This window comes from Prinia subflava, chromosome 2 (genome assembly GCF_021018805.1).
Source record: "Prinia subflava isolate CZ2003 ecotype Zambia chromosome 2, Cam_Psub_1.2, whole genome shotgun sequence".
NCBI lineage: Eukaryota > Metazoa > Chordata > Aves > Passeriformes > Cisticolidae > Prinia > Prinia subflava.
The window spans coordinates 111066546-111320198 of record NC_086248.1 but is presented as its reverse complement, the minus strand read 5'-3'; the positions used below and the strand labels follow the sequence as shown (position 1 = coordinate 111320198).

The 253653-nt window shown below is 45.9% G+C and overlaps 4 protein-coding genes and 1 long non-coding RNA gene across 13 annotated transcripts; 3 read left to right on the top strand and 2 right to left on the bottom strand.

Annotated features, from left to right (window-relative positions):
• Positions 1 to 11136: 11136 nt before the first annotated feature.
• LOC134547520 (uncharacterized) lies at positions 11137 to 45778 on the bottom strand. 5 transcript variants are annotated; one of them, XM_063391580.1, is made up of 10 exons: positions 24155 to 24318; positions 22393 to 22469; positions 20010 to 20092; positions 18225 to 18336; positions 17434 to 17578; positions 16093 to 16206; positions 15348 to 15492; positions 14326 to 14474; positions 13665 to 13804; positions 11137 to 12353 (listed from the first exon to the last, which is right to left on the bottom strand). In XM_063391580.1, exons 4-10 carry the CDS (start codon positions 18328 to 18330, stop codon positions 12232 to 12234), a joined length of 921 nt encoding a protein of 306 aa, XP_063247650.1. In that variant the 5' UTR covers positions 18331 to 18336; positions 20010 to 20092; positions 22393 to 22469; positions 24155 to 24318; the 3' UTR covers positions 11137 to 12231. The 5 variants fall into 5 exon arrangements, with proteins under 5 accessions (XP_063247650.1, XP_063247651.1, XP_063247652.1 ...); XM_063391581.1 differs by lacking the exon at positions 22393 to 22469 and having other exon boundaries at positions 24155 to 24280; XM_063391582.1 differs by lacking the exons at positions 20010 to 20092; positions 22393 to 22469; positions 24155 to 24318 and adding an exon at positions 45738 to 45778.
• A 45-nt stretch (positions 45779 to 45823) lies between these two features.
• LGALSL (galectin like) lies at positions 45824 to 52007 on the top strand. The gene is made up of 5 exons (XM_063391583.1): positions 45824 to 45912; positions 46030 to 46101; positions 46271 to 46359; positions 46817 to 46994; positions 49600 to 52007. Exons 1-5 carry the CDS (start codon positions 45880 to 45882, stop codon positions 49741 to 49743), a joined length of 516 nt encoding a protein of 171 aa, XP_063247653.1. The 5' UTR covers positions 45824 to 45879; the 3' UTR covers positions 49744 to 52007.
• Positions 52008 to 74673: 22666 nt separating this feature from the next.
• AFTPH (aftiphilin) lies at positions 74674 to 117131 on the top strand. Of its 2 annotated transcripts, XM_063391576.1 has the most exons (10): positions 74674 to 74887; positions 83778 to 85563; positions 95121 to 95272; positions 95782 to 95908; positions 96221 to 96277; positions 97830 to 97952; positions 104388 to 104448; positions 106077 to 106160; positions 110079 to 110202; positions 115910 to 117131. In XM_063391576.1, exons 2-10 carry the CDS (start codon positions 83788 to 83790, stop codon positions 116052 to 116054), a joined length of 2649 nt encoding a protein of 882 aa, XP_063247646.1. In that variant the 5' UTR covers positions 74674 to 74887; positions 83778 to 83787; the 3' UTR covers positions 116055 to 117131. The 2 variants fall into 2 exon arrangements, with proteins under 2 accessions (XP_063247646.1, XP_063247647.1); XM_063391577.1 differs by lacking the exon at positions 106077 to 106160.
• A 14000-nt stretch (positions 117132 to 131131) lies between these two features.
• LOC134547518 (uncharacterized) lies at positions 131132 to 134221 on the top strand. Its single transcript, XR_010079509.1, has 2 exons — positions 131132 to 132294; positions 132563 to 134221. It is a non-coding gene; the product is annotated as an uncharacterized LOC134547518 (long non-coding RNA).
• SERTAD2 (SERTA domain containing 2) lies at positions 133964 to 212602 on the bottom strand. Of its 4 annotated transcripts, XM_063391573.1 has the most exons (3): positions 212213 to 212601; positions 156148 to 156300; positions 133964 to 139441 (listed from the first exon to the last, which is right to left on the bottom strand). In XM_063391573.1, exon 3 carries the CDS (start codon positions 139435 to 139437, stop codon positions 138490 to 138492), a length of 948 nt encoding a protein of 315 aa, XP_063247643.1. In that variant the 5' UTR covers positions 139438 to 139441; positions 156148 to 156300; positions 212213 to 212601; the 3' UTR covers positions 133964 to 138489. The 4 variants fall into 4 exon arrangements, with proteins under 4 accessions (XP_063247643.1, XP_063247645.1, XP_063247642.1 ...); XM_063391575.1 differs by lacking the exon at positions 156148 to 156300 and having other exon boundaries at positions 212213 to 212602; XM_063391572.1 differs by lacking the exons at positions 156148 to 156300; positions 212213 to 212601 and adding an exon at positions 155333 to 155709.
• Between the last annotated feature and the right edge of the window lie 41051 nt (positions 212603 to 253653).

Sequence of the window (253653 nt, the reverse complement as noted above, 5' to 3'; positions counted from 1 at the left end):
CCCTTGCTGGAACACAAGGGATCCCAGCTGCTCTGGTGGCACCAGGCAGCTTCCACTGCTCTTCCCACTTCCCCTGGTGGGTGCTGGGATACAGGGGCCAGGAATACACACATACCCAGGAATGCCAGGGCATCTGTGGGGCATGGAGGCCCAGAGGGGCAGGAGAAGGACACAGGGGTGGCAGCAGAGGTGGGATACTCCCTTGGGAAGGTCTGCAGCAGGATGGACACAGCTGCCTTCGGAGCTTTGGAGTGACTTCTGCTGTTCCATGTGCGGGCAGACCATGGGATACGCTTTGAGACTGATGGAAGAAGTTGCCCATGCCTTTAACTTTATTATACACAAGCACACACAAATCCTGGAGATACCACCTGATCTGGTATCTCCTACAGGACCCCCTCTTTGTACCCACCTGCTGAAAGGAGAAACCCATGCCAGAAGCAGCAGGGACAACTCAAGAGCCCTTTGTGAGCTCAGTATCACCCATGCCAAGCAGGGGAAGGCCTGGAGACTGCTGCTACAAACTGCTCAGAGCTGCTCTTGGCTGAACACCTGGGGGGGACCTGCCTGTCCTGCACAGAGGATGAAGGGCCCACGATGCTGGGCTGGGTGAGCAGCTCCAGGGCAGGCTCTGGGGGAGGCACAATGCTCACAGTGCCCCTAGCACCACGCTCAGCCTGCCAGGCGGGCACAAAGGGCCTGTCCTTGCCATCTCCCAGAAACTGGCCATGGGAAGCCCATTCCTGCTCCCTGGCTGTCAGCACGGGCTGGGAATGGAGCCACCCCTGAGACCCGCAGGGCGCTTTCTGTGAGGAGACAAAGCCATGCTCCTTGCTCAGGAGCCTGGGCATTTCCCAAGCAGGCAGCCGTGGCCCAGGGCACTGCTGTGGAGAGCTGCAAATGCCACTAGGGATGGCTGCTGCCCAAAGTGCTCCCCACCAGGGCTGGCCTTGGGGGCCAGGGCGGTGAAGTGCCCACCCCCTGTTAGTGCAGCGCTCCTGGAGGCACCACGGGAGGAGATTTCAACCCTCTTCGGGTGGGTTTGAGAGGGACAGAGGCTGGAGGTGGCTGAGGAGGCACTTGGGGAGATGGGAACATGCTGAAATATTCGGAGAGGGCGAGCAAACCCACAGCTACGATGACACAACCACAGCAGTGCGGAGCCTTAAGGGAAAAAACCCCAAGGAGCAGAACGCCCCCCAAACCTGCATCTGAACACGCTCAGAGCATCTTTGTGACCCGGCGGGACCTCGCCTGGGGATGGCTGGGCTCGGGGCTCCCTCTAGAGGGTTCTGCACATCCAGCCAGTGGCCACACCATGGCCTTGGCAAGGGCTCAGCCCTTCCTTCCCTTCCCTGCCTTGCATGGGGTGGCCTTGAGAGCATCCCCAACCTGCCCTGAGCCTCCAGGAGCGTCTTCAGCTCTGCCAAGGGGCGTGGAGGGGACAGGCAGTGTGGCTTTTTATCTTCTTTTTGCCAGAGTTGGGATTGAATCCACCTCGAGAGGTGGATTTTTGTGTTTGGACTTAGATCTATTTATGAATTCTTATCTCTATTAGAGTCTCACAAACTGTGAGTTCTACAGCACTTCTAGCCAACAAGGTAAAAATGGCTCTTATCTCTTTCTCTACAAGGCCTTTTAAGCGCAAACTGCCCAATTAAGAAATGACACCTAAATTATTTTTACTTTTAACCCAATAACTAACCACCCCTGGCCCGCAATGAGGACTCTACTACCCAATTACAAAACACCACACAGACCCATGAAGGAGAAGGTGAAAAAGAAGGATTAGCCTATCCCTAAATCCTCCATCTTGCTTTATATATATTACTATATTTTAAAACCTTAAACTCTAGGTTTTCCACCCTTGATTTTACACACTTCTAGTCAAACCCCACACCCACAATCCCAGTGCTGTCACTCAATTTTGGGAGCCTGTTCCATGGTCTCAGGTCCAATGCAGTGTTTGCTTGGGGGTCAGTGCCTGTGAGCACAGAAAGTCTGAAATTCTCAGTGCCCAGGGTTCCAACAACTCAGTGTGTTCACAAGGAAGTGTTCACAGGGATTATTTCAGCCAAGCAGGATTCGGGGAGAGGGGCACTGGAAGCGACTTTGCTCTTCTAGGTGCAGGCAGCATCTCACAGCCTTTGTGAGGGGGTCTTGGCTCTCCACCTCTCAGGCCAAAGTCACAGGCAGAGAGAGCTCACACACAAATAAAAAGAGCACCAGGAAAGAGGCTTTGGGTGCTTTTAAGGTTTCCTAGAACAAAACAATTTGAGATCTAACCACGTGAGCCTGAATTTGCCCCCTCTGACAAACAAGGAACCTGAAATTGTCCCCAGACCCTTTGACAAACAGGGAACCTGAAATTGTCCCCAGGCCCTTTGACAAAGGGCTCTGTCCAACTGTGGCACTAATGCCCAGCTCAGCTGGGAGCAAGGCTGCTGTTTCTTGTCTGCACACAAATTCCAGCTGCCCTGCTCCTTCCAGAAGGGCCAGGAGAAAGCTGGGAGAAGAAACGCCACAAGAAATTGAACTCACTTCTAATTTCCACTTTTTCTGCTGGTGAGACAAATATTCTGTGTGCAAACCCTGGGAGAAGACAAGCAAGATCCTGCTCAGTGCCTCCCTAAGGGTGCAAGCACGTACAGTCAAAGCCAGAAAGGGCTTTGGAAGGGAAAATCACATCTTACAAACTTAGTATTCCCCACTGACAGGGTGGTCAGACACTGGAACAGGCTGCTCAGGGATCTGGTGGAATCACTATCTTGGAAGTGCTCAAAAAAATGCATCGATGTGGCGCTCAGGGACACGGTTTAGGGGTGGGTTAATAAATGCTTGGACTCGGTGACCTCACAGGTCTTTCTCCACTCGAACAATTCCTTGATCCTGTGATTCCAGGACTCGTCTGGTCCCAGCCCAGCGGATGGAGCCCTCGCCAGCCTTCACTAGATGGTGCTCTGCGCCCTCCCTAAAAATCCCTTTGACAACCACAGCCCGCTCCTCCTGGGCTGCATTTCCAAGCCTCGGGTGGGAGGAGGACGATATTTCCCTGTTCGGGGGATGTTTTCCTCAGCGGGATGGGCAGCGGGGTTGGAAGGAGCCCAGGTTGTGTGGAAATGCAGCGGGAAATGCGTGGGGCAAGAGGAGGATGAGCAGATGGAGCAAGAGGAGCGATCATTTCCCTCCCTTTGCCTGGAAGGTCCTTGTTTGCACCGATTTGCCCCCACAGAGGAATCACAGAGTCCTGGCAGAGGATGTCCAAACTTTCCCTGACCAGGATTAGCTGAAGGAGGACTCTTTTCCCTCTCCACCCATGTGGGCACACGGTTTGTGGGCAAGCGCTGCCAAAAGCCACCCGGGAGCTTCGGCACCCGCGGGCACCGTGCCTGTTCCTCCTCCTTCACCCCCCCCAAAAAGCCAAGTGGGAGCCCTGGGGAGCCCTGGGGAGCCCCAGCAGCCTCGTCCAGAGCTTGTGGAGCTGCAGGGAGCCGAAGCTGTGGGTGGGCAGGGTGATGGGTCTGTCCCCGGGGAGCACCAGGCATCCTCCAGACCCTCCTGGCATCGGGAGCGAGGATTCCTCCGCAGGACCCGGCAAAGTGAGCCCTCTTCAGCTTGTCAGCCCACAGATAAACACACTCAGAGTTAAAAGCGTGTTTATCACCCTCTGATGGGGAATCTGGCATGTGTTTATGCGCAGCATGGAAGAGGAGAGGCTTTCCAACCAAGAGAGCTGCCCGGGGACAGAGATGGGGCTGCTTCGGCTGGGAAAAGGATTTTCAAGGTTTTCTTTGCAAAGTGTGTGGGGGTCTCATCTTGGAGCCTCCAACCCATGAGTCAGCCAAGGGGTTTTTGCATTTGTAGCTCTTTTTGAAGCCTATCCAAGCCCCCGTGGTGAAGACAGAAACCATTGCCCAACAAGAAGCCTTTCCTGAAATCCAGCTTTGCGGGACAAATCCCCCCGGGAGGTTTGCACTCTGTGTCGTGGATGCCTTCAGTGTACACAGCCTCTCCTTTCTTTGGCAAGCTGTCAAGAGGTGTCCAGAGGATCTTGGTTGCTTTACACACCCTGGTTGGGAAAGCTGGAGCAAAGAGATTGGCTTTACAGGAGCGAGAAGCCAGGCATCTTCTCAGACCTGGCATTTCGGGCATTGCCACCCTCCCAAACTTCCTTAGGATCGTTTCAGTGTAACAAAGCAATCAGGCCAAGCCTTGAGGACACCTCAAGCCAGATCACTGCTGCCCACAGGGGAATGAGATCCCTTTCACAGGGTTTCAGGGAGATGTTTCTGCCAGAGCAACAGGCCCCCAATATTTCCTGGGTTGGCCACGTTGTCCATGCACTCCCTTAAAGCCTTGGCATATCCAAGCCTTTAAAAAAATTATTTCCTGGACATTTAGAGGAGAAACAAACAAAGCTTGGGAGCCACAATCAGGATTTCAGGCTGTGATGTCACTTAGGCTTCCTCAGCCAGCAGGTTGAGCCCAGAGCAGCTCCTGGGATCGGGTGCAGAGCATGGATAATGTCTGCTGGAGATGCTGCTCACAACAAGTGCTGCTCCAGAAGGTGAAGAGCCAGCACTGCTTTGGTTTGTGGTTGATCAGCGTTGAAAGACAAGGAGATCCCATCATGACTGAGGAAAAGAGCTGCCTTTCTATCAGAAGAGGGAAAGGGAAAAAAAGGATTCCTGTTTCACCAGCTGAGTTGGAGTAATTTCCCTGAGCACCTCCATCCCTACACCTCCAGCCCTGCCTCACATCAAGTGTATTTCCCTTTTGAGAGATGTTTGAAGATCAAGAGCTTTACAGAGGGGTGTGAGGAGATGAGTAATGAGGAAAAAGCCTTGAGGAGGCTGCTGGGGCCAGTGAGGAAGCCCAACCCTTTTTGCCAAGCCTTACATCTTTTGGGAGGCTGAACCACTTCTGCATCTGGACAGCATGAGTACAAGAGGGTGAGAAATGGAAGCTCCTTTATCCCCATGGGCTTCTCTGACATGTCCAAGCCAACACCATGGGAAGCCCCACAAGTGGATCTCATCCTAGAGATGCTCTAGGGCCTGCCTGATGTGGGCTGTCCTTATGCCAGCCCCGGGTCCCAGTGTGCTGTGAGTTGTTTTTGTGCCCTCAGGCACTGGATAGCCCGGCTGGCTCAGCTGCTGAAGGCGCTGCCTGCCCATTCAGCAACACATCTGCAACCCCTGAGTGGGTGGGAGCAAAGCATTTTTAAACCTAAACATTGGAGCTGTTTAGTAGGGCTGAAGTTCATCTCTCAAGAGCTTGAGTTTCGTGTGGCAGCACCTCGTGCTGCTCCCTCCCTCCCATTTAACAGAGTGAAACATGTAAGGGTTCATTAATATTGAAAAAAACCCATCTCAGTGCACCTTCATGCCAGCTGAAATCATCTCAGCTGACTGCAGCAGGCTCTCTGCCCCCGGGAGGGGATGCCTACGTGCAGGTTGCCCTCAGTGCCCAGAGAGCAGATTTAAAACTTGGCCGGGTTTTAGGGCAGGCTTAGTGGGGTGATGCTCGGGGCACACACCTCAGGGCCTGGGCTGCAATTCCTGACTGCTTAAGAGGGCCACATTTGTCACTCAACAAATCAAATTTGTCAACATCTCTGCCTGGTTTATACCCTCGGGGGAAGCCCCAGGGAGAGGTTTATGGGCAGAAAATGGGGTGGTGAGCAGGGCTGGCACCCCACACAGACACAGCATCTGAGTGAGGTCACCAGGACAGCTCAGCAGCACAAAGGGCAGCGTCCTGGGCATTTTTGGGATGGCTTTTTGCTTTGTTTCAGCTTCTCCCTGCTTGAGCTGACAAAGTGCAACCAGTACTGCCCTCCACAACTTGCTGCAGAGAGCAAAGAAAACCACAAGCAGCCATGGCTGGCTCTGCAGGGTTTGGATTTGCTGCAGGATCAAGCTGCTGGCTGACATCAGTGTCCCCACTGCCACTGCAGCCTGGAGCAACACTGGGGACACCTCGGTCTGGTAGCAGCCGTGAGACCAAATTTCCCAAAGGGCAGGAGGGATCCTGCCTGCCCTCAGCCTGAGTATGGGCAGGAGCATCACATTCCCCTCCTCCACGCCATGCTGGAAGAAAAGAGGAAAAGGATCAGATGCTGCAGAAGTCCTGACCTCATTCCTACCCTGCCTGCATGCATGTGTTTTGTGGTAATGCTGTGATAATTCTCAAATGCCTCCTTTACATTTTCCCAGCCAGGCACTAACATCCCTGCCATCACCCCGTCTCCTTGTCTCCGCAGGAGTGTCCTCAAGGAACACCTTTGCATTTGGCTGAACAAGCTGTTCTTGTCTGAGGAACCACAACAGTGTGTTCTTCCTGGTTTTCCATCCATCCTATTAAACCACACTGGCAGCTTTTCTTCCTGCTGTTTTGGGCAGGATCCCTTCCTCTGCCTCGTGTTGTGTGGACAGCACGTCCGTCATTCCCTACCATCTTTTGGTCAGGTGAGCTCCAGGCTGGAGAGATGGGGCTCCTGATGGAGTGACAGTGTCAAGAGATACATAAACACCCTGTCCCAAACCAGACTGGGTGGTGCCTTCCCAAGGAGGCCTCAGAAGCATCCAGGCAGTGCTTTGGTGCATCAGGGTAGGAATGTGCCTGGCGTGAGGGGTGTGCAGGGTCTGGCCTGGGTATCAAGGAGCCATCAGACAAAAATGCCTCGTGGAACACCTCCACCTGCTCCAGCAGTGATGCAGGACTCGTGCAGCCCCCAGCCATGGCTTTGCCCTTGCTGCTGGCACACAGTGGTGTCTCTGTCTCCTGGTGATCTCTGGCCTTCTCTAAGTGCATCTGTGATGAGCCTTTCTCTGATGGGACTTGTCTCACCAGACACGTGGCCACTCCTGGAGGGAACTTTCTCACGCCGAGGGTGGTAGGATTGGGCAGAAACATATTTGCAGGGGGGAAGGCACCCCATAAGCAAGGGGAAACAGAGTGGGTCTCCCAGGAGGCTGCATTTTTGGCCCACAGCCCTAAACAACAGCGCCGTGCAGGTGTTTTGCCCATTCCATTGTTAACAGGCTTAGGGTGAAGCATTAGGATGAGGAAACCCAGACTCTGGCTCCCAAGCTGGTCTGATACAGCCCTCAGGTGTCTTTGCTCAGTCCCTGTGCTCCTCTCTCAGCCCTGAGACCATTTCCCAGCAAAATATTCCTCTCTTCTGTTCCTGTGAAATAGGTGGCAAAATGTGCAATATGCTTTGCCACCAGGGTAAGCAATGGCAACCAAAGGCCCAAACACAACCTTTTTTTCTTCTCTTGGATAAAAATATGCCATGGACCACTTGTTTAAGCTAAATACTTTTCAGTAACGCCCTTTTTTTTTTTTTATAAGCTCATGTTTCTACTAGAACAGTGTTGAGACAACCCAAGTTACCAGCTGATGTCACTGTCACTTCCAGCACACCCTAATCTGTCCCATCCTGAGCAGGCAACACCCCTCCTCGATTGATTAAACATCACATTTTACCAGCTTCTTGGCCAAAGACCTTCAAGACCCTTGCTTCCCAAAGAGGAGAGAGAAAACACAGCATCCTTGTGTGGCTCTTCAAGGGGTTTGAGTCAAATTTCCCAGCAGGGAAGGCCCCATGGCGCTATCACATGGCCAAGGCGTGTTCTGAGCAGTGTCCCAGCTCTGCTGGGAGCAGGGTCAGACTCTGGGGCTGCTCCAGCATTTTTTCCCACATGTTCAGCCCATGCATGAGTCCTGCCCCAGCCTGTGAGTCTCTGCTGAGGTGCCTTTGACAGAGGGAGTGAGCTGATCCCCCGGCACGGGGCTGTCCCGGCAGATAAAATAAATATTTAGCTGGAAAACATCTAACAGTTTTCAAAGAGCCTGGGATGGCCCAGCGTGTTTAGACTGAGTGCACAGCAAAGGGAGCTGCTGGCTTTAATCATCCTCGAATGTGTTCCACACTTTTATCTGGAGCTCTTCACAGCCCTCCACAGAGAGGTTTGTCTTGTTCATCTCTGCATCACAGATAAGGAAATGGGCTTGGGGTGCCACCTTTCGAGCCACCCTTCTTTGTGTTTCCTCTCCAACAAGATGCCATGGGAAGGGTTTTCCTGTCTCCACGTTCTCCTGCTGGTGCTGGTGGTGGCCCCTGTGGCCAGTGCCACTTGTGGCCATCTCCAGCAGCAGTCCCTGTGTCCCTTTGTGCCCCTGGGTGCAGCCAGGAGCTGGCTTTGCAAACTGGCTCTGAATTCCGGATGAAAAGCAATGCTGCTTTCTGTTTGCTGCTGCTTTGCATTGTGGAGTAACCTCTCCTCTCTCCAGCAGGCCCTGCTTTCTTTATTTATTACTCCATTTCAGAGATGCTTTAATATCAAGTAATTAGTCCTGAGGGTAGCATTAAGCCAGGAACAAATTAGGCAGTAACACGACGTCTGCCCTGCCTGTGTGCTCTGGTTTTTGGGAGCCCAGCAGGTGAGTCCAGCCCTGCCTGGACTCTGCCTGAGCTCTGCAGCCAAGAGCATCACAGGGGGTGCAGGGCTCTGGGCTTGTTCAGGAGCCAGCTGAATCCTGAGGCAAAAAAAAGAAGCATGGTTTTCTCTGGAAGCTGTGTGGGCTTCAATGAGAGCCTGACCCAGGTGCTTACAACCTCATTTCTTTTAAAAGAATTCATTTTGAATTAACACGTTCGCTTTCTCAGTTCAAATGCGTATTTCCCTTGCCCCCACAACTTCTCCCATACAACATTCTTTTGGATCAGATTTTTTACAGAAACTTTTACTTGAAACAGCAGTCTAGCAGCCTCAGAAATACACAGCCCACCGAAATACATCCCTGTGGAAAAAACTGAAATAAACCCATGGGTCATTCTCACATGGAAGCTGCCCCAGAGTGGGGAAGGAGCATCTTTCTGACATCCCCAGACACAGAGTACTGAAGTTGTCTGACCAGTGGTGTTTTACAGATCACCCTGCTTTCCCCTATTTCCCTGTTTAGCCCCAGGGGGAATCTCTGCAGAGGATGAGAAGTGTAAACCCAGTTTTTGTGTCAGAAAGCAAAGTACACCTTTGTGTCCTGGGAACTTTGTCACGCCTGGCTTTGCCAGCCCCATCCATCTTGCAGCCCCGTGGGTCTAGGGGACTTGGGTCTCATCCCAGGCTGGGCTACAAGGCACATGAACATTTTCAGAACCACCTCTTCACAAACGAAACTAATTTTTCAGGCCTTGTGTTCTTAAGGCCACCAGCTTTCCAAGAAACTGTAAATCCTGTAAAATTCACTCAAATCCCATAATCCCTCATGGAAACAAAGGCTGGAGTGATTATTTTTTGCTAAAAGGTTGGCAGACTTCCAGCTTTCTGAAATGCAGCTCTGCCGAAAGAAAAATCTTTTGTGGGCAAAATCACATACTGGTGGGTTTGGATCAAAATAAGGCATTTCAGGAAAAAAAACAACAACAACAACAAAACACCAACCTTTAAAAATAGTCTTGAAGCTATCTTTGTCCCCAAGTCTGGAAGAGGAAGGGTCACACTTATTTTTCATCTGCTTTCCCCCCTGCCCACTGAAAGAGAAGGGGGCAGGTGGTTTATTTTTAGATGCATCTTGCAGATGCAAGAAAAGCCATTTTTTCCCAAAGCTGGCTGGAGATTTGTGTGCTGGGACAGCTGTGGGAACCTCTGCCTGCACCAGCTATGGGAAAACAGGGCTTGGAGAGGGTCTTGGGGACCGGGAAGTTATTTGTGGGTGGCCAAATGAGGGTTGGGGTAACTCAGCATTATCATTTCAGGGCAGTCACCAGGGGCTTTCTCACAGGGAGGTCTGCAAAGATTAAAAGGGTGCTGCTGCAGCACCTCATCAGAAAAGGGCCTTTGAGTCTCTCCTGCAGCTGGTTTTGGAGTGGGGAGAGCAGGGGGAAGAGCAGCACCCAGCCCTGTGCCAGTACATCGAGGCGTCCACGGGGAAGGGGCTCCCATTCCTGAGCTGCTCCTCAGCTCTGGGGGCATGGATGGGTAGGGAGGAATCTCACTCCCTGATGCCATTGCTCTTCCCAGATCCTTAATAATCTCCTGGGAGTGCAAGGAGCAGAGCTGCACAAAGCCCAAAGCACAAAGACACGCAGTTTACCTCTAGTGCTGCCAGATGTGGAAACGCCTGGGTGAGAATGGCTGCCAAAACCCCAAACCCTTGTGCCCAAGTGGCAGGGGCCAGGTAAGAGCGTGTCACTTGCAAGGTGAAGCACAGAATCATTTGGTGCTCCCCTGCAATGACTTCTGTCCTCTCTCAGCTCCACAGCAGCTTTTTTGCCATTCCCCAGCCTGCCTTCCCGTCTTCCACCCTAAATAACTCTCCATCATGAGGCAACCCCTTAATTCTCCGTGGCCACCTTATCCAGCCCATGACACATGGCACCAGCACCCTCCCTTCCTGGAGAAACAGCCCCTCTGCTTCCCAGCTGTAATTCCCAGGGGGAGGACTTGCATTTTCGTGGCAGCTTTTGTGCCTCTGTGGAAGCCAGTGGCTACGAGAATTTTTGAGCCCTTGTCTGTGCTTTTTGAGCCCTTCAGAGGCTTGTGAGACATGACTCCCCTTTGCAAAAGCCCTGTCAACTCTCCCCAGATTATTAATTGCATTCTTTGATGTAGTTTCTGGTCGTTTGGCCAGCACAGACACCAAGAAACCTCCTGAAGGCTTTTTCTAATGTCCTGAGGGAAAGCAGTGCAGCTGCCCCGGTCCAGGAGCTCTCTGCAGTGCTCTTGCCGGGGAGGATGCAAAACCTTCCCCTGCATTAACTGCTGCACAGCCTCAGAGCAACTTCTCACCTTGCTTGGACCCCTTAATCCCCACGCCAGTGGATTTAATACCCCTGTATTAAAGAAGGCAGCTTATGGAGAGGCAGCTGGGAATTTATTAGCTGGGCTCTTGGGAGGCAGAGCTTATAAAATAGGAATGTAATGAGCAGCGTGCTGGACAAAGGAGTTTAAATCATACCCAGCAATCCACATCCTCCAACTCTTCACCTCTGAGGCTGATCATCAGTGGAAGCAGCTGCATCCCTGAGACCCCAGCAAGGAACCAGAGTCACTCTGGAACCCTGGGCATGAATGAGGTGGGAGCCAGGACAGTTCCTTTAGATGACTTACAGAGTTAGTGGCAGAGTGGTAGAATTAGCTGATTTATTTGAAAATTAATAAAAAAACCCCACACCAGAATGATGAGAGGAATTGCATTACACTGCTTTTGGTTTTTGCTAAATGTAAATATAACAGCACATGTTATTTTAGAATTTAGCTTTGTTAATAGTACTGCAAGATGCTCAATATCTGAAAGCATTTTCCCAGTGCAAAGACTTTCCAGACAACTGTGAGGCACCACCAACCCTTGATTAGGCACAGGAAGGAGAGGCAGTGGTCCAAAAATTCAGTCAATCCAGTTTTAGGCTAACTAATCCCAACTCAGAAGTGGTGAAGCCACAGGATGAGAGAGCACAGGATGAACTCGCTCTACCGGTTCAATTTTTCTTCTTTTTTTTTTTCCACCCAGGCTTCCTTTGAAGCATCAGGCTTCACCCCAGATCAGGCACCAGCTCATCTGTACATCTAACCTCCTTCCAGAGCAGCCACAAACCCTCCCCCAGTGAGACATCCAGCCAGCCCAAGCTATGCCAGCTCGGGGAGAGGCAGCACAGTTGTGTCAGAAACCCCCAGTCCCTCCCCCTGCCCCCTGGAACATCAAACACCAGAGCTGATACACAGATATCAAATTGTGCTCTCTGTTCCTGTGATGCTGAAGAGGAGCAGGAAAAGGAGATCTGCTGACAGCACCAGGGTTTGAGGATGCTCAGCACCGAGCGCCAAGGGAATGACAGCCCTGGAGTCCCAGGGACAGTTCACTGGGATCTGCACTGCAAAGAAAGCGAGCCACCCAGGGAAGAACAAGAGCAGCTGTGTGTGCAAGCCTGCTGGGTGCCTGCTGGCAGCCCTCCCTGCACTGGCAGGAGAAGAGAACCACAGCCCAGGCTTCACAAAGGGCTGCTCAGGACCTTCCCCTGAACTCTTCCAGGGTAAAACCAAAGCAATTCCAGACAGTGAGTTCTGTGAGTAAGAGGAGCAAGATACATTTGCAGACACAAGGCATCTGCATTTGGAATGGGGAATGAGGGAGAAAGGCACAAGGAAATTGATACAGGAAGGAAGGACATGCCCAATTCTTTTTTTCTCCCTTTCAAGTGTTGGCCACAACGTGCCAGAGGTCTCAGACCACTGTGCCTGGAGGACCTCGGGATTCTGATGCCTCCAGGGGTCTCTTCCAGTGTCTCCATGCGACCAGCCCCAGCCGAAAAGCAAAGATCAAGCACGTCAGTGACAGCAGAACAACTGGGGAGAAAACACAGGAGCATGTTAGAGCATGAAAAAAGACAGTGCCTCTTGTCCTACTTTAGCTCCCAGAACACGGGGTATTCAGGGAAAGAGAAAAAAAACCACAAGCCCCTGTGCAGCATCCATTACCCCCAGAGTTGTACCTCTCAGGGTTTTACTGCTGTACAGTGAAACTTGCCCAATGCTTCCAGGTCAAGGAATGTCTAAAAAGGGGGAGGCTTCCTGGCCACAGGAGTTAAAATACATTACATTAACAAAATACCCCAAGAATAGTCAAACTATATAAAGAAACGTGTACTAGTTTGGGAAAAGCACGTTCTCGTCCTACCGGCTGAACAAGCTGAACCACTAAGAATGAAGTTTTGCTGGTAGGAAATGTACCTGCTGCAGGAACAGAGCTGCCTGCCAGGGACCACGAGCACCTCCACATTCCTGGTGGCCACAACCACCAGCAGACAAGCCTCCAGTGCCCCCATGGCTGGGGCAGAGAAGCTTTGCCAAGTCCTGCTGGGTGCTTTCAGCAAAGGGAACTGCACTGGAGCAGCTCCAGTGGCAAAGCCAGTCCAGAATTTAGTTTTAGCACTGGTATGTGGCAGTGGGAAGGCTGAAGGGTGGGAACATGCCCCCTCCTGCTGACCCCGTGGTGGGAATAGGCATCTCAAACTGCCTCGGCAGGATTCAGAGTTCACGCAGCTCAGTCCCTTTCATGCCAGCATAAAACTGCTCAGAGTGGTACGGCTTCTGGCAGACTGGGATTGTGCAGAATTTGGACAGCTTAAGCCCTTTTACCACGGATGACTACACTCAACTCTGCTACAGTGGCTGGCAGCAACCAGATAATCCCAGGAAAACTTGTTAAGGCTAGCCTGAGCTCTGCACAGGAGAGGAGCATGTGCAGGGGTTTGCACTGTGGAGCCCTCCGTGGGTCAGGAGCTCAGGCACTGCCCCAGTATGCCCGAAAATACAGGGCAGGTGGGAGCCCACAGCCTTCATCCCTTTTCCTTTGGCCTGCCCTACATCAGGTGGAGCTGCTGGAGGAGCCAAGTGGGTTACAGAGGATTGCAGCACAAACTTATTGCACTGGGAGGTGAACTTGAGACAACACAAGGTCTGGGTTCAGCCCCGAGGCTCGTGGGCAACGATTTCTGCTCTGCTCTTTCCTTAGCAAAATGAAAACCTTCAAATACATCCCTAGCTCTGCTTTTTAACAAACAACGCTTTTCAAGTGGCAAGCCTCTCTGCCCTCAATACAAAGGAAGGATGGGGAGTGTTTAGAGGCCTCCTTTTTCAGGACTTGGAAGGATTCACCTATGAAAACGTCGTTGGTGCGTGGGGATGAAAATGAGCTGTTCTTGCAGGCACTGCCAGTCAGAGCTGTTATGACCACCGGGTAGATTGTGAGGTTGTAGCGGACATACTTGTCAAGGAAAAAGTTTTCTAGATAAAACCTGCAAAGGAAAAGAGTCACCAAAGTAAGAATTTTTCTCTATTTTTTCCATTCCCCAAGAAAGGAATTAGACAGAGAACAGGGGGGTTTTGTGGGCCAGCTGGGGCAAGAGTCCAAAATTTTTTCATTCATTAGTATTCAAAAATTATTATTTAAAAATTAATTATGAAAATATTATTTTTAAATTATTTATTTAAGGTAAGCTTAGGGGAAAATAAAGCCATGTTTCATAGGGTTTCCTTATCACACCCACACCTGTAAACCTAAGGCAGGTTGGGTTCATTCAAGTCACAAAACCCACAGTTTTGTGGGTTCCTGGCCCACAGTGCTTACTGGCATTGCTGAGGTCAGGGGATAAAAGCTCTGCCCAGACTCCCAGCTCATCTGCCATGACTTATAACAGAGGCCTTTGTACTCGGTGTTGGGAGAGGGACAAGTGATGAGCAAGTTGGAACAGATGTCACCACTGGTGAGGGCTGGGAGGGGTTCCTGAGGCTCAGTGGGGACCTTGGGGTCTCTTACCATGTCACCAGGCCGAGAGCCAGGATGCTGAGGGAGGCAGTGGTCGCCTTCTCATTGGGCACGTCCCACTTGTAGATCAGCACGACGGCGAAGTTGAGCAGAGTGGCGATGCTGGTCCACGTCAGGTACAGCGCCAGCCCGTTCTGCACCTGCCAGCAGCACAGCAAGGGGACAGCTGTGACACACAGGTCACCTCTGTTTGTCCTCGGGATGCCTTCAGTTTTAGCTCTCATGTTTTTCAGGCTCTGTGCTGCCCAGGGGTGCAGTTCTGAGCTCACAGTCAGGGTCACTCAGCTCTTCACAGAGCAGGGACACAAAACAAATCCTTTCCCTGCTGCACACCAAGGACAACTTTCAGCCCCAAAAACACAAACAAGGGTGGGCTGAAGGGAGGAACAACAAGGATGGGACCTCACAACCTGGAGCTGGAATTGGACAATTAAACCCCAATATGTAAAGGGACCAAAACTTATAAAATTGTAAGATCTCGTGACTGGTCAGCCATTTTTGTGACCATTTTGGATCCACCTTGGGTGTAGCCCTGGTCAGGCCCTGTCCTGCCCAAGGTGTATCCTGGAGGCCTTTCAATAAATCCTTGCTTTATTCTCCAGCTCTGCCCAGTCTTTGTTCCAGGTCAGCCTTCCCAAGGCATCCCTTGGTGACCCCTTGGCCCCAGTGCAGTTAAGCCAGCCCTCTGGACCTAGCTGCAGGAAAAGTCCCTCAACACAGAGAGAAGGTGAAGCCTTGGACACCTGAAGAGCTCCAGAAATCCAGCCCAGCAGTGTGCTATGCTGGTGTTTCAGGAGTGTAAAGAGCAGAGCCCACTCCCAGTTTGTGCCAAGAGATGTAGATTCCTTTCCAGAAGGGTTGCAAGGAACTTTTCTGTGCAGGGCAGAAATCTTTCCCTAGCTATGTTCTGCCACTGGACCTTTCACTCTGATACCTCCAGCACTGCACAGAGGTTGGGTTTTGGGGTTTTTTTTACCATTTCCCCAGAGCACAGCTTCCCAAAAGCCACCTACCAGAATGCGGATGAGCCAGAGCTCAGCTTTGTGAGCCTTCACAAACCACGAGGAATTGATGCTCAAGGCTCGGTGGGAAACAAAAAGGGAGGCCCATGTGGTAAGACAGAGGACTATCAGGAACACCAGGGCTGGAAGGAGGTATCTAGGACAAAGAACATGTGCACAACACAATGGACATCACATTTTTCTCAGTGGCGTCACAATGCCCTAATTTGTAGCTTTAGTGTTTGGCTTTAAGTTGATCAGTCTTTAATAAAGGTAATCACCACACATAGCCCTCATTTTGGCTCACTGCTGTTGCTGTTTTACTCTGTTAATCATGAAGTTGTTTTCCTGACTGCAAATGATTTCTTCACCTCTTGACAGTGGTGCTCTCCTAAGCCCTTAATGTGATCCATTAATTCATTTTTTCCATCGTTATGGAAACAATCCAAGGCAAGGAGCTTAACTGCACTAAGGAAGAGAGGCATGGCTCCTGTCTTACCTGTGGAGGTAAAAATGTAGAAGAACAGCAGCTTTGAGGAGATCGTAGACTTCAATCTGTCTCATGGGCAAGATGACAACACAATGCAAAACCCCCAAACTTTTGTGAAGCCTGCATTTTTTCAGAGCCTGGCACAGGGTTTTACAGGTGTGATTAAGTGTTCACACACAGAGGAAAAAGAAATCATAGAGAAAAAAAGAGTACTGGGGCTATCCCATCAAGAGTGTTAGAAAGTATCTGTAAAAGAAGACAACTTACTCTCGGTCCCACAGAAAGAGCCATCCAACATTGAGGCCATTATTCAGACACCATGCCACATAAAAAGGTATTGGCAGCAGGTCTGGCTTCATGAAGACATATCCAAGTTCATTCCTGCCAGGAAGAAGTGGGCATGGAGAAAGGAAAACAATGCCTGAATTGACCGGACAAACATTTCTGGGCTCATTTTCCTTATGTTAGGAGGGACTTTACATTGGAATTAAACATTTTGCCTTAAGCTAGACTATTTCTCCTCAGTGTCCTTCTCTGAAACAATACAGTGATACCTGTGGCTCTCCCTATCAGGCAGTTATTAGCTATGATCTCATAGCCCCAGGAAAACTTTCCAGCCCAGCTCAACAAACCAAGAGACTCCCCAGTGCTGGTTCTTTGATCTCTAACAGAAAGAAAACTCAAAGCATTAGCCCTGTAATCCATTAATTTGGCCCCTATGGATTCTCAGCCTCTAGCAGTGGGTAAGTGCAGGTACTGGATGAATCTGTCAGATTCCCCAAGAAACGAGGACTCACAGAGGAGTTTACACACTTTGATACCTGTCCACACTTTAGGGGAGTTCATTACACCTCCAAACTGCTTCCCAGCTTTGGATGCTGGACACAAGAGATGCTCCAGCCAGAGAGCTTCAACATGTCAAGTCAAGATAAATGGCAATTTATTTTTTCTTCTGTTAGAGCTGGGATTAAATGCTTGAGAGAATGTTCATGTTCAGACTCAGATGGTTATTAATTCTTATCTATGTTGCAGTCTCACAAGCTGTGAGTTCTAGCTAACAAAGTGAAAAATGGCTCTGTCTCTACGTCTCTACAAGGCTTTTTAAGCACAAACTGCCCAATTAAGAAATGATACCTAAATTATTTTTACTTTTCACCCAATGACCAACCACCTGTGGTCCACAATGTGGATTTTTCTACCCAATTACAAAATACCAGCCAGACCCCTGAAGAAGAAGGTGAAAAGGAGGGACTGACCTCTGCCCTAAAATTCTGCCCATCTTGCTTTATATATATTACTGTATTCTAAAGCCTTAAACTCTAAGTTTTTCACCCTGTGATTTTACACACTCCTATTCAAACTACACACCCACAATCCCAGTGCTATCAGTCAATTTTGGGAGCTTTCTCTATGGCCTCAGGTCAAAGGCTGTGTTTTCTTGGGGGTCAGTGCCTGTGAGCACAGTCTGAAATTCTCAGTGCTCAGGGTTCCAATGGGTTTGCTCTTGCTAGAAACCCCTGAAAGGGAGGTAAGAGACTGAGCTAGTCCAAAAGGGAAGAGTCCCTGCCCCTTCTCATTTATCCTGTAAACAGTAAATAGGGAAAATACCTTCGGCAGATCCCTGACAAGGCATAGAGCAGCCAGGCGAGCTGCCAGGTGTAGATGACATTCCAGATGAGGAAGGTCCAGTCAGCCGGTGTGAACTCGGTGCTGTACTTGTCCGAGATGTTTCCAGGGGTTGATCTGAACAGACCTGCACCAGGTGGTGAATGTTATTGCAGGCAAAATGTTATTACATCCAGAGGATGGGGAAAGACTGCTGATTTTGCTCAACCTTCTGTCTTCCTCCCTGCCTCGGTGTGTTCAAGGATGGTGAGAGCACGCCCTTGGTGCAAGCCAGCCACGTGCTGCAGTTGGTTTAGATGTCCATTATGGGATCCCTGTCCCATATTGGGAACACTGCACACCTTCCCTCTCCCACAGAACCACTAAAACCAGCTGTCTGTGCAATCCAGAGGGCAGCACGATGGCAGGTCCTGGCAGATTCAGCCAGGCAGCGTTCAAATGCAGCACCACTCTTGTGTACAAACCCTCAGCAGCAGCCTGAACATCTTCCACCAGGGATACAAGGGTATGCAAGGAATGCCTTTCAACCACTGCTAGATCCAGGTTCAGTGGATTTACTTGGATTTACATTTACTTGGATTTCAAGGGACTGGATAGGGTTGAGGCATTTGGCTGTAAAATTTGGAGGATGCACCAGCCACTTCCACCTTCCACAGAGCAAGGTGTATTTGGAGAGTTGATGAGGTAGCAAACACATCTATCCCATCTAAGCCACCTTGCATGATACAAAGCATGAAACCCTCCTCTGGAGGAAGAAAATTTGCTTGCCTTACCTTTGAAAGTCCCAGTGCCATTTCCAGTATTTATTATCACCATGACTGTGAAAGTAGCCAGAGACAGGAACATCACCAAAATCTTCAGCTTATGTGGAGCATCCATCTTCCTCTGAAACACATTAGAGATTTTGTTGGCTTATCCTAAAGGAAGCCTGGATTTGTTCCACATCCCTGAGACTGTTTCAGATATAATATTGCAAATTCACAGATTTTAACTGCCAACTTTTATTCATGGAGTTTTCATTAGAACTAAAGAGGCCTTTGCATTGGGCTAGGAGCATCTCCATTTGAAGAGACCTCGTGAGGTTGCAGAATGGAAATGGGAAGCTTTGGGAGAGCTGCCTGCTCTGCCACCCTCCATTGCAGGAGGAGAACTTAGGTTATAAACCATAACTTAGGTTTGCCTAAGGTTTTCACAAAGTCCTAAATAATTAGCCCACAAAATCAGCTTATCTGGCATCACTGTTGCAGTTTTACTGAAGCAAACAGGCTTACCAATTTTGCCCACTCTAGGAAGCCAAAGTGAAAATGTTGAAGCCCTTGCTTTGCAGCCAAGTGCCTTTTAGCTCAACATAACTTCTCACATTTACCTCTCTAATCCTATAACTCTGACAAATTAACTTCCTTTCATGGTGGTACTACCTCCTCACCGACTGGCTGCAAATAAGCTTTAAACCCTTTGGCACGTCTCAAGAACATTATAGTCTATAAAATCCACATTCTACAATTTTTCAAGGTTAGTAAGTAGTAGCTTAAGCTTTCCCAAGTGATTTCCATTAGTCCAGCATTTATTCTATCCCAGAAAAGTTCATTGCCATCTCTAAGAGCACACACACACTCACCCAACTATAGGCAACAGCTTTATTTCTCCTCACAGCTCAGCACTCGAGCTGCTTTCTCTCTACAGTGGCATTTCAATGCTTTCCAGGGTTGGCAGGGGTAACAATGGGGTTGTTTCACACTGCTCAGTCTTGAACAATAAATTCCAGTTCCCACTTCAGTGGGTTGTTTCATAGTTCCAGGCTTTGTTCACAGAACACCCTGCATTCAGACACGTCACAAGGAAGTGGGAAGGGAAATTCTGTTTTCTGCTAATTCATACGTGTTGATCCCTTTTTAGTCATCTCTTAACTGGAAAACCCCCACCCTTTTAAAAATTAAAATCCTATGTGGAAGAATGCAAGATATGAGATTCCCAACTAGATTTATGTCAGTCAAATCACATAATAACATGTTGTCTTCAACAGATACACTGGATTAGCAACTTGTGAAAAGAAAAATCCACTATTGTACCACTGTGCTGTACTATTGTATTGTACTGTTAGAGATACAATTTCTGGCTCAGAAAATAACTGACATGCAGATTTCTGAAAGCCATGACAACACAGGAGAAAAATATCACTGTACACTTGTCAATGATCAAGGAAAGAATATAAGAATAGGGCATTTGCCTGCTCCAAACCAGTACACGGGACTAGAGGGTCCTGTGATCTCCCTGTCAGGCCAAAACTCCTTCCTCTCATAGTCTTGTAGTTGACTTCAGCACTGCATTTCTTTTTCATTAGCATATTTGGAAGAACCTTGATTACACAGCTCCAGAGAAACCCATGTCTGCTTGAGGAAGTCCAGGAGGAAAGCCCTATTAAACAGGTCAATGGTTTCACCGGTGTCTCTCACCTCCTGCCTCCCTCCAACTTACTGCCTGCAATAAACGTCTGCAACAGTTCCTGCCTGCCTCTCCAGTCACAAAGAGCCATTAGAAGAATCAGAAACGCTACTCACAGGAATCCACACTGGCTTGAAGTGTTTTCCAGCCGGGGTTCAGCCACGAGCAGCGCTGGCGAGTCTCCGCCTCCTAACTTTATCTAAAGGGATTTCGTACCACTCTCAGCAGATTAATAACCACTTTTTAGGAAAAGAAAAATCAAAACTCACAGAAGTTAGACATGCTTTCTGTCTGTGTGCTGCTGCAGCCTCTGATTGGCTAAAGCCTCCCAAAACCCAGCACTTATGCAAGAGAAATGTGATTACTTAACCAAAGCCTTTCATAACAGCCAGACATTTTGTATAACGTTGCATGTTCCCAACTTGTTGGCAGACAGGAGCCAATGACTGCATGCCCTGGGCTCTTGCCTGCCTTGTCCTTCTCTGTCCCTGCCAGGAGGAAGGAGACTGAGCACTTAATGCAAAATATTGCACCTCAAAATCGTAGTGCTCCGGAGTGGGAGATGCTGGCAGGGGGTGCTGAAAGAACAGACTGGATCTGGGGTTTGGGGAAGATGGAGATAAAAATGGTTTGAATTGGAAGGGACCTGAAAGATCATGTGGCTCCAACAACCACTGTGGGCAGGGACACCTTCCAGCAGACCAGGTTGCTCAAAGCCCCATCCAGCCTGACCTTAAACATTTCCAGAGGTGAACACACAGATGTCATACACAGAACCACAGAATAGGCTGGGAAAAACCTCTAAGATCCAGTCTAACCACAAACAACACAGATCCATAGTCTGGATCCTGTGAGCATCTTCAGATCTCCCTATAGCCCCAGATGGAGATTGGGTCACAAGTAAAGTTTGTTTTTTGATACAGAAAAGGCTCCTGTTCCCCCATGCAAGCTCACCCCACAGCAGCAGTGCAAGCCATGCAAGCTGATCAGTCTGCCTGCACAGAGCCACAGTTTCACCACATCCACTCCTTTCATTTTGTGTTTCTGCTTGTTTCCTCTCAAATTTAAACTTCTACAGCCAGTTAAAAATAGCCTTCAGCATCAAAATGTGATTTACCTTGTGCAGCCACAGTGGTTACAAAGCAGACAGCGTGGCTGGGACCTGCCCCATGTCAAATATAAAGGCAGTGAATTAACTAGCACCTATCTTCACCCATTGAAAACAACATCATGGGGCTGGGAATTAACCCAGCTGGAGCTTCCTTGGCCATGGAGATAGGGGTGGGAATCCTACATGAACATGGATTTGCCAGCCGTGCCAAGTGCAGGGCATCCAGCCAGCACTGTTGCTGTCTATTTATCAGTGTAGGTGTCAGGTCCACCCTTTGGTGGCATTCTGAGGTCCACCCTTTGGAGGTATTCTGATGTGGAAACCCGTGGTTTAAGTATGATTATTTCTTATCAGCCAGCTAACATGCTGTGCTCCACACATGGATGAAAAACAAGAGCTGCTTGAGCTGCTTGTGCATAGCATGTTCCCTGAAGAAGACAAGGGCCTGCGCTCACAGCATGGTGGCATTGGCATTTTTCTCTCCTGTTTTCACTTTGGGAATCCCCCAGATATGTAGACAGTGACTGCCCATGTCCTAGAAACTGCCTTCAAGTCACAAGTTTATAAGCAGTTGTTGCAGCAAGCTTGGGCTGAAATACAAGCACAACCAACAACAACATTACAAACACTGACTGGCCTCTCCTCCTAGCAGATTAAAATCCACAATGCACCTTTTTCCACACTGGACCTTTTTCCACACTGGACCATGTCTTATTTGTGGCCCTCTTATAGATATATTTTGTGTGTATAGGCATATATATGTCTTTACTCATCAGATAGTCAAAATGACCTCAGCATGATGTCAGACATGACATTTTTCATCCAACAAAAGGGTGGCCCGAAATTCCTCACTGAATACAGGCACATGCACTTTATCATGCATGTGCCTGTTAAGACCTGAATCAAGGGAAAACTCTGCATGCCGGAAACATTGGACAAGTGGAAAAACCAAAATCCCACCCCCACACACACCTTGCTGTCCTGTGTTCTTGCTGGTTATTCCATCATGCATCTCTTGTTGCAGTGAGACAGATGGAAGAAATGCCACCACAGTGGTGGCCTTGTCCTCTGGCCACGCTCTGTGATCCAGGCAGGAACTTAAAGCCCCTATTCTGTGTTTCAGAAGGCTTTGGTCTTTTTCAGTATAAATCACAACACAGGCCTTGGATAAAATATTGAAAATTATTTTATCATGCAGCCCTACAAAAATCCCCTCAGGGGATTTGTTTGTAAAATACAGAGCAATGTACTTAGTGCTCGTAAAGTTATTAAAATTGAAAGTCTCTTGCTTCACTAGGCTGCACAGCATTCCCAAAAGTGGGAATGCTCAGGACAGCTATAACTTTAAGATAGCAGAGTTAAAAGAAGCTTTTATGGAAAGACCCTACCTTTCTATAGTGTGTCTTCTCTGAGAGAACCTTCAGGCTTATTTCTTCGACATGGGTTTGAATATCTTTGCTGGTTTCTTGAGGAAATAAAATTATATTGTCAGGGGAGTGGCAAATGCAGTTATATGATTTTCAGGCAAGAAATGTCTGCCAGTGTTTGCATGCACAAAGAGAAGCGTGATACAATCCACGTTTACAAGAGGATGTGTCTTGAAATCCAGATATGCTGCTGAATGAAGTCACTGGAACCAATTCCATGACACAGACAGTGGTTGATACTTTTCAAGACAAGTTGCTTTGAATCAAATATAAGTTCGTGTTCATCTGGCTCACGATAGAGAAAACCAGTTTCTGACTAAGTTATTTTACCATCAGGGCACTTTCCCACTGGTAAACAGAGGAAAATACAGGCTCCTGTATTAACAAAAATCTTTATCTTTAGACTCTTTAGAGCCCTCATTTGTTTTAAGAGAAGAAGAAAATAAATAGGGGAAAAAGCTGCTTTTCAAGATGAAGAGAGCTACCACAGCCATCCCTCCTCTGCAGCACCAGGACGTGCTCCACCAGCAGCAGGGCACCTCAGACACCAGCAGAGCACTGGTTGCACTGGGAGCACAGCTCCACTGTCACTCCCCCAGGCACTGGAAAGCCATGCAAGCATTTACAAGGTGATGAGCTAGCACAAGCAGACTTTATGCTGGTATTAATGCCCCGCTGACAAGAGGAAGAGTCTGTATTTTTAAAAAACCCTCAACATGAACCCTCCTGCTAGTAGCTGAAATAAAACATTATGAGCACAGACAGTTTGAGTCCCAGAACAGAAAGTGGAAGCCAATTGCTTTCTACCTAGAGGTGCCCCTGTGGAGGCTCTGTCCTCAAAATAAACTCATTTTGCACTGTGCAGTAACTGAGAAAAGTTCATCTGTGGGCAGCTCACCCACCTAATGGCACACACTGTCACCAGCAGGAAACTGCAGGAAGCAAAGCCCCAGAAACACCTCCCCAGCAAGGCAGGAGCTCAGATATGAGTTTAATCAGTCTGCCAGAGCCTTTTTGTCCCCACCAGCAGCAATGATGGGTTTAAACCCTAAATATATTCTGCACACTCAGTGCTCCAGTTTAATCCCTACAGCCACCTGCTTTAACTCCAGGCTTTCCCAGTGTGCTGGGCAAACTGGCAGCCACGAGTCAGTGACCTCTGTGGAAATCATTTTCAGGCCAAGTTCAGCAAGTGTTGACAACCAAATATACTAATCTTCTAACAACAGCTCAAGCATCCTAATCCTGCGGTGGGTTAATCTGGGTGCCCTCAATGCCAGGGATTTGCCTTCCCTTGCTGCTAGAAGGGATGGGATTTGGCTGTGCACATTAGGATGGGCACACAGCGAGGAGGATCTGTGTTAGCTATCCCCTGTGGGTATTTCAAGAAGGAAAATCATCTGCTTTTTATTGTTGGAGAGCAGAAGAGATCCACCCTTTGGCATCAGGGAAATATCCCTGCATTTGAGGGAGCAAGAAGCGTAAGGAGCTCACTACCCTTCTATTTTCAACCAGACTTTAGGCTGCCATGCTGAAAATCATTGACTGATCTCCAAATCTGTTCACTGAACTCTAGATTAAGGACATTATTGCAAATATTAAACTCAAACTAAGCCCTGCCAACTCTTGTGAGAGAAAGAGGGTGAAAGACAATGCAGTTCTTTCTCTAAATGGAATTTCTAAGAAGTAATAAAAAATATTATCCCCAGATGTTCTCACTTACTGGTTAAGGACTGGTAAGTTTGCCTTCTTCAAAGGCAGCCCAAGAGTGCCTGCAGCAGTGTCCAGTGTCTGGCAGGCAGCATCCACAGCATCAGATCAGGAGCGTGGCAGCAGGGAGGCACAAGGAAGCAGAAATTCACCTGCACAATCCACTCCTTCAACAGGATGGCTGTGAGGAGATGGGGAGAAGAGCAGAGCTGAGCAGCAATGAACAAAGACACATTTATATGGCCGGATATCTTCAACTTATAAACTTTTTAATTGCATAAAGGTTATTTTATTCAATGCCATGGCATTCCTGTTGCTCACAGGATTCTCCCATGTCCTCCTCCACCACTGAAGGAATGACAAAACCAAGAGCATTCATGCAGCACTCTGCTTGCTCAGTGTCACTTCTCTATCCTCTGATTTTAAGATTTTAAGATAAACTGATTTTAAGAGCACAGACATACTATTCTCCTGGATACCTCACCACTATCACCCGGGAATGCTCCACAAGCATTTAATTGTTCCTGTCCCCACATTTCCAAGAGAAAAGCAAAAGCCAGCCCCTTGCACTGGCAGCAGTGGAGCTGTCTCTAAGCCCTCACTGGGTAGGGGTGGCTGTTCTGCAGAGCTCACATGGCCACCAGCATGGCCAGGAACAGAGACAGACAGGAAAGGAGAAAAGGCACCTGGACAGTGGTCAGAGCACAAGTTTTTCTAATTTCTGTGGGAGCAGAAAGCTGCCTCCATTTATAGCTGCAGCATCCAGGTCAACCAGAACCTCTCATGCAGAAAGCTTGCTTGAGAGGAAACCTGGGTGGCCTGGTTTTCTTTATGGTGCTTTTTTTTTTGTGGCACTTTATGTGCTTCAGTGCAGTAGTCACCTATAATTGGCAGCATTCAATGCATCTCTCAGGCTGAGCATTTAGAAAATGAGAAACATTCGGATGGCAGCAGCTTTCTTACAAGAGGGCAGCATGAAGATTAAACAGACGACTTCCATTCACAGGAGCTGAGTGCCTCACTTTAGTAGGAATACTCCTTGAACACAGCAACTTTGCAATCTAATTATCTAGGTATTTCTTGAAGGCAACTGGGGTTTATATAAAATAATAACGTGGATATATATCACCTCCTACACGAACTGTTAGCAGAACTAGAACATTGAGTCTCATTACTGTGGGAAATTAGTGGAACAAAACTCATTGCAAGACCTTAGAGGTAGGGAAGGTGATTTTTTATGAAAAAGACTCCAGTAAGCTGGCCCTACCCACTCCCAGTCTCCCATCAACATACTCACATGCTCAGGACTGTATGCATTAATCTGCTCAGGACCAGCCAAGTACAGCAAGAAGGATGTGGGATGACACCACCACTCCACTGCATCTCTGGGATGGGCTCCTCCTCATTTTTGCATGCATCTTTTATACCCTTCAGCAGTGGATGTGATGATCTTGTGTCCCACCCTCCAAGAGTTTCAGGGCAAACTGAGCCTTTTGTCACCCTTATCTGGGCATTTCACAGTTTCTCTGCTGTGGGTCATCATCTTGTCACCTTGTGTCTAAGGCTCCAGCTTGGGTTTTGTCCTCTGGTTATTTATTTGCATGAAACACATGCCAGTGGTTCTGCAGCAATTAATATATGCCACTCCTTTAACCCTTCACCTGCTGCTTTTCTTTTGTCTTCAGCCAGGCGTTTCCATTCACATCAGTATTGGTATTTCTGCTAAAAACCTCCACAAAAAGCAGGTCTGAACCAGGTGAGATCCTGGCACAATGTGGAAGCTGTATAACTCAACAGAATAATTTGGCTGCCTCCTGAAGACAAAAAAAGCTTTACTCCATGTTCATCTTCCACACAAATTTCCAGGCTGCCTTTCAGAACATGGAAGTGTTCAAACGCTGAAAAAATTATTTCAGACAGAAGTTTAAACCATCGAGACCTCCTGTACTGTAACTTCACAGAAACAAACCAAGCCCGAGGCAAGACAGAAACAATGGAAAACAGCAGCAACAAGGGAAAACTACAGCCAAAGTGGGAATTTTGGTGAAGTCAGAAGACAAAAAGGGGAGTTCTAGCAGGAAGAATAAGGAAGCAAACAGTGGTGTAATTTTTGCCTACAGTAAGTGCACATCACTGAAGATGTGTTCTTGCACACCCATCTGTGCAGATCCTCACTTTGCAGCCTCCCCAGAGTCATGCAGCAGGTGTTTTTTATTCCTTCAAGCTGGAGAGCAGCTATGTCCATGGAAAGCCAGCTGAACACAAGGGCTTTACATCTCAAGAAGGTGAAATGCAGTTTCTCACAGAAGCCTTTTTCAACACACAAATGTTTCCAGGCCCTGCCACCCTCCACTGGAGGCCTGCCTGCTCCTGCAGCTGCAGATGAGGACCCACCCCCAGTGCTGTTGGTGATCTGGACTAAATTGTGGTTTGGACCTGAGATGCTTTATTTTGTCCTTTGGCTTGCTCTTTGGAGGGACTGGAATCCTTTCCTTGGGCAATGCAGAATATTAGAATTGTTTAGGCTGGAAAAGACCTCTAAAATCAGCGAGTCCAAATGTTAACCCAGCACTAAACCATGTTTCCAAGAACACATCTTTTAAATACATCTAGGAATGGTGACTCCACCACTGCTCTGGGCAGGCTATGCCAGGGCTGGGCAATGCTTTCAGTGAAGAAATATTTCCTAACATCCAGCCTAAACCTCAGAACACCAGAAGCATCCACAAAGGTCAGCAGCACGGTCAGCCACCTCTTCCAAAAACGATTAGCAGCAGATTGATGAGGACTGAGCTCCCACAAGTGTCAGAAAAAGTGAGTAAGAGTCCAAACCCTGTGCACATTGGAGAGGTGCCTCTTAACATATTTTCCACATATTTCCAAGCCTTATGTTGTCTTAGCCCAAACACCCTTCAGGGTTATCACGGTGCTACTTTCTGCAATTCAGTCACCAAAGCAGTGCCTGCCCTTCCTCCCTTTCTTCCTTCCTACTAATTAATTTTTAAGCAAAACTTATGATGTTAGCACTTTTGATCTGGTTATTCTGTCGAGGCTTGTCTGCAGTCAGAATCCACAAAGCCTCAGCAGTGCCATCACTGTGAGCTCACTGTCATGCCTGGGAAGCCAGGATAATGGGACAAAATCCTTTTCCCCTGCATTACAGCTTCCAAAAGTGTGAAAGCACCATCAGCACAGGCCTTTGGCAGTCCCACAGACTGAGGCACCTTACTGGCACGCAAAGCAAGACACAGATGAGTGGCCAGTCAGTCCCCAGCCCTCTCTCATCAGCTTTGGAAGCTCAGGCACAAGTTGAGGCATATCACGACTCATTTTGTTTGGAAGTTTGTACGAGTGACAGAGTCAGGTCCTACAGATAAACACAGGATCGTTCTCACCAAGTGTATTTTTTTTTTAAGACACTGGTTATTACTGGAAAAGAGGTTATTTATAGGCTGCATAATCTGCCTGTCTGCCACATGGCCCTGCAAAGCTCCTGTGTTAAAACACCAGCAGTCCTAAGACCCACTTTGGAAAAGTCACCTGCTGCAAATCAAGGAGAACCAGGGCTGGTACCAATTGCTGAAAGACTCACTCTGACCACAGATACTTCCACACAGAACTCACCAACAACACTGCTCTGTGAGGAGCAGAACACAGGAATTTCACTTTCAAAAATTAGGAAGTAGGCACTGAAAAGAGCAAACTCAAACAGCAAAGGTTTGGGGTTTTTCCTTTGGCTTTTTTCCACATTTCCCATGCAGGGCAGTTTTTCTCAAGTGGGTTTGAACCACAACAGCTCCTGGGTTATCATTCCTGACATGTTTATCCTTTGTGGCAAGTGTAGATCAAAGCTACCTGTTACAGCAGCAAAACAGACTAATAACAACAAGATCCATCATTCATTAGGATGAAAGGACTGCCATGGCTGGGTCACATTATATCAGTGGAGGCTGTAAATCTCCTTGCATTTTATTGCCAGTGAAAAGAGCACTTTCCCAATCAGAGGAAGCTGCTGAGCCAGAGATGTGCTCTCAAGGCATGTGAGTGCTCTGCAGAGGCACATCTGTCACTTGGCAGTGTTCACCTGAAAGGAGAGCCCCAGGTGGTATGGCACAGAAGTGAAAGCTTGCCTCTGCAACATGCCTTACAACAGAAAGTGAAAGTGTCTGAAGGGAGAGAATTTCAGCTTTGCTGGGGGAGGAGGCATCATGATCACTCCATAAAACTCCAAATATTAAAAGTCATCATGCTGTGCTCATATCCTAAGTACACCATACTGAAGAAACTCCACATGCCAGATAAATCTTTTATATATCAACTTCTATATCCAAAATAAAAGGAAATAAATATGTAAAACCAAACAATACCCCTCAAAGTCCCAGCAGCCTCCCTTACCTGACCATGAGCAGGAGGTGTTTCAGAGATGCCAGCAGGATGTGTGCAGGTAGGGATGGTTTACTCAGACCATTGGATGCACAGCAGCAGAACGGTTCTGCTCAGTTACATTTCTGCCCTCCCAGCCATCAGTGAGAATCAGATTTATGCCCAGAAGTTCACTGGTTTCTTAAAATAAAAGCTTGGAAAAGAGCTCAGACCATTCCAGAAGGATGAGTGCAAAGCCAAGGCCTCCCAGCTAGACTCTCTAGGGATCTTTGTGTCTTGGATAAGTCTAGAGGTTGTTACTCAAAACTGCTCATTCATGGCAGTCACAGACAGCAAGATTTCACCATCATTCAACAGAGTGATTTTCAGAGAAACTATTTCATCCACAGCACTTACTAAAAGAAAACCTGTGAGACCCTCCTGAGAACAGAAGAGGACTATAGTAATATATATGTATATAACAAATGTAATGGGAGGACCTTCTGTTGGAAAAACCCTGCAGGAGATTGTTACCTGAGCAACAAGAAATGGAAAAGTATGAGCAGCACATATCTGTGTCAGGGAGCAGCATTGTCCCACAAAGGGGGACAAGGAGACCCAGCACAGGCTGTGCTCTCACCAGACAGCAAAAGCAGAGACCAACCTGCCTGCAAGGCAGCCCAGGGCTGGGCACAAATAAAGCTGCTGGGTAGAGTTTGGGGTGGATGTCCCCACGGAGCCTGCTCAGAGCACTTGGGACCCTCTGGGTGCTTTGGGAATTTGTTGGAGTTTTTTCCACTGGAACCACAAAGCTGCAGCAGGTCAGAGGAGGGCAGCTGGAGGAGCAGCAGGACAGGGTGTCCTGAGGAGAATGGGAGCTGGGAGGTTTATTCCCATTGCATGCAGCAGCAGCATGCAGAGCTCTGCCTGCTGTGTCAATGAGGGCCACTGACCACTACAGGCCTTTGTTCTTTGCTTTGGTCTGGCTGTTGGGACTGTCAGGGATTATAAACATCAGCACTGCAGATTTTGGTGTTGGTGCCAAAAAGCAGAGCAGTCAGAAGCTGTGGCTCCTCTTCCTTCCCAATTTCAAGTGTTTCAGCTAAAAACTAAAAAGATTTTTGTTTGTTTTTTTTTTAAATCACTGCCATATAAACTTTGATGGAAAAGGCAAAACCATGGACTTAAACACTCCTTTTTAAGGGCCACCTAAACTGATGCCTGATGGAAGACCTCATTTATCCCTCACTAGTGCCTGCAGACTTTTTTTTTCTCTTGTTTCACTTTTTCCCTTGTTTCTTTCACCCACATCCATTCTCATCACTTCTTTTGGCATTGGCATCCCCTTTCCCAGTCCCACATAACAAGTGCCCCCCCCTTACATAATTGGACTTTTCACAGGGCCTCAGGGCAACCTCTCTCCAAAAAAACAAGAAGGACATTCACTGAAAAGGACTGAAAAGGTCAGCTTTGTCTCTTTGCTCCCAGGCTTGGGATGTGACCACACAACAGCTCATCCCTCGGGTAGTTAACAGGAAAAATGCCAGCAGGTGGCATTCCAGAATAGCTTCTGGAATCAGCAATGACAGCAAAACCTCTGCCACACCCAGGGCTCCTTTTACAGCTGTTGACATCTGCACAGTGGGAGGGGATGCAGGAGAGCTGCAGCAGTATCTCCACCCACAGCACCTTCAGGTGATGCCTGCTGCCCCTCCTCCCTCCCTCCCTCCCTCCAGTCTTCAGGTTGTTTCTCATAAATAACCACTTTAATGACATCTCTTTTGAAATTTCTCCTTGGAAGAAAGTATCTGGGTGATGGATCAGGCTGCCACTCGAACACTGAGTCCAGAGTCTCCACTTCTCTCTTCAAGCACTTGAGTATCTTTTAGTGCCATCTGACCTGAAAGCCCTGAATATAAAGCCACACTGGAAAACCTTCAGTAGAAGATACATACATGTACATACGTGTATTTGCATGTAGCATGCAGTGGTCAGTGACTACTTTGACTCAAACTAGTTAAGACAGCAATTTTCAAAAGTTTCTTTGCTTGCCCTCAAACTTTAGTGGGATAAAAATAACATTGCCCTGTAGGAAGCTGAGCTAAACAGGTCTTCTGATTGTGGCTGGAAGTAAAAGCCATTATTCCCATTTACAGGTTTCCTTCTGCCATCAAAGTCACCCCTTTGCCACAGTTGTGCCTACTTCCACTCTCAGCAAAAGCAGGTATTGCCCAGGCTGTGAGCAGCAAGACACCTGCTGGCTGTGCTAAACCCTGTTATTTCAGCCTGGAGTAGAAATACCTCCTTGTATTGAAAGCCTCACTGCTGCAACGTAATAAGTCATGTGTAAAAGCCAGAAAACAAACCTTGTTCTGAGCATTTTAACTTGATTTGCCTCCTGGAGCAGGATAAATGGCTGCAGACACAGCAGTGTGCTCAGGAAGCCACAGCAGGTGGAATCTGAAAGCTCTAGGTGACATTTTGACCCCAACAGGAAAGTGATCTCAGTTGTGTAGCAGTGAATTCTCCTCATCTGCTGAGACAACTCCTATCACAACCTTAGGAAAAGAAAACCCTAAGACAAACAGGTGGATAAACCTCTGGAGAGCCTGTGGAGATGCTGTGAGCACCTTGATTCCAGAGCTGTTATGACAGCTGGCAGTGCCTCAGGAAGGCACAGCACCCAGGCTGTGTAGGCACTGAGGAAAAAGAGTTTGAATATTCCTGCCCCAAAGTCAGCAAGAGGGGTGAAGGAGACATCCCTCCCTGTGCTTTGGCTCTGTTTATTCAAAACAGAACGCTTTAAAGCTGTCCTTCTCCATCATCAGCCTTTTGGGAAAACAACGGCTGAATGCTGCCTTTGAGGAATGAGCGCCTGCCTTATCTCATCTCCACACCTCCCAGCACAGCCTCTTCTCCCAGGCGTGTGGCTCAGTTTTCTGGAACAAGGAGTCTCCCAGTGCATGGCTCAGCAGCCACAGGCCCTGCCTGAGCCTGCAGGAGCATTCCTGCCATTAAAACAAAAGCGACAGAGGCTGGAAACCAAGAAGCCTCAGTGGATGGTGTAGGGTGTGTATCACCGTGGCTGCATCCTAAACCACGGACTTGGATAAAGCCAGGAGGCCCTGGTCAGCACAGCTGGAGTGATGGAGCAGCAGAGAGCAGCCAGGTGGGCCATGCCTCAGCAGGTAACTCTTTCCCACAAGCAAACTTTAGGATTACTGGGAGGACAACACTCTGACAATCAAACTGGTCTCTCACACATACAACGTGCAGGTTCCTCACGCCACACTAAATGCCAGACCACAGGCACCAGGTGTATCCCAGGGACACTTCAGCTGGACTTGGGACTGTCTGTGGCCTCAGCTTTGACCCAGTGGGGCTTTTGTCTTGCTTGTCCCACTGTGGTGTGTACCTGATAGAGGTGGCACTGGGATTCAGGTGCCAGAGGAAGTCAGGAAAACTGGTTTCTGTTCCCATCTCTGCTACTCATTTGCTATATATCCATGAGTAGTTAATTAAGCCTCATCTTTCCCCACTTTAGAACTGTGATAATTACATTTATCTCTCTTTGTGAAGAGCAAGGGCTTGGAGACATTTGAATAAATGCCCTCAAAGAGCCAAGGGTAGTTATAGTTAGTTATAATAATCTTGGTCCTCCCTGAATTTTTAAAAGCTCTCCTATTCCAGTGACTCTGCTTCATAGACAAGGCAGAAAAAAAACCTGGAGTATAATTACAGAGTGACTCTGTACTCTGCTGTGGGCTCCCTGGCTTTATTGAGCTGAACCCAGCTCACCTCCAGCCTTCTTGCTACCTTGCACAGGTCCCAAAGGAGCTGTCAGTACTGCAATGGCATGACCATCACTGCAAAGTAAGAGGGATTTCTGTCATGCTGTGGTGGTGATTAAAAAGCAGCATCATAGCTTTCAACTTCTGAAACAGTTCTGGAAAGTGCTAAGCTACAGGAATCCTGGCACTGCATAAGCGACCATTTTTTCAGAACAAGGGAAAAAATAAGATCTTACTCTTCAAAGGTGTTTAGCACCTTGGTTTTTTCTTTAGGTGCCTAAATTTCAAATGAAATTGCAAGCTCTAATAAGCAGATAGTTCAAGTATTGCTGATGTTTACAGTGAGGAGCCACTCCAAGTTTCATGAGAGACTCCATTTATTGTGCCAATGGGGAAACCCTACCCCTTATGCCCTGTATGAGCTTGTTTTCCACACTTGCAAGGTCCACGCTTAATTTATTGCCTAAGAATCCTCCTGAGGGCTTACAAAGCCTGAGCTAGAACTCACTCCCTTTGCTGCTAATAGATAGTAAAATGACAGTAAGCTATAACCTTTATATCAACAGCAATATCTCATCAATCAGACAACACTGAGGAGCAATCCTGGGCACTGGGAGACCATCAGTGCTGTTTAATTCCTTAGAAAAATGCCTGGTTTGACCCAGGCCAAGCAGCAGGCTCCCAGGTGGAGCCTGAAATCACCACTCCTGCAGGAGTTAACATGAGGCACAGATCTTCCTTGCTGTTTGCATGTGCCTGCTCAGTGCAGGAAGCTCAGGGAGTTTAAAGTGTGGACAAAAACCTACAGGATGAGCCCCACCAACCTCATAAGCTCTGTCTTGCTTTTAGACATAAATAAAGGAGATGCATACAGAAGGGGTTAATTGTACAGGTCAGATGTGCTGCTCCAGAACTTAAAAGCTCCCAAAGAAGAGGGAGGTGTCTGCATTTGCAAATGTGTGTGAGTCTGTGTGGGTGTGAGTGTAAACATGCACATTCAGGAGGAAAAATCTTTCAAGAAAATCACAGAATATCCACCACCTTCTTTTTACAAGGAAAAGAGATGCCAAGATCTTGGAATTAATTATTCTCTGTGAATCACTCTTGCAGTTAAAAGCCATACCAGCATTTCCAGAAAAACTTTCAGTTCGGTATATGTAAACGAATTTAAAGAAAACAAACAAACAGACAAGAAAATGTGAAGATAAAAGGCTTGAGATAATAAGATTAAAGATGTTAATTGGAGACTGTGGCTTCTGCAGACTCTGACAGTGGTAGAGTTCCTACAAAAGGCTCCAGCTCTGCCCTGCTGGTCCCAGTCATTGTGAGATTGTGTCCCAGCAATGCTCTCAGCAAACTCACCTCACTCTGCAGACTTTGGCTCAGAAAAGCACACAGGCACATCTTAAGGTGACAGGTTTAGAGTTTTAGGTTTGGACACGTATTTAAGATCTTTGGATCTGTGTTTAAACACATAATTACAGGCAAATGTCTTCATAAGTGCCCTGAACTTGATGTGATCCCCCAGACCATGCAAGTACCCCCAGCTCTCTGGCTCGCTTCATTCCTCACTAAGGATGCCGACATTTCCCACCCCTGCTTCAAATCAAGACCCCAGTGTCCTCTGCCTGCATATCACACTTGCTCCTCATGTATAACCCATGATTTTAAAGTCTTGAACCCTTAAGCTTTCCAAAAGAGATGAATAGTCTAAAGAACAGGTGGATAAAAAAACAGTGGAGAAATTTTATGATGTGTTTGTTTTACTTTACACCCTGGATTTACAGCTGATGAACTCACTGGGAGTCATCTATTGTTCTTATTCTGGCTGAATGGTTTTACTTGAAAAGGGAACCGATGAATTAAAGCATTTGACTTTAATTATCCCACAGCTTTAAGCGTTGTTAGAAAATGCCTATCAGTTTTAAGCCTCTCTTTTCCAGGAAACCACTGGGTGAGTGTGTCTACAAGGAAAGCACGCTCATGGGGATAGGCAATGACCACATCAGGAGTGGGCAGGCATGTCAGTAGGATTCTTCCCCCTTCAAACAATCGTGTTTACATGCACCAAGCCGTTGTAAGTGTATTGCTGCACTACTGCTGTTGTAATACTGTTTCTGCAAGAGATGGTGTCACCCAGAACAACAAGCCAAGAAACACACAAAGTCTTTCCAATTAAGCTTTTTTACCCAACAAGTGTTCATTCAGGTTCACTCCAAACGCTGAAAAAGGTTCAAGATTCCCTGAAAAAGGTTCATACCTCCTGATACGGCCAGAGCAGATGAGGGGGAAAGGGAAAAGCTTGTGGGATAATAGAGATGGGCTGATGCATTGCAACAAAAACATTTCAGCCTGGGAAGCTGCTGCTGCCATCGTGGGCTGCCAGCAGGGCAGCATGCCAAAACGCTTCTGAAATGCGACTGCGGTTGTAGGGAGCAATCAGAAAATGTCTCACATGCCAGTCCAAACCTCTGCTATCCCAACAGAAACAGGGATGCAAAGGGAAGCCTGGTAGTCAGCTGCAGGACCTGCTCTCACTCCCTGACACCCTCGTCACCCAGCGAGAGGTGCGAGACAGGAGGCGACACCAGCGCGCCCACCCCCCTGCTCAGAAGCAGCGACAAATCCCGCCTGCAGCTTCTGTAGCTCTTCCAAAACTGTTGCTCCCAAAGTGAAAATCTGGCCTGGTTACGTAAAGGCTTCTGCTGTGTCAGAGCAAAACTGCTCCAGACCAAGCAGGACATGACTGTGCCTCCAGCCACAATGCCAGGGGTTTAATTACTGCCTCTGCCACCGACGTCCCCACAGACCTCATACCAGTGGTGACGTCTGCTGCTGAAATCTGTCTCGAGTCTGTAAAATTGAGCTGGGTATGTGCTGCCTCCCACCCCTTGCCCTGCCTGTGTGGATGCTCCATCTCCCCGGGCAGAGCTGCTCTCCCTCATGGTGTGCAGCTACAGTGCCAAGCAAAGAGGGAGAGCGACGGGCTGCAATGAAACCCTGCTGGAGAATACAAATTGCTTGGGTCTTTCCCCCCTTGTTTGGTTTCATGGTTTTCCCTTGCAGGTTTTCCATGCTGCCGTAGCCTTCAAGATCTCTACTCTATCTGGCGCCCACGCCAGCCAGCAAAGCCTGAAAGGGAATTTTCTGAGGCAGGGCATTTCTAGCTTATTTTCTGCTTGCCATCTGTCTACAGGGAAACATCCTCGGGGCAGGAGCCTTCTGTGTCACAGGTTATATTCTGCTGGTCCCTATCAGATAATAAAGCTGTTATTAATTAAGACAGGCTGAGCAGGGACTGGTGCTGTATACATACAGTGTGCACTGCACCCAGGTGAGTGGGAGGTAAGACTGGGAGTCTGGAGACCTACTGAGTAACTCAGGGGTCAAACACAGGATTTGTCTGGGCTGATACTGGGTATTTACACTGTAAGTGGCAGTTCTGGGCTCCCTTAAAACCCTGTGGATAGAAATTGATAATTGTAGACCTCATGTTTCCACAGGAATCCTGATGGTTCATTCCATCCTAAATTCCTTTCTACAGAGAGCCTCAGTGTCAGGTTGATGGTGCTGAATTTGGACAGCTGAAGATGGTGAGATGAGTCTCTCACAGTTGAGTCCTTGTTGATATGGTGATGGTGAGAACATTTCTCAATTGGGTGGCCTGTGAGTGAAAAGCACTAGTCAGCTTATTTTTGTTTAGAGTTATGTTCAATGGCAGCACTGGCTTTCCCAACATATGAACAAAACCCATCTTGCTAACATAATTTCTACTGATTTCCAGAACGCTGCCCACACATGCATTTTTATGCTACAAAAAAACCTTTGCAATGAAAAGACTCTAATATTTAAACATCATAAAACTGTAATTAATATTAACTTTTTTTTCCAAGTAAAGCTCTTCCAAAAAAAAAAACAAACCAGCAAAACATTTCTAAGGGAGATGTACTCTCAGCAAAGAGGACTAGATACATACCCCTGTCAGAACACATGGAAGAAACTAGAACTAATATCACACAGACACTTTCATGCTGTAAAAGTCTGCCAGGTTAGGAAGTGGATTTACAGAGAGAGAAGCTTCCCAGTTATTCTCTGGGTGACAAATCAATGTCACAGAGCCGCTCTGATGGAATGGAAGCTTCATACAGCACCACTGTTATTACATATTGATTCAGAGTGCCCTCAGGGCCTGTCCATTTAACTGGTGCACCACTTTCAGGATGGGTTTTGGCATGTCCCATCATGCAGCATTCCTGCTTTTGGAAAGACCTGATGGAATGACTGAAATGTTTTCCATAGGGATGCTGAAACCAAGGCAGTTTCTGAAACAGGTGGCAGGAAACATGGGCACCTCCTCACCAGCCACCCTAACAGGGCACCAACTTGCTGTACAGGTCACAGGTTCTGGGAAAACACGGCAATCTTGGCTTTGAAGGACAAATGGGAAGGTCAATGCTTCTGCAGATGGTTTGATCATTAAATGCCCTTGCCCTCCAGCTCCACTTGTGTAAAAGGCAGAGCACTTCTTTATGGATAGGAGTGGCTGCTGACCTCGATATTTAACCAATAATTAAATGTGATCATTGCAAAAAGGCAAAACCATCACTTTTTGACACAGATGATTTTGGGAAGGGGTTGTATGGGGACATTTGGGACATTCAGGTTGCCCTTGGAAAGCCCTCTGTCACCCTGGGAATTGCCCACCAGAGCTGAAACAGCAGAATAAAGCCACAGAAAAGATGGGGAGATTAGGGAAACAGAGTGATGTGGGGAAGCTGGAAGGAGCTGGGAGAGACTTGGAGGAGGAAACAGCTGGAAAATATGCTTTACTTACTCAGTGGACAAACAATGTGGCTCCTCCATCATTAACAATTAATCACGCTGGGTGCTCTGGCCCAGACTGACAAAAGGTTTAGGTGTGGTGACAGAAACTCCTGCACCTCCCTTCTGTGTGCCTGGATCTGGCAGGGAAATACCCAAACCCCAGCTTCTCACCTACACCTCCAACATGAGGTACCATAATTGCTGGGTAATTGCAATTTGCACCTACAATGGCCAGCACGAAGCACTAAGAAAATGCACCTCCTGCCTCTTCCAGCTGGATTTGGAATCCCACTGGTACATGGGAACAAAGGAAGATTGTTCCTTGCTTTATCTTTCATATTGTCATGTCCAAGGACACTGTGACACTCACCAAAGGCAAGGCAGACATGGAAATGTCACACCTTCAGGCTGAGATCAACCCAGCAAATCCTTTAAAGCACCCACACTGGCTGGAGGGAAGAAAAGATGTCTTGGCTCATCTTGACATCAGACCACTGGGCAGCCAGTGAGGAATGTTAGGTTCATGACACAGAAGAGATGGAGGACCAAGGCCACCTAGCCCAGCAAAAAGAATATTTTTCTGGTAAGGTGTGAAGGAGAGGCATCTTCATGTATCCCTCCTTGACCACCATTTGTGTATATTGTCCAAATAATAGTTTTTGAGCAACAGCCAGTAAAGCCTTATTAGTCCAAGGAACACATTGATAATCAACAAAAAGTTTTGGTATTAAGGGAAGAAGATTACTAAAGCACCTGGGGATGTAAAACATTCAGAAGACAACCAGTGGAATAGAAGCTAATAGAGGAGGGCCTTCCCCTCCAGACAAACCATCCTGCCAGGAGTAACCAGACACACAGGGATCCCACCCACTGCAGCACTCACTGGAAGTGTCACTCACAGCACCTGGAGGGAGAAAAAGTTCTGTTTAGCAAACTTACTTTCACTTGTAAACTCCCATTGATTTTGCTGCTTCCTACGATATGAGTAGAGTGGGATAATCTCGCAAACTGCATCATGTTTCAGAGGCAAATCCCTTTATGGAGAGCACTCCAAGACCTTTAATTAACTTAGGGCCATATCACACCGTGAAATCATGCCACTCATCCAGCAGCTGCCATCTAGTCCTCAGAGAGCACGATGCTCTCTTCTGAGCCACTAGAAGCACTCCTAACACCCCAGGGGTGTTTTTTAGAGCAAGTGCCTTCAGATTTTGGCCAGCAGACCTGTGGCACCCATGGCTTGCCTTTAACAGGTCTGTTAAAGGTAAGGAAACCAACCTCTTATCAGCAGGTTTCAATTTACCATCAAGGAGGCTGAACAGCCCCCCAGGGTATTTCCAGAGTTTGCCCATCAAGACAGCTTTACAACCTGCTACGTTAGACCTTCCCATCAAAATTCCCACTGAACCTCTCCCTCTCTGGGTAACAAGATGTGAGAGGACCATGGCCCAAGGGGGCATGGCTGCAGGCATGAAGAAGCCTTCTCACTCGGGTTATTCATCAAATGAATGACATGAATGAGTCTCACTGCTTTGTGAGCCTCTCAGGGCTTGAAGAAGTGGAAGCTACAGAGCTGGAAGTCCAATTTTGTCTCTCCCTTTGGGAAACATTTTCCCTTAAGTGGTTACTGGACCAATGTTGTGAACATCCTTACTGTGCCACCTTCTATCCACTTCCAGAACTCTGTTACAGAGTAGAAAATGTTCAAAGCCACAGACCTGCAGCATTAAAGTGCTGACTGAGTAGTTCCATGGGATAAGGCAACTCCCAATTGCAATGCCAAGACAAACTTGCCTGTGTGTATGTGCAAGAATGTGTTCTTTGTGACTCCACGGCCTCAGTGATCAACAGAAAGGCTCGAAAATTCCCAAATACCCCAAAGTTTTGGGAAAAGAGAACTGAGAACTGAAAACAAAGCTGAGAAGCCAGATTCCCCCAGCACCCTTGGTGAGAGAACAGATGAGAAGACAAGTGGAACCCGATTATTGTGACATCAAAGGCCAACAGCAGAGCACCCTGGACTACTGGACTAGACACAAAACTGGAAGGAACCAGGCTCTGCTGGCTCTATGGCTCGTGGCATGGTTTGGTGCTCTTCCTGCAGTGTCACTGTGCCTTCACTGCACTTGGGACTCAGCTGTCCTGGTTAGGTGAGGACAGGTTTGTTCTCCTCTGCTCCCTCACCTCTGCCTGCAGTACAGGCTCAGGGGACTCTTGCCCTGCTTTGTCACTGACCTGCTAAGCCACTTTCTCTCTCAGCACCTCTGTTTCCTCATCTTTGAAATGAGGATTACGACCTCTGTGAGACACTTTGATGTCCACAGTTGAAGTGTGCTGCGGCACGTATGAACATTGGTAATACATCGCTGTGGGGCTTTTTTCTTTTGTTTATTAACTTTTATTATTAAAAATGGAAATCAATGAACCACCCTAAAAAAAAATACTTTTTTTAAAAAAAGAGAGATGTTTTGGATCAGATTTCTCTTTTGAAGATAATTATGGGAGAGAAAGCAGTTTTGAAACAAAAGTGGCAAACAGCAATGCTCAGGAACTGAGAGGCAGAGTGTATTTGTCCACCCAGCAGTTTGCTGTTGCAATATTCCTCCTCTCCTCCATTTTCTAAGTCATGTAGAAAGCATTCTTCCTAGCTAAATTATTTAGCTCTGAACTGCTGCAATGCACAGCAGGATGCCTGTAAGAGCAAAGTGCTGCTCGTGGAGGGTACCTCACACGACCCAGACTCGAAGAGGAGTTCAAACTGCAACGAGTGCTGGGTGGCAATGCAGAACCTGAAACCCACGTGCACAGGCTGGGAAACCTCGCTGGATCAGCCACTCAGAGCAGCTCCCATCTCTCCTTTTCCTCACAGGAATGGCCTTCTTCCCAGCCTGGGCAGATGTGCTGACTGAACGGGGTTTTCTGAAGGCATTGTTGGATGATAGAGAGAAGTTGTGAGTCTCACACTGCACCCTAAGGGTGTTTGGGGCTCAGTCAGATGCTGGCTCTGCTCCTAAAGCACCAAAACCAGCAAACCACTTTGGATAAACCAGTGGCACCCAGGGAATTCAGCAGGGACTGCACTGCCCACAAATTACTAAGTTCAGAATTTGCTCTGCATATAACTTGAACTGCCACCAACTAAAATGTAAAGATGAGATTCCCAGGTTCCACATTTCATTTGCAGAAAGTACTTTAAAAACAAGAACATCAAGGCAGGTTTATAAAAATTACAGGTGAAGAATATTCCCCGTAGAGTTTTTCAAAATAGTGAACTGCCCCCACCCTGTCCTGCAGACAGTGAAAAGCTACAGGAAGCCTCTTCTAAGAGGAAAGACCATTTTATTGTGGGCATCAACTTGGGGGCAGAGGGGGGAAGGAGTCACAGCGAATGAACACGAATCAGCACCTGCAGCGACAGAGTCACAGAACTCTGAGAAAATCAGAAAGGCAAAAGGAGGCAGGATTTTATTCCCTTTGGAAGAGCAGCTCCTCAGCAGAAAGGGCCGCTGGTGAATTGGTACCTGGCACCAGCAGACAGCATGGCAGAGCTGGGACTCTCTGTGCTCCCAGGATCCCTGTCCTGCAGGACAGGTTTTCTCCCAGTACTGCCAGCGAGCACATACCAGTGCTGCTGGTGGCTCCCTAGACCTCTCCATCTCCCTTGGGACTCCCCTTCCCTGCCTCCCACACAAGCTCACTCCACTGGCTGCACATCCCTGCACCAAAGCACAGCCAGAGGCAGCTGAAAGTCTCCCACTGTCATCCCTGCTGGCCCCCAACAGTTTCTCCAGGCTCTCAGCACTGGCTGGACTCCACTGGGAAAGGGAGGAGTGGGAGAAGATGTGCAGTGATGCCTCTACTGCTCGGCTGGAGCACCAGCACTCAGTGACAGCCCAGAGCAGAGAGACTCTCAATGACACGGAGGCAGCTCAACTCCAGGTGGGTCACCCGGGCTCTCTTGGCTCCTTGTGGTGTCCTGTGCACCAGGAATGGACATGGAGTGAGCTGAGCTCCAAGCCATCTCTTCTGTCTAGTCAGGCAGCTCTGCCCAAGACCTGCTGCAGCCACAGGGACACCCCTCCCCAGCTGGGGAGCTGTGCCTGGAGCATCCCCCAGCTTTCCCCAGCAGTGTGTCCATCCACAGCTCTTTCCACTGCAGAAAGAGAGCAGAAACAGCCTCAGGCGCTGCTGCCCCCAGAAGGAGAGCAGAGATGGGTCTCTGCACCCATGGGGAAGGGCAGGGTGGCAGAGCAGAGGCGCTGCCCAAGCTCTGGCTCCCTCTGCCCTCTGTGTGGCATGGGCACAGCTGGGAACCTCTCCTGCCTGCCTCTTGGATGTGGGAACCACAACTCACCCAAAATTGGCAGTGCAGGAGCCAGAGGGAAAGAAGCAGGTAACGAATGTCGTGTCTTCATGGTGACCTCCCTGCTCTTCTTCTTCCCCAGCCAGCTCCTTCCTCCCACCCAGCACCCACAGCTGGTCCAGGGGACAGAGGGGGCTGTGGGGGCAGTTTGGTGCCCTGTTTGCTATAAGGAGAGGCAAGCAGTGAGCTGGAGGTGCAGCTGATGTGCATTTATGTACACAGCCTCAGATCCTGGGGCAAACTTCAGTAAACAGCCGTCAAGACAGATATTTCTCATACACACATGTTATGCACCAGGTGTGCAGCAGTTCTGTGTGCGACCAAGGGACTCAGCCACCAGGACCATTCCTTAAACACCGTTTTACACAACCTGCTGCTGGGAGCCTCAGAAAACCAACTTCTCCAGGGGGTTCACACACAGACAGAGCTCGAACCCTGAGGGCAAAACCCGTGACCCCAGTAATTCAGAGGGCAACAAGAAGCAGCGAAGCCACATGAAATAAACATCAAGAGAGGGGTGCTGTGCTCCTGACCCTGGGTTCCCTCTTCCAATCCCGGGGATGTGACAGCACAAGGCTGTGAAAGCACACAGGCTGCTGAACACTCCCTCCGTGCTGTCTGTACTGATAAGTGTCACTGGCCTTTCCCACGGGTGAGCGTGGGAGGGCAGGCTCAGGGACACCTCCACCAGAACACGGCGCTCCGCGCTTTCGCCTCGGCGCACAGCGCCAGAGCAACCCGTCCTCGGAATGCTTTGAATCCACGCAGCCAGAGGACACGTACAGCATCTCCTGATCTGCTCTGCTCTGCAGCCCCCTGCCCCTTCCAACCCCCTGTAATTCTCAGTACCATCCTCTGCCAAGTCCTGCCTTGGACACCGCACCCAGGGTAAATTTACGCCTGAAAAAACACCTCTAACTGAGGATTTGCAGTGGCAAAGCTACACAGGTAAAAAAACCCTCGCCATACAACCCAAATAATTGTTTATCAGCCCTGCCATTCAGGTGTAATTCGGAAAAGGAGTATTTCCTCTGAACTATTAAACACTTGGCTCCAACCACTGAATCACATTTATTCCCAGACGTTCTCCTTTATTGTATTACTCAGCTTTTTCCGAGTCTTACAAAAACGAGGAGTGGGGTGCCTTGCCACCCAGAAACCAAAGGAAGCTTCCATGAAACCAGCAAACACCTCCCATCCTCTCAACATCGTCATTAAAAAAAGCAAAACAAACCAGAGAGGTTCTACAAGTCAGCCTATAAACCCAGGCATGAGGAGAGTAATGTCAGTGGTAATGGGGCAAGAAAGGCAGGGTAATTATACCACACCAACTTTGCAATCGTGCTGCATTCCTTGCCAGTGAAGGCCAGCTAAGAATTAGATACACCTTTTTAAATCATCAAAGGGAGTGGCTGCAAGATACAAGGTGTTGGGATTAAGATGAAGTTCTGGGTTTGCCAGTTCTCAGCAATGTCTTTGGTGGCTGGGCTGGGCATGTCATTAACTGCACCCAAGTGATGTTCATGCCATGCCACTTCTTTTTAATCTTTATATGATTCTCTGCATTTCAAGAGTCACAGGCTCCCACTCAGCAAAAGGCTGTACAAACCCAGAAATGGAAGACAATACCTGTCCACAAGGTTTTTTGCACTTGGTCAACCAGACAAGTTTAGTAGCTTGTATCTCAGCATCATTTCAGCAGTGCACAAAAATTTATCATGTTGCTCCAGCTACTACCACAAGGTCTGAAAGCTCAGGCCCTTAAGCATGATAACTCAAGAGCTTCCCTGCCAAGAAAGCTGTTTAAAATACTGAATGGGGGCTATTTTGTACAGACGATTTAACGAGCACTACATGGGTGAGGGAACAGATTTGGCTCACACCTCTCCTTTTTTAGAAGAGCAAGTAGAGGAGCTTAGGTGCAGCACTCACCCTGCAGCTCTTTGCACAGGGGAGTCTTTTGGGAAGCTGGGTCCCAAGGAAGCCCCTCCATGGGTGAGAGGACGTGGAATATCCTGCCCACACATGGAATCCTGCTCCATGGACTGCTGGGCAAAGCAGATAATCTTCTGCTGGAGAATATCTCCCTTCTTCCCTGGAGAAACTACAGGAGTGACCATCTTACAGGCAGGACAGTGGCACACAGAGGCAGAGCTCCTCTCTGGCTGCCTCACATTGTTCATGGTATACAGAGGATTTCAGTGTCCTCCCACACTCTTACAGGCTAAGAGGATAACACGGCACAGAAACAGACAGGCACAGGCCACCACAGCTTTAAAAAATCATCAATGTCCTTTTCCATCAAAATTTCTTAAATTGTTCCAGTCAATCCATGGCCAGCAAAACAAATGCTGCATTTGTGCTAGTTTTGGGAAAACACGCCAAAAAGACAAGCGGGAGGCAAAGCAGCTAGCCAAATGGACAAGTCTTGTTATTTAATTATATTTTGAAATGAAAAAGTTCATTTACAACCAGCTACAAAACAAATACATAATGATGGCCTCTCCCTTCATAAAACATCTTGCTTTGGCACAAACAACTGGCTGGCCTGATTTTATGTCCAATGAATTTAATTTTATCCAACAAAGTGGCTCTCTGTACAGCAGAGAAGACAAAGGGTTCTGAAAAGAGCTCTTTGGGCAATGTGTGACACCATACAACTAAATTAAGAAAAAAAAAAGCTTAGGATGATTTCTGTTCTCTCTTAGACCAACAGAATAAAAAAACATAATGCAGTTGGCATCATCATCGTGGTGAGGTGAGCAGCATATAGGACCTGAAACCCAACAAGCTAATTCCAGTTCCACTTTGTGGTACACTTGTGGATGTACTCACCTGACAACTGTCAAGCCAGCTGTTTCTGATGTGTGATGGGTTCATGTTACTGCACTCTTTACAAATTCAGTCTCCAGCAAGATGTTTTTCCGTGTGGTGGTGAGACATTTGGTGTTTTGGCAAGAAGAAAACAGCCCAGTGGTTTCCCCATGCCGACACCTGGGCCACAGGGATGCTCACTGCCTCTGTGCCCAGCTGTGCTGGTACACCCTGAAGAAGCCATGACTTCAGTACGTGACTTCCAAACATGAGCTCTATGAGCCATCTCCAGCTGGGCATCCAGAGAGGAAAACATGCCCAAATTAGTGGGCATTAGTGAAAAAATAGCCAGGCGTCTAAACACTTGCACAATCTGTTCTTACACTCAGTACCTCTTCATTTCTCAAATGGCATCACCTACTGATTGCCAGTGTTTCCCAACGGACACCATCATATCGAAACCCTACATATTGCAGTGACTTTGCTTCTCCCACTCCACTTTACTTAATTTAATTAATCCCCACCGTGCCTCGGAGGAGGAAGGACAGGGACATTCACCAGCCCAGCCCAGTGTGTGAGCAAGAGGCACGAAAAGCCAAGGCACCGTGGGAGGTCCTGCAGAGCACACTTGCTGTGTCACGTTCCTAAAGGGATGCTCACGCCACCAAATCCCAGCGGCGAAGAAGCGACAAGAAATCCTTCCTTGGGTGTCCAAGACCCTGCACTCAGCATAAGGACCGTGACAGCACGTTTGGAGGGTCCAGTCACTCCTGCCGTGCGACAGGAGAGGGACTCCTGGCGCGGCACGGGCAGGGCCGGAGGTGGCCGCGGTCCCGCAGAGCTGCACGCCCGCAGACACCGCCGCGTTGCATAACCACGGCCACCGCCTGGCAATGGCAGCTCACCGGCACGGGCCGGCGTGTGCGAGCACCGCGCCCCGCCGGAGGCACGGCGGGCCCGGGGAGACTCCCCTCAGCCCCCCGAGGGTCCGAGCAGCGGGGCACGCAGGGGAGAGGGGGGGATGTTCACTTCGGAGGGGCCGAGCAGTGTCCCCACCTCCTGTCACCCAGGACGCCCGGCTCGGCGCATCCTCCTCGCCGAGGTGTCCGAGGTGGGACATAAAGGCGATCCCTGACACGATGGGCGCGGGGCTGCAGTGGCCCTCCCCCAGGCACCTTCACCTGCAGGCGCCAGGTGAGGGGCCCGGGCCCCGCCGCCGTCCCCCCAGCCCGGCGGGGCCGCGCTGTCCCCGCTGGCCGAGGGCCGGCCCCGCCGCGCGGCTGCGGAGCGGAGGAAGCGGCAGCAGCCCCCGCCCCGCCCTGCCCGGCTCCCCCTCGGGCCAAGGGCTGGGCTCCCCGCCGGGCGAGGCAGTGCCAGCCGGCCAGCTCCCCTCCTCCTCCTCTTCCTCCTCCTCCTCCTCCTCCTCCTCCTCGCCTTCCTACTTCTGCACCGGCTCCGCTCCGGCTCCGCCGCTACCTCTCCGCCGCCGGGGCTGCCACAGACCCCCCTCCCTCCATCCCTCCCTCCCTCCCTCTCCCCCGCCCTCCGCCCTGTCCCCAGCGCCGCCGCCGCCGCTTCCACAAGATGGCGGGGACCGTGGCCGAGCGGGACGCGCTGGTGAGGGCGGCCGTGGGCAGCGGGCCGGGGCTGGGGGGCCGGGCAGGGCACCCGCGGTGCGGGGCGGGCTGGGGGCTCCGCCCGGCCCTGCCTCAGCGCTCTCCTTTTCACCTGCAGAAAATAGAGGACGGGCATTTAAACAACTCCCTGGGATCTCCGGTGCAGGCTGATGTGTACTTCCCTCGCCTGGTAAATCACCTTTGTTTTGTTGTGGGTTTGTTTGTTTATGTGTTTTTGGTGGTGGTGGTGGTGGTGTGTTTTATTTTGTCAGCCCCTTTACTGTCCCCCGCCCCCGCTCAGCTCCGGCCGCTGCTGATGCCGAGCTGACCCTCGCCACCTTCCCCCTGTCCTTTTGCAGATCGTCCCCTTCTGTGGGCACATCAAAGGAGGAATGAGGCCGGGAAAGAAGATCTTAGTTATGGGCATAGTGGACCTCAACCCCGAGAGGTAACAAACACCTGGGCAGGGCTGCCCGTGCCGGGGGCGCCGGGCGCGGGGAGGGGGCGAAGGGGGGCGGCCACCCGCACCTACAGACACACACATACATCCTCACGGATCCCTCCTTTCTGGAAAGGATTATTTTTATCGTTTTAAATATAGCATGCCGAATTCTCCTTTGACCCATAGAGGGGGCATTTCTTCAAGGGATTCCGTTTTCACTTGGGAGCGAAGCAGCATATCGAGCATATATATCTGCGTCTGTGTGCAGATATGTGCACACACACACATTGCATGACCATGTTCTTGTCCCTGTTGAGCTTTCAGAGAGATCTGAACGAGCTGAGCTGTCTTCCAGCCTGTGCCGCTATGTGGCTTTAATAAGCTGAGAAGTAAGACTGGCGGCATTTGGGGATTATTTGCTTTTTTTTCTGGCTGAAGGAGAGCTGTTCTGTTTGTGTTGCAGCTTTGGCATCAGCCTGACTTGCGGGGAGTCAGAAGATCCTCCTGCGGATGTAGCCATAGAACTGAAAGCTGTGTTTACAGAGAGACAGTTTGTCAGAAACTCTTGTGTAGCCGGAGAATGGGGGGAAGAGCAGTCGTCTATTCCTTACTTTCCATTTATACCGGACCAGCCTTTTAGGGTGAGTACCAGGATGGCAGTGGCTTACACCGCGCCTGATAAAGTGACACTTGATACGAGTTGCAGAAGAACCTGTCGTGCCTTTCGTGAAACCCACAGAGTAGCCCGCACTGCTCTGGTTGAGACACCAGTTGCTGGTTTGTTTGTATCCATCCAGTTGCTACGTGCAGCTGCAGGCGGTTCAGATGGGGCTGTGAACAGCTCACCTGGGCGCTGTGACAATTCCGAGGTTGTAATGCTGTGCGTGTGATGAAGCACAACTTCCTGAGCTTAGTTTTATAACCATAAATTAACAAGTACCTCTGTGTTATTAGCCCATTACAAGTTATTACTGGAGAATGTTAATATTCAGTGGGGCTGCTGTATATATTGATGGTTTTTTGAATGGACATACTGTTTGCAATTTAGCACAGCTAATAGGGATCACGTTCATCCTTTGTCTCCAGGGATGTTACGTTAACGTTGACCGTAGCTCTTCGTGTTAGCAGATTAAACAGCTAAGCAATAGTGGTATTCTTTTCTGAACCCTGGGATTAAACCTTCCATCAAATTTAAATCTGTAGTCACTTGAAGATGGTGTACAAGGAAGTGCTGTGGTGCTGTGGATGGACTGGGTTGACCTAGAAGCAGATTCCCATCTGTAGTGTTTATGGTTATGTGGAGATGTCTTTGCAAATCAGGACTAACAAAGTGTGTGGCTGCAGTGGGCTGCTTCCCTCTCACTACACTGAGGGAAAAAGGCTGCATGCCTCTTCCATGCAACTGACCCAGAAAACCCCTCCTCCTCCCCATCCCTCTTACAAAACCTCACTGCCCCTCTGCTAAATGCCAGTGCTGTGACCAGCTGCCAAACTCTCTTAATCCTTCTTGCCCCCAAGATAATCTCCCCCAACCCCAAAAGCTCACCATCTCCCCAGATGCTTGGTGTTAAGAGGGTGCTTATGACTGGTTTTGCTGCAAATTGGTTGCGCTCTACTTGCTTCTACAAACTCACCCTCTCATCAGAGCTGGCAACACCCTTTGGTGGTGTGGGAAATGCACTTGAAAAGGCTTTGGAGGCTGGGTCCTGCTCCATCTGAGAGGGTTCCACTGCCTCCTGCACTGGGTGGTGACTGGGCCCTCACAGGAGCCAGACAAATTACCCAGAGCAAGTTTTGTGCGTGTCCCACTAATGACAGGTGATGTTACAGGACAGCAATATTGCACATCTAGCTTGGGAGACTGTAGGGAGGGAGTTGTTATTTTGCCTTTTTTTCTTCCTTTTTTCCCAAACGCCCAAACAGAATTGAGGCTCCCAGTTGACTTTGTACCTTTGATGGTCTCCCTCTCGGTGAATAAATTAGACTATTAAGTGTTCTTGCCAATTGCTTGTGATCCAGTCCAATTAGCACTGCGGCGTGGCCGCGGGTGATGTGAAGAGCAGACCGTGAGCAGTGTTAACCATATCTTTTACATAACAAGGCCTCAGGCAGGCACTGCTGCAGTGACACAGGAGCTCCGTGGCAGCAGGGCTGCTTCCCTGGTGCACTACCAGGGATGCAGGAGTTGCAGCTCTCCTGCTGCCACTTCTCCCAGTGCAACGTGCTCTTAGGTCATTTGGGCTTTGGCTCAGTCGGTTTGTCACGGGCACTGTTCCCATTTTTGTACACTGTAATAGCAGCAGAGTCAAATGTCTGGTAGCAGCACTTCACTCCGGACTTCCAGCTTCTGGAAATGTCCCAGGATTTACATGTGGCTTCCCTGAAGACTTTCTCCTTAGTGTGTCTAGACCTGGAGGTCTCCAAGGGCCTGTGAAAGTGTGGGTCTGTGCCCTCATGTCCCAGCTTCCTGACAGGGCAGTTCCAGCAAAGCTTAACAACAGGGCACCCTCTCAAGCCACCCCAAACATCAGGAATCTCCCAGCATGTCCCAGCTTGTTCAGCTCCAGGCTTTGTTGCTTTTCCAGAGCATTTCTGCAGGTGTTTCAGGAGGAGGGATGAGCTGTGTCCCTCCCTGATCCTGCTTGTGCCTCCTGAGAGCTGCCTAGCTGAATTCCCAGCAATCCTGCACTGCATTTCCTTTACTGCAGCGCCAGGATGGAGTCTAGTCTGACAGGGTCTGTGTGCAGCCACGGGAGTGAAGGGTTTTTAGTTCTGCAGCAGCTGGGTATGTGTGGGAGGGGAGGACAAACTTATATCCCCTTTCTGTGTTTACTCCCTTCCAGTAGATTAAAACTAATGTGGAAAGCATTGCAGAGGGAACTGCCTCCTTATGCAGCCAAAAAAAAAAACCCACCAAAAAACCCACCAAACCAAACAACTTTGTAGCAAGGTTTGGGTGGGAGGTAAAATTTCCTCCTGCTGTGATTAGCAGGTCAAGTCTGTTGGTGGCATTATTCCGAGACACAAACCCTCTCAGCAGCCAGTGGCCTGGGATGCAGCGTGCTCATTGCTGCCACAGCGTGAGATTGGATTAATGTCCCTGTGCAGCAAGAGCAGATCCATTATGGTGTAACTGGTGTCAAGGGGGCAAACTGGTGTCACCTTTGTGACACATAAGCAGCACAGCGTGCAGCTGCACGTTTGTGTGCTGTGAACAATGCTGTTCAAACATTTTATCTCTTGCAGGTTGAGATACTTTGCGAGCACCCCCGTTTTAGAATATTTGTGGACGGACATCAGCTCTTTGATTTTTACCACCGTATCGAAACACTGTCAGCAATTGACACGATAAAGATAAATGGAGATCTTCAGCTTACGAAACTGGGCTGAGCTTGTTAGGACTGCGGATTCCAAACCAGCTCAGGTGCCATCGTCTGTTGGGAGCAGTGACAGCCGGCTCTGGACACAGCTATGGTAGGAAGGCTGCCCCGTTCCTTTTCCGCATGCAGTTCTTCACTCCTGTGCCGATGAACCGGGCTGGTTGGGTTTTTTTATCCTAACGAAGAGCACTGTTGGTTTATAGACATTGAGCCGTTTTTTCTTGGATCAAAATAGCCCACCTGTGCTGGATAATCAAATTGGAATGGATTCGGAAAGACTCGCAGTCTCCTTTCAAATCTCGCAGAAAAGGCGATCTCTGAAATGCAGCGCTAAAACCGGTTACCGAACGGTAGCGATGACAAAAAACAAGTTTTCCTTTGGCAAATATTGTTTCTGCACTGAAGTGGAGTAGTGTAGCACAACATAGGGCCACGTGCTGACGTCCTTATCCGGGGCCTGAGCCTGGTTCCATGGAAATCAATGGCAAAACTCCCTCTCACTTTAATGGGGTACAATCAAACTGTCTAGTCCTTAGTCAAGCACAATTCCCACTGATTTCTATGGCATTTTTGCACACGCCTTGGGGCCTGCACTTCTGCTGGTGTAAATCAGCATTACCTCCATGGCTTGTAATGGAATTTTGCTGATTGCCCTCAGCCTCTGGTTTGGCCCAAGGACTGTGCAAAAGCTGACTGAGGGTGCGTGGACACAGCCTGTGTATTTTAGTCAGGGTATTTGCATAGAATGTAGATCGTCATGAGTTTTTGCACAACGTATTGTTAATACAATTTTTAAAACTTATCTGTAGTTTATTTATTTATACTCATTGTATGTATTATTAGTAAAAAGAATGAACAATCTTACTGACGATTAAGAACAGCAAAGTGTAAACATTTTGAATGTACAAAATGTTTTAGGTTCTTCGGGCGAACTTTACATATCGTTCTTGAAAAACCGTGTTTCCTATCGCACATTTAGTTACATTTTAATGGAGCCCTCTAGGCCCTGGGAAAACGTGGGCATGGTAGTTGGTGTGTGTGGGGGGGGGTAACTCTGCATATTCACTAGAATCTGTTTTTCAGGGCTTACTAACTTTGCTGCACAGGATAGGTTTGAGCTGAAGTCGGTCCATTTTAAAAACTTAAACAGCAAATTTGTGGGTTTCACTGTGCTTTCACAACCTGAGAAGAAGTTAAATTTGGCAATCTCTTAGTTCAGAAAGAGAGCCAGCCTCTTTCCAAGGGAGATGGGAGATTCTTTACACTTGTTTGAGAACACATTTGGCCTTTGATATGACAATTAAAACTTGTCTAGACAGCCAAGTTATTAATGCTTGAAAATCAGCTACTGCACATGAATAATAACTTTTCAAGTAGCTTTTTAAATAGTAAGTATAGCTGTATAAACACAGTCATTGCGCTACACTATAAATGAACACAGCCACTTTTCTTGACTTCTTTAGGACTAAGTACACTTTTTTCCTTGGCTGCTCACAGTGGACTTGAGTGAGTCTTTCTGAGTAGTTATAATCATGATATAAACATACATTTAGGCAATTTTGAAAACACATAATATAGGGACTAAAACACAGACTATAAAAACATCCTTTGTAGCACGGTATTTAAGGAAAAAAACAAAAAGTATCTCACAAATGGAACTATGTTGAGCCTGCAATAAAAGTGTGGTTTAAAGCAACCAGAACTGGAATATCCAAAGTTAAGGGTAGAATGCCAATGCAAAGCCTCATTTTGTGCTCATTTGGCCTGCAGTTAAGAAGCCTTAGACTGCAAGCTGAAATTCCAACTATGGCTCTACTCCAAAGCCTGTTGAGGTCAATCAGAGTCCTCTGAGCATAGAAGCCTGATTCTTATTTCTTGCAAGTGCAAATCTCTTTGTAAAGCAGGGGGGTTGTTGCTGCTGCTGCAGATGAATTAAGAATCAGGCTGCCACCTATGAAATACAAGCTAAAATGTTAATTTTTAGCCTTAACATTTAACGTTCCCTGACTTTTCTTCCTATTTCCAAAATAAAAGAGGTCCTGTTGTTTTCCAGATGAACTTTTTATCTGGTGTGTGGCTTTTAAGCTGTACATCAGGTTCTATTTGTACTCCAGATTGAACTGAAATGTTCCTGTCTTGCTCTGTTTTTACTCTTTTACATGATACATAATGACTGTGTCATTTTCCATTGTATAAAGAATGCTGACAGTGTTTCGGTACAAAATATATTCTTAAAAATTATGATAATAAAAATCCAAGGGAAAGGTGCTTCTACATGAGGTATTTTGGATTTTTCTCCAGCTTGGAAATTCCCTGTGGTTCCAAAGCTGATGCAGGCAGAAGATGAATTCTCTTTGGAGAGAAATTTAGCACCCTCTGTGCCTAGTGCTTTCTCCAGCTGGACATCCAAAGCCAGGTTTGCTGATGCAGGGCCAGTGGGCAGTGTAAGTAGCTCCGTGACCCTACAGCAGCACAAACCCAAAGGGAATCTCCCTGACAGCCCACCAGCAGAGATTCCCCCTCCATGCCTTTACTGTGTCCCAGAAAAAGCATTTTGGCTGCCTTGGATTTTCACAGCCCCCCGCTCGTTCGGTGTCCTGCGGGGGCTGGAGCAGCACAGTGCCTGCAGCAGGGATGTCACAGTGAGCTCAGTGCAGTGTCAGGGGCATCTCTGGTGGGAGCCTGGTGATCCTGCCTTGCTCCTGTTCCCATCTGCTGTGCTGGGCACTCCCACTTGGTCCTGCTCCAGGAGTTTGCTCTCTGGGGAAAATGCTCTTTTGACCCTGATTCTGGTTTTGCTTTGCATAACTCCACCACCTGGTCCTGCCCTGTTGTGGTTTCTGAGCCAGGCTTCAAGGCAAGAATGGCTGTGAATCCTCTTCTGATGGGTTATGCCTTGGCTGAGAGCTCAAGAAAGGGCAGAAAGTCACGGTTAAAGAAAGCTTCCACATCTGTCTATCATCTGATTGGAAGCCTTTTTATTTTTCCTTTGCTCTTGGCACTACCAGGTGATGGCAGGCGAAAAAAGGATGATGTCTGTGTAACTAAGGGCTGTTCCACTCGTGCATGACTTACACTGGCTGATCATGTTAAGATCAGAACACTTGCATGTGCAGTGTAAGTCAGAGAAAACCGAGGCCTTAATTGTTTCTGTTCAGCTGGACTTTGGGTCAAATCCAAATGTTTCAAATGGGAGACTACGCTGCAAAATTTACACCTGAATTTTTCAGTCTCCACAATTTAGGCACTATTCATATCTTCATTTTGGATGTAAGCCCTAATAGACATGAAATAAAGCCTGTTTCCAAGTGAGGCCAGGTTTATAAAATGCTTTTCAGTAGGCACAAGTGGTCTGTGAGCTTCTTGGAAGCTGCAATTCTCCAGGATTTCAGGAGTGAATGAACCAGCCTTTGAAATCTTATGCTAAAATTTATTAGCTGAATATTTCTGTGGTTTCCTCTGAATGAGGAAGTTGATTCTGCAATGAAAGAAGTCTTGAATGGGTAAAACCCATGTGGAGTGGAAACACTCAACTTAGCATAGCTTTATTTTTCCGAAGAGGAAAAAGAAAAAAACCCCACAACTAACCAAAAAAAAAAATCACAACTAAATTATTTAGTTATGTTTGGGATTGGCTGTGATAAAGCTGATTTGATTTTAAAAAACCAAAACTAGGTTATTGCCTGCTCAGAAAGAGCCTTGAAATATTTCAGTGTCATGTGAGGTAGTCTGTCTAAACATATTTCACACAAATGCTTTTTCACAGGCAACTTGTTAAAACTGTTACAAAATACCTTCTTTTTGTGTCACAATTAGAAATGTTCGCCCCACCTTGAAGGAACATTTTGTACTAAATATTCACATGCTGTCTATGAGAACTTGCACTAACATATTATACTCTCCCTCCCCTCCCTGGCTAATTTGAGCAGAAATAGGCGTAATATTGCTAAACCGGTTGAATGTGACATGCTTGAGGCCTAGCATCTTTCTCAAGGGCTGCTTTGAGTAAACAGCCTGAAAACCAAAGGGAGAGCCTGAATCACCATTCTGCTGTGCCAGCTTTCCACCCTTGTCACTCTCCTGCTGTGAGGCTGAGACTGAAGCCCAGCGATTTTTCACGCGGGGAGCAGCGCTGCGATTTTTATCCTCGCCTTTGGAACTATTCAGTGTGCAGGAAACAACGCCAGAGCAGCCACAGGGCTCATCAGCTTGGTGGTGAGGTTGGGGTAGGATGATGTGCTGGAGTCCTAAGAGAGCTCAGAGGGCATTAGTGGGCATTTCAGAGCCAGACAAAGACACAGGCTATGGAGATGCAGGGCTTCTCCCACATTTTTAGCTGCCACCTTCTGCAACCCCCTACCAGGATTTGTGGCAACAAACCAGCATTGCCTACAAGCTTGGACAGCATGGGCTGGTTCATGTTCCTACTCGCCTGATGGAAAAGAAGCTCCCAAATAAATAACAGCAGAATACAGGAGTAGCCACTAAGGTGTTTTTTCCCCCACAGACATTCAAGCAGTACATCTGATGTGGGACTCATTTGGCCTCCTATCCGCAGGAAATGCTCCCTCCAAGAGAACCCCAGCACTGTTTTCTGCACTGAGGCTGCACAGAGACCTTTCCATGCAGAAAACTGCAGGACAACAATTCTGCTGAGCCAGGCAGCAACCTCCCAGCACCCCTCGAGTTGACATGACAATGTAAGGAACAAGGGTCAGGGGCTGAAGGCAGCCCCAAATGCCTGCTGTGATGAGCACAGAGGTGAGGAAGAAAAGCTTACACCACTGCAGGAACAGTGAGTGACCTGCTGAGGGGTTTTGTAATCGTGGTATTGTTCAGATTTTCTCATGTGGATCAGAAGGCACACAGGTGAAAGTCAATGAATGGTGTGCAGGGTTAGAACCAAGGCCAACCCAAACAAGGAGAAAAGAAAATGAGCTGCAGACGCCCTATCTGGCTTTGATACACCCTCCCAGCAATCACTGCTGTAATGAACACAGACAATTACTACAACAAGGAGATTTAGCAGCATGTGCAAGATCAAAATAATAAACTCCTACTCTGCCACAGGTCCTCCCTAGCTCCTGTTGCTAGGCCTCTCCATCTGTCAACAAATAACTATGTCCTCCTGCTTTTACAATCCATGTCAAAAATCCCTTTGACTTTCATGGAAATAGGTCCCTAAGGAAAGAGTTATTTCTAGCTCTCACTCTCCAGTTATTTTCAGCTGGGACATACTCTAAAACTGAGTTTATTTTTAAGTGTGAATAGAGGACTATTTCTGACTGCATTATACACTGGATAGAGTCAACAGGAAGCACAGCCTCTCTCTGCTGCAAGAACAGTGGTTTCAAAGTCTGCTGAATTGTGAAATGTCTTGTATTCATCACCTTCTGATTTTAAAAAGTGAGAGTGTGCACAAAACGACCAGGCAATAACAGTAATACCGTTCACCACAGATCTATTTTTATTTGTTGTGCTGATTTCATAATGAACTTTTAATAACAATAAAACATGAAATCTTCACTTGGTTGTTCTGTCTTTTATTTGAATTATCAATGCTCATTACACACCTCCTGACTTCTTTAACTTTTGGCTTTTTTATCCCCTGACTGTTTTTCAGACTCTTTCCCTTTAGAATGAGATGTGCAGCTTTGGCAGAAGCTTGTGCAAAACTGCTTCACAGTTTAAATGCACCATGCAGAACAATCAAATAACTTCATTAGAGGAAAGACTCTCAGTTAAAGTTATTGGGAAAATTCTGTGTGACCCGAGTGGGTAAAGGGTTATGCCCTACATCCTCTTGTGGCTGTAAAACACAGGAGAGGTTTTCTGACGGAAACCTCAAAATTCAAACAGAAAATTAAAGCAGCAGATGAACAGGATTTGAATACAGCTGGTTCTGTGGGGTTTCTCCCAATAAAATAACTGATTCAGTTGCTGCACAGGAAGTTCACGCTAGCTCTAAGCCATAAGTATTAATCTGTGGCCATCCCTGCTCAAAGCCAGAGAGAGATTGCCCCTTTGCTTAGTGCACACAACCCTAAGAAGGAAAATGTTGACATCTGGGGATTCTGAGATAAAGCACGGCATTTGGTAACCTCAAAGCAAACCAGGAACGGCTGTGAATGGTATAAAAGCACCATCTAGTCCCCAGCAGACAGCAGAAGCACAGCACCTGCAGAAGTGCCTTGGGGGTATCTGTAAAATTCCACCACTTGCAGAGGCCCTTGGAAGGCTCTAGTTTGACCTGTAATACTAAAGTAAACTGCAGGCATGTTTAGGGGGCAGAGAAGGGGGTGAGGAGGACTCCTGATGTGGCAAGAGCCACGTGTACTTCTGTTCAGACCAGTGCTACAGACACCTCACAGCTGGGCCTTGCTTTGGTGGAGACTTTCTGAGCTTCAAGTGAAGCCAATCTGTGTTGGGGGATTTACTCACAGGAATATCACCAGTATGACTCTTTGCTAGCACTGCACTTGATTTTTATTTTTAAATTATGACTTCCACCATTTTTCTAAGAATAGAGTCTGGCTCTGAAACGTCACATTGGCTCCAGAATTCTTCAGAAGTTACACATTTCTTATCCTGTTGAGGTTTTGAGGCTTCAGTTCCCTCACTGGTGCCTTGCTAGACCAGGGCTGTGACCCTGGAGGGGTCATTCCGTGAAAGACCCCGAGAAGGAGGTGCCTTTCAGCAGCTCTCTTCCCAGCAGGCAGGAGGAGACCTGCTGCTCTCTCTCAGGAGTAAGAAGCAACAGCAAACCAGAGCCATGCTGACTCCTGGTTGGCAGAGCAGGGCTTTCTTGTGACCCTGAAAGGCAGCAACAAAAGCCTGGTTGACCAGAAACACTCCAGTGAAGCTGAACAGTAGATCTAAGCAGCAGAGAAAAGCAGGATTTCAGTAGTCAGCAATCTGATACCAACAGCAGAGCCACGGGCTGGAGCTGCTTCGATGGAGCAAAGCAAAGCTCCATTCTTGTGGAGCAGCCTCTTGCCAAGCATGGATGGGAACGCTGGAGGTTTCTGACAGTGCTCAGTGGCTCTGCCTGGCTCCAAAATCCCCTCTGATGGGCGAAAAGCCAGTGCTGACAGTATTGTAATGTTTGACAAGCTCCAGCAGCAGCTCCAGCACTGCATGCTCCAAGGGGTAGGATTCTTTCCTGGCTGCTCTCTAAGAAATTTTCTGTTCAGTGGGAAAGATACTGGCTGTCTAAGAGAGATCCAGACCAGAATAAGGACAGAATATAGCTCTAGGTAGAAAACACATCAAGAATGTAACAGATTCACTACAATCTTACAAGGGGAAGACAAAGTATTTTAATTTTAAAGGACAAAGCCTGCAGCAAGGATAGAGGGGTTCCTTTTACACCCCATTTTTGGAAGAAAGATACAATGAGCTACAGTGGCTATAAAAAACAAAAACTGGGAGCAGCTTTGGATTATTGCAAAGTGAGTGCAGAACATGGCTTGCACGTGCATTCCCCTCTATTTCCACTGCCTTTTCTCAGGGATTGCCAGTCCTCTCCCTGCTAGAGAACCATGGCTGGAAACCCCACTGCCAGAAGAAGTCTTCTATGGCTTCAGACCTTTATGTGTCTTCTAACAGACACCTCTCAAGGTGTACTTTACGTAGCACCACTCACTGAACAACTTCAAAGCACTGACAATATCTAAAATTAGTATTAATTCATGAATGCCCCTTGCCATTTTTATCATCACTGCTCTTATTCTGTGGGCAGAGAGAGGAAAGAACAGAGGTGCAACAGCCATTACTCAGCAGTCAGTGCTGTGATTTGGAATACACTGATTTCCTCACAATGTCTCATCGCTGTGACTTTTGGCTATGACACTGAAGTTCAGGCTCCCAAGCCCCCTCCTCCGCTCACCAGGCAGACATTATTTGGACAAAATATGCAATGGTAAAGTTGAGTAAGGCTATACACTGAGTAGCTCCTCTGGGATCAGAGGCACTATTTGTAATGCAAAATCCTTCCAAAATAGGGCTTTTTATAATAATAAAAATGAATGGCATCCCGTCAATTTTTTTTTTCCACAGCCTCCACTGACTCACAGCGCTTTCAACTGCCATTTAAATAATGCAGAAGAGGAGATAGAACAAGATCAGGGAGTTTGCTGCACCTTAAATTCAAAAGATGGTGTGCACACGTGTTTCCCCAGACAAAATACAGCAATCACAGCCTGAGTGATGCAAAACCTCTCTCAGTTCTGGTGGAAGTACTCTGATAGCAACAGAGCACTTGCTGGAGTAGGAGCTGGTTTAAGGTTCCCGTAATAAACCTTGCCACTCTGAGCAACTCCAAGGATGCTCTTAAGCAAAATAACAGGATTCCATTTAGCAAAGAGAAGGCCATGATTGTTTTAATGCATTGTAAACCTGAAGCTGTGATAATGCAGGCCAGAAGATGATGTTTTTAAGTGAAAGGGAAATTAGTTGTAATTATAATTGTTGTAGTCTTTGTGTATTGCCAGCTGTATTGATTGCCTTCTTCCTGTGTGTGACTGGCAACTAGGGAATATGATCCATTACCTCATGCTAGTGTTGGAGAGCAGCAGAGACTGGGGTATTTTTAGAAACAAGATTCCCACAGTGTAATTGTAGCAGCTTATTAAAATACCAACAGATGAATTCCTGGACAGTACCAGCAAACATTTCAGTGTTTGGGGTAGGAGGAAAGGGCGAGAATGCACAGCTCAGAAATTCAACAACTGCAAGCACAGCCATTTTACCTCTGAGAGTGTCCTCTGAGGAAAGCTGTGAAAAGGCTGAATCTTTTCTAGGATGAAAAGGTTTGAGCTCAGAGGGCCCACATGGTCTCCTGTCATTACACATGAAATTATCTCTGTAGCAGTGCAGAGAACTGATGGCCATCCCCAGGCATCCTTCAAGGGCTCAGTTCTGGGTCCCACTGCCAGCAGGCAGTGTTTGGGGTGCCCATGTTGCACAGCCAAGCACGGTGCAGAGGCTCACTAATCCTCACCAGGACTGCAGAAGTGCAAGGCTTATTGCTGGGAAGAAAATGGACAGATGTGGGCAGGCAGCTGGGAGGGCCAAGATGACTGTGAGCAAAGTTGTTTTTGTGAGGCAACCAGGAGCTGCCTGTGCAGGGCCAAAGTGTAGCAGCACCTGTCAGGAACTTACAGGTCTTGTAAAGCATTTATATGTCTCATGTCAGAGAAGCTGTTCCAGACTCTCTGGGAATTATATCAGCCAGGTTAACAGTCCTGCCATTGTGCTGGTTTAGACAGGACTTGTACAGGACCAGAAGAGGTCTGAAATTTTCCCCTAAGAGCCAACACAAATAAGTAGAGGAGAACATGAGTTCACTTGTGGAAGAAATAACTAAAGCACACTTAAAGCATTCAGCAGTCACTCAGGTAGTGTCAGAATGCCAGAATCCCAGCAGGCTGTTATTGTATCCAGTATAAATAAGCTGATGGTCACAGACCATCACAGGAGCATGGTGACCATCACACTTGATAAAACTGGCAGAGCAAACAGCTCCCAGGCTTTGGTTGTGCTGACTGGAACATCCTCTGGAGGACAGCACACGGAATGCTGTGACAGACAGCTATAGCATAGCTGACCTCAGAAGCCCATTCAACAATCATGAGATTTATATTTTTATCACTGCTGCTCCAATTGGTGTTGGAGGCTATTTAGTGGCTGACCTTTTGCAGGATCCTGTTACATTTATGCATGTGGGTATTGTTCAGGAATGGCAACATACTACATGCAAAGAAAATCCCTGTCTGCCTTCGATGTGCCACTCTTCTGTCTCATTACATGCCCTTTCATCCTCTAACAGGTGGATGAATAAAGAGAACACCATAACCTAACTTCTTAGTATCCCTTAGCTTCCTTTACACTTTCATCATGTTTATTATCACCTTTTTCAAGGTACACACACCTTTTCAACCTAATGGCCAAATAACAAACTGGAAACTTTTCTGAAAGATGTCTTCAATCTACGCTGTGAGAATTAACAGTCACTAGAGTCAAAGCAAATTGCAGGTGGTGGTGAATTGCCCAACATCCTGATGGAAAGGGAAGATAAAGGCCAAATCTGGGGGTGTAGCGCAACACGAAATCCAGATGTACAGACTTTGCACATCAAGTGTTATCTTCATGTCAGAAAAGCCTCTAATTATGCTGAAATGTGTGCTTTCAAGCTTTCCTACACTTGGCCTCAAGAAAACTCCCCCCACCCCAAACTGACTGCAGCCAATGACTCCTTCCATGTCTTTTTCTCCCCACAAGGGATCTTAGGCAGTGAATCTACACAGCCGTGTCGCCAGACCAAGCAGACCTCCACCTTCTCAGACTGTTCCCACCTGCCTCTGGCCAGCCTCCAGACAATTTTTGTGTCTTCCTTCATGTTAAAACCATCTTCTCCTACCTGCAGCGCTGGAAGGGCTGTTCTGGAGAGGGCATGGCAGGAAGAAATACCCTTCACAACATTCGGGGTGACGTGAGCCAGGCTTCAAACAGGAGGTCACAGCTTTCACTGCCAGAGACTGCCACCCATCTTGGGCATGTAGCAGCTTCATTTGCTTGGTTTAGACCTCAAAGAGGTTCAGAGAGAGATCCTGGTTACCTTCACAGGTGAGCTGCCATATAGGGCCAGGGAGGCACAGGCTGTGCTGGCTGGCTTTCAGGCCTAGATCAGCACGCCAGCACCTCCACAGCAACGTGTAACCATAGACACAAATACAATTACAGGCACATTTTGTGGGAAAAGGTGATACAGTGACTCCAACGTGTGTCAACAGCTTCCTGGGGTGAGGATTTTAAAGTGCTGTTTGGTGCAATAAAGACTGCTGCTTAATACACAATTTTCTGCAAAGACGCTTTTTTTTAAAGTTTTTTTTGCTTAGGTGAGCAGAGTGACTACATTAATGGGAAAACTGGAAGCCTTTCAAGCCTTTCAGCGGGTGAGTAGTGGCTCAAAGTCCAGGGGTATTTATGCCACCGTCTGCAGCATCTTGTTTCAGCTGTGGTAATTCAGGCTGGTCTCTGTGGGTGCTCTATTCAAGCAGTGGAAAGAGAGATGCTTCTCCAAAGGATGATTTAGCAGGGATGGTTCTGATGTTCTGAATGGTTTTCCAGAGGCCTTAGCTCCAGTGATTATAAAGGAATCTTGAAGAGACTCATTTCCTACCAAACACCTAAATGTAGGTGCATGATACCTTTTTCACACACATACACATCCTGTGTTTGAAGTTAAAAAAATAAATAAACCAGATATGGGAACAGTAGACCAGCGGTAGGTGACTCCAGGTGTTTCCTTAAGTAAAGAAACTACCACCCCAAGAAAGCAAAAACCAGCAAAAGCTTTCAGTGCCAAAGGCAGAGGGAAGGTTGTGCATAACTAACAAAGAAGACACTTGCAATTTTGCTTCCACAGAGATTCACCTGTCTTGCCCAGGCTTGGAAAAAGATCCAAATAAAAGGCCCTTGGAGAAGCCAAGGCACTTAAAGAGAGCCTGCACAATATCCCTTGTGGGCATTCCACGGGCAGTGCAAGCACCTTCTACACACAGGAGTAAGAAACAATGCACTCTATCAAGCAGAAATGCTAATGATGTGGGAAGGGCACTGTAAACATTTGGCCTTGATTTACTTTTAATTCTTTTCCATACCACTGAGAGCAGAGTTTCTTCTTGGCGAGATCCAAAGGAATTACTGGTTATGGGAACTTTAGGTGGCTTACAAGCAGGTCCTGCACTGCCAGAAACAGGTGGCAATAGGAAAGCTCTATGTGTCTCCCCTCTCACTGAAAGTAAAGCCAGACAAAGCAGAACTGTGTCTCGAGAGAACAGATGTATCACTTTTCTTAGACTGAACGGGGTAATTTTTTCTTCACTCTCCTTTTTGAACTGTTCAGCCCTGGCACATGTAGGAAAACACAGAACATTGCCTTCTTGGACTTCCAAATATGCAGTAGCTCCTGGCTGGGGAGTTTATTTACAAACAGCACCAGAAATAACAAATGTCTCAGTACTGAGCCTTCATTCCTTGGTGGTATCCTACACTTGAATGTAGAGGAAACAATGCTGGTACTCCACAGACATTGAGGAGGTTACAGCAGCAAACAAATTTTACCTGAGCTGCTTTGGGTTGCCAGTTTTGTGTGTAGCTTACCATGTTGTCACAGAACCATAGAATCATAGAATATGCTGAGTTTGGAAGGCACACATCAGGATCTTCGAGTCCAACTCCTGGCCCTGGACAGGTCACCCCAAGAGTCACATCCTGTTGATGCCTTGAGAGGCTAGACAGTGTTAAAGGGATAAAGGTATTTATTAAAACAGGTATTTATTAAAAAGGCCTTCAGAGGATACACCTTGGGCAGTACAAGAACCTGGCCAAGGCTACATCCAAGATGAACATGGATCACACGTTTTCACACTTTTATAAGTTTTGGCCCATTTATATTTTGGGGTTAAATGTCCAATTACAGCTCCAGGTTATGAAGTCCCATCCTCCCAATTTTCTCTCCTCAGTTCCCTGTTGTTTATACTCCTTGGGCCTGAAGCTGCAATGGTGTCCTTGGTTCTCGGGCTGGAAAAGGATTGTTTTGTCTGACTAAGCTGTGAGGAGAATGTGCTCACATTTTATATGAAGTTCAGAGTTATAGTCTAATGCAGTACAGAATCTGGAAAATATAAAAGCTAAAACTTAAGGCATCACTGTTCTTGAGAGCATTGTACAAATACTTCTTGAACTCTGCCAGGCTTGGTGCTGTGACCACTGCCCTGGGGAGCCTGTTCCAGTGCCCAGCCACTCTCTGGATGAAGAACCTTTTCCTGACATCCAACCTAAACCTCTCCCAATCCAGCTTCACTCCATTTCCTCAAGTCCTGTCATTGGTCACAAGAGAGTGAAAAGATCAATGCTTGCCCCTCCTCTTCCCCTCATGAGGATGTTGAAGACCCCAATGAGGTCTCCCCTCAGCCTCCTCTTCTCCAGGCTGAACAGACCAAGTGACCTCAGCCATTCCTCACATGGCTTCCCCTCTAGGTCCTCCATCACCTTCACAGCCCTGCCTTGGACACACTGTAATGGATTCGTGTCTTTTTTAGATTGTGCTGCCCCAAGTTTCACACAGGGCTCAGTGCAGGGCAGAGCTGGACAATCCCCTCCCTCGATTCCAGAAGGGCTGAATGCCAGGGATGGGTGAAGGATCACTGCCTACACAAAGCCTGATTCAGCCTGACGTGTGTTCCAGAGTGCTTTGCCAAAATATACACACATCAGAGATTAAGGGAGGAGCTCTGGGGGAGTGGGACAGAAAGCACTTGCTGGGCTCGGTCTCAGGCCACGCCAAGGTTGTGTGTGAGTGTGCTCACCCTCCTATAAGGCTGCAGCCTTTACAAAGGACAGGGAACAGGCAAAGTGCCTGCCAACAGAATGGGACAGGCCCATGGCTCTGCACAGAGACAACTCCCCTCCAGCTGTTTATTTAGCTGCAGCCAGAATGCATCCTATTCTGTGAACCTGCCAGCACACAGGAAAATAACCATGGGATTGAAAGCCCTTGCTCAGCAGATGCAGGACACAGCCTTTTTACTTTCTAAGACAATATTATTTTTATATGCAGTCTCAGCTAGCCTCAGGAGTCCTGATGTGTTCTAATCCACTTTAAGTTCCTTGTCCATTTCATCCAAGTAAAGACTGTGCAAAGATTTGGAACTATGGACTCTCAACAGAGGGACAATGACATTTTGTTAAACCTGAAGATTTCAGATATACAATACTTTGCATTTTCAGATATTTTTTCTTGCTAGTGGGGTTCAGGATAGTGAGGTCTTTGGTGCATAGAGAATCAGTGCTTGAATTTTAAAAAATTTTTTAACCTATTTTATAGTCTCCATATCAGGATAATTCATTTTAATACTGCCCAGTGAAATGAGGAGAAAACCCTCAGATTCAAGGTTAAGGCTAATCAGGTTAGGGATATACTAAACCATGGGCAAAGATCTAGGTAAGGGTGATCCTACTCTGACAGAGCGACAGCATCTGTCATTATCTTTAAATTACATCTAAAGATGTAATTTAAAGATAATGGAAGTCAAAGAATTAGAAGTCAAAGGACTTGGACTTGTCCCTTGCAAGAAAAGTGTAAATACAGACAGGCAGTCACACAGAGATTTATTCCTGATCTTCAAAATCACCCTAACACAAAGGAGTCCAAAGGCTATACATGTGTTAGGTAGATATCAACACAGCTTGTTGCTTTCTACCAGTACAGCAACTTACCACCTACAGTGCCTTGGGAGACCCTTCTCTTCTAGCAACCATTTCCTTGTTAAAAACAGTGATTCTGGCTTTTCATAGCTGAGGAATACCAGTGCAATGGGAAGCACAATGAGCATCTTTGTGCTCCAGTGAAAGTCCTGTGGTGGTCATGCTTGCTTCCTGGGAGGTGAGATGGTTGAATTCAACATCAACGTGTTAGATCAGCCTAAAAGAATCCACAAGCATACAACTGGTACTCAAAAGTTCACACAAATGCTGCATCTTTCCCACAACTGCAGAGGTTATTTCCCATTCTTCATGAAACTCACTCATTCAATATCATAATTTTTGACTTCCAAGAGAAACTTGGAGACCCCTGCAGGGGCTCACCCAGGCCCAGCATTAGGCTGGGGCCCAATACAGCTCTGACCTACCCCTATCTGCTCCCTCTCCCCAGCTGTAGTGCAGGAAAAGAAATGCCAAGGTGCAGCTCGGGGTGTAACAGTCTGCCCTATCCCACAAGGAACCTGACATTTTTCACACCTGAAGCTTTCCCACAGGCAAGAATGAGCTTTGAAAAGCTACAGAGGTGAGTTTATAATGAAGTGATGACTTCTTCCATACAATCAAGAGAGCAAAACACACCACACTTAACTGCACCAGGCCCTGGGGCACGCTTGCAGCTGTGCCATGCAACCAGAACTCTTTGGAAAGCAGAGCAATAACAAGGTAATAATTGTGAAAGGGGAAGCAACCTATCTGTTCCACTCTTAAAAAGAATTAAAGACACCACAATAGTGTGCTTATAACAGGATCTGACTCAGAAGAAGCTGGTCTGGCTCTGTAAAAGCAAACCAGCTCCAAGGCAAAGCTGAGCATGCAGTGACTCTGTCATGTTTTGTAGGGGTTATCACCCTGCTTTTCTTCTATATGGCACAGGGTAGCTCTGTCTGCCTGCATCTCTGTCAGATCAAGAAAGGGGGACTCTCCAGAGAAGTGGCCTAGCTAGTGAGGGTGTATAAATTGTCAGTCAAAACCAGGGATGTGTAACTAACCCAGGCCTCTCTGAAGGCATGGCCTGTAGGATATTTTAAGCATGTCTTGATGGTGTAGAGCTACAGAGTGGAAAAATCTTGTGAGTGTAACCCGCCGTCAGATTGCATCTGAAGACACTTATACAGAAAAAAGATCAAAGACTCTGGGCTCAGCAGCCACGGAGTGGCTACACCAACCATCCCTGACTGGCTGGCCACAAGCAAGAGAAGAACAGGCCAGCTTGTCACAGCTACCCCAGCACGTTCAGTCTACATCTTCCTCACCCCTGAAGCACCTCTGCAAATGGCCATTGGAGAGCAACTGGGTTCCATCAGCACAGTTCAGACAAAATGATCCCAGAGGGTACAAGAGGACATGCTTGTGGGGGGCAGTCACCTGCTAAAATGCCGAAGTTATTTTTGAACAAAAGCTGATTCACATCCCATCTTTGAATAAGAGGAACAAGGATTTGACTGGCGGGAGTTCTCTGCAGTGCTCCTGAAACTCCTTCCTGCTCCACGTGAGGATACACAGAGGAGTCTTTGCTCCTCACAAAAACCCAGGCTACTGCCAGCAGGTTTTGTACCAAGAATTAATTGCTGCTCAAAGATCTGTGAATGATCCCATGAACAGCAGCATTTGAGACAGGCTGCCAAGGAGGCAGAGGCCTGATCCTGGGACACAGCTGCATGCCTAGCAAGGGTCATGAGTCTTGGCCTCTCCACAGAGGAGAACTTGTTGGAAACTCCACCCAGCATGGAACAGTGGTATAGATCCAGTATAAGAACAGTGAGTTGCTAAGGATATGTTCTCTGCCCATGGGACGTCTTGCCAAAGAAGACAAGGCCATTTGCAGCAAAATATGGATAAATATGGATATAATATGGATTGTGGCCAAATTTGGAAATAATTATGTCTCCTCTTCTCCTACAACATTCCACAACTGGGCAATTGGCCCAATGCCATTTCCATGCAAACCAATTGGAGCTTGCCATCAGTCGTTCATTTTAATCCACTGAACTGCTGACCTACATCTGACCAAACAAGCAGAAAAGACCCTGTGGCCTACATCATAAACAATTCGATAAATGCAGGGAAATTGAGACAAAAGATTCTCCTTCAGGCTCCTTGCAAGAAGCACCTATAAATTGGAAGATTTATAGTATGTATGACCATTTTTTTCAGCTCAGTAGTTAAAAACTGAGAACTGTGAGCCAAATTCGCTGCTAATGCACATCCACTGAGTTCAGTAGCTTTAGAGATGGGCTGACTGCAGCTCACTGCTCCCTCGAAATGCCACAGGCTGCCCTTAGACTGCACGTTTGGTGCAGAGATGCAGAGAATGGTGAGGAGACACATCCTGGCAAGGGCTCCTGCAGACCACATCAGTGACTCCATGTGAGTGAGATGGGATCATGTTCGCTTCCCAGAACTGAGAAGCTGACTCAGAGAGGGCATCCTTCTCCCACTGCTGAAACCCAGTTAGCCATGGTTTAGAAAGAGGGGCCTAATGAGCTTAAACAGATTGCTCAGGTACTTGGATTTACCTAATCTCATCTTTCCTGGCTCTCTTCATGGAAACAGAGCTGGTTCAGCTGCTCTCCAGAGATCTGTGACTGATCCTGGATGTAGAAGGGGTGGAGGTTGGACTTTTCATCTACTCATCTGCCCCACTGTCTGTGCTTGTATTTGCCATCCTGCTGTTTCCCTCCCTGCCCTCCACACTCCTCTCTGCCTGCTCCTTCCCCCACTCAGCCTGTTCTTGGTACAAATGTCAGGCCTTCTCTCTCTTTTCTTTCTGCCTGTGAGACAAGAATGGGATGACACAGACACCAACCCATTCCTCCACCTGAGGGTCTCATCCTGACTGCTGGTGCAGCCAAAGGCTGCTGCATGCAGGACTCCAGCAGCTGGGGCTGACATTCAAACACATTTTAGCTACTTGGAGCAAGGTATTTCCTCTCCTGATTCTGTCTTATTCATGACAACAAACTCATCAGGTAGTTTAGGGTCAGGTATGGCCAATCTCACACATTTCTTGTGCAAGAGCTTTCAAGGAAGCAATGCTTTTTTTTTTTTCCTGAGATCTAGGCTTCCTATGTGCCCACATCCCAGATGCTTTGCATCTCAATGAATGTAGATCAAGAAAGCAAACCTATCACAGAAAAATACGACAGAGGATAAAATTGGAACGTATGGCTCTGAAACGAGGCATCAGACACGAGTCTGAAAGACAATGAGAAGGATTTTGACAAATAAACAAGGCAACAGATATGAGTCTGAAAAACAATGAGAAGGGTTTTGACAAATACCTATGAAAGAAAGCACTTTCCTTGCATAGCAGTTGCATTTGAGACATAAGTTGTCATTAATCTAGAAAAACCTCTGCCATTTCCATTTTAAAACCAGGAACTGAATGCTACTATCACTTGTGTTTAATGGACATTTTATCATTCACTGTAGACATGAAAGGACATGACCTTTGCAAAAAATCTCAAATTATTTTTATTGATAAGAATCACTGCCAGTCATACAACATTGGTTTATTAGGAAGACTTAATCAAAACATCTGACACCTGAATTTCAGTGACTGTGTTGACATACAGAAGTGAAATGAACTTGTGTGATTGAAACAGGATATTGCAGGTCTTCTTGAATATACGTGGAAAAAAAAGGAAAAAAAACCCCATACCAGTGGTAGAGCTAAGTTTAAGTGATCTGAAACCTAAAAAAAACCCCAACCAAACAAAATATCCCCAAACCCTAAAATGCCTTGGAAATGAAAATGTTTTCAAATAGATGTTAATGGAGAATACAGGAATGTAAACTGCACAGGCTGGTATGCAAGGGACTGCTGTCATGGTGCCTATTACACACACAGAGTGAACAGTTTGTACCTTGGAATTTCCTATCAGCTGATCCTCAAGGGTGTTGGAGGCTCTTGACTCCTGCCTCACAGAGAGGAACTGACGCACCAGGGAGGAGGAGGACTTTGGAAATCAGCTCACCTTTGCCCAGTAAACGAATGAGACCATTAAAACAGAATAATAGCTTTAACCACTTTTAAGCTCTTCTTAAATGTAAAAAGCTCACAAGTCACGCCTCTTAAAGGCAAGGGACTTTTTTGAAATGAATATTTTTGATTTCTTTTCTTATGGGCTTTCTGCATTTAGAGCCTGTGCAAAAAAACCACAAAAAACCAAACAAACCCCAACAGGAACCAAATGAAAACAGTTAGTTGCAGTGGAAATCTTTGCTGCTGTGGGTGTGAGAAATCTTGTTCTCCTGCTGACAGCTGAGGTACTCAATACCATCTCCAAGGAGTAGAAGTGCTGTCAGACCTTGGTTTGGTTATGGACTCTGCTGACAAGCCTCATCACCACTAATATGTAGATACACTAAAATACACGTGGCACACCTTGCTGATGAGTTATGTATGCAAATATGTCGAGGCCACGTGCACACGTTGCATTGCCACACCGATGTCATTAACTTGTGCCACTTGGAGGATGTGGTCCAGGCCACAGCAGGTAAAATGGGGCTCTTTAGACATTTGAGACCTGGTTATTCCACCAGGTAACCCTCATAAGGCAAGAATGTGAATCTTTATCTTTGTTAGATGCTCCAAATCAGCTGCAGACATGGTCAAGACTCAGAAACGACCTCTTTAAAGGAAACGGAACCAAACCAAAGAGCCAATCCAAACCAAAACACATGCACACACACACACACAAAACCCCCAAAAACCAAATAAACAAAAAACCCAACCCAAATTAAAAAAACCCACCCCAAAACAAATCCCCACCACCAAAAAAAAAAAAAAAAAAAAAAAACACAAAACCCCACAACCTCCTCTCCACCCCAAAAAGACTCCCAACCCTCCCAAACACTGTTGAGTGTCAACAACCATATTCTTGCCCAAATAAGCCTGAGCCAAAATCCAAAGAACCTACATTCACATGTAGGAGACTTTTTAAATAACTGACATTTCATCTGTTTTCTGTAACTACACAGTGGTTCTTTGTATAGATTACACTCAGGCCTGTTCAAGGACAATTCTGAAATTTTAACGGATTGGTAATCACAAAAGAACAAGCTGCTGATGTAGCAATGCCTTCTCACTTTTGTACTAGGACTCTGGTAAAGATCTCCAGGGAGACTTGTGAACAGTTATAACAAACTTGCACTCCACCAAACAGAATATTTGCACCTTGCATCTGAAACATATGTTACAATGTTTTCTATTTTATGCCATTGCAACTAGAACAGGATGGGGACAGTCCCTTGCTTGGGGAGCTGGGAAAAGCTGAACCACCTTTGCTGGAGGCACTCTTGGCTCCCTCAGCTCTAACACAGGTGAGAGGCCAGCACTGCCCAGGGGAGCAGCCAGGCTGTGTGCACTGATTCTCACGGGATGGAGCTCAAGGCACCAGCCACTCCCCAAAGAAACAGGTACCCACTGCTCACAGATCTGTTTTACCACCTTTCCATGCCACAGGACAATGGGGTTTAGCAACAGGCTGCTCTAGCAACAGCTCATTCTGTGCTCAGCTGTAGCTTTGTTTAACTCAGCTAACAGAATTTTTCTTTTATTGACTGATGCCCATTTAGAAGCCAGCAGAAAGTACATATTCTTTATTCAGCTAGCTTTCATATTGCCCACCTTATGAAACCACAGCCACAAAATCTTTCATATGAAGCTTTTGAGGCTGATTGGTGAATTCAGTCAGAAAAAGACCTTTCTGCTTGATAATGCAGTTCTAGGGGTTATTTCAGCTATAAAGGTCTAAAATAAATGCAGTTTTACTGATTTTAAAACATCTCAGAGAAATGTGCCAATTCAGTTTCATGTCAGAATGAGAAAAAGTCAAAACACTTGTGAGGATGAATTGCAATCATTTCACACAATATTAGAATACTAGAATATTAGAATATTCAAATCTTTCTTGAACTCTGCCAGGCTTGGTGCTGCAACCACTGCCCGGGGGAGCTGTTCCAGTGCCCAACCATCCTTTGGATGAATTACCTTTTTCTGATATCCCATCTAAATCTCCCCCAGCTCAGCTTCAGCCATTTCCTCAACTCCTATGACTGGTCACCAGCAGAGATTCGTGCTGCCCCCAGTGAGGATGTTGAAGACCCCAGTGAGGTTTCCCCTCAGCCTCCTCTTCTCCAGTCTGAACATATCAAGTGACCTCAGCCATTCCTAATTCGGCTTCCCCTCCAGATCTTTCACCTTCCTTGTGGCCCCCTTTGGACATTAATACTTTAATGTTTTCCTCATATTGTGGTGCCCAAAACTGCCCCCAGCACTCAGTGAGGCCGCCCCAGTGCAGAGCAGAGCAGGACAATCCCCTCCCTTGCCTGGCTGGCCATGCTGTGCCTGATGCCCCCCAGGACAGGGATGTCCCTCCTGGTGCCAGGGCACTGGTGGCTCATGTCCAACTTGCCACCAACCAGGATCCCCAGGTCCCTTTCCCTGGCCCTGCTCTCCAGCCCCTCATTCCCCAGTCTGTACATCCAGGGCTGCGCCATCCCAGGTGCAGAATTTGGCACTTGTCCTTGTTAAACTTCTATGGTTGGTGATTGCCCAGCTCTGTAATTCATCAAGGTCTCTCCGGCCTCGAGGGAGTCAACTGTTCATCCCAGTTTAGTTTTAGACATCAGCAAACTTACTTGGTATTCCTTTGAGTCCTGCACCCAAGGTGTTAAAAAAGATATTGAAGAGTACTTGGCCAAAGATGGAGCCAACAGCACAAATCAAAGCATCTGACATTCATGAAATTAAACTATTTGGTAGGTTAAAAATAATTTCAAATTCATTCTAATAATAATATAAAATCTTTAAATGTCTGATTTGATTGTGAATTAAAAAAAAAAAAAAAGGAAAATCAAGGATGACAATTTCTCAGGTCACTGACTATCTAGTTTCTAATCAGCAGCATTGCCAGACACAGCAGAGAGGGAAGAACATTGCCTGAATTTTGGAGACTTATCTAGCCTTTGGTTATAGCAAGTTTCTTCCTCACTCAGTGGGAAGCCAAAAAAGCTTGCACTGCCAGGAGCCATGTTGCACTGTATGTATTTTTGAAATTAAAAAGAAAAAAAGAAAAAGAACTGCACTATCCACTACCAGCAGTACAACCTATTTCAGAAGATTTTCTGCATCACACTACACATTATACAGTACAGCTTTTACAAAACTAAAATTTACATTCAGGAGCCATGTTGTAGTCTTCAAAATGAGAAATAAAACCTTAAATTCTTCTCTATAAATAATACATACTCGATTTTTTTGAGAATTATGAATGAATACGTTTTACGAAGAACATGGATGTAGACCACAGCCGGTTCTTTCTGCCGTCCTCCATTCCCAAACCAGGAGGAGAGTCTGAGCCTCCAGACCACGCAGGGTTTTGGGAGAACCTTTCTGAATCATCCTGGCACACCACGGTACCTTTTTCCATCTGAGACTTCTGGGTAGGCTGCGCCCTCTCCTGACAGTCCAGGACTCGGCAGCAGGGACTGATAAAGCCACTTTGCTGCAGTCAACAAGTCAAGGTTTAGCCTCCTTGGAGCTACCAAGACCAGACCAGCTCGACTTAAAACCTCTGTTGCACGGTGCAGAAGGGCTTCACGTTGAGATGTGTATATCAAAATCATATTTTTTTTTCACCATGCTTTAAGAAAAAAAAATTGCTTGAAAGTATATGCTTTAAAAATGCCTCACCGTTTATTTGAAAAAGGATAGAAACACCATGCTAGAATCGTCTCCAAATAAGATACAATCCATGCAATTCTGTAAAGTAAACTTTCATGTGTTAAAAATATAACCTTGAAATTACTGTTGTAGCCCATGAATTCCATTTCACAGAGCTAATACATGATATGGCTAATGCTATTATAAAGAGTCAGTCTGCCTGCACAAGCAAATGTAATCTCCTTCAGCCAGCAAAGCTTATGCAGGAATGACTGAAGAAATCCCACACATCTTGTCAATCATTCACACTATGCCTAAGTGAATATTTTCATTTTTTTTAATGTGACATTCTTACCTCTCATCTGATCTTGCATTCCAGTTAAGTGAATTTTATGGACTCACAACTGTATTCTGATTAATGCTTCTGGTTCTGGAAACTTCTGAATGCCACCAAGGAAGAGGAGGAAATTTTTACCACGTCACACTGGCAGGGACTATTTGGAGGAATTTTCTGCCCTTCTTCCTAGCTTGGCATATGAGTCATTTCTTCAAATCATCTGGAAATTTTACTTAACAAATTTCCTTCTAATCTAGAATCTGATTACTGACACCATTTATCTTTCTGGATCTTTTTCTGAGGTACACGATTGTGCTGCAACTTTGGGCTTTTGTACAAGAAGGGTTTTACTACTTTGTTCTTCTGTAGGGTGCCAGTGTTACAAAATGTGTAACATGTAAAATTTTCTTAAGAAAGGATGTTCTTTAATGTTTGGTCTTTATATACTTTCAAGCCCAATCAACAAGAAGGGAAATTTAATCCATTAAACAGAGAGCAGCTAACAAGCTCTAAGTGACATACAGGTGTTAGAAAAACAAATTACTTGGGGGTAGAACTGCCTTCTTAAGGTTTAGGGCTGGACATGTTTCAATGATCTCAGACCCAGGGGAAGGTTAACTAGGCCTGGGAAGAAGGATGTACCACTGATAGTGGACACAAAGAATGCAGAATTTCTGGGCCCCAAGGACATTCAGCAGAAGTCCCAAGATAAGAAAGAAACCAATAAAGACAACACAGCGACTGTGCTGGATCAGCTCTGCCTGGGTAAAAGGTAATTCCAGCAGGGACAGATCACAGCCACCAGCTGAGAATTCACCTCAGACCAAGAGAAAGCTGGAGCACGCAGACTAATTAGCATGAGAAGTGAGAGAGTCATTAAACAATAGAGGAGAAAATGCTAATTAGTAAGAGAATTGTGTAACTTGTAGCCAATGAACAACAAATTCCTTTGTTTGCTAAAATGCAAATAAATAGTAAAAAGTTTTTATAGTTGGTGCGCTTGATTTGTGGAATACCACAGAGGACACAGGCCTGTGCAACTCTTGGCTTGTTGCACTGGGTAAAAAAATCTGATTTTTTCGGACAACACTGGGGCTGGTGTTGCTGTCTGGGGAGTTTACAGGCAGCATGTTTATTTCACATATCTTTCAAATGGTTGAGAAGGCAGACATAAAAGAGAAGATAATTATTTTTTTTCTTCCCCAACTGCATAATTTCCAACAGGACGATGCACAGTCATAGCCAATGACCACCAAGTGAACACAGCTGGGATGGAAAATGATTCTTCAGGAAGCAGCACCACACAGTAAGGAACACTCGGCCCCCTGGAAGTTAATGGCTACTGCCAGATGTGGGGGGGCAGGGGGAAAGATCTTGTATCTCGGTTGCTTTACAGCGAAGTATTTCGGTGTTTTTACAGGATCTTCTCCATACCCTTGTAAATCGCATTGTCGTACACTGGGTGGAGGTCAAAGAGCACTGAGCGCTGAATTGCCCTGTTCCTGCTCCCTCAGGCTTGTCCTCCTGTCCTGCCGGGTCAGCACAAGCTGCGCTCTGTCTTTCTGACACCGAAAAAAGAGAACAGCCACCAGGAGGCGAAATAATAGAGCCTCATTAATAGTCACACAGACTCATTAATAGTCATCCGTGATTATCCTCGGCTATTGTAACAGGATTCAGAACGTCGCAGAAACATTGCATTAACAATATCAATCCCCCCTGCTTCACAAGAGCCTTCTATTGCTGATTAAATTAGCGGGTTAATTATAATTATCCTGAAACGCGTCTGAGGTATTTTTATTCCACCAGCCTATCTGAAACGTGAAAAGGTCTACGAATGGCCGTGTTTTAAGCCTTTCTCAGCCAAACTAGTGTGTGTTTAAACACGGGATGTATGTATCTGAGGATACAAAGGCTCTGGCGTGATTTTATTGCTCCCCACACCTCCCTGAGAGCAGGCTGGAGCCAGATGGGGTCGGCCTCTTCCCCCAGACAACCAGCGACGGGACAAGAGGCCACAAACGTGAGCAAGAGAAGGTTTAGGTTGGACACAGGGAGAAGTTTGCCCACAGAAAAGGTGATGAAGCATCGGGACGGGCTGCCCGGGGAGGTGGCGGAGTCACCGTCCCTGGAGGAAAGACTGGATGTGGCACTCGGTGTCTGACTGACACCACAGTGCCGGGCCACAGGCTGGATTCGCTGGCCTCACAGGTCTTTCCCAACCTAATTCACTCCGTAATTCTGCAACAAAGCTCTAATGTCGCTCGTCATTTTATTAGCGCAATTTGCCGCCGCGTTGCTGCGACCGCTGCACCCAGCTAACCACGGCCACAGGGCGAGCGGCGGGCTTCGCACGTCGCTTAAAACCGCTGCTCCTTTAAACGCTATTCTTTACTATTTTAACACACGCTCGCTTAGGGTGTCTTTTAACCCCGAGCCGCTGTGGGATTCCGCGTTCAGCGGGGCACAGAGCAGCATTTAGCGGGGCACAAAGCAGCATTTAGCGGGGCACAGAGCGGCTCCCTCAGCGCTCTCCCCGCGGGGCGCGCGCCGGACGTGACGCGCGCGGCGGCGCGGTGCGTGCCGGGAGCGCGGTGGGCGGCGGCGGCGGGCGGGAGGCGGCGGCCGGAGGGGGCCGGGCCGCAGCGACGCGGTTCCTGTCGCCCACCGGGGCTCCCCTCCATGGCGCTTGCCGCGGGAGGCCGCAGATAACCGGCCGCGGCGCCTCTCCCCCCCTTCTTCTTTCCCTCTTTCCCTGCCCCCCCTCCCCGCCCGCCGCCATGCCCGCCCGGGCCCCGCCGCCCCCCGCGCAGCCCGCAGGTAAGAGACGGCGGGGGCCGGCGCGTTCGGGCCGGGCCTGGCCGCGGAAGGGCGCCGGGGGCCCCTCAGCGCTGCCCCCGGGGGGCGGCGGCCGCCGGGGCCTGTGTGGGCAGCGCCGTCCTTCGCGCCGGCCCGCGGGGGAGGGCGGCGGGGCCGGGCGGGGCAGGGCAGGGGTGAAGCCCCGCGGCTTCCCGGGCTCGTCCCGCCGCGGCCGGGGCGGGGGGGGTTCGGCTTTGTCCCCCGCGTTTTCCCGGGGGTTCAGCGGCGCCGCAGCTGGGAGAGAGAGGGCTTAAGGATGTGGTGGTGCGAGAAGTTAAGCTGTCCTGTGTGTTTGGCTTTTGCTGACAAGCTTTCTCTTTCGAGGGGCGTAAAGCGTGTCGGTTGCTAAATGCACCTGGACGTGTCGGGCTGAGCAGAGTTAGGATAATTTGGATATGATTTTTTTTAAGAGGTAATGTAATTCTAAAATGGGGCGAATTTGCTCAAATGCTTTATTAAGTGCTGACTCTTCAGTGTGCTATGAAAAGTGTCTGCTTGATGAAGCAAAATAGGATTTTTTTTTTCTTTAAAGAGGACCCTGCCTTAAAAACAGCAATTAAACCTTGGGATTTCTTCAAAACGTCAGTAAATTGGCCTCTTAATGGTAACAGCCCCTTCCTTCCAGCTTCAGCACAGAAATGGAAGCCTTTAGCAGCTTAATGCTCCTTAAGCAAACATCTGTTCATAAATGACTGGAGTGAGTAGAGAAACGTTGTTGACAGGAGCTGTGCTGGGTTGGTTTTACAAGTTTTGTTTCCATGCCCAACATGCTTCGTTAGAACTCACATTTCAGCTGTTGAGTCCATGGCAAAGTGAGTTTGATGGATGCTGCTTTTTAGCTGGATTGGTCCTTGGAGATTGAACAAAATTAAAAGTATTTCCTCCTTGTTTTATTCTCTGGACATATGAACTAGACTTGGAAAGGCAATTAGCCTACTTTAAAAATAAAAACGTGCTGTTGTGTTGTCAGCAGAGACAGAGATTTGCTCTTGCAATGCACAGGTAGCAGTTTCTCCTCCTGAAGCTGGAGCTATACCTGGAGGAATGTAACATTAATTATGAGAGCCTGGGGAAGAGCTGGAGTACCTGTGACTACTGAGAGCTTGTTTTGTTTATTTTAACCAGTCATGTCAGTGAGAATAAATAGCGTGAATGTGAGAATGAGACTTAAAAATATGTAGAAAATCCAATGTAGCTCTGGTGTTTTCATTCTGCATGATAGTTGCATGAAGTACACGTTGTATGACCTTTTAAGGTCATGTGAAAGTATGACCTCTTCTCTTTACTTCCTTAATTTGTTTATAAGTAAGCGGTTGAAGGATCTCAACCTCAGTTTTTTGGTTTTTTTTTTTAATGCACTTTGTTTTTGCTCGGATCACGCTGTTGTTTAGTAAAGGGTTTAATAGACTATAAAATCTGGAGTTCACACAGGGAATCATATTTGTGTTACATACTGCTGGGGATGAAGGCTCAGTGTGATCTCTGCATTTCTGCTTAAAATCCTCACCAGTAGCTCGCTAAGCTAGCACAAACCTTTTAACACCTTAATTACCCAAAGCGATATTCTGAAACTTTCAGCACTTTGAAAGGACTTGTCTTTCACAGTGGAAATAATAGAGCAGCTTAGACGGACCTCAGTCAACTCCGCCTTTGCCTCTTGAAATATTCATTGAGCTGTCCTTGCAGATCTGTGGTGGTATCAGTTGGAAATCCAGCGGTAAAGGAACCGATGCTCGAGCGAGTTGTTTTCACTACACTCAGCAGCATAATCTTCTTGCAGATGCCATTATCCACCTCGACAGAACGTTCATTCCTTTCTGTGCTATTGTGCTGTTTGACAACTTAAACTGCTTCTTTGTGAACATTTCAGCGCGATGACATGCTAACCCTTTCACGAGGATTCAAAATACTTATAATTTTTCTGGGTAGTCAGAAAAGTGTCTTAGATCCTACTCGTTCCTAGGTGTTAGAAATTTTTGTCTGTTAGATTTTCTCCTTTGTGCAAAAAAACCACACTGAGTAAGCTGCTGCTGTTGCACACACACACACACAGAAAAAAAGCATTGAAATATGCCTTGTTTGAAAACTGACAGTCTCATTTTCAGTAGACCTTCTTTTATGCTAATGTCTTTAGCAATTAAAGTTTTCAATTGCGAGTTTTCAATTGTATTGGTGCCACTGGCAAGGTGAGCTAAGCAATCTGCTTCTGTAAAGCAGATAATTTGGATTTTTCAAATCAAAGAGTCCCGTCTTGGGAGAACCACAGGGAAGGGCAAATCCTCTCTTCACTTTAGTATGTTTGGAAGTAGGGTGAAAGAAATGTGAAACCTCAAGTTCATATGTCTATTGATAAGAGACGGAAAATAGATTTTATTCTGTGGAGTATTAGGTGTCCCTCCTGTATTGTGTTTTGAATATGAGGTAATGTCTGTAGGTGGGATAAATGATGAATAATGTAAGCCTGCTCCCTGAAAAACAAGCAGTAAGTACGTTGGCAGGAATGGAGAGAAGACCCATGGTTGTTTTCCTTGTTCAGCTGTGAGAGAAGCTGTCACAGAAGCGTGCAGCCCTGTGGGTTAGTTCTGATCTTCTCTTTGCTGTAGTCCATGTGAAGTTTGAAGGGTTTCTGTGTGATGGAGATCTTACTGCTCTGTGAGGAAGTCTCTGAGAACAGTTGACCCTAGGTAATCTAATTCTAATACTTTCTAATCTAGCATCTTTTTATCCTAATTTAGAACACATTCCCAGCTAGCATGTTGGAGAGTAACATCCAGAAATAGATTTCTCGCTGAGCTGAGCACTGTTTTAAAATGAATTTAGGAAATGGTAAGAATGAAAACATCTCAGTTATTGTGACATCTGTCTGTGCACATTGTGTGGCTGTGTGCTGTATGTTGGACACAAATACTGCGTTCCACAGAGTCAGATTGTAACCTGATCAACTGTCCCAGCCAGTTGTGTTTGCCCAGATGAATTTAAGATGTGCTTCTCCTTACAACATTCCCCCCACTATATGTTTACAGATTTAGGTACAGGCAGCATCTTCATCTGCAGCTGTTAAAGCACATCAGTAGATTTTGAGTTTAAACATTTTTTTACTTGTAGTAACTGTGAGGATTACCTGGTCTTTTAGGTTTGGGGGAGTAATGCTATTCTTGGTTAAAAAAAGAGATTAATGAACCAACAGAACATTTAGATTCATATTTTCCAACAGCTCCTCTGATTCTTCAGCTAAGCCAAAATTAAACAGGGAGAAGTGAAGCAGCATAACTACTGAAAATACATGTTTGCGTCTTTATATAGTTTAACAACATTTAAAATGAAAATGCTTCTATCCAAGATCTATTTTAATTTCACATTTGTGCCACCTGACTTGGTCTTCCTGCATTGTCAGTGATGACAGGAAGAGCAGCACTGTCCAAGAGGTTTGAATATTGCATGGGCTGGGTTGTCTGGGGGAGCCTGGTGTTTAATGCCAGCCTGAGGAGGGCAGGAGAACAGGAAGAATGAGCTGCCTGAGATTAGTGACAGATCCTTGGTGAACTCTCCTGAGCTCTGTTACTTTAATGTTCATTATACATACAACACATTGTAGTAGAAGGTATCCAGCAAATTCAGTGTTGGAAACCACAGTAATGTACGGTGGAATTGATTCATTCCAAATGTTGGGTAGTGAGAAATAAGGCTTAGATGTTGTTTGCCTTACTGGAACTGGAGAACATTGTTTTCCCCAAATAATACATGTCCAAGAAAAGGTGCTCTGAAACTCCTGCTTTGGGTAATGGACCTTTTGGCTGTAACAGCATTAAGTTCAAAATCGAAAACATTGATTTCTTGGAGGCTTTATGAAGTAAACATTTTCTTGCTGTATTTTGTTTGCTGGTAACTATTTCCAAAAATAAAAGTAAGCTTATTAAACCAATTTAAGAACATATTGACTTCAGCCTGGACAGACACTCTCTCTCTGGAGTGGATTTTGGTTGTGGAAATGCTGTTCTAAGAGACAGGCTCTCCTCCCTTACAACCACCATGCCAGGAATAGGTTCTCAGGTGCAGAGAGGCTGGGAATTTGGTTTCCATTGTTCATAAGGCAAAGAAAAGGCAAAGGGATAATGGAGAAGGATGGCTTTTCCCACTGGAAGCCAACACTGTGCTGTAATAAGAAATCCAAATCTGGTCATTACTGTGGTATTTTTGGCTTTTGCTAGAGGAATTCCCTTGCAGGAAGAGTTAAATGTTCTTGGAAAGATCAGATGCTAGCAGCTTATGACTTGAATCCATCTCCTTGCCATTGCAAGGCTTTTACTATGAGGCATTTCAGTAACGTTGTAATTTCTGTCATGGAGATCTTGATTGTGCCATTTCTGATTATTGTGTTTCCTGTGTGCCTTTAGGAGAGGGTTTGCTTGACTCAGCTTTTCTTCAGAATAATCCACAGCTGAGAGGTTATTCATTGCTTTGCTTCCTCTCAAGCTGAAGGAAACATTCTGCTCTACAAGGGGTTTCTTTTGAATTTACATGCCTCAAGTATTTCTTTAGAGGTACTCTTTGCAACCTCCTGATTTTTTAGGTCTTATGTAAGAGCCAAACCTGCTGTTTCGAGTTTTGCCTTAGAAGAAACACAGAGAAGGAACTATTTATACCTGCTTTTGTGTAGTGTAATTGCATTGTTCTCTTTGCTGCCTGGTCTTTGTTGGGCTGTTGCTATTGCTCTGCAAAAAGGTAGTGAACAAGGATGTGATCTGTGTGTGAGGAAAGCACGTATTGTTCCCTATTTACTGCAAACAAATAATAAGATAGCCTGGTTTTGTTGTAAATGTTTTGAAAACCTAGTTAGTGATCATAAAAGGATATGCATTTTCTCTTTCCACTTCCTTGCCTATCAAAATTTTTCTAGCATTACTAATTTCTGCTTTCTCTCTTCCTTTAATGTTTCAAATTGACTTGAATTGCATTCTTAAATGCTTGTGACTTGAGAAAAAAGGTTTGAACCTTGAATTGTAATAAATTAATCAGCATTTTTTTCTTTAGAGCACAATATTATGTACTTGTGAGTGTGTTGGTGAATTGCATTTATAGTAGGACTTAAACTGTGGTCTCCTGCTTGTGGTACTGAAACTTGTTTGAGAAATACCTTCATAATGAATGTTAGAATGTGGATATAAAGAAACAGATGGATGCAAGAACTAGCATTTCCAGTTTAAAAAAAAACCCCAACAAGCAAATAGGTGAAAGACAGAAATGCAGAAAGTGGCATCTGAGAGAGAATACAGGGGTTTTTTTCTAGAAAACATTGGTACAACCTCATGCCATGAGCAAGTGATGGAAATCTGTCTTCAGTCTAATCTGAAACTGTGAGACCTGCGGATGTTACTGGCATTTGTCAACATAAATCTGTGTTTGTGACTAAAGCAATCCCTTAAACATGAACACTTTCACTGTGTCAGATTCCTCACCTTGAGGTGTAAGGTCTGATGCCAGAAACCTGGGCTGTTGCCTATTACAAATCACAGAAGTTAGACATGTTATGCTCTGTTACACAAACAAAAACTGTTATAATTTCCTTCAAATCACAGTCCTTATTATATAGTGTACTGAAAAATGGGTGATTTCTTTTTGTTTGAGAAATACATGTTTAAAGAATCTATAAGTGAACACAGCATGTTAGCTTTATACTTGACTTTTAAATTTGGTAGCCAATTCCCTTCAAAACTAAGATGGAAAAATAATAATCCATATTATTGGTCATAGAACTTGTTCAAATTCTACTTTGGTGATGTTGTAAACGTCACTTGAAATACCAGGTTTACAAAATAATGTAGGGGCATGTCTTGACCAAGAATATGTGTGAGGTGGGTAAAAGGACTACAAAAGATGAAGCCATCGTTCCAGCTCTATTTGAGATGCCAGACAAAGCAAGGATTAACTGAATGAAACAAGGAACAAAGTCGTTGTTCTGTCAGACCTGTGGGTTTTCACCACAGGTTTCAGTGGACAGTAACTAATTTGGTTTCTAGTTGGCAGATAGAACACTTTTGAAAGTCCTGAAAGGGGACCATAATGAAATTCTTTCTGAAGAAAACTACATTAAGACTATAAAATTCCCATGCTGTTTTGTATTGTGAGGAGAATTGGGATTATGCCCATTTTAAAAATTTATCACTAATTAGTCAAGAGGAGGGGGAATACTAGTATGACTTTTTTCCTTTTCTTACCGTTTGAGTTCTGTAAACTACAATTAAATTGTGTCAACGTAGCCTTACACTCATTTATAAAGCAGATTCATACATTTTGGAACTCTTGGTGTTTGGCTTCTAAAATGTAGGAGTAACATATCTGGAAACACCTAAATTTAAAAAAAAAGATACAGAAGTCCATACAGTTGGTTATGCCATGGGTTCCTCTTTAACTGATGAAACACATAATATACTGTCAAACCTGTGATCAGATTTTTAAATGTACAGTTAATGTTCCTTGCAGATCCTGTTTTGGCAACTGTTGTTGAAACGTAGTTGGAGCATTGTGCTGCTGGACTGCTGCTGTGTAAATGATGCCTCTGATGTTTTAAAAGTGCTTTGAAATGAAAAATTGAAGGAAGTTTCTTCTGCTCTATGTCAGAAGTCACAGTAGAGAATTTTTAAATGGTCAGACATCCTTGTACGTGTTCAGTTGGGCTTTGGCAGTTTGCTTCATCTCCCATGCAGTTATCTTTGTCCTGTGCTTATCCTTATTATTCTTGTTCCTTGTCTCCCCTTTTCTGTGCTAACTGGAAAGAAAAGGAGTCTTGTGGGTGAATTCCCTGTGATTGTGATGCTCGCTCCTCTCACATTATCCAGTTTGTTTTCTGGAACTGCATGTTTGGGTTATTTTAGATCATCCTTGCCTCCAAGGATGTTCTGAACTCTATTATGATTTATTTTTGGCTGAGGTTAGAACAGTCATACAGTAAATGGTCAACAAAAAAAAATGGGTAGAGTTGTTATGATGGATAGTATATGGATCTATGGCTGGTGTAGGTTAAGAATTAATATTTCTTGGCATGGCTTACCAAAATGAGATCCACTAATGTAGGGTGGTGTAGTTACGAATAGGACATGAATGTGGTACTTCAAATAACTCAGGTGAAAACCAACCTATACAAGCCTATAAATCTGAAAAGATTAAATCTTGAAACACATGCTTTTTGATGAACCATAGAGACAAATTTTTCTTTTAATGGGAAAGTTCAGAAGTTTAGAGCGAGCGAAGTTATTCTCTCAAATACCTTGTTAAGCAGCTGGTGCTGAGTAAGCCTATGTGGGAGCTTGTTGACAACTTAGGCTTTATTCTAAACAAAATTCCTTTTCAGTTCTCTTCAGTTTGCATGTTATGTTACAAATTACTTAATGGTTTCATCTGATAAGCACGATGTACTTCTGTAACTGCAAACTACCCTTTCAAAAAGAATTTGTGAGTATGTTAGTCACCTCAAGGGTGCCAGGTTCCTGGCAAATATCAAGGGCTTGGTGTGTTGTGCTTGAGAAGAACTGCAGAGCTTCATTTATTGCTGTTTTATCCTTTGTGTGCTGCTCTTAAGGTGCTTTTACAAAGTTGTTTGCTAAAGGCACTGGACATAAGGATCACATTTTGTCTGTGTTGCATAACTAGTGTTGTAAAGTCTGCACTTATTCTGGTGGTTAGAAGTTCAAATATTTGCTAGTATGTATAGGATGTTTCCACTCTTTCTGTAGGTGAGGCTTAGTGTTCTTACAGTTCATGTCAAGTGTCATTTGAAATGGAGAGAGCTTGGTGTGAGCTCTTCTTTGAAGGGTTTTAAGGTATGAATTAGTTCAGTGATGTGAACAACTGTGAATCTATACATACTAGTAGTTATTGTTTCATTAATTGCACACAGCATTGAAAAAGTCAAGATCATTCTTTAGGAAAGAAGATTTTCCATCCATACCTGGCTTGTTCCTGTAATGGTTTGCAATGTTAAGGTGAAGAGAGTCCTTAATCTGTTTCTATCTAGGCCATGGGAATTCTTGCTTCTTTTTTCTTTTCCCCCATGGTTTAGTGATTTGTATTTAAATATTTCATGAATAATCGTGCTCGGCTCTCCTTTTGAGAAGAAGTTTTGATGACGCGTGTGTGGCTCTAGGCTTTACTGGTGGCACCACGATGGCGTTTCTCAGCAGGTTCCTCAGACAGAAGCAGGCTGGTGGCAGCAGCTGGGGAGGCAGTGCCTTGGCTTTGTGGGTAGGAAAAAGAGGAAAGGGCAACCAAACAGAAACCTATGGACTGGTAGAAAGAAACTTAAACAGTGGGGCAGCAGATCCTAGCTGATGGTTTTAATAGCAGTCCCTTCCTCCACTCCTTCACAATTTCAGAGCTTATGGGAACACGTTTTGAAGTCTTTGATGCTGGTAAAGGTCCCTTATGTGGATGACTGTTGTGGGATAGCCCATGCAGTGGCTTCATTCCTGTCACACAGCTGAGCACACACAGGAGTGTGGCAAAAGATGGACCAGGCAGTTTTGTGAACCGCTAGTGATGGGAGGTAGAGAACTGACGAGTTAAAACTGAATTTGGTTATGCCCGTGTGTGTGCACAACAGCTCAAGAGGATCATTTCAGCACTGTCTGCTGACAATTTGATCATGTAGTAGTTTAGAAGAGACTCGAACTGTCCCAATAGATTCTTTGTCACTTACAAAACAAATGGCTTTGGGGAGTGTTTCTTTCTGATATCTAATACGGATATTGATGTATATGCACACTTAAAAAATGAGGCACGGAGCTGTGAAAATGAACTATATAGGAACAGGAAAGCTAGCCGGGTTCTAACACAGCTCTGTTTTTCCCTCGTGCAGAAATACATTAATGTTGGAGCAGAACCAAACAATGGAACCAGACATTATTCGAATGTACTCCTCATCCCCTCCACCGCTTGACAATGGAGCCGATGATGACGATGAAGACGAGTTTGGAGGATTTTCTGGTGTGAGCACTGCTGGCGTAGCTTTTGCAGATTTTGATTCACCGGACTACAGTCACCCAAAGGAAGAGTTTATACCCACAAATCATTTCATCCCACTCCATGATTATTCTGACAATGTAGCTAGCATTGCAACTTTCACATCTGTTAAAAATGGTAAAGATAAAGACTGCATTGCAGAGCTTCCTACTCATACGAAGGAGCTTTCTGATATGTCAGCTACTAGTACTATCAAAGAAAAATCTAGGTTTAGAACTTCAGGTACTGCTTTAGAAGATGTAAACAGAAGGGGGGAACAAAGAGACAACACTGGAAAATCAGAGGGTTTTTCTTCTCATGTGGTTAGAACTGGTGTAACAGTTGAGAGCCAGGATGAGCAAATAGATGCTTGTAATGGTGAGAAACTTCCATGTCTAGAGATTCTAACAAACGGATTTGCAGCATCAGACCCTGTAAATCCTCAGGGAACAGAAGATCTAGACGGTCTTGGTGACTCAAAGGGACTGAAAACTGTTAGCACCCATAGTACTGAGCAAAATTTGAACTCAATGCCTAGCTCAGGTGAAGATGTTGCAGATTTTGCTACCTTCTCAAACAAAACCCCAATCCATTTAGAGGGAGCAGGGCCTACAATATGCAGTGTTCTTAATGAAAGAGACTCAGTGAGCATTCAGGAGAACAACAGAATAAACAGAGTAACCCACAGAGAAGAAGAGGTTTGCATTTCAGAAATTAGTTGTGAACAGGGTCCCTCAGCACTGGAATTTGCAATTTCTAGCACGTCTCAAACAACTGGAAGTTCAGTATGCACTACAGAGAATGGAGAGCACAGTGGGAGGAGAAGACAACATCACATGGAGAACGGCAAAGATTTTAGTAGGCCTGAGGATTCTTCAAAAGAAGCAGACATCAAGGTTGATAAGATCCAAAGCCTAAGCTGTGATCCTGCAGGAGAAAAGCTGGGTCGTTCTGAAGATCTCAAGAACAGTGGAAGTAGCACTGAAGCTTTAGCTTACAGTGACAAACACGATGATGTGTTTGGGGACTTTGGTTCAGTCAGCAGTGCATCTCCCACCTTCAGGAATACTCCAGACTCAGTAGACGCTCTAGATTCAGAAAGAACTTCTGAACAGTCTGCACATATTAGTGAACCTAACGAGGAGTTTGGTGAATTCAGGGACACGAGTACTTTTTCTCAGCAACCAGCAAGTTTGGACCAAGCTGAACTAAATCAGGCTGCTGACACTTTAGAATGTGATATTACCAGTAAAACTTCTGGACTAGACTTCCAGCATACTACTGAGGTAGAGAAGGGTGATGATACTGAATTTGGAGACTTTGATTCAGTGCCAAAACCTCAAGATGAGAGCGTTGCTTTCCAGGACTCGGATGACTTTGCGGACTTCAGTTCGGCAGGTTGTAACCAGGCTGCGGACTGGAATGCTTTTGAAGATGAACAAAAGGACAGCTGTTCCTGGGCTGCCTTTGGAGATGAGCAGGCTGGTGAATCTCATCACAGAAAAGAGACGTGGCAGTCACATAGGACAGATGTGTCTGCCAGCAGTGATGGCCCAGTGTTACACAAGACTGACAGTGTTGCTTTAGCATCTTGCCAAGGGACTATCAGCAAGCAATCCCAAGAGCTGTCACCTTCAGTTCAGGTAAGGGTTTGTTTGGTTTTCCTCAGTCTTGTTCTGCTCTTATGCATACAGTTCTTTCTAGTTCCTGCTTCTGCCTACAACAAATATTTGGATAGTGCTTGTTTGCCTTTTAGGAGAGATTTAATGTGCTGTGTGAGACGGGCTGATATGAAACATGATGCTGTGCTTGGATCTTGCAGATCTTTGCAGCACTGTTACTTCCCACAGACAAACGAGCAGGGTGTGCTGGAACTTGTAGGAATTTGGTTTGGTGATTACATGTGATCCTGTGCATAAATTGATCAAAGGAATAAGCCAACATGAACATTTCAGAACCTGTGATCATTTTTCCTTTTGCTTTGTTGTTTACTGCCTTTTGGGGAGGCACTCTGCTGCTTTTTTGTAAAATACTGGGGATTACTGGTTCCCAAAATTTTCCATCACCATTCTCCATCAGTGTTTTCAAAATCTGATTAACAATGATGATTTGATTTGTAAATAGCTGCAGTAATTCGTTTAGAGCAGACAGCATGATAAAACACAAGCTGTGGAATTCTGTCTTGGGTATTCAAACTCCTGGGAAGTTAACTCTTTAAAAGTTTTTAAAAAATAAATCTCTGTTAGGTATTAATTGTAAGAAGCTGCACATTTTAGCAACATCACAAACAGAGGACTGGTGATTTGTTAAAGCTGCTGCTATTTCGAATTAGAGGTTTCCAGGAGGGGGAAGTAAATAGGTTTATTTCTTACCACCTCTCCTATGTTTTCCGCTTTCATTGCTAAGTATTCATTAATTCCTAATTAGTTACTTCCTAAACCTTTTTAACAGTCATCTTGAGATCTGTGGCTATTCATACAAAGATTTTTTTTTTTGCGAAGCATTTAGTAATACTTTTACAAAATTCAGAACCAATTCAGATTAGAATTTTCTTCAAAGCTTCTTTTTATTCATGTCATCTCATATGAGTAGTTTAGAGTATGCTCTGTCTTTTTGGAGCATGCAGCAACACCAGCAGGAAAGGATGTTAGTGGTAATATGTGTCTGAAAGGTTTGGATCTTCTCTGGGAGTAAAAGGAAATGAGGTAAGTCCTTTCTTTCAGGACCTTGCTCGGTGACAGCCCTGCCTCTTCCCATTCCCTACCAGTGACAGGTGAAATGGCTTTTCAGGAGGTTGTGCCAGCTGGAGCTCTGCCAGCATTAGCAAATGGAATGGAGCTTTTGGGACTTAGCACTGATTTCTTGTCACGTTAAAGGCTGGGAGCCTCAGGTCCTTACTCTTCCTGCTTGCTGTTCCGTGCAGTGCCTAACACTCCAAACCTCAAAGAGAGTTCACAAACCAAAAAAAAAAGCTCCCAAGTAAACCTGTGGGCAGATTTTTGTGTCTGTGCAAGACCTTGCTTTATCACCTGAATGTGCTGGTCCATTTCTTAAGTTGAAAGCAGAAATCTATTGTTACCTATTCACCCATAAAATTGGAGAGTACTAAGGTCATTAGTGCAGTTAATCTCAGTTGTTTCTCTTGCCACTTGAAAGACTGTCCAGAATCTGAGAAAGAAATGGGGTAGGGAGATGATTCTAGTAAATCATCCCTTTTTTCTAGTAATTAATTAATATTAAGGGATAGTCTGAATGTTTCAAATACTTATTTTGGCTTTAGGTTTTCTGTAATTTTATGATAGGTTTTCAATAGAAAACACTTCTGAATGTAGATGTTTTTATAAACAGAACCCTTAGAGGAAAATGAAGTTTTCTCTCCCAAGTCTGGCTTAACAAAAGATCAAAGTCAAGTTAAATTGGAAGTTCCTTACTTAAAGTCTGCCGTGAAGTTATACAATAGTTTGATTGGATTGTAAAGCAAATTTTAAGACTTCAAATTTTTTCATTCCTTCTCTTTATGCTACAGTCAGTTGTGACTGTTTAAATCTAAAGTGGTGTTCTTCCTCCTCTGTCAGTGAGGAAGTACAGCTGAGAGAATGTTTTACACAAATAAACTGGAGAGGAAGTTGAGCTGGACGTGTTTTCTCTGCTGCAACAGTTTCCTTAGCCATGCAATGTCAATTGCTACATTTTTTTTCAGTTAACTCTTGAAAATAGTAGTTATTTTGTAAGTGCTTTAAGTTTTGGAAGGATCCATTAAAACTTTTTTATATTAAAAAAAAACCTTATTTTAAGATGAAATAGCAATTCTGTTTATAATCCAATGAGCCACAGTTTGCTAAATTGCTGTTTCAAAGAGAGATTAACTAATGAGCCAACATGAGCCAGCAGACAGCCCAGGTACTCTGAGTGCAGAATCATAGTAAAATTAAACTCAGATTTTGATCAGCTTCCTTGCTGTCATTTAAGGTGTCACTGAGGTCAAAACACAAAACAAGCCATTTTAAAGTAGTTGCCAATACAAGTTTGCCATGTATAAACTTAGTTCTGCAGCTGTCTGATGCAAAGAGCAGAAATACTGGCAGGCAAGATAAATCTGGTGAGAGGGAAGAGAGCAAAGTTTTTATTACCCATCCTGAAGAGGGATAGCGAGGAGGGGATCACTTGCATCGGTTTCTTGCTGGCAGATCTAAGAAGCACTTGCTGTAGCAACCCAAAGGGAGCTGGCTGTGCACCAGGGAGAAATACTGCATGTGTTAGACACTTGAGATGGGTGGGGAAATTGAGATCTCAGCTGAGGCTAAAGGTGAGCTGGGATCATTTACGAGACACTGAATACGCTCGATCGGTGATGGTGAGGCTGGGAGAGTCACTGTAATGTGCTAGGGAAAGAATCCTGAATGGTTTATAAACAGAATGATCCTAATGGAATTCTTTGCAAAAGCAGAAAATTGAAAAGAATCCTTAGCCAGCAGCACTGTTGTTTAAATGTGGAAATAATGTGTACAGCAATTTTCATCCATCAGAATGCTGCATGAAAGCAAAGTTATTTATCAGTAGCTCAAGTTTCCATTGAAAAGGTCTCTGTGTGTTTTCCTTTCAATTTCTTAGTTTGTATATTCTGAATGTGAAGATGGCAGGAAAATATTTTGCTTTCTGAATGCAATCTTGATTGTACAATGTACGTACCATGGGCAAACTGTTCAAAGACTGTGGATTTAGTATAATCTTTAATTAAAAATAGACTTTGCTTCAATTCAACTATTTAATCCAGGTTTTATTAGAAAATATACAATATAAAGGAGATGAAGCTAAGGGGAGGGGAGTTCACAAAAATGCCCTTATATAGTGACATGTAGTGGCAGAAAGATCAGGTCTTTTCTTCCTTGCCTTTGGTCTCAGGCTCTCTGGATCCTGCACAAGTTTCCAGTGCAGGGTTTGTAACATGCTGACCTCTTCTATTCAGTAGTTGTGTGTGGTGTGGAGAGGAGAAAGGGCACGGTGTACACACAGGCCACCAATACTACATATACCTTAATCCATTTAGCTTCTCTCTTCAGCTGAAAAGATGTGATGCTTGATTCCAGTATGGCTGCAGTTCACATTAGAGAGGTGCCTTTGTGTTCATTAACAGATTCAGGATGGAGTTGTGGGTGAACTGGTTGATCCAACAAGCCTTGAGCAGACCTGCACATGCATTAGTGCCTTTTATGCAGTCAGATTGCACGCTACCAAGTCGTGTTTATGATGAATAGCACAGCTTTTGCCATGAGATAGTGCTGAACATTAGTCAGCTGAGGGGGTTACTGTGCTGCATTAAGATTATATATATAGGATTCAGCAGCGAGGCACAAGAGCAGTAATAATCCATGGTAATCGTGTGGGTGGGGAATAGGGCTGTGCCTGCCTGTGTGCAAGGAACAGGAGCTAAAGAAGGGCTTGGTTGGAAGGCCAAGTCTTACCTGATTTAGCTGAGAGTTAACAAATCCTGGAAAGGGATGAAGGAAAAGGTGAGCAGTCCTCCAAGTGGGTTTTAAGGTTCTCCAGTTATTAGAGAGCCTGTGCTGGAAGGCTCTGTCTCTTCAGATTAATCAGTGTGGGCGAGACACAGTTACTGAGCCACGAATATTCACCAAGACAAAGAAAACCCTGCATCACTGTCATTTGGAGTCTACTCTGTCTTGGGCAGTGATCTTCCTTTTGGAAGAAAGTAATTATGACCATAAAGACTTCAGCCCCTCAGTTCAGTAAGGTAAATTAAAATAGTATTGGCTAGTTATGTAAATATACCTTTCTGGAAAGGTTGGGGGGTTTTAAGTCCACAGCAGAGTTCTGAAAGATTTGCAGCTGAATAATCAGTAAAAATCTATTAAAAGTAGACCGTAATTGCTGTTTTTCAGAACAGACTGGCTGAGGGGAATCTTACAAAAGAAAATAGTTTGAGAGGGGGTTGTTTTAGCACTACTATTTATATATCCCAGGACAAAATTATTTCCCATTTTGTACACGTAAGCGTCATCCGCTGTACTTCCTCTCAGAGTCTGACTGGAAAGTTTGTACAACACCAGTAGAAAATAACAACATGACAAACTGAAATGGCCAGTGAGTTTTATGTAGTCACAAAAAATAACTATTCAGCTGTACTTTGCCTGCATGGAAGATGCAATATTTGATGTGTGCTTCAGCTGAGGAGGGAGAATAAATGGTGAAGCTTTCAGCAGCAAGGAGACAGCTTCACATTTCTAGCCTGAACTTCCCTGCAGTTTCTAACTCTTTCAGATCAAGCAGTAAAAAGAGCAGAGAAGTCTTAGCCTTTTTTTGTTTTCCTTAAGCCCACTATATTTTCAGCTTTGCTTTGCAACTGAGCTGAAAACTTTTATAGTTACTCTTTAAAAATGGGCTTGGGATGTTTAGGACTAACATTGCCTTCTTTGATTCTTTAAATTATTGTAAAAAAAAAAAAAAATCTGGTTCCTCATTTTATGTTGATGAAGGTTTTTTTAGCTCTTGTGGCATCCTCTTCCTGGCTTGCAAATCTCAGTTTAGGATTTGTGTTTTCATTATAAATTTCCTGTGTAAATAAAAATGAATATTTCAATTCAATTTTTTTACACCTAAGAAATATATAGCACTACCTTATATTTACCTGATTTAAAAGTGGGGATGGACACAAGCCATCATATTAGAAACATGAGAAGTTAAACTGGTGCTCTTTGTAAGCTTTGTCTTCTTAGGAATTTTTCTGCCCAAAGCTGTTCTCCCATTGCTTCTGAGGAGGAATTGCCTTTGCTTAGACAAAGAAACAAATTGTTGCTATATGAAAAGGAAATAGATTCATAGTTAAAATAGTCCATAAACTGTTTCAAAGGAAAAACTGTCCCCATTTACTGGAGAATTTAGGGGTTTGTTTGTTTCTTTGCTTTTAGTTAACTGTTTAGCTTAGTTTAATGCTTGAGTCAGAAAATTTTGAGACCCACAAAAGTTGTTTGGTGTGTTCCCCGTGGTGAGTTGCATCCACTGAAATTGGTTCATCAGCTCCCTTGTGTTAGCTATATGGTCATGAAATTTAGCTCTTAAAAAGTCCCCAAACCCACCCTCCCCAAAAATACTCCAAGAACAGCAATAAAACCGACCAAACAAAAACCCCAAATACACCCATCCCATGCACACACATGGTAAAGACAGAAGAGTAAATGGTGACTTAGCTCTTCACAGGCAAATGTGTTGCTGGGAAATGTGGTTTGGCTGTTAAAAAACCCAGCAAAGGGGTTTCTCATTTAACCTCTACTTTATTTTATTAAAATAGTTATAAAAAGCTGTGCTAGGCACTCTGCAGAGCAGTGAGTTTGTGATTTAAGTTAAATAAAATCTCAGTGGTTAATCATTTTCTTGTCTTGGCCCCTGAGCTTTGTTCTGTCACTTTTTGAGAGCTTTCATGCAGCTTCTGAGTTCCAAGTAGAAGCCAGTCATGCCCATATGGACTTTATTCCTTTCCTACTTTATATGTGTAGCTTCTTGGATCTTTCATAGACTCATTTCCATCTCCTTTAATATGTTTTTTCTTTTATTGCATTTCACGTAAGCTTGAGTATCTAAACGTGCTCAACAATTTAACTGTTACCAGGTTTTATTTATTCTTATGTCTTCAAGTTTTGTGTTTGGTAGATGCAAACAGCCCAGAGTTTGTGTTGCTCCCCTGTGGCCTGTTTTCTTGGCGGCAGGATGGCGAGGGTTGAAGGCATGCTCTGTTTTTGACTCTCCCCTTCTTAAAGCACCTCTGGAGGCTGCCAGGGCAGAGATGTTGTGGGATGTAAAAGATTTCCTAAGGGAAAATAAAGGCTTGTGTTAAAAAGCAAGGCTGTGCCCTCCAGTGGAAAGGGGAGAGGGTGGATGGACAAAGTGCCACTCCACTCTTTGAAGGGGAGTTCACCTGGATGAGTTCTTGTGTCTGCTGCACAGCTCATATGTGACCAGAACCGTGGAGAGAAGCAAGACTGGTTTTTTTCCACTCACCCACAGAGGCATTACAGCAGTCATATGGTGAAAACTGCCATTTGTGTCCACTGTTTCTGCAGTGGGGCTCAAGTGTGTTGTTTCTATGGCAAATTTGATTATCTCCTCTTTTCACAGCTCTGAAGAAGGGCAGTGACCTGTCACTGTGGGGTTCGTGTGGGGGCAGCTGGGGAGGATTTGGTGTGCTGGGTGGTCAGTGAAGAATTGCTGTGTTGAAGGAGATAATGGGTTCTATGGCCTTGTAGCAGAGAAGAAAAAAACAAATGGTGTAAACCAAGTACTTTGGGCTTTCAGCTCTGAGGGGTATATCTTGCCCCTGTTTAATTGCCACAGAGATAAAGTCTAATCCTATGGTTATGCTTATTTTAAAAAAAAGTATCTCTGATACTTTGTTCTCGTGGTGATTACACATATCTTAAGTGTCTACCAAAATCTTTTAAGCATTTACAGAAACTATGGAGCTTTCAATTTATTAATAAATTTATTTATTTATCAACTGTTTGGAGGATCACAGTTAATATTTAATGGCAGCTGTAGCCTTTTCACATCTTCTGTAAGTGCCTTCAAGAATTATTCTTTTCAAATGGCCGTGGAGAACAGTCAGGTGTCAAATACTTTTAGTGACATGAAAAGTTGACAAAAATTCTTGGTTTTCTGTCTTTTTTTTTTTTTTTTTTTTTTCAGAAAGACAGACATGACATTACTTTTGGTCATACACAGTATTTTCTTGCAGTCTTATTTATGCAATAACAGATTAAGGTTTGTAGGAAGTGGACATTTAAAATCTTGGTGGTGCCCTTTCTACCTGGAAGCTGTGAGCACAGGATTTCATCACCCATTAGAAGAACAAGTTCAGCTGCTCCCATTGCCACTGCCTCGAGATGTGTGTTTGTGCACTCATCCCTTTGTCCATTTGCACATACAGAATTAATTACTCTGGTTTGCTATGGAAACCATTCTTTGTCGTATAGAAATAAGGGCTAAGCATTGCTGGAAATTTAGAAAAGATGACAGGGAGTGTAAAGAATGCTATAGTTAAACTGTTCCTGAAGCTTTGGCATGATTCTTTAACTCAGATTTGAAATGTGACACTGACTGAGATGCTGCTTGGTTCTTAGAGATGTTCTGTTAATTTTTCACTACCTAAGCAAGCATATTTTTAGTCACTAGCATGTTCTCAAATGTTGATCCTTTTCAAGAAATGTGATGCCTTGTTGTTTCCATGATCCAGTGCCATTCATCTGCCTCTTGCTTTTCCCTGGGGATATGTACTCCTGCTGTATTACAGAAATGAAGTGAGCATCACCTGTGGATGTAAGATAAGGGGAAGTGATATATTGTAGGAAAAATAAGGTTTAAAATTGAAGCGAAGTCTGCTTTTGTGTGCTGAAGCATTAGGCTAGAATCTGGAATACTGTTTCATTTTACTTCCTAAAAATGTAAGTTTGTTTCTTAATTCTGGTCAGCAAACACAAAGCAGCTACAAGTATTGCAACTTAGTGTATAGGCAGAATGACTGAGCATTGAGAGATGATTAAAGGAAAATTATATACTGTAGAACATGGTTCATTGTGGTCAGAATTTACCTGAGAGGTAATGAAGAAGAAAAGAAAAAAAAAAAGGGCGAGTCAGTTAAGCTCCGAATTCAGATCTTTGCACATTTTTACATTATGTTTGCAAGTGACTGTTCCTGGTGGCTGTCCCTGTCAGGCATTTCTTTCACAGGTGGTGAAACTGAGGAGCTGATGCTCTAAGCCACTTCATCTTCCTGCTTTTTGCAGTTAGTGGCTGAATAGAAAGAATGGTCTGGACAGACTCGATCCCAGTTCCTGACTCATCATCCCAGCTCCAGTGCAGAATCCAGATATTCTAATATTTACCTCTGTTATGTTTGCTGATGTTCATGATCAGTGAGTTGCTTAGCTGAGATGAGAGACAAGGCAAATTTTCAGCTAAAAATTCAAGTGAGAATTGTTGTAGATAATGCTTGGAATTGTGAAGCAGGTATTTTGCTGTGTGAAGGTTTGTTCCAGTTGTATCAATTGGCCTAAGTAAAATAGGTAAATTCCTTCTACAACCTTGCTTTCCTGAACTTTAAATCATCTTTGCTGAACTTTAAATCATCTCAGTGGTAACAAAAAACCTCTGTTTTGAGCATTATGTGTGTAAATTCACCACTGTTGCAGGAATATGCTGCATCTCCACAGGAGGGCTCTGCTGGCACAGCTAAATCAGCGCTTGCAGTGGGATGCTCCTGGGATTTCCGCCTACTCTGTTTCTTTTTCATTTCCCCAGTGGAAAAGCAGGTGCTGGAGCTGCTGGATGCTGCCCTGTGTGTGTGGCAGCAGAGGAATGGCAAAGTGGTTGTTGAGGAACTGAACTAGAAAGATGGAAACGCTGCACTGAATGCCAGGCTTGTGCCTCCTTTCCTTAGCAAGAAAAGAGATTCAGGTGTTTCTAGCAAAAGTGATTTTAAAAGGCTTAAATTTAATTTTTACAAGCATACCTTGCAATCGGTATTTTAATAAATGAGAAAAGCGTGATGCTTAGCTGTTTTTAATGGGTTGAACTGAGGAAAAAATGTTCCTTATCATTTGCACATCTGATGTCTAAAACCAATTAATAGAGGTACAAGAAGTTGAAACCCTGTCTATATGGAAATATGAAAGAAAAAAGAGAAACGTAAGGGAAGAACTTGAAAAGAAGACAGCATACTATGCTTGTCAAAAAAAAAGGGGGGGGGATTTTTTTTGTTTTTGTGAGGGCAGGAGGTTGTTTGACTTTTGTTTTGTTTAGTTTTTCGTGTCAGACCCATCTGCCAAGGCTCAGTGCATGCTTTGGAATTAAAATATCTGGAAACCACTAGTTCCAATATCTGCTGTTTATATTGCTGAGACATTATCCTTATATGGCATAAATCTCGTTGCATACATTTTCTGCTAATTTCTAACAGAGTGACTTTGGGCTCTTGTGTCCGAACTCACTTTGCAGAGGGCAAGATCCTTACTGTTTCTTAGTAGCTAGAAGCCTGTATTTGGTGTTTAAAGAGTCTTGTGGTCCTCTGACAGTTAATATTTTGTGGTAAGTGTAATCTTGTGTCATCTATAAGTTGTTTTCCGTCTTGCTATAATATTGGACTTGATAGCAGTTAGCAAAACTTGACATAAATATTTTCTCTTTGGTGTAGACAACATTGCTAAGTCGTCTGGAACGAATATTTGAAGTCTGTTTTCCTTCCATGCCTGTTGCTGAAATTGAAGAAGAAATAAGTTCCTTGAATCATTTGTTGGAAGCAGGTGAAAAGCAGATAACAACTGAGGAGACCTTAGGAAGTACTGGGTAAGAAACCACAGCGCAACAAATATAAAATGAACTTGAACCACATACGGCAGTGATTTACGATGAGGTGTTTGCTTCAAGCATTTTGAGAAGCCATCAAGAATGAAAATCAGCTATCTGTCAGAATGCTTGTTTTCAGTGACTGCATGTGCCAGGAGTACTTCACTTAGCAACTCAGCAGCAGCCTATCATCTTCTTTTCAATGATGTCTCTGAATTAACCAAATGTCTTATTAGTTACACTTACTGTAAAGTACTGAATTTATTCATATGATGCTCAAGTCTAAGCAGGCTTGGTCCTGTCTGCTGTGGACATCATTGTCCAGTAAGAATTTTGAACTATAATTGTTCTGAGGACAATGTGCAGTTTTAGTTCCCCTGGGTATTGTGCTTGGGCATAAGTTTAATTGGAATGTATAATAAGTCACTTGCATTAAAAACCAGAATAACTATTCAAGGCTGCCAAGCTGTTTTTCTACATGGTAACTTGATTTGTGCCGGGTTGTGCAGGGAGCTGATGGACGTGTGGGCAGAGCTGCAGGACATCCACGATGCGCACGGCCTGAGGTACCAGTGGGGTGGCTCCCACAGCAACAAAAAGCTCCTGTGCTCCCTGGGAATCGACACAAGAAATATTGTGAGTGCCAGTGAAACTGCCTCTCTGAATAAGGAAGCTGCTTTATGTGTAGAATCAGGGGGAAGGGGTTTGTGTGATTGCCTTCTTCTGATTGCATGGTTGCACAGAACGTGGTTGTTCATGACGACCTGGCCACCTTTTATAAACCCTATTAATACAGAAAGTTGCGTTAGTTTTTAACCATTGTGTTATAATTAACATAATATTTATTCCGTGGTACTAACCTTATGCAAGTTATGTAGCATTGAAAAACATTTCTATCGCTGACGTAGAAACTCTTAAGTAAATCCTTTGTTGTTGTTGTTTTATCAGCTCTTTACAGGCAACAAGAAGCAGCCTGTTATAGTACCCATGTATGCAGCAGGACTGGTAAGCTTTTTTTCATATTATTTTTTTGTTATAGTTTCAACAACATCATGTAATGAAATATATTAAATGATGTGAAACACCAAGTGTGCTGAAAGATATTTTTGTAAGTACAGTTATGGCTTGGGCACCAGTAGAAATGCTAGAAAAAATTACCAAATAAATAATTTTCATTATGTGTGCAAGCAAATACCTGATGTTAAGTGAAAGAAGTATTCAGTAAAAACAGAGAGAAGATAAGGTTTGTGATTTTTGCTGGTCTGAGCAAAATAAATCTTCCTTTTTTCTCAAAAAAGAGTGCATGTGTATGTATATACGCATACAAACACGCATATATTTTCATATGATCATCCACAAATGGAATAGTAAAAAAAATAATTTTCTTTGGTTTATATTAGGCTGATTTAATTACGTAGGTTAATTTTATGGAGTGACTTCTACAGTCTTCTGATGCATCAAGGTCAGCTCGTGTACTTCTTTGGATGTAAGCATGGTATTCTGATACAGATAGTTAAAACAACTCAGATATTGCTGTTTTCTTCCTGTTTGTGAGCAGGACTATGTTTGCAACACACACAGTTACTTTTTGCAACGGGTTGTTGTTGCTGATTAATTATCTCCTAAATTTTTTATATACTTTTGCACACAATAAGCTGGGTAGCAGTGATAGTAGGAATAAAGTGGCTTGTTGCTTTCCGTTGCCACATTGCTCTCTGTGTTTCTCTGTTGTGCAAAGGAAGTAATTTAACTGATGGGTAAATTCAGAGCTCCCCTAATATGGTGTAGAAACATTTGTGGGACAGCTGATCTTGGCAAGTCCTGAAAATGGTTTAAAATGCTGTAGTTGCAAATCCCATGCTTTTATTTGGGGATTTCTCATTGTTCTGGGGTGGTTGGCATGTCTCAGTGCAAACTTGGGGTTTTCTGTACATCTTCTCGTCCTCAGTTTTTTTCAGTATCAGATTTCAGACATTTTTGATAATACTATCTATATTTGAGATGTTTGCTTAAAATTGAAAATGTGAGTTTATTTTTTAATGCTTCTTAATGCATTTATTTCCATCTCAGTATGTATCATTCTGAAAACTGATGATTTGATTTGTTCCTTGTGGATTGCTTAATTGTTGAAATGGAATTAATGCACTTGCACTTTTGTGATGGGTCATTTGATATTTCTGGAATAGTCTACACACAATTGGGAGGAGAAGACATCACCTTATCAAGTAACTGTTTTCTCCAGCTTAAATTACATCGCTGAAAATTGAAAGCAAACTCCAGCTCAACACTTGGGTTTCTGTTACTGGCTCTAAAATGTTTCTTAGACCTAAGAACCCAGAATGATTTTCCCCTGCTCCACCTACTCCTGTCCCTCTGGACACAGTGAAAGTGTCCCAGAGATACATGGTTACCCCCAAGCCCTTAGCTGAGGGTAGTACTACCTAGTAGTGTGTTCTAGTTTTTGGCATCTGCAGTTCTTAACGTGTCTGTCAATGTGTGTGTCTGTGTGTTCAAGTAGTTAATTTTTTTAAATTAGATTGTTTGTTTGTTTATTCAGGGTATGTTAGAACCTACCAAGGAACCTTTGAAACCAATATCTGCAGCAGAAAAAATAGCTTCAATAGGACAGACACCTCCTGTATCACCAGAGATGAACACATGTGCATCTGATCAGTTCCAGGTAAAAAACAGAGAGAGGAGGGTGAGGAGGGAAAAGAACAATGAGGGAAATAATGCGATGCCTTGTCTCGTTCTTTATGGTTAAAATATCTAGGTGGTGTATTCAAAGACACCTGTCTGTAAAGGGCAGGTGCTGTTTGTGTCAGATTGAAGTCCTGCTCTTGGATCTTTCCATGTGTCACTGGGAGTCCCTGTGGGAGGCTGCAGCAGTCAGTGGCCACCATTTCAGAGTCCTGATGGTCCCTACAGATACACAGCAGTTTGCTCTCAAAGACAGTGGGCAGGTAGACAGATTTTATATGTAGTGTGAGACTCATCTGACCTCTGGCTAATGTTCTTCATCTTTGCTTATTCTGGAGCTTATTGTTGGAGGTTATTCTACATGTTGGTTAGCACTCCATTTTCTTATTACCCTATTTACATTTGTACTGTTCATGTTCATTTCCTTTTGCCCTTTCTTATTTCTTCAGTGTCATGAAAAGCAGCCCAGCTGCCCAGAGAGAGATGTTGGGTGTGGTCATTACAAGCACACGTGCCTGGCTTTTTGATTGTAGGAATTCCTTTGGCCCTTTGTGCCAGATTCTATTGAATTATCTGTTACACACGGTTGCTTTGCTGGCTTCTCTGTCTTTGAAGTCTGATACAAAATGAATGCAGAGGAGTTTAGGAGTGAGCTTTTGAATTTCACAAATTCTCTGTTGTTGTTTCGATGTAAGGACGTAGAAGAGCACTTGAATGCCAAGCATGTTGCCATGTGTGTGGTTGTCAACAAGCTAATGGGATATGCAGAGATATTTCATTTTCAATGTCATTACAGTAATGCTCAGTACATATTCAGAGACCCAGCTGTGTCCCTCCTTAGTGCAGGTCTTGTTTAATCCACCCAGCATCTTCAGTTCCCTGCTATGCTCGTGACTTCTGATTGAAGGCATTCCAGCAAGAATTATTCTTGGGCTGCAGCTCACCTTAACAATAGCTACTTGTGGCTGTAGTGGTGTTCTTGCAGTCCTTGCTCTGCCACACTGCAGAGCTCTAAGTGTGCTTGTAGCAGAGCAGAATTCTTTTTCATTCTTGAGTAGCAGTTTGTCAGTGGGCTCAGAGCTAACATTGATTTTGTACAGCAATACACATTTGGTGCTTCCTGTGCTGCTCCTCAGGAGCAGCTGAACTGGATAGAAGAAAAGGTGACAGCAGTGATTACTGCAAACAGTCTGACCTGAAGAAATCTACTGTGTGGTAGGAAAGCAGGGAATTTTCACTGTCTTTTTGCAGCATTCAAAGTATCCTTTTATACAGAGGAGAAAAATATTAAATTAAGCCATACACTAAACAGTGTAGAGAGCTGCGAGAGCCTAAAGTAGCAACATCTCTGACAAGTGCCATCTTCTCAGTTGCTTGACAGTCATGGTGCTGAAAAGAAGAACCTCTACTTACCTAAGTGTCTCTTTTTCTGTAATTATGAATTCCTGCTACAGAATTCCCCTCCACTTGTCACAGTTTGATAATCTTGTCCCATAGCTTGTTCTGACAAGGCCATCTCTGTTTAATAGTTGTGGTCCATGAATACATCTGAGAAGCTTCTGTGCTGTCTGTCTGCACTTTTGGCATTAGGTTGGCTTTTCCAAAAAGACAAACACTAAAATGAGCTTTTGAGGAAGAGATGGGTTAGAGATTGGAACCATTCAGAGCTCTAGGAGGCTACAGTTAGATGACATTCCAAAAGTTTCAGGGCGTGAATGATCAACTCTCCACCTCAGAGACCTCCTTTCTTTCTTGGTCTCATCTTCTGTCAATGATTGGTGGTTTCTGTTTCCTTTGGGAAAAATTCAGTTTCACGTCACATCGTGCAAATGGCTCTTTCAGAATATTCCAGATTGTCCTGGTAATAAGATGATGTGCCCAAACATTTCATTAGGAGCTATGCTACAAACATTGTTAAAATACTCCGTGGAAATACAGGCAGTTTTAGTGGACTCTGAAACTTCTTATTCTGGAATTATTCTTATTCTGAAACTTCCTGTTCTAAATGCAAGTGGTTCAGGTGCAACAATTCAAATATCTCTTAAGTGCATCTGATTAATGTGTAATTAGTTAGTTAAACTTCCAGAATCCTTCATTTTCAGAATGATGATTTATCCCTATTTTCAGAACCTTCAGAATATTGACATTCTCTTTGGAAGCAGAGGCTCTGGTTGATAGATTTGTGTTCTTTGCTCAAGGAAAAGTTCTTTTCTGTTTGAAGGCTGGCATTTATGGCACTTGTATACAGATCAGTGTCTGTGCATGTATGTGTATGACTTTCTGCTAAGTGAATAAGACTTTGGAGGACTGATGAGGCAAAAGTAATAGTGGAAAGAACACTTGTAGAAACACAGAAATGCCTCCTAAATGTTTTTGTTGTAGGCCAGCAGACAAAAGCATGCAGAGATTTAAAATGGAGAACTTTAGAACTAACAGAATGAAGTAAAAAAGCAAATGAGCTGCAGTGGTTCCTCCTAGTTATGCTGTAAACTCTGAATGTTTTGCCTTCATTCCCTGCACAGGGTCTCATTGAGTTAGGCTGTGGAAACAGAGTGGACGAATTTCCATCTGAGGCATTTAAGCTGTAAGGACAAGGATTTTGAAATTGAGTTCTCTCACAAGTTACTGATGGGTTTGTCACATTAGTTTATTGTATAAAGATGATTTTTGTGGAGTCATTCTCTTTTATATTTGAAGGTAGCATCTAAAATCTAAATTCTTCTTTAATCTGTTGTTTATCTTGACAATTGAAGGCTTTATTTCTCTCTTCCTCTGTGCTCCTGACTGTAAGGCAGTAAACAGAATATGAAATAATCCCCTGATTACTGTTGCCTTGATCTAAGCATGGTGTCTCAAAGACTCTGTCAGGACACATCGGGTGTGAGGAGTGGCTCGTGGAGCAGGCACCCTTTGATTGTGAAACCCAAGACAAGTGCTGCCTTCTTTTTTGTACAGCTCTGGTGGGCTTCTACATCACAGCCAAGTCTTCAGCGAGTGCAAGCAAAATACATTCCAGTGTTTTTTGTCTAAAGGGTTGTCTGGCCTTAATGATGACAGCTTTCTCTTCATTTGATACTGTTTTCTGGTTAATGTTGTTTTAAAGTTGATTTATCTGCTTCTCTTTGGATTCTTTGAAAAAAAGTTGTCCAGATATTTCTGCTCTTCTGCTATTACTTCAAAGCATTCTCTTCTCTTCTTTCCATTTGGAACTATGTTTCTTTGGTAGGGTTACTTGCCAAGTTTTACTTAGTAATTTCTATATTGGCATAAAAATCTGCAGTGACCCAGACATTTCAAGAAGAAAATTACCAGTGACTCTTTTCTGCAGGTGCCCATTACAGCACATCTGCTTGCATGTAAACCACTGAATTGGGGATCAGGTTATAATAGAAATATACATCTTACACTTGCTGGCTATTAGGGACTGAAGCTTAATTAAACCCCGTGGGGTGACAGCCTCTAAAAACACTTTTAATTACATAAGAGACCATCAGGACTTCTAACAATGACAGATGCAAACCACCATATTATTGGCCACCAGCCAAAGGCTCCATCAGGAGCTGCTCTCCAGTTATACATGTGAGAAAGATCCAGGAGTGTGAGAGTGTGTGTAGCTTTGTTGACAGACTAAGAGAGAAAGATTTGCAGGTAAGAGATGCTCCAGAGCTTGCTGTGCTGTCAGATGGCAGCTGTGTAAAGGGGTTGTGTGAAAAGAGCAGCTTTCAGAACTGACATGATTTTGCCAATGAACACGCACAATGCAATGTATGAATTACTTGCATGTGAAGCTTTTTCTGGAATGTATATGGTGCTCATTTGTGGGATCCATCTAAATATTGACATTGTATTTGTATTACAAGTCCTTTTATGACTTTCACCCAGCTTTAAGACAGCAAAATGCTTCCTTTTTACATTTTGTTTAATTTTCCTTGGGTAATTATTGGCACAGACACAAACATTTACATTTTACTCTTTTGGATTATAAGAGCTCTTACATAATACATTCTGAAATTACTGTGTGAAAACATCTCTTGCTTGTATCAAAGTGAAATATGATGCAGTAAAACCAGCAGGCATTTTAATTTCCTCTTTCTTACTTCCTTAACATTCAGAGTAGTACTCTGACAGCTAAGTATGCTTTGTCATTTCTGTACTGTGTCCTGTAATCTAAGATGGAGGCCTCAAGGAGTGAAAGCAGTGTGCTCCATTTCTCAGTATTCTCCTAGGTTGGGCACTTTTCTTTAAGCATGTTATTAAAATATTAATTGCAGTAGCCTGACAACCTCACAGTTTCAGAAAGGCTAAACATTATAATCCCATTTGCAGGGTATGTCCCCCTTGGCTGAGGTTCCAATGCCTGTGTTCAGGTGTCCCAGTGTAGTTTGCTTAGGGCTGAGGTAATTAGAAGCAGAAAACTTTCTGTTTCATTTTGCTTTTTCCTCTGCCTGCTCCTTTCACTTTGTTTGCTACTGTACAGACTGGGGCTTGCCAGCATCCTGTGTAGGTGAGGGCTGCTTTACTTACCCTCTCCTTAGCAAAGTGGTTGAAGTCAGCAGAGTGGCCTCATCCCACAGAGCACACTAATATACTTGGTATATTCTCACTGATTTGGAGTCAGACTCATTTTTTCCTGTTTTTAGAAGAATTCATCACATCCTTTGTCCTTTCCTTGTTGAATCTGAAAATCAAGCCATCACTAAAGGCAGAAACTTAGCTAACCAGTGGTGCCATTTTTTCCACGCAGCTCTGTCACAGTCATCAGTCCTGACTCAGGCCTTTGACACAAGATCTAGTGGGTGTTTTCCTCAGTAAGAGAGTTGGTAGGAAGCCACTTTGTTTCAATATGAATTCATCTGGCTCAGGGCAGACAGCTACTAAATTGTCATGCTCACTACCCTTTTCTTTTCCTACAAAATCCTTTTAATGTCATATATTTTACACGTGGCAAAGTTTAAACAAGCTGCTGATGATAGTGATCATTACTTCATCAGGTGGAGCTTCCATGCTGCTGACATTATATGTACATGCAAATCATTTCAATGCCAGTAATATCATTCCCAAAGCAAAGCAAAAAGTGAAGGATTAGTTTCTTAATCTCCATGAGGAGAATACTGTTCAAGCTGTGCTCGGTACTGAAAGCATTTTTAAGACATTAGATGGTAAATGTCTTGCTTAGGAAAATCTTTCCTATAAGTAAATACACAAATCTCTGGCTCCCTTTGTTTTGCTTCCTGTAAACATCTAGCACTGAGGAAATGCCTTTTACAGTGAGCTTAATTGTGCTACAAAGCTACCTCAAGTTCATACAGTCTCGATTAGTGAATCTGCATTTTTCTTCAGTGTCAGATGGCTGGAAGTTTTAAAATTAAAAAATGAAGGCTGATTTTCTAGCAAAGCAAAGAGAAGGTGTGGGTCAGCTACTGGAAGCTTAACAGATACTGATGCATTTTAAAAAATACTGCTGAGAACATCCATTGCTTTTCTTCCATACTGTGATTGTTTCATTAGAAGTTGAGGGCACATCCTTTTCCAGTGCTTCACAACAGTTGACTTCACTGGGAAGAGAGCAGAGTGTAATGCACAGAAGTAGAAATGTTCAGCTTCTTTCAGACATTTCTGCTGCTGTCCCATCAGTTTGTGTCCTGAGGGTACAGGAGGACAGTGCTTGCAAGTCACACTGCACCTGCACACACCTTCCCTGCTGCTTGCTTTTGTCCAAAAGCCTGAACAAGAGGAATTCAAAAGGCAAGGGTGGGCTCCCAGAAGGAGCCAATGTTTCCACTCTCCTCTTGTTCAAGCACTGCTGCCAAGGGTTTGTATATAGATCAGGATGAGTGAACTGTGAAAGGATATATCGTCACAGGAGTTTTATTTTTAAAGGGGGTGGAGTGCAGAGGGTGTTGATAGTTTGTCCCTCCTGGGTGGGGATTATGTTTCTTAAGAGCTAACCAAACCAAAAGAATGATGGGTTGTTTGATGATAAATAATATATGTGATCAAGACAAAGCATGGATGCACAGACAGCTTTCACTGTTCTGAATTTGCCCTGTAATTGTGTATACATAATTTTTTATGCTAAGTGCCTCATCTTCCATGAAAGCAATACTTTAATTTTCAACGATGCCTTATGGTTTGTTATTCAGTACATATGTCTTAGTTAAATTGCAAATCCTGTTTGAGTTAGAAGTTACCTAATCTGTGCTGTTCAGAATTTAATGGACTTTGTGTGGTAGAACAAATCTACTTTGAATCTCTAGTGCATATTATGAAAATACACACCTCCCAAAAGTTGGAGCTTGATCATTTAGTTGTCTTTTTTAGTGTTTAGACGCTAAAGAATCTGTTGTTTGAACTGCTTTGCATTGTTGTAACCTGAACTGACTATAAAATCTGATTTCTGACTTTTCAACTCTAGGAATCTCTACCACCTGTCCAGTTTGACTGGAGTAGCAGTGGCCTTACTAACCCTTTAGATGGTACGTCTCTCCGTAGAGCCTCTAGCACCAGAGCTAGAGATAAGAAAGCTACAAAGTTCAGACAAACATCTATCTGCTGATTATTTTTTTAAGATATATACACACACACATATATAAAATATATATATAATACTTATTTCTTACTCCTAACTTTGGAAATTCAGGCTTTCTTTCTGATTAACAGTGCCCCTATGTGAAGTATTGCATAGTTTGAAAAATACGAAGTTAAGTATTATTTTAGATTCCCGCCATATGCTAGTGACACAGTGGCAATATTAACACTTCATTATGTATAATTGCAGGTTATAATGAAACTCTGAACAAATGAGTATTTTAGGTTCATGAGTTTTACTTCTTAAAAGTATTTTTCACCAGTCAGCTATCTCTTTAGACATCCTCCGAATGACAAACTTGTGTACAGTGGCTACTTCAAAGCACAATATTTTAATCACAAAATGTTTGCAAAATATACACTTCTTGAGCTGAAAGTTTTCAGATTTAAAGATAATTTTATATTTCAAAAGTGTGACTTCATTCATTATCACTTTTGCTTACACTACAGAGCTAATTATAGCTAATATATTAAAGAGGTAGCTACGAACTTATTTGTATCTGTAAATGTATATAGTTATCACTAAAGGACCCTTCACCTACGTCTATTTTAATAGCAAAGTGAGTTGTGCCACTGCCTCCAGTGTCAGAAATGTAAGTGCATGCAAAGGAAATAAAACAAGTTCTGGAAACTTGTTTAATGGACAGACTAGAAACTATCAATAAACTCCTTTACGAGGAGCCTGCTGACAGCAACTGAGTGATGCCACACAAGTTGAAAGGCAGGCTCAGATAAAGTGCATCTCTTGCTGCACTGGTGTTGCCACACTGTGTTGTTGCAGAATGTGTGGGGTGTAAGAGTTTGGATAGCAATATCACGGTGCTGAAGGAAAGCCTGGATGGACCCTTTTGCTGTTGTCTGGTGTCTTACTACTTCAGTCAATCATCATGCTTTCTTTTTAACAAACAACTTTAAAATGTATCTTGGTTTGATTTCTGTTTTAGTACTAAAGGGGAACAGTATAATTTGCCAGTGAGTGGCATTTGTTACCCAGTGGTCACACTGCTTTAAAATAATGATAATTAATAGCTTAAAGCTGCTAAATAAAAGTTCCATTTTTTTTTCTTTTTGTTCTTTGCTGTTTGAGGATCTGCTAAGTTTTCCTGATGAAAGAATGGCTTTCAATTTCAGTGAGGGGAGAAAAAGCCCATTATATTTTAACTATCAATTGACCTGTATATTGTTTCCCTTTAACTGGTCACATCTCTCTCTCTGGCTCGTGCTGGTTCTCTTTCATTTTTAGCCTGAAATAAATATTTCTATTTTAAAGTTACTAGTGTTGATTTCCTTGCTGCATTGTACATGAGGAAATGTGCACTGAATTAAGTTGTTAACATTTTAGAAGGTACAAACTAATACTGTAAGCATTGTTTTCATGTCGATTTTTAAATTGCGTACTGAGTACTAATTATAACTTGCATGTTCAAGTGTGTGTCTTACCCCTTTTTACACATAAACCCCTCCCTTGGCTTACCTTCTATATGGCTGCCTACCAACACGGTCACTGAATTTCAAGCTAGTGGAGGTTCCACTCTTCTGAACCTTGATTTCTTTGGGCCCGTGGATGACAGTAGCTCTAGCAGCACCACCACAATCCCAGGTCAGCAGAGTGTCAAAACCACAACTGTAAGAATATAACGACTTACTAAAAGCATGAGCACATCACTTGACTTTCCTACAAACAAGGAGAAGTTTTTACATTGCTTTTCTCTAAAATGTCTCTCTACTGCGTTTTTCCTTTAATCTGTGTTCTGTTTTCTGATGTTTTGTATCGAGTACGAAGTATTTAAAAGGTACTGTCAGCTCTGTATGTGTCACCTGCTGAAGGAATGAATGGCTTTTATGCTCTCGCAAAGAGGATGTTAAAACACTTGTTTCAAATTAGAAATTCCTGAAGTTAACTCTTCCAAGCACTTAAGGAAATTCAAAAAATGATGTAGGTGTGGCAATTGCTAAAATATGAGGCTTGCTCTCTTCTCTGAGTGCCTCCAAATTACAAGATTATGATGATAATAACATGTGGAAGCCGTGTGTGAATATAAACTTATTAACCTTGATACATCACAGCCCAGAAGGTCATGGCCTGGTGCTAATAATACAGTGAAAAAGGTGTTTTAACAGCCTCTATAATAGAAAAGGGTAGATGCATGTTTGTGGGATATTAGAAGTCCATGGATGTTAATTTTGTAGCCAAAGCACTTTATCTGCAACTCACTCGCTTAAAAAACAGGGTGAAAACACTACTGTCTCATTGAATAATGTGTGGAAGTCATTTAATTGATTAATCATGTGGTTTTTACATGCTCTGAGTATTTTGCACAAGCTTGTGAAAACCTACACTTGGAATAAATTTCTGCAGGAATTTCAGGCCACACTTTGGGGATTTGTTCCAGTGCATAGGTTAAGTTGATAAGGCAAGTACTCCTTCAGTACAATGCCTGAAGCCATGATAATCAATTTTTTAATAGGAAAAATATTTTTCTTCTTAGTGATTTTAGTTTTTAAAATCCATTCATAAGATATTTGGGGTCCTCCCACATTTCAAATAAGTGATTATAATTATTATGGTATAATTTTGTTTGTAGAAACACGCTTTTTTAGTTTTAAAATTTAATCACTGAGAGCAATTTTATGGCATGGCAATCTAAATGACTTTTTATTCCACCCTTGAGAAATTCCATTATCAGATGAAAGAGGGCAGATTTGTCATGGAAGTGACAGCTAGCAAAGTCAAGGTGCTTGAGTCCTACAGATTCTTTTTTAAGTGTGTGCAAGTCCACTGACACAAGTCACCAGTGCCCAGTACATGTATTATTGCTGCTGTAGTTGGGTACATGCATTTCTGCTTGTGCAGAAGGTGTGCACACTGGAAGGGGTTACTGGAGGAATAATTTGTTAGTCTTTTATTGCATTTTATTTTTTATGTTGTTGTTTCATCAAGTTACAGGTATCATCTCCTATGGTATGCCCTATAGTGCTTTTTTTTCTTTTTTTCCCTTTTTTTTTCTTTCCTTATTTTGGTTTGGCTTTGGGTTTGTTGGTTTTTTGTTTGTTTTTTTTTTATTACTGACTTGTTTCTGGGAAAGTCATTTGTTTCATGGCTTGCAGCTCGTGTGTTTGTGTGTGTGTTTAGGAGCTTTGTGTGGGGTTTGGTTGGCTAACTTTCCTTCAATATCTCATTAAGGTTTTGCAGTGGTTTCCTTAAATATTCTCCTGTCATCTGAATAAAATGGAGAATATGCAACTCTTTAAAAATACATAAAAGAATTGAAAGAAAAATTGGTAGATTTTTTTGCTTAAAGAGGATACTTTTATCAGTTTATTCTTTCTTTGGAGACCTAGTTTTACTTGCTATAGATTGACACTGAATTCTTCTCAGTCTAATGTCTTATTAACTCAAAATAACTTTTAAATAGAAATTTTCATTCCACATTATGAACAGGGAGTTCCTAATCTCTATTTTCCAACAGATTTAGCATATTGTTTTATTTTTCATGTCAATAGTTTAACATAAATGCAGCTGAGTAAGAAGTGCCTAAAGAACAGTAAATTGAGCAGTGACGTCCCAATACAGGACTGTAAATGGGAATATCTAAAGGATGTAACTTTCAAGGTTGCATTTTATGTTTGTTGCAGAGTTGCATGTCAAAGGGCTCCTCCCTTCAATTAACTTTCCAATTTGTACCTTAATGGGATTTCTCAGGCTTCTGCAAGTCAAAGTGTATTTCTTCAAGGCTTCCTCTCCCTGATTGAAAGTGGATATTTTATGGAATATTTGGGCTTTTTCCTACTTTTAAGTTCTGTAAACATCTGACATTATTAGAAGTCTTGGTATACTGGTCTCAGGACAGTACATATTTTGATATTTTGCATGGAACTGGATCAAATCAAGTGTGAAAATCCAGACGTTAAAACAAAAATATGTTAAAAGAACAGCTGATTAATTTCTAACCAACCCATATTATGTGCAACAAATCTTCCACCTCCTGTAACTTAACCAGATGATTTTCTTTACTTTACATTTTGGTGAGCTTAGTTTCCTCACAATAAAAGAAGAATTAATTTGTGCCAAAAGGTTAAATGGTCAAGACACTGCTTGTGGAGAGCCTCTTGCAAAGCAGGTTTGAGGATGATTAACATAATCTGTTACCACACAGTGCTGCACTTACCGGTGGTAGAGGCAGGACAATGGGCACTGGCATTTATTTTTAGTAATCTTCTGGTGTTTCAGGGGTACTTGTAAAAGCATTTTGATCCTGGGAAGTAAGCTGGATACAATCATCAGCAAACTTTAATAAATGCTGGGTTTGTATCAGGGAGCTGCATGGGCCCATCAGGTCCGAGTATTTGCAGTGTTTGTTCTGCAGTAGGATGAAATGCTTTTGTCCACACCAGCGGGCACAAGTGTGACACCTGTTTAGAACAGAGGTGTCTGTAAATAAAAACACAGTGCTTATGAACAAAAATTCTGTGCTGTCTTTGAAAAACACCTTTGGAGCGGTGCATATGCACGCTTCATGAAATGCATGAGGCATAAAATATCTGGAGCTATAACTAGGGAAGTATCAGCAATTTAAAATGCAACAAAATTTGTTGTAATGGTCTTTCCTCTTGATTTATTTTGGTAATTCTAATTCCCAGAGGGTTTTTTAATACTATGTAATATTTAAAAATCCAAGACCTACTTCCTGCTGAGATGTGATGCTTGATACTAAACAGATAGAGTTTAACTCATACATATATATATATATTTGCATACAAGTTTCCATTGTTTGCAATGTTTTCAGAATGACCTCTGCTGCTAAAATTTGAAATCCATTTGCAACAAATGTGATGTCAAAATTCAGCATCTGACCTCGGATACCTGAAGCTAGGAATTCGAGGCTGAAACATTCAGATTCTTAATGTGTTAGAAATACTTGAAAGGTGAAAAGGGAGCACAGACTAAAAGTTTTGGTAGCCCTGTGCATGTTAGTATGTAACTTTTTTTTTAATGCCATTCCACTTCTGTGTTTCATAAAAGCTGCTTTTCCTCACTTAAAATTTCAACACAATCCCTAGTGAAAAGCCAGGTGCTAAATGCACTCTATTGCATGTCAGTGTTTGTAACCTCTACGTGAAGAGTTGGGCCCTGTTAACATGCAGTGTTCTTTTAATACAGGCAGTTGAGTTGCAGTAATTGAAACAATCCATTTTGACACAGCTGACACTTTTATAGAGGTTTCACTCTGAAAAGTCAATCAGACTGGTTTTGTTTACTCACAGACTGAGACCTTGTATGCCAGACTTGATCCAAGGCGTGTGTTTTGTACTACAACTAAAAAAGCTGCTGAAAAAGGATGGGGAGAAGGGATGATGCTTCAGAAACACAAACATGTTCTGTCATGTTCTTTTCATGTATCTCGAAATTATAAATGATTCAGATGTTTACAGAAAACAGTCTCTAGCAAGTTGGTCTGTGACTAATGATGACTCTGCTTGCCACCAACCATCACTGATTATTATTTTGTACTATAAGGTGTGGATCCTGAGTTGTATGAATTGACAACCTCAAAACTGGAAACTTCCAATGCAAGCAGCAGAGTGACTGATGCGTTTGCAAGGCTCATGTCCACAGTGGAGAAGGCAAGCACGTCCACAAGGTAAATCATCCTCATGGCACGTTTTTCTTCTGTTTCTAGGGGTGGTGTGAAATGTGAGGGGTGAATGCGTGCGCTGTTCTAGGGCAGAAGTTCCTGAGTGATCAAAAGGCTTTAAATTTTAAATCTGAAGTTTGTTGTGCTGTAGTTCTTATTTCAAGTTATCTCAGAACTCTGAAAGGAGATGGGTAAGAGTTTATGAGCTGAAGGAAGATGATCACCAGGACCTGTGTTGAAAAGGCAGGGTCAAAGACTGAACTGGAGGAAGCAACATTCTGAACACCAGAGCTGGTTCCTGAGAGTTGCAGGGTGAGCTGAATCAGTTCAGTGACCAAGGACTGAGACAGAAGACTCTCCTTGGACTCTGTGTAATTTATAAATACAGAATGTTCCATGAGTAGAATGATAACAGACTAATAATTACGACTATATTTAGCCCTTCACAAATACTTCTAATACCTGTCAGAACTTCAGTGACCAAACATCATTTTAATTTTGCAGGTTAAGGATTGAGTGTGTAGTTGTTTTAGGATGTCATTTCTGCCTCAGTGGAGCACACATGAAGTAGTTTTGTGCTTTTTTTATAGGTAGTACCTATAGAAAGGCTTTAGACATCAAGTGGCTTTCTTGAAGTCTGGCCTTTTGATTGGGAACAGAATAATCTCTCCATTTATAAGCTTGTATTCTTTGGACTTATTTTTTTATGTGCATTTTAGCAGTAGGATCCAAGACTATCTTAACATATAATTAATGTCTGTGCCCATTAAAAGAAATGCTGAGGAATCTTTACCAAGTAAACCAGTGGTTTTTTGGAAGTGTGTGCCTCAGTGTGCAACAAGTGGATGGTAACATTTCTGCACTCCCAAGTGAGCTTTAGTGTTTATTCAGCACTCTTAAACTAGATGTGTTTTCATGCAGCAGCCCTTAGGAGGAGGCACAGTAATGGTGGGATGGAGCTGGCTTGCTTAAAATGACTAATTTGTAATTTTCAAGAGTTTTTTAAAACCATGTTCTTTTACTGAGAAAACGATCTTCCTGGTTTTCCTGCAGTGACAATTTTGAAAGTGAACGTGAAATCAACAAACCATGAAATTTCAAGGGAGAACCAGTAGAGGGAACTCCCCACTTCAATGCTGATTTTTGGGTCTTTTGGATTGCCTGTTTTTCTATCCATGGAGTGCACATACTTTTCCTGGAGATACTGTAGTGGAAATTTGGCTTTTAGAAATTAGAAAACATAGTTACAGTTGAAATATTTTTGTATTGTATTCTAAGCTTAATTTAAAAGTAACCACAGCAGGATACGCAAACTCCAAATGTATCTTTGTTGTATCTGCACTCTTAGTTTTGTACCTTGCTTGAAGATGTCTCAGCTTTTTGTTTACAAAGGAGCTTTGCTTAAATGAATGTTGACCCTCATTTTTCTGTACTGGATTTTTTTTTTGATGTGAGGGATTTGGTTTTTTCCCAGTTGAAAGCTCTTACTTGTCCTCTTCAAGCTCTTTATCCAGATGTCAGAGCTCTTCCCCTGTTCTGGAGAGCACTGCTTACCAACAGGAATTGGTTCTAGATCTGTGATGTAGCAATATATCAGGCTGGGGACCTCAGACTTGGAGGCTAAGTTCAGACACACACAAAGATTAGCTGTTTTCACAGTTTAATACATTTTGTATGTTCTTATCAACTCTGATTTAAAAAAAAAAAATGATCAAGTGCTTTTTCTTGATTTCATGCTCTCCAAAAGAAAAGCAGCCTGTTTTTTCAAGCTAGAAACCTTCTGAGAAATAAGAAGGTATAGCCTCAGGAGTATGCCAAATAGTGTGGCACAATGTTAGTTTGTTGTAATAATTTTTTTTAATTCTTTTGTAATGAACTGGAGACTTTAAAATAGGAGTGGCTGGGTGTGCAGCCAGGTCAGTGAGAATGAGGTTCATGCACCAGCCTGGAAACGTTAACTCTTGGACATCCATGAGAGCTGACTGAGGGAGACAAACCCAGTGGATTGGGATCACTGATGGCAACTTCAGTTGTGCTGAGGCTATCCCATGTCTGTAACTTGGCTCAACTCAGGACCTGTAGGGTAAAGTTTAGAGTGAAGATTCCACTCTTCAGCTCTGGGATGCCATGTGAAAAGTCATCTTTGTCTAAAATAGCCCTGTCTAGTTGCAAAGCCATCTCTTGAACCAGAAACTCAGTTTCTCAGCAGGAAAGTACTGGGAGAGGAGAGGAGCTTCCCCCTCAGCTTGGGCCTGAAACCTTGATGGCAGCAGTAAGTGCTGAAGGTCAGGGATCCAGTGCAGCATTCCACAGACATTCTCCAGCCTTGCCTGGTTCCATAGAATTGGCAGAGATCAAAAGTTCATCTGCTGTCTTTTTGAAGTAAAGCAGAGCACCGATACCTTTCCAAGAAATGGCCAAAACCCTCATTTAAACTGGAAATACTCCTTGGGGATGGTGTTGGATGGAGCAGGCTAACTCTTAATTACAGAGTATTTTTAAAGTACATTTGTCTAATCAGCTCATTGTTGCTGATAAAGTCTGGCCTTGCTGGTGCTGTCCTAAAAACCCTTTGCAAACATGAGAGGTGACTGAAGCCCTGAAAGACTTCTTGAATGCTGCAGGAAGGAGTTGGAATGCAAAACAGAACAGTGACATGCAAGTGATGGATGGACAAAGCATTCCCCCTTTCTTGCCAGATTTTCTTCCAACTTTTTTTCCAACAGATTTTCTGCCAACTTTTGCTGCCTGTCAGTCTGGTTCATTTCTTGTGGCTTAGTGTTAACATGCCTTTGAGAAGAAAATTTAGTGCCTACAGGTAGAGGGGCTGGTACAAATGCTTGGGAAGGGGTATGCATCCCTCCTGTCCTTGGGAGGGAATGTAACCTAGTGTAAGAGAAGAGATGGATAGGGACAAAGTGTGCTGTAGAGGATTATTTTGAAACCTGAATGAGGCAGAGGCCTTGTTTTGATCTAGGGTTAGGTCCTTTTATGGTTTTGTAATCAAAAGTTCTGATTCCAAAGCAGACAGAAGTGGTACAGCTGCCACTGGCAGTCCACTCACTCAGGTGCCTGTTCTTTAAGCCATGGCACCTAGAAATGAGGAGTGCATGGGCAGGAGATCAGCAAAAGAACTGATCAGGGCTCAGCAAAGAAGCTTTTGGCAACAGGAACATCTTCAGCAAAAGTGGTGCCTGAAGTTAATGCACACTTATTTCTCTTGCCTCTATTAAAGGACATCACAGTTTGGTGAGTTTTAAGGGTAAAACCTCTCTTCAGTGGTGATGCTACTCTGTCTTTTAAAATTAGAGAGTTAATGAGTAGCTCTTTGGGGTTGCCCTGGTGAGATTTGCTACCAAAAGTGTTGATTGTTACCCAGAAAGGCTCCTTGCAGTGTCCAGTTTTATTGTATTGCAGAGGAACCTGCCTCTCTCCGTTGAGGAATGGAGAATTTTGGCCATCTCACCCCTTTCTGCAGTGAGATGATTTCAAAAAAGGGTTTGAGTGATTTACAGGTGACTGTATCTCTAGTTCTGCCTTGGTCATGGTTAAGCAGTGGTTGCTGTGTTAGCCTCTCCTGTTATAGATGCCTTTCACCTGGCACTGGAGTAGCTCAGTAATTCCAGAGGGGAACATTCCAGCCAGAAGGGAGCAGCTGGGAGCTGGGTGAGGTGGACACCTGGCTGGGCTCCCTGTGTGCCTGTCCTGCAGAGAGAGCAGCTGGCACAGCAGCAGGGGTGGCACTGTCCTGTGGTAAAGGTGCTGCGTGTGAGCAGGGAATGGAGCTCAGCACTGCTCTGGGACCCAGCAGTGCCATTTCGTAGCATGCTGTGGTTGAGCAGAGGAGGAAGGGGAATATAAATAGCAGGGAGTGTGTGAGCTCCATCTTGCCTGATGAACAATTACAGGAACATCTCCAAGGCAGCCCTCTTCCCATGGCTTCCTCTGTCAAACACTCCTTTGTTAGCTCTAAGTCCTTGATCATCAAGAGTTTGTACCTTTAAGAGGCTTGTGGTAAGTGATTATTAATAGTGGCACCAGATACTGATAACACAGTGGTGGGTGAGAACCACATTTCAGCAGCTCAGAGATAGTCCTTTGAGTGCAAACAGAGCAGACTGTGAGGTTGTTAGAGGAGGCACATTGGCTCTCTGCTTCTTCCCTCAGTAAATCCAGCACACAGCTTTGTTTATCCTCCAGAATTTGGTAATCTGCCTAGTCAGTAGCTTGTGAAATTCCATTGCAGTAGAGAAAAAAAAATCCCTGTTCTGTGAAGGTAAGTCAGATTTGGTATTTAGACTGCCTCATCTAGAGAGCTGTCATTGAGTGGGGATTTCAAGAAGCAAACAGCAGTGATAGTTCAGTGTCAGCACAGTGATCAGGGATGATGGTCAACACAATCATCAGATGTCAAGGATGTGTTGGACTCCAGCTCTTTTCTTCTTCTAGCTAAGGAGTTCTGAGGCTGCTGTGGAAGCAAACATGTAGCACCCATGCTTTCCACTGGTCTCTGCTCAGCTGAGGAAACAGTCCTCGTGGGAGCTGACAAAAAGTACATGCTGCTTCATGATTGAAGTGGACATTGCCCTCTCAGGGTTTAAAGTTTTATTTATAAGACCAGATACAGAAAGGAAATTCCTCAAGTGTTCTAGGGAAAGCAGTTTCTTTGGTTCAAGAGTTTTGTCTCAGCTCTTTTTTTCCCCAAAGGTGAGGGAGCTTATTCAGTTGGAATTTCTTACATCATCACAGGATTTAGCAGGTGCCTTTTTGAAACTGGAATAAAGTTTGATGGAAAACTGAGTATTTCTGGTGGTAGGCAGTGTTCTTTAAAGATCAGCCAGAAGTGTGTAAAAGCATGGATGTTTGGGCGAAGGAAAGGGGTCTGTAGCAGTCTGAGCCAGCTTTCATTTTACTTGGGAAGTGTGAGTTTTTTGCATAATAGTAAGAACCAAGCGACATGGGATTCAGATTTCTTTATTCATTTGTGCTCAGTAATTCTTGTGAATAATGCAAAAGGCAAAGCAAACCCCAGTGATTCCCAAACTGCTGTGTGTATCATGGCTGCTCATGCTCCTGCACTTCAAAGGAACTGGATACACTTATTTGTGAGGCACCTTCTGCTGCTGCTGAATCCTGAGGGGAAAAAGGGTTTTGGGATCACAATGTAGAGTGGCATGATGTGCAGTGTGAGAAGAGCCGTGTTGAAAACGCAGCGTAATGCTTTTTTATTTTCAAATTATTGCGAAGTAACTTAGGAGTTTCTTCATGTCCTTTTAAGATCTTTTCCATTCTATTTTTGAAGAATTGTAGCCGATTTAGGTAGTTTAGAAGTAATGCTCCAGCTGTTTTATCTCTAGAATATGGGCATGGTTGTCTCTTCAAGTGAGTATCTTGACTCTTGAAGCTGCTAAAAAAAAAAAAAAAAAGAAAAAAAAAGAAAAAAAAAAAGAAAAAAAAATTGCAAAAAATACCATTGGAATAGGATTTTTTTTCCTTACTGCAACAATATACACAGGAACATTTTCTGACTCTGTTAACACATTATTGGTAGGCAGGTAGGTATTATAACATTAGACTACCTTCAAGTAGCTTACAGATGTGCCTGTCAGTGGGGGACAAGCTGACAGAACATTGCCTCAATCAGTGATTGTTGCAGTGATCCCAAGGATATCAGGTATTGGATTAATGCACTTTGTTCTTTTCTTCCCAACAGGAAGCCTAAAAAGGAAGAACATCTTAGCGAAGAGGCTGCCAAGGTGATTTCTAGCCTTCCTGACTTAACTTTCATGCATGCCAAGGTGTTGATGTTCCCAGCCACATTAACACCTTCAACAAGCTGCCAAGAAAAGGTAGACTAAAGTGATGTGAATTGGACGTTTTCTATTGATTTTTTTTTTCTTCCCTCTGCGGGTCGTAAAAAGCAATCTCGCTTTAATTAAAAAAATATCAAGTTCAGATGATTTGTTGGTAAGCAGCACTAGAAAGGTATACATAGTAATGTATATTTATTTACATACTGGAGTCCTAAATTTATATTAGAGAAAAAATGTAAATAATTGGGGGTAAATCTTTTTGAAGATCTATTCTTTTTGTTGTGCTGGGCTGTATACATTCATGTCTTTGTGAAATACACTGGTGGTGTCCTTCTTAAAAAACTTTGAAAAGTTAAAAAAAAAATCCTATAAACACATAATAAAAACTTCAATCTTCACAATCTGTGAAGTTCCCCCTTAAGACTTTCAGATTGCATTGAGCAACTTTTTCTTTCCTGCATACATTGAAATAATTCTTGCTGGAAAAAAAAATCAAAAGGTTATGTTGTCCCTTTTGTGGGTTTTTCAGTTATTGTTTCTTTAAAACCCAGTAACTTCTTTTGTGTTTTAACAAGCTTAAGATGTGTTTTTCCTTTTCTTTTCCCCCATCCCCTCCCCTTGTTTGATTGGTTGGCTGATCAGTTTTTATGTTCTTGAACTTCAATAGTTTGGCTCTGTCACTATATAGCCTTTTGAAAGGTATGCTGTCAGTAACTTCTTGTTCCAGTTATGGATTACTGTCTAAACACTTGATTTTTTTTTTTTTTTTGTTCATTAGAAGGTTGTCTGCTCTTAATCAGTTTGATTTGGAAAAGAAGGACCAAAACAATATGAATGTCTTACAATGAAATTTACCTGTTAAAAATTTTTATGTTCTGTTGTACCACTATTCCTGTTTGATTTTGCACAGTGTAAAATGACATAATCATAGATTGCTATGGTTTTAGGCTGTATATACAGTAAAAAACTATGGGTTGTAAATGTCTGGGGAAATTCCTATGGAAAAAAGAGAGCTATGTCGAAGAACCTCTAAAAAGGTCAATATGCATGCCCAAGGTCTTTTGAGATTTAAGTGTGTAAATTTCCTTTTAGCTTACACAAAATAAAATAATTTAAAAGATACACATGCATACAGCCTGCCATCTTTTCTTTACAGAATGTGTGCATCACTCACCTCTCTGTGGTAAAACTTAGTGGTAAAATTGATGCTCTGTAGGACCTTCTGATTTGGGTTGCTCAGTCCCACAAACCACACCTGCAGATTTTCCTTCAATTCTCCTGTCTCTTTATCGTGTTGGGAGTCAGTCTTTTACTCGTGTCTCCAATTTCCCTTCTGGCTTGTAGGGCTATGTGGCTCATGATATTTGGGGTCAGGGACTTCTTCAGAGCGACTGGCAGTACTCAGCTGTAAGAAACACCAGCTGTGGTGAGGCAGAAAGGGCTTGCTGATCTCTTAGCTACAAAAATCAGAAACACAGCAGTCACTGAGGTCTCCTCTGATCTTAGCTTGCACTGTTGCTCTGTGAGCAGCATCTCATCAGGGCTCTCAGTGGGCTGGCATGTCCTGGGTGCTGCTGTTTCTTGATGGTGCATGGACATAGGCTCTTCCATGTCTTTACTACGTGCACAGCTCTTGAAGTGCCCAGTAGTCACCACCAGTTCATCACTTAACATCTAGTTCTGAGAAATCTCTAGGGTTTTTAATATATATTTGAATTCTTTATTGTCTGACAGCACTTGGGTCAGAAAAGCCTGAGTTTGATGTCGTCGGCTGGGTAAGCTGAAAGGCTGTCCTGGCAAAAGGGAGCTTTTTGCTTCTTGAGATGTCCTTGAGAGACCAGTGCTGGGGTTCCATCTTTGTGAATGCAGGAGTTTCAGTGAGTGGTGGCTGCTCAGAGTTGAGAGAGCAACTCCTATGGCCATGATAAAGTTAATTTGTAAAGGCTAAATTGTCTCCTTTGCCCTCTAATTAGTCTGCAGCGTACAGGGATGTGGTATCAAACTGCACTGTTGTAGCAGCAAAGGTTTCAGCAAAAGTAGCCCCAAACCCAGTTCTGTTTGCTATTTCTGCAGATTTTCATTGCAGCACTGACTTCATGCCTGTTACATGTCAAAATCAGCCTTGCTAATCTCCCAGGTTTAGCAGAGTGTTCTTCAGTGCGTGCTTGTTGTGTCGTTCAGTTGTGGTGCAGGGCTGCCGTAGGTTCAGATTGGTGCCTTTGTTTCCCTTGGAGCCAGAGCAGTGGGATAGCTGCAGCACAGAGCTGTGGCTATTGTTTCAAGGAGAATATGTTTAGGAGCTGACTCATGATCCTTGTCTGGCAGCGAGTGGACTGAAGTATTAAGGAGAGGTGGGGGTGGAAGTGCCAGCTGCAAGTTGATCTTTAGTCTCCTCACAATTGCCTCCAGAGGCAGCTGCCCATTTGTCTTCCAGTCTCCGAGTGCAGTTCTGGTGGCCTGCCGTGGATGGGGGAGGGGGAAAAGGAGATTTCTATTGTGACTGATGTACCAATCTGAAACTTTGTGGAACCTGGTAATACCCAGAATGTGTTTATGAGATTTTAATGTTCTTTTTGCATCCTGCAGACTTTCACACTGCTAAAAGATGTAAAGCTTACATCCAGGTTTCAGCCTTTTGGGGTAAATGCTGCCTGCCTTAAAATGTAGGACTGCTTTTTGTCTCCTAGAGTGAGCTTCCTGTTTTGTTGTTGATGGTGGGATCCTCTTGCCTCTCTCCTCTGTCTTGTACAGGCAGCTTTGTTCATTTGCAGAAAGTTTTGGCTGACAGATTCAGCTTCATCAGAGTTGTCTTTCCATGCTGTTCCCATTGACATAACATGCCTCATCCAGTTTTCATTTTGCCAGTAGCCTCGTGGGCAGGATGGCAAGTGCTACTTTGTTTGTGAACATTTGAGTTGCTGTGCGTTGTCACCAGACGCCTCAGGGTGCATCCCTGGTGCCACTGAGGAGAGACGCCTGGTTCAGCTGCCATTCCCTGAGCTGGCACACGGCCAGGAAGCAAAGTCCAAAGATCCCACTGTGAGGTGAGCTGCAGGCTCCTGAGTGACTGCTGAGAAGGGCTGGGCTCTGCTTGTGTTATCTGAGACTTGGGGGTTCACCTGCTGCAGGTGCTGGCAGTGCTGGACTGCCCACAGCACCTGGAACGTTGACACCTGCTCAGAATAGCTTAGCTCAGCAAATTCATTCTGAGATGCCAAAAGTAAAGCTTGCAAATAATGTCTGTCCATGTCCTCAAATGCAGTGAGTGTGTACTGAAGTTAACTCTTGATCACGTTGAGTTGTTGCACAGAATTTTGCCTGGCAATGAAATCGTTGTGTGGAAAGGTTTGTTGTTGCACTGCTGCACTTGAGCTGAATATCTGGTGGGCTTGGTAGGATGTGAGAGATGTAGCTCAGTACATGCAAGATGAATCACCCATGGTCCAACCCTTACATTTTGTGCCAGTTCTGCAACTCTGCATATTTGTCTTCTAAATTTCAGAGCATTTTGAAAATACAGGATAGTTGCAAAATGCACTTGAATATAATCTATAAAAGCATATGTCATCTAATAATTGCACAATACCTACTAGGAGTGTCTGCTACAAAATCAGAGAAGGTTTTGTCTTCTGGCCCCTGCTGAAGAGCACAGCCACTGCTAAAGGCAGCGAGCAGCCTGGTCTGCTCCCTCCAGAGACCCTGGAATGTGGAAGGAGATGGGAAGAAACACCTTTAAATTCAGACGGCTAAAAACAAGAGGAGGAGGAACTAGAAGAAAACACAAAGCAGGAGCCCAGCAGAAGCTCTGAGTAGGGGAAATAGGAGGGTGAAGCAGTACTCAGAGTATAGGCAGCTGGGATAGCTGTAGGAGGAGCAGATGGTGGAGAAAGTGGGATACAGGCGTGAGGAGCAGGAGCATTTGGAGAGCAGGGAAAGCCTGGGCCGGATTACAGGTGCACACACTGTGCCCACTGGCTGCTTTGCTCCGAAATCTGGAACTGAGCCTCAGAGATGCAAGGGTCTGAGTTCCTGTTCTGCAGAGGAAATGTGTCACAGCCATGGGCTGAGTGGGAGCTGCATCACCACAGCCCCTCTACTGCTGTCACTTACTGTTGCTAGAGGGCTGGACTGCAGACCGACAGGTTTAAATGCAGCCACTGGTGCCTGTGGTAGCATTGATACAAGCCCAGATGTTAGAAGACCTTTTTCAAAGATTATTTTAGATAAGGAGGTACATTGTAGTTCCTCACTGAAGGTATAGAATCAAATCCTCCAAAGCAAAGCTCTGCCAGGGATTTGGAGCTGCAGCTTCAGTCCTGTCATGTGTCTGCAATGTGACAGTTGTTGCTCACATATCCTCCTGTCTTCACCTGATCCTTGCCTCGTGCCCTGTGCAGATTTATTCTCTGAATCAGCCTAGTGCGGTGAAACTCTTCTCTGAAGGGTCCCTGCTTCCTGCAGATCAAGGGAATTGGGGTGGCCCTTTGTGGAAATTGCAGGGAAGGCACAGTGGAGTGTGATGCTCTCCTGGCTGGAAGCAGCTGGCCATGCCAGCCTTTTTTGCAGGAGGTCACTTGTGCACTTCTATCATTTGGTACCCAGCATGAGTTGCCTGATTGGGATGTGCAGAAATGCTAATTTCTCTGGGCTGTAGCTTAAGCAGTTTGGAGCTTTGCTTGTTTGATACTCAGTCATGGCTCTGTGGCATTGAGGGTCAGGTGAACATGTGATGCATCCAGAACTGATGGGGCTCTTGTTTTCACCTTGCCAACCTGTACTTAAAAATGTAATATATGTGCTTAACCCTGTGTTACAGATGGGTTGCAACGATCAAGTCTTTGTCAGCAATACCTGAGAAGGACTCAGTTACCACAGGTCTCACACACATTTCAAAGGCATAGAGTAACCACAGTATTTTTCCTAGTTTAGGGTCTCTGAGTCTTCCTCTTCCACTGACTCTGTCAGGACCCTGCTGACCTGGCCCATGTCTGCAGAGGTTCCTGGTGGTGTACACCACAGTAATTGGATTGTGTGCCTCAACTGAGGCTTGGACTACTCCTAGAATACGGAGGCGCAAAATATTTCTCCTTGAACTAAAATCACTGGGGTCCTGTGGAAAACAAAATAATTCAAAGGAGGGTCAAATTAGGGTATTGTACATATTTTTTAATGTTGGCCTAAACATCCTTACTGGTTCTTCTGGCGTGGTTTTCCATATGCCTGAGGATCCTTTTGCCGTAGTTTTGTATGTTTAGAGTGCGTACCCCGTGTGTGCAGTGTGCTGATCCGGGGCATCAGACTGGGCTGCATTCCCTGAGGGACACTGACATTGGCCACTGCTGTCAGTGGAGCTGCTGTGAGTGATCCTTGCTCCTCAGGGTCTGTTGCTCCTCATGCTGGCACGGCTCACACGGGCTCCAGCAGGCAAATCCCGCTCAGGATGCGAGCAGCTTTCCTGCTGGGATCGCTGGCCTGGTGGTGTGAGCCTCACCTGCCGTGTTTAAAGCAATGAAGTTACGTGGAGAGGGAGGGAGCCAAGGGGCAGGTTCAGCTCAGTAATGTGTGTGTGTGTGCTGCTGTTTTTGCTTTTCCAGTGGAATTTCTCTCAGTTGTTTTTAGACTCTTTGAGTGATTAAACACTCGGTGTTCATTTCCCTCAGCACAGAATTGCAGTGAGGGCAGTGCACTGAGGCCAGGTGTAGTTTTCAAGACTGTCTTCGTCTTATAAAGAGCAGAAAGTGTTGCCTTGCATGAGCTGGTCTTCAGGAGAAAAGGAGAGAAAAGCAAGTTCTTTGGATCAGACCTTACAGTGTTGCCTGGCCTCCAGCTCTATGATCAGAGGAGCAGATTAAGGTACAGTGGGACATGCAGAAGACACGTGTGTGGTCATGGCACAACTGTCTCTGTCTAATGTCTGTGTTCTAATGTCCTCTTGGGCTGTCACTCAGCTCTGCAGAGCTGTGATAATTGTCTGAATTGTAATTTTTGCTGTGGTTGGAGCTGGTTTTTCAGGTCTTCAGTTGAGGAAAAGAAGTGTGTGAGGAGACTGCCTGGAACAAACAAGTGAACGCTGGCAGCTGTGTGCAGACACTCCATGAGTAGCTGGACTGCTGGTTTGGGTTTTTTTTTTCACTCCTTTATGCTCACCAGTCCAAGGAGTTTACAGAAGACAAGACAACAAGGTTTGCTGAATCTCTCCTTAAAGCACTTCAGTTGTTCACAACCGTCTTGGAGAAGGATGTGGGAGCACCTTCCACAGGAATTCAGAGCAGAGTGGAAGGTACCTAACAGGCACTTTCAAAAATTCAGAGGCTGGCTCAGGATCCATAAGGGATTTTTGGATCACATTTTGGCTTTTAAACTACAGGGAGCCTTAGGACAAATAGAGAACATGGATATTTTGGAAACAAATCAAAAGCAGTCATGAAGTGTCCCCCTAACACCTTCAAACCCTCCCTTTCCTCTCTCTCTCCGGCCCCAAATATCATCAAACATTTTGTCCCAATCTCAGCAACCTGGACCCAAAACCTGTTTGCACATGAATTCTACTACCAAAAAGGGTATTTTTCCAAGGCTGTGTTATTTTCCTGGTGCAGGGACTGTGTTTTCATTAGGAGCACTAAAGCCTTTTGTCACTTAGTTAATGCTGAAGCGAGTTAAGGATCAACGTGCAGCTGGCCACGGGTGTTGTGCAGCTGTTCAGACCCTTGCAGGTTACTCCACTCTCCCTTGGACTGAGCTGCCTCCCTCTGACCATGGCAAAAGGAGCGCTTGTGTGGCTGCTTTGTGCTCCTACAGGAACATTTTCTCCCCTTTTCCATTTTGAAGGGGTGTCCCTCTCCCTTTCCTTCTATCCTTGGCCACCTAGATGAAGTCTCTTCTGGCAGCTTTCCCCCTCCTTTGGCTGGGCAGGAGGAAGCAGGCTGGAAAGGGAGGAACAAACAGCTGTCCTTTAGGTTTCCAGTCAATGCAGCTCCTTAGCAGGCTGGCAGTGTGAGCTCAGTCGTGAGGAGAGCTGTTCTTTCATTCAGGAGACGGCCTGAGCCAATTCTCCCCAGTCCAGGGCTGAAGAGGTAGGGAGCTTGGTCCTTTCCAGCTTACAGGACCATTGCAGCTGGCACAGGCTCCTGTTTCTTCCCTGTGTTTGGTTTGTGCAGTGCACTGGAGGACCATGCTGGCACAGGGGAGGTGAACTGTCTCAGGACACTGCTGAAATGTCGCAGTGTGTGCGTTTCAATTTTCATCTCTTCGTGAAAGCCGCTTTCCCCCAACACTGGGAGTGGGTGGAGGGAGATACCTGGTGAGGTGCAGCACTGCCCAGGCCAGCCTGGCCCCACAGCAGGAGGGGAGAGAGTCCAGGACTTGCTGTCAACCAACTCCTGAGTGTACTGATCCCTGGAGTGTGTTTTGAGTCGGGAAATCTCATTAGAAAATAGGCCTGGTGTGCAGAAATCCGCCTCGCTGACATCGTGGTCTTCCTCTGCTGCTCGTGGGCAGCAGGGTTGAAAATTCACCCTCGTGTTTGCAAGGGTGAGCACGCTGTGGCTGCCCTGGCCTGCAAATGGTGGTGAGGACAGCCATGGTGTTTGGTGGAGAGGGGGATTTTAGTGTGCTTGCAGGAGGAATTTTACAGTTCTCTACAGAGAGAGATTTAGAAAAATTCCCTGTTTTATGGATACAGAAAATGCTGTCTGCAAATGGGATTCCAAAGGTAGATGTGCCTGTAATAAGGCACCAGGCCTCATTTAGCTGCAGAAAGGTTGATCAGTGGAAAAAGTACTTTTCTCTGGTGCTCTCTGGTTTTCCTCATGAATTTGGGTGTCTGAATACCATCTGTCACCTGGCACTCTGCTGAGTCCCCAAATCAGAAATGGTCCTCAAATCTGAGAGCTTGCAGGGGCAGAATATTGCACTAGCAACAGATAAAAAATGAAAAAAATTCAGTAATGCAATGAATGGTGTGCTGTACTGCCCCAAATTAAATGCTTCCACCTTCAAAAGCAGAGTCCTGCTCTCCAGATTTAAAGGAAACCTTGCAAAATGCAGCTGAGCTGCAGGCAGGGACAGATTTGCAGGAAGGGGAGCTGCACAGATGTGGCACAGATATTGCTTCAACTGAAATGTGGGCATGGGATTTTCTGGTCCTTTACCCTTGCAAAAGGTCACCAGCTCTCCACAAACTTTTGAAAAAGAAAAAAGGATAAGAGGAAGGAGTAGGTGGGGGAAGCCTGATGGTTTTTTTCCCCCTGCAAGGGGGCTGGGTTGGTTCTGCAGTGATGTCTGTGACAGGCAGAATCCAGCAAAGGTGCACTAAGGCTTTCTCTCGGTGGAGCAGGGGCGTTTGGGCAAAGCTAAAGTATCAAGAAGTGGGGAAAGGCTTTGATTTAAGCATTAGTAGGGTCCAGTCAATCCAGGGTCTGTCTCGTTTTCCTGTTTTCTGTCTGCATTGCTTCTTTTTGATCCCTGTGTGCTTCTCCCGAGACTTCTCAGCTCGTCCACGTTTAATGTCCGTGATTTGTCTCCAGCCCCCCTGGCTCTCCTCTCTGCAGGTCACCGTGCGGGGCGCGTTGGGCTCTCTTTGCCTCTTTGCTGCCATCAGCACATCTGATCGTGGCTGAGTTTCCATCAGAGTCGTCCCTGGCAGAGCAGCTGGCCCCATAACCGGCTCTGCTTTTCTCTCGGCAGCCCAAACGGGTGGAGGCAGGCGAGGGAGCACTGGCAGGACCACAGGGGAGATCTTGCTCCACTTTCACCAGGGCTTGCTTTTCCCTGCTGCCTGACAGAGCACTGCAGACCCCACTGCTGCTGTGAGCTCCCCCAAAATAGAGCTGGCCCTGGAAAAGAGGAGAGCGAGACAGAGGTAGGCCTTGCTCTTCTCCTGTGAAATGAACTCGCGTGTGGGAAACTAGGGAACTCCCCGAAATGCATTTTACTGCTCTCCTGCAGTTGCTGTTGTAGCTGCAGAAGTGCAGCCCCAGAGTTGCAGGTGTCTTTTCCCTGCTGAGGTAGATGCCAGGGTGGAAGGATGCTGCAGTCACAGTGGAATTGTTTGCTGCTGTTGGGAGATGTCACAGAAGGAGCTGATGAACTCAAGACTGCAGTCTCTAGGCAAACACTTCAACCTAAATGTCAAATAATAGGGATTTGGATTTGCTTTTTTGTGTAATTTATACTGCCCAGACCATTTTCCCTGTCTAGAGTTTGCTGTGAGGAGCTGGTTTTGAATAATTATCGTCCACAGTTATGTGTGATTATACACACACACACAGGATTGATACAGGGAGACCTTCCCTGCAGCTGGAATCATCCTGAGAGGTCTTGGATGCTGTTTGGGCTGCTACAGATGTGTCTCATGAGCACAGTGCACGTGGGAGCTGCACAATCTTCAGTGCTGCAGCAGTGACCAGGGTGCTTAGAGAAGCCCAGCTCTGTGTTCTCTCCTGGAAGGAGAAGCAGTGGCAGCACATCCCCTCTCCTGCAGGCTTCACCTCCTGGTATTGGGGCCCTGGCACTCTGAGGGCCTGCAGTTTTCCAAGGAGTGAGTGAGTCTCTGGGCTCTGATCTATCCTGGCAGGCTGCGTGTGCTCACCTTGGGCTGGAGACCTCTGACAAGGGAAAAGCTCTGCTCCCAAAAGGCTGTGGGAGGAGATTTGGAGCAAACCTGGTTCATCCCTCTGTCCATCTGGGGCACCACAGGAGATGTGAATCCAGGAGTAAGTGCAAGGGACAGAATGTGTGTGCTGGGAGCTCCCTGCACCTTGTCTGTCCCAGAGGTGTGGCCAAGGACTGCAGAGGGCCTGGTGCAGGAACTCCAGCACTCCGTGCTCTTCTGCACAGAACCAACCTTGCTTATTCTTGAAGTCAGGCTGGGAAGCCCCTCTGCAGAGCCTGCAGGTTCTGTGGGGTGCTGTAACCTGAAGGGAGAAGGGAGGAGAAGCTGCTGCTCTGGCTGAGGGACAGAAATGGTGACTGGAGCTCTGCAGTCGGTGCTGGAACTCCCTGAGCTCCCACTCCCAGCGTGCAGGGCTAAAAGCCACGTCCACCTAGGAGAGCTTTCAGCTCCTTTTGGCTGTGAGCAGGGTTGGAGGTGTCTGGCTCCTCCCAGGTACGAGGAGATGCTGTTCCTGGGAGAGCTGAGGCTGGAAAAGCAGGACAGCCCTTCACACCTCACCTGCTGGAGGGCCTGAGGGAGCAGAGGTGCTGTGCTGGCCAGCTGCTCAGCCCTGGCCCTGCTGTGCTCATAGGCAGCTCTTTGGGGATCACAGGAGCTGTTCAAACAAAACACTAATAATAACACTGCAGGCAGGTTTGATTTAGTGTGGGGGCACTCTGCTATTCAAATGAGCTCATGATAAATGGAGGTATTGGCTCATTAAATGTTGCTTTGGAGTTTGCCCTCGGGAAGGCTACGGATTCGTAGTGTAGCAGTGATTTGAGATGATCCAAATTGTTCTTTGGATGGTTTTTTTTTTTACCTTCCAAGGATTTCTGTGGGTTTAAAGCCACTTGCAGTTGAGTTCTGTTAAAACAATTTCCAGCAAACTGTCACTGCTTGTCTTTGTCTCTTTATGACATATGAAAACCAGTTGGGTTTTGTGGTTTTTTTTTTTATTTCCTACTGTTTAAAACCAAGGCTTGGGTGAGACGTTTGGAATATCTGCTCTTTGCTTTCTTTGCACTGAGGAGTGTGGTGGGATGTCTGGAAGCTGTGAATTACGAAGGAGAGCCGTGCTGTAGCCTGGCTTAATTTAAAAGTACAGCAGCTAGAAAAACAAGGTGCCTCACTCCCACTTCTTCCCTTGCATGTGAAGCAAGTGAATTCTGAATGAAAGGATGGATAAACCTGGATAAATCCCATCTCTGTCTCTGGTCCCATGGTGTAGGGCAGTGTTTCTGTCCCAGCTGCCAGCCTCTGTCCCCCAAGGCAGCAGAGCCATCCAGCAAACTCCAGTATTAAACTCCCAGTGAAAAAGTCAAAAGCAGGAGAGGGAGTGAGGCCATCCCACTTGGACTCTCTGCAAGTCCATATGGAGGGGTGCCTTTTCTCCTCTATCCCAAGGGTTTAACTCCTGGTTTCCCTGGATGTTAGACATTTTAGCCATAGGTTAAGATGCATCTAGAGAGCACAGAGGCGTCAAATGAAACAAGGCAGGAAGAGCAGTGAGAATCTCACTGTGGCATGGCATTAAATCCTGGAATTGCATTAGGCTGAGTGGAGAGTCAGGATCCTGCATCCCGAGATGAAAAACACCACGGAGCAGCACAGGCATCACCAACTGTGGCTGTACAGGAGAAAGGCAGAAGCACGCTGAAAAGTTGGCTCACAATGCCACTTGCTGCATCCTAATCTCCTGGTTGCTTCCCTGCCTTGTTAATAATAAGTAAGACTAATTTAATTTTCACAACATCCCAAATCTGTGGCTCTATGATTCAGAGACTTAATAAGATTCTCCAGCCGAGCCAAGAAAAGCTTAGTGGTTTTGAGCTTACTTTCTGTTGGGTTTCAGTTTCAGGACGTTTGTGCAGTGTTGTTGTTTGTTTTGCTTTTAAAAAACAAAACAAAACAAGCTTGTATTCCATCAGGATTACTAGTGTCTCTCTTTAAATTATTATATGTGTAAATTGGTTGTGCTGGAGCTGGGTAAAACCTTGAGCAAAAAAGGCAAATTTTGGCAAAATGAAAATGAGTTGTTTTGATTTGCCACACTTTTTGTTTGTTTTTGTTTTCCTAGCTAGAAAAGAAACAAACCTATTTTGTTTCAGCCTTTTCTGAATAAAAGGCTTTGAGAATTTCCTCTTTGAAGCAAATTTTCATTTGGAATGATCTTCGGAGCAACTTTTGTTAAAGGGGCTGAAAAGTCAAAGCGAAACATTTGTTTCAGTCGACCCCAAATGATTTTTTTTTTCCCTTTGGAAACTTTTTTCAGGGTTGCCAGTGAACCGAAAAATCAGTTATTCACCCAGCTTTATATCCCATATCCTGACAGAAACTTCAGAGCCCCACCGTGACTGTTTATGTGGTGCAGCTGCCCCTAAGCCCTGGGTTTATATGTTGGTAAATTATTCTGCTGCTTGGGGTGGTGTGAGACACTAAACCAGGAGAGTGCCTGGGTTTTCTCCCTTGGGTTAACAAGGAGGCAGCGTTTTACAAAGTGTTTTTAACTCTTCTTCTCCATGGCAGGTGTTGCCTTTGCTGGCCCAGGTGCAGTTGCAGGACCTGTTTCATGCCAAAGGCTGTGTGAGGAGCTGGGTTTAAGGCAGCTGAGCTGAGCTCGGCTTTGGGGGTAGCTGTGCTTCAAAAAGAGGAGTGCAGTAATCAAGAAAAGAAAGTCCCTAATTTCAGGGTTAACCACAGTCAAGCCCCACATTTAAAATGTGCTTCTCTTATGGTTACTCTGGGTGATAAATTATATATTGCTCGAAACTCTTGGGTTGTTTAACTCTTTTTGGCAGGGCACATTCTGTCTGTGTAGAGAATTATCTGCAGATGGCACAGGGTGCTCTGGAACAGCAGAGCTGAATTTGCCTGTTTCACTGCAGCTGGTGGAAAAAAGTTTAAATCAGTTCCTTTAGAACAGACACCATAACCAGAAATGGTTGGGCCCTGCCTGCCTGGTGTGGATTGCAAGTCTGCTGGAGAGGAAGGAGCCGGGCCAAATGGGTCTGTTTGTTTATCTTAAATCTTAATTCAGGCTTAAATCTTGATGCCTCTCCCTGGAAGCACTGAAGCATTTAGAGCAGCACAAGGGAACAGGCTCGGTGCTCCAGAGGCTGCAGTTTTCCCTTGGTGCCACTGCCCCAGGGAGCCCTTCCCAGCCAGCTGGGCACCTTCTGGCACCCAGAGCTGCTGCCAGAGCTGGTTCTGCCTGGGCAGGGGTGCTGGGCACGCTGGAGCCACTGTGCCTGCTCAGAGCCTGGCAAGCACCAGCCAGGCTAGGATGTCCTGCAGAGGACTGCTCTTTATTTTTAAACTACATCTTTTTCATCCCCAACTTTGGAGAGGACTTCCCCTGCCCCAGGTGCAGGCGTGAAATGAGGTTAGTCGGAGCCACGTGGATTTGCTATCCCCCGGGAGCAGCCCAGGGACTGTGGGAAGTTTGGTTTTCCTCCCGTCCCTTCTGAGGGATGCTTCTGCATGGCAAGTCCCAAGCCCTTGGAGCCCTTTTCCTTCCCCAGTCTCGTTCACCCCATCTCCTGCACCTCTGCTCCCCACAGGACCCGCCTGGGAGCGGCTGCGTGGTGGCTGGGCTGGGGGAAGGTCACACCAGGAGCACAGGGCGTGGGAGGGGAGGCAGGAATGGGAGTTTCTGGCAGGAGGGAGCAAGCTGGGACTTGCCACCTTTCCAAGCTCATCCCCAGGGCCACACTGAAGAGTCGTCCCTCCTGCCCAGCACGTTCCTCTCCCTTCTTCCCCCACTCCTTTGCCTGGGATGACACAGGCCTGGGTTGTCCCTGCGTTCGTTCGTGGGACTCCAGACTGGTTGAACCAATTCGTAGTGGATGATTCACTGGGCACGTTTTTGCTTTGCTCCTGCAGTGTCTGGTTTTGGGGCCGTGCTGTGGCTGCTGTTCTGCTTCTCTGCTGTCCCCAGACCTCCTGTGACACACCAAGGGTGTCCAAATCCTTGCTGTGCTCCTCTCTGCAAGTAATTCTGGGTGTGCTGGTGATCCCTAACCCTCTAAGTTGAGGGTTTTTAATAACCCAAACTGAGTGGCAGAGGTGATGAGGTGATTTTTCTTTTTTTTTGACTGCATCAGAGTTCTTCCCTTGGGCTGGACAAAGGAAACCATCCAGAATTCAGTTTGTAGTCAGTAATAAGCCAGGAGACCCGTGAGGCCACACTGTGTCTGGGGAGTCACCTGTAGCATGAGAGGGATGGAGGGGGTGTTTTGAACTCTGCTTGGAAATTCTGCTGTGTTTGTTGCTGTTGCTGCCACCATCACATCTGCCTGAGCTGCATCTGAGAGGGCCAAGAGAGCAAACTGCAAGCTCAGCTCTTCCCCAGCCCGCTCCCTTGTTGTTCCCCTGAATTCTTTTCCTTCCCAAGGTGGGAGCAGCCTGTAGAGCACAGCCCAGAGCTCCCTGCCCGTGAGCCTGAGCGCTCCGAGGAATGCGGCACGTGGAGCACAGCCAGCTCGGGGCTGTCCCCGTGCTGTCCCCGTGTCACAGCGTCCAAGGGTTGGACACACAGCAGCTGCTGCCTGCAGAGACCACGTGAGTCCACCAAAAGGCTTTTCCAGTCCTGGAGCTGAGCTGCTGCTCTCCTGACTAAGCCCTTCCTTGGGTGAAAGCTGCACGACTGGGACCAAGCCTTGCTGCTGGAGCTGGATTGCCTCTGGGCTGCACTGGCCAGCCCCTGTGTGGGTTTGGAGCATCACTGCTGCTTCCAATTGCACATATTTCCTCCAGGGGAAGATGGTCTGGGTCCAGACTCCCCTCAAACCCTGGTGCAGCCTAAAGCTGTGTCCCCACAGGCATGGAAGGGAGGGAGGATGGATGCTCTGGTGCCTTAAAAGTGGAGTTACATTAAGGACAGATGTTCTCCAGACTGAGAATAGGTGTTCCTCATCCCTGGAGCTGGAGCATTGACTCGAGGCTAGAGAAGACAGTGGCTGAGGTGACCCTCAGTCCCATCCAGGGTGGCAGAAGTGGCTTCCTTGCACTTCTGGCTGCAGAAAGGTGCAGGAGCAGGGGGCTGGGCTTTAAAGTGGCTGGAAATGGAGCCCCCCTTCCTTTCGTGTTCCAAGCCACCTGCCAGGCCTCCCGTGGAAAGGCTGCTACTAAACCAGCCAGGATTCAAAGCCACCCTCATCCACAGCCCCTGAGCTTGTGGCCCCTCCGGATTTTCCCAGTGAGGGTCCCCTACTTCCACCATCACATGCCTTAATTAAGGTTATACTGGGCAGATCTGCTTCTCCAGTTTTCCCACCAAACATCAGGCAGGGCAAGAAAGGCAGACCCCTTCATGTGAGGGTTCTGAAGGATTTAGGTGAAAACTTTTGGCTGAAGTAAGGTGCCACTGTGGCTGCCACCCCTGGCAGGCAGGAAAAGGGTGGTGGCAGCTGCCTTTTGCTGTCATCAGGGCAGGGGGAAGGGGGTTTTATCCCTCTGTGCCTCCCACCCCAGCAGACACCCCAGGAAGGAGAAGGCTGGCCAAATTAACTCTGCCCAAGGGTTGCAAGCCAGGCAGTGAAGTCCCTTTGGAGCAGCCCAAATAATCCCTCTGTGCAAACAGGAAGGCAGCGAGCAAGGAAAGCAAGAGTGATGTTACCCTACCTGAGTATTATTGTCTTCCAGCAAGCTTCCAGGGGTGAGAGGCTTTTATTTTCTCTTTTTCCTCCCCCTCTCCCATAAATGCAGAGCTTGGCACAAGCACACAGTCCATGCCATCCCTGCTCACACCAGGGAAGGGGCAAGTGCTGGAGGCTGTGGGCCAAGCCGTGTGAAGGGGAGGAACAGGAGGAGGGGGAGGAAGCCCAGTGAACAGGGAGAAGAGGAGAGGAAACAGGAGAGGAAATAGTCCAGGGAGAGTGGCCTGAGGTGGGGAAGGCAGGGCCAAAAGAGTGGAAGGAGATCCTTGCAGAAATGGGCTATGTGAGAGCTCTTCCTTCTGTGCCTTCCCCTGGCAGATGCTCTAGATCTGGAGATGTTTGGGGAGGAATCGGCTGATTTTTGGGGACGTGGTGGCTGAAAAAGGGAGAGGGACAGAGGACTGAAAGGAACCCTCCCTGCTGCTGACCCCAGGGCCCCTGGCACACCTGGAGTGCCGGAGGATGAGATGTGAGGTGAGTAGGTGTGCCCAGCCCCCTGCCACACGCAGAGCCCCTGTGGCTGCTGCACAGAGGCCTCACGGCTCCTTCCCCCTCCCTGGCCACCTTGTTCTTCAGAGAAGGAAGGGTGGGAGGGAAAACCCATGATCTTGCTGGCCTGCTGCCAGTTGCTAAGGCAGTTTCTTCAAAAGGGAGGGGAGCTGTGGAAGGAGGGAGCTGCCTGCAGAGGAGGCAGATGATGTATGCAGGGACCAGGCAGAGAGAGGAGCCTGCAGCCACCAGCGGTGGAGACAAATGGGACCCGGGGCTGAGGGGCAGCAGGGAGCCCAGAGGAGAGGGGTGAGGTGGAAAGGGACAGGGGGGCCTGCAGAAGCAGCTCAGCCATGGAGCCAACATCCCAGCAGAGCATCTCAGCTGATGGGCTCGCTGTGGTTCACAGCAGCTCTAGGAAGCTCTGCCTGTGGCAGGAGGGGGTTTCATTCTCCCATGGTTTTTCCCTGCTGTGTTTCCTCTGGTGAGTACGAGGTGTGTGTGCTCCAGGGAAGCTGGCTGTGCTGTGGGAGCAGGGCTGGCTCTAATGCCACTGCTGGAGGAACACGTGTCCCACCTGGATGTGCAGGTTGGAGGGAGGGAGCGTCACCCCCCCTGGGTGAGGCCACCAGCAGCGTGCTGCACGAGGGCGCTTCGGCTGTGCCCTCCTTGCCTCAGAGCCGTGTTTGGGCGTCCTTCTGACCACACAAGGCCTGTGAAAGCTCCCTGATCTTCCATTTACTCGGGCCCAGGGAGGAGCTTGCTGTGGCTCTTGGTGGCTGTGGAGTCGCTGCCCTGACTGGGGACACCCGGCATCTGCAGAGCCAAACACAGACCTGGGCCAAAGCTGCTGGACACAAGCCCCTGCCCGGTGCCTGGAAACGCCGCTCCTGGGCCACGCTGACACCACCGAGGGAGGAGCAGAGGGACTGTCCCTCAGTCCCCAGGGCACCCCAGGGCCCTGGCACCTCGAGGAGCAAGGTAAGTGCCTCACTCCTCCGGTGAGGAGCAGCTCCCACCAGGGGGGCCCATCCTAAAAGCCCAGAGCAATGGTTTGCCCTCGCTGAGGTGGAAAGTTGGAGGGTGGAGTGGGTGGGGAGCTGCTCACGTCAAGAGGGGGAAGAAGGGCTCTGTGCAGAGCCTGGGTGTTCTGCTCTGGAGGCAGCTCTCGCTGACAAGTCACAAGGGAGGAAATCAGCTCTTGAAACGTAGGCGGCAACAAAACCGTGGCAGCTTCGGGAGTGCAAGGGCGGCATCTCCGCCGGCCCTGCCTGGGAGCGCCTGGCCGTGTCCGTGCGGGAGCGGATCCCGCGGGGGCCGAGTGGGAGCCGCGCCCCCGGGAAGGCTTCACCCCTGCGAGCGCAGCGCTCGCTGAGCAGGCAGAAATTCAATCCTGGGCCCGGCTTCACTTCTCCCACTTCTCCTTTCTTTGCGCTTGTCGCGCCCCGCGTCCTCGCAGCCATTTGTCCCCGGCGGCAGCTGGTGCGAGCCCGGGGCGCCGCGCCGTAACGCGAGCCGCAGCCGGGATGCTGCGGGCGGCGCGCCGGGACGGGAGCGCTGCTTTCCCCGCTGGCTCCCGGCGCTCTGGAAAGCCAAAATGGAGCAGTTCGTGCTCCCGTGGGTGTGGGAGACCGGGCGAGGCGTGCGCAGGGGGTGACTCATGAGCGAACACCGCAGCCGGGGCCAGCCCAGGGCGCTGCGCAGGCCACAAAGGGCCGGAGCCAAAGGCAGGGGCGAGATCCCGCTCCTGGCTGGCCCTGAAAGCGAACACCGGGCACCTGGAGGAGCAGCAGGGCACTGATAAACGAAGCGGGGGATTGAGGTATCAGATGTTTCCTGCTGGGATTTAATGGCCTGGAGCACAGTGCGCGCCGGGCAGTAGAAGCGGGCAGGTCCAGCAGAGCCGAGCATCCCTCGGCACACGGGCAGGGCCACCGCGGGCACCTCGCTGTGCTGGAGAGGACAAAAGGCTCACAGCAGGAACGGGCCTGGCACAACGCGATGTTTCCCTTGTTCCGTCAGGTGCAGCGGGGTCAGACCGCGCTGTCCCTCCCCTGTCCCTTGGCACCGCCCGCCCCTCCTCCTGCAGCCCTCACGGGGTCTTGCCTTCCCCTGACTGCCCTCTTTGGTGGAGAGAAAGAACAAAGCCAGGGTTTATTTTAATTGTTTATTGTATAATATAAAACTACAAAAGTAAGACTGCTCATTTCCATGTACATTTGTCCAATTGTATTTTTGATTACAGCCCATACCTACATGTGAATACAGTAATCTGGTTTCAGATGTCTGTAATATTGCATAGAAAAGGCACAGCTCTAAGGTCTGTGGGAGGGGAAGGGGAAATACAGCCTTTTTTATTTATTTTTTTCCCATTTTTTCCTTTTTTTTTTTCTCTTTTTTTAAAATTTTTTTGACAATAACAAGCCCTGTTCAAACAACCATGCACTGAACATGTCACACTATTTACACCTTTTCCAGAATCTTGGCCTTTGTAGGCACTAGTATGGAATATGCTCAGAACTAGATAGGAGTTGAGGTTGGGATTTTATCTGCAATTTGTGTTTTTAAAGAGGTTCCAGAACTTGCATTAGGCTTATTTTCAGAAAAAGAAAAAAAGTGCTTAAAATAGAACGAATTTATTTTAAAATGTTCAGTCTCATTAATTAATAGAATATTGAAAGCAACTTGCACAGAAGCAGGATACTGAAGCCTGATTGGGTGGTTGGGGGGGAGGAAAAAAAGAACAAAACCAAACCAAAAGAAACCCTGTAACAAGAACAAAAAGTTCAAAACATGCCAGAATGAATCAAACCATTTGTCAGACAGGACCCATTGCTATTTCCTCAATTTAATGGTCATAAAGTGTAAACTTCGGATTCAAAATGATCACTTTCAAACAAGCCAGGCTCTTCCCACACGGCGCTGAGGAAAAACCGAATTACCTCCATTTCTCCCGACGGCGATGGCTTCGGACGGCGGCGTTGCTCTCCCGGCTGGCTGCCGGCGGAGCGGGGTGGAAGCGGCGCTGCCCGGCCGCTCTCTCGGAGGGATCCTGCCCTTCCCCGGCTCCCGGCTCCTGCTCGGACAGCGCCGGGGCGGACAGAGCGCCGGGGCGGACACAGCGCCGGGGCGGACAGAGCGCCGGGGCCCTCGGGACGTCCTGCCCGGCCCCAGCTCCGGGCCAGGACGCGGCTCTGGCACAGCTCCTGGGGCCCGAGGGAACATCCTGCCCCCTGCCATGGGCGTCCAGCCCCGGGGGCTTCTGCTGGGCCTCCCGTGCGTGTTTAAAAAATAAGAGGGGAAAAAAAAATCGTCTTTTCTAGACCTTTCCCAGGCCTGCAGGATGGAGATGATTGCAGTTGCTCCCGCCTTCAGTGGCAGATTCCAGTAGCGTGCCAAGGGAGGCCCCTCTTAAGAAGCCAGTGGGGGGTAGGAGCCTGATCAGGACTAATTTTGAACATAAACCTGCCCTCCTCCATGCCTTTTTTTGCATATTTCAAACAACCAGACCCATATTAGAAAAAGAGTGTAGGGAAAAAATAATCCTGTGATCCATGCATATATCCTGACTGGAACTCAATTCATTCTTTCTGAATCTGGCTCCCATACCCTTTTTCATACAGATTTACATTCCTACAAGAGGATACATTCCTACCATACATTCTGTACATGTTACAATCCAGATGTTGTTAGCTTCACAATAAAATAAATATATTTACAGAAGGAAAAAAAAAAAGAATAAATAATTTACGAAAAAAAAAAGTCACTTCAAATCCAAAGCTCTCTTATTCTGCTCCCATCTTGTCACTTCATTGCACGTTAATGTCAATCTCCATCCCTGGTGCAGGTCTCAGAGACATTCCCTGCGTGGCTGCTGTTGGGATCACAGCACAGGCCCAGCTAGAGACCGTGCAGAGGGGCAGCCACAGCTCAGCCCTTCCCACCCAGGCCTGCCCCAGCCCTCCCAACCTTCTACCAGTCCCACAAATCAAGCAGGTTTTTGTCCTGTGGGGTTCCTGTAGGGATTCCACCACAGGACACGGGCATCAAGGAGCCACAGGCACCGCCCAAGGGGCAAAGGGGATTCAGAGCTCAGCTCTGGCTCTCTGGGCACAACTTGAGATGACTCCCCTGAACAGCACGGGTCTCTGAGCAGGGCCCTGATGGGAGCTTCTGCCTAGCAGCTGCTATTTATGCAGGTGTGAATACTTCAGCAACCCCCAAACACAGGCGGCTCCAGCATCCTGCAAGTCAGTTTTTAACCAGGGTTAGCCACGTGCCGTGTGAGCCTGGTGCCGTTCCAGGTTCGTGCAGGATTGTGTTCCCAGGTACTCCAGGTGTAGGGACAGAAAGGCTCTGTGGGTTCTCCTGCTGTGGAACAAGGGCTGGGTGGGAGCTGGAGCTGTCCCCCTCCTTCCACCCTCCCTTCCCCTGGTCCCTAAAGCCGCACTTGGCCAATGGTTTTCCCTTTGAAGCAATCGCTTCCTTTCTCTTCAGTCTGTGAATCCATCAGCGCCCCAGTGCTTCACGGGGTTGGGAGAAAGAAGAAAGCAAACCCACGCCCCTGGGCCAGTGCCCCCTCCTCCCCCAGCCCTGCCTCTCCCTGGCAGATTCCCTGGGAGCCAGGAGCGCCTTTCGCAGCCGTATGTGACGCATTTCATTTCCATTCGGAGTTCCTTCATTGCAAAAATGCATTTGCTCTCATCCTGTGTCTGTGTGCAGATCTGTGTTACATCTATCTATACACTAATAAATATATATGGCCTGTTTAAAGTGCCAATTAATAAAAAGCTGCCTCCTTAAGAGGCAGGCAAGACCCAATCTCATCCATGACAAGAAGGGAGCAGAATCGACTGAATATTGCCAAATGACGTAAAACATAATTTAAAACTTCTTAAATAAATATAAAAGTTATTCCTAAAGAAGCCATAGGCATGTCAACAATACAGGTTGTAACCGGCACTCAACAACTAAAGTACCATTGGAAAACTAAAATGCCATAGCAACTTCAGCAATAGGCATGATACATTGCAAACAGTTTTTTTTTTTCTTTTTAAATTAAATGTACACCACAACGAACTTAGGAAAAAAAAAACAAAAACAAAAACAAAACAAACCCAAACAGCTATTGGTGCAGTAAGAAGACTTCTCAGGTGTCAGGGGGGAGGGGACCATGCATAGAAAGCTGTGTCTGTATATTCCTTGTAAAACGGGTCTATAAAGTGTAAAGCAGTAACACAGTCGATACAAGAACCCAGCTCTGTAGGAGATGCCAAGTGGTGTCGCGCGACTGGCTCCAGTTTCAACAGCAATGGATATTGAAGCGAGTCCATCCAGTGCAGGTACGAGATGAGCTTCACTGCAGTAATACTGAAGCTGCCTTTTTCAGCACTTAGCACAGTGAGGTGGGACAGGGAAGGAGAGGTGCTCCAAGAAAGGGCGAGCGGGCGCTCCCAGCCCCGCTCGCTGCCCGCGCCCCTCAGTCAGGGAGGTGCCGGGGCAGGCCGGCTCTCGGTGGGCTCCGGGCACGTCCTGCTGCCCCTCTCACCGTTCCCAGGAGCTCCGGGGGAGGAGGTGCCCGTCTGGGCCGGGTTAAGGCTCCACCAGGGCAGGGCAGCGCTCGGGACCTCGCAGGTGAAGTTCCACAACTGTTTCCTGCCGACTGCTTCGCGTACGTGTTGGAAAAGGACATGGCTCTGAGTTTCAGGAATCACAGTAGTGCGCAGCGGGGACAGCAGGGAGCAAACACTTGTGAAACTCCGACAGAAGCGGCTCCCAGCCCTTTCTTAAAGCACTTTTTTTGTTTGTTTGTTTGTTTGCATTCAGGGAAACCGACTGCAGGCTTATTTGATCCAATTTTCTCTTTGCACCATACACATATAAAACATTACAACTCTGTATAAAAGTACAAGTGGTTCTTGTACATCTGAATTATGCAGGAACTATGTGAGCAAATCCTATCAAAATAGCTATTTTTTTGTGTGTATAAACAGCATTTGTTTTTAGAAAAAACAATACCATAAACTGCAGAATCTGTACAAAAATATAAAATAAATTTGGGCAGCAGTTTCTAAACAGCCATGTAAATGCAACACTTAAAGAGGAGCAGGTTAATGCCTCCAAAAGGCTGAATTGCTAAAGTCAACCTATACAGGGCTAAAATGGTATTGAGATTATCTAAATAATAAAATTTTTTACCTCTTGCAATAAAACTTATAGAAAAAATAGACAAGTATGCACATGCAATTTACAGCTTTCCCCAACATAATCCTTGTGCTTAGCTTTTACCTTTTTTTTTCCTTTTTTCTTTTTTTCCTTTTTTTTCTTTTTTTTTTCTTTTGTAATAACATAACATTGTCTACAATACATATTCTTTCCTATACCAGGATATTCGGTCTTCCTTGAGGAACCACTTTAAAAAAAATACATTAGAAGTGGTCATACATGGATGAAGGCACTCCAACTCTGCTCGAAGCAAAAACTAGTGTGATCCTTTTCTTTTCAAAAAAGGCAAGCAAGGATGCATGCACAGTGCTGTGAATCGGGGCTGGGAGGAACTATGGAAATACTACCGAGTGTATATACTGGTACTTAAAATTAACAATAAAAAAAAAAAAAAGAAAGAAAAGAAAACCAAAACCAACAACAACAAAAAAAGTTGCTATATTTCTCAATATTTTTAAGACCCAACAAGCACCTCCATGATGTGATCCAGTTCTGTGAGATCCATTTTGAAAGGCTGATTTGGAGTTACTGGTTGACTGCTGTACGGAGCGAGAGTTTTTAGGAGCTCGTCCGCCGAGACAGGGGCCATTTTTGAGGCGGCCCCCGTGGCAGACGTGCAGGGGTCAAAATCATACATGGACGTGTCAATGTCAGCGAACAGAATGTCATCCAGGGTCAAGTCTGTGAGGAAACCTGTGGAAGCCGTTATCTCAAAGTTGCCGGGCAGGGGCTCCATGAGTTTGGGCTCGGCCGTTCTGCTCTCCGGGACGCCCTCGGCCTTGTGGATGTCGGACTCGCCGGGCTGCGCTTTGGAGCCATCGGCGGCCGCCGGCTCAGCTGCTACTGCCTCTGCGGAGGTAGGTGCCGGACAAAGCTCCTCGATTTCGTCCAAGGCTGATGAGAAGCTGTCCTTTACTGGCTGGAGAGCAGGAGGTGGTGGCTTCGTGGGACCGTCGTGCTGGACGGCCGGGGAAGTGCAAAAAGTGTCGTCCTCGAGCAGGGAGGCGGGGGTGAGGCAGGACTCCAGGGGCATAGTGCTTACCAGGTCGGCGGGGAGCAGGGGCGGCGAGGCCAGGTGGCTGAACGCCGGCGGCGCCTCGCGGAAGTTGTCGCTGAGAGGGTCGGCGGGCTGCGAGGCGGCCACGAACATGGGCCTCAAGCTGCCTTCTTGCTTGAGTTCTTCCTGGATCCGCCTCAACATGTTGTTAATTAAAACTGTCTTTTGCAAGCTTGGCTCGGTTAATGGCCTGTGGTTATAGAGTTTCATGAGGGAAATGTTGAAGATAGTCTGGCGCTGTAAGGTGTAAGACACCTTAGAGGGACCGTCAGTGGGAGACACCACTTTGCCTTCCAACCCATCTTCATGCTCGTCAAACTTGCGCTTTCCTCCTTTCCCCAACATATATCTGCAAGGGAAGAGAGGAGACTGATGAAGGCAGCAGAGCAGGTGCACATCTGTCCCCATCAGTAACTCGGCCCTGCCCACAGCAGCGCGACGTCCTGATGCAGGGCTCTGGTCCATCCATGCTTGGGCATGGCTGTGCTGCTAAATTCCAAGCAGGAATTCAGACAGCATCTACAGTACTCAAGATCTGGCAGGCTTGGCAGCAAATTTCCCCTTCCCTACATTAAGCAAATACCTGTCCATGGGAGCACAAGCCACAGGCACTGCCCTAAATGTTCCCTAACATTCCCTGGCTGAGGCAGTGCTGTGCCTGCAAATACAAATGTAAAGCACCAAGGGTCTCAATGAATTTCCTTTTATTCAAAAGTGTGTTCATGGGGGAAGGGAAGTGAGGCTCAAGCAATTGTGTGTTGAGAGAAACTTCCCAGTGAGGCTGGGAGATGCAGCCCTTAGGTACACCACGATATACACACATGGGTTTATTTAGCTGAACGCCTAAAGACCAAACTACCAGAGCAGGAAATGCAGTTATTACACTCAGAATTAGATAAATTACAGATGAGGAAGAAGATCTGTCAAGTCTTTTATCTAATCCCCGAGACCACTCTCTGCACTACGCTCTGCTGCTGGTCAGATGGCAGATTTTGAAGGAAACAAAGGGGATTTTACCAAACTTGCCCCACATCATAAATAATTTCTGAGCCAAGATTAAGTAGGGCACTTTAATCCCCAGTGGCATCTCTTCCAGGATGTTTCAGAGCACCTGGAAATGCTCCTCTACACAGCACAGTCCCAATCTCATTTTGTCATCATTATTTTTGTGACACGAAGATCCCCCCCAAACACAGAGGAATGAAGGAGTCGCCGTGCTGTGACAGTAGCACGACCCAACATTTTGCTCTCTCATTTTCCCAGGTAGAGTGGTGACATGCTGGGGCTCTAACCCATTCACTCTTTTCATTTGCTCACAAGCAAATGCCCTGTTCATTCCTCCTTTAACAAATTCTTCTGGCATGAAGAATTCTGCCTTGTTTAAAGAGAAAAGAAAAAAGAAAAAAAAAAAAAGTGGAAGAGGCTTCCTAGCCACAGGTATCCAGAAAGAAGTTCCAACAGCCATATAGATTTTTACCCCAGACCTGACCCTTCTCACTTTATGCAGCTATCATCTGGAGACAAAATCTGCCTTCCTTATTTGAGCACAATTCCCAACCTTCCCAGTGGGATTAGTGCCTGCAAAACAACTGCACGAGGCTGGTCCAACACAGTCTGATGGTCGCACACCAGTTCAGCAGACAGAGAACGTAGTTAAACATCACCAAAAGTGACTGACAAACATTTAACAGCAAAGAGACCCTTGCAAAGCAGAAGAGGGGGCAAAAGAAGCCAGGATTTCAGTGCTACAAGAGGTTCAGAAGGCATTTGCTGGGTGGCAAATCCAAAACCAGATCGGGTGAAGTGAGCCTCTTCTGGTTAAAAATAAGTCCCAAATCCAGATAATTTTCTGGCATATTATGCAATTAAAAAAAGAAAGGCGGGGTGAGGGAGCAGGCTGAGCAGAGCTGAGGAACAGGTAGGCTGCCATCCAAGCTCCTTGGCCAGCTACCAGCAATTCCTGCGCCTGGAATCTCGGGTGAACAAAACCTCTGAAATTCAGCACTACTGCCCAAGTCTGGTTTTCCTCTGCTCCCTAGTGTCACTTCCACGTGCTGCTCTGGAGCTGTGCACGGGGGTTTGGGGTGCGAGCCGGGGGCTTTGCTCTTCCAGTGCTCACAGTAGACACATTTCCTTTCACTTCACACAGATAAGAGCAAGAAAGGGAGGATCACGCTAGCAAGAATTAAAAACCCTGCCCAATTCCAGCACGTTTTTAAAGCAGCAAGGGGTTAGGAGCAGAGTTAGCAGCTTTCCATCCCTTCCTGCTATCTCCTCCCCCTGAAAAAAGACAGACCCTGCCCTAAAGACATACCAGTGCTCCTTCCACACTGCTCTATTTAAAGAAGACATTTTTAAATGGCTTGGGGACTAGAAGAGTTTGAAGTTCGTCAGCCTCTGCCAGGAATGTATAAAAACATTCTCTGCACAAAGCAAACCTTTTCCCCCATGATAAAGAAAACAGGCCAGGCTCCGTTCCCTGGGCTCAGTTATTCATCACTGCCAGGTGACGCTGCCAAGCATTTCCAGCAAACCCAACCGGGCCCGTTTCCACCCGAGACTGAGGTGCTGGTAGCAAACACATCTTTAAAGCTGGTCAGTGAGAACTGTGGGATCATCACCAAGTGAATACTACGATAACCTCGCTACGTCATCTTCCAGGAAGCTCAGGGACGATTCAAGATTTCCTGTATGTGTGACTGTCAAGCTTTCGCATCTCACTCGATCTTCACGCAGCTTGATTCAGAGCTCGCCCTTTTAAAAGATAAAATAGATCAGGCAACTCCCAGTCTCACCTACTTGCTTTTCAGCACAGCTTTCAGTTTCCTTTTCCTCACTAATACTCTCTGAAGAGAGTTTAACCCCTAAAGTACCAAAGCAGGATGTCAGCCTAAGCATGGGGGGTTTATTCCACCAAGGAGAGGGTTCAAATAAGCACTGCTAAACTCTTGGCTTTATAAAGTTTTATTTTACCCCCTTCTCCTCTGGCTTGCCGATGGGAATCATAAAGAATGTTTTCCTCCAGCTTCCATAAATCCCTTCGTTCATACCAAGCAAAGCAGGGAGGTGATCTCTTCTTAGACCAGCTGATAGAGCTGGTAAAACCAGACATGCTTGGGGGCTTGCAAGTCTTTCTCTGGCTCTTCATAAAGGAATTTCATAGTTTCTGACCACTGAAGCTTAAGACAAGGTTGCCTGCTTGTTTTTTACAGTTCAAGCTATCTCTTCCCTCCTTCAACCCATGTGTTTCACGCCTGCATTCAAGGGATCAGTGTTGTATATCTTAAGATACTGAATACCATTAAAACAGCAGTATTTGATCTGAATCAGTTCTGTTCATCTCCAAAACTTTGCTCCTAGCCTTTCCAGCCAAACCCCCTGCTGGGAAAACAAAAATGCCAAACTTGAAAGATCAGTTTGACCAAAGATCGATACAAAATGAGACAAACCCGCCCCATCCCAGGTGTCAGAACAGAGTTGTCCAACCAAGTCACACAGCTGTGACAAGGGCAGCCAGACAGCACCAACCCACCCAAATGCAGCACTGCACAGGCAGAGGGAAAGGGTAATGTTCATGGAAGGCCTTTCACCCATCTGTTTTGGCTGAGCAGCAACGTCAGCCAGACGTATTTCTGCTGCGTTTCCACGTGTTTGTTAAACGTAAGTTTGAGGCTGAGTGTTAAGAGTTGAGACTGGACGTCGCTTTGTTGTTGTTGTTCTTGTTGTGTTGCAGGGTTTTGGTCTGCAACTGAGTTTTCAATGTTTCTTAGGTGTGTGGAACCAGGAAGCTGAAGAAAGAAAATGGAAAACCTGCATCTTTCTGGGGATTGGGGTGGGGGAGATTACTTGGAGATCTTCCCCAATATTATCTACCAGTTGGCTCCAGCTCTGGAAGACCCAGAACCAAAAGCTAAACCATTCTTGCTGAGGAAGATTCTACTTGCTTTTTTGCCCATTTAGGGTGATTGCATGCTCCTCAGCGCCAGAGAAACCCTAGCATTGTTTGGGAGTTGTCTTTTCTTAATTGAAAAACAAAAGTAGTAGGTTTTTTTTCCTCATTTGCGTGTCATTCAGCTTCCTTTTATTGGCTGTGCACGCTCTTCAGACAGAGCTGGAAAAAAAATGCAGTTGGGGCTCAGTAGAAGAGATAATCAGCCAGGAGTGGATGGTTCTCTGGAGTCAGCCCTCATGGATTAAACACAGAAGAACTTGTGCAATGCCTGTGTCTCTGAGCCCACTTAGTGATGAGTCCTTTGCTCTCCGGAGGACAGAGCTATGTGCAGATTGTGAGAGGAGCACTGCGTTGTTTACTGATTGTGCTTCGGACACTTCGACACCGCCAGACTATTTCTCAAGTCTTTAATAATTGGCACTTGGGCATAGAAAAGCACCAGATAGGTAAAAACTGAGAGGAAAAGTGATTTTGCTCACCCAACAATAAAAATAACCTTTAATTTTAAATCCCAAAGACTTTTAACAATTAAGTTTAAAATACCTCTCAAGACTGAGAGCTCATCTTGGAAATGAATTCTACAATCTATCAAGCCCTCCCTGCTCATCAAGACAGACAGGAAGGGAAAAAAAGGAGAAACTGAACCCCAAGAGGAACAGCAGAAAAGGGTTTTTAAGAAGTCACTTTTCCACTCACAGATTTATGCCAGCCCCTCAGTCAGTCTAGAGGATGCACAGCTTATTAGAGTTGAGGTTACTTTTAGAAGAAACACCACGTTGCTCAAATAAAAGCATCAAATCCCTGAGTCCACAGGCAACCATTGCCTCCAGGCAGCCGAACACCGAAACACAGGTGTGAACCACAGGGGCTTGTGAAGAAGAGGAGTTTAAAGCAGGACCAGTTCCCCTCTGAAATCTTAGGTAATTAAAACCACAGGGGGGTAAAAAAGGAGAGAGAAAGAGAACGGCAACTTGGGGGAATTAAAATAAAATGCTACTTCACACGTGTGCATGAAAAAACCCAACAAAACCCCACATCACAAAAGCTCCCCATAAGAGCCCCCTCAAAGTGCAATGAGAGCTCTGAATTTGTACACTTCATTCCCCTAAGTTTCACAAAGCTCAGATGTAAGTGACCCTCACCAGGTTTTCCCAGAGAGCCTATCCAGTGAATAACAGAAGTGTAATGTGAATAATGGCACATGAAATGAAATTTTCCTCTTCCTCCATCCTTCGCTCCTCATCCTTGAGGTTCTGTTGGTTGTGTCCTGACCCAATGGTAATCAATGGGTGTTTGTTACCGACTTCAGCAGAATCAGGGTTTGGCACAGAGAGCTGCAGGACCAAAATAAAAAGGCCTTTTGTGCCAACTGGGTTCAACTGGCAAGACAAGGGCCAGATCCTCTGAGCTAACAGAGGCAGGTTGAGCTGCTGGAGCTATTTCAGTGCTGCTGGACCCGGCCTGAGGGACCACCTGAAATTGTAACCAGTCTCCACAACTTCAAAGTATTTATTGCCTAGAGCTAGAGAGGCAAACCAGTAAACCTCTTTCTGTGTCCCTGTGTCCACATCCCCAAGGCCACAGCAGAGAGAGTGGATACATCTGCAGAAGACCCCTTAGGGCAGGACCATGGGCTCACCCTCCACAGAATGATGCTCCTTGGCCTGCAGGATCCTGGCAAAGCACAGCAAACCTGCCCCAGCAGGTGGAAGTGCAGATATCTGAGAGCACTGGCACCTCCTTCCATTCAAAGTTACAAAGGAAAAGCAGAGGGGAAGGTCAGTATAAACTGGCAGCTCCTCAAGGGGGAAAGCTGAACAGCCCAGGTGTCCAGGTTTAACTTTGTTGCAGGGCTGCAGCAAATCAGCAACATGGACTTTCAGAGGCAACAGCCAGAGCTCGATGGAAACCACCCCTCCTTGGGGATTTCATCTGCTGACACCAGAGTGTTTGAAGCCTGGCACGGCAGCATCCCCGGGAGCTGGGACAGCCTGTTCCATGCAGAGCTGCACGGCCACGCTCCCTGTGCTGCAGCTGCCCTGCAGGGTGTGAACCGGCCAGGCGCGACGGGAGGGGCGGTGTGCAGGGCTGGAGGGATCTTTTTTTCCTTCCACTAGGCTGCTTTCTTGGGATCTGATACACTTTTAACATGTTTACATGTTTTTTACATGTGTACTGCATGTGTGTTGCCTGGATAAAGAGGACTCCTGACAATGCTGCCTGGTAAGAATTGTGTCTCGTGTCACACGTGAGTTGGGAAACAAATCCCACAGCTCCCAAAGAGAGGTGGAGGGGGTTTCTGTCCTCTCCAGAGCCAGTGCTCAGACATTCTGTATTTACATGGTTTGTTTTCCCTGACACATTTTACATTAATTCTGGCTGCCCTTTTTTATTTTTTTTTTAACTAAGTGAGGTTTAATAAGCACTTACAAAACTCTCCTTTAGAGTATATAAAAAAATTGGCCTCCTGGGCAGCTCTCTGCTTCCAGAGAGTACAGGGGATTGTTTTTGTGTTTGCAAACCTTCACTGCAAGGCTGTCAGTGCCAGCAGTAACTGTAAGTGGCAGGTATTTCTCACACATATTTTACAGGGACCTAACTCTTCCCATCTCCTGTGGTGGATGGGTAAACCTCAGCTTTACAGCTGAAAACAGAGAAGCAAGTAAAGCTCCTCAGCACCCCACTCCTGCATTTAGCAAGAAAAGCAGCTTCTCTCTCCCTACAGAAAGAACACAGCCTTGCTTTAGGCACTCAACAGAGTGAAGAGCAGCTAGCAAGCTGACAGGGGTCTTTTGTCCTCTCCAGTTAAAACCAAAATAAGAAGGAAAACCATAGTCGGTGACTGTTAGAGGCTAACCTAAATAGAACTTTGTTAGGGACTGTGCAAGGAAACCTCTGGCAAACAGGAGACAACAGAGGAAGCTCAGACCCTCATTTGAGAAGCACCTGAAGTCGTGCAGGTCTCACGGGGTTTGCCTTTGATACTCAGAGCCTGGAGTCCCCAGGTCCCCGAAGGAGTGTCCATGTTAATCAGAGAGTAAGGTGAAGCCTTCCCTAGCAAATAAGCAATGCAATTATAAAGCCAGTCAATAGCGTAACGCCAGCCAACGTGTTCCAGCGATATTTTGAAACTGTAATCTGATCCTACTGTTTCCATCCTCGTGCCTTGCCTGCTCTCCCTTGTTGCATACTGTACTATTTGAGGCCCAGAGGGCAAAGCAAGCTCTTGCTGTTTGTTCATGATCAGAAACTGCATTTGGAGCGAGAGCTCTGCGTGCGCCGCCCACACCACTGTATTGAGAGCTCCTTAAACCTGCAGCCCGCCGAAGCCCTGCTACAGGGATGTCTGCAAAACAACCCAAAACACAAACTCCACTTCTGCCTTCGGTTTGCAGCTCCTTTTCACCACGTCAAAAAAAAAAAAAAAAAAAAAAAAAAGGCAAAGCCGCAGTCCAAGGCAATCTCTGACTCTGCAGTGTGTTAAGCCTTGCAGGAAACACATGCTTCTATTAAATTGGAAACAGTTTCTAATGCTGTCAGTTTGCTAAATGTAACATGTTCCCGTGGAAGAAGTGGAGCAGTTTTAATGTTTTTGACTAACTGCACACATCCAAACAGAGTACGTCTGATAAAGCTGGAATGGGCTCCAATAAATATAGCTTAGAATAAATTACTGCCTCATTAAGTAATTGTTTGGAAAAAGGACAGCAGGTTTTCTAGATTATAGCCACATTATTAAGGGTGTTTATAATATTAGGAATTCTATCAGGGTAGCAGAAGTTAATGCAAGTTTAAATCAGAGCAGCACTTGTTAGCTTGTTAAAGCATTAAAGGCTGCCCTGGCAGAAGCAGAAGGTGGACAAGACCGCACAGGTTCCGAGCAGGGAAAGCCAGCAAGGCACACTACAAACCACTGCGAGGCTGAAGGCAAGAGCAAAAGCCCTGAGCAACCCTAACAACTCCTTCTCAGTGCAAAGCAAGAGGGAGGCTATACCTGGGTAACACACCAGGGTTGGAGAACATTTATTCAGTATTCAAGGTACAGGAAGGCAGTTGTCTTTACTGGAAAAATAAAAAAAAAAAAACCAGAACCTGTTTGGATTGCCCAGCAGAACTAATTTCTCAAAGATCTCAAAGCCAAAATGTCAATCCTCACATGTTCTGCTTTAGACAGGACTTCCCGTGTGCTTCCTTATAAAACAGTGCCCAGAAGATGCAAACAAGCCCCCAACCTGCCCTTTTTTGGTCTCGTCCTTAACTGGAAGCTTTAGGAATCACACTGTCTGTGACTGCCAGCCCTGCCACAGCCCTTCACGGCCTGATGCAGACATGGTTCTGCTGACCACCAACCACCCGCTTTGAGCCAGATCAGGGTGGAGCTGTCCCCCCTTCCCATTACCAGGAGATGCTTTGTTAGGGTTACCTACGGAGGGGAGAGAGATTTTCCAGAAGATGGCAAAGCTGTCCTCGTCTCAGGTCACCTCTGTGCCAAATCTCCTTTACATCCTTTCCCAGGATGGCTGCCACACAGTCTGCTCCCAACAGTGCCTGAGCCACCACCAGGAGCCTCCTCCCTGGGGTTCAGCTAAGCTGGGCTCTGAGCTTCAAAGAGCCACCAAAAAGAGCTGGGCTGAGGCTATTGTGAAATTTGGGTCTCCATGAGACAGTGTGAAGGGAGCAGCCAGGGCTCCCAAGTGTGAATTGAGTTCTGTCGTGCTGTGAACGCAGGGGCTCAGCGCTCTGCTGAAGGACCAGGAGCTGCTTCACACACCTGGGCACCAGCAGCAGGAAATCAGAGGTGCAGGAAGGCAAAGGAGACACGGCACCGGGCCAGATCCTCTGACTTTACTACGTGATTAGCTGATTATTCAGCAGACTCTGCTTGTTGTCACCCCAAAAATATGCAATGGCTTCTACACACAAGCCTCTCTGGGATCAGCCAAGAAGCTCTTCCTGCTCCACACCACAAGTGCAGCACTCTGGGCCTCCTTGCACAGGAGCAGGAGGTGCCGGTCCCACAGGCAGGAGCACAATTCCCGTGTCCGTGGGCAAGGAGCCACGCTGGAGCCAGTGCACACAGCTCCATGCTGGGAGAACCAGAGCCATCTCCTCAAGAGGTGCAGCAGCAGCAATTAAGATGGCTGTGCACTGCTCTGGGGCCCAATTCAGCCAAGGCTGCCTTCCACTCCTTCCCACTGCAGAGCCAGCAGGCACCGGCACAGCGCAAGTGCTGTCTAAAAAGAGACACCTCGCTTGCAAACGAAATTCAAAACAATCTGAAAGGCCTAGAACAGCTACCAGAAAGTGACACTGCCTGGGATACACACACACACACACACACTCCCTTTTCACTGCTAAAATTACACGCCTGTAATGACAAGATGCTGCTGGTCAGGCTCTGAGGGAGAATGATGAAACAGCCAGCCCGGCTGTGCGTCCCTCCTCCCCTGCACTGGCGCACGGAACAATGGAATCACGGCGACGTTGTGTTGCATTGTACAAGACATCTCTGCTGGCACGCACGTGTCACGGGCTGCCTGGTATTTTTAGTGTGTGTAGGGGCTGAGCTCTGCAGAGCCATCTCCACTGGACCTGTGCAGTTCCTGCAAAGGTTAATGAGAATTGTGCCTGCACCCACGAGAGACGAGACCCCTTCGTGTGTAATGAGGGAGAGAGTTTTTCTCACCTATGTATAATTACTTTGTTTGAATCCTATCGTAGCGTCTTTTCCCCAAAGATCCCTTGTTTTTCCCCCTTGTCACAGACCCTTAATAAACACTTGGAGGGGGGAACCCCCACACTACTGAAAAAAATGAATGGTTTGCCAAAAAGTAGGTTATTGCTCTGAAAACAGTGTTGAATAAATTATCACAGTCAAACTGAAAAGCAGCGAATGGCAGGAGGGAAGAAGATGAGAAAGGAAAAAATAAAAAACCTCTAAAGAAATATATACTGCAAATGCACCATACAAATCCCAGCAATTGACAAGTCATTCTAGTTTCTGGCCTGCAGATTTTATTTGCTAACCAGTTTCTACTGAGAGTCAGGAGAAAAGAAAGGTGTTTCCCTAGCATTTTTGAAACTGGCTTGAACAGCACATTAGTTGTTTTCAACATTTCTGCTTAAATGAAATTAACACAACCCTGCAAACAAATACATTCCAAGAAAAAAGAACCCAATCACCCTGCAAGTTTCTCCTAAAGAGGTGAAAAAGTTGTTGGACATTTCTCTACCACCAGTGAAAACAAAACAATATTTTTTTTAAAAAGGTAGTTAACATTTGACCCAGAAGTTTGCTCAGATGGTGTTAAAATGATGTTGGACAAGATGATGGCCTTTCAGACCAGTGCCCTAAAGCTCTTGCATTTGTTGAAATATATCATATGTTTCCATGCCCTACAAAGGAGCCTTCTGAAAAGTGATTAAAGGGAACTTTGGCCTGCCTTGAACTATTCTCAACCTGCAATAGCAATGAGTTAGAGACAAAAGAGATTCCATTTCTCATGGCACCTGCTTGATTTCACAATAAAAAGTACTACACCTCAGTGATGTTCTTTAAAACAGCCACCATGGGACCCACATCTCTTCTATGTGGAGCATTTTAAATATTTTTTCAAGTAATTCATTGAAACTTAGATGGAGACACCCTTTTAACAGTGTTATTTTGACAACATGTGTATTAAGTCTGTATTTTGAAGCATGTTTAGGACAGGTTAATTAACACAGAACAAAGAAACTTAACCACAAACTAAGATTTTGGAAATCGGGAGTGGGAAATATAGAAGGAGAACAGCTCAGAAAACGGGATGTCCGAAACTTTAGTTCACATTCAGTCAGACACAACCCATTCACCTCACCCATGACAGTATTACACTGATTTTCCCCACAATTAAAAGAGAAGTCCTCCTCCAAGCATACATACACCACCCCTGCCAGCAAGGGGAAGCAGAGCAGTGACAGGAAGCTTGACACTGCGTGTCACACACAGAGAAAATATTCTCTCTCTTGTGTTCATTCACCAGCTATTTGTGGAACGCTTTAGTGAGGGAAGGAAAGTGGAAGGGTTGTTTAGAAGAGCCAAATTCGCCAAGCAGATGGAAAAGGAGGGGGAAAGGGGGAGCCAGATCCCAGCAGGGTAACCCAAGCAGGTTGTTGGACTCCAGCATGGAAGTACCCGGGTCAAAATTGCTGTGACCACAGTGCAGGCTCCTCCAGCCTGAGGCACTGCACCCACACGGGAACGGGAACAGGCACCAGACCCCACAGCAAATCAGGCTGTGCCAAAAGGGCTGAAATAGAGTGGCTTGTCTCACCCAAGGCCCACGGAGCAGTGAGAAAGCAAAATGTAACCACTGCTGTTCGAAAAAACCACTGTGGTTTGCACACAAACGCTAGTCTCCTATCCTGATGGAATGTATATTTGAAAAATATGCAAATGATATGCACGCACGTGGATGTGTACCCACTAAAGGCTTTTTTTCCAAGGGAGAAAGAGAGCCTCCAAAAACACATGAAAAGTAAAGTTTGCAGAGGCACCGGAAGATGATGATGATGTATTTCTGAATTAGGATTTCAAACTTCATTCTGCAGCTACCTGAAGTTAAGACAAAGCTGCCTTTAGGCATCTCAAACTAGTCAGACCTGCTGCAGCAGTTGCACAGTCTGCTTCAAATATGCCCTCCACGCTCCTTTCAACCTCCACCCCAACATATATCCGCATAGTTTACCTCCAGTCAAGGGTGGTTCTTGCTATAGCACAGTTCACTCAACCTTATTGCCTGCCTGGCACGACAGGAGGGGTTTTTAAGACTAATGTCACAGGCTACCATAAGAAACTGTATGAAAACAGCCAATAATTGTCACATTTCCATTAAAAGTGTGTGTGGTACAAGGGTTTCTGGAAGGGGGGTGGAAAATCTGGGATCAAGGAAACAGTTTTAATTGTTACACCTGAGGAAGTATTAGGGCAAGTTTAGATCTTTCCACCAGTTCAGGGCTCCTTGAAAAAGGGAACTTCTTTTTTCTGCTACTTCTATATACTGGCCAGTTTTCAAAATAACATTAAAAGAAAACAACCCACATTTGAACTCTTCTCTCTGTATTCTACTATATTAAGAATTCAGTTTTTATTCTGACTTCACTGGAAATGAACTGTCAGATGAAATCCAACACATCTTCCTGGTCTGAAAGCAGAGTAAACAGGTTTTGGCTCCTAATAATTACACAGACTGAGACTCATGTCATTCAATGCCACTTAAAACTCAATTCCAGAGTGATATTAAGGAGAAAATTCTCTTTAAAATCACTAGGACTCAAAACACTGATCATGTTACACAGGTTGGGAAGTTCCAACCTTCTGTGGCAACATCTGATTTTCTGTACCAAGCTGAGGAGGGGACCAAACCTGGCCCCTCATTTGGAGAGCAGTGGTCTGACCTCACCTAACACAGGGCTCTGAGCGTGGTTTTAATGTCACTGCAGCAGCCTGAATCCAGTGTCACTCTGATGTGGTGGTGGCTGCTGTCTCACCTGAGCTAGGTGAGCCTCCACCCTTCAAGGAAGGCACACGTGAAAACCAAAAACTTGCTCTCTGGTGACTTGACAGTTTCTTTGGCCCTTTCAAGCCTTCCCACTCTTAGTCATAGCTTAAAGCCCTTTCTGAAGGCTGATGAGGCTGCACCCAATGCCCCTGGAGACTGCCCCAACTCTCCCTTGGAAATGCCCTTTGAATTTCCCCAAAGGGGAAAAGGTCTTCCCCACCCCAAAAATCCCCTCTGTGCCAGAGGAATGTCCCAGCCAGCACTTCTTCACAGCTCCTCCTGGCCCTTGGCAATGCCACCCAGCATCTGACACGTTCACCAGGAGCCATCGGTGAGGCAAGCGTGGTGGCAGTGCGGTTTCCACTCTTCACAGTGACACAATTCAATACTCACACAGCCAAGAGACACGGCAGGGACCCTGCTGTGACACCCTGAGCCTGTTCCTCCTACTCAACCTCTGCTGTCCCCCAGCCACATGTTTGCTTTGGACCTCGGTTTGGGCTTCACTTCAGCATGCCCAAGAGCAACGTTAGCACAGCATTTACAGGCCTTGCCTTCCCCACTTCGTGTTGAACAGCCAAGCATTGTTATCTTATTTTTGTTAGAGTGTTTGCATTGGTAATGCTGAACAAACCTGAAGCCTCCACTACAGCAAACACAAAAATTGACTCTGTTTATAAAAGAATAAAAGAACTAAAGCATGTTGAGAGTCTCTCTCCGTTTATAGAAAACAGGCACCTCTTCACGACAGCAGTTCCTCTGACTGATGAAAGTTTAGAAATCAAAAGGAGTGGCAGAAAACATGCAGTTATACACCCCTGAAGAAAACGAGTGCTGTGCTCAGATTGGCAAATTTCATCTTCCACAAACCATTAATTAGCAAAAGATTCATCAAGACTAAAGATCTGTGCTCAGTGCCAACCTGCTTACATTGAAGCTGGACCTTGCTCTCTCCTTTGAAACGCTCCTGATCTTTGGACTTGGTAACTGAAAGCTGCTATTTCTGGCACTGATTCCTGTGCATGTTCAGGAACCACTGCAACTGGAGCTGTCTCCTTGTGAGCCTGTTACACTACAGAGCTGAGTTAAAAGGAGGTGTCTCTCTTGCTACCTGGCCCTTATAAGAAGTAGATCACCCGAAGACTACTCGCGTTTTCAAAGTACTGCATTCTCCTTGTTTGACAGATTACACTTTAAGATGTTACATAAAAGCAAAAATAGTCACAAATACTTTGGATCACCTGTCTGGTGTTAGCACTGCCAGAGATGAACAGTGCCAGGAGTGCTTTACATCAGTGTGAAAAAAGTCAGAGTTCCTAAAAAAAAAAATGTTTTCCCAATGAAATATTTATTGAAAAAATAAAAGCAGCTTGTGTGAATGATGGCAAAATCCTTCAAACTAGATATTGCATAAAATCGGCTGTACTTCATGGAAGGTAAAAAAAAAGAATAATAATATGAACTTGGAGTGTTTCCTTGCTATTAGGACATTATCTCAAAGTCCTTGATGCCTCTCAGGCAGACAATTTGAGCACTTGGTATATTTATGTTATTATTTCCCCTGTGAAACTCTTTATTTCATCTTTCCCATTAAAAAGAGCAGGTGTATAAAGGACCACAATTACAACTCTTAATAAATCAGCACCTACAGATGTATTTAATGCTCTTTAAGACTGCTTCATCTACAGACAAAAACCTGAAGGACCTATGGCTATCAAGTTTCTTTTTGTTTGTTTTCAACCAGCTTCAGAGAAAAAGAAATCAGCTTGACACGAAAATCAAAGCAGTGCTTTAATATGCACAAAGTCTAGCTTCGTTCGTTAGCAGTCCAATCCAGTTCCTGCAGAAAAGGAGTGGGTGGCTGCTGCCACCAACTTAAATGGAAGCAGGATCAGTCACGAGAGGAGGAATATCTGGAGCTGGTACGTTGGATGCTGCAATACTTGCCTGAACAATGGAAGTATTCCGAAGGACACGCTCCCGGATACCTGTCCAGCAGCACAAACTCCTAATCCTCCTCCTATCTCTACCACCACCACAGGTTCATTATGTTAAATCAGAGCCAAAAGATATCATCCTATTATGTAAAAATGCATGCATTTTAACTCCAGCCAGAAAGGGCTACTTTCAATTTACCCTGCTAAATCCGTTGGCTACTTTCTACAGCAATCATTTCAAAGAAAACACAATTCATTTTTATAGCTTGTTTTACCATGTGAAAGCTTCCTATGCCCTTAGATGCAAACTGAGGTGCCTCTGTCAATTTTGTACCCTGTGGGAAGTCCATAAGACACAGAAACCTTCACCTGTGCAAATGCACGCCTAAAATTAGCAGAATCAAAAAAGGTAGAAAGAGTTGTCTGAACTCACACAAATAGCTAGTGTTCACTCATTTGAGAGACACAAACGTAAAACTGGTGTTGGGGCAGCCAAGCCCTCTCCCGGCGTTGTTTGAGCAATAGTGAATTCTAGAGCGGCCCAATCCAGCACCCACTGACGGCAGCCAGAGTCACCCTGATGACTGCACCGGGCACCGGGTGAAAAAGCCTGGATTTCCCTGCTCCCGGGAGCCTGGGATCTGTGTGAGCACACACCGCCACACGCAACAGCTCTGGCGTGCTGCACTCAAGTTCGGGGAAAGAAGCCCCCGCCCCCGGATGGAGATAAAATGGGCAAATTCGCTTTATTTTACACCAGCAGCTGACCCACAGCTGTAAATCAGCCACCAAGGGGCCCGCTGGGCAGCACACGAGCCCCTCCATAGATTTCCAACTGAAGCGGCCCTGGGTTTTCCAGCCGTGTTTCACAAAATGCAAGAAATGACAGCAGGTAACTGTACTCTTCTTTTCATGCTTAGGAAGAACTTATTTTTCCAGATCCTGATGTGAGTAAAGCAGCCAACGCTCTAAATCAAAGCGGCACCGCAAATGCTTTTTTTTTTTTTTTTTTTTCAAGCGTTCATCCACCCCGAAGAAAATCCTAATAAATATACATTTCTGCCGTCGCTTCCAAAAGATCCACCACCTTACTCACCAAATCCCCCCCCAGCCGCCTGTCTCCGTGCTGGCGGTGCTCCCAAGGAAGACCCATGCGCGCTATTGCTCAGGGAAAAGACAGGCTAATCCCCTGCCCTAACACCAACCCCTGAAAAGGGCCAGGCAGCGGGGCCAGCCGGGTCCTGCCCAGCCATATGTCAGCTTTGCCACAGCCGAGTGAAAGTCTCCCCCAGGCCCTTTTAGCTCTCCCGGCACCGCGGCACGCACTTCTCGGGGTTCCCTGGAGCTCCGGGAGGACGGAGCCAGGCTGCAGCCCCCGGCTCCAGGCGCTCCCCGGCGCACACGCGAACTTACCGGGGTGGCGCGGCTGTGCTGGCGTCGGAGGGAGCCCGGCTCCGGAGAGCTCAAGCGGCCGCACTAGCGGGGCCGGCACAGCCACCTCGACAGAAAAGTATATTCCAGCTACCCGCACCTGCTTCGGCTCGGGATCCCCCCGCAGCGGCGGCGGAGGGGGCGTATTTTAAGGTCAACTCCGCCGCTCTCCCTCCTCTGCTCATCTCAGCACGAACCTCCAGCCCAGGGGAGAGGGGGAGGATCCCCGCCTCGGGCTCCTCTGCCCGGGCACCAATTTAAAGGTAGAGGTAAAACAAGCCCCGATGACTCGCGAAGCCAGAGGGGGTGGGGGATTGCCGCCGACCCCTGCTCCCCCTCCCCCCACCCCCGATGCCCCGCAGCCCCCCAGCCCCACTCACCACATGCAGCTCCACCTGAGAACTAAAGCATGGAGAGGGGGAGGTCGGAAACTCTCGCCCTAGAGCAGCTCCATATGTCGCTCCTCGCCGCGCCGCTCCGGGGAGGGGCCGGGTGGGATGCGGAGGAGGAGGAAAGGAGGAGGAGGAAAAGAGGAGGAGGAGGAGGCAGGAGCAGGCGGCGTGAGGATTTAAGCCTCCGCTCTGCCCCGGCGGCTGCGATCACGCAGCATTATACAATAGAGGAGGAGGAGAGGAAGGAGGAGAAGGAGGAGGCACCACCAGCCCCGGCTCCCAGCACTTGCCGCCAGCACTGACGACAGGGGCGGCTCCGGCGAGCTCCTCACCCTCCGGCCCGCGTCAAAGCTCCGCCTCGGCCCCGGCCTTCCTCCCCCGCCCCCCCTCAACCCCTGCTGCTGCTGCCGCTGCTGCTGCTCCTCCTCCTCCTCCCCCGCTCCGGCTCCCCGCGCTGCCCACGCGTGCCCCGGCCCCGGGCGGGCGTGCAGTCCCCGCAGCCCCCGCGGCCCCCGCGGCCTCCCCGGGGAGCGCCGGGCCGGCACAAAGCCGGGTGCCAGCGCTCCCCGACCGCAAATATGACAAATATCCCTGCTATCCGGTGCCGGGGACCCGGCAGGGGCACGGGGCTCTGGCAGCCCTGCTCCCCGCGCGGGGCTGGCCCCGCATTGTCCCGGTACAACCCAAAATTCTCCCCCCGCCCCTCCGGTCAGCCCCCGGCCCGGCCAAGCAGAGCGGGGGCGAGGGGGGGATGTGGGGAAAGCCCGGAGCGCTGCCGGCCGCCCCCCGCCCCGGGAGCTCACCTGGGAGCCGAGGGAGGCGGCGGCCCCCGTCCGCGGAATCCTCGCTGCTAATTTGGGCTGTGCAGGTACCAGCGAAGCACAAAAATGAGGCCAAACGATGTTCCAGCGCGAAGACTTGGGGGAAGGAGGGAAGCGCTCGGCACCAGGCGCTATCTGCAAAGAAGATGATTCTTTTAAGTCACCTCGATGATTGTGTGTCCGAAAGGGGCTGTAATCCCAGCCGGCGCTGTTAAAGGCGATTCAAACACCTTACAGTTTTGGCTGCAGCCCCAGCAGGCATCTCGGATCGTTCCGGCCTTTCATGTTCCACTAAACCGGTTGTACTTCGGGACAATAAAGCTTTAAGACCTAATATAAAGGCGATTATTAGTCATTAACACCACGACTCGTTTAGGTATTATGCTCAAAACGGTCTCTAATGATTTGTGATCAATCAAGATGATGCTCTTGCTTTAGAAACTAAGTTCCATTTTCAGTTAGAAAACCGAAAAGGAAAAGGATACTTTTAGAAGAAAGGTTTCCTTATCCTGGAAACTGTATCTGACAAAATCCACAAAGGAAAAACAACACCAAACAATTTAAACAGTGAATCTGCCAAAATAAAAGGAGACTAAGTGCTGATTTTATAGATTCTTAAAATTGGAATTGAAAAGGTCCCATCTAATTGATGTTTAAACACCAGGACTGGCACTCTGCTGAACTCACTAAAAAGGAAGGAAAGCGCATCAGAGCTAAAAACTGTTTTATTTTACCGGTTTGGGGGCCTTAGTACACCTTTCCCTTTCCATCCGTGCTATCAGCCATTCCTCTGAGGAGATCCAAGCTCTCTCATCCCGTATCTGTGGCACAGAGTTACCCCTAAACCAATCTGCAAAGCAATTCACGAACCGTTTACTAGATCTTGACGAGTGATTTGCGAATTGCCCAGGAGCTGGCAAACATTAAAACCAGAATCTCCCTGGCTGGATACTTTCCAGCAGCAAGGCACTGAAATTTGGTGCTTCTGCCTAGGGAAACAAGTCTTTCCCTGAAATTACCTGCGTCACAATAAAATCACTAAATAAAAGGAAAAGCCTCATTTTCTTTAGGGCCTGAGCCATACCTGTCCAGTGGGCTTCTGCCTACTCAAAAGGCACACAAAACGTTTGACCGGGTTGTTTGGGGGTGCTTTTTTTTGCGTGCCAGATTCGCTGAATTCCAGGGCCCCATTCCGCCCTCCTTTACACCAGATTTGTAAGACGGCGGGATGTGGCCTTGCGCAATTGCGCCGTGGATGCGCCCAGCCGAGCAGCGCCCGCCTCCCGGAGCTCAAAGTCCGCGGCAGCTTTACAGCCCCCGTGCCTGGGTGTGTGCACGCTATCACCGGCACCAGAGGCAGAACCACAAACATTTGCTAAATAAGCAGCTGGGCTCCAGCCCCGATCTTGCCATGTTACGCTCGGCAGTAAAAAGCCTGAGCCTGTGTCACTCGAGTTTTAAATGCTCCTGGCTTCGCTCGGGTGCTCCAGTTTTACACCGGCATAAGAAAAAGCTCGCCGCCCCTTCTGTTTCCTACTGTAACTCTCCCGAGTCTTTCTTGGCAGGAGTTTACAGTCACGCTGTAACTCAGATTGTGCCTCTGAACACAGCTAGTACAACCTGCATGCACACTCAGAAGCACTCCCAGCCGAGCATAGGTCACGATACGAATCGATATGAACAGAGCTCCTTCCTGTGCTTCGTGCACAGCACAGGCTCCGGCGTGGCGGGACGAGGTTGGGCTACACAAGGAGAATAATCCTGCTGCTGGCTGCTCCTCACATGGCCTCGCACCTGACTGAGCGAGACCTTTGTGGCCAAGAAACTCGGCTCTGCAGCTCTGGAGCAGCCTGACCAGGAGGTGTCTGCGAGGCCCAAATGCAGTTTGCCCGAACACGTCAGTGAGCCCGGAGAAGCAGCCTGCAACGGAGCCACAAAATGCTCTGCTAGGAAGAAGCGTGTCGGCAGAGGTTGCCAGAGCCTGCAGGAGCGGGAGGGGGGAAAAGTCTGCAAGGAGGAGCCGCCCCAAATGCATCCCATTTCAGAACCATGCATGCGTGGGCTTCCCAGGGAGCAGCAGCACAGGTTTAGTTGTGCAGTCCTAGCCCTGACACAGGCCCTTGAGCTGCTCACATGTGAAGATGACACAGTGAAAGGGAGGGAGCTGAGCTGTGTCTTTCTGCAGCGGTACCGACCTGATGTGGGCTACAGGCATAGCCTGAGCGCAGCCCTGGCTTCGAGCAAGGATGGTCAGAGACTGTCTGAGGCCAGATCTCATGAAAATCATTCAAAACCCACCCCTGCATTGAAGATAAACGAATGAACAAGGTAATAGATGAACAAACAGAAATCAAAGATTGGGAAGAGAGAAACAGACACTGGACTTCATGAATCAGTTCATTAGAAACTCTACAGACTGCCAGGTAATCTGCCCATCAACACACGTGCTCATTAGGAAAGAGTGGCGAAGTTTGGTGTGCTGGAACGTTGGCATCCCTTGCATTTTTAAAAATAGATGGAGTGAACTGCTTCCTATGCTTCTAATTGCATCCTTGGCCTTTTCCTTTCTGATTGCAGTACATATGAATACTACGAGATTTCATCAGGTAATTGTTCAACACAACTTCATTTTCTGCCTGGATGTCTTTGCTTTGGTGCATGCAGGAGCTGGCAGAGAAACACCTAACACTGCCCCCCAGAGCAGAGCAGAGAGCTTTTTGGAAATAAAGACCCCCTCAGCACTGGTAACTTGGGAAAAGCTAAACAAAGGGCCTGCCTACAGCCAGAGCTGCTCGTTCCACTCGAGCAGCGCTCCTCACCGAGCACCAAGGCTCTCCTGGGTAAGGAGAAAGCACACTGCAAGCAAAGGCACGATTAAACACTGCTCACAGCTCGTGCCATCTCCGTTCAGGCTCAGCACTGACCTCCCAGAGTAGGGCCCTTCTCGTGCGAGGCTGAGCCACAAATACAAACAAGTTCCTCAGTAAAAAACTGGGGTGCTGCATTACTGCAGCCTGCACCTGTACACAAGCAGGAGGGGAGCTGCACCTGGGAGCTGGGCTGCTTTCCTTGGGATTTCAGTGGCTTTTTCTTCTTGTTTTTCCCCTGGTTTTTGCTGCAACTCTTCCACTCTAACAAGGCACATGAGTCCATGTGTCCCAAGGCACAGGAGTCAGTAAAAACCAAAGGAAGGAATGCTCCACCCATTCTCACTCCAGTTTTAGCCCTTCACCCCCCCCACTTCATTTTCTGCTTTAGTTCATATTTTTTCCTTTAATGTTTTTGTGGCAGTAGGAGAAACACCGTTCCCTAGAATGCATAATACGCTTAATTATCATTCTCGGTTAGTTCTCTAGGAAAAAAAAACCCTACAGGAGAAATCAGTTTAATTAATGAGTATGACCAAATGCAGCCTTAGTTGTAATGCAGTATCATATATTATATGTCCAGTTGGGCAGTTGATCTTCTTTGGGTAAAATGAACAGCAATGCAAAAAGCGAGGGAGCTCATGAATCAATATTCTGAGTGCAACTAACCCCTTTTGTAGAGTTATTCTAAGCTTCCTACAGATTCTGATGACAACGTCGGTTCCCAAATACCTCTTTTGGCTTTGGTAACGCAGGATCAGGCCTGTTCAGTCTAGTAATAGGAAGCTATTGCTTGGCAGTACCAAGGGTTGTGCCACATGGTAAATTTGTTAAGTGATTAAGGGAAAAAACCCAACCCTTGAGTCCAGGATGGCTCTCAAATAGCCATACCAAACAAAAACCCCCAGCATGGGTGAAGGACAGGGGTAGCAAGGTTTCATCTAGACTGGTGATTTAGATGCTTTTCAGAAGGGCTGCTCCTCACATACTAAATTATTAAGGAAATATTATGGAACAGGATTATCAGGAAAGAAAAAAAAAAGCAAGCAGTGTGCATTAGCTGGCTTAGTCAGAGGAGGTTTTGCTGCATTCCTCATGCACGGAGATGACTCCCTCCCTCTGTAATTCCCTGTGCACTCCCAGTCCTCTGGAGACTGTTGGTGTGCATCATCCTTGCTCCAGCTGAAACACTGTCCTCTGACAGAGGTTTGGGCTGCCTACTGCTGCTGTACATCTCCTCACATCTTTCTGCCTTTTTATAAAAACCTGTGTTCCTTTCCAAACCCCATCCAGGCTGCATCCCCTGCAAGATGTGCTTCATTCCTGGCCCAGGCCAGACTGTTCACACTGGCACTGCCTGTACGGCACACAGGCTCCTAAAACAGCCTCTCCCTTCCAATCCTGCTTCTGGTGACACGGTGAATTGTACTCTGCACTGAGCTGAGTTCTAAACAATTTCAGGCTGCTTTTCTTTCCCTTTCAATGCTCACTCTGCAGCCTCTGTCAAAAGCACAAGTCATTCTTTGCTGGAATACTTGGTTACTTTTTTGAAGAGAGGCTACGCTGATGTCCTGATATTCATCTCATACCAGGGCCAGTGGATCAAGAGGGGAAAAAAAATCTGCAGATAAAACCAAAGGCCCTGTTTTCGAGCTGAGGAGAGAATATTTCTAATCAAGAAAAAACACAGAAACCGTGGGGGAAAGTGGAGAGGTGGCCATTCTTCAGGCCTAATTAACTGCTGGTGTAAACAGATGTCGCTGCAATCAAGCCAGAAGACTTTGGGCCACCCACCAGTCTTGAGCACAAGCCCAACACGAGCCTGAAAACCTTAACAACGTGGGGCTGTCAAACATGCAAGCCACACACACTTGAGCACAAAGGTCACCACCACGTCCCCAGTGCTAAGGGATCACCTTGTTCACCAGGGGAGAACAGCACTGCTCCGGCTGCAAAGACTGCAACCCTTTCCTGAAGCAAAGCTGCTCCTGCCAAGCTTCCGTGCAGCCACACATTTCTGGAGCACGGATACCCCCTGCACTTTCCCTAAGCACTCCTGAAACCTGAAAGAGGCCCAGGTTCACAGGGAGGTTGGAATATGTTTAGCACTGCTCAACCCTGCTCAGATGCCAAAGGCTTGACAGACCAAACAGGGTCACCAGTGGGGTGACCAGAGGCTTCTAGAAGTGGATGTTCCTGCTCAGATTTCTTGCATTAAAGCATTGTACAGCACTTACAACGAGTTTGAGGCTGGGAGGGCACTATCCAAGTGGTGATGTAGGGTGTTACACAGCATTTCAATATGTTATGCAGGACCTAAACCACGTCAGTGTGTTTGTGCTCAGATACCTTCCCAGAAAAAAAATTACAACAAAAACCAAACCAACAACAAATTATTTCAATCCTTATTTACATGAAAACATGAGTTAATACATGGACATCCAAATGAATGCACCCACCTATAGCTGCTTCTCCTGGCTGAAATACAACCTGTAAATCACATTAATGCTCCTATGCAGATGTGGGGACTTGGGCCTATTGTTTAAAACTAGATTCTGCAGCTTCCTAGAGCCTCTAGATTCAAAGAATGCTTTACCAAGATAGAGGCATTTTCAAAGTAAACCAAATTTGCAATGATAAATCCTCTCTCTGACTGTCCCAGGTGCAAAATTCTTTACAGATAATGTTTATCTGTACTCCTTTCAGACAAAGGTTTCTGAGGGTCTAATTTTGAGTAAACAGTGAGTGACCTACACCACTTCTTAAAAAAAATAAAAAAAGCCAAAACCAGCAAACCCCAATAAAACAGAAGTTGAATCTGTAGGGCCAAATTCAGAAGAGGAAGAAAAAAAAAGAAGGAGCCGGCAGAAAACCTAGCACAAGAACATCAAATGTAGCAGCATTAACTCCCACTGCCATTCTGTTCCTCTACAAATAATTGAAGATCATATAGAACTGAACTCATTGAGTCAATGCAGTGAATGCACAAATCTGTTTTAACCCTTCACAAAACATGTAACTCCTTTGATTATGTGCAAAGAGGAGATAAAAAAAAAAAAACCTGAATGAGTACATCAGATGCTTTTAGTGACTATGCCTGTGGTAATGATTCATTTTGTCTTTCTACATTCCCCAGTGCTAGCACGGCTAAGAGTCAGCAGAAGCTCATACTGTATATGCAGGTAAACAGACTGTGGGTGATGTCTGCATTTCTCAACTCTACCTAAAACCACCCCGTAACCGTCAGAATTGCATTTTATCTTTCTGGAGAAAAAGGGAACTGCACAAATTAATTTAGGTTCTCCTCTAACCCCTTCTTTATGTTCTTCCACTTTAAAGGAAGCTGTTTATTTATAGTGACCATTAGCCAAAGGCTAAAAGAGGTTTACACCTAATTAGTATTCCCAAGCAAGGATGAAACACTAAATCACTGCAAACCCACCCAGCATTTAGGTCCTACCAACAGGACAAAGGAAAAAGCTGAAAATCCACCATTTTTCATCAGATTCCCCTTCCTTTCACACCTCTTGATGATCTCTTTCTTCCTCCCACAGTGGCTCTGGGGTGCTAATGTCCTTGAAATGTGGCAAGGGTCTGGAAGAGGGGAGGGGCAGCTCTTCTGTCTGGTCACACCCATATGACATAATTTGTGTGGGCATTTGCAGGGGTGCAAAAGGAAATATTAGGAAAAAAAAAAAAAAAGAAAAAGGGAAAAAAGAGATGTCCTGAGCAGGGATGGCAAGGAGGTAGGGAAGAAGGTGCTGCATGTGGCATACAGCTCCCTAAAGCCTACAGTGGTTTTCTGTGACAGCCATAAGCAGGTTGCTCAAACACTAATAGTTGTCCCCTTCTATTTTTATTTTAGCCTTGGTGAGGGGGCAAAACAGGAGTACAGAGGGGATCAAATCAAGGGAAAGGAGTGGACCCAAGAAACAAGCAGGAAGAGCTGCATTCCCATTGATGGTGCTACTACCGAGTCCAGGGTCTTCTCTTGTTGGACCACTGGACAGCAGCAGGAGAAGAAAATAACACGAGGTGTATCCCTGAGGCTTTCCCTACTTCTACTCCCAGCCACAAACTTTTTCAGCACACATCCCCTTTTGGGATACTTAGAAGGCTCCCAAACCCCTCTCTCTTTCACAGAGATCCACTTTCCTGCAGAGGTTCAACTTCACACACCAGTTTCTATCGGATCCATTTGCAGCAGGGAAGGTGCCAAGGACTGAGCCGTAACTTCTGTCTGCAGAGGGAAGTACCTGCCCACCCAGAGCAGCCAGCCCCAGGTGCTGCAGAGAGGCACCAGACCTTTTGCAAGAGCAGAAAGAGGCACCCTCTGCCAGAGGCTCACAGCAAGGGGCCAGCCAAGCCAAGGAGGGATGGCTGTCCATGTGCTATCACTCATGCCCCAGTGCATTTTCTAGTCCTCCACACCCAGGGGACATTCCTACTGTGTTTCCTGCTAAGCCAAAAAGTCATAGTAAAGCCCAGTTACTCTGCTTGCTCACCTACTACCTACAGTACAGTTAACCTTCATGTTAAATTCTTTTTTTTCTTTTTCCTGTTGAATCTGCTCTTCTGCTAACTTTACTGTACTCTCGCTGGATGTTCAGCCCCTGCCACAAGGGCAAAAGAAGTTAGGCAGATGTCAAAGTGCGGAGAATTTGACTCCACACACATGCCCAAATACTACTGCCAAGGTCAGCATACAGAAACTTCTTTTTGCTGGCAGTGCTCTTCAAAGGAAACTTTTCCTTCTCTGAGCAGCTGGGAAAGTGCAAGTGCCTGCTCCTTACTCGAGTTGTGGGGTTCATGGAAAGAGCTGCCCCCAAGAACATCAGTGCATTACTCCTGCCAGCAACAAAAAGGGAGGCCTGGCATTTGATGGGTTTCTTTCTGTTTTCAAACCAGAACAACCTAAACCAAATCACCTCTGTTAGAGAAACACTGTCTTCCATGAGATGTTCAGGAGAAAGACCTCAGCCTCCCAAGATCTTTTTTGCTAGCTGCCACAGCTGATGTGGGCACAATAATGAGAAGGAAATGCATTTGTTGTTTTGAACTTCACTTTCTTCCATTTAGCGAAGATTCCCCTTATATAAATGGAAGTGGGGAGATCTTGGAATGAGCCTTAGCAAGTTTTAATCACACTTTTTCTTCTTGCAAGCGAGCCGTCATTCAGTAGCTAGGTGGTTCTAAATAAAGAACTCTAGTCAACAACAGGAAATAACTCCCACAGAAAAAAAAGGGCAGAATACAAACTTGCAGCAACTCTCGTACATAGCTCACAACGGCCTTTTGTTCCATGCACATTAAGTCCAAAATCTTTACTTTTCAGAGCATGTTCTTACTCTAAGTAATTAAAACTTATTTTTTAATTTGTCGCAAGTACGGATCCCTTCCTTGCCTTCCTCCCCAAAAAGTCGTGTTAAGAGTCAGAAAATCACAAGATATTCCCATTTTCCCTCTTTCATTTAGTATGTATGGACATTCTAGGAATGCCACATGATGACCAGGATTTAAGAACGCTACTGATGGTGGGGGGTTTATCTTTTTTCCTTTTTTTTTTTTTTCTCCTTTGGCAGGGTGAGGTGCACGGTTGTGTTCTCAGCTGCAGTTTACATCCTTCACAAAAACCACTGCACGTTCAGAAAGTACAAAGCACCTGGTCTGTGGGAGGGGGATAGAGGAGAAACCACACATCTCTAGCCACTTATTAAAAACTCAGGCTAGTGTCTAGAATCATCAGCTTTTAAATCATACAACACATCACACATAGCAGGCCAATGACTGAGCACAGGCACCAAGCACAACGTTCAAAAATGCACAACCAAAATCCCTTCAGGAATACACTGGTTGATTCCATCAGGCTTTGAAAAAGTAGGGTTTTAGTGTGCCAAGGGGGGAATTTTAAGATGGCTGCTGTTGTTGGCTGCTGTGGATAGGTCTCTGCAGGAGGTGGGAGAGCTTCTTTAGGAACATTGTTATCACTTGTGGCAAGTATCTTCTGGAACACAAACACAGATACAGCAGATTTTAGTGGCCAGCCGATTCCAGCATCTCTCCGTCAAATCACCTGACGTGGCTCTGTCACACTGCAACTGAACTGCAGAACCAATTCCCATTCTAGAAATAGAATGTTTGAATTATACAGCTGCAAGGACCAGGGTTACAGTTCCAGGCTGGATTTTTGTCTCTGGAATGTGTGAACTGGCTCAGTGTGCACGTGTGTCTATTGTGGGTTAGTGTGCACATGCAACCATCAAAAGTTTACACAAAGAGCAAATCACACTTGCTCCCTCATATGCACAATGAACACACAGGCTGAAGCAACTCCACATTCAAATCCAGCCCCAAATGGGTGGTTGTATTTTAAAGTCCCCAGCAGTGGGTTCAAACCTGAGCTTGCAATTATAGCTTTTTCTTGTTTAGAAAACAGATGTCACTGCTGACAAATCCTTCTGAACCTTCAGAAAGGAATGAAAATCCACAAGGTAAAGTATCCTGGAGCAGCTGTGCCACTGTTACCCAGCTTTCACCCATACTACAGTGATTTCAGTGGGACCAGCACACTTTAAAAGATGTAGTCTCTCTTTTTCTCTCTCTCTCACTGAATGATATTTCTGCCCACATGCACTGACACATACCGTGTCTAACAAGGCTGTGATTCATTTTCAGTTCTAGTCATGCTCACAAGTGATGCAGTGCACTAGCTGTGCCTTCAGGATCTGCGTAATTTAGCTTCATTTTCTCTGCCCCCACCCTGCATTAAGTGAAGTTCCAACAAAGCCAAGTCATCACCCACCAACTCCCCCTCCCACCTGCTTGGGGGATGTGTACAGCAGGAATCTGAATAATAATAATAATAAAATTAAATTAGTTTTTTTAGAAAGAGAGAGGAGGGGATGAGAGCTTGAGAAATATCATGAATTGTTAGAAAGCTTTCTAACAGTGAATAATGTGAGTGAATAATGATAATGGGATGTATACTACCAGATCACTGAAGCAGCTGTATCAGTCCTGAATCATCTCCCCATACACATTAAAAGCAGCACTGTGCCTTGCATCGTGAATATCCTGCAAGTTCACGCTAAGAAGTGATTGACATCAAGCCCGAATCCCTGATTTACAGAGGCAAACACCTCCTCAGCCTCTCCCAGGGCAGCCTCGTGGTGACCATTTGCTGGTGCCCTGCCCCTCGCAGTCACTTCGGCCGGGCGCGAATGTCAGCGGGAGCCGTCAGCACGTCCCAACTGCGAACCTCCCGCACTCAGTGGCCACCATCCATCACCAATTACACACGGTGGTTTTGTGATACAAATTACAAGCTGCTTCTGAGCTAAACTCCATGTATTTGAGGCATGAGGCCAAGCTTGAACAAAGTGAAAGACAGGCTTTTTATTTGATAAATCTCATTATCTCGCTGGCATTCAAAATTCATCTCAGACACCGAAATGCATCACAAAGTAGTTCTCTAGTTACTTGGAAGAGCCAAGATGCTTTAACATGTAAGTTAAAAGGTGTTTACACATCCACCACACCAACATTTCTAGCTCTCCTCCACCCTCAACCTGGAACTATGTTTTGATGGAACAAAAAACTTGATTTTCTAAAGAAAAACAAGTAAATCACATTTCTTCAGCAAAGATCCCTAGACAAAAGCGAGTCCCTGAGGACTCCTTCAAGCAGATCTTAGTGATCTGCATGATTTCCTTAATCCCTAACCAATGACACAGGATAAAAGGAATCAGCACCAAAAGCTAGGAGGTACTTCAACATTACAGGTGTAATACCGAGAGGGTCACTGTCACAAGTATCACCTTTCTTCCTTTTCATGAGAAATCTACCTGGTGGGAGCTTTGCATAAGTCAGGCACAGCCTCCCAAGCTAGGCAGCCTCTCCTGTTGCTGACCCCCATTCATGACCAACACGAGCACACCAGAATAGGGATTCAATTCCCCACTTCAGGTCCTGTAAAGAAAGAATCCAAGAGGACACCAGAATTTTGGGCTACTGGTTTTTGGGCTACAAGCCTAATGGCTGGGGGAAGTGGAGTTCGTCTCTGCCTTCCCATCAACATCCTCTTTTGTGCCAGGACGAGCCTGGGCCGATCAGGAGCTGAAAAAATACATTTCCTCATGGTCATTTGTTGCCTATCCACTCTTCTCCTCAGAAGCTCACAGCTGTATCAAAGGAATGAAGGAGTGACCACAGCCAGGGAAGGGCTGATCTACATTTCTGATGTGTAACACACATGACTGTGAAGGGAGCAGATCACCCCACGAGGCTGGTATCAAGAAGGGCTCTGGGAGCTCTGAAACATTTGGAGGAGGATAATTCCCAGGGCTGGAAACTCGTTGGGAGTAACGGGTCAGGCAAGGAAAGCAGCGGACTGTCATTTCAGCAGATGGGCTACTGCCTCATTTTGCAAATTGAAGAAATGAAGCACAGGGAAACTACGGGCTGGCCTATTGTGGAAATGAAAGTCAAGGCCGTGTGTTTTGATTTCCTGAGCTCTCCACACAAGTCCAGCCTTCCTCATCCACAAAGTCATGCTGTAAACATCCTCAGGGCAGGGCCTACACCTCTCATTTGCTTCATGTCTGTGGCTTCCAATCTTCCACAGTTTGCAGATCCCTTCACGCTTTCCAATAGGGTTGTGCATTTAAACCTGCTGACACCAGGCTTGTTTTCCCCGGCTTTCCTGCACATCTTGCACGTAGCTCGTGCATCCTCGTGAGTCTGTTCTGGGTGGCCCTCTGCAGACCCCTGTGTGCCCCTCTCTTCCTACCAATCCCTACACACAAGAGCCAGCAGCAGGCATTTTCAAAGTGGCCCTGACTCTGTCTAGCTGCCCTAATTCAAGACAAAAGCACAGAGCTTCCCTGTCATTTCAGCATTTCCCATCTCAAGGTATGGGAGCTGTTGATCTCCCACATGAAAATGCATTATGCTGTCAGCCCAGCCTAAGGGCTGTTATTTAATTTACTTGAGGAGGTAAGTGAAAGCCCCTTCATGCAAATGCTTACAATGTGATCTGGAAAACAGCAGGCGTAATTAGATAAAATGGCAGCAAAGCCCACCAGGGAAATAATGTTAATTCATGAGGATTTTCCTCTCCACCTCCCTCTCAGCAAGGTTCGAAGCCAAGGAGGGGAAGAAAAAAAAAAAAAAAGAAAAAACCAGAATGCACCTCAGTGATCTATCAAGTAGAAAACCAGGACAGCAACCAGTGGGATCATCTAGAAGATGCCTCTGCACGACACCCCTAGCAGGACTGGCAGCTCGTGCTCCTAAGTGATGCAGCACAGAAAGCAAAAATTGCTCTGTCACTGTCATAAGCTAATCTGAATGGAGACATAATAAACCATCACCCCTAAAGTTCACATTATCTCCTGACCAAGGCCTAACCAGGCCACGGAGATTTGTCACATGGGAACATCACTGCAGCCCCCGGCCCCCACTAACAATAACAACACCAGAACTCTTTCGAGAGTCTTGAAAGAAGACGTGTCATTTCCAACCCACTCATGAATTCTTTCCCAAAAAAATATCTAGGAAAGGGTTCTGACCATACTGTTACAGCACTGGTGCTAAAGTGGATCATGAGGACACGCCAATGCCAGCAAACGTGACACTGATCCAGTGGAGAGAAGCTCTCCCAGTGACCTCAGGAAACCACAGCTCTGTGCTTCTGGAGCTGCTGCATTCTCCCTCCCACCTAGAAGCCAGCCAGGAAAGCCACCTCCTGATGGCTGACCTGCCACTACCAAAATGGATTCCAATTAGCCAACTCACTCATGGCTATTAGGAAAGAGAGACATTTTTTGTTGTTGAGTAATTACTCCTCATGAAATGGCTTACATCCCTAGTTGATTAGGTCACAACACACTGTGAACAAATTGATGTAACAGAGATATCTTTAACCTGATAAATTAAGGCATACTTTCTCAATATAGAAAGCTTAATTGAAGCCATGCATGGGGTATTTACCAAAGGCATCTAGAAACAGAATTGTAACATGCACAAACAAACAGTTGAGATCCAAAGAGAGCAGCCCTTACACATCCAAATTGCATATTTATTAGGAGGGGGGGAAAAAGGCTAGTTTGTCTGCTTACTGTGAGGACAGTAAATGACTCAAAGTGAACAGAATAGTTTGACATCAGCAGTTAAATATGTAAAGGCAAAATCAGGTGGCACATGTGAAAAAAAAGAGATTTTGTTTGTTTGCTTCCCTACATACTTTCCCCTGTCTATCAGAGGAGAAAACCCTTTTTTTTTTCCCTAGTTAGGGATTTACTTGCTGAAGCAATTAGAGATACACAAAATATATAGAAAGCCTGAATAACCACACAGTAAATGTGCCACAGCGACAGTTCCCAAAATACAGCCCATGAAGTCCCCCTAGAAGAATCTTGAAGTTGGCCCTGGTTGTATGGCAAATAAGTTTGATTACATTTTCTCTCCCTTCACCAAGTCCTAATCTTTAGTGCTCCTCCACAAATAAAACTTCATCTGCCTGGAGAACAGCAGCTCCTCTAGCAATTCTATCAAGTCATCCATTGTAGTACACTGGTTTATTTAAAACCAAACCCAATTGCCCAAGCCCGTAAATACCGACTGCTTCCTGATTTTGGGACTTGCCCACCTATTAAAAAGGAAGCCGTTCACTTTACAGACCGTGGCCCTAATCTTTCAAACAGTTTCGCCTGTGCTTAGCAGGAGCACGCGAGTACTTTGGTCCAATGTAAGCATTTGCTGAAGTGAGGCCAATGTTTCCTGTTGTAGTTAAAAGCACATTATACAGTGAGGATGGAAAAATATGTCTGCGACACAAACCCAACCCTTCTCTTCCCATTTCAGGATGAGGGGGTCAGGAAAGCACTCTCAACGCAAATGTATGCGACAAGGGCCCGGGCAGAGTGAGTGCCACAAACAGCTTTATACCGTGTTGGCTTTCTAAGTCGGGAAACCAACTGGGTGTCATTTAATCTCCCAGATTAAAATCACTTAGCGAATATTGTATTGTTTCAGCGCCCTGGCTGTCAGCGCAGCGTCGGGGGCCTCGCCGGCGCTCTGCTGCTCTCTAACTCACCGCTAATGAAACCTCGCGCAGGAGCAGCTGCCGGAATCTGTGTCAAACTGCATCTGGCACCCATCTATCTTCCAGCCATCTAAATTCACCTCTGAAATCATACAAAAGCAGCCGCAGAGCTCCCTGCAGCCACTCCAACACACCAGGCTTTGTCTCATCAAGCCTGTTAAGCAATTTAAAGCAATTTATTTTTTTTAATTTGCCTTGTGTTTTACAGCGGTAGCTTTCACAAAAGCAGCGAAGAAGTTAAGAAAAAAATTGAGGGGGGGGAGGGAAAAAAGTGCCCCTTTTTCTTTTTTTCTTTTTTTTTTTTTTAAAAAAAAAAGCCTGTCAAGCTCTCAGTAGACTATCATTAAACCAGTTTTGGCTGAAACTGTATGTTTAGGGGTTTTCCAATGGAGACACTCTGGTGCCTGCAACACTCAGACAGGGAGGGGAGGCTTCTATACAATTGTTGAATTGTTGTCATGGCTATTAAATATGCTGTAGCACAAATACCCAACAGGGCTGAAGGTTTGTAGCGTATTGGCTCTGGAGAGGTATTAAAAACACTGGTATTAACTAGCAGATAACTGAGTTATACAAACACTGAATAAAAGATTCAATCAAAAGTTTTAAAAGGTTTATTAACTTCACTCCAAACCCTTCCCCCCATGTTCCAACTGGGGCTTAAAGCAGTCTGTAAATTAAAAATATTTTACATTTACTGTAGTGTTAATTTGACCGAGTCTCCTCTAACGTTTGGGGTAAAACTGTCTCTTCTCTCTTTGCATTTTCTGCAGAGGACAGGAGTTTTGCTGCACCGTCTCGTTAGGCTCATGAGTGGCAGTTTGAGAGAGCGGCACAGTAAAGCCATGACTTGCTGACTAAAACAGGTCAATGAAAAACAGGCTAGTGACTGAAATTGAAACTTCCCATTTCTCTCAAGAAAAGGGTGTATTGTCAAGATAGAGTCTAGCATGTCTATTAAGCAACTTTCAGAGCAGCAGTGCTCAGCCCAGCAGCACCCCGAGCTCTCCCAGCCAGGCCCCACCAGGACAGACGCCGTCCTCCAGAGCCCCGGCAGCTGCCGGGAAGGAGCATTAAAGAAGAAACATTAAAGAACACGGTGTGCAGAGGGCAGGGGATGTGCTGGGCTCCCCTCCCAGGCTGAAGTTGTCCATCCAGCCAAACAGGTCGTGATCCAGGCCTCGGTGACATCCAGCCACACGGCATGCAGGACTCTAGGTGAGTGTGCCAGGCCTTCCGTAAGGGCAGTGGTGGGCGAGTTTGGGAGGCGTTTCCTAGACTGAACGCTGCAAACTGCGGAAGGAGCAGGAGAAACAGGATCTGTCAACCCATCTAATTAAGGAGCATTTTCCCCACGCAGATTCATACACATCTCTCCAGGCTATAGGGCCCTCATTTCTTGCCTCAGCCCAAAACAGACTGACTGCGTTTTGCATTTCTATGACAATTTGTTCTCAGCACTTCTCAGGAAGAAGCGCAATGTACATGTCCTATGAAAATGATCACATGCTCGTAGATACCTCTTTCTCTGCTGCTAATTCCATTGTGCCCATCCGCTGTGCAGCTAACCTTTTACCGCAACTGAAATAATCTGAAAAAAAATGGAAGCGTGCTCCTTTCCTGTGAGCTTCCCAAAGTAACCACTGCGACAAGAAATCACATTTTTGAGCAAAGGCTACCAGTCCAACCGCTGGCATTGCTTGCTCCTCTACCCACTAACTAAAAAGGAGATTTGGATATGGCCTGCATAGAGTCACTTGATAGGGATGTCCAAAATGAAATCACCATTGCTAAGAGGCTAAGCGAGTATCCTGGGCAGCCCCCTCCAGCCCCCAGCTGAGCTCAACAGCAGGACTGACAACAGCCCCAGGATTGTGGCCACCAGGAAAAGCCACAGAGATCGACAATTCATTTTTTACAGGCCAACGGGCTGACCTCTGGGCAGCAGTGGAACAAGTCAGCATAAAGGCGACAAAGCTCTGTATACCATTATAAATCATCCAAACCAACCGGCAGAAAATCCGCGCGCTGATCGTGTTAGCTTATACCCCCTCTTTATTTTTTTCCCTGTGTAAACAGCATCCTCTCCCCATCACCTCCCCAGGCCCATCTGGAGGAATCACGAGGGGCGTTCTCACATCCTGCTCCCTGAAGAAGCCGGTCCTGCTCGCCGAGCGCTCACCAACGTCACGCCAGGCGATGACGCAAGCCGTGACTGCTGTCCAGGTGGTGGGGTGTGACCTATTTCTGGGCTACAGGGCTTAGGTTTGGGAGCAATGTGCAGTGTCTGCTGATGATGGAGGTGGGAAGAGGAGAAAATTGTGGTAAGAAAGTCAGGAATTGATCCTAGTCTACGTATTGGCTCTGTGTTTTTAGAGGGGAGTAAAAGGCCAAAACAAAAGCAGTGCCACAGCCTCAGGATCCTAACATCAATCTGGAGTGGAAGTAAGAAGGGGAAAGCATCCCCACTGTAAGAAGCCGTAAGTTTTGCTGCTTGTGGAACTAACATGTCCCCAGAATCTGGTTTCTTTAACAGTATATGGCATCAAAAGGAGAAATACTTTAAAGACACAAAGGCATTTCACTCCTCTCTCCCCTGCCTTCCAACAAGCACATTCATTCAAAAACAACCTGTCCAGCACCACTACCAGGTGTCTCAGGTTTTATGCATGAATAAGCTGTCCTGGAACTGGCACAAATGTTCATTTACCAAGTGGAGTAGATCTTCAATCATTCAACTCTGACATGATACATGTGACCAAATAAGCTCCGTAGCAACAAGGTAAATTTTCACAGCTAATTCTCCCTCTTGCAGGATTTTCTTTGGCATTGGGCTAAAGCATCGTTGGTTTGCTTGTCACACGATGATTTTGCCATATTTTAGAGCAGCTAAGCTGACCCAAAAGGACACCAGCACTGTCCTACACAAACATACAATATTTCAAAATTTACAGCATTGCCCTCAAGTTGCAGTCCAGAGGGCATCCCACCGAGGTTGTGAAGAAAAGGGAAGCAAATGCACTTGATTTGCACAATGCACAGCACTCCTTTAATTAAAGGAGACTCTCAGTTGGTCTGTACCTACTTTCCTGAAATCTTTGGGGCTTTCCAACCCTCCCCTTCATCCATAGGGAATTCTCTGCAAATACCTGTGCCAGCATTTAATCTGGTATACACCAGCCTGATAGAGCTGTGGTGGGTTTGTATTACGTGGCATGTACACACTGCCTATCCAGAAAAAAACAAAACCTCTCCAAAATACCCCATTCCCTCTATTGATTACAAAAAACTCCTCAGTTCCAGTTTCCAGGAACTCCTTGAAGAGCAGGCAGGCCTTGGTGCCTACATCCCTTAAATATAATTTGAGGGGACTTATTGTTTCAATAATAAAGGGAAGCATTTTTTTCACAGGGGAAACCAGAAAACCAAATAGAGCTTCTTTATATCAGGTGCTGTGTTCACGTAACGAGTTTTTCTGTGGTGTAATAGTTTTCAAAACAGGGCAGCCAAGAACTGCTTTTTCCAGTTATCTATAAATCAGGGTTGGAGAGAAAAGAAACAGTTCCAGAGTATGGTATGCATCAGTCTGAGCAATCACTCCGGTGAGTCATGCAGGTAAACAGCTACACAGCATCAATTAGCAACACACAAAAAAAGGGGGCCATCTACAAACCAGAGCACAGGGAGAAAAAGCTTACAACTTCACCAACAGGCCACTTATCTGTTTGAAGACAGGGGAAAGGGAGCAACCTCAAATTGTAGAAGGCACAGAGATCAGAGCAGGACACAGCATGGGGGGAAGGCTCCTGAATGGACAGGAAAATAAGAGCTAGAAACTGGGCAGAGGGCTTGCAGGCAAATATGAGATGAAACATTTATATATATACACACAGCTGCAAATCGGCACAGGAGCTCCATAGCAAGGAGCTAGGGAGGGAAAGGTAATGGCAAGAGAGGGATCTAGACCTGATTATGGCAGAAAACAGTTTAGAGGCTTTTTTTTTTATTTCCCCACATTCATCTGGATAAAAATAATAAGAACTGAACTGTGAGTCCAAGAGGTCAAGGATAGGAAAATTTACCACACTAGAAGCAAAAGATGACCCAGTTTGGACAAGAGGTTTAAGCAGAAGAAAATCAAGAGAAGAGAAGGAAGCCTGGAAACTTGTGTAGAGAAGATAGCAGCAGGATTTAGCAACCAAAAGGAATAGGAGGGGGGATGGGTAAGGAGAGGGGAGTTAAAAACAACAGAGTTACAGCTATGTTTCATGGCACTAATTCAGCAAAGAAACAGCCTCAAATGGACGTAAACAATGGACTATTCATTAGGGGTTTCATTCCCTGCAACCCAGCAAACTATTGTCTGCAAGTTTTAAATACTCCCTTCAAACACACACAAACTAAATTACAGAAAATGTAAAACATCAGATAATCTCAACAACGTGTCTCAAAATCGCTGCCCTCAAGCATGCACTATGCTTGGCAGACTCTTCCTCCAACCATCTGCCAGCACGTGGAGGAAAATAAATAATTAACACACATCTGGGGTCAGACTGTGAGCTGCAGCACCCAGCCTGAAACTCAGGCCCGAGTAAAGGGCAGGCAGTGACTAACAGCACATGTGGATTGAGCTCTGGGGAGCCTTTCCAAGCTGTCCCACCCTAAGCATCCTGTCCACCTTGCTATGGGAGCCTCCCACACTGACAGAAGATGAGGTGTGCTTCTATCCCACACCACCCATCTGACACTGCAGCTGAACAAGCAATTCAAAGTTTGGGGCAACATTTTCAGTTGCAGAAGGTTCAAATTTCTCCTGATGCCACTGTTACAGTAAGGGACAGCTAGGATAGGTAGAAAATATGTTTGACATCTGGTTTTGCTCATCTGAGCTTTACCTCTTCGAGCTCTCCAGCAATACCCTTTCCTGAGCACCAGGGTACACAGCAGGGCATGCAGGTGTGATCCAAATATCCTTGTCTTGTTCTCAAAGGTGATTTGGCTCTATGGACTTCCCCACAGCAAGCTTCCAAGCCACAGGCCCTCAGAGCAAAGGGGTTTGTACTTCCCAAGGAAGGGCTAGAAACCATGGGAAGCATTTGTAAGGGCAAGATGGAAGAAGAGGCAGATATCTTGGGCTTTCTTTTTTGTCATCAATTTAAGGCATCTGCATCAAGGACCCTCCACAGTGTGTCCTTCCTGTATGCATAGGCAAAGGCTGAAAGGACCTATCCAGTCTGCAGACCTGCAGAGCTGCACATCCTCACTCAGCATCTCTCATGCCTGGTAGGATGTGACCTGTCTTCCAGGAATCTGGAGGACTGCAGGGAGAAGCTCCTGACGAGAGGCTGTCTCACAGCTTTTCTTCCTCCTCTTGCCCAGGTCCAAAGGTGCATTAGCACAGCGACTCTGCTCAGTGTTACATCACATTGCTCCCACCAGGAATTACACAAACGGAGACCTTGGACTCCCTTCAGGTTTTCACCCAACTTCTTCAAACTCCTACTGCTTGCACTGAGGGTGGGTGGAGACGAGGGACAGAATCACAGAACCTGTTGAGCTGGAAGGGACCCACAAGGATTGTTGAGTCCAATTCCTGGCTCTGCACAGAATCCCCAAGAGTCACACCGTGAGAAGGCACAAGTCTTATCCTTAGTTTTGGGCATATGGGCAACAACAAAGCACCTAATATTGTTTTGTCTGTTATCCAGAAGTGCCATGTGTTTCACTGAGCAGCAGCGCAAGCACGCAAACAACACAAGCCCACACAGGGAAAAAACGGCCTGGAAAAGTGGCAGGAGGGGAAGAACTTGACAGTTTTAATTCAATTTGTGTCATTCATATTGCATGGACTCTCTTTGTTCACGCTACACAGTACACAAGCAGCATACACAACAAATCACTGTCCACCAAACTGGGAAAAATAAAGACAGAAAAGCTGAAAATACACAGAGCCATTTGTGGTTCCCCTCTGATCTCAGAATGCTTCACATTTAGGGTTCATGGAGTATCTCAGTACAGCAAACACACACTGACAAACTACTACAGTTTAGGGACACCTTCACAACCACCACATGGGTAGTAAGAAGCAAAATCTTGTGTACAATAAGGACCCTCCCCTTTCCAGTTCTCTGAAAAGCCCACAAGGCTGCCCCCAAAGGCAGCCTTTGGGGTTATGGGAGATGAGTCCCAGAGCTTCTGCAGCTCTGTTTGTGTTTTAATTTTAACCTAGACTTTCAGTGGGAAGGAAGACAATTTCTACTTATTTTCACTGCAAGGATTGCCAATGAAATGTGAACTGAAGGTTGGGCAGAAAAACTGAGGAAGAGCAGAGAGAGGCTGTTGTAAGTCACGTGTGGTCTCCAGCATATGGACAACAGTCACACTTGAAAAAGGAAATCAAGTGTCAATCCACTACTACCTTGTCCAAAATTAATCTCTCCACTGATTCCCAAGAATATGCAGCTTCAAAAGCTGAGTGCCTGGTTGCAGGAACAGGCAGACAGTAAGAAAACACAGGGAAATAACTGGAGTTTGTTTCTGCTCCTCTTTTACCCAAAGTCCTTTTTTTTTAAAGTGCTTTTCACTCAGCTGTACAAGAAAAGGAAGCAGGAGAGGAAGGGGGCAGAGGGAGGAGGGAAGGGAGAAATACAGCATTTCCCATCAGCTCTACCAAAGGAAAGGCATGGTGGGGAAACAGAAGAGCTGGCTGCAGATCATTCCTGCACTGCAGACAGGAGCAACAAAAAGGACTAACACATGGAGATCAGCAAAAGGAAAGCCAGCACACAGGGAAAAGACCAAGAGAATACATAGGAAAAGAGGATGTGAGAGGGCTCTTCTGGTGGGACAAACTACTGAGGAAACAGCCAAACACACACCACCACTAAGAATCAAACAAAAGCAAACTGAAGGTTTGAAGAAAGCATCCTAACACAGAGGAGAAGAGGTTCTGTCTGAGGAAAAAAATCATAGCCTTGAAAACCCCAACAAGAAAATAAATGCTAGATATGAGGTGATAACAAGAATGTTAAAAAAAAAATATATATATATATATACACACACATGTATACATGGGTTTGGCTTTCTTTTACACACTGCAATCTTTACTCAGGTTCATATCTAACTTGGAGAGCATCAAATTTCAATTTCAGCAAAAAAGATCCCAGTTTGAATTAGTCAGCCCATAAAGGATATTTAGTCACTACCTCTAATCAGCCTCCTATCACAACCAAGGATATGCCAAATATCTGAAGTAGACTAGGTTTAAAAACTAAAACAGTACCAGAAATAGTAACAATTCCTGGCTGAGTCACATTTTAAGCTACACACATTACCCATTCAAAGGATTTAATTTCAACATTGCTATTGTTGAAACTTGTTGGTTTGCCTTATTTTGGTAGTTCAGATGAGTAGGAACAACACTTCCTGTACTATGGACGAGATGCTTTTTGATCGTTACAGGGTTTTTCCTTCCTCCTGTTCCCAGCCTTCAAACACCTCTATTGATGGGAACTTTCCTTGCAGACAGCATCCTTCCCAAGGACAGACCTACAGAAAACAGGACTTTCCTTGGAGTTTTAACAGAGACATGGGGGCTGATGAAAATGTTCGCTTGGGTGTGTGCACTGCGTGAGCTGATGAAGCTGCAACCAAATGTCTTCACTCTTCCTCCTGTAACTTGATACCTGGCTTTAGCGATCCCTCCAGCTCCTGAATTAGGAATGGAAAATATGAGAGCTCTGCTTCACGGCAAAGGTTTAGAGACGGGGGAAGAAGAAAAGAAACAGGACATATTAGGGCTGTTTGCAAATGGTATTTGCTTTACACTGGACTCAAACACCTGACAACACCACACGTAGGCTCTGTGTACCCACACGTACCGATGGGCACCCGTGCTGCAAAGCACTGCCCAGCCATGTCAGAGCTGGTGGTTTGAAGACTGACCCCAAATCAGGCCTAAAGCCTCATTTTTAAAGCAATTCCCTTTACTTTGTACCTCTATGCTCCTACAGCTCTGGGTGCAAATCATGGCATCCGAAAGCAAACAGCTACCGCTAGTGCTGAGGGAGCAAGATATTAAAAACTCCAGTAGCTGTTTTTGTGCATTACTGCAGTTTGTCGTGAGAGTAAAACAGGATGCTGGGCTGAAAGCTTTATGAAAATGGTGTCCCTAATCGTCATACTCATTTCCAAGTCCTTTGAAAAATATTTTTAAAGCATCTGTCTAGTTATATCTCTTGTTACGTGCTCTCAGCCACAAATTGGCAAATTTCAAATCCTGAAACAGAGCACAAGAACCCTTCCCCGAACACCAGCCCTCTCAGCACTCTGTGGTATCCCTGGCCTTCCCAGACTGCTCTCGTGCACCAGCGAAGGGCACAGTGCACTCGCAGGCTCACCAGGAAAACCCTTTTTCCCTGTGCATTGTGGCTCAGCCATTTCAGTGACACAATTACAGCACTTGCCAAGGAGCTTGCATCATGTAACACGCTGCGAGGCTTTTCACGGCAGCGCGGCTCGCTAGCTTCCCTTCGGGGGCCCATCCCCGAACGCCCTGCTGCAAAATGCGGCAGCTCCCAACCCCCACCAGCTTCTCCCACCCCCACAGGAACAGCAGCAGGGATCCTGCACCTCTTCTGCTCCTTCAGCCCTGTGGAGCTCAGGTTAACTCTGCCTTACAGCGTTCTCAGGGAAGGATGACTGTCACCTTTCAGAGTATCACCAGTCGTCTTCTTCACAAGAAGGTTTTGATGTAAATCAGGTGGGGAAGTGGCAGAGAACCAGCAAAACTCACTTTTGCTGTGTTCTCAGGACTATGAATTTGTGCTATTGCTGATTGTTTGACCGAGGTCAAGTTTTCCAAACGCAGGATTAAATACCGTCCGTGGAACCATATGATGCTAATGGCAGGCAGTGCTGAAGGTCCAAGTGGAAACAAAGCTTAACTTTGCCTTCTTCTGATTTACAGACTGGTAACAAGATTTCTAAAACAACAGGCTATAGCCATGCCATGTACCAATAAAGCTGGAGCTTTGCTGGGATGGTGAGGAATGAGCAGTGTGCACTGCGAACCAAAAGAATACAAAAACCCCCAGCAAATTAAGCAGTTTGTTCCTGAGCTGAGGTTTGTTGAGATCTGATGAGCTGCAGGATATTGGCTCTCCATCTTGCTTCCAGCTGCTTCTACAGATGTCCAGGCTCCTCAGTGCCAAGAAGAGCTAGGAGGCTAGTGAAAGCAGCTGGAAGAAAAGGAGGTGGAGGAGGAGTCAGGCTTGCACCCTCTGGGGAGGGCACAAAGAGGAGGAGGAGGGAAGCAGGCACTGCCCACACATGCTCTACAACTCTGGCTGAAGGTGCTGACCACTGGGAAAAGGCATAATGTCCATGGAGAAGGGAATGAGGAACTTTGGAGTATTTCTTCTTTTCTTTTTTCCCCCCTCTTTTTTCTTTTTAAGGAAGCTAGGGAAGAAAATTAGGTCATTGAGTAGCATCTCTGCAAGAATGTGGGAGCAAGGAGGGCAGAGATTCAAGAAAGAACCAACAAGGAGAGGGAGGGAATCAGAGAATCAGAGAGAAATAAAAGTGATCAAATATTAGTGGTGTATGCAAGAGCAAGAGAATCACTGAGCAGATGGGAGGAGGGAAGAAGAAATGATTAATAGGGAGTGTGAGGCCCTTCCCCCTCCCTCAAGCAGGACTAATCACGTGGAAGACAGCTAAAATCTTACTTCCTAATATTGCTTTGCTGCGGTAGCTGCTTCATGATGGAGGAGAGCAAGCCCATCCCCAAGACAAAAATCTCCCTAAAAGATGGGAACAAACCCCTCAGAACAACACAGCCACGATGTTTTGGCTGCTGGTGCTAAAGGGACATGTGTCAGGATGGATCTGTCATACCCTGAGAGCTGATACCTGGTGCTCCTGCAGGACTACCAGGTCCTGCAGTGAGTCTAAAGCCACATTCCTGCGTTCATCCTGGTCACCTCTCCTGGTGGAGAGCAAAGGAGCAAAATTACTGGCCTTTCCATGTGTGTGTTCAACCTCCCTACACCAGCAGCCAAAAAAATCTCACTGCCTGACATCAGAGCACACCTCTGACCAAGCATTTGTGGTGCCACACCTGGGTATGAAGGCGCTGTCTCCTCAGCACTAAAGCACAGGGCGAGCTTTGCCATCCCAGCATCGATCGGAGGCGCAGGTCAGCTCTGCAGCTGCCCTGCTCTCCTCTGCTCCCTGGGCCACAGCCAGCTCTCCTGCAATGGGAAGCACAGGCTCCCTTCCCACCATGTGTTTCTCAGGCTTGGCCATCACAAGGCAGGAGACAAGAAGGGCCACTGCCGCAGAAACAGTTCCAGATAAATACATTTGCTAAAAAGAGGCTCCCGTGGATTTCTGGTGACAGCCTGTCACCGGGACTGCTCTGCACAAAGCTCCCACAAGACTCGAGTACACAGTCCTCTTCCTGAAATATATGCTAAACAGCTTATTCCTTCCCACATTTTACAGGTGCTAACATGTTCATCCATCCCCTCACTTTTTTCTTCCATGGACTGAGCAACCCCAATACCTACACTTTCTCTGTATGGGTCATGTCTGCTAAATCATCCATTCATGCTATTTTCCTCCCTTTTTTTTTTTTGACCCACTTTTGAGTTGTTTTGCTGTTTTTAAAGGCTGTGAGCAGAAAACTGGTTCAAGACTCCAGCTGAGACCTCACCAAGCAGAGCTGACTGGAAGAATCACTGTACCCTTTTGGTTATAAACCTCAGCTTGCCTTTTTCACAACTGTATGAGGCCGGTGACTCACAGTCAGCCTGGAATCCACCATCAACTCCATCCCCCCTCTGCAGAGCTGCTGCTCAGCCAGCCATCTCCCATTCTGGGTCTGGGCAGCCCATTATTCCCACCTAAGTTAACAACTTTGTGCTTGTCCTTTTCTGAACAACCTCTTATTTTTTCCAAGTCATTTCTCCACTCGGTCAAGGTTTTAAATCCTAACCGTGTTCTCAAGAAAACTCCTCCCACGTCAGTATCATTTGCAAGTGTAATCAGCACCCACAGCAGCAAAATCCCCACTGCGTGTCACTTCTGGGGAGGACACACAGGATTTGACCACTGTGGACACAAACTGGTCCTAAGAGCATTTGTGACATTGCACCCCACGACCTCCAGTCCCTGGAATTTCTCTGGGAGTAACCTGAGAGTCACAATCTAGTATGGAAGACAGAGTTATTAGGGATATCATGCAAATGTGCTCTACCACAGGACATAATAAAGATAATTCAGATCAAGTGCCATGCTGCTATTTAACCCAGTGTAAGGGAGATGACTGCAGCTGATTTAAAAAAAAAAAAAAAAAAAAAAAAAAAAAGGTGCAAAATCCTCCTCAAGACAAAAGTGAAAAGGAGCATTTGCCTGATCATGATGGTGGAACATCCAGCAGAACTAACTATGATGTTTCCTGCAAGAATCAGGCAGGTTCCCCTAAAAGCTTTCACCAGCAAGCATCACTCTTCCTACAGTATTCATCAAAGCTATTTCAGCCACACAAGACATCGTTCCCACCAGACATTGTTTCTCTCCAGGGCTTTGACACTACACTCTGATGGCAAATATCTTTAGACTGATACAAAGTGAGCAAAAATTCAACTGTGGCTAAAGGCGAGGAGGCAGAGATAGGCAGAAGGGGTGGCTGTGTTTGCCTCAGACAACCGACCTGGAAAAAAGGACCTGAAGATATTTCACACCCAGGTTCTGGTCACCATACATAGCTTATGGGCAATATGGCAGAAGGGCACTTTGATCCCAGGCAGTGTTTTAAGGAAGCAAATTGCAGCTGTCCTACAGGACACCACTTATTAATCCTGCAGCAAAACATTCTGGGCTATAAATTCCATCAATTGCCCACTGTTTAAAGAAATTAGTTTTCTTTAGAAGAGGAACATGCTGTTATAAACACACCTGACTCAAGTCCATCTGATCCCTCCCCAGTTTATGCAGGTGGAAAGACTTTTGGCTTCACACTGGGAAAAGCAATGCTCAAAATTTGATATGTTCTTTTACTCCCAGAGCTGCCACAAAAGACAAAAAAGTACTAAACCTAGTCTGTGTTTGCTGTTTGAGATTTGAATCAGTAGCAAATGGGACAAGCCCAAATGCCAGGAAGGTGAGGAAATCCTGCATCTTAGGGACCTCCAGCAGAAAAATATCTCGTCATAATGCCAGTGGGGGCTCCAACACCTTCCTTATGAATAAAAAGCTTTCTTTAGTAGGGTTGCCAAGAGATTATTCATCATCACAGCACTGCAGACCTTTGCTTTGGACAGTTTTAGCCCCAGAATGACCAACTCCAACCTCTAAGGCCAGATAAACTAAACAGTACTCATGGTATTCTGAAAGATGATGATGGTGATAGTCTAGAAAGGCACCCCAAAGAGACCACTGAAAGCAATGAGAATGTATTTTACTTATTGCTTTCCACCAGATCATTTCAAAATTGCTGCAGGAAACTGCAGTAGAGATAAATTTGAAGTGTTTGTTTGTTTATTTATTTCTATTTAGGGTAGAGCAGGCTCACCAGATGAAGGCAATGCAGTATTGGGGGTGGGGGAGAGAGAAGGGGAAAAAAAAAAGTAGTTTCAACTCTCCCTCATTTTTTGAGCATTTCTTTCCCAAGCTTGACAAAGCTTCGTAGCTTTTCATGCTCCACACAGCGTATGACTCTCCCGACCGGGAAGATTTACTGCCTTCGGAAGCCCAGGGTGGAGCGCTCCAGCAGAACTGGACCAGCGCTAGAGCCGGATCTGAAGTGATGTCAGGAAATGGGTGGGGGCAGGGAAGGGGCGCACAGCGAATGACACAGCCCACAGCCAGGAAACCCGCTTGGCAGGATTTGTGGAAAAGCGGAGGTACACGGGAGCAAAGCCCCATCAAAGCAGCGCTCGGGCTGCTCCCACCGCTACGGGAGCTCAAAGAAAAGAGGACAGTTGCCAGCTCCGGAGAATCGGGAGCGGTGCCAGCTGACGACGCGCTGTGATCGGCAGCCGCGGGGTCTGGGTGAGGTCTGCTATCATGTGAGGAGCGCTTGATAGCCAGGGCACTCCAGACAACACCTACGTCCAGCTACCCCATAATGGTAGGGGGATGCAGCAGGAAGGGAAGGGAGAAAAAGCATCCTGTAGCTGTAAGGCAGCTACAGCAGACAATTATTACAGGGGTAGTTCACCCAGAGTGGCCACGGGCCAGGAGACCTCGCAGCAGCACTCAGGCAATGCCAGCCCGAGCCAGAGGCAGCTGCAGCGCTACCCCACTTTGGAAATGTGGCAAGACAGAGGTGAAGGAGTGAAGCCTTTAACACCTGCAGACAGGCCAGCAAATCCCCTAAACCTCACCAGGGAAGGAGAGACAGAGGAATCACACCAGTGGGTCTGGTTCACGGAGTTTGGCGCTCTCAGGTAACCAGCACTCCTCCTCAGAGGGTGTGTGTGTAATGGGGGCTGAAGTGATCAGGGAGCCCCGGGGAAGGAGAGGGCTGGATGTGGCAGAATGCTCCCAGGATGTGCTGCAGCAGCTTGCAGAGGAGTGCCACTTTCTTGTTCCTACACCGAGGAGTTACCTAGAGACAAGCAGCCTCAAGTACAGGAGCTCCCAGGATGGGAATGTAACCACTGCAGCTTCAGGATGGCAACGCTGCCCCTGCTGTCCTCCTCTCGAACCCGGAGATTCACGGGGGGCCGGCTCTGCACACACATCCATGTCTGGACACACAGCCCTGTGCCAGGCATCTTACAAGCTAAACAGAGATGTCAGAGGGATGGGAAAAGGAAATGCAGTCCTCGGGAATTAAACAGCAAAAGGAAGAGCAAATACAAGAGAGCAAAGGGAACGTTTTAAGGCTGGGCACTCAACTCGGGTCTCCTGATTTGTCTTCCCATCCCAAACACCCTCACCCTCATCCTCTCCTCTCCTCCACCTCTTTTAGGGGGATTTATAAAAAATTATTCTGCAAAGCACCTACACTACTGAGTAGGTTAAGGAGTAACCAAAACTTTTTCCCTCTTAAGAAACTAGTAAACCCAAAAGCAACACAAGGCAGCTTCAGGAACCAAGAAAAAGGTATTAGCATAGCATAATAATGACAAATTTGGAGCAGCGGAGATAAGATGGACATTAATATAACATAGACAAGAACTAAAGCAAACACATCCAAACCCAAGCCAATTCAAAGGAATGAAACTCTTGGAAGTTACAGATATTCTCACAACAGTTTGTGGTCACAAAACATTAGATACCAAACAACCAAAATCACGTCTCCTATTTATGAGTACCTTGGCCTGGAAAGACACTTCTGTGGGCATGAGATGGCTCCTGGTGAGCGAACAGGAGTGTGAGATGCATAAACAGCTCTGCACTGCACACAGAGACTCAAAAGGACAAGTTAGTAGATCTAAGAGCTCAATAAGGTTCGAAGCAAGAGGATCACAAATGGAAATTTTACCTATAGCAGGTCTGATTTTTCACCAAGGTCCATATGTAAAAGAAACAAAAAAAAGCCTCAAAGACTATGCATGCCTTAGAACATCCTACTCAGTATGCAAAAATGTTCTATTTCATATGCACAGTATCCCCAAAAACTGGATGTTTTTCATTACTTCATTTCACTACCAAGTAGTTATTCACTGAAAACACAGGGCTGAACCTCCTTCTATTATTCTACTAAGCAAAATAAATTTTAACAAAAAATAATAATTTAAAAACCTCTCCTCCTCCATTATACCCACACAGAGAATGGTAAGATTACCTTCCATAGCTGGTTTTTCTCATACACTTACACAGATATGCACATGTAAGAAGTGAAGGCTCAATTAACATGTAAGTGCCAGTACTCTCTGACAGAAATTTCCCCTTCCAAACCAGCCATCCAGGACAACCCAGCCCTGCACATTCATGACATATATCACTGATGGTTTTGCAATCTACTGTCAGGCAGGCAGATGTTCTAAAAACACATATCTGACTCTCCAAGAGACAGAAAATACTTGGATATGCTTAGTAAAAACACAGCTAATGCTGAGATTGTATTCTTTTTGAGACTGTTTAATTAGGCTATGAGTCACGCATGCTACAACAACTCACAATGAAATTTGGAGAGGACCAAGCTCTATTTACAACTGCAAGATGGTGGGGTATGGTCGCCTTGGCCTAGAGGAATCTGTTTTTCCTGCTGATCAAAAGAATTCAAAATTAGAGGCACCAAATCAATCCACTGTGGCTGTCTGAGTGGTATTTGGAAAGCTACTGTGGGCACTATAACCTAACACTCCCTGTGTACACTCTCTGCCATGTAAAACCAGTACAGTCACTGCCTGAAACTAGAATCACCAGTTTGGTTTAATTTTGTATGTCTAGTTATTGGAAATTCTCTCCCTCTTTAGGTGTCTGTGCTCCTGCTTAATTACCCCAAGTCTCTGCCTCTGGGCAGTGGCAACTCCTGAAGCCACACACCCGTATCTCCTGTCATTGGAAGGAAAAGATCTTCTACCCCCTTTACACACCATGCCTGAACTCCTTTAATGCAAGGGTCAGCAGGTGACACTGACTCCATCACAGTCAGCAGCAGCTGACTTTCCAGGGCCCAGGTTTCATGCCAACTGTTCAGCTGACGTCCCAAAAACATTATCATCTCCATGGAGTAATTAGCATGTTTTAGTAGCTGGTGGCTTCAAAAACTGCACAAACTTCAGCAGCATTAGAAGTACCAGACTTCTTTTTGCCTTGCTTTGCAGTTTGATTTGTCTTTAAATCTGAAAGCAAATCTCAGTTTTTCGTGGTTTAGATTTGAAATGATGCACAGATACTGAATTTTGTCACATTTACGCCTAACTTCCATGTCAGGCTCATTTCAAATCACTGCTGAAACCTGTCCATTAAAAATTTTATTAAAAAGAAAACTTGAAATCAAACAGATCTTTGACCAGTTTCTGGAACAGAAAGAGGAAAACAGAAGAGAAAGTGGTTTTGGTATATACAACCAACCAAATCCAAAGCTCTGAGAAGAGCATGTGCTTCTGGAAGGAACACACGTCACTAAAAATATTTCAGTGCTCACGTATACCTAAACACAAAGAGTCACTTTATATCTGGAGTTTTACCCCAAAATCAGCTCTCTTAAACCCATCAGCACTGTCTGATCATAAATAAGAAGAAAATTCAACCTGTTAGGCAAAATCAAATCAACTGAAAAAAAGCTGAAATGTGAATTCACTGTCAGAGAGTGGCAGCCCAAAGGACCGGACAAACTACACACCAAAGCTCAAGCTGAAATAACAAAAATCCAAAGACAACCTCTCCTCCTTGGAACCTCCACACACTGCCTTCCTTCTGTGAATTCATCAGTAATGTTTGCCACTGCAACCTTTTTGGAATATCACCCACCAGAGGTCTTGCTAACAGTATAAAAATCATCAGCAACCATGGTAAGAAAAGAATTCAAGGCTTGAGGCTCCTTGGATCCCCCCAGAACGAGGTCACTTCAATTTAAGGCTGAAACCCAGTCAGAAACCCATAAGGGTGTTCTGCCCATATTTATGTCCACGCAGATTAAGAAGAATGCTTTGTTAATGGTTTAGTTAAGAGGTTTTGGCCATTCTTTTTCATCACAGTTTTCAAAAAAAACCTACTAAACGTGCTGTACTGCTAACAGATGAAAAAAAGAAATGCATGTATATTTTGGCTTCAGCATTCATTAGGAACACGTAGAGCAATACATGGCTTACTGCTCATTGATACCATCAGTGTCAGGCCTTACACTTCCATACAGCCATACTCCCTTTAGCTGTGATCTGGGCAGTTCCTGCAAGGCAAGCAGGGTCAGGTTGGGTTAATATGCAAAGAAGAGGCCCCCGGGGATAGATCCAAGTGCTGCAGATACTGGAACTGGTGTAGCAGCCCTGCTCTGCTCTCTCATGGATGCCTACCCCCAGGGAAGCTGCTCTGTGGATCTGCAGCACGGTATCTCCCAGCTCTGAGCAGATACTGAAGGACACACGCGGCGCCCTTATGCAACACACACAGCTCTGCTTTCAAAGCTGACACCACGTTATCCACACAGGAGAGGATAAAGCAGAGCGCCTTGTACCTCACCCTGCACACCCCATGCCTCCGCTCATTGTCTGCCCCACAACCAATCCTGGAGTAGGGAAAGCTGAAACAAAGAACGAGCAAGTTTTTCTAACTCGGGAGAGAAAAAAAACAGCCAACAACCAACAGTCTGCACTCTGCAGAGAAATGAAACTTCCCAGAGAGCCAACTGTTAAACCCTCACGTCTTTATCACCTTCTATTCTGCTTTGTTAAGTTCTTCATCGTTTCTACAGGACCTGGTGAAATTCTCCCACTTTTCATGCCCATGCCTTGTGTGGTGCCACGCTGACACAGCTGCCACGTCCTGCTCCACACCAGGCTGTGGCAGAGGAGAGAGGAGCAGCTCCCCTCTACAGGTATCCACAGTGCACAGTGTGTTAGGGTCTCTGATTCATTAGAATCACACACTCTGGAGTTATTTCTGTTTGTGTTATTAATGTCACATGGGGGGAAAGGTGCCTAGAAAGCACTGAAACTCTTCTTCAGCATTTATTTGTGAACAAGCTTCAAAATCCTTTGGGAAAAGTTTACAGCAACTCTTAATCTTAGTTAATAACATGATTTGGTTTATATGCCTGGTGTACATGGGGTAATTCCTGCCACCCCTGTCAATTTGACTTGACTGGGGATGATACACATTCTGAGAGGGACATGTTTCACAAAAAACCTTGGTAATCCTTGCAACAAAAGGGAACTCTAAGAGTCAGATGAGGAAAATCCCCAGAACTCTCAAATATCGCCCCCGCAGAGTCAAGGTGATTTCAGAGTCACGCAGCTTTAACAGTGGGACTTCCTCAGGGACACAGTATTAAACATTTAGAGAGAGCATTTGAAAAGAAACTCTATCATCAACCTGATTTCTAATCTTTTCACTTTCAGCTACTTAGGAGCACTACGAAGTTACTTCTAAATGATGCCACAGTGATGATGCTTGGCATTTTGCAGAAGGCAGGGCTAAGGGGCAGACATACTCAGCTTCTCTCTCATTAGTATTTCCTACAGATAAAGTCCAGATTTTAATTTTTATTGACTGACATCTTTAATTTATCCATCCACCGCATTGTTTTTATTATTAAAGAAAAATGCATTTGATAGAGCACTACATGAAAACGAAAAGAACTAACAAAACAAGCCCCAAAACACAGTTTCACTTTCCCCTGGTCTTGCACTAGCTAGTCCCTTAGAAACTCAGCCTTCTCAGAAACATATATGAAAATGGAGGAGACAGGAAGAGAAAGCAAAAGCAAACCACGGAAGTCCTTTTCTGTTGCAGCTGCCTGCAGCTCCAGGATCATTGCCACACACACTCATTGTGTACTCAGAAGGAAGAAACAACTGGATTATTCTGTAAGGCTGATTGGAGTGAAGTACAGGAGAGCGTAACTTCAGGCTGCCTTTTGATGTTGCTAGAAGAAAATCTCCAGATAAGTCATTACAAGAGTCTTTAAAAATTCTCAGAGCAGGAAATGGCATATTAAACAGCTTCAGGAACTCCCCATCCATTCCCCAAAAAACAGATCTGAAGCAGAGCATCACATTACTGCCAACCTAAGAGCAAGTAGCAAGATCACTACTTGTTAGGAGCTGACAAGTCTGAGATAAATTTTACTCTTAGATGCACCTAATTTTTCCCATTGACCTCACATGTGACATAAAATAGACCAAATCTCCACATACACCTCTTTTTTTTTTTTTTTTTTTTTTTTTTTTTTTTTTTTTTTTTAATCTGATAAAAAAAAGTTAGAAGTATTCAACCAACCAGTCTTAGGAAGAGAAACCCTCTGCCTTACTTTAAAAAAGCAAAACCAAAATACTTTTTGTCCATTTTATCGAACAGTAAAGCTAGCCAACTCTGAGGCAAACAAACGATTACAAAATAAAGCAGGGTCTGCATCTGTCTTTACAGATTCTATGTCCCTGTGAAATTTTATAAATATATATATATATGTATGTATGTATGTATACTTTCGCTTCAGGTTGCTCTGGAAAATACTGCCACCATCAAGGAAATCTGACAGAGTAAAGGGAAAAAACCCATTAAAAACCCCACCACAAAACGTTGTTGAAAGGCAGAAACAAGTTAAAGAATAAATTGTGAAAGAAAAGAGTAAAGAGCTCTCTGTAACGTCTAATTTACAGTAACTTTCTAAGTCAAAGCTCACAGAAAAATGTTTTCAGTTTCGCATGTTGGTCTGTTTATCCCCCTTGGCTATTTTGCTTAAAATGACATTCATTACCCACAAAGGAGAAAAAGCCAAGCAGCCTTCCACTTGTGAGAGAAGGCAGGAGGAGCCGAGCACGCCCTGCCAGGCGCACGGAGCCCGTGCCCGCCTCTTGCAGGCGCAGCTCGGCTGAGTTCAGCCCTGGCTCGGCAAAGCCACGCTCCGTGCTTGGCACAGGGTCCTGGCTGCTCTGCACGGCCCTGCCAGAGCCCGGCACAGCAGGAGGAAGCGAGCTCGGGCCAGCAGATGTTACTAACACTTACGCCTGTCACGAACAGAAAGGACAAGAAAAGTCTTGAAGAGGCAGCGACTTGTTTTCTTTGTGGGGAGTTGGGAGATGGGGCCGGGGGGAGGGAGTAGGACGGCACCTCTCAGGATTGCTGCTCCTTCAAAGCTGTCTTTGTCAATGGCATGCCATCGCTTGGCTATTATTGCTACCGAAAAGGAAAATAAAATCTGGGTTATAATTAAAGCCACTCAGCCATTTCAAATCAACACATTAGTGTAGTAATGAGGAAACTGAGTTTTTAGTGGTAGAAATAAACATTTCAGCTGTGAGAACTTTTTTTTTGTGTGTGTGTTGGGGTGTGGTTTTTTGCATTTTTTTTGTGGTTGTTGTTGGTTTGGTTTTTTTCCCCAAATCATACTATTTTATTTCAGGTGGAAAAAAATCCATAAGGAATTTGTACAAGTAAAAGTGGGGGGCCTCAACAGGGAACAGCAGTACCGTGGAGCTGAACAGAGGGCTGTGCATTTTACCTGACTGTCCAAATAGCCCAAAAATCCCTGTTCTGCTCAGTGTAGATCCATAAAAGTCTAATTTCTCCTGCTCATCAGTCTACCCCACCCTCCGCTCTGGTTTTCTTGATTTCCTCCTCCATGATGGGCTTTTATGGCATTGCCAACAAGAAGAAATCAGTAAATTTCCTGTGCTTGACACCACCCTTAGAATGACCAAACAAGAAGGAGAACCTTTCCAGTCCAGTGAAATGTCTATGGGGAACTTTGGGCTCCCTCTGGGTGGGACAGGTCTCCTGTTCAATGAGACATGAGCAGGGGAGGATGTGAAGGCATCACATGCTCCACAGGACTCCCTGCCCACTAGGGAGAAATAATTAAAGAGAATAAAAAAAGGAAGGAGCAAGCTATCTGTCCCTAAGCTATGAAGCAGGATGACTGAGCCTCCCTCCTTTATTCTCTTGCTGGTCTCTTCAGCTGGACACCCACGTTTTACACCAGTAAGATTTGAGGACTTGGTCAAGGTAGGAAACCATGCCTAGAAAATGTTCTTGGTGGTTTTTGAGTTTAGAAAAAAATCAATGCGAGCTACAAAGTTATTTTGCTCCTTCACTTTGTAGAAGTGTCTTAAACAAGAAAACCCCAAATCCCCAAAACCTGCTGGGAACTGCCCTCTGCCTCGTTGAGTTCACTGGTGTGTGTGCTGCAGCAGACACAGAACAGGTCTGGGAGCAGCTCTTGCAAGGCTCCAGGGGCAGAGGCTGGTAAGAATCCTCCCTCCCTCAGTCTTGCCCGGAGCTATTTGTGCATTGCATCTCACACTGTGACCAAGCATGGGGAGAAGCCATCCTTATGATGATTCCTTACTAGTCAGAGAAGTTGTAACATTTCAGGAGCACAGAAGGGGCAAGGGCAGGAGCATGCAACATTTCCAAGTGCTGAGAAGCCATTAAATAAGAACTTCAGCTTTACTACTTTTATTTCATTTTTTAGCCCTTTATGTTACACAAAAAAACTTGAAAATATCAACCTGCAAGGATCCAGAATCATCTAAGAGCAAAAGGATGCCCTCAGCATCATTTCCTTAGAAGCCTTGCAACATTACTTTGAAGGGTCTGACCACAAGATGTTTCTGAATCTTTGGGGAAGGATAATTCCTTTCAAGGTGCATGACAAAGCTCTTCCAAAATTACACCTTGACAGCAAACTAGCCTATTTAGGAGCCTTTTTACAGCTTTTTCCATAAAACCAAAAGCAAATTCAAGACCTTTTTCGACTGATTAAAAATCCTTACTATTGGATACCTAGCCACTCTAAAGCCAAATGTAACTTCTCTTGACACAGAATGAACCATAACCTCAACAGCCATCCAGCAGACTTTGTTACAAGCAGGGCTGAGTATCCCAAAGGCCATTCTGCAGGTTTCCAGCAAGAGGAAACATGCTACAACATGTCTCTGGGTTCTGGGTTAGGTCAAGGCTAGCATGAGCAGCTCTGGCTAACTCTTAACCACTGACAGCAAATGCAAATGTTACCCACTTGGAGGCAGAGAGAAGTGTACAGACCTTTCCCACCACCTCATCTCCCTATTTAGAGCAGTAGCAGGCTGGTTCAACAAGATGAGAGACAGTAAATGAAGGCAAGGTGGGAAAAAAACCAAACCAAAACAACATAAAGGATGTTTCCTACTGCATGTTTCCTCTCAGTTATGGCCTAACATCATCTTCAGGGAGGCTGCAGATGAGAGATTAACTATCCTTGTGAGCTGCTGGTTTGGTTTTTGGAGGGGGAAGCTCTGCTCAGGGCTGTGACAAGTACTCAGTACTGCTGAAGTGATCTGGGATGAGATGGCTGCTCAGCTACAGCCACTGTAGGAATTTCACAGGGCTACAAGCCCCAGTTTTCCCTCTGCAGGCACAAGCCCAGAAAAGGAGGCAGGCTGCAGGGAAGGCATTGTCTCAGAGCCTACGACCAAACACAGAGAAAGAAAGAGGTCATAAACGGACCTAAGGCAACCTGTTCCAAAGTTTGTGTACAGGTCACACTGCCCAGCCTGTGTCACACCTGCCTAGGAAGGACAGCTGAAGAGAGGTCTGCCCTTCTCCTACACATTGGCATGTTCTTGTTTGCACGGGGCAAAAGCTGTGATACTGGAGCTGCATGTGGGCCCTGAAGTGTAAGAAGTCCGAGAGTTTTGCTCCAGGCAGCTTTTCTTGAACAATTCCTTACCTGAGCTGTCAACTATTCTGCTACTGCGAGCTCTCAAGCACAAGCTTTCTGACAGCTTGGCTTTTGCTCTCAGCTAAAATTGGGCTTTTGTCATAAATCAAGCGCAGTCAAGCCCTGCCACATGCCAGCCCCTCTGAGGAGCAGACGTCAAGCAGCCACACGAGTCTCCAAGGACAGTCAGACTCACAGAAAGCCAGGCCTTCCCTGTTTTTTTCAAGACCTGTTGCTTACCCTTTCCTTCCCCTCTGCAAGATCAGCAATCCCAGTTGTATCATTCTGAGATACACAGAACTAACCCATACCTGCTTTTGATGACTATGAATTCACCAAGAAGTACAGGCTCAGACAGGTCTTCACTTCCTTGCCCACCTTCACAAAAGCTGTGAACTTTTAAGACTGGTGCATCTCCATCAGATTTCATTAAAAGGCTCAAAAACTACTACTGGGACAGACACAGTCCTAGAAAGAGTTTCATTTTTCTTTCCCTCTTGCATTCTTGTCCCTCCCTGCTAAGACAGATTTTATGATTAACCTCGTCTGAATGTACCCTAAAAACAGATGTAAAAATGTGTACATTAGAAAATGTTAATACTGGCAGATATTCACATTCCTTTCCAGGGTTTCACAAAACTCTTAAATCCCTGGTGACAGGACCTAAATGGAACATGAACTTTTTGCTATCTTTGCAGCCATACAAGAAACAAAGCAGAAGTTGATGCGCTATTATTTATATCCTTGAAATACTTGCTTGGAAGTGTCTTTGATTCAAGAACAGCCCATTAGATAGTTATCCAAGTAGGTTTATCACCTTCTTTTACTTTAACATTCTGATTTTCTGTCACACACCACAATGATTTTCATGTTTGTTTTTCCTGTTACCAGAGCAAACCATTCATTTTTAACTGTTGATTTTGGCATAGGAGGACTCTAAGTTCATAATGGAAATGTGTTTTCAGCGGTAGTACTGAACAATAGAAAAGTCTCTTTCTACTGTCAGGTTATGAGGAGAACCAGCTGTAATTAAATTTAAGTCATAGTGGCTCTGTTTCAGAAATGCAACAGTCTTCACTAACTTTGCAGTCAAGGAGTTTGTAGTATTTCAGTGACTTTTCTGAAGGCCTTATCTGAAACCAGTCCCACAAAACAGTCCCTTTATTTTAGCTTAATTTGATAATGATGAATAACCAAGTATCTTTCAATAAACCTTTTCTGGGCGTTGTGGCCACAATGTGGGGCCTCAATGACTTATATCCTACTAAGAGAAATGGAATATACAGGAACCAGCAAAAATCTTATCATTGCCAGGCTCAGGTACTTTGAACTACACCTACAACTGAATAAAGCAAACATCAGGAATTGAAATCATAATGAAAATGCTTAATTCAACACATTACATAGAAAAATCAAATTTTATCATCTGCTTGATTGAATGTTCTATAGCACTTTAATTGTTCTCCAGCTTCCAACAAGGCACGAGTGTGAATTCTACAGAGCAGCCAGGATTTCAGAACCTGGAGAGAACGACTGCAGCCGATGAGCTGGGAATCAAAATACCCTTTGGTGTTAGACTCAAAAATCACCTCTCCGCCCCGCATGAAGTTATCAGGAATTGCTCTATTATTCCTGTCATTAACCAACCATTCCCGCCCCCACCTTTGCACCAAATCCTCTCAAGTGCAGCCAGAGATTATCAAAGCCAGCGATAGCCTTTCAACAGCTCGGCCGGTTGAAAAATCTCTCAAGTTCTGCTGCTATCACCGTGCGTGAGCTGACGTCAGGCTGTTGTTTACTGGGGATGGGACGGTGCCAATTTCCACTGAGCCGAAGACAGCCGCGTCCAGCCCCTTTTGGCTGCGTGCGAGCAAGAATTCCTTGTGTGTGCTTGCGGAGAGTGCGCACGCCTGGCTGCTCGTGGGCACACACAAACGTGGGGGGAAAAGCCTTGGGTTTTATTTTCCACCGAGATACCAGAAATAAAAACAACAACAGGAAAAAAATACGGCACTTGGTCTTCTCTGAGAAACAGAAAAGCACAGAGAGGGAAACACTGCCAGTTTTCTCGAAAGAACTGTCACAGTATGGATGAAAACATAATTAAAAGCTTAGGATACTCCTAAAATCCCTGCAAAGAAGTTTACACAGTCAAATAATTTAAAAAACTCTAATGCCTGTCCATCCATAAAAGGACTGAGGCGAAAATTTAAATACTTGACAGAATAGAAGAAATAGCCAAGTTCTACAAGGACTATATAAGTTCTCAGAGTAACTTCATTGCCTCCCCCTTCTAAGGCTATGAAAGACTTGGACAAGGTATAAGTACAATTACTTAACTGAATTATTTGTATCAAAATATTCTAAATCATTAATAGTCTAGAGGGGAAACAAAAACAAACAAACACCAAAACAAACACACAAAAATATCCAACCATGTATGACCTTTTTGTTACTTTTGTTCATTTTTGTTATTTTCTGTAAAGGAACACATTACACCACGGCATCAAATTCTGTTTTCAAGCACAACTTTTATATGGTACAAATATAATTATCTCAATGGCTGTAAGGTTCCATTTCAAGTTTTAAGTATTACACTGTCATTTCTGCCTGGGAAAGCACTCCAGCGTACTTGAACTTGAGGAACACTGAAAGCAATTATTGGCACCTCAGGTGAAGTTTCCAGTATTTGCACCCAAGCATGGACTGCCACTGTCATCTGAGTGAAAGAATTAACTGTACTGAAGATTTTTGGTTCCACTTAATGGCTTCTTCCCCTCAGCACCTAAATACACACTACTCTGCCTTCTTACATACCATGAATGTATTAGAAAATGATCTTCATCTACACACCAACTCACCCTCCTGATGATTTTAACTCCATCTAGTCCTCTCTTCCCATGGAATTTTTCTTTCAAATTTAAATAATTTTTCAAAAGTTTCTATTGAGTTAATTATCGAAAGAGGTTTTACAGACCATTAATACTGCTCTGTAGGTTAACCACAAACAACATAAATAACAGTTTTCCTCCTCGTTTAGGGAAGTACTGAGTTTGAGATCCCCCCTCTCAACAACAGAAGTACAGTGCACAAAGAAAATGTGCAAAAGTGAAGAAACTTAATTTGAACTACCAGAAACAGTGAACTTTACTCTGTAGCTCCAATGTTCTATATTTTACTTACATTTATCAAATTATTTATAAAAACATCAAGCTGAGAATCCAGCTAAAACATGAAAGAAACCAAAATATTTAACCTTTAACGTAAAAATTTATGAAGAAGACATACTGACTACAGCATGCAAGTTAGGCAAGACCTTGCAGACAGCCTTCCCAAGAACACTTTCCATCACTGCCCGCCAGTGGTATTACATTGATACTCTACCAGACAATAAAATATACTGCCTTTCTAGAGTGACAAATTTTGTGTGTTGGTAACAATTTTCAATATAAAAGTTTAGGAACTTTTACTCTGAAATGATACATACCACCTCCTTACGTGTCACTGTTTCCTTTCAATTATTTCTCCTCAAAGACACCAGACAGGATATCACCACCTAAAACAAAACTGAGAACTGGCATTTTGAAGTCTAGACACAATTTCCTCTTTTGGAAGCCTCCTCATCTCTGTACCTTCCCCATGTAACCACACTCTCAAGGTGGCCTCATCTAGACCTTCTGTATACAGACAACAATTCAAAATAGCATTTATTTCTGTACACCAGAACCATGTGCAAATAACTTGGTTGGTAACTACATTGAATTGTCAACCCTTACTTTTAATGCTTTCACCTTTTCTTTCATATCTCAGGGAAAAGGGGGATGCAGCATGGATCATACACACTGTTGGAACACCAGGACCTGTATCAGTATCTCACACAACTTCCTTAATCCACTCTTCCTTGACATGCTTCTTGTGTTCTTGAAAAAAAAGTGCTCTTCTCTGTGGTGACCTTGGTATTATGTTCTGCAGCTACAACTTTTTGAACTCCTGTGTGCAATCTGTTCTGATGACTTTCAGAAAGCATGATTGCAGTATTATCCACACATATATGTATTATCTACACATATATGTATTATCTATGCATGGTAATATTCACTGGGTTGGTTTCCTACATTTCATACTGCACTCTGTATGTACTGCAAATAGGTTTAGCCCCTGTCTCCAGACTGCAGTTTGACCTTTGTTTAGCTGTGCTCCCCAGCAATTTTACTGCTTTTTCATTAAGGGAATAATTTTCACTTGCCTTCTACATGCACACTGCTCTTTGGGAAAACAAACAAAAAAGCTCTTTTTTTCACTGTGACAGGCTTTTGGTTTTGTCTGTCTCTGATGATGCTGAGAAGTTTTTTGGTCTGTAGGACCATCACAGAGATAGGTGCAGCACTGCTTTGAAAAAAGGGAGCTGAACAGTTGCGATTCCATTCTCATGACACAGGAGACACTCAGCTCCCTTTCCATCTCCCATGTTATATTCAGCAAAACACGGATTCAAGAGGACTGAAATCAATTTGAATACAGTGAATAGCCATAAAGATTATAGTTTCCCTAAAACTAGAAAACTGTTCTCAATCATTCTTTAACCTAAAGGACTTCATCCAAAATACTTGGGTTTAGGACTAGCCAAAATCTTAATTTTTCATGTTAGCAAAAGAAACATTCCATGTTTCAGGTCAAACCAATCCTCATTTTTGATTCAGCCACAAGATCAAAAGCAACACAGTTAATCATGGCTCCAGTAACTTCTATTGCTACTCCTCAAGTTGCTAAGTAGTCAAAAATAAAATTCCCAGGAATTATTTTTACACTGCTACGTAAGGCTAGAGAAAATGGTCTCAGCTGATCTCTTGTTTTCTCTAAAGAACCACGAATACCCCTTTCTCAGCTGGTATTCCTCACAGAGCATTCAAACAACTTTCTGGGAGTTTGCAATCTGCTTCATTTCTCCCACTGGAGCCCACAGTAAATCTTTGGGTGTGGGATTCACGGGTTTCATTTTATTTTGTCTGGCAAAACATACTTGAGAATGGCTGCTAGCAATATCAAGGGAGAAAAGGAAACACTTCCAGTAGCATTCCAACTGTATCCACTGATGCACGGGCAGCATACCAAAGCATGGAGTGATGTGTGAGAATACAGAACATCAAAATCTCTCCTACTGCCCCATGCAGAGCCATATAAAAATTGATGGTGAAGTGAGCCTGACCAGAAGGCAGCCCTCAGAATCTCAGCTGCAGACCTCTGAATCCAACCAGATCCCATGGAAGGTTAAGGTCTGCTTTAATACCAATAAAATCTCTTTCCAAAGACCCAAGGCACCAGGGAAAGACCACTGGCTGCATTCTCCAGCCTGCACACAGCCTTGGACTTTCTTGACCTCATTGCAGGTCAAGAAAGCTAACTTTTTTTTTTTTTTTTTTCACAGTCAGCAGCAAAAGCCAGAAAATTACTTCTACTGCCAACTATTCTTTCCACAGGCATCAAAACACCAAAGGGACTCTGTGGACTTGTAGACTGCTTAGCCAGAAGCTTGTCTTGACTTCCTGGAACAGAGAGGACACGGAGAGGCTTTGCACCTTCAGTGGTTTTTGGTGAAGTCAGAAACACACGTCATGAGCATGCTGCACTGGAGTTACACAATCAAATTAAAGGCTGTACTGAGTATTCAGTCTCCTCCATACCATTCCCCCTCACACACACAGTGAGAAAACCTACTTCAGTTGATCCCAGAGATCCCTCAGTAACCCAAATTTTGGTTCCCCACAAAAAGGAAAGGCTTCTTCATGGTACCCCCTTCTTCAGGGACAAGAGCCTCAAGGTCATTGCAGGCCTGATGGCCTCAAGTCAGAAAAATGGCACAACTTATCCTTCCCAGACACCAGCCCGCTTTGTACAGTGTGGCTGTGCTGGAAGGAGGCACAGATGTGACACTGGCCCCATGCACAGCTTCTGCTGCCTGTGCCTGCAAAGGTGCCAGGGCTGGACCCAGTAAAATACCCCAGGGTGAGGGGAAAGCCTCAGGGATTTTCAAGCCACAGCTGCTACACCATTTGTACAGTAGAGAAAGGCCTTAGCAGGTAGAAAGGTGTAGAAGGAGCTGGCAAAGGACTGGAAGTTTCTCCTTGCTGTCCTTTTCTAGGCAGTGGCAGATCTTGCTGTCTCAGGTGTCCTGAACAATAGCTATGGAGCCAGGCCCTATTTTGGTGGTGGAAAGGGAACTGGCTTTCTGGGAAGAGTCAGAGACAAGCCAAGCCAGTTCCAGACTGTCATTTTTCCTACTGGCTCATTCTGCTCAAATCACAAGCTAGAAAAACTGGAAGGGTAAGCAGTCCAAATTAATAGGAACACCAAGTGAACAGGTTTGTTTACACATTGGTTTAACTGGACTAGGGAGCACAATTCCAGCTTTGGGCACTAGCTTGGCAGACATTCCCTTAACTTACCTTTCTACCAGAGAAAGCCATATGCAGGCCTGAATTATTCCTAGCCTGTCCCCTAAAACACATCAGGCTCTTGAAGCTTTATGCTTGCATGGCACCCATGACCACAACTCTTATTATTGGATGGCAACATTCATATCCTACCAGCTCACTCTTCCAACTCCATGTAATTAGGGGGAAAAAAAATCAGGAACACCACAGAGCAGGAAGTTGTCATTTTCCTCACACTGCTCTTCATGCATTATTGTTGCCACATCTTACCTGTAGCGTTGCATTTGCCCACCCAACGGATTTTTCCTACGGAAGAAAAAGCAGTTCTTTGGAGTCCTAGGACTCGTAGGAAATAATCAATTTAGGACTAATGATTTAAAAATCCCCAGGTATATATTTATAGTTAATTTCTACCATAGAGCAGACTTCACCAGATGCTCAATTGCATTTCATCCTTAAGTGCAAACAAGGGCTCCTGCAGATGAGACCTTTCCAGCAGAGCCGCTGCAGATGGGCAGATCGTGGTGTCCTGCTAACTATCCCCGAGACCACTGCGCTACAATGATTCTACTTGCTAAAAGCAATAACTTAAAATAAGCACCACAAAGGGAACGAGAGTGACATGGATCTTGCGCATCATTCCTCTTAAATTTTTTTTAAACTGCAGGGTGGAGCCACATTCTGTAGACAGGGAAAATCGAGCATAGTGGCTTTGCTGCAAAACTCAGTGACAGAGGGAGTGCCTGATATCCCTGTACACACCAAGGGCTGGTCATCCTCACTGTGCTCCATATTATCAGCAATCCCAGAAAGCAGCTGCTTCTGTGTGCACATCAGAAACCTGAAGGAGAACACAAATGAGCCAAACTGCCTTGCACACTTTAAAACTACAGTATGTGACATAACTGCAAGTCATCGTCATTAAAAGTTCAGGGAAAATAAAATCCCCACCTGCCAAACACAGCTCTGTGGTCTGCTGCTGAGTTTTAATGACAACTACTGCATCTTGGAAAGCTGCTCAATAATAAGGTAGTACATTTTCCCTCCAGGACCAGAAGTCAGGTACTGCCACTTACCTACACAAAAGACATACATGGGAAAATACCCCAAAGCCACGTGTCTCATGCAGCAATCAAAATCTTGGACACCCTCTGCACACATAAATTTGCTCTTATTACAATATATTTCAGTTGGTCAGCATGCTAAAAATCTCCACTCAAGACTTCTAGCTTTTCCAATAAAGCTTATAGACAAAAAGTCTTTTTTTTCTTTTAATGACGTTGCCATTTATTGCAAAGCTATGATGAGTTCTTATCTCATTGCGGTGCCCTGTGGTAACTCATTATTCACTGAGCTTCACTTTTTGATGTATGATGAACAGCAACATCTACTTAAATAGTTCTATTTAAACTGGCCCTATAGTTGAAACAAATCATTCCAAGAACAGCACTGCATTACACTCAGAAGTGCTCAAAAGCTTAGGATATGATATTCTTCAGTATTCACAGAGCTTAATATCTTCGAATAGAAATTACTCAAGCTGGTGTCTCTCTCCTTAAGTCAAAGTTCTTCCAAACGAGAATAGGATGACTGATAGTCAGAGATTACCAGGGCCAGCACAGTGAGAGATCACACTCTTTGTGGCCACAAGCAAGCCTGAGAGGGCTCAGCCCCCAGAGCCCAGCACGCTCGGAAAGCTGCAAAGCAACCTCAGCATCCCTGCCCAAGAGCCCAAAATTCCCCCTCATTCACCACCAGGTCTGTCTGGTGCTGATGGGCAGCAGAGCACTGACCACTCCTTCTGGGCCACATCTGCAACACAAGCTTTTAGGTTTTGTGTAAGATGGAAAAATAAGAGAAAGCACAACAACAACAACCCCCAGAGGCAGAAAACAACACACGTACTAGCACAGCTCCAGGCCTCTCCCCACCCCTCCAGTTACTCTCCAGAGGGTAAAGTGAGATGTCAGGACCTTTCCAGTAATAAGCAGCGCTGCTTGGGTCTGATTCTTTGCCCTGCCTAACATTGAAGGGATTGATTTGAGAATTCAAATTAGTTTAAAGTGCAAAGTCTAGTTTGGGATGTTCAGGAATACTTTGGAAAGTGAAATATGGCCTGGCCTGTTCCCAGCAGCTTCCTACATCAGATGCTTCTGGCACTTCAGGAGAAGAGTAGCCAGATTCACATGTCCTAAATTGCACCTGAGTCACTGTAATCTTTTATTTCCTTCCATCTGACTCCTGGCCACCAAGCACAGAGTCTTAGGCACAGTTGAGGTTATGGAAACCTGGTCTTCAGCCTCTCAACAAGTGGGAATGCCCACAGCTGACTCGGGCTAGAAAACACCAAACACTTTACAGGACAAACTGCACCTGCTGAGTGCACTCGTACACACATGGCAGAGCAATTCTTCTGCCTCAGGGGTCCCCAGACTGCCAGTTCTGACCATGACACAGAGAAAAGCAACTCTGAATTTATACACATGGAGCATGTTCCAACTGGGCACTGCAGGTGAAGTGTGCACTGTGAACATTCTCCACCTGCTGACCATGCTCTGCAGGAGCCAGAAGCCAGTTTTCAAGAGACTGAACGTAACACTCCTCATCCCTGTTTGTACTGCATGCTGAAGTCAAGCTACTGAAATGTTTCTGAATATACAGGGAGTGTTATTTCCTTTCCAAAGATGTTATGTATCAGGAAAGATCATAATCAGATACTGTCTCAGGTACAGGTAAGAAAGATGGCAGAGTTAACCTAACCAATCTTTTTCACATGCAAGCACACACTCTGAAATAAGCCAAAAATGCTAATTGTGTTTATTGCTCTGTAGTATAAACAGCAATTATGAAGCTAAAGAAAGTAACAACGCATCCCTACCTGAAGGGTCTTCTCCAGGCTATCATTATCAGAAAAAGATACACACAGAAGCTTGAGACAGTTAAAGAAAAGCTCTCCCCAGATACACAGTACAACATTGTGCCCTAACACACAGGAGTATTTCACTCTCCAGGGCAGAGTGGCTTTCTAGGACATCACTTCACATCCCAGATGCAGAGCAGCCCCCCAAAAACACTTTGGGAGGCAGCAGATAGATGCACAGTGTTCACCTTCAGTGGCACCAGAGGGTTTCACAGCCCCTGCCTGCAGTCACAACAGCTCCAAAGGAAAGGGGCACGGCTGTTCTCACCTCAGAAGAGGAGCCCTGCTGCAGAGAGCCTGCAGACCCACCAGCCACCTCCCTCTACCCCAGACCCAAAGCATATCAAGGAACAGGACAGTGCTTTGAACTCCTGAGGTTGGCGTGTCACTGTGTAGAGCCAGCCCGTAAGAGATGCCAACAACAGGGCTGCATCTTGAACCCACTCTTTGCAAAGAGGCAGAAAGGAGGTTTCCCCATCCACGCAGTAAGACAGGAACCTGTCCTCCAAGAAGCTGAAGTGCTTCATATACAAGGCACTAAGCAGCCTGCATTCTCCATGCACTATCCAGTATGACAGGCTGGGGATTTCCTCCCTGCCATTCCCACTGCAAGCCAAGTCAGCTGAGGTCTTGCAGGACAGTGCTCTAAACCTCCAGACTATTCATCTGGAGACATGACCCTCAGCTCCTGCAGCAGAAGTGAGCCTGCCTGGCTGAACAGACACTGGTTAAAAAGCAGAGCAGGAATGGGGGCAGAGAGGCTCTTCCCAGCGAGGAAAAGCCACTGGTCCCAGCTCTGAGAACAACTGGTCCAAAACACAAGCCCATGACTGCACCAAAGACCCTGAGGGCAGGCAATGAACCCTGGACTCTCCTCCACCTCATCTCCAACCACCCTTCAAAAGAAGGAAGCAGCAAAGACGTGTTCAGTCCCACGGGCATGCATTTGGTGAGTTTCCAGAGTGCCCCACGGAGCTTCAGCAGAAGAATGCCCAGCTTCTACATTTAGATTTGAACTACACACAGAGCTGGCCACTGCTTGCAGGACAAGGACATTCCCAGTCATGGTCAGCAAGAGAGAAAGGTAACAATAGAGCTGTTAAAGCAGAGCACTGAGATTCTTTCTACTGCCTATTCTGACACCACATTGAACACTCCCCTACCAAAAAAAAATCACAATAAAATCCTTCTTGACATCACAGGAACACTTAAGACTAAGTTAACTGATTCAGGGCCTTGGCCTTCTTGCAAATCAAGTGAAAGACAAAATACATCCAAGACAGTTTACATGAACAACAGGTGACATCTTTAAAAATCAGACCTTATTCCTTGTGCACTCAATACTACTATATTTTTCCTTGTTCTGTGTAAAGCATACAAGGTTAGAAGCAAAACAAAGTCTTGTCCCACACTTGATGCCACACTGGCAGTGCCAGATGCCTTGCTGCCCATCTTCCCACACCCAGGGATGTTCCACGAGTACCACACTGCTCCCATCCAATCCACGTCACGCTTAAATCAAGAAAAGCAGTTTATCAGTGTTATTCCCTCTTCCAGGATTTTGGGCTGCTGAGGAGGTGCCGCAAACAAAAGCAAAGAACATGCACCGGCTCTGTTTGCGTGTCCCAAGGACTGGCTCTGTGCACTGGTGCCTGAGGAACAAGCACATTGCAAAAGCATTATGTTTCCAGTGGCAAGATGGATGGGAAAAACGCCAGCCACTTGCTATAACCCTTTTGTCATGCCAATTGCTGGCTGCTATGAGGATGTACTTTAGATACCTCCTCAGAAAAGAGCTCTGCATCTCATCCTTCCAGATGGAGGAGGAATGATTCATACACACATAAGCATGCTAGAATGATGGCTGAAGAGAAAACATTTTCTTTATGTTTTCTGTTTTGCATTACAGGCATGCTCAGAGCCTTAATCACAGAAAAAAAAAAATTGAATTGAAGTTGATGACACTTCGTGCCCCAAAGAATACTTGTGCAAACCCCCAGTGCTACTTCTCTCTGGCCATGTCAAGCTCAATATTGCATGCACACACCTCTTGTGCCTCATTCCCCTGCTCCAGCATTTCTCTGCACAGAACACGACAGAATAACTCCCCTTACAAAGCCACCAAATCCCACAATCACAAACACAGGGGAAAGGAGCTCTAACCTGGCCACAGCCTGACTTGCAATGCAGAAGAAAAGCAAAAGGATCTCTTTTTTTTCCAGACCCACCAAGTGCTTGTTCTCTTTCCTGGAGGCCACTGCAGGCATCCTCCTCCCCATCTTACCTGCACAGCACCTCTGCCACGGGCTTGCTCTGCTCTCAAGGGCCCTGTAGCCCGTGAATCTCGTTCTGCTTCTCAGCACTGAATTCCTGCCCATTTACTTTCCTCTGGCCTCTCTGACTTGTGAAGTTCTTGGAGCAGAAATTATCTGTAAGCACCTGGAAAGTACCTGAAATATCCCAAGTCCTACTGCAAATAAATAAACAAACAGCAGTACACAGTGTGTGTATTAAGCCAACCATATGACAGTCATCTCTAATATCAAAAATTTAGGACGGCAGCTGCTTCTTCCTATTGACCAGGAAAACCTTCAGATTTGCTTTCTCTGCTACTCACCTCCCTCTTTCCCCCATCACATTATCCATTTCTGGAATCCATGCCTCACTTTTTATTATAAATTATTCTAATCAGGGTTTGTGGCATGGCAGAAATCCAGCATAACCTTCACAAATATACATGCACACTGGCTATACAGCTTCTTTATTTCATAGGAGCCTTTCAAAGAACCCAGTACAGAGTCAGGGAGGATTTGGCATCCTTTTTCAGCAGCCTCCCTGTGGTGGTGACTCTTTCCTAAAGGGTGCTAGGTGCATTCACCTACACTATTTCCTGTCTTTGTAAAAATCTCTCATTAAAGCCAGGAAAAAGTGTTCAAGCAGGAATTTTTTCCTCTGCTGTTTTCCATTTAGGGGTGGCAAAGGGGCTAGAGAGAATATCTGAAGGCCAATGCAGACCTTCTTTCCCACTCCATCCTCTTCTGAATGGGAAGATGTAAGACAGGCTGGGTAATGGCTCCAGCGCCTTCAGAACCAGGGTTCAAGTGGGAAAGAAAGGCAAAGGAAAAACAAAAAATAAAGCAAAAACCACACAAAAGCCCCAGAAATTATAAGGATTGTTAACTTTCCTCGTGCAAGGAGCACAGGATACTTTAGTAGCTCTTGAAAAAATCCCTACACTTTGTTCCCTCATGCTGCAGTAGTTCCAGAAGGAATCTGGATCTGTGGCTTTCCCATAAAAGTAATAAGGGGGTTCTGAACCCCGCACCAGGGAGGGGCAATAAAAAAACCCCACAACAACAAGCAATTTAAACACAGAGCACTACCATCTTGTTAAATAATATGTTAAGAGCTCATCTGCAAGTCTGTCTTGGCCAATGAGAGACATCCATCAGGAAGATACAGTAATACTCTCTAGCATGCAATTAGTCTCTGCTGTAAGCACTTTAACTCTGGATTTCTTGGATTACATTGTTGTTTGTAACAACTATTACTGTTGCTTTGTAGGAGTGATATGATAGCTGTCCAAGCACCACAATCAAATTATGCTACCAGGACATTTGGGCAAGGGATTATCACAGCAAAGGAAATGGATTATCACAGTTTTTGTTCTGAATAAGGATAAGAACAAGATGAGATATCATTTTGAACATGGCAGGAGGGACAGAAGAAAACTGTATCTGAGATTTACTTTTTTACCTCCTCCCTCTTTTGGATTTTTTAAGATTGGCAGATTTTTGTAGCATGCCTATCTGAAAAGACAGAAACTGCCTTTTCTAGAATTTGCACTGAAATATCTGAGAACAGAATAAATTAAAAATATTCCAAACCAAAGGACAGTTAAAACAGCCTCCTTGGATTGGCTGAATGCCTGTTCCTGGGCATTTTCCCACTGTGTATCTGCCACTATTCCCTCATTTGACATCAGGCAACAACCATCACCACCACCAGGCCTAAAGACTTCAGCTCTGTTTTGAAAGTTTACCATCAGATTTGTTCCCTGTCACAGGAAGCAGGACTGCTCACCTTCCTTCAGCTGGGTAGACCTGATGTGCTCCTTTAAAAAGGTTGGATAGTTTAAAGGTTCTCTGAAAAAGGCTGCATCTTTGCCTATCTCATTTTATACCTTAGTTCTCACACAGCACCTCAAAACAAGTATTACCTTTTTTAACTTTACAAATCTTGTTTGATTTTTTTAACAGTATGTTGGCATCTTCAACACATATGTTGAAGATACCAAAATACTGTTAAAAAACATTTTGGTGCACAGTACTCAAGAGACTCTGATTCTGACCTTTCTTTGGCAACAGCCAAATATTCCAGACAGGATAAAGGAAAATAACCTAGCTTTAACACCCCTGTGATGCAGTTTGAGAGGTCATTAATAGCTATTACATATTACAGAGAAGAAAAGACAAAACCACAAAAGACAGCCAAATAAAGAGAAGCAGAAAAAACAAAGATGAAAAAAAGAAAAAAAAGTGAGCTCTGCAAAGGATAGAAGAAGCAAAAAACCTGCTTTGCTACAGCACAGGGCACGTGTCTGAAAACTGATGACACCTGGGTATAATTCCTGGCTGTGGCTCTGACTCCTTCTAGATGACTGCACCAATTCAAGTCACACCTCCAACAGGCTCTCCCCTCACATTTTCCATCGCACTACAGGTCAGTGCAAACCTTTTCCTTGCCAAGGACAGGGGACACTGAATATCATTGGCATGACACACTTCACCATGGACCTTGTGATTCTATAGGCAAGCAGCAACGCTGGTAGTTGACTAAGGCTAGAAGGTACAATAACAAATCGAAAACAAAATTATCTGGGAAGAAGTGGAAGAAATCAAAACAAAAACAAAAACGGAATTCAGTAGGACAGAAAGGGGGAAAGCAGGTGATGAAAAGGTTCTTAGGAGCGACAATAACAACAACAACAAAAAGATAAAAGAGAAAAAGGCATCCACAGGAAAATCTGACTTCATTTGACAGGAGGAAAACAGGGTGCATTTCTTTTTTTAACAACAATATTGAAATTGGCTAATCCAACAAGCAATATTTTATTTTGCCCCATAGAAAATACATGAATATAGACTTGAACATTTTTAAGGAAAAGACTGCAAGCTCTCCATGCACTTGTTTTCAGAACTAATGCTTTAACCACATTAGCAAGGTTATGACAAGACCACCGAGTAACTACAATTCCTTCTCTATTTAGAACCTGCTTTTTCAGAGTCACATTCACTACAGTAATTTTGCAGATGTGAGAGACTTTACCTACATTGTTTCTAGGGATTTCTCTCAGTTTCAAATGGTAGGAGCTAAAGAGGTTTTGTTCTGGTTCAGCTAAGATCTCTTTATCCCTTTCTCTTCTTTTCCTCCCCCCGTATTTCTGTGCTTTTTAACTGTCCTTAACTGGACACACATGGCCAATGCCAGATATGAAGTACTGCGGATCACTACAGCTATGGGTAAATATTTTAGAGAATCAGGAATTTAATTGCAGATCACATTACTCCAACATCTCTGCCCTTCCTGTCACTTCACCTGCTTGTAATCATTAGAAAGCACAGTGTCATTTCTAAGCTGTAGTTGAGCACTAAAAGCACCATGCTGGCCTTCCCTAGATCTACTTAATTAGAGATTAGCAGAAACAAAGCATAGGGAGACCATAAACATCATTTTGCCGGTTTATCAGCAAACAGGTTGGGTTACCAAAGAGATAAGAGTAAGGCTGCTGTTTTATCTGTGTGGCTGGACCCACGAGTTCACCTTCGCTGGGACCACGCCTCCATCAGAATTCCCTGAAAGGCCAACACGAAGCACAGCATGAATTTTCCAAGCTGCCGACCTTTGGTGCTGCCTGCATCCCACCGCCGGCACTTTGGGCTGTTTCTCTTCACACAAGAACGTGCTCCACCAGCCTCGTGATACTCGAGCTCTGTTACAGGGGCTGCTCACGTGTCACAGGACAGATGCTCACCACAGCACCCTTGAAGAAGCTGCGGGGTTGGACCTTCTCAGTTCCAGAAGGTCCACCCAAATCAGCATCCACCACAAAGGCAGAGAGGGGTCCCCCAAAGTGTACCTTAGAATGAATCATTTCATCAAGACTCATAGCATACAGCTACACTAACACAGAATCACTTGATCGTGAATTTAAGTTTAATTTCAGTCGGGAAGAAGAGAAGGAAAAGCAAAGCCCTCGGATTAGAAGACAGCCGTTCCCGTTTACAGCTCCTCCCAATTAAAATGTTTTATATAGATCATCAGAACCTAATGCATCGTACACGTTCCACGGCGTGCAACATAAGGCTGTAGGACTGTCATGTCTCTGTAAGAGCTCAGTGTGATGGATGATCTGGATACTTGTCTCTCTGCTATAAAAGCAGGAGAAGCTTTGAGACAAAGAAATAAAGGCCAATGCATATTACACATCTTACAGTACTTAATATCATTCCTCCTGACTCACACCTCTGAAAACAGTTAAGGTCGCTGTTTCTCTTTTATTCTGATTGTGGATTTCAGCATCAGTATCCTCCAAATCATTGGGAGGATTTAATTTAAATCAGGAAGGGGAACATCAGGAACATAGAGCATTTGGGCTGCAATGAACAGTGCCGCACCAGCACGTCATAAGAAAAATAAGTGATCTTCTCTTTTGCCTCTGCTGACAGACACAGACACATGGAGCTGCTTGCAGGCCAGGATGTTAGTGTGATTTCTGGAAGACAATCTAATAAATAAAGATTTGAAAGAGTTTTAAAAAAAAAGCAAAACAAAACCAACCTGACTACTGATTGCAGGAACTGAAAAACCTGCCTCTCCAAATCAACTAATGGTTTGGCAAGCCTACATGAAAGGCAGACAAACAAACAGCATCTTTTCCTTTTAACGTGGAATCTGCAATAAGAAAAAGAAATCAGCTTTTTATTGATTTCCATAATGCCATCTCTACAGCTTAACAAACTCACTCAGCTGCTAATGCTATGGAGCCTTCCCATATAATTATACACCCTGCACTTCGCTGAGCCCCAGGGCGCCGTTTCTAACTTTCCAGAGGACCACTGCACCAAAAGTAGAAACAACAACAAAAAAACCCCCCTCTTTCATTACCCAAAGCAAACTGCAAACCAGATTTTGCTTATTGAAATGGCAAGTTAGAGAGACTTGATTTTTAAGACAGGGGATAATCTGCCAGCCTGCATATATTTTCAGATGTGATATCATGACAACTAATTCCCATTTAAACTCTCCCCGCCTCTATTACTTTTCTTCCTAAGAGTACACAAGAATACAATGTATCAATATTGCAACAATTTTGACTTCTAGGGATACATTCTGAAGTCTTTCTCAGCTCAGAAGGGTTTCAAGAGGGTGATTCAGAATCAGACACGGAGACTTTTGTGAATGTCACTACAATTAACATTGTACAAAAATTATAAAATGTTACCATTGCTACAGGGATGTATATTTCAAAGATTTTCTTATTAAGGTTTTCTTTTAAAAAGGCAACCCTGGAACACCACCTAAACCAAATTTAAGGAAGATATCTTCTCCAAGTCTAAAATAAAAAATGTCCTAAATAATTAATGGAGTGAACGCTGCCATTTTTCTCCATTTCTCAAACAAATTCAAGCAGGCAGCTCCGGTATATTTCAGTGCGAGTTTCGTTCAGTTAGGAACGGCAGAATTTGGCCCAGTTGATCCAGTACTCTGCAGTGTGAACACCCTCCCCGAACGACTGTGCCTTGAGTCCCCTTTCCTGCTCCCCCTGTTTGTCCTGCCTTGATGTCTCAGATCCAACCATCCTCGGTTCACCACATCCATCAAGATTCAATGCGCCACTTGAGCTAATATAACTTGATTTTGCTAAGGTTTCCCACGCTTATGGTAACTTGGAATCTGTTAATCTATTTCCTCAGAGAATGGTGAAATGCGTGGATTTTCGTTCAACAAACAAACAAACAAAGTTGACAGTATCAATACGGGGTTGGAGAGCCTCTGAAAACAATCTAGTTTGCATAATTAATGTTAATTACAATAACATCTCAATCAGTGACACAAAGGCTTAGCAATGAACACAGTCATACGAGGAAGTGAAAACATGAAACAAACACGAAGGGATCTCGTCTTGTTCCGAAAGAGTATCAAACAAACTTCCAAGAGATTTATAAATAAGTACAGAAAGGCAGAAGACAACTCTGCTTTGTCAGACACATTTTCTTTACAGGCTGCTTAGCACAGAGCTTTTTTCTGAGATTGTGACACGACGGTGGATCTGAGCTGTGGACACACCAGATAGTATTATCTTCCTACAACATCACCTCCAAGTCATTATCAGCTGCTTTAAAGAAAACCAGCCGAGGGCCCGACGCTTCTGCCAGTGATTTCAATAGTAAACACTTTAACAATGCGATGCGAGTTTTTTGGGGGTGGGGGCGGCTCTAGAGACAGAGGCGAATTAAGAAAACAACTCCAACTTGAACACCGCGTATAAGTGTGGGATCCCTCGGGCGCAGAGGAATTTCAGGACAAGATAATTAATTTTTCGACAATCTTTTTTCCTACTTTCCGTAGCACCAAGGGGAAGCCAAACGCACGGAAAACTTACCTGCCCGTTTCACTTGGCAGCACAGAAGTCTTAAACACGGGGATTTCGGTACGGTCACTTAACAAAGAAGATTTACATTTAATCCTCAGAAGTTTTCTTTATGGCCCAAGGGAAAAAAAATAGTTATCCAACAAGTTGCCATTTCAAGGGAAGGGAATAAAACAGTAATAATAAAAAAAAAACCAACAAGCGCCACTCTACCTCGCCCAGATTGGCACTGTAGTACACAAGTAGTCACACAAGCGTGGCAGGGAGCACTTGCGCAGTGAAGTGCCACTCGGAGTGAGTAAGGGTGGTGTAATTGGGGCTGAGGAGGGGAGGAATCACAACTTGGCACGTCATTACTACAGGGGCCTTTCTCAAAACGGGAGTTTCTCGATTACTCCTCGCATTAATGCCAACCTGCTCTGTTAATGAAGTTACACTGGTGCGAAACCAGTTCCAGAGGAGGAACAGGCCCCTTCCATGCTGATCCGACAGACCACAGCTGAAGGACCCCTCCCCTTAAAGGCAAAATTGAAGAAGTTTTCAGGTTAGGTTGGGTAAGTTACCCCTTGGGAAAATCTATTTAATGCCCATCTCACAGCTGATGTATTTTTGTTTCCCTCCCGCTATTTATAGATAAAAGCAAGACAAGATTTAGTAAAGATCTAATTTTCTCTTGAAATTCACTGACATTCTGCATACACTTGAGTACGCACTGAGTAAAGCCATACTTTACTAGGACTTATTTACAAGAGTGTTTGCCTTTAGAAAGAGAAACTTTATGTGGAGGATTCCCAGAATGATGCTGGCCTTTCCTCTTAACAGAAGTTCAGTAGATGTATTTTTCAGATGCCTGAGAGAGATGATTTTGGAGCCCTGTGAGGCTGGGTAAACCTTCAGCCCAGCAATTCCTTTCCATACGATATAAATTACAAAGATCGAGCGATTGATATTAACAAATAAACCCAGCAGAGTACTGAGGCTTTGGACGCCCTGTGCATGGAAGCACTGCTGTATTTGCTGGGGTTTTCCATGCCTCTGTTTTATTTTAGCTGTTCTGTACGTACAGCACACGAGAACATATACCACATTCACGTTCTAAAAATACATTAAGGAGAGGGGGAGGAGAGGGAAAAAAAAACAAAAAAGGAAGACAAATCAATAGCAGTGAAACAGAGACATAACCATTTCACATCGAGCGCTCCCAATACCAAGCCAAGACACCAAAACTCCCCGCTGCGGACCACGGCTCCCCCCTTCCAAACACGCATGTTCCTGCCACGGCAAGTGAAGCTCAGGTAAAGCGAAATATCCAGGAATGTCAGGGTGGGGAGGAGGATGGAGCCCCCAGAAATACGAGAGGAGGGTTTCCCCGCTTTTCCAGGACGGACAGTGGCCAGAGCCTGCCATGGAAGGGTTGCTCGACCCGGGCGGCTTTCAGGATTCCCTCACGTCAACCATCACCACAGCCTCAGCCAGGGCGGGGAAAAAAAACCAAAATAAAATCAAAATTACAATCGCCGGCAGCGCGACACGCATTAGAAGTTGGCAACGACGCCGTGGGGGTTATATCTATTTTTTTTTTTTTCCCTTTTGCAGTCCGAGCGGGCAGTGCCCGGCTGCGGCGGGAGGGGAATGCCCCAACTTTGGAAGTTGCGGGTGGCCGCCCCTCACAGCGCGGGGCTGCCCCGGCCCGCGCCCCCCGCACCCTCAGCCCCCTCGGCGAGCCCGGGAGGGCCGTGCCCGGCACTCACCCGCTCCGGGGGCTCCGCGGCGAGGACCGGCGAGGGAGGCGCCCGGGGCACAGGGGGCTCGGCGGAGAGAGGGGGCGCGGGGGAGGGATTTAAACCGCGGGGAGGTCAACGTGAAACGAGCGGCGGGGGCGGCTGTGCCCGGCTCTATCCCATGCCGCCGCGGCGGCCCCGGGCGGCGGCCGAGCTGGGGAGGGTGAGCCGGGTCGGCAGGCGGCGGGGAGGATGTGACACGGTGACAAGTGCGGCCCGCCAGCCCTGTGCCGGGGGAGGGGGGCCGGGGCAGCCCAGGCAGCGCCGCCCGCCCGCACACGGCATTGACGGCGCTGCCGTGACTCACACACGGGAGTTGGTCACAGGGCGGCACCGCGCGGGCGGAGGCGGGGGGAGCGCCCCGCCCCTCGCCCGTCCGGCGGCCAACGGCGCGCCGCGGCCCGGCTGATTGGCAGGGCGGACGGCCAATGGGAGCGCGGAGCGGCCGGCCGCGGCGGAGCGGCCCCTCCGGCCCAGCGAGTCTTCTGAGGACACTCCGCCGCCAAGTGCCGGGGAGGGCCGGGGGGAGCCCCGCGGGGCGGGACCCGCGCGCCGGCCCGGGCGGCCGCCAATCAGCAGCCACGGCCGGGTTGATGGGCGGCGCGGGCGGCCAATGGGAAGCGCGCGGGGGCGCGGCGGGGAGACGGCCGCGCAGGGAGCGGGGGCGGCGGCCGCGGGCGGCGGAACCTCGGCGGGCGGGGCGGGGCGGGGCCGGCGCCTCCGAGACCCCGGGGAGGGGAAGGGCTCGCCCCGGAGCCGGGCGGGAGGCGGCCGGGGCGGAGCGGGGCTGGCCCCGGCGCCGCCAAGGTCGTTTCCCGCGGGAGGAAGGAGAGCGGAGCCGGGGCCTGGTGCGGGGGAAGCCGGGGAGGAGGGGGCTGCGAGAGCCTGGGCTTCCCTCGGGACACCGAGGCGGGGAGTGGGCAGGCGGGGGTTGCCCGTCTTTGACAGGTGTCACGGCTCAAGGTCTTGGTTGTTTCCTAATTCTGAGAGATTTTTAGAGAACAAAGCACATGCCGGGATCGGAATTTGGCCGGGTGAAGGGAAAAGACGAGAGCAGTAGCACTGGCAGCGCGATTCCTCTCGCCTGCTGCTGGGGATGGGGACATGGACAGGAGCGGCGTCAGCTGGGTAAAAAAGCGACGCTGTTATCACAAATGATTAATACTGGAGGAATTTGTTTTGGGGCACGAAGAGGAAGTCATGCCCAGTAGGAGTTGCCAACAAATACTGGAACATTACCAGCGTTTTAATCCCCGTGAAGGAAATGAGATGCTCAAATTGTGTTTCACCTCTTCGTCTCTACGTACAAACTCTCATACTAAGATCTGCTTTTTGCAGTAAAAGCATAAAACAGCTGATGGACTTTTGTGAGATAATGGCATAACAAAATAAAGGCTTACACTGGCGTTTTCACAGGCTGAAAAATACAATTTTGTTTGCTTTAAAAACTTGTTCCATCAACAGACTGCTGTAAATACAGATTTTTTTTTTTTCCTTATTTTCACATCCACTGTAATCGAAGAGCTGAAAATTCGTAACCTGCAATAATTTGTTGACATTTTGCACTTCAGAAATGATGGGACTAATTATAGTTTTTTTTCCCCGCTTGCTTTTACTGAAATCCAAGGGAGTTGGAGGGGAGATTTCACAGTTCCTCATTTGAAGCAGGAATTGTTAAACCATACACCAAAAAAAACCAAAACAAAAGGCTCTCAGATTTGTGTCTTAAAATCTAAGGCCCCATTCTGCCAGCCTTGCCATAGTGTCTTGCAAGAAATCCAGGATGGACAGTACACAAATTGCTCTAATGTGAAAGGAGAAGAGAATAAGACCATTAAAGTCATCCTGTCAGAATAGAAAAAGGAAGAAAAAAAGATGGTGGGAGTAAGGTTTTCTTTTCAACCAATCATTGGGAATAATGAAGGATGTTTAGAAGTGACTCCCATCTTTGAACTGATAGCAAAAGCAGTGAATTTAGGATCTGTCATCTTTTTTTTCCCCCTTGCCATTAGCAAGAGGTTAAAATACTTGCAGGGTTCTGCAGCCTTCAGCAGTGCTCAGACTGACTCATGCTTGGAGGCTTCTGAGCACCACACTAAAGAGAGCTTTGCATCAGGTCCTGTGCAATTTGGCAAACAGAACGAACAGAGCATTCACCATTCGATGATAGACGAAAAAAAAATATATACATGTACATACAAACACTTCTTCAAAGAACTAAAAAGGGGTGGGACTCTCAGGGCAGACAATTGTCTTTTTTTTTTAGCTGTACCTTCTTTAAAAGCAGTAATCTGACAGAATTGAGACAGAAATTGAGCTCAGGAGTTTGGGCATGGTTGTTTCTGGCTGGTGCAAGTCTATAAGCAATCATCTCGTGCCTCTGTACAGCCTTCCACGGGGGCTTTGCGCACACTTCCAGAGACAGCAGCTGAGGGAATATTTCATATCATCACTGCAGCTTTCCCCAATATGCAGCAGGGTTTTTTCAGGGCTGGCAGGGAAGCAGTTGTATGAAGGCTTTTACTTTTCTTGTCTCAATTTCATGGCTACAGAGAAAAGTTTGAAAACGTGGCCTGCCTGCTGAACGTGATGGTGTGGTGGTGAAGTTCTTCAATTCCTGTGGATGTGAAAATAATTTTAAAAAATCTGTATTTACAGCAGTCTGTTGGTGGAACAAGTTTTTAAAGCAAACAAAACTGTATTTTTCAGCCTGTGAAAACACCAATGTAGTCCTTTATTCTGTTATCTCATTATCTCATGAAAGTCTATCAGTTATTTCATGCTTTTATGGCAAAAAGCAGATCTTAGTATAAGAGTTTGTACTTTGTGCGTAGAGATGAAGAGGTGAAACACAATTTGAGTATCTCTGAGGTGGTTTGGTTTGGGTTTTGCACATTTGGTTGTTTAGGATTGTGCTTGCTTCAGCTTAACAGAGCTGAACTACTCCTGGGTTAGACTGGGCTTAGAAGTTCCAGCGTTTCTACCGGACTGTTCAGGAGTGCTCACAGATAAACCAGGGCCTCTTAGACAAGGATCAGCTCTGCAGGGATACTTGTCCCAGCTCTGAGATCCAGCAGCTCTGTAATTTGTGTGTGGGGGGGTAAAACTGCAGGAAGTGTGTCATGGGTCTGGCTCTGGCTTCACCTGAGAGAACCAAACCACAGAATGCAGAGAGCTTGGGTGAGCAGGTCTGCTCGAGGTGTGCACTGTGCCTGTGGCTGGGGTAGTTCTCAGGGGCTTGATGCAGCCCCTGAATTCCCCTGAAGCTCACAGGTTTGAAGGTTCAAAGCCTGAATCAATTCAGGGTCTGGCAGGAGGGCCTGATCCCTCCTTGCTCACGTCCATGCACATCCCAAGCAGTCAGAGACCTCTGATCCCATCCAGGTGCCCTGCTGACATAAGATTCACTTTCAAATACATCTTCTAGGGAGCATCAGAAAGTGTGTATCATGTTGAGGGGAGCAATTGCTAAAATAGTTGTTCTGAGCATAATTCAGCTTATTTTATTGATAGTTTCACACAAAGATCTTGGAGCCTGGCTTTTTTACTGCACCACAGCTGTTTACAAAATAAGATTGTTTAGTTAGTTATTGACCTTAAGGAATACCTTTAAAAACCTGCAAATACTTTTAAGTGAATAAAAGCAGCGAATTTCCTTCATCTATGTTTACTTTTTGAAAACATTCCCGTCAATTACATTAGTGGCTGGAAATGTTTATGGAAAGATTTTTTAAGCCCATTTTAGAGGGTATTCATGGAAAGCAAAATTTTATCTCAAAAACAGTCATCTTGCCAGGTGTTACTTTATGTTCTGGGAATTCAAACCAGTATTACGTGTCTGATTTGTTCAGGATTTGTAGCTCTGCTGTTTATCCAGTCTTGTCTCCTTTTCTGCCATGCTGATTCCTAGTCCTCCACCATGCTAGGGATGGAGAACTGAACATTTTATTTGTTCACTTCACACCTTCTGCATTTCCCTCTCGAACAGAGGGATCCTTTCTTGAGCAACAGTGAAACTAAACCGCTATCACAAAGCAAACTTGGGGCCCTGGAATATAAAACCACTCCCTGCAATATTTAAATTCCTTTGAAAACCATCCTCTGCCATAGGCCTATAAACATTGTCCAGCTGCAATGAGTTTCTCAGTTCTTGGAAACCATCTGTATTTAGCAAAGAAATGAAAGTACTGTGTGCTGAAACAGAGATGATTGTCATTTTATACATTTCATTTAGATACTGGGTACTTCTGATCTTTTCTCTGTGAAGTAGAACTGGGAACAAAGGTATACCAGTGTAATATGCTTACTTTTTTTAATGGCATTCATCTTTCTAAATAGTTCCATGAAAAGTACTGGGTTTATTACAGGACAAACAATTTAATTGTCATTTGACAGATAGAGATTTAAGTTTAATGTCATTACTACCATCACATAATCATGCTCATGTGCATTCTCCAGAAGTTTAGCATCACATTCCCAATCCCTTTGCTTTGCAAATGACCAGGAGAGAAGATCCAGAGCTCTTGTTGCAAGAAACCAGACCCTCCTTTACCTAAAGGCAAAGAAAAATCAGTAATGTTTTCTCCCTAAATCATGCCATTTATACACATTTGTAAGCAGCTCTTCACCTTGGACTGTGTTGGTTCTATTGGTTACAACATTTTCAGCTGTCCAGTGTCTGTCTCCAAACACCAACTTCTCCCATAACTTTAAAACTCAAATTACTTCACTAATATCTTGTAAATGCCTCTGCTCATGCAGGTTTATTGTCTGGTTTACAAATGTTTCCAACCTAATCCATGAATGCATAACACACTTAGTTGCTTGTATTATTCCACTACCAGAAACCACATGACATTTACTATATTAAAACACAGTAGTGAACACTTCACTCTTATGTCCAAGGTCTGAAATGCAATTTAAATAGGGGTTTCCCCCCCCCCTCCACATTTATTGTAGAAATTAGCAGAACTTTTATGCAGAGCTCTGAAATGCCTAATTTCAGTTTGCTTGTGTGCAAACTTCCCCAGCCACGTGTGCCACCTGCAGCACCTCAGCAATTACCAGTTGTCATCTGACTGCAGCCCATCCAGGGCAGAGCCTGTGTGGTTTTTCCTGCTTGGGAATGGAGTGGCACAACTGCAGCACTGGCAAAACTACCATAAATTATAGCAATGAACCAAGCACATTCCCCTGTCAAATGGCAAGGGTCAGCTACTTGTAGCAGGGGTACTTTTATGTGGTCCATATGAGAAGAAGATTTACTTTTAGGAAACCCCCAGTGAGAAAATGTCCCACACAAAAATCAGCAAAAACAAAGCTGCATGTGGACAAGGATGCTGAATTCAAGAGTAAGTTGCATCTTATGAGGTTTTTGTCCAGCTCAAGTTGCAAGTCCCTCAAAATTAGGATTTTATTGTAGGAGAACTACCAGAGATCTATCGTGAGTCATGACCACCTTACACATTGGTGCTGGCAGAAAATGGGCTGTAAATGAAAGGAACAATTTTCACCATATGGCAAAAGTGCTTTTACATTTTAATTGTGCTGCGGAAAGATCAAGGTTGGATCTTTGTTGGTAGAGGGATAATTTGCTTTAATGGTTTATGAATGCGCCTCTCCAAAACTGAAGAAGTAGGAACTGAGGAATAAATCAAAATTGTCCTGTGCAGGCTGTTGCTTCCAATCTGCTTTTAAAACAGCCTTCCAGAGGCATCCTGACATTTTCCTGGCTTGTCCCACATTTCCAGGGTGACCATGCAGTTCTCAAGGAAGGACTAGAGCATCTCTAAGAACTGGGGTGCTCCACTCCCTTGATCAGCTTTGTTTCTGCTGGACCAGGAGCTGCACCAGGAGCTCAGTGTCCCTTATACTGAGCGGCCCAGAACTGGACATGGTAAATGCTACAAACAATAATAAATTTGGAAAGCATAATGCATTAACTTTGGGACCAGCTGTCTGCAGCTGGGCTGGCCATTCCTCTTTGAAGAGAAAGTCCCTGGCCCTGTTATTTGTCTGCCAGCAAGGCTTGGCCCTCTGGGGATGTTCCTGGACTTGGTGTTGGACATCCTGCCCTGCGGTGGGAAAGAGCCCTGGAGCCTGCAAGTCCACAGAGATAAGCATGGAGCAGGGTGCCATAAAAAAACCTGAGAGGTAAAGTGATTTACTTAAGGATAAGACTTAGAAGATGCCCCCACCCCTTGATTGCTTCAGCCTTGAAGTGCTGATGGAGCTGCAAGGAATGGAGCCTCTCAGGTGGGGCAATGGTTAATTCAGTGAGAAAGCAGAATAGCTTGCTCCAGATTTAATTCCCACAGTCGTCCTCTCTTACCTCTGCTGTAAACCTGAGGGCCTGCATGCAGATGGGAGTGTTTCTGTTAGAAATGCTTCTGACAATAAATATTGTGAAAATCAGCACTGTTTTGTTAAAAAAGGAATGGATGTGCACCTCCAGTGACCTCTATTTTTCACTTCACTGAAGTGACTGCAAATGGCTTTACTTCTCCATCAGTGCCTTCGCTGTGGACACCGGGCATTGTTTTTACCTCAGTGCCCACATCCAGGTGTACTGAACTCTTTCCTCACATTTCCAAATGCCCCACGCTGCAGCAGACCGTGCTTTTGCAACAGCAGCACTTCAAAACTCATTGCTGTGGCTATCCACGCTGAAGGAGCACCCGGGAGGGGATGTGTAGGTACAATTTCCATCCACAGCTCTGCTTGGCCCTGACTGACTCACCCACCAGCACGGGGACAGGGCAGGGGCTGGAGAGACAAGGGTGGGGACCATGGGTCTGTCTTTTAGGGGGTGAACGTGGGAGCTGAAGCCCTGCAGGCAGGAGAGCATCAAATGTTGAGGGCCAAAATAAGGGTCAGGGCTCAGCCTGGGTGTTGGAGAGAGACACACAGGGAAGCTCCTGGCAGGAACTGGGGAAATCTGCCAAGCTCAATAGAGAGGTCTCCCCCTCTCTGGTCTGCATCCAGCCCTGCTGAGGAACAGCCAAGCCAATGCCAGGAACTGGAAAGTGAAACTGCGCAGAGAGGGGGGAAAACAGAAAGAAAGAAAAAAAGGCAAAACGGGAACGAAATCCAGGCTGAAAAGGAGGAAAGAACACCAGAGTGAAAGGCCAGCATGCTGGAAATAATTTGTTCAGACTGAATCCGCTAGCGGAGGGGCAGAAATTTTGCTGTGCTTGGGAATGTCGCGCTTGGACTCGCTGGTTTTACTGACAGCATTTCTTCGCTCCCCCTCCTGCGCTGAGCTAAAAGCCAGAGAGCGAGATGGAGGGAAGGAGGGAGGGAGAAAAAGCGAGGCCAAGAGCTTTCTGCGGTCGGTGGGGGCCTATAAATAGCCGGTGAAGTCTTCTAATACCAATGGGGTGCGTCAGCAGGGCCCTCCCCGGCCCCGCTCCGCAGCAGCCGCGCCGGGGGGAGCGGGAGCTGCGGCGGCAGCCGGGCCCGGCAGCTGCGCTTGCCACGGGTGGAGCCGGGAGAGGGGGGCCGGGAGGTGCAGAGGGGCTTTGAACACTCCCTGCCGCTGTCAGCATCGGGGAGAGAAGGGGGAAATGATCCACGCGTCCCTGCGAGCCGCCTCGCCTCGCCCGAGCGCTGTGTTCTGGTTGCCCGGTTGGCGCTGACAGATGCTGCGTGCTGGGATAAATGGGTGCTGGAGGGCTGTGCCTCCACCTGACTTAGGTTCTGGGAGGATTCCTGAGGTCCTGCTGAGCTGTTTGCTCGCCCACCTCACTCCCCCTCTCCCCGCAGTGAAAGGTCAGAGGGGGAAGACAAGGAGCTGAAGTTGGGCAAGATGCACGGGCGGGTTCAGTGCCAGCGCTCGGTGCTCCCTCCTCCTCCCTCGGTGCTCCCTCGGTGCTCCCTCCTCCTCCCTCGGTGCTCCCTCCTCCTCCCTCGGTGCTCCCTCCTCCTCCCTCGGTGCTCCCTCCTCCTCCCTCGGTGCTCCCTCCTCCTCCCTCGGTGCTCCCTCCTCCTCCCTCGGTGCTCCCTCCTCCTCCCTCGGTGCTCCCTCCTCCTCCCTCGGTGCTCCCTCCTCCTCCCTCGGTGCTCCCTCCTCCTCCCTCGGTGCTCCCTCCTCCTCCCTCGGTGCTCCCTCCTCCTCCCTCGGTGCTCCCTCCTCCTCCCTCGGTGCTCCCTCCTCCCGAAGCTGACCAAAGGCAGAAGTGTGAAAGATGCCAGTGAGCCCTTGTAGCCCGAATTTCCCAGCGCTGCCACCCTCACTGCACAGCACTGGAGAGAACCCTCCCGTCAATAAAAGGACCAGACTCCTGCCTGCTCCTTTTAAACCATTGCTGCCTAATCCAGATTTCAGGGCTGCAGTGACAGAGGGCCTGGCCCTTGCTTTCCTGAGCTCCTGCTCTCAGCCCCCATAGCAGCAAGCTGTGGTAAAGCACTTCCTCCACAGAACTTGTATCTAAGGCAGTAAAAAATGCTTGCATAATCATGGGGATGAATTTTTATACTGGTTAAAATGAGTTATTTCCATTTATTTATTTCCCTCCCCCCCCCTTTTTTTTTCTTTTTCAACAATGCTATATTTTCTGAGCATCTGACCTACTTCATATCAGTCATTTTTCCATCTCTTTTGTGTTCCTTAATTCCTCCTAGGAAGCTTTGGCAAACTTGGATGCAATTTGATGTATATTTGGAGGAGCCCAGTTAATGGAGTTCTCCTTATCTTTTCCTAACTTCTTAAATTTCAGTGACTCACAATGCCACTGATAAAAGGATGAGGATGGACTAGCCAAATCTCACCAGTTTCCACCCCCTTCCAAAATAAATTTTTATTTATGGGACACTGTTGAAGATGGTGGAGCTGTGGAGCAGTGTGGAGTTGGCTAAGTGCAGCCTCTGCAGGAGGAGGTGCAGTTTTCTGTGGATATTTCAGGAGCCAGCAGGTTTCCCAGTATGAAGCCCAGCACAAAAAGGGGATGATGAGGTTGTGGTTAATCTTTTTGGTGTCAGTGGAGATGGGTGGCACATAAGGAGCAGCCTTTGCTGTGTTAGGGGATGCCGCAGTGCTTGCAACAAGGGATAAAATGTCACTGAGAGAGAGCAGGACCATCTCCACATAGCTCACTTGAAGCTGGGTTACTCCAAGCATCACTGTTTCCTCAGCATCTGAAAGCTTCAAAACACTTACTGTTGAGAGAATTTTAAAAGGATAGATGCAGAAAGAATCAGCAATCCTCCCACCAAAAAAACCCCCACCGTAAAATCCAGTGAATAAAATACTTTATATCAAACTTCTGTCTAGTCTGACTTCTAAGAGGAGACAGTGGAGTTGGAAACAATCAATAAATTACTATAATAATATTATCTCATCTAAAATGTAAATGTAATAAATTGTGCACTGAATGTTCGCCCTCAGGTGTGCTCTTCTGTTTCCCTTTCCACCCAAGCCATGTTCTGTCCAGGTTGCAGGAGCCTGGGGTAGACACAGTTATGAGCTGCCCTGTTTTCTCCACGCCAGACAAGTCCCACTCCTGAGGATGTGATGTCTTGGGTGCCCATACCCTGCTGCCCACTCCATCATGCCAGAAGTGATTCCATCCTTCTGCTTTTCCAGCTCTGCCTGCTCTCAGGAAAACACAACCAGAGCAGGAGCAGCCTCCACAGGCAGACAGCCCACAGGAAACCTCAAACCCTGTGTCCCCATCTCACAACAGCCACCTCCATGTCCTTATTAGCCTGAATAAATTTGGGTATGTATATTTTTTTTTTCCACAGGGAAAAATAAAATGTGTCTTAAAAGAGGTTTTAAAACATTTTTTTTCCCTAACAGTGAGGTCCATGCTGACAACAGGGTGATACCAGCTGGGATCTACCTTTCTGATCTGAAATCATGAGGATTACTCACATGTCTAAAAATAAGGCCATGCTGAAATTCCCTTGTTGGATTAAGATCTAAACCCTGCAATTGTCACTTTTCCCAGCAGTGTCAGTGGCTTAACTAAATATACTGTCCACATTGCTGCCTGGCATTCCTGACATTTCACCCTTCACTGGAACTTCTCCATGTTTCTGTAAGTTTATTTTACTTTTTGGTTGCTTGCTTGTTCTTTTCACCAATTCATCACCTTTCCTGCTACATTCCTTTCCCCAGCCTTATATGATCTCCCATCCTGTCCTTTCCATTTCTTCTCCAAGTTTTGCCACCCACTGCTTCAGACTTGGGAGAAGATATCCAAACTACAAATTTCTGCAAGTGGTGGGAGAAACAAATTTACCCTGGATTTGTGTCTTTTCCATGCAGGAAAGGGTAGAAATGCTCCCAGGGTTGGGCTAATTTGCTGGTAGGGACACTCTGATGTCTAGTAAGTGTTGTGCTGACACACAAAGTCATTTCCAGGTGACAGGCAATCTTTTGGATCACTGTGATGAAAAAAAGTGGACTCATGGTTTAGTCACATGTAGCTAAGAGCAGACATGAGGAAAGGCAAGGATTTCACACGCTTATTTTATGCTTTGTAATAAAGGAGTTCACAGACAGGTTTTTAAGCTCCATAAGATGTGTGGAGTTTGACAGCACCCATGTGTGAGGAGAATATTAGACACTCTTGAAGCACAATTACCTCTACAGCCACTTTTCCTGCGTGCAAACCCCCCAGCTCTGGTCTCACACAGGAGAAGTGAAGTCACAAACATCATTTCTCATAATGCAGAGAAAGCTCCCTCCCTCCTTGCTTACAATAAATAATCGTCTCTGTCTGGAAGGAAATAATTTTGTGAGCTACTTTTTTTTTTCCTCTTGGCCTTCCTCACCACTGCATTGATCAGTGTCTCAAAGAGGCCTTAATTTGAGAATTTTCCTAATGCACAATGTGTGCAAGATTAAGCTTTTTTCCAAGGATTTGCTGGTACAAAAGAAATACATTTCTCAATAAGAAGAACAATTGCCATTCTAAATATCAAAGCACGATGATACACACTTTGTAGTTCTGCTCCAAAGAACACTTTTGTTTCAAATTCCCTCTTTTCGGGAGCTGCTCCTTCTGAAATTTCTCACTGTTGTTAAGTAGCCCAAAGGGGGATTTTGTATGTGTGCATGGGAAATTTGGCATAATTCATTCAGGATATTGAGGTAATGGGGTTATTCTAAGCATGAAACGAGCTCATTTTCATGCCTTTTGGAAGCTGTTCTCTTGTTTGCCTAATTTCAAATTGTTTCCCTCCTGAAGGGTTATTGCAGCTGATGTGTCTGATGTGACCAGGGCAGCAGACCTGACCAGCTGGGACTGGTCCTGACATGGGCACCGGGCTCTTCTCCATCACCTGGGGTAAATCCTGGAAGTCTCATGGTACCCCCCAAAACAGACAGGAGTGTCCTGCAAATTTGGGATGTGCTCGAAGCAATCTTTCCAGGCTCACTGCCTCACTGGGCTGAGTGAACTGTGATTTTTAGAGTGCACTCAGACCCTCTCCTCCTTACCAAAAAGAGGAGGCAAGCAGCAGCACTTGCTCCTACAAGGGACACAACCTCTAGTCCATCCCACCTCCTTCATGTTGGTCCCATGAAGCACAGGTTAGATGCTTTGAGTGTATTTAGAGGACTGGAACAGAATGAAGCCCCAAATCCCACTGACAGCACAGGAGGTTAGGTGCTGAACTGGTTGAGATGCTTGCAGACCTCCTCATCCCACTGCAAACTTCTGCCAAGCTCCTGCTTGTATCTTTCGGGATGAAATTGGGAGGTTGACCCCTGGGCATGCACACTTTGCTTTTGTGCCTTTGCTTAAAGCCTTTGAAATCCTTTCCCCTCGATTTGCTAAGACAGCAATTGACACCAGATTTGTGCCATATGCCAGTCCTCCTCACTGCTGTCCTGAAAGTCCAGTTGCAGTGTGCGTGCCTCTGATGATGGTTTATAGCACCCATAAGCCCTGCTACTACTTCAGCTGAGCCCTGCACTCGCTCCACAGCCCACATGATGCTGTTGTGGATATGTAAAGCACCCATGACAAGAGACTCTCGGTGGTTTGGGGAGGCCAGAGCCCAAATTCCAGTGAGATGGCAGCTGTGCCAGGCAGAGGAGGGACGAAGGTTTGCCACGGGAGGTTCCATTTCACCTCAGAGCTGCAGCTGGCAGGGGACCAGTGCAGCTCTTGGCATCCTTTCTCACCATCTCAGGGTGGCTCTGATTCATTCCTGGCTCCAGTGGCCTCCAAGGGCTGTCCCATCCAGTGACATCCCCCATCTCCTGGCCATCTCCCATGATTTCCACCCAAGCCTGCTTTTGGACAGAGAAGTAAGGATTACTCTGCTTATGCCTGGCATATCTCGAGATCCCAGTTATACAGGAGGCTGTGGGCTTTGTGGCAGACAAAATATTTGTGTGAAATGTGAATTAATCAATGAAACAGCTCTTGGTAGTAGGACTGAGCATGTGTGGCCCTGGCAGCTGAGAAGGTGCCTTCCCAAGCCCCAAAACTCACAAAACAATACAGATTACAGCTGAAATTTTAATTCCAAACTGTGAAATGACAACCCAAAGAAAGGCTTTTGTTTTCCACCCCCTTTTTTTTTTTTTTTTTTCTTGAACTGAACAGTACCTAACTGTTTAACATGCAGGGAAGGATTATTTATGTAGGGCTCTTGTGTAGGTAAGGCACCACGTCCTTGGCCCTCTGCCCACGTAGCTCAGCGCGGGATCTCTTGTTACAAATTGCAGCTGTGTAACATAACAGGAAACGTGAGGCTTTAAGTTATTCCAGTGGAAAGATTAATTATTTGGAAAATAGTTATGCAGCAGCTTTGTGTATTTTTGGAGCAAAGGTGACCAGCACCATCTTAAATTTAAAGAAAGAAAGTTGCTGGGAAAGGAAAAAGAGGAACTTCGGGGAGTGAGAGGGTTTTGGGACAATTTCTTTTTCTTTTTTGTCTGCTATCATGGAAGGAGCAAAGCTGAGCTCCACAAAGGACTGCCCTGGCAGGGTGAGGGTGAAGGAGGAAGAGGATCTGTTGGATTCAGCTGGACATTGACCCTTCCCATCCAAGATCACATCCATCTACTTGGGGGGAAGGAATGGGAATCCTGTAGACAGGGGAGACAGATGAGAAGTGAGTTTGGAGGCACAGGCTCAGCGTGGCAGGTTGTGGTATCTCCAAAGCGTGCTGGGGCAGCCCACGGTAAGGCACCATATCCTGGGGACCCTCTTCCCTCCAGGCAAACACTCTTGAAAAGATAAACACGGTGTCTGGAGGAGAACTTTGCCCATGGGGCAGGGGATGGGGTGACAAGTGACCCCTGCTGACTGAAGTAAGGTGGCCAGCAGGACTAGAGCAGTGACTGTCCCCCTTATGCAGCACAAGTGAGGCTGCACCTCAAACCCTGTCTTCACTTTTGGAGCCCTCACTGGACTAGAGAAGGACATTGAGGTGCTGCAGCATATCCAGAGAAGGTCAATAAAGCTGGGAAAGGGTCTGGAGGAGCTTCTAGGAAAGCACTGGAATAGGCTGCCTTGGGAAGTGGTGGAGTCACCATCCCTGGAGGTATTTAAAAGAGGTGTGGATGTGGCACCTGGGGACACGGCTTAGTGGTGGCCTTGGCTGTGCTGCATTTATGGTTGGACTCCATGACCTTAAAGTCCAATTCCAGCCTAAAGGAGCCCACAGTCCGTCCCTCAGCCTTCCACGGGCAGCTGTGAGCTTTCCAAAGAGCCAAGCTCCCGGGATTTTAATTTGCTCCTCTGCATGTGAGCCCAATTAAAGGAGAGCACTCCAAGAGCCAGCTCGCTGCTGCAGTGCCCAGGCGTGGGTGACAGCCAAGTCCTCCCAGCGCCTCTGCAGATGCTTCCCAGTGACTTCAGAGAGATCCGCAGCCAAAGCAAAATATCTCCCTGATTAGGATTCCTCTTAGATCCAAATGTGCTTAAATACTGGAGCCCTCTGGAGGGATGTGGTTTGGACAAAGTCGTGGCAGTTATTTTTAGGCGGCACAATGCACCTTTTAGTAAAGTTTTTCCACTCAGACACTTAATGCATGGTTATTTTGCAAGAGCAGCTATTCCAGAGCTAGCTTTGAGCTAACCTGGTCTCCTGGGGCTGTTGCCCACTGCAGTGGCAGGGACCTGTTGGTCCCTCTCTGTTTGCTCAGCTATAGCTGCTGAAATGAAAGCCCCGAGGGAGAAACCCTTCTGCATGAACACCTCAATGGGTTTGGGGATGAAACTCATGAAAACTGTGACTTTTGGCCTGGCAGTTGTGCTCTTGGACCCCTCTCCTCTCCTGCAGGCAGAAGGAACAGGCAAGAGGTGCCCCAGGAGCAACAAGATGTAGAATCCAAACTGTGTCCATCATCCCTCCTTCCATCAGCAGGCTGGGGAAGACTGTTTTCAAAGCAGCCCATTTTTCACAATCCCTACTGGGAAAAGGGCAATTAATAAGAGAAAGAAGATGCATTCAAGGTGTAAATGTCTCATAATTGATGCAGGACAGTCCTTTATTTTTAATTTTTACTTTTCAGATCCTGGCAAAGTAGAGCATCAGTTCAAGAAGGGGTGTGAAGAAAGTTTCCTGTAAAATCAAGAACGCTTGCTACGTAAGTAGCAAACCAAACATAGAGAGCAGTCTCTTAACTTTCCAAGTTTTTTATTTCTGCCTCATTTGCTGCTACCTCAGACTAACCAAAATCTCCATGTTTGTCTAATATAAAACCCCACATTTTTGCAAAACTCTTCAAGCCACAGTACTTTAGCTCTACCACAATAATTTGACTTTCTACTATAGCAAATGTTAACAGATGAAACAAAACACTGTATATCTAAGGGGAAAAAAAGGAGGAGGAAATTATTTAAATTAATGTAGTCATTTCAATGCCTTTGATAGAAGACAGGAGGCATCACTAAGCTGAGATAGGAGCATGGCCATTCAAATGGAAAGAAGGACCTGGAAAATATCGTGGTACCCAGCTGTAACTCCTGCTGGGAGAAATATCTCCTCTCTCTTCCGGGGCATTGGCTCCAGGGACAGCCCAGGATGACAAAACCCCTGATTTGGGTTTTTCAGAGACCTGCTTGAAGTTGGGTGAGACAAACAGAAGGCAAAAATGAGGTGTGTGGGGAAAAGGTCAGTGCATAAACCTTTTTCTGAGGAAAAAAAAAGAAGCCACTGTGCCTAGCAGAAATGTGGTTAGGTCTGAGGCTGGCAAAGGGTTCAGCTCCGAGAAACAAGGACAGCACAGATAAGCTGAGAAGCTTTCAAGACACCAGGTCTTTAGGGCAAAGCGACCAATCTTCTACATCCAAAAATCACCTGAAGACAGGAGGTGCCTGCAAGAGCAAGATTTTAGAGCCAACTCATTGTACAGCCAGAATCCACACCAGAGAGCTTGTTTGACACAATGGTCTGTGGAGCCTGCCAAAAAGCCAGATGTTCCTTGCCATAGGGGAATCATCTTCCTCCCCCTGGCATCTGGTTCCTGTAGCTGCCCGTAAAAGAAGGGGACAGGGGACATTGTGCAAGGGGGGCAGGTGGCACATTGCAAGGGCTTCTTCAAATAATCACCAACAAGAGGTATTACAACAATTTTTGGCTGAAACGACACAGATAAACACCGTGAACAAGTTCTGTGAGCGTGGCTTAGGGAAGCACTGAAATTAGTATTTATCTCTTGGTATTTCAGAGTACTGGGGTAGATGGTTTCAGGAATGAAGGATTATTTGGCACTAAAGCCCTGTTTCTGGTGCTGTGCAAGGAGCAGATCCTTTCAGTGAGCAGGCAGGCAGGCCATGGGTTATCCTGTGCCCACTCACACTGATTCATACCCTAAGGACAGAACACCCAGCTCTTGCTAACCTTCCTGCAGGGCTGGGCATTTCAGAAACTACAAGACAGCAAGCGAAGGGCTTCAAAAATAAGACAGAAAAACAGTGATTCTCTTCATACTCCATTCGAGCAACAAACAAAATGTTTGTTAGAGGTTGTTGCAAATCTGGCATCTCAATTATGTGCTGGGGTCAGACTGAAGCCTTCACAAAGCTCTGTGGGGTCCTTCCCTCGAGGAGGGTGTTTTCCAGGTGAGAAAAGCAGTGTGAGCACAGGAACCAAGGCTCCAGATACAAATCCCTTCCTGACTGGGGAAAGTTCTCTGTTGCAGGTTCCCACGGGGCAGAAGTTACACCAGCCTCAGTGCTCCAAGGATTTCCAGCCAGTCCTTCCCACCTTTCCTTGGCTGCTGCTCCCCCACCATCCCACTTTGGCCCTTGCTGATCTCCCTGGACCTCAGAAGAGGCGATGGGGAGGTCTTAAGGGGAGAATTCTGGAAAAATCAGGAATGCCTCCTAAAACCCTGGCTTGTGTGACATCCATCTGCTCAGAGCACACGTTAGCGGGTTTTTTCCTCTAAACTGAAAGCTGTGATAAACTCCTCTGCTGTCAGCTCCTCACCATCTTTACCCCTGGGAGTTAATTGCCTGAGATGAAAGGGGCTGTTCCCACCTCACAGATAACTCCTGGCCTGCCTGCTGGGGCAGACCTCTGCGTCCTACCATAACAGATCCTGGGCTTTTTTGGTTTTCCCAGAGCTGCCAAGGGAGTGGGGAGGGGGCACAAGTGGCACTGGGCATCCTGGGGACGCAGCTTGGAGCACACGTGGTGGCCCTGTTGACAGAATCATGGGGGAGCCTGGGAGACCTCTGAGCCACCAACACCAGCAATTAAGTGTAATTATCTAAGGGGAGTGTGTGTTACATGCTAACACAGTCCTGCCAGGAGTGCTGGTGAGCAGAGGTAAACACAGAGCTCAGTGGGGACATAAAAGTCAACCCTCTTTGCATTTTTTTTTCCCCATACGGGCCTGCTCACTCTTACAGAGCTGAGCCTTAAGGGGTTGATTTCTTTACAGAGACAGTGTTCAGGTGTTTGAGGTTCACCCCACTGCCCACCAGATGCCAAAGCGGGCTGACAACCTGACAGTGCTGCACAGAATGACCTCAGCAAACCCTACCCATGGGGGGATTGGAGAGACGCTGCCATGAGGAAGCAAGAAATCTCAGGAGCTCTCAGTGTGGTGGAAATCACAGTGGAGAAGGTGAGGTGAACATCCAAAGAATGGGTGAAGATGGGCCCTGAAAAGTGGGAGTTCCCCTTTCCATGGTTTCTGTGTGGTTTCAGTCACCTTGAGAGGGGCTGAGCAGGAAAGGTGAAACAATGACCTAGATAAGGGCAAAACAAAGGACAAGATGTTTATTGGGGAGTAGCTCCTGGCTGGCTCCAGTCAGGCTGCAAAGAGTTTACTCTTCTCAAGACTAAATCTGAGATTAAAAGGAAGATCTTAAACATTAAAGGACCCCAGGGCTCAGCCAGGGCTTGGGAAGGAAGGGAGTGGAGAGGCTGTGGAGCCATGCCCACTGAGGAGAGCAGCCACATCTTTGAAACAAGTGAAAATGGCTTTACTTGGATGGGGCTGGTTTGATGTTAATCCACCAACTGGCAAAGCTCAGCTGCCTTCAGACTGAAGGGGCCACGGGGCACAAAATGCCAGGCAGATGTGCCAGAGTCACCTGAGGGAACTGTTCCTGTGCTTGGGTGGACCACTGTGCCACCTCCCCTTGGATCTCACAGCATGCAACACATCAAAAGAGATGCCAACCCCTCCTCACCCTGAAGAAGGAGCACCTGGGGGGGAAAAAAGCACTGCGAGGAAAAAAATTTGAGAAACATCTCTCTGTGGGTTGAGGAAGTTTTGGTGGTATCAGTCAAGATTTTCAAAAGTGGTTTGTAATTATAAAGAAAGAAGCCATGGGTTTGTGCTAAAGTCTCCTGAAGTTACCAGGGAAATGACCTTGGATCTGTCCCGATCTGGATTGGAGGGGATGGTGCATTATATAATCTCAACTTTATATTACAAATGCCTCAGGATACTGGGGTTTTTACATATCAGGCAGAGTACTTGGTGAGAGGTTTTGAGGTGGGAATTGCAGCCCTCTATTTTTCTGAGCATCACAGAAATGTATCAAGGCCGTAGGGAACATTAATATATTTTATTGGACAAGCCACTAGAGCTGGAAACAGCTTGTCAGCTGTTGGGCACACAAAAGCTTCCAGAATAAAAGCAAAAAAACCCTTAAAAGCTTTTATAAAGTTCCCAGAAATCTCCCACTTGTGCCAACAACACCTTAAATAAACCATCAAAAGTAGCCAGACAAAAACTAAAAATATTCACAGAAGCCAAAGAAGTTCTGTAAGTGTGGATCAACTTTGGACAAATTATAGCTGCTTTGCTTGAAAGGCAATTTTTTTTCCTACACAATAAAAAAATCTGCCATTTTTTCTAATTTTCCATCAAGACATGAAAATTTAATGAGGAGATTGATTGAAAACCAGCCAGGCTTGACACAGATGGAACTCTGACCTAAGCAGTTTCTATTGATTCAAAACTCTAAATATTTTCTAAAAATAGCACTACAGGAAATCCCTGTGGATTGGCAGGGCATTCTTGTGGTTGGTGGGAGGGCCTGAGCTATACAGGTATCTTGAATGAGCAAGACCTGCTGGTGAGAGAAATATTAATATTATGAATGGACCTGAACTGGATCATTCCAGCTCTGGAGCCTCATCCCATTTTGTGTTTGATCCTCTTCAGCGTCCAGGATCAGACAGCTCAAAAGGCTGGACTTGGATTTCTGAGAAATTCTGTTGAAAAGACAAGTTAATTCAAGGCAAATAGAGTATTTCTCATTTTCTGTATCCTGCTTCCTTTGTTTTGTGAGTTGTAAGGAAGATTAGACAATTTCCTGGACAGCTGAAGAGTTACTTGATCACTTATTACCCAGGCACTTGCTGCCTGCTTTGCCTATCTAGAAGGCATTTAAAAAATAAAAGTTTTTGCCCAAGTAAGAGGTTGGATATTACTTTGATGTTTCTTATTCATATTCAAAATCTGCCGTGTTGAGTTAAGCTGTAGGGTTCATCCCTGCATCTCCTCTCATCCCAAACACTTCTCCATCAGAAGAAAAGGAGGAAAAAAGCAAAGACCACAGGCTGTGCTTCTTGTTTGCTCTGCAAAAGGAATTTCAAGTGAGGCTGATATCACAGTACCTGACCATGGGCACCAAGGAAGGATTCCATGATCCATAGGATTGAAATGAGGACTGCAGAGCAGCATCTCCTTCTCTTTGGGCTCCTTGTTGAGCTGAGCTTTTTGTCAGAGGCACAAACCCCCGGCCCCTTGCAGCATCAGACCTTTGTTTAAGTCATGGTGGCTGCCAGAAGATAATAGCTGTCACTGTAAAATTACAAATCATTCTGCATAATGCCATGCTGATTACCATGAAAGCAGTGGCGGGATTTGAATTTTACTCCCTTTTTTTTCTTTTTGCCTTTGTTGCTGAAGGCAGCAGCCTCCCCAAGGCAGCATTTTGTGCTCGGGTCTGCGTGGCCCGCTCGGTATCGCTCCCGCATCGCTCTTTTGCCATTTGACAAAAGGGTTCAGCAGGTACCTTAGGGCAGGTGGATGATCCTACAGCAAAGCATCCTTGTGAGAAGGGCTCCTGCTCAGATTCCCTTCAGCAACAGCACGGGGGAAGCAATTTTCACCTTCCTTTTCATGGAAAGCCCGGAGAAGGGAAGCACAAAAGCCTGAAGTCACTTGCCCTTACACAAGTGGCAAAAAAGGACTTTCCATTTGGATGTCTGGAGCTGTGGGGAGTGACACACCCAGCCACTCACCCGGGGAGCCCTCAAGTGTCTGTGGGATGATGCTGCCATCCAACAGAGCTCAGCTAAACATCCACCACCTCAAGTGTTTCCCCTCAGTATTGCTCTGTAGTTCTGGCTACCACAAAACCTGATTTAGATTGTTTAAGATGAGCTCAGGTTAAACCATGACATCAGTGTCATCGTGTCTTTGCAGTAGGAAGGTCCTGGAAATTTTGACCTGGGGGATAATTAATGAGGGGTGCTTGGGAAGGTGCTATTTTGTGATGAGCATTTATCTACAGGGAGTCCTCTGCCAAGAGAGAATATTTAGTAGTCATGACAAAAGCTGGCACTTCATTCTACTTGATGTGAAGAAAAAAAGATCATTGTCAACATTTATTTCTCTCTGCTAGAGAATAAGAGACTGCTTGACTCAGGGACTTTGCTGTGGGGAGTCATCTGGATTAAAAAATAATTAAGAGAGATGTAGAATGAAGTATGACAAGGGGCATAGTTATGAAACAAGAAGCAGAATACGGGCTGGTCTTTTCACCTTAGCCATCAGTAAACTCAGCTAATCCAGCCACAAACAAAATGTATTTTGTTGCCTCTCTCTGCCTGGACAACCAGGGCTCCTGCAGTCACCCCTCCTGCAAAAAGCAAGAGAGTCCCTGGGGCATCAGGATTGCCAGATGTGCCTGTGGGCTCCACACTGTGCCCTGCCTTGGCCAGAAAGGTTTTGTCAGAACATTGCAGAGCTGCAGGTGTTGTGCTTGCCCCATTTCATGCAGCTGACTCTAACCCAAATTCACTATATATGTGCTCCACTCAGTGGAGCATATTCATTACAGAGGTCTCCTTCCTCCTGTCCTGCAGCGATTTAGGGGGTAAAAGTGCAATTCATGGGGTGTGGTGACAAAATTCTGTCCTTGCTGCACACAGTGCCACTGATGCCAGGCTGTGGCTGAAGGGGAAGTACAGACAGAGGGTTTAGGGTGGTGCTCAGGTGCTTTGCTGATCCCCACTCCCAAAGATTCTCCCCAAAGAAGTCTCAAGGATCTTTGTGAAGAGCCTGAAGATGGGATTTTTGGACTCTGGGAGGGGCTATGGATCACAAGAGCAAATGGAAAACGTGATAAAAAGGGGGTCCTGCAATAAATAAAAGGCATCAGGCCCTCAGAAGAGCTGACATGTTCCCCTCCCACGCAGGATCCTGCTCTGTGTAGAGTGGAATCCACCACTGGCTCACCATGGGGCTTCCCAAAGATGTAGAATACACTGTAATTGAAGCTTTCTGCCTTTTAACCCACCCCTGGAAATGCTGCCTTCCCTCTCCTGGCACCACAGATCTGCCAGCAGCGCCATTTCAGACAGCAGAAAAGAGACATTCGTCTTCTTCTGTAACACCCTCAGTTTTTGCTTAGGTCAAGATGTGCTCATCTACCATTTTCTGGTGAATCACAAGCCAGAAAAAGATTCTGGATGCTTCAGAGAAGGGCTGCACGAAGCCCTCAGTCACCATGAGTCACTTCTCTGCCAAATGCTAATTTTGCATCAGAAGCGTGTTTTACTTTTGAGAGGATTTTTTTTTTTTTCTTCTCAGTTCAGTCATTCGAGGACACATCCTGCCTGGGAGGTGGTGAGCACCCAAAAATCCTGTGAAATTTGTGGGTGCCAGAGTTTCTTATGTGGGATTTGGGACTAGAGTTTCTTTGGCTGTTACTTAGTGTAGACATCCTGATTTCAGAGGAGCAACTTAATTTGGTAATCAGTGCAGTGGTCTAAGCAGGATGTAAAAAATAATCAGAAAAGGTTGAGCTTCACATAGCAATGAGGAGGATTTCTTAGGGGGGTGTTCCTTGAAATCATATCTTTGTTTTCCTTCTTTGAACTATTTGCTGTCATCTTATTTGAAAAAAATCTTATTCCCAATGGCAGCAATAAGGATGCCTGGCAGGTTTTCTGGCATTTTCAGGACTTTTCCTCCCTCCCAGTCTGTAGGCTTGTGTCCTTCTCCCTTTCTCTTTCTTCATCAAGCTAAACCACGTGAGTATTAACTGCCAGGGTAAATACATGTCCATGAGTTTGGAGGAAATAGAGCAGTGGTACCATCACAAGCTTCCCTTTTCCTTGTGGATGAAACTAGGCAGGTTTTGGTTGTTTTAAATGCTTAAACATCAGCCCTCAGTGGACAAAGCCTCTGGATACACATTGTACAGGAAGATGAAGCTTGCAGAGGACATCTCTCCTCAGAAACAGAGTCAGTGAGGATGCCAGAGGCATGACCCTGTTCCCCAACAAACAGGATAGATGCTGCACCACAAGCAGCCACATGGAAATGTCTCTTCTTCCTTCCTTTCCCTAGTTTCCACCCAACTGAGTGTTGTAGGTGGAGGACAACCTGCAGAGCCAAGCTGTGCTTGCTTGGTAGGGTAACAGCTCCATTGGGGAACAGAAAGCCAAGGTGGAGAGGGTGGCAGACAAAAAAAAAGACCAAGAGGAAGCAGAATCCAGAAAATTCTTCAACCCCCCTCTCCCACCATGAGCACGATCCCTCAGGTGAACAGTTAAGTACTTGCTAAAAAGCCTGAACATCAGAGAAAACACAGGGGCAGTAGGAAGAATGAAGAGAGATATCCCCCCTCCTTCAGGAGGTGTGGGACATAACCTGGCACAGGGAAACCCGCTCTGCTTCTTGCTTGAAACCTGCCCAAGTAAAGTTTTCAGTGCTGAGACCTTGAGTGAGGGCTTCTAACGTTTGATTTACATCGGGGATTGTCTCCCCTTGGTGCTCAGGTATCTGTGTGCAGGGCTGGAGCTGGCTAGTGAGAGGTGGGAAAGCTCTGTTAAATCATTAGGCCTCTCCCCTGAAGCGTGGGGCTTGTGCTCTCCATCTGATAAAGACTGATACGGCAGTTTGTCTCTGTCAGAAGTGCTGTGAACGCTTAGCATCTGTCTCTTAATATCATTATTTTCTCAAAATACCCCATCCTTGGGCTCTGCTGTTGTTTCAGCAGGAAAAGGGGAAGGCGAGGGGGAACCTGTGCCTAACCAGCCCGAAGGAGGTGGGAGTGGTGGATGTTCTTCACCTCAGTTTCAGCCAGGCTCTGACACTGCCTCCCGTGACACCCCCTGGACAAAGTGCAGCTCAGGGGAGAGGGATGGCAGGGTGGGCTGAAAAGCAGCTGAATGTCTGGCTCCAGAGGGCTGTGGCACAAAGCCCCCTTGGGGGAAAATGGTGCAGCCAGGGATTGACAGTGGAGCCCCCTCCTCTCTGTTAAGGAGCTCAGGGAGAGAACAGGGATGCATCCACAGGGAATTCACAAATGATGCAGGACCAGGTGGCCTCCAGAGGTCTCTTCCCACCTCAACCCTGCTGTGATTGTGATTTCTTTTCTGATTTTTTTTTCCAATGAGGAAGCCTTCTCTGCCTCAGGTTGCCTATTTTCTTCTAGGAATCGTCATCCAAGACATGGAGCATCATCAGCCAAAGATTTCCAGCGTGGGGAAACTGAGTCCTATTCCCAGGGTTTCAGATATCCAGCAAGCAGTACTAGCTTTGATCAGGTATTTCATTGCTCTTTCACAAAGAGATGATATATTAATCATAATCTTTGGAGGCTTTCAGCAACTGTGGGATTTTTCAATCCAGTGAACCAGAGCTGTGTTACAGCTCCGTGGTGTTAGCAGAACCTTCCTGCATTACACCTTGCCTGTAAGTTTTATTTCAATAGGGGAAACCATTTGTTGCCTGCCACCTCCTGAGTTGGCCAGACATTCACAAGTCTATTGCTAACCTGCTTTCTCTAATGAAAGCATCAATTCCCAGCAGCGATAGTTGTCATTAAATCAATAAGACACGTAACCCATTCTTCTGGGGCCTCACAAAAATGCTCAAGCAAATTGTTAACAAGATTTGCTAATGCTGAGGTCCCACACTCCAGAAGTCTCTGCAAAAAAGAATGGTATTTGGCTCACAGAAGAACTTTCCTGGTTTGCTTTGTTCTCTGAAACAGTTTAACCCTGTTTTCCCTATGATTTGTCAGTGTTTGAAACCTGTGGAACAACTTTGCTTGGGTGGAGGCAATTCAGGCTGGAACAAGGCACTGACAGCAAATATCAAGGAGAGTTTTCTGCTGGTAGTCAAACACTGCCTCAGAGACTGTCAGTTCTTGGTTTGCCCAGCAATTTCTTTTTCCCCCAGGAAGGCACGAAACCGGCTCCTAGTAATCCCTAAGGTGTTTCCTCCTCTCCCTGGGATCTATTCCTGATATTTTTCCTAAATCACTGGAATTTAAAAGTATGGCCTCTTGTAGTCTCCCAACACCCTTCTGGGTGGTAAAAAACCCGTTCCTGGAAATCTGGAGACCGACTAATGTTTTAGGGATGAAGAGATGACCCAAAGGTTGGCAGGTTGGTGGTTTTGCCTCCTGAATATTTCTGATATTAAAGTGCAGCTGACGTGGCTTTTCTCTCGAGCACTAGGTGCAGCATATGCTGACAAGAGAGCGTTTCTGTGGTAAGAACCAGCCTTTTTTACTGGTTTTACAGGGTTTTGGTGTCTGGGCCTGACCATCTCCCTGAAAGACCTTCGTCTATGTTTGTGTGTGCATTGACATAGTGGGATTGAGAGCTATGAAAATAAGGATCCTGCTGCTGACCTTCTGGCTTGCAGACCATAATTAGTTTATGTCTGAAAAGCATGGCAACAGCAAAACATATCATGAGTGTCTGTTCAGAGAGGCAAGCAGGGAAGCAAGGATGGTGACGATGCTCGAGGAAGAAGAGAAATACAAAAGGAGTGAACAAGCTGGCCAAGGGGCCAGGAGTGCTCAAGAACGAAGACACAGGGAATCAAGCTGACTATGAAGGAGCAGAGGCTGTGCTCCAGAGCATAAAGGGGAGCAGCACAGAGAGAGAGAGGCATGAAGGAGCAGGGCTGACAGGGAGATGGATCGGATGGGCAAGCCGTGCGTTGGAGGCGAAGGCACAGAAGGGCAAGGACGGATACACGTGGCTTTGCAATTAGCAGCTGTGATTTATGGTGCCTTCTTTGTCTCATCATCCTCCCCTGGCAGATGTCCTGCCAGCAGGGGCAGTCGAGGAGTACCTAGGGAGGGGACACAGGGGGTTTTAAATAGTCACACTAACGGAGAGGTATGGAAGGGACTTTCTGGTAATCTGTACAGCCTACCCAGGCAATTCTCATTAACAATATCTAAATTATATAGTAGCTGACCGTTTGGCAATAATTTTAGGAAGTTTCCTTTCCATTTATCCCAGTATCTGGGCTTCTCACAGCAGGTTTCTGTTCCCTCAGCCAGAGCCTGAACACTCAAAGCTGGTTTGGGTGTTTAGGTGGTGGCTGATGAGAGGCTGGGGGTAGTTCAACAGGAATGAAGGTGACACAGAGGAAAAATGTTCTTTGTTGGCACAAATCTGCTGCACTGCTCCCTGATCCTTTCTCCTCATCCTGATCACCCCCTTTTCTCTGTAGACACACACACAAACTTCTGTCCTATCCCTGTGCCAAAGCTCGGAGCATTGTGATTGCATGGCCATCGTGCAAGGTAACACAGTGAGGCTGAAGGAGAAGCTGTGAACCAGGAAGAGGCCTTAGATGTTTAACTTTGATCTATTTTCACTGAGCTGTTTATTCCTCTGCAAGATGAACACTGTCAGTAGGGAGCAATGGGCTAATCCTAACCTGCCCCAAAGGGAGCTCCATCACTGCCAGTCCCTGCCACAGAGGAAGGGGCATCTGAAGGAGGAACTGGGGCTGCACAGGAGGAACAGGAGACAACGGTGAATTTGGGAGTGGAGGGGTGCACTCCCTTGGGAGCAGAGGTCAGAGAGGCTCCAAATGTTCAGAGGGAACCAGCTGCAGCCACAGCAAAGGCGAGCAGTGGGGCAGGAGGGGTGCAGGGGTGACCACAAGCTCCTCCGCTGGCTGTCCCGCAGGGAATGAGTCAGGACATGTGGGATCACTCTTTCCTATAATAGTTAGGCCTGAGGGTGTTTACCCTGTCTGCTTGGGCAGCTCGAGGACAGGCACCCTTTGTAGCCCTGCAGGAACCCACCTGCAGCTCCAGGCTGACGGGCTTCACGCCCAGGGCACCTCGGGACTCGTGTCCCACTCAAGGGAATCAAGGAGTAAAGCTCTGTGTTAACAATGACACCACAGACGTTTACATAAAGCCAACTACATGAGAATATTAACTTTGCTTCACTTCTCCAAAGCTCCAGGAAAGCTGATGTTTGGGATGAGCACACTTCGCTAAATCACTCCCAAACACCTCATTTTTTTGGCCTGGCCTAGAAATGATCCTATATGCACTTTTTTTCCTCCCTTAATCTGCTTTTGAGATTTCTGTTGCTGTTTTTCTCTTATCTGCTAGTCCTTTAGATGAGCTGCAGATACTTGCTTGTCCAGCTTGACTGCTTTTTCTTGATATCCCACAGTCTTCCCAGGCTGTAGCAGCTCCTGTGCCCTTAGAGGAGCTCAGGAGGAACTTTACCTGGGAAATGGGGATTTGCTGCCTCTTTTGTGGGCATCTTGTGTAAGAGGTTTTCTGTCTGGTCTGGGGAATGGGCATCCCTGTATTTCCTCTAAGGGAATCTGAGAGCGGGGATTTAGAAATGCAAGTCAGGTGAATTACAGGCATCTCCATTTCCAGTGGCAGCTTTTAAAAGAGTCAGAATAGCCAAAAAACAGTGCAAACAGCTGCAGGGGACAGTGTCCCAGGCTTGCTTCTGACAGGAACTCATCCCTGTGCTTGGAAGTAACTTCTCCTCCCAGCTGAGTCCTGCTTCTAGAGGAGAGCTGGGGTTTGCCCTTTGCCTGCTTGGAGCAGTTTTGTCACGTTCAGAAGGGAGGGAAGCACTGGGGAAAAGGATGGGAATAAATAAAAGACAGGAGAGAGAGAGAAATTCTTTATGTTAATACTCACTGCCCACCTGCAGAAAGGGAAAGAAACATGCTTGGGTGTTTGTTGCCCTTTCAAAAACACACAGAAATGAAAAGTGCATAAATTGTTTTAAAAAAACCAACACCTGCCAAACTGAAGGGGAGGAGGAGGAGGAGGAGGGGAGAAAAGAAGAAGACATCAACTGGAGGGAGAGGGGAAAATATTTTGATTGAAAAATGTCAACAAGCTCTCCTAGAAGCAACAACAAGCATCAGTGATTGTGTTTGTACAAAACAAGCCCTTCTTCCTGATGTAGAAGATTGATTTTATTTTTCCCATATGAAAGCCAAATAAAAACCCCCAGATATCCCAGCTCCATCCGCCGAACTCCCCAGAAAACTTTGAGCTGCAGAGAGGAGAAAATAAGGGAAAAAATGGCACAAGAAAGGGCACAAAATATGACAGCAAGATCCAGATCCCCACTGACCTAAAAATAGCCCTGAGGGCTGGACTCAGTGTTGGCAATGACGTTTCAGTGGAGAAGCTCTTCCCGCACGTCCTGGCTCATAGCTCAAATCCAGGCACAGAAAGGGATTTTTGAGGTGTTTGGGTTGTTTGCAGGTTTAGTGCCTTGCCAATGACTTCTAGGTTTTTTTATTCCCTAATCCTGTGTGAGCATTGTAGGCCGAGAGAGACATAATCCAGACTCTTGAATGAATCTGGCAGAGTTTTGTTCTTAGACAGAAAATGAATTAGGTTAAGCAGGGATTAGAGGAGACACACCACATGCCCACTTGACCCCATGCAATTGCAATTGTTTACGTGTGAGCTGGAGGAAAAATTGGTTTGGGAAAAAGAGTAGGTGTAAAAAATGAATGGGTTTTCCAAAGGGGGAAAAAAAAAGTAAATAAAAAGTAAATAAAAAGTAAATAAAAAGTAAATAAAAAGTAAGCTTGGAAGGTTGGGGAGCCTTTCTTCATGTGTCTCTTCCTGTGGTACTGAATAGCCCTGGAGGTGTGGGGGAAAATAGATGGAAGATGGAGACAGTATCCATGGAAAGATGCAGGCTCAGTGGCTCTGGATAAGTCTGGGAATATTGAGACACAGCTTCCCTGAGCTAAGAAGGCTGGATAGGGAGGAGATACCTTTAGACAGCAAAGATCATGAAGACTCAGGTGGTGTTTTATGAGCTGCAGCAGTGGGTGGTGGTGCCCTGTGGGTCATGTCCCTTAACCCTGGCATTCCTCTGCCCTGTGAGGCCAGATCCTGCCCTGCCTGCCATGCTGGAGCCGGGCTTGCTGAGCATGGAGCACAAAGCTCGCTTTCTGGATTTTCTATTTTAAGCAGCTTCCGTCAGAGGTGAGGAGTTGAAAGTTGCCATGCCGACAGAGAAATTTCAGGCCCTAAAATAGTCAAAACTTGCTCCTGCATCATGTGAGTGTGCCTGTGCTTCCTGCGAGGGAGGCGAGCACCCAGCTAGGAGGGCGCAGGGAGGCTGTGAGGATCCTTCTTGTGCAGGGAGGGAAACCATCCTCTCCAGAAAACATCTGTAGGATGCTTGCTGTCTCCCTTCCTGTACCTATAGGGTATCCAGATAATTTCAGCAGCAGTGGGCAACAGGCAGCATCAGCAATTGGGGGCATCTTAATGATCACAGTATTAAAAAGAATGATCCTTCCAGTTTCACTGTTTCACTTCCAGTCCCCAGGGGGAGACACAGACAGAAGAGGAAAATGGAAAGGGTGGTTTTTAAGAGGGAATATGTATTTCTCAAGGAGTCCTTGCAATGTGCTTGTGGAGCATTTGTGGTCCATTGGGATGTAAAAGATTTGCAGCCGTGTGCTGCAGATACCCAAAGGCTGCACCAAGCACTCAGCTGCCTCGTGTCCATCGTGGGCCTGAAGTCTCCTGACATGCAGGGCTAAATGGGCTTGGGTTTGACTTTTTCCTGCTGTTCAATCCCATTTCACCAAGAAATACCCAAATGTGGAATTTTTTTGTACACTCTTTAAAACTGGAGTAAACCCTGCAGAAATGCCCAAAGTATTCAAACCCATGACACAGATCTGCCAGTGGTTAGAGAGCACTTTTGTCCCTTGTACAAGTTGGGGTGAGGTTATTCTCCAGCCTCACAGAAGCACGAACACAAATGCTGTTTAGACATCCTCAAATGAAGAGAAAATCTGTTTCCTACACATGCCCTCATAAATGCAGCCCAGCAGAGCCCACGAAGCTCCTTGCTGCATTTTGGCAGGGAGAAATCACAGCTCACCTTCCATTTCCCACATTCTCACTTTTTTTTTTTCTCCTTCCCTCCCTCCTGTTGTTTTTCCCTGCTCGCCCCTCCAGCCAGTTGTCACTTCGCAGTCCACGCTTACAAATGTAATTTCTTCTGATGTATGAATATTTCACAAGCGCTCCCTCCCCGGGGATGCTGCCTGTGAGGAGGAGGCAGCCTCAGCGGGGATGGAAACGGTAGCAAACGACAATCTTAATGAAAGATCTCTTCTCCAAGGGCGTCTCTGCAGAGGAACACCATCCTGCAAGAGCTCCCAGCCCACCAGAGCACGCCCTGCTGCTCTCCGGCTGCTTGAAGTGCCTTTGGCCATGGCTGGTGGATGTAGAGGAAAATACAGCTCAGTCTTCTCCCAGTTTTGTAGGTTTGGAGGGTCTTGGGATGCTCTGGTCTGAGCTCCTCATAAAACTGTTGGAAATATCTTCCCTTCTGTAGGTACACACTGGCATAACCCAGAGAATGACGTGGTGCTGTGGAATATTTGCTTTTGAAATATTTTCCACCCGATGTCCCGACAGAGGAAATTCATCACAGAATTCCATCCATCCTGATACGCATAAGTAGCTGATAATCAAAATATGTATCTATTGCAAAAGACAAATTAAGCATCTTCAGTGAAACGTGCACATGGGCCCGTGTTTCCCTGCACCACCACATCTCCATCCCCTCCCAATCTCCTTCTACACCTGCAGGCCACCAAGGGGGGCTGGCACCCGACTGATGTGTTTTCCCAGACACTTGTGACCTCCAGACCCATCCAAAGAAGCAGCATTTCTTTTCCAGCAAGGTTTCCTCCTCGCTGGATCTCCACTCACTTCATCTCAGCTTTCTGTGAATCATCAGGACTCAGAATGGTACATATACATATATTTATATATTTATATATATGTGCAATATACAGCTGACCCCAGCAGTATGAATATATCTGTGTGTATATATCCTCCTGTATGCAGCGAGCTGCCTTATAGACGTCTGTCTCTCTTAGATATCAGAATGATTTCTCTCAGATAATTATCTTTGTTACTGATGCGAGCAGCAAGCGCCGCCCATCCCTCGCAGCGGCCCGGTGCCGTCTGTCTCTCCGACAGTGGGTGGCACTGTGCAATCAAAATAGCTTTGCTTTGCCTTTATTCCGTGTCTTCATCTGGTTTGTACCCACAGCATCTCCGAGCTGAGGTTCATAGGATGGGAACCTGGGAACTGGAGGATGCTTCCTTACGAAAACCAGAAATGGTAAAGCTACTCCAAAAGGCTGAGCTTGGTTTGAGCTACGCTCTTCATTACTTCTTCTATCATTTAAGGAACAGTAAGTATTTGTTAGGATAAATCAAGTAAGATTGCTGCTTTTCCCCTTTTTTCCTTGAAAAATGTGGAGAATAATTTCTAGTCTGCTTTTCCAGGACAATGTTATTTTGTGACACTCCCTCTCTTATGTGCAACTTCAAAATATTGAGACTCAGTGACCTGACTTGCTCCTGATAAGAAGAGAAGTGGAACTTGATTGGCAGCTGTTGCAATAACTTTTATTTGTGTTTCACTTCTGTTAGAGGTACCAGAGAGGAACTTCAGCCTGACTTTCATCTGCCCTAGTGTTCTCTCATCAGCAAGCTCTCCCTAATTAACTCCCATTCCAAATTTGAATGAATGGCCCTCAAGTGAACAACAGTATAGACAGTGTGGGCTGTGAGTCCCTGAGCAATGGCACAGACAGGTTTATCATGAGGGGAAAGGACACAGAAATGTTTGCCCAGATTGCTGGGCTCACCAGCTGGGCTGGGCTCGAATGAAAATGTTGTTCTCAAAAAAATTAAGAAAATTTCTGCAATATTAGCAAACACTGAGCTGTGTGGCAAACAGTATTTAAGAGCTGAATGGATTTGTTTTAAGCTAAAGAACAACCTTGGCAGGGAAACGAGGAGCTGACAAAGAAACAATGAGAAAACCATGAAAATCTCTTGACACCTCCAAGCAAGACCAGGTTCCAAGGTGGCCCATGCAGCAGAGTAAAACCCAGGGTGTGGTGTTGGGTATACCCCAAAGCAGAGTTTCTCAGGCAGTGGCTGGTGAGTCATTTCCCAGTGATACACTACACCAGGAGGTGTCAGTGTCTCCTGCCTCTGCTCTGTGTGCTTGCTGGGGGGTTTTTGGTAGGAGCTGCTCAGAGTTTGAGACTCAGGGATGTGTTCCATGGAAAGCTGCCCCTGCCTCAAGCAGAGGAACAGGACCACCTTTCAACAGCAGCATGCTCAAAAGAGAAAAGCAGCAGGATTTATAAGGGCCAGTAAGGGAGTTAAAACTTCTGTTTGGTTCTACAGATAGAACAGGGGGATACCCACCTGGGGGGATGCAAGACCTGGGTTCACCCTAGTGAAAATGATCCCTAAATAGAAGCAAAACGCTTTAGTCAGGCAGCCCAAGTTGATGTGGTACCCTGCTGAAGGGAGGTTTGTAAAACAACAGTGCATCATCTCTCTGGAGGGCATTTTACCTGAGGGCCCTTCCACTTTGTCAGTCTTGGCCAGTTCAACTTTGCTGAGGCAGATGAGGACCCAAGTGAGGAAACTGCAACACAAACATCTTCTGAGCCAAAAATGTTGTGTGAGCCCGGGAGCTGCTGGTTGTGCCTGCAGCACCTCAGGCTCAGTTTAGAGGACAGGCTGTGCCCAGCCTGGCACACTGACTGTGGGCACATCCATCAGTCAGGATATAAGTCATGCCTGGGCAATAAAATGCAAACAAAGTGAGGCTGCTGAACTGGAAATGCTCAGTGTCATGCAATGGGGCCTGTGCTAGTGCTGGCAGCCAGGAGGGCTTAGGGTAACCCTGCTTGTGGTGGTGGCATGGGATCAAGCTTGTTTTCCCTAAGAGAGCACCCCCAGCACCTCAGAAAGCTATAGTTTACTTTGGAGCTGTGCAGCAGCTAATGATTCTCTTAGATGTTTGGAGGAAACCTTTGGAAGAATACGAGTGCTTCTTTTGAGGGCCCAGAATAGAGAAAAGACTTTCACAGCACTCAGAAACCCAGTCCCTGCATGCAGGGAGAGCAGCAGATGGTCATCAGATCCCTCTGGGGTGCAGTGAGAGGTTGGGCCAGCATCCACATGGTGGGCACTCACTGCAGAGCCCAGAAGAGCTACACCACCAAAAGGACACGACTCTGCTGGGAGGGTCCTGCTTTTTCCACTTCCAGAGGATCCCTCTTTGGCAACTGCAAAGCACACTCTGCTTTTGTAAGCTAGAGCAGGTGACTGTTGTCTCTAGGCACCACTGTGTCCACCTCAGGGGATGACAGCTGCCACGATGCTGGCCCGTGGCCAATCCCAAACCCTCTGTGCACACAGTGTGCGTCTCCTTTCACAGTCATACCCTGCTCTTCCTTATTTTAAACTAAATGACTCCACGGGCCTTTTGCCAGCACTTCAGATTCTACAGTGTCTATAGACCAGTCATGTATCCTGAGGTAGTGCAGCTCCAGCAAGGTTCAGAGGGGAAAACAAGAGCCTCTTGTCCCAGGGGAGATGCCTGGGTGTGAGAAAACACCAGTTTCCCCCGGGGCACGCTGGCTTTGTACACTGCAGGATCTGAACAGGCAAAGACCTCAACACAATGCCAGCCCCCCTGCTCCCTCTTGCAGAGGACCTGGGGCTCAGGGGTACGAACCACATGGGCCAGACCTTCACCCTTCCTTCACAGCATTCTCTCTGCTTGGGTGGGCAGTGCAACAGCAGGGGAGCACTGACAACACCTGCTGCTGTGGTTGCTGTCCATATGGTTGTGGGTTTGTATATGCTAGCGGAAAAGACAAAATCTGCACTGGTAGTGAAATCTGTGAGATTTTATGGAAAATCAGACAACTATGGCCCTGTCATCTATGTCAGAGCTGGAGGTGTCTTGTAATTTTCTAGAGTTTCCAGGGTTTCCCCCGAGATTCCCCCCGATCTTTCTTACTCCAACGGGAGCAGAAGCTCATTGCCCAAGATCTGTCCCCATCATCCCCTTCCCAAACCACATCTGCCTCAGTTCCTTGTGCCTGGAGTGGCAAAATTAAATCCTGCCTCTGCAGCTGGGAAATGTCAGGCTTTGCCCAGACCTGTGCCTGTCCAGTGCCCACACAGGCTGCAATGCTCAGAAAATCCCAAGGCTGAGGCGCTTGGCTCAGACTTGTTCTCCCGGCTTTGCTCACCATCACTCCTTCACCCTGCCAAATGTGGACATTGTGGTGGGTGTGGTGGAGTCCCAGCCCTGGCCTGAAGTCCCTGCTATCAACAAGATGCCCTTTGTGAACTGATTTGTGCTGGGATCATTTAATGAGAAGTGTTTTGCCTTGTTTATCTCAGTCGGACGCCTCGGTGGGACTGGCGGGAGGTTTGCTCCAGCAGGGCCGGTGTCTCACCCAGGAGCCAGAGGCTCTCAGAAGTGGCTTTTCTGAAATTAGTCTCTTTGTGACTCACAAACTTGTGTCTTGCTTTCAGATGAGCGAGAGAGATAGAGGAAGGATGGGTAAATAGGCAGACTGGTGCAAGTTTCATTCTAGGCTCTGCAAATGGCTCTAGCTACATTAGAAGTGTTTTTGGTGGGCTTTAGATGAGCAATTCCTTCCTGCTCCTTCCCTCTGAGCAGAAAACAAGAGCATTTCACTTGCTCACCAGGACCAAAGCACAGTGCTAGGAAGGGGACATGACTCCTCCTTGTGTGCTGTGAGGGCCTGAGAAGCAGCATGGCCATGAGAAGTGTTCAGGGCTCCATCCCTGCTGGGTGCTCCCAGGAAACCTTCACCAAAATCTTTTGTATTTGTCACCAGCCTTCCCACATGCCTGAGATCTGGAGGAGGACACTGCATGATGTAAGGAAGGAGCCAGCAACAAGAAGCCAGGTAAAACTTCATGTGTCCCATGTCCCTTCATGTTGGACAGCTGCTTCACACATGGCGGGCAAAAAGCTCCCAGGAAATGATTTCAGAATATGCACAAGGTTAAAAGAGAGTTGTTGTTTTCCTGCTGACTACAAGAGAGCCAAGAGTACAGCTACACACCTGGCTGCAGCTGTTTAATTACTGGAAATTTGAATTGTTAGAAATTTGAATTTCACCTGATGCATTTAGAAATAACAGCTGTATTTGCCAGTGAGGCTTCTGATACGGTGACAAGAGAAGCTCCTAAGATACTTGTGGGGTTTTCACTTCTGGAACTGGTTTATCTGGTGTTAATGAAAATCTAAGCTATATTTGCAAGTTCCCTCCATTGCCAGTTGGAATTGTTCTCCATAGACTCCAGGGAAGGGCCCACAGTCATGAATATGGCATTTCCTGCCTGGGAGTTGGACCCATGTACCCTAAGAATGTGTGTGTACCCTCACACAAATTAATACATCCCCTCTTGTTTATCTAGTTCAGCCTCTTGTGAAATACTTCTACCAGATTCTGTGCATTTTCAGCCCAATTGCTCTGAATTTAATTACCCAATCTTGCTAAAATTGTTTAAATGCAATTAGCCAATGCAATTATCCAATAACAGAATAAATCCAAAAATTAAAAGCAGCAGACAGAAAAAGGAGGGGAAGACAAAAGAAAACAGAGGCATTTGCATCAGATTTTTAAAAATTAATTTTCCTATCTGACAGTATGGAGGGAACAACCCTCTGCAGGTAGAAAAAGATTGGTTTCAAAGTGGGGAAAAAAATAACCCCCCCTTATCACTAGAATTCATTCTTTGAAAACAGTTTCCTGTCTGAAAATGCTAATGCAGGGAAGATTTTGAGCCATTTTCCCTGAGGTCCTCTTCAGGCCCCTGGAGGCACAAGAGATGGTGTTGCCTTGTTCCACATGAGCGGGAACAACAGTGGTCAATGTCCTGTGAAGAAAAATGCATCCAGAACTCACTGGAGCTGGCTGGTGATGATCTCCCAAGAAAAATGCTGAGTTCTGGGGGAACCATTTGTGCATGGAGCGGGAACTTTGCTCCAGATGTGTGGCCAAATGCTGTGTTGTGCACGGCAGCGGTATCTGAAAAGTCTGCATCCCCCTTCACCCAAAATGGCCCTTCCAAGGACATCACACGGTCACTGACTCAGCCTTTACTGAGAGGCCCTGAGGCTGAGGGCCACTGATCAGCTCAGTCCCTTTCCTTGCTGATTCCTCACCACCTTCTGCACCATGTGAACAACCACATTAAACATCCAGACACCAAACGAACACAGCTCTCCCAGCTCAGTAATGGAGGTTATAAGCCAGATCAACAAGTCGAGACTTAATTCTATGTATTCACTTTTCATCCTTCATTTCACTAATTAAGCAAGAAACCTGGGCCATAAATTAGTATGATTAAAGCAAATTAAGCAGTGTAGAGTACACCCTTAACTGTACAGCTCATGTAACTGTGCAGATCATAGGTTGCTCCATCTGCACTTGTTTGCTTAGCCCACTCTGGACAAAGTCCTAGTAGAATTTGAGCATTTAATTGTCAACCCTTCTTTTTTTACGGTTCACTGCGTGCAAGCCCACAGATTGCACAGACATCTAGAGATCATCTAGAGACAAAGGGCCAAATCCTGCCCCATCTGTCCCTCTGGGAATGAACTGAATCAACAAGACTGCGCTGCCGAGGGTGGGACATGGCAGTGCCCGGCTGCTCGTGCTGCACTTTGGATTGAGCAGAAATTGGAGGAAGGGGTGTTTTACCGTGAAGGAATTTCCTACTCCTGCCTACCTTGGCAGACCCACCACAGGGACCTCCTGTCCCCATGAGCTTCTCCTTTTCAGCTCAGGCTGGATCTCAAATTTTTTCCTGAATACTTGTTGTTTCCAGCTGGGAGCAAGGAGTGGCCAGTCTGCCATCACAGGACTCGCATATGATAATTCACCCCTGGAGAACCCTTGCTGCTCCCCTGTCTTTCTGCTCGGTACCACATCATTCAGGGACCAAGTACCACCCAACCACCACTAGAATAAATGTGCTGCAGCACCGGGGGTATCTGAACCCTTCCTGGCAGTGCACACGGTGTCCTGAAGGAGAAATTATAAGAACATCATCATTTAATTCTGGGGAAGTAAACCAGAGAGATCAAAATGACTTGTACTCCTGTCTCAGCCATTCGTCTCCAGGGGTGAAAATGCCATGAGGATTTTGCAGGCAGATCTCTGACCCTTCATTAGCTGAGCCCAGCTGGACATCTCCCTTCCTGTCTTGTTAGGAGCTGTGGCCCCTGCATAGGTAAGTCAGGATTTGGGATGGATGCAGGGAAGGAAGGGCAAACCTCCAAACACCAGCATTTTTCTGAGCCCCAAGGGTGTAGGTGAAGCAGTGCATCTGCTGGCTTGAAGTGGATATTGTCAGAGGAATTTTGGATGCCTTTTGGATTAAGCATCATGCAGCACTCACAAGGCTCCACTTAGCTGACATGTCTGAGCTCTGCCTGAAAATCTGATCTTGCTGTCATTACTCCTAAAGCTGTCTTTGCTTCTCCTTCTTTCTTTTCTGATTCTTTTCATCCTGGCCAGTTGTAACATGTACCTCCCTGTTATGTTGTTCAGATGTGCTGCTCTGTTTTCACTTGAACTAAATCATACTCTGTGCTCTTTTCTCCCCGTTTCTCAGCACTGGCTCTTACCCCAAATTCCTGGTTCAGGCAGTTTGTTTTCTATGGTTTTGCTTCAGCTGAGTTTGGTTATTAAATGTGCTTTCTTCTTTCCACATAGACTCCCAGTCCAGCCTCTGAGCTGCTTTTCCAACACATGAAGAGTTTCCATGTCTTTCCTCCACTCCAAGAAGATTTCGTTGTGTCCTTTAAAAGATAGCAGTAACCTTGGACATCTCTATTTCTGTCCTGTTTTCAGAGGACACAAGGTTTGGTTAAGGGTACTATGTGTGGGCATAGTTGCTGATTCCCTCACAACTTGAACCTGTAAACCAAATTTAATGAAGGTGGACAGAAGGTCAGAGGGCTCAAAGACTTCAGGTTCTGAAAAGTTTCATGAGTGTATCTGAGTGAGCAGACAAGGAAGGTGCTCTGTGTTGCCTAACCAAAAGGCAGAATAAACACTGGTTTTTGGGCTAAAAACTCAAAGATATGATCCAAGGGTTCCAGTACCAAAGACAAATTAAGAGCATGCAATTATTTTTCTTTCAAACATTATGCTTCTGAAACCATAAAATCTCAGGATTTTGGAGGGACCTGACTCATGACTTTTAAACCCTTGGGTGTGGAGGTGGTCATGTTGGAGTCTCCTTGGAGCCAGGAGTAGTTAACACACCATCTCAACACCCAGAGGGTAGAGCCTCAGCTCCTTCCTGCTGGATCCCTGCCATGCCATTCCTAGAGGCAGGAAAGCAGGAAAGCAATGCTCCCAGCCTGGAGCTGTGCTGTTGAGTCTGAAAATGTGATACAGGTGCCAGAGGGGACAGCATGGGACAGAGCAGATTTAAGAGCTGGGTGTACTGGGTAATCCTGGGCATGTCTTTTTACCTGTCTGTGCCTCCACTTCTCTTCTCATCCCACAAAAACCCTTGGTGGGGTGGGGGTTTCCCTGATGTGTCTGTACAGCACCTGCTACTACAGAGTTCCCACCAGGCTGAGCGTGCAGGGAGGGAGTGCACCAGGTCCTAAATAAAATAACAGAATAGTTATGGGCACAGCAATCTCACAGGATCAGATTCACCTTAGGGAGCAAAGGGGACAGCCTGTCTTGTAGGAGTCATTGCTCTGGGGCTTTGTTCCTCGGATGGGCTCTCCTTGGCTAGGGCTTGTCCCAGGCACTCATCCCAAACAACACCGAGGAGATAAAAAGCTAAGGCAGGGTAAGAGAAAGAAATGTAAGAGCAGGCAGGAAAGGAAGGCAGAAACTGGGACAGAGAAAGCAGGAGACAGCTCTCAGGTAGTTGCTGATTCAGGGCAAGATATTCCTACTGGAAGACTGAAAGTCCTCCCAGCCCCAGCTTCCTGCTTGTGCAGCCAGCCTGAAGAGGGTCAGCATTGCTCACCCCTGAGGAACACAGCTGAGAACAGCCACGCCTGCTACCTACAGTTCCCACACGAAAACCCCTCTCAGCTGTAACCCAGCTTCTGCCTCCATGCAGACAGCTATTTACAGGATTTCAATGGGTAGGGCCCAAGCGACTCCATGTCCAGAAGTGCCCCTGCCAAAGGAAGGAGACGGGGGTCTTTGCAAAGGGCTTTAATAACCTCTCTGTTGCTCTGGCTGGCAGTTTTCGGCAGGCATCCCACATTCTTCAGCAGCCCTTTCCTTAGCAATGAATAGGCTTTTAGCACACTCTCATAATGGTTTCTTTTCCTGTGGCACTCAGAAAAAACTTTCAGTCTGCTCCAGCGGCCGCCTCTGCTGCCTCTCCTTACCCAGCAGAAAGATGTGGCAGTTCTGCTCAGCATATCCTCTGCTGCCAACGGAGCCACTCTGTCACCTCTGAAAAAAGGTGGCCTGTGAGCCAGGGGTGGAGGGTGGCTTTGCCTCTCCTCACTTTTCTCAAAGCTCCTTTGCAAGCTGGGGGTGACAAGGCTGAGTTAGGACCTCTCCACCCCCTCACAAGAAGTCCCACAGATCAGCAGCTCTGGTGCAGGATCAGGGGCTTCACCCTGGGGCTGGGCTCCCTGCTCTGTGGCTGCACTGTGCCAGGGGTGAATTGTACTCCCTGATGCAGGAGGTCTTGGCTCTGACCCCAGGCAGGTGGAAGGTTCATGCTCCTCTTGCCTTGTTTTTCTCATCTCAATTCCCAGCTGGGCTGTTGCTCCAAAGCCTGCAGTAACAGGACTGTTACAAAGCCACAGTGGTGTGTAATCTACTCTGCACAGGTATGTTATTGTTTGTTTTGTTTCTCCTGGTTTTTATAATGATGCTGCTTCATTAGGGAGCTAAAATTGCTTCAGTTCAGGCGAGTAAAAGGGCCTTTGGAGCTCCCAGCAGGTATCTCACATACCTACAGTAGCCTAGGCAGCTTTGAAAATTGTGCAATAGACAAAGTAAGCTCAGATTCTCAAAGGCTTGGAGATCACTGAGAGATACAAGCCCCAGAAAAACATCAGTACCTATGTACTTTCCTAGGTCCAGCTAAGAAATGTGTCTGAAACGGTGGACTTTAGCAGCAAAAAGCTCATTTTCCATGATGCAAACATGTTGGGAGGCAAGGAAGAGAGCAGCAATGCAACACCCTGCTGTGACTTTGAAGACTTTGAGGTTATTTTCATATTAACCCGCAGACTCATCACACACCATTCTGTGTTTCTCCTTTCCTTTCAGTATGCATTTCCCATTTTCCTTAGATATACGCAACTGCTCTGTATTTCCACACACTTTTATGGCTCTTTTCAGGATTGAAGAGAAAGTCTGCATCAACCCTTTCTCCCATAGCAAGAGAACTACTGTGTGAATCACACAGAGGGCTGGGACAACAATAAACATAAAGGTAAGTTTTAGCTAGGTACATTGGCACACGCACTGGGAGATGTGTCTCTACTTGACTCCATCCACCCGTCCCTCATTAACATTTTGCGTATGATTCCAACATGCAATTCCACTGCATATTTTGCTGAAGGGTGGAAATCTCACAGGAAGTGTATTTCTGTGAGTTTCAATTTCTGCGAGCTTCACAAAAATAGGCAGGTTGGCTGAAGAGAAACCTCCACTGAGGAGCTGCCTGAGATTACCTCTGAGCAGAAATTCCAGGGCTGACAGCCTCAGAGACCTACAGCCTTATTAGACTCATGAGCCTAATAACACCTCCTGAGCCAGAATGCCAAATTCCCTTCCTCATGAAGGAGGGAATTGCACTTGGTGGCTGAACAGCAGCCTTGGAGGACAGAGACAAAAGGCTGTAACACCTTCTTAGACCTGTATCTCAGAGACTGTAGCAAACCTAGAGATTTTTAGTGGATGCAGTCCTGGTAGCTACCTGTCTCCACCAGGGTGACAGAAGCATGCAGTGAGCTCTGCAGAGGACTAACCACTTCTCAGGAAAAGAGATGATGGGGTTAAAAAAACACAGCAGACAAATTCCCAGGTGTAAAAAGAATGGAAGGCTTTTAAATCAAAGGGCCACCTGGAAATATCGGGAGCTGCAGATCGCCGGATACTTGGAAAGCGTTCTCTGAAAATATCACCTTTTGCTGTGCTTACTCTTATGCTCTTTTCCAGTTACTTCTCAGAGATGTGTTTGGTCCCCACGTTGGCTCCCACAGCTCCTTGGTGTGGCCACTGTCACATCCTGCAGCGAGCTGGGGGCATGGGGAGACAGCCTTACAGTGGGCAAAGGGCAGCTGCAAGCTGTTCCTTGGCAGAAGCTTTGTCATTCCTGTTCACTGTCATTCCAGTTTACTGTCACCCATAATCAGGGATACAGTATTCATTGTCATACCGTAATCAGGGATAAAATATGTAAGGATAGAGATTCCCCTTGTTGCTTCTAGCCACTGAATCACAATCAACGTTCCCAAATTGCTCACACTTTTTTTTCCTCCCCCCCCAGTGTAGCTTTTTATAGCATATCCCATAAAACTGATGTAAATCAATGCACGCTCTGCTCGTGTGTGGATCCTTGAATGCCAGGCAAACCCTTGGATGTCCAACTTACCCACCTCCTGCCAGTGACAAGGCACTCTATCAACCCACCAGCACGGGAGAAATCAGCAGGCACTTGGAGCATTTTCAAGCTCTTCATTCAAGCATTCTTCCCATGGCTGAGACGCTCTGGTCGCTTCCCTCGCTCCTTCAGTAGCAAAGCCTCACTGCGAGGGGAGATCACACAGCTTGTTTTCACACCAGCCCTGCTTGTTTTGAAAAGCCTGACCCTGAATTTCCTCCACCAGCTAGAGGCAGTGTCCCCTGCTAGGACAGGTTGTCACATATCCAAGATCTTGAATGTCTGTGCTTGTTCTTGCCCCTTTTTTCCCCCTACTTTTCCCTGCTTTTCCTTGCTTTAAACTCAAAGAAAAACCTCAGGGAGAGCTTATGAAGGAGAAATATTCTTGGGGGGTGATTAGTTTTTCTTCATGTTTTTATATTATGATGGTTTTGAGAAAGGGAACAACAGACAATTTTAAAATTACTCCTGCCTCAGTATAACTTTGTTTCCAGAGCCACGAAAGGATCCTTAGGGCAAACAAGGTATGTGTGTGTGGGTATTATTCTATATTTTTCATCTTCTTTCTGGTAAAACTGCATGTGCCTTTGAAGGATAAAGTTAAATATTTACCCTAGGTCAACCATGCCTGTCTGCAGAGTTTATATTTTGTTGGAGTTTGGGCAAGCAAGTGGTATTTGCAAAATTCCTTGCCCGCCTCTGCTATTAGAAAATGCATTTACAGATGATTTTTTTTTTTTCCTACTCAGAATATTTTCAATCAGGTGTGAGCACTTAGCCAGCCTGGAGAAATGCTAAATCAACATGTGACACTGTGGTAGGATTGTGTTTGGGACTGTGTTATTTCAGTTGCTGGCCAGGAACCTAAATGAAGCAGGACCAGAGCAATATTCTTTGGCCCTGTCATCACAGGAGGCCAGGGGGTTTCTTTCTGTGGTTTCAGATGTCTTGAAATCTGGCTCCTTCTGG

Bases quoted from the DNA above. Each gene is read 5' to 3' on its own strand.
- LOC134547520 (XM_063391582.1), bottom strand. From the start codon at position 18,330: ATGGATGCTCCACATAAGCTGAAGATTTTGGTGATGTTCCTGTCTCTG. The intron at 13,805-14,325 runs GTAAGAGACCCC...TTTCCTTTGCAG, and splicing joins GCTCTCGGCCTGGTGACATG to GTTTTATCTAGAAAACTTTT. The intron at 12,354-13,664 runs GTGAATCCTTCC...TTTTCTCCCCAG, and splicing joins CACCAACGACGTTTTCATAG to TTGTTCTGCTGTCACTGACG.
- LGALSL (XM_063391583.1), top strand. From the start codon at position 45,880: ATGGCGGGGACCGTGGCCGAGCGGGACGCGCTG. The intron at 46,102-46,270 runs GTAAATCACCTT...GTCCTTTTGCAG, and splicing joins ATGTGTACTTCCCTCGCCTG to ATCGTCCCCTTCTGTGGGCA. The intron at 46,995-49,599 runs GTGAGTACCAGG...TATCTCTTGCAG, and splicing joins TACCGGACCAGCCTTTTAGG to GTTGAGATACTTTGCGAGCA.
- AFTPH (XM_063391576.1), top strand. From the start codon at position 83,788: ATGTTGGAGCAGAACCAAACAATGGAACCAGACATTATTCGAATGTAC. The intron at 95,909-96,220 runs GTGAGTGCCAGT...TTGTTTTATCAG, and splicing joins GAATCGACACAAGAAATATT to CTCTTTACAGGCAACAAGAA. The intron at 97,953-104,387 runs GTAAAAAACAGA...TTTCAACTCTAG, and splicing joins GTGCATCTGATCAGTTCCAG to GAATCTCTACCACCTGTCCA.
- SERTAD2 (XM_063391575.1), bottom strand. From the start codon at position 139,437: ATGTTGGGGAAAGGAGGAAAGCGCAAGTTTGACGAGCATGAAGATGGG.